This window comes from Stomoxys calcitrans, chromosome 5 (genome assembly GCF_963082655.1).
Source record: "Stomoxys calcitrans chromosome 5, idStoCalc2.1, whole genome shotgun sequence".
NCBI lineage: Eukaryota > Metazoa > Arthropoda > Insecta > Diptera > Muscidae > Stomoxys > Stomoxys calcitrans.
In genome coordinates this window covers 13,140,691-13,429,048 of record NC_081556.1, presented here as the reverse complement: position 1 = coordinate 13,429,048, position 288,358 = coordinate 13,140,691, and the positions used below count along the sequence as shown (strand labels likewise).

The window sequence follows — 288,358 nt, the reverse complement described above, 5'->3', positions numbered from 1 at the left end:
CCCTTGGAGGCGGAATTTTTATCCAATTTGGCTGTATGTTCGCAAGTTGTTTTCTGCTAAGACTGCCAACATCAAACCAAGTAAAGACTGAATATGTTCATAACTTGAGAATCCTTGCAATGAACTTGTCAAATACGAATCATGGTTAGGGGCTACACGATTCGGTCAGATTTTGTTATACTTAAGAAAAAGAACCTCTTAAAGACCTTTTCAAATTCGACTTTGACCAACTTTTTTTGCAACTTACTTGGTTTTTACTTTACAACTAAAAATGCACTCATCACTTCTGCAGTGTGTTATACAATATTTCCCTGGCGTATAGTAAATTTGGCATAACCCGAAGACAGGAGGGGTTCCATTTGCTGTGAATGCAGTAATTTGAACATTCTTAAAGTTTTGGTTAGCTGTTTAGCATTCTGACTGAGGCAGATGTTGTAAAAACATACATGACTTGGTCTTCCATACTCTTGAACTTCAACTGCTGTTTTGACTTCTTCAGCACTTAGAGGGTACAATTTGTAGAAGAATTGCATGATTTTTCGTGTTTAATTATCAAGGTTATAGCAAAATTCAATATCTGTGAGATATTGGACTATTTTGTAACATTTTCCTATGTCTACTGATTATTATTTGTGATGATCACAACTAATGATTCGTCATGCATTGCTTTCTTTCCATAATTTTTAATCATGACTTTATTCGTTTTTAATGAATGAATCCGTAATGAGTTTCTCTTAAAATGTGAGTTTATTTTCCTTTGCCATTAAATTTAGATCACGTTTCTCAAAATTTGTGAATGAAAAAAAGTCTGTTTTGTCCTCACTAACATTTTTAAATCAATTTTCTCTTGCAATCCAAGGTGATGTATTATTATGGTGTTCCATTTGCATATCTAAAGTGTTGTCTAATTTTCGAAAGCATAGACATTTCTAATGTTAAACACGTTTCTGTGCTATCCTTTGTCATTTGAATTCATATGGCAAACAACAAACCCAGCATTGTTTTAGAGACCTTTAGATTTCAATATGCTGGGAGGGTAGCTGAAGAGGATGGGTGGCTAGGAAACCGAGAAGAATGTATTTAACATTTCTATTGAATTGCAAACACTTTGCTTGCGTAGTTGATTTTGCAAATTTACAAAATATCTCATTTGTTGTGACAACAAAAGCAACGTTTGGCTTCATCTTTCCCATACCCTTTAGTTCGACTTTGTTTGCCCAGCTTAAAAAAATGTTGCCATAAATTTAAGCATACTACAAGCAAATGCAAGCAAATATGCTTCTATGTTAGGTACATCTTTTATACGCATGTTTACAACATATGTTACCAAATTCTGCTTAAACAAAGAATAACTCACTTCAACAAGATTTCCCTTTGTCATAAAGTAGACAAACTTTACTGACTGGCTGGCATTGTATGGGAATGCAAAACACTTTGCTTTCATGTAAATCAATGCATGTTTTTGAAATTCAAGTTCTTAATCAACATGTGTGTGAAATGCTTTGGTGTATAAATAATGCTCTTAAATATTTGGTAGACAAAGGACCAAATATTGTAGGTGGCTTGTATGAAAATGTTTGCAAGGGTTTGTTAAAGTCTGTTGAATGAAAATTCTTCATTCATTTCTACTCTCTCATTGGAATGAAACAAACACGAAGTTTGTTGGCAACACAATAGGGCGAGCTGCATACCCACATACTTAGCATGTGGGTTTTTTGAGAGGGTATGCGTTTTTCCAGATAAACGCTACAAACAAGTTGATACATTCACTGTGCTAATGTGTTACTCTTGGTGTTAAATAGCTCAGCTGGCAATCTATCGATTCCTGCTGCCTTACTATATTTTAGTAAGGCTACTGATTATGCCAAACAATTAAAAGCGGGTTCAGTTTGACCGGAATCGTATATATCTCCCACCATAGAAGGGTTTTGTCAAGTTCTTCAGTTCCTTTTCAAGAGATATATTCCATATACGAGGGTTGCCTTTTATATTTCGCGATTGGACAACCCTTGTATTGCAATTTGCCAACTGACAGCTCTATCGTAAAGCTTGACATTTTTGATGTAATATGTGCTCAGAATGTTTTGACATACGAGCGGTATTTGTGTTGTTTACAGTAACTTAAAAGATTCTTCTGACCCAAAAAAATATGTAACTAAATCGTGAACATTTTCGTGCGATTAGTTTTTACAACTTTCGACGTGGATTAGCTCAACAACATGGCATCGATGGACTTAATTCAATTTTTGGTTATTAAGCTCCATCAAGGACCTGTGTTTATCGAATGGTATGGTGAATTCAACCCAGGTCGTAGTTCACTCTAAGACGAATTTCGTGAATCAGTTGTTATTCCAAAAACCATTAGTGCTGTGGGCCAACTGATATTGCAAGATCGTCATGTAACCTACCGTGAGATTGAGACAATCTTAAGCATTAGTGGGACCAGCATACTTTGCATGAACATTTGACCGTCAAAAAAATTTGTTCGCGTTGGATCCCACACAATTTGTCAATCGATCAAAAAAAGCCTCGTGTCGATTGGTCGAAAGAAATGTTCCAAAAATTGGAGGGGTCAACGTTTTTCTACTCCTGAAGAAGCGGTTGATGCGTTCAGAATGCATGTTTCGGAGATACCTCAATCCGAGTGGCAAAATTGCTTCGACAATTGGTTCAAACACATGCAAAAGTGTATAGATCGTGATGGGGAATATTTTGAAAAACAATAAAGCGATTTTCGATAATTTAAATTTTTTTTTGTGTTCTTTAATCCCGAAATTTAAAAGGCAACCCTCGTACATAAAATAGTTGCACGACTGACTGATCATCGCCCAGCCAAAACGGCTAAAGCTAGAATCATGACATTTTACACAAATGTTGGTCTTGGGTCATAGGCACGGCACGATTAGGCTGGAGTTGGTAAAGTGGTACATATTTGAAAATGGTACATATTCTTGGGCGCAAATTAAAGAACGTCTCGAAAAAAATAAGTTTCGTAAGAAAAAAAAAGGAAAATCGTACCTGAAGTGGGAGAAATAGTACGCTTAGTACCGCAGTTGGTACCATTTGGAACTTTCTTTGTAAATTGAACTAGAGGTCAGAATCGTGGCAACCCTAATTGGGTGACTATAAGAGTTTATGGAAATTCGGACATTTTGGTACTAAAAAAAAGTATCAAAAATGTACGAAATAGGTAAACATTGTACGGGACGGATGGATAGAGGTAGAATTTTGATATTGGACTTACAATACATCTGATGCAAAAGGATTAGGGTGAAAAGAAAAATTAAGAGAAATAGTACTGGTAACTGGAGAAAACGTACGTTTGGTACCGCAATTGGTACCATTTGGCACTTTCTTTACAGATGGAGCTAGAGGTACGAAATAGGTAAACTTTTGTAAGGGGCGGATGGATAGAGGTAGAATTTTGAAATTGGACTTAAAAGACATCCGATGCAAAAGAATGAGGGTGAAAAGGAAAATTTAATATTAATACTGATTACAGGAGAAAACATTCGTTTGGTACCGCAATTGGTACCATTTGGTACTTTCTTTACAGACGGAGCTAGAGGTCTGAAGTTTGGAATGCTGGTACAACTAGGGAAAATATGATGGGTGACTATGATCTTTTTACAATTCGTACATTTTGTAACCAATATTGGTACCATTTCGTACTTTCTGTGCAGATGGAGCTAGAGGTCTGAAATTTGGCATGTAGATACAACTTAGAAATATATTATGGGTGTCTTCATTATCTATTCACCTATCGCCCATTTTGGTACCATAATTGGTACCATTTGGGACTTTACAGATAGAGCTAGAGGTTGGAAATTTGGTATGCAGGTACATCTACCAAAAATATGAAGGGTGTCTAAAAAATCTTACACAACTCCAATATTTTGGTACCAATTTGGTAGAAATTTGGCATGTAGGTAAAGTAAGAAATATATAATGGGAGACTAAATGATTCATTCAAAATTCGTACATTTTGATACCAAACAGAGCAAAATAGTACGAAATAGCATATCATCGCCTACAGCGAACGAGGATTGCTAAAAGTAACAATTTGTAAAATATTATCGCAGTCTTGACAAAAATGCGACATGTGGAAGGAACTGTGGTGTAATTGGTACCTTGAAAGAATGTACTGGCCTACTAGAAGATATTTTTTTCGTAGATATTCAAACGTACAAAATGTTTTTTTTTTACGGAGTGAGCTAAAGCTCTCAAACTTGGGATACAGCTACAACTTGACAATAACTTTTGGGCGACTAGAAGATTCTTTTTCAAAATCGTACATTTAGGTACTAAAACATACAAAATGGTACTTTCTTTGCGAGTTGAGCTAAACAGTGGGTGGGATTAATTTATACCTTAACAATATATATTGGGCGACTTAACGACTTATTGTTATTTGGGTACAATTTGGTACTCTCTTAAAGAAGGGGACAGATTTCTGAAATTTTATACGCAATTATTACAAAATCATTCATTATATTATGAGTGACTACCTACATTTCAGGTCATAGCGAAAATCATTGTGCCACGATGAGTTGCCTCCGTTAGCTGGGGTAAGGCTCGCGTGTAAAGGGTTTGTCACAGAAATTTATGATTTCAGTGACAGTGGAAGAGAAGGAGGGTATAATAATTTTCAAGGTTAACGGTTTATTCAAGACTCTTCAAATTATACAGAAGTACTCAAAGCCTGGTACAACGAGGAGACCTGGCTTAGTACTCCGATAGTAGTTCGAGGTGTTGGCACGGGTATTCTGACGTAAAAGAGACCTGTGTAAGTACTCCGATCAACGCGGATCTGGTGAACCTCAGGGCGATATGCCACATGGAGACATTGCTAAGTACTTTTGCGTGTATCTGCTTATTCTCAGGAGGAAAACGGGCGGGTGGAGATCTGGCTAACTTCTCCCTTACAGATCTGGCGCACTTCGGGGAAGCAGTGCATATGGAGACCTGACTAAGTACTCCGCCTAAAGGGATTTGGTTCTACGATGGGGAACCGGGCTATAGTCTCGAGGGAGTTAGGGTGCTGGATGTCGAGTCAGGGTCTAATGGCATAGAAAGGTGGTAGAGGAAGCGTAACGTAGTGGACAATGGCGAAAACATAGATGACTGAAATGGCATAGTCATGGTTGTTCACAATTTACGAAGGTAGCCTGCGTCAACGTGTTCACGGAATTTACCAGTCTCGTAATAACCATATCGCGGAGTTAAGCGCACTATACACGAAATGGAGGACTCACGGCGATTCACGATTTACAAAGGTGTCCTGCGTAAGCTCATCGCGGGGTCAACGTGTTCCACGGGATCAACTGGTCACGAACTCTAGTGGCCTTTATGCACGAAATGACGGAATTACGGTAATTCATGAAGTTGGCCTACATAAGCACACCCCGAGGTAAATGTGGCTTACTGTATAGACTGGTCACGAACTCCGAAGGTGGCCCGCGTAAGCACACCGCGGAGTCAACGTGTTCACGGAATATACCAGTCTCGTAATAAGCATACTGCGGAGTTTAACGTTCTATAGACGAAATGGCGGAGTTACTGTGATTCTCGATTTACGAAGGAGGAGTTTGGCGTTCTATAGACGAAATGGCGGAGTCACTGTGATTCTCGATTTACGAAGGTGGCCTACGTAAGCACACTGCGGGGTCAACATGTTCCATGGGATCAACTGGTAGCGAACTCTAGTGGCCTGTGTAAACTCACCGCGTAGTTTAGCACTCTATATATGAAATGGCGGAATTACGGTTATTCATGAAGGTGGCCTACGTAAGCACACCGCGGGGTTAACAGTATGGAATGGTGATGAACTCTGGTGGCATGCGTAAGTATACCGCGGGATTTAACGCACTACACACGGAGATTCACGATTCATTGAGGTGGCCTCCGCAAGCACACCGCGGGATTTAACGCTGTTCACGGCATAGACTGGTCACAAACTCTGGTGACCTGCGTAAGCTCATCGCGGGATTTAACGCACTACACATGGTCACGTAGATTCACGAAGGTGGCCTGCGTAAGCACACCGCAGGGAAAACGTGGTTCACGGTATGGACCGGTCACGAATGTGAACATTCGCAAGTTGTTGGGCTGTATTGAAGCGATCTGGATGGTTCAACGGTGGAAGACATCTTGCTTCTTCTGTTCTTGTGGTATTACAAGGGAAAAAAAGTTCAATGTGAGTCTGTTGGCTGACTGTCACTTTAACCTAACCTAACTTAATAAAGAAGTAGAAGAGTTTATATAAGTTTTGGCCAAACTTAACACACTTTTACTACTTAAATGTAGCTCTTTATCTTTGACTCAAATCTCTAAAATAATATCAAAAATTATTTTCAGTGTAGTTACCCTATAGATTCTTATCTTTAGTTTGTGTAATATTCACTAGTCACTGAAGGAAACGAAATTTGCCAAGTTTACTTTGATTACTTCGGTGACAAACTCCCTCATTAATTTCTGCTCCATTTCCTTTGACGACAAAAAACACTAAAGGCAGGTAAATGGAAGGAAATGAAATACTTCGTAAACGTAATAGAATGGAAACTAATTTCTGTAATTGACTGCTAATTCAAAGAAAACAAGATTTTACTTGTTTTAGTTTACTTTTGTCAAATCTAATTAAAACTCAATTATGTGGCACATAATAAGAAATGGGGAAAGAGAGAGAGAGAGGTTGCAAGGTGACAAAGCGACAGTCAGACACATTTTTAGTCAGGTCTCAATGCCTTTCAATGGCAGACAGTGAGTGAATGCGATAAATAATCTGATTGTAATTAAGTTTAAGCAAAAAGGGAGCATCAGATGTCAATTAGCACTTGGGAAAATCAATTTTCAAATTTAGGAGTTGAGAAGGATAACATGAAGCTATTATTTAAATGACAAGACAGGAAATGATGTAAAGGAAAGAGATTGGCTAGCGGGTGAGTTTAGAGTGGCACACTAAACTTCTTGCCAAATTGCCACAGGTAAAACTCACTAGATCAACATATTCATAGTATGCTCCATAGTTTTTGCTTCAACACATATGTAGCCATACCTTAAATGTAATATTGAATTTAATTTCATTATTTCCTAGACATGTGTCGCATCGATTTTCTGTTTTTGGCAATAGTTAATAAATGTGTCTCCTTGAACTTAAGAGACACCCAACATTGACATTGTTGGGCTATATTTAATTAAAAACACAAGGCCATTTATCGTATGAAATACTAAGAATGTTATTTGTGTAATGAAAAATACTTGAGCTGATGCAATTGAGGTAGACAAGAGGAATGACCATGTCAAGCTTAGGCTAAGAACAATCTATTAATGGATTATCTTAAGACTAAGTGACGTGCAGACAAAGTACTCGAATAAGTGACAGCTTAGAAAATAAATATAAACTATAAATACAATATTTTGTAAGAGATGTTGTGCTGTTCAATAACCATGCCAGGTATGGTTCACACAAAAAAATGTATTCCCTTCACAATAGAATAACATCTAGAAATACTCGTCTGAGACCCCATCAAACAAAATACCAGTAGTGTTTTGTCAACTGGAATATAGGCAAAAACATCACACAAGAGTGAGTTGAAGCATTGTCCAACGTGTACAATAACTAAAGACCGGTGTTAGCAACAAAGAATTTATTAGCCAAAATTGGACAATAAAAGCGCCTTTTATGGGCCCAAAACCGTATATCGAGAGATCGGTCTATATGGCAGCTAAATCCAAATCTGGACCGATTTGGACCAAGTTGCAGAAAAGTTTCGAGGGGCTTTACCTAACTCACTGTCCCAAATTTCGGCGACATCGGGCAATAAAAGTACCTTTTATGGGCCCAAAACCTTAAATCGGGAGATTGGTCTATATGGCAGCTATATCCAAATGTGGACCGATCTGTGCCATATTGCAGAAGTACGCCGAGGGGCTTAACCTAACTCACTGTCCCAAATTTCGGTGAAATCGGACAATAAATGCGCCTTTTATGGCCCCAAAACCTTAAACCGAGAGATCGGTCTATATGGCAGTTATATCCAAATCTGGACCGATTTAGACCTAGTTGCAGAAAAATGTCGAGGGGCTTAACCTAACTCACTATCCCAAATTTCGGCGACATCGGACAATACATGGGCCTTTTATGGGCCCAAAACCTTAAATCGAGAGATCGGTCTATATGGAAGCTATACCGAAATTCTGAACCGATCTAGACCAAATTGAAGAAGGATGTCGAGGGGCTTTACCTAACTCACTGTCCCAAATTTCGGCGACATCGGACAATACATGGGCCTTTTATGGGCCCAAAACCTTAAATCGAGAGATCGGTCTATATGGCAGCTAAATCCAAATCTGGACCGATCTAGACCAAATTGAAGAAGAATGTCGAAGGACCTAATCGAAATATAATCGGACAATAAATGCGCCTTTTATGGCCCCAAAACCTTAAATCGAGAGATTGGTCTATATGGCAGCTATATCCAAATCTTAACCGATCTGGGTTGATCCAAATTGAAGAAGGATATCGAAGGGCCTAACAGAACTCACTGTGCCAAATTTCAGCAAAATCGGACAATAAATATGGTTTTTATGGGCCTAAGACCCTAAATCGTCGGATCGGTCTATATGGGGGCTATATCAAAATATAGTCTGATATAGCCCATTTTCGAACTTAACCTACTTATGAACAAAAAAATAATCTGTGCAAAATTTCAGATCAATATCGCTATTTTTGAAGACTCTAAGGTGATTTCAACAGACAGACGGACGGACATGGCTAGATCTTCTTAGATTTTTACGCTGATCAAGAATATATATACTTTATAGGGTCGAAAATGAATATTTTGATGTGTTGCAAACGGAACGACAAAATCAATGTACCTCCATACTTCCAATAACTGTGCAAAGTATGGTCCAAATCGGTCTATAATCTGATATAGCTCCCATATAAAACGACCTTCAACCTTGACTTCTTGACCGCTTACAAGTAGCAATTTTTGTCCGATTTGGCTGAAATCTTGCACATGATGTTCTGTTATGACTTCCAACAACTGTGCAAAGTACGGTCCATAGCGGTCTATAACCTGATATGGCTCCCAAATAAACCGATCTCCCGATTTTACTTCTTAAGCCCTTATAAGCAGAAATTTTTGTCCGATTTGGCTGAAATCTCGAACATGATGTTCTGTTATGACTTCCAACAACTGTGCAAAGTACCGTCCATATCGGTCTATAACCTGATATAGCTCGCATATAAACCGATCTCCCCATTTGACTTCTTGAGCTCTGGAAGCCGCTTTTTTCGTCCAATCTGGCTGAAACTTTTCATGCTGGTTATGCAGAGAATTCCAACAGCTGTCCCGAGTATGGTCAGAATCAGTCTATAACCTCATATAGCTCCCATATAAACCGATCTCCAGATTTGACTTCTTGAGCCCATACAAGCTGCAATTTTAGTCCGATTTGGCTGAAATTGAGCATGTAGTGTTTTATTATGACTTTCAACATCTGTGAAAAGTACGGTCCAAATCGGACTTTAGCCTGACATAGCTCCTTTATAAACCGATCTCCCGATTTGACTTCTTGAGTCCTTACAACCTGCAATTTTTGTCCGATTAGGCTGAAATTTTACATGCGATGTTCTGTTACGACTTCCAACAATTGTGCCAAATAAAAAATTTGTGGGTGTTGAGCCTGAGTGTCAGAGCCTAGAGAGTAACATAGTCGCCAGCGTTTTTCCCGATGTCCACTAGACGTTGGGGCCGCTGAGCCAATGAACACGCGACACGTCACTTAAAACCTCCACCCCGTGATCTAGAGAAGACCGACGCCTTGAATTCATTACGTCACCGAGATACACGTAGATAGCACATCGCCTTTGTCCTTCAGACATTAGATCCACTGAGCTCTCGAACCTATACGTTTTAATGTTTACGACCGCCACCCCGTACTCTAGAGCCGACCCTTAACTTAAAACCGCCACCCCGTGATCTAGAACAGACCGACGCCTTGAATTCATCACGTAGCCGAAATACACGTATATAGCACATCGCCTTTGCTCTTCAGACATAAGAGCCGCTGAACCCGCGAATTTATGACTACGACCGCCACCCCGTGATCTAGAGCCGACCCACGCTGGGAGTGAATCATGTCGCCTTTGTCCTTCAGACATAAGAGTCGCTAAGCCCGCGAACCCACACGGGTGTTATATGTCTACAACCGCTAACCCGTGATCTAGAGCCGACCCACGTCTTGAGTGCATCACGTCACCGAAATACACGTAGACAGCAATTCGCCTTTATCCTTCAGACATAATAGCCACTGAGCCCTCGAACCCATACGTGTTTATGTCTACGACCGCCACCTCGTGATCTAGAGCCGACACACACCGTGAGTGAATCACATCGCCTTTCTTCTTTAGACATAAGAGTGGCTGAGCCTGCGAACCCATACGAGTGTTATCTGTCCACGACCGCCACACCGTGATTTATAGCCGACCTACGCCTTGAGTGCATCACGTCACCGAAATACACGTAGACAGCACTTCGCCTTTGTCCTTCAGACATAAGAGCCACTGACCCCTCGAACCCATACCGAAATAAGAGTCGCTGAGCCCGCGAACCCACTCGCGTTTATGTCTACAACCGCCACCCCAATATTTTGATGAGATACAAACGGAATACCCCATACTATGGGGTATTAATGCTTATTTTTTGAGCACAGCTGTAGGAGAATCTTTGCTTTTTTAACATTTTTGTCCACAAACTTCAACTGCTATTCTTACTTAGAACCCTAATCTTAATCACTGTTTATCAGTAACTGGGTGTATTTTGTTATGATGGACAGATTAAGGCTTTTAAGATTTGGTCTCAGGCAAATGCAGCAACGTATATACACTGTCTAGTTAAGACTGATTCACCCAAACTGGGGAAATATGGGGAAAAAAGTCCAATAAGGTTTTTTTTTTATTTAGATTTTTTTTTCTCGCCCAAACATTTAGACGCTCCATGCAAATCTAAAATGTCATGCAAACGTCCACTTAAGTTTGAATTTAAATTATTTTATTTGCATTTCAAATGTTCTCTTGGCCACCGCAAAAAGGTCTGCAGCAATCTTCCTGGAATTCATTTTATTTAAGTGCCTGTTGTATCTTTCTTCTTTAAAAGTTGCTAAGAAGACTCCTTTAAAATTTGCTAATGCTACATTTCACATTTCTCAAACTCCAGCTCATACTCTTTTCCCTTTCCGAAAACACTAAAATGCCAAATAAACATTTTCGATGCTCAAGCATACAAGGATGAAATCTTTGGTTTGCCACAATGTAACATTTATGGGTATTTGAAAATAATAGCAATTCCCTTGACTCTTCTGCACCTACTTCCTTCTCTGGGGGAGGAGTTCGAGAGGTAAGCAGTTAATACGAAACATACTTTCTACAACAAGCACACTTAGTTGTTAAATTGAAAATGGTTGTCGAAAACATTTTCAAGGATATTTGAACAAACAGTAGCATCATGCACTCATGGAAGATTACTTCAAACTAAATCAAATACTCCATATTGGAATTGTGCTAATTATTGTTTGAATCTTTTGTACATGATTTGACATTGATTGCAATTGTATGCTGTAAATACACAATTTTCAATAGGATTGAAGAAGGAAAACTTAATTTGATGTATCTTTCAATTGAGTATTCAATTGGGCATTAGTAATAATGATTTAATAGGCATTTTGCCATAAAAAACAAGATATGAGAAAAGTTGTAGGGGTTTCTGAGTGATGTAAATACATTTTGGCTGTTTATGCGAGTAGTTATTCCAATTATACAAGCCTGTTCCGGTTTTGGGATTTGCAAAATGAAAAAAAATTTAAGGATTATATTTTTCCAGTCTTCTTTAATGGTTTGATATCAATTGCAGTTCTTCTTGCAAGTTGCAAATTTTGCCCATGAACATTCCACTAAGGAACGGGGGCAAACTTCTCATATATCAATGAGAAGTGCGACACCTCTTCGGAGAGAAGAGCGACACCTCTTCGAAGAGAAGAACGACACCTCTTCGGAGAGAAGTTCTACATGACATATTACCTCACAAAAGTTGCCAGCATTAGGAGAGGAAAGCCACCGCTGAAAATGTTTCTGATGGTCGCGCCAGGATTCGAACCCAGGCGTTCAGCATCATGGGCGGACATGCTAGCCTCTGCGCTACGGTGGCCTTCTTCAGTTCTTCTTATTATATACAAATTTGATCAGAACATATATTCCAACATAGACATGGAAAGGTTTGCAACATATAAAGCAAAAAAAAAATTTTTTTCGTTTTGCGTTTTCGAAAACCGGAACAGACCTAAAAAAATGAATTTGTATTTATTTGTATTGAACCATTCAATACCAAACGAGGTTTCAGACAAGGAGACAGCCTATCGTGTGAGCTCTTTATATCCTGCTGTAGAAGATTATACAAGATGCAGATGTAAATAGATATGACACATTAATCACAAGAGAACACATGCTACTCGCCTATGCTGATGACATCGACATCATAGGTCGTCGATCACCGGTAGTAGTAACTGTGCAGCCTTTGAAAGAATCGAAAGAGAGTCAGTGAAAATGGATCTGGCAGTAAAGGGAGATAAGACGAAAAGGATGGTTTCAACTCCCAAAACGCCTTGTACAACCGAGCAGATAAAGAAAATGGAGATAGTTGGGAACCACAACTTTGAGATAGTCAGCAACTTTATCTTCCTCGGCACAGCCGTAACCGAAACGAATGACACCAGTTTTGAGATAAAGCGAAGAATAATAATGGCCAACAGATGCTACTTTGGACTAATTAAGCTGTTTAGAAATAAGGTCACCTCTCGGCAAACGAAGATAACACTATACAGGACACTGATACTAGCCGTGTTGTTATATGGTTCTGAGGCATGGGTACTTGTGAAAGCAAATGAGGCAGTGTTTGGAGTATTTGGGAGAAAGATTCTTCGTAAAATACATGGACCAGTTTGCATTAATGGAGAATATAAGCGTCGTATGAATTACGAGCTGTATGACGACCATAGCTTAGTTACACGCATCAAAATACAACGGCTGCATAGGCTAGGTCATGTTGTCAGAATGGATGAAGAAGCTCCAGCAAAGAAATTTTTTGAAGGCGAAAACCAAAAGCCCGATGGAAAGATCAAGTGGTGGGAGACACCTCGATACTTGGTGTCGAGAGATTTTAGAATGAACGCAGAAGATCGAGGTGCGTCTAGTTGAACAAATGTTCTGTCATAGACACCTCGATACTTGGTGTCGAGAGATTTTAGAATGAGCGCAGAAGATCGAGGTGCGGCTAGTTGAAGAAATGTTCCGTCATAGCCAATTAAAGTAGGTAAAGTTTGTTTGTTGGAGGCCACCGTAGCGTAGAGGTTAGCATGTCCGCCTATGACGCTGAACGCCTGGGTTCGAATCCTAGTGAGACCATCAGAAAAAAATTTTTTTTTTCAGCGGTCGTTTTCCCCTCCTAAAGCTGGCAACATTTGTGAGGTACTATGCCATGTAAAACTCCTGTCCAAAGAGGTGTCGCACTGCGGCACGCCGGCTATAAAAAGGAAGCCCCTTATCATTGAGCTTAAACTTGAATCGTACTGCACTCATTGATATGTGAGATGTTTGCCCCTGTTCCTTAGTGGAATGTTCATGGGCAAAATTTGCATTTGCAAAGTTTGTTTGTTTGTTCCCTATAGACTCAAAAACAGCTGAACCGATTTGCTTGAAATTTTAACAGATTGTGTAGATTGGTCTGAAGGAAGCAATGGGCTATACAATTTTTAGGAGGTATTTTGATTGTAGGAGGTATTTTTAGGGCTGTCCTGATCGGTACACTTTTTATTTTGGGCGGTGCTGTTGATATAAGGGCGGTCCCTCCAACTTATATCAACAGCACCGCCCAAAATAAAAAGTGTTCAGGGCATTTAGGTACCCAATTTTTAATTATACCAATTTTTAATATCGAATTCGTATTCTACTCCCGAATACCTTTCTTTTAAGTCCCTTATTGTGCTGATCGGTACACTTTTTATTTTGGGCGGTGCTGTTGATATAAGGGGGAGGGACCGTCCTTATATCAACAGCACCGCCCAAAATAAAAAGTGTACCGATCAGGACAATATGGGACTTAAAAGAAAGGTATTCGGGAGTATAATACGAATTCGATATTAAAATTTGGGTTCAAGTACTTAAATGCCCGCCCGGAGCCCAAAACAGCTCTAAAAATACCTCCTACAATCAAAAGCGGACTCATCGGTACAATATGGGACTCAAAAGAAAGATATTCGGGAGTTGATTACTAATGCGATATTAAAAATTGAGTTCAAGTTCCTAGGTGCCCATCCCGAGTCCAAAACTGTCCCTAAAGTATGGCCCAAAGAGCTAAAGAAGTCAAATCGGGAGATCGGTTTATATGGGAGCTAAATTATGTTCTTGACCGATTTGGACCGTACTTGGCATAGTTGTTGGAAGTCATAACAGAACATTATGTGCAAGATTTCAGCCAAATCGGACAAAAATTGGAGCTCCAGGGGCTCAAGAAGTCGAATCGAATGGGAACTACAGCGGTCAAAAAAAGTATTCATCATTCAATGTTTTTTTTTTAATAAGTCTACAAAAGACAATTGGAATAAAAACATATTAAACTAATGATGCAGTAGTGCTTGTGTGATATATATGTACACAATTTCATTGTTTTTAAAGAAAAAAATAGTATTTATTGGAACAAAAAGGGCCATTTTACAGCTGAACATAAAAAATTAAACAAAAAAAGTATTCATCATTGCAAAAAAACAAAAAAATAAATAACATAATTTAAAAAAATTAATACTTTGTTATTCGACCACCGCGTCTTATAACTTCTTTTAAACGGTTTGACATCGATTGGACTAATTTAGCGGTTATATTTTGGTCTATATTAGTCCATTCCTCCATTATCACCTGTTGCGCGTTCTCAATTTGCGTTCGAGATGTTCCCAAAGATGTTCAATTGGGTTCAAGTCGGGACTTTGAGGAGGAGTTTTAATGACTTTGGGGCAGTTATACAGCATCCACATCTTGGTATTTAAAGCAGAATGTTTGGGGTCATTATCTTGATAATATTGAAAGTTATTACCAAGCCCAAGTTTTACAGCACTATCTTTTAAATTCCTCTTTAAAATGTCAATGTAATACTTATGATCCATTACTCCATTAATAATTTCAAGAGTTCCCGCTCCTGAAGCCGCCATACACCCCCAAACCATTAAACCACCTCCACCATGTTTTACAGTAGCAACTGTGTTTCGTTCTTCAAGCTCTGTATTTGGTTTTCTGTACACTATGACCTTTCCATCGCACCCAAAAAGATTAAACTTGCTCTCGTCTGCAAAAATGACTGTTTTCCAAAATGATTCGGGCTGTTTTACATACATTTTTGCGAAGTTTAGCCTTTTCACTCGGTTTATTTTATTTATAAAGGGCTTCTTACGTGCAGTTCTTCCTCTGTAACTATGCCTTTTGAGTGTATTTCGAATTGTTTGTGTAGTAACTTCCTTCCCTAAATATTCCATAGTGTTTTTACGAAGAATGGTCGCATTTGTCTTCGGAGTTTTCTGAACTTGCCGCACTAGCCAACGCACATCTCCAACTGAAAGTGCTTTTGGTCGACCAGATCTTGGTTTATTGTCAACAGTTTTCGTTTCTGTCCACTTTCTGATGATGGATTGTATAGTAGATCGTGGTCTATTTAATATTTCACTGATAGTTTTTTGAGTTAAACCATTCCTGTGGTGTTTTATTATCAAAACTTTTACCTCATCAGAAACCTCGTTTTGCTTACGACCCATTTTGACAAAAACTATATTTTCAATGAAATTAAATATTTGCTGTCAAGGGCAAAGCCTCCTTTACTAAATAAAACAGAAAAGGGGGATTCCCAAATAATATTTGAATTTGACTTTGATGATAGCACATCAATGATGAATACTTTTTTTGTTCTGTTTTTGGTGTTATTATATAAAATTGCATTTTTTGCGCTAATTAAATTTATTTTTTGAATTTATTTTAAAACATATTACGAAAAATAAACTATTGCATAAAACTGCATTATTTGTTTACTTTAAATTTTCTTCAATTACCCAAAATAAGTGAATTTATTATCAATTTTGCTAATGATGAATACTTTTTTTGACCGCTGTATATCAGGTTATAGACCGATTTAGACTCTACTTGGCATAGTTGTTGGAAGTCATAAGAGAACACTTCATGCAAAGTTTCAGCCAAATCAGACAAAAAACTGCGGCTTATAAGTGCTCAAGAAGCCAAATCAGGATATCGGTTTATATGGGAGCTATATCCAAATCTGAACCGATATGGTTTGCAATCCCCAATGACCTACATCAATAGGAAGTATCTATGCAAAATTTCTAGCGGCTAGCTTTATGCGTTCGACCGCTATCGTGATTTCGACAAACGGACGGAAGGACATGGCTAGATCGACTCAGAACGTCGAGACGATCCAGAATATATATACTTTAAGGGGTCTAAGGTGAATTTTTCGAGGTGTTACAAACCCAGACATTCTATGGTGGTGGGTATAAAAATGTGGGGTTACCCCACCCCAAAAACAGCCCCAAACAGGACATATTTACCCACAATGGCCAAATGCGACACAAATGAAAGGTATTTAGAAGTGGATCACGATTTTTATTTCCACTTTCGGGGCCAAATGTTTGGGGACCGCACCGCTGCCAAAACGGAGGCCACCGTAGAGCAGAGATTACCATGCCCGCCTATGAGGCTGAACGCCTGGGTTGTAGCTCTGGCGAGAACTTAAAAAAGCAATTAAAAGTGTGCTAAATACGGCCGAGCCGAATCGTATATACTCTCCACCATGGATCACATTTATCGAATTATTTTCCCGGTATCTCGTTTTAGGCAAACAAAGGATAAAAGAAAAGAAATGGTATACAATTGGATCTGTATCAAGTTATGGTCCATAATTGAATTGAATGTTGGAGATCATAGTAGAGCCAAATCGAATAAGAATCGAGCCCTTTACGGGCTCAAAAAGTAAAATAGGGAGATCAGTTTATTGGGGAGCTGTATCAGGCTATAGACCGATTCAGACCATCTTTGATTCGTATGTTGAAGGTCATGGGAAAGCCGTTGCACAAAATTTCAGCCAAATCGGATAATAATTGCGCCCTCTAGAGGCCCTCAAGAAGTCAAGATCGCAGATCGGTATATATGACAGCTATATAAATTGCAGCCAAATCGGAGAATAATTGCGCCCTCTAGAGTCCCTCAAGAAGTCAAGATCCCAGATCGGTACATATATCACAGCTATATCAACTTATTGACCGATTTGCATCGTATTTGGCACAGTTGTTGGAAGTCATAACAAAACACGTCATGCTAAATTTCAGCCAAATCGGATAAGAATAGCGCCCTCTACTGGCTAAAGAAGTCAAGATTCAAGATCGGTTTATATGGCAGCTATATCAGGTTATGGACCGATTTGACGATGAACGATTACTTAGAACAGTTATTGGAAATCGTTATGCAACATAGAAATTGCGCCCTCTAGAGGCTGAAGAAGTCAAAACCCCAGATCTGTTTATATGACAGCTATATCAGGTTATGGACCTATTTCAACCATTCTAAGTACAGTTGTTGGAAATCAGAACAAAACTCTTCGTACAAAATGTCCGCGTTACGCCCTCTAGTGACTCATGAAATCTATATCCAAGATCGGTTTTTATGGCAGCCATATCAATACATGGAACGATATGGCCCATTTATAATCCCTACCGACCTACACTAATAGGAAGTATTTGTGCAAAATTTCAAGCGCCTAGCTTTACTCCTTCGAAAGTTGGCGTGCTTTGGACAGGCAGACGGACGGACGGACGGACATGGCTGGATCGACTTTAAATGTCATGACGATCAAAAATATATATACACGATGGGGTCTTAGACGAATATTTCGAGGAGTTACAGACAGAATGACGAAATGAGTGTATCCCCATCCTATGGTGAAGGGTATACAAATTTTCAGCGGTGGTTTTCCCTTCATAATGCTGACGACATTTGTCAGGTACTGCGCCATACATAGAAGCCATGTGAAAACTTCTCTCCAAAGAGAAGTCGCACTGCGGCATGCCGTTCGGTCTGGGCTATAAATAGGAGGCGCGTAATCATTCAGCTTAAAAAACTTGAGTGGGATAGCACTCATTGATATGTGAGAAGTTTGCTTCTGTTCCTTAATGGCATGTTCATGGCCAAATTTGCTATTTTCTATTACCAAAACAACTCCAAATCGAAGCGGGCCCGATTGAGCTAGTCATCTATAAAGGTTATGGTCCTACAGATAGCCTTGGCGGTATTTTGAATTCATATGAAGGATATTTCATTGTAAGGATATGTTGTATACCAACTCTGAATTTTTCTCAAACAAAAAATTTTGGTAATGATTTGGCGCCAAATAAGCAAAGGAAACAAACATATTTTGTTTCTCTTGGACCCTACAACCAGTTTCTGCTTACTCTTTATATACAATCCCAAGTAAGGATGTATGGACAAAAGCATCCTACGTCATTATAATTTTTTTATTATTGTGATGTGTGTGTCAATGTCTTATAAATTGTAGTGCGATAAATGTTTTTAAATTTCCACCGTTAATCGCATTTTTATTATGCCATTTATTCCATAAAAGAAAATGTGAAAAGCAATATACCATGGAATAATAGCCCAACAACGCCCACCCGTTCAGCCATTTTCTGCCATTTTTTTTATAGAGTGTTGTAATGAAACTTAAATGAAAAATGTCAGTAGCAATGGGTAGTTGGTAACAACATAAATTTTATATGACAGCAAATAAATTTAGAGGGCCTTAATGAAAATAGGGCAGGAAAAACAAAAAGAAACTACAAATAACGCAAAAGAAATTTAAAACTTAAATATGATGATGATGATGATTTATTGAGAGAATGGCATGGATAGTTACGAATCCTGAAATTCAATATGGTGAGGATAACTTTCTAAGAAAAGGGACTAATAACATGTTGACGTTAGGACATGAGTTCCGGAAATTAAAACAAGGTTAAGGGGAGTTCAAAACAAAAAATCCCCATGACTTTTTTTATAACCTGCACCATAGGATATAAGGTATCCTAGTCTAGTCATTCAGTTTGTAATACACGTAGTCGATTTAGGCTTGCACATCCGTCTATCGAAAGCACGCAAACTTTCGATTGACTATAGCTAGGCTCTTGAAATTTTGCACAAATACTTCTTATTAGTGAAAGTTGGTTGCAATTGCAATTGCGCCAAATCAGTCCATGTTTTGATATAGCTGCCATATAAACCGATCTCCCGATTTGATTTCTTAACACTCTTGAGTCCGCAATTATTCTCCGATTTGGCTGAAATTTTACACAAGACGTATGGTTTTGACTTCCAACATATAAACCGATCTCCCGATTTGACTTCTTAACACTCTTGAGTCCGCAATTATTCTCCGATTTGGCTGAAATTATGCACAAGATGTATGGTTTTGACTTCCAACAACTATGTCGAGTAGGGTTCAATTGATGATGGAATGATGGAACTTACTGAGCCTCTAGAGGGCGCAATGGTTAAGACTTAAGACTTTTATTGGCTCAAGAAGTTAAATCTGAAGATAGGTTTATAGGGGAGTTATGCCTAGTGTATGAACTGATTCAGGTATTATTTGGTATAGATGTTAAAGGTCATAGAAAAAGTCATCGTGGAAAGTCAGATAAGAATTGCGCCCTCTAGAGGCTCAAAGATTTCAGGTTAAGTACGATTTTGACATTTCTTGATATGGATGGTATCGACCAAAATTTCAACCAAAACGAAAAATAATGGCATCCTCCGTCGCTCAGCAAGTATAAAAGGGAGATCTTCACTTTTTGTAGATGTTGGAGGTCATAACTAACATCATTATACAAAATGTTAGCCAAATCGGAGTAGAATAGCGCCCTCTATTGGCTTAAGGGGTAAAATTGGGAGATCGGTCTATATGGAAGCTATATTTGGTTATAAACCGATTAAGGTCCGATTAGCGCCCAGCTTTACTCTTTCGAAGAAAGACGGACGAACATGGCTAGATCGAGTTAAAATGTCATTGCAATCAAGAATAATAATAATGAGGGAAAACTCAAATAACCGGATGAAAAGGGACCCGACGATGGAACCATCACCGAATCTCTCAAGATTCGGAAAACTAAGATATGCAAAAATCCTAGTATTGAAACATCAGGCAGAGCAGTGACGGGGAACTCAGTGTAGCCTTAAGAACAGAGAGCCGACGATAAGACCATCACCCACTCCTATGAAGCCTATTTGCAGATGGACCAATGATTGAGGTCGTCCAGATAAGCCTCCACCGGAGCTGATGGAGAAAATAAAAGTGCAAGTTTCATATTGCTTTAATTCAAGAGCCATGGACGATCCAAAGTTTCTGGACTGAACCATATCAACTACCAATTATTCCATGGTAACACTGGTACTCGCCCGAGGCCATCCTGCCATCACGTTATCTGCCTTTCCACTATCCGACCCTGTTCTTTAGTGGAATGTTCATGAGCAAATTTGCAAAAAAGAAAGACAAAGTGGAAGGACTTTAAGGAATCGTTCGGTAGAATGATACAGGACTTGGAGGAATGGATGACTTCAGCTTTTCTGTCAGCCTGTCCACTTAGTACATAGAAGAGAAGAAGTGGGTGAACACCAAGCTCAAGGTACTTAGAAAGGATACTAGGCGGGCATTAAATGTGTTGTGCGACATTTGTGGAAAGAAAAATTTTAGACCGATTTAGTCTCTCCTCTTATCTTGTCAAGACGCTGGAGAGGATTGTAAACCTTCACATAAAAAGAAAGTTGGGAACACTTATTTCTCTCGCTGTCAGCATGCCATTGGAAGATCCGTGAACTCTTCATTACATCATGTGGAACATCATATTAGGAGACATATCGATTACAGGGACTACACACTGGCATCGTTTTTGGATATTGAGGGGGCTTTTAATAAGGGGGGCTCCTCTGCCATTGATGCGGCACTTCGGGGTGCGGGTTTGAGGAATGGTGTGATTGCTTGCATAATGAATATGCTATGGGGTCAGGAGATAGCGGCCAGTATTGGTGCCGAGACGGTGAGGGTAAATGTCACTAGGGGAACTCCTCAGGGAGGGATGTTATTCTCGCCACAGGAAAATTTTTGGACACGATTTCGGAGGTGTTGAATGGTGCTCTTGGATGTACTGCTACATGGAAGACGGTTTGCGGCCTGGGTGTGAATAAGGGGGAATACGGAACTGGTTCTGTTTATGAGTAGGCAAAAGATGTTGGTATTTAGGCTACCAACTCTGCAGGAGGTGACTTTACAGTTATCGCAATCGGCGAAGTTGTTAGGGGTGATTACGGATAGAAGACTGGACTGGAATCTGAACATGTAGTCAACAATTAGAAAACCTTTCGCAGATTTATTCTCCTGCCAGAAGCTTGTGGGGAGTAAGTGGGGTTTAAAGCCCAGGCTTATATACTGGTTGTTCTAGACGTTTTGGTCTATGGCAGTTTTGGTCTACGGCTGTCACGTTTGGTGGCCGGTGACGGATGTTACGTCACATGTCCGTATCCTTAACACAGTGAATAGGATCGCTTTGAAATTTCTAACTGTGGCTATAGGAAACACTGCGACTGAGTCATTAGAGTTAATGATGGGAATTTAGCCTATGGTATTATTTGTAAGGGAGACAGCGGGGAGAACACGTATATCGGGTAGTACCACGGCGGTCTCTCAGACGGACTTTCAGATGGAAATAGACGTGGTGGATAAGGGACTGAAAGTAATGTTACCTACCCTGGCGGACTGACAGAAAGAGCGGGTTAGATTTTCAAATATTAACGTTTTTACAGATGGATCGAAGATGGGGGATGGATCTGGCTGTGGTATCTAATGCAGTGAACTCGATATCAACTTCTCCTTAGGGATGAAGGATGATTGCAGCATTTTTCAGGTGGGGGTGTATGTGATGGCTGCGGCTGCATTGCATATGTTGTCTATGGATATCGACCGAACGGAAATTCACATTTTCAGCGACAGTCAGACAACTTTGAAGGTTTTAACTAAAACTTGCATGAGATCCAAGGTCCTGGGCCGCTGTCGGAAGTTATTGATGCGTCTACAGGAATACCAAACCTTAACCTTATGCTAGGTGCCGGGTAACAAGGATACAGAGGGAAATGAATAGGCAGATGTACTTGCAAAATCCGGAGTGAACCTCCCTCTTATTTCGGTCATGGATGTGTGCTAGGATATAAATCTTGGCGTCATTCTCTTCCAACCTAATCTAGCCTACCCATCTCTTGGCGGATATAAAAAGGGAATTTAACCAAGTAAAAATATGGCAACATGACCAATTCCAATTCTCTTCTTGATTACCTTTTCAGGAGTTTAACACTAACGACCTCGCTTAAGAGTACAAACTATATCAGACGAGATCCAGTGCCACAATGTGTGCCGAATGTATAAAGTGAGAAGAATTTAAGTTACTTATACATCATTGTTTTTGCTTTACGACTTCACTAAGCAATCACTCTGCCTTCCTTTACATCTTGAATTCCATGTCAGAAGTCATAGCTATAGAAGTACGGGGCGATTAATGGCGAGATTGCTAGAAAGCTTTTCCGCGTTTGAGTCACCTTAGAGGCTGTCATAGAGACATTACAGCGGCGAGTAGTGGCATTACTCCGTTCGATAACTCTTCGCACATTACATCACTGCCCCACAACGGCCGTTCAGCACTAGCGATGGCATAAGTCCAGGCTATCTACAGCCTCAGCTTCTACGAATAATTCAGGTAAGTTTTAAATTCCTTGCCATCCGCATTCCATCACATTTTTCATTTTCTTTCTTTTTTGTTTCACAATGATATGTCTATGTAACTTCACAATTTAGCCTAAAAGGATAACGGCCTTATTCGCAAAACTTAATGAAGCCTTAAAATAGGTTTATTTGACACTTCTATAAAGAAAATCTGTTAAATAAACCTATTTCAAATTTACAACTCTTTGTTATAACCTATGCAGCCTACCATCTCCTAATGCTTGCACCGCTCCATCCAAAGCGAACGGGTCATTGTTCTCCTAAAAGTCACCATGGTTCCCCTAAGCCATCGCATCTTCCAAAGAACCTTCGTAAATGTTGCACCCTCCAAAAAAGCAAAAACAATTAACATATGGTGACATCTCGTAGTTGCATTCAGTGTTTGCTATAAAACACATTACCTCTTGACATCCAGATGTCGCATATTCATACGAAATGGGGTGGCACTCAACAAATTGCATATGTAATGATATTTGTTTGGGGATTTATTTCTTTTGTCAAAATCACACCTCATTTAATCACTCTCCTATTTATAGCACAAGGATATTCTGTTACAATTTGTTTTTATTTTTTGTCTTCACTTGCTTCATCTTCCATGCCACACTTAATGATGGCTGGCATTCATCAAATGTTGCAAACAAGAATCCCATTATCTTAAAAGTTTCAACTGAATCCAATTATCCGCAAGCTTTGTTTTCAATTTTCCTTAGAGATTTTTATACCCTCCACCATAAGATGGGGGGTATACTAATTTCGTCATTCTGATTGTAACTACTCGAAATATACGTCTGAGACCCCATAAAGTATATATATTCTTGATCGTCGTGAAATTTTATGTCGATCTAGCCATGTCCGTCCGTCTGTCCGTCCGTCCGTCCGTCCGTCCGTCTGTCTGTCGAAAGCACGCTAACTTCCGAAGGAGTAAAGCTAGCCGCTTGAAATTTTGCACACATACTTCTTATTAGTGTAGGTCGGTTGGTATTGTAAATGGGCCATATCGGTCCATGTTTTGATATAGCTGCCATATAAACCGATCTTGGGTCTTGACTTCTTGAGCCTCTAGAGTGCGCATTTCATATCCGATTGGGATGAAATTTTGCACGACGTGTTTTGTTATGATATCCAACAACTGTGCCAAGTATGGTTCAAATCGGTTCATAACCTGATATAGCTGCCATATAAACCGATCTTGGGTCTTGACTTCTTGAGCTTCTAGAAGGCGCAATTCTTATCCGATTGGAATGAACTTTTGCACGCCGTGTTTTGTTACGATATCCAACAACTGTGCCAAGTATGGTTCGAATCGGTCCATAACCTTATATAGCTGTCATATAAACCGATCTTTGGTCTTGACTTCTTGAGCCTCTAGAGGGCGCAATTCCTATCCGATTTGAATGAATTTTGACACGTAGTATTTTGTTATCATATCCAACATCTGTGCCAAATATGGTTCAAATCGGTTCATAACCTGATATAGCTGTCATATAAACAGATCTGGGGACTTGACTTCTTGAGCTTCTAGAGGGCGCAATTCCTATCCGATTTGGCTGAAATTTCGCAAGACGTTTTTTATTGTTACTTTCAACAACTACGTCAAATAAAATACAAGTCGGTTCATAACCTGATATAGCTGCCATGTAAACCGATCTGGGATCTTGACTTCTTGAGCCTCTAGAGGTCGCAATTATTATCCGATTTGCCTGAAATTTTGTACGACGGATTCTTTCATGACCATCAACATACGTGTTTATTATGGTCTGAATCGGTACATAGCCCGATACAGCTCCCATATAAATCGATCTCTCTATTTTACTTTTTGAGCTCACAAAGAGCGTAATTCTTATTCGAATTGGCTGACATTTTACACAGGTCTCCAACATATAATTTAATTGTGGTCCAAACCGGACCATATCTTGATATCGCTCTAATAGCAGAGCAAATCTTTTCTTATATCCTGTTTTGCCTAAGAAGAGATGCCGGGAAAAGAACTCGACAAATGCGATCCATGGTGAAGGGTATATAAGATTCGGCCCGGCCGAACTTAGCACGCTTTTACTTGTTTTCTCTGAATAATCGTTGCGATTTTTTTAACCTCGACAATGGGTGTTGAATTTGGCTGCTATGATTTCCAGAGCAAGTTGATGCCATTTTTCTAGTCTTACTTTTCAGGTGCAATAACATCGCTACAATGTTTCTTCATCTATCACTTTGTTAAACACTTAAGGCATAAAGCCCTGGTAGAATATGTACTTTTTGTTGTTCTATGATTAACGATAAGATTTTGAGACATTGATTTTTTTGTTTTTGTATGTTCTAGTTTAACAATTGGAAAATGGCTTTGGTGTGTTATATGATTAACTTTCCTTAAAGGTAATAAATCAAGAATGTTTCATTATAAAAAAATGGAGGAAGATATTCAATGCTACACCCCGTCTCTTGCCTTTCCTTACTTGTTTTATTTTGCGTCATGTTGTTTAACTTAAACATTTAAATAATGAACATTTAACTTAATTCTCTGAATGATTTTTAATTTGCTTCAGCTTGTGTTTAAAAAAAAAAGTTTAAAAAAAAAATCAAAAGGCAAAATTATACAAGAATTTAATTAACACTCACGTTGCTACTTAAACTGGAAATACAGTTGAAACATGGTAAGAGATACGCTGAAAATGCAACATTTTTGTTTCAGCTCTGCGTAATTTTCTGTTAAGCGTAGTTCGGATAAGTGCAATTCTTTCAGTTATGCGATAATGCAAAAATGAAAGCGATTTTTTCACGTTACCGTTTAAACCATGAATGAAATAACCTTGAGTTGATAAAGAGCACTACACAAAGGAACTCTTAAAACGTCAGCGACAGTTATGAGCGAAATGACGATACAAGTTTTTGCAAATTGTATTGATTTTTTTAAATCTCTTTTCAGTTAAGTCATATTTTATTTAAGCGGTATTTTGAGTTAATCGATATTTTATGTAAGCGATATTTCATTTAAGCGATATTTCATTTAAGCGATAATTCATTTAGGCGATATTTCATTTAGGCGGTATTTCATTTAAGTGATATTTCATTTAAATAATATTTCATTTAAATGATTTCAATTACATTGAAGAGCTCAAAAAATTAGTGGTTCTTTCCATCAAGTTTCACTTAAGCGGTATTTTGAGTGAATCTATATTTTATTAGAGCGATATTTCATTTAGGCGGTTTTTCATTTAGGCGGTATTTCATTTAAGCGATATTTCATTTAAGCGATTTCTATTACATTGAAGAGCTCAACAAAATCAGTGGTTATTTTCATCAAGTTTCACTTAAGCGGGATTTCTCACTAAAGCGTATATTAAACGAAAAATTGATACCAGCGGTATCAATAGTAATAAAGGGTGATTTTTTTGAGGTTAGGATTTTCATGCATTAGTATTTGACAGATCACGTGGGATTTCAGACATGGTGTCAAAGAGAAAGATGCTCAGTATGCTTTGACATTTCATCATGAATAGACTTACTAACGAGCAACGCTTGCAAATCATTGAATTTTATTACCAAAATCAGTGTTCGGTTCGAAATGTGTTCATTCACCGTAACGTTGCGTCCAACAGCATCTTTGAAAAAATACGGTCCAATGATTCCACCAGCGTACAAACCACACCAAACAGTGCATTTTTCGGGATGCATGGGCAGTTCTTGAACGGCTTCTGGTTGCTCTTCACTCCAAATGCGGCAATTTTGCTTATTTACGTAGCCATTCAACCAGAAATGAGCCTCATCGCTGAACAAAATTTGTCAAAATTTGAACACATTTCGAACCGAACACTGATTTTGGTAATAAAATTCAATGATTTGCAAGCGTTGCTCGTTAGTAAGTCTATTCATGATGAAATGTCAAAGCATACTGAGCATCTTTCTCTTTGACACCATGTCTGAAATCCCACGTGATCTGTCAAATACTAATGCATGAAAATCCTAACCTCAAAAAAATCACCCTTTAGATGATGTAAAGTGTTATACATACCATACAGTATACTTTTGGTATTGCTTCACCATCATCCCAATGTTGTTGTTGTTGTAGCAGTTTATTGTGTTCTATCTTTCATCTGCTTGATTCTGTTGAGTGTCAAGACCCAGGAACTCTTCGACTTAGATGGGGTGCGTCCACAGGGATCTGGATCTGAGTCGAGTGGGTCTGTCCGGGCAGTTAAACAGGTGACGTATTTCGTGCGGTCCCTGGTTACAGTCAGGACATACATCTTGTACGTCGGCATCAATCCTTGCTCTGTAGGAGTTGAGGCGGCTGCCTCTGCCGGAACGTAATTGAGCCAGAACTACTCTGGTTAGCCAGGGGAGGTCAATTTCTTCAGGTGCAATAGTAGACGGTCGTTCTTCAAGGACTACATTCACCCGGTAGCCATTTACCGCATCTGCTACCGTGTCTGCATGAATGTTGTCTAGACCTGATTGATATGCCGCTTGATCTAGAGGTTCTCTATTAAAGCGCTGAACCTCACGCTCTAGATCATGTAGATCTACCTTAAGGCATCTGGCCGGTGGATACCTATCAACAAGATGATGATTTTAATGGTCTTTGCCAAAACAGTCCAAAAGGTATTGCTTAGACAGCATGTATTGGGTTGCCCAAAAAGTAATTGCGGATTTTTTATATAGTTGGCGTTGACAAATTTTTTCACAGCTTGTGACTCTGTAATTGCATTCTTTCTTGTGTCAGTTTTCAGCTGTTACTTTTAGCTTGCTTTAGAAAAAAAGTATATATGATAAAAATTCATTCTAAGTTTATTTAAAAATGCTTTTACTTTCTTTTAAAAAATCCGCAATTACTTTTTGGGCAACCCAATAGTTATGTCTACGCACTGATAGGATCTTTGTCTCCTGATGGAGATGGTCCACATGAGAACTGAGGAGACAGCCCGTCGCAGTTCGGAGAACGGAATTCTGACAGATCTGAACATTATTCCACTGCGTGTCACAAAGTTGACGAGACCACACTGGCGCTGCATAACTTACCACAAACCGGCCAATTGCTTTGTACGTGGTCAACAAGGTTTCTTTGTCTGCACCCCAAGTGCTGCCAGCAAGTAACTTGAGGACCTTGTTTCTACTTTTGACTTTATCTCAAATTGCTGTGGCATGTGGGGAGAATGTGTAAGAACTGTCAAATGTGACGTCAAGTATTTTGGGACACTTGATGGTCGGAATCATTTCTCCAGTCAGCTCAGTATTCACCTCACGCGTATTTGTAGTGAACAATGTGGCTGAAGATTTGGTGGCAGATATCTTCCGATTTCTTGCAGTGAAATATGAGGCAAGTTCGTTGAGGTAGACGTTCAACCTATCGCAGATGTCAACAATGGGTGGGGGGCTTGATGCCATGATCGTACAATCGTCCGCATATGATACGATCTCTATGCCGTTTGGAGGGGCTGGAATGGAGGATAGATAGAGGTTGAACAGTGCCGTAGATATCACCCCACCTTGGGGAAGTCCCTGCTTCAGTCTACGGTGCTTCGACTTCTTATGACAAATGACTGGCGACCAAACAGGTAATTCGTGACCCAGCGTTTCAAGCATGGCTGGAGGGACGTGTTGGCGATGTCCTCAAATAGTTTGGCATGGCTGACCGTGTCGAATGCCTTCGATAGGTCCAGTGCTACGAGGACCGTCCCATCACATGACCTGGGCTGGTTAAAGCCACGGCAAATGTGTGCGGTGATGGCATGCAAAGCTGTTGTTGTGCTAAGCCGTCTTCGAAATCGTTGTTGATGCTCGGCGAATGGCTCGCCGGAGTAATGCCTCAAGCGTCTTTGCCACTGGGGAGAGAAGGGAGATCGGTCTGTACGACTCCCCCAAACTCGGGTCTTTTCCAGGCTTCAGTAGCGGGATCACTCTGCCCATTTTCCAGACATCGGGAACTATAAGAGTGTTCAATGACAGTAGTAAGGTACTCAACTCCATGTGAATCCAGATTCTTCAACATCAATGTAGAGAATCCGTCGGGGCCCAACGCCTTAGATGATTTGGCACAACGGATGACATTCGTAACTTCGCCCACGGTAAATTTTGATGGCTCTTCATCGGCTCGGAGACCACGAATAAGGCGTATGGCTCTCCTCCTTGCTCTGTCTCTCTTGGGATGCACAATAAATTGACGGTTGAACAACCTGGCGCATCTCTTCGGATCAGTCACGGTTATTTCGCCAAAAGTGACTGAGATCCTGTCAACCCGTCTACCAGGGTTCGAGAGTGACTTAACAGTAGACCACAGTTTGCCCACACCGGTGCCTAAGTTACATTTCTCCAAGTGTTCCTGCCACAAATTCCCCTTATGTCCGTTGACTACCCTGCTCGCTGATTCTGGGATTAGTGGGGTCCATACCACGAATCCCATCACGCTCGTCTGCGAGTACCACTGCTTGCGCCGGGAAATTGGGCCGCACTTGGGGTATTCGACCGGCTGGTAAAAAGCGAGCGGCTGCTGCGTTAATGTCTCGGAATTTCCTCTCGGCCGCTAGCACATCCGAGGGGCGTGGGAGTTCACTGAAGCAGCGATTGGTATACTCTCTGAAGCCAGCCCAATCGGTCTTCTTATGATTGATAAACGTCCAGCGCTCAGAGGTTATGAAGACGGGTGGTCGGTCGATGGTAAGAATTATGGGGAGGTGATCTGACCCCAAAGAGATGACAGCTTGCCAGGATACTTCACTCAGGAGATCAGGGGATGCAATGGAGATGTCTGGTGAGCTGCTGCAGCTCCTCGTAATCCTATTAGGGGCATCCTCATTCACCGTGCAAAACGTGGAGCTTTCAATCTGCTCTGCCAAAGCTATGCCACGCTGGTCGTTACCTAGGGGAGAATGACATGAAGTGTGATGCGATTATAGCCAGATAGTAACCCACTTATGTCAGGCTTGTAAGCTTGGCCATTAATCGGGACACAGCTACAAACCGGCGCTATGTGCACGTTGTATAGCTTTATCTCTATAGTACCGGACCTGACTTCTATCCCCATGCACGCCATGTAGGGTCACTAGCGCCATGCGCAGGCGAGATAGGTCTATATTGCACGGAATGGTGTATCACGAAGTCCAATCCCCCACCTCCATTCCTTGAGCGATCCTTATAAAGCTCATTGTATCCGTGAAACTGTGCAAACTGCAGGTGTTGGCCAGCTTTCTCTTCTGGATCGCTGCGACCATTATGCTCTTCCGACTCATGAAATCCACAATCTCATCGATCTTGCAAAAACGATACACTTCCCGGTACTGGCCTGGCAATATTTGGGCTGGGATGCTGCCGTTGCGTATATTGCCGTACAGCAGAGGTCGGGGGGTCACATAGTCCGACGACGATGCTTGTGACCCACTGCTAGCTATTGGCAGCACCTTGCGACATAACGAGTATGACTATACTCCAGTAGTGAAGTGAGGCCAGAGCAAGATCGGAAATTTACCCACTCCATGCAACAGTTACACCTCACCGACACCGACCGATGATGGATGCGGTTCTGGCAAACCGAACAGAACCAGGGTCAGGGGTTCTTTTCAATCCTGGCACGGACCAGAAGCGTGTGAAGAAGGCATTCCGGGATGTGCCTCTCCCATGGCATCATTCCAATAATACCATACTGCAAATTTTTTCTTTCGGTGTATTGTAGTTATCCAGTTTCGACTGTGCAATTAAATATCCATTAAGCATGAAAAGTTTTGTCGAAAATCATTCACTTCTACCGTAAAGAAAGTTTAAAACTAATTACCTGACATTAGCTGAAAGAAGATTTCAATTAAGGTTGCCATGGCCAAACACAAACGTAGCATCATACATCATATCCTTATATCTCAAAAATGCCAAATGAAAAAACTAGTCATATTTCCAAAGAAATTGAACAAAAATGAAGGCACGCTCAAGAGAAGAACAAGAAAATTTTGTATGGTCATTGAATAAAGAAAAGATTTTAAAGTCTATAAATATACTTGTAATTGATTTGGACTATTTAAAAAACCGTGACGTGGGATTTCTTCTAACATCCTACAACATTTATGTTTGTGAGCTCGCACACTTAGAAGGAGAAACTCTCAACTCATGCTGTAAAATGTTCAACTCACAGGGTACAGGTTGCATACATTATAAATTGTTGAAGAATGACGAATGACATTAGTTTTATATTGAACAATGTTAGACAATAAATAACAAATTACAAACTCATTTTTGATGAATCTCTTACTACATCCATAATTTTAATACACTAAACCACAAATAAGAAAAGTCATACAAAAACAAACAAAAAGAAAAGTAACACTAAAACAAGTAAAGGGTGATTTTTTATGAGTAAAGTTTTTCGATGTGGCAGCACTGGTTGAAAATTGTGTTCATACATCGTTTGAAAAGTGTTCAGTATACTCTGCTATTTCTTAATGGAGAAAAAACAACGAGGTAGGAGTAAAACTAGTAAAGGTTAATTTTTTTATGAGAGAAGTTTTTCGAGATAGCGGCACTGGTTGATAATTCTGTCCATACATCATTTGATCGCGTCAAAAGTTTTCAGTATACTCTGCCATTTCTTCATAGAGAAATCCTCTCGTTAATTAGGTCCTTTAAATGATTGATGAGCGGCCATTATTTCTGCCTTAACGGATATGAAAACAAATAAAACCATGGCATCTGGTATGAAGAACAGTCGTGTACCACCGAAGAAATTATTTTTCGCACGGAAGGTTCGTATGTGGAATCGACTTCCGGCAGATATATTTCCCACTAGCTACGTCATCCAGAAATTCAAAACGTATAAACTCTACTCCCTCTTTCACCCCATCCTTAATTAGCGAAAATCCCCTGCGTGTTGGTTGATTTAAAAAAAAAACTGACGAATTCTGACTACGCAAGCGAATTTCCCGACAATCAGAAAAAACTCGTCATTAAAGTGGTCTATATCTGTCCAAAGCCTGATATAGCTCCCATCTAAACCGAAGACCACCGTACCGCAGAGGTACGGTGGTTAATTAGCGAAAATCCCCTGCGTGTTGGTTGATTTAAAAAAAAAAAAAAACTGACGAATTCTGACTACGCAAGCGAATTTCCCGACAATCAGAAAAAACTCGTCATCAAAGTGGTCTATATCTGTCCAAAGCCTGATATAGCTCCCATCTAAACCGAAGACCACCGTACCGCAGAGGTAAGCATATCCGCCTATGACGCCGAACGCCTCGGTTCGAATCCGCGAACATCAAAAAAATTTCCAGTCTTGGTTATCCCCTACTAATGCCTGTCAAATTTTTTAGGTACTATGACATGTAAAAACTTTTCCCCAAAGAGGGTTGATCTACGGCACGCCGCTCGCAATTGTTTATAAAAAGGAGGTTCCTTATCATTGAGCTTAAACTTGAATCGGGCAGCACTCCTTGATATGTGAAAAGTTTGCCACTATTCCCTATTGGAATGTTCATGGTCATATTTAGGTCAAAGGGGAACACTGCATGATGGTTTGACTCAGATGCTCAAGAAATTAAAATGGGGTTGGCTTTATATGGGGTTGGACTGATTGGACCGATAGGACCATTTCTAATCCCAACCATCCAACATCCATAAGAAAGTTAGCGCTGTTTCGCCAGACAAAAGGTCGGATAGACAAGCGAACGTATGGACAGACGGACGTATAAAGAAACGGGTGGAAGGAGAGATGGACAGGCGGACATATGGATAAACGGGTAGATAGACAGACGAACAGTCGGATAGATGGACCAACGGACGGATGGACAGACGAAGAGATGGGTATACAGACGGAAGGATTGATAGACGTAGGGATGAAGAGACAGTCGGACGGACAGCTGGACGTATGGACAGAGGGACGGGTGGACGGATGGACAGACGTAGAAATGGATATACGAACGGATTGAGCGACGAAGGTATTGACAGACAGGCGGATTGGATATAAAGGCAGCATGAAGGGATGGACAGGTGGACGGGCAGACGGTTAGATGGACACACGTAAAGATGAATATACGGACAAACGGACGGATGCACACGCGGCCGTATAGACAGACAGACGGATGAAAAAAGCGGACAAATGGGCAGCCGAAATTATGGACAGACGGCACATAGAGAAACGAGCTGACGTATGGACAGACTGATGAATGGACAGACGGTCGGATGGACGGAAGGAAGTAAGGACACACGAAGTGTGGACAGACTGAAGTATGGACAGACGAATGTATGGACAGACGGAAGTATGGACAGACGGGTGTATGGACAGACGGAATATGGACAGACGGAAGTATGAACAGACGGAAGCATGAACAGACGGAAGTATGTATAGACGGAAGATTGGACAGACGAAAGTTTGCACAGACAGGCGGATGAACAGACGGTTGGATGGATTGGCAGACGGAGAAATGGACAGACGAGCGCATTGAACATAAATACAGATAAATATACAGACGAATGGACAGACGTATCGACGGAAAAACGGACGTATAGAGAGACGGGCGGATGGACAGACGTACCGACCGACGGATTGACAAACGGAGAAATGGACAGACGGTCGGATTGGATATAAAGTTGGATGGTGGGCGCAAGTATGGACAGATTGGTGAATGGACAGACGGGTGAATGGACAGACTGTTGAATGGACAGGCGGAAGAATTGACACACAGTCGGATGGACAAAAGATCGGGTGGACAGACGGTCGGATGAAGAGATGCACAGGCTTACATATGGACAGACGGTCAGATGGACTGGAGATGGTAATACGGACAGACAAACAGGCGGACGTATATATAGAACGGGTGGATAGATCCAAGGTAGGATAAACAGATGTAGGATGTAAACAGACGGTCAGATTGACAGACGGTCGGATGGATAGACGGACTGATGGACAGACGTAGAGATGGATATACGGACGGATCGACAGATGGAGGAATGGACAAACGGGCGAATTGGATACAAAGAACGATAAAAATACAGACGGATGGACATTCGGTTGGATAAACAGACATACAGATGAAGAGATACGGACAGACAAGCGGATAGTCAGATGGACTAGAGATGGATATAAGGACAGATTTATAGATAGACGGACGCATGGATAGGCGGATGTATGGACAGACGGGTGGATGGACTCACGGTAGTATGGACAGACTGATTGGCAGACAATCGGATGGCTAGACAGACTGATTGACAGACGGTCGGAGATGGATATACGGGCAGATTGACAGAGGGAGGGATGGACAGCCGGGCGGATTGAATATAAAGACCGAAATATACAGACAAAAGGACCCCTTTTAGACAATTTAAAACTTTATGATAAGCAAAATTAGAAGCGCCTGGATGCAATATTCATACGATTAGGACGAAATTTTATATATGTATACTGCTAACTTTTTCACTATCCAAAACACAAATGGCGGGAGTCGTTTCAAAATACGATATAGCACCCATGTAAACAATCTTCACTTTTTGGGACCCCTAGACAAATGTTCCAATTTCTTCTCTTTGGTTAAAAAAAAGGCACATAATCTTTAAATATCCAAAAAAGAACAAATTTTCCCTTACCACAAACATTTTGATTGATTTCTTATTTCCTGCAGGCGTTTACATTCTGAAGAATGACATACATTGATATACTCCCTCTACTACCAACGCTTAATAAATGCAGGAATGTGACCACGATTTATCACTGTCACAAGGCAAAAAGGAAATAATCTTATAATGCTCTTTATGTCTTTGGCACATCAAGTGCCAATGCAAATTATTTTCAGCTATTCTCTGTTCCTAATTCCTTCTGGACATAACAGACATTTTCTTTCTACATGATTTGCACCCATACAGCAGAGGCAGGACAAGTGGTTTGTCACCATGCAGCACATCAAAATAACACCATAATATGGAATAATAGTCTGAAGGGCACATAAAAGAATATCCAAAATTTTAGATGACCTTCGTCAAATGCAAACAACAGGACATTAGCTATATGGAAAATAAATTAAATTTAAATTCCAAGGTGTGGAGGCGGCTGGGTGAAGTCTGAAGATACATAGAATAACTATGGTATATGAATGGCACTATGTGAATATCAAACATGTCAAATTAAAAATAGCCTACCTTCCCACATAGTTTTGTTGATTTAAGTAACTTGGAAAGCTTTAGGGATTTCTTTTTGGTTGGCCATTATAGTCATTCTATAGAATAAACATGGGCATCATCTTATGACATACAACAAAACATCATAATATGGTCATGACATGGTAAACATGATGTGCACTCTGTCCCCTGGCTTCTTTATTGTCATAACCCAAAACTACACACCTCAACAACTTAATTGCCACATTCCACTAAACATATTTTTCATTTTTATTATTCCACTGTCCAGCGAAGAGTGATGTCGGGGGCTTAGGTATTGAATTCCACCAATTGGTCCATTTTAGCTGTCAAATTATGTTTACTCTCGTTCCGCAATCGAAAACTTTTGATGTTGTCTTGTGTGTGTTTACATAAGGTACGAATCTCCATCAATGTTATCGCCCATTTTCTCCGAAGTTCATTAATTTCAAATGCAAATGATATAGCAAGTCGTATAAATTATTTGGTTTATTTACTGGCAACGCTCAATGATGTTTATTTTGTTAAAATTTCACAGTGATATAAGAATTTATGTTTGTTAAGTGAATTCACTTTTTGCCATGAGCGCTTTAGTTAATACAAAGAATCTTTGAATTCAAATAGTGAAGTTTGGTGTCCCATATGTACTGAAAATATACCATAATATCAGCGATGGAAGATGAAAAGCCTTCCATGAACTCTGAATGGTGGCCAACTGTTTTATAAAGGGGGATTTTTTAAGAGCTATAGGACAATTTTTCCAAAAAAAAACACATAAAATTTAGAAAAATCACATCTTTAATTGAATCGAAAGTACGGTCCTTATGATTTATTTATCATGCAAATGTCGACCGCGAATGCGCCTCAAATGGTCCATCCCCTCAGTCCAATTTTGGCGTAGTCTTTCCACAATTTCGGCCGGTATCTCACGAATAAATGCTTCAATGTTGTCTTCCAATGCGTCAATTGATTCGGGCTTGTCTATATAGACATGAGCTTTAACAAAACTCCACAAAAAATAGTTTAAAGGCGTTAAATCGCACGATCTGGGCGGCCAATTGATCGGTCTCGAACGTGGCATAAAGTGTTCACCGAACTCGCCTCTCAATAAGTTCATTGCTACGCGTGTTGTGTTAGATTCCAACTCACGATAGCGCTCACCTTTCACAGTTACGTTACGATTCGCATCATCTTTGAAGAAGTACGCCCCAATGATGCCACCAGCCCATAAACCGTACAACACGGTGACTTTTTCAGGATGCATTGGTAGCTCTTGCAATGCTTCTGGCTGATATTCACTTCAAAATCGACAATTAGTTACGTACCCTGCTTAGTTACGTACCCATTGAGCCAAAAATGAGCATCGTCATAAAATGGAAGAAGCGTGGGATGAACTTTCTTAAAAGATCACGCATTTTGATAATAAAATTCAATAATTTGCAAGCGTTGTTCATTTGTAAGATGATTCATGGTTAAATTATAGACCAAACTGAAGATGTGAAGACAGTGAAACAAAAACAGATAACTGTTTAAATCAGTGTTGCAAAAAAATCACCCTTTTTATATATTTTTGATCGTCGTAAAAATCTAAGTCAATCAAGCCGTGTCCATCCGTCTGTCTGTTGAAATCACGCTACCGTCTTTAAAAATACAGGTATTGAGCTGAAACTTTGCGCAGATTCTTTTTTTGTCCATAAACAGGTTAAGTTCGAGGATGGGCTATATAGGACCGAACTCTCGATTTAAGGTCTCGGGCTCATAAAAGGCGCATTTATTGTCCGATTCCGCTGAAATTTGGGACAGTGAGTTGTGTTAGGACAAACCAACTGACATGGCTAGATCGTCTTAGGTTTTTACGAGGATCTGGAATATATATACTTTATAGAGTTGGAAATGGATATTTCGATGCGTTGCAAACGGAATGACAAAATGAATATACCCCCATCGTTCGGTGGTGGGTATAAAAACATCATTTAAATTCAATATAAACAAAAAAAATGCGGAAAATTTTTTGTAACTTAAGGCATTCTAAAAATGAGGAGAAAGAGGCCTTATTTTAGAAGACATCATTTACGCACTCTTTCAACAGGACTTATATAAGTTCTAATTGTAGAAGTGAAAGGTGATGCCCTGTTCGCAAATGGCACGCCGTGTAAATTCGAAAGTAAGTGATCTTTGGAATGCCTCGAGACTTCTTTGAACGCATTTTAAAAAATCCTTCTTCACTCCTCCTTCTGCCGATGGTAATTAGAAATTATTCACATATCACTTTTTATACCCACCACCATAGAATGGGGGTATACAAATCTAGTCATTCAGTTTGTAACACCTTGAAATATTGACCTAAAACCCTATGAAGTATATATATTCTTGATCGTCTCGACATTCTTCGTCGATCTAGCCATGTCCGTCCGTCTGTCGAAATCACGATAGTGTTCGAACGCGTAAAGCTAGCCGTTTGAAATTGGTCACAAATACTCAATATTGATATATATCGTTGGGGATTGCAAATGGGCCATATCGGTTTAGATTTGGATATAGCTTCTATATGAACCAATCTCCCGATTTGACTTTTTGTCAATTTTTGCCCGATTTGACTGAAATATTGCAAATAAAATTCGGTTATGACTTCCAACAACTGTGATAAGTACGATCCAAATTGGTCTATAATCTGATATAGCTCCCATGTAAACCGATCTCCCGATTTGACTTCTTGAGCCCTGGGGACCGCAATTTATGTCTGATTTGTCTGAAATTTTGCATGTAGTGTTCTATTATGACTTTCAACAACTGTGCCAAGTACGGTCCTAATCGCTGTATAACCTGATATAGCTCCCATATAAACCGGTCTCCCGATTTGACTTCTTGAGCCCTTACAAGCTGCGACTTTTGTCAGATTTGGCTGAAATTTTGCATGTCATGTTCTGTTATGACTTCCAACAACTATGCCATGTACGGTCCAAATCGGTCTATAACCTGATATAGCTTCCTTATAAACCGATCTACTGATTTGGGAGCCGCAATTTTTAGCGGAATGCATGGTGGTGGGTTCCCAAGATGCGGCTCGGCCTATCTTAGCACGTTTTTACTTGTTTAGCCTGCAGATTTCAGATTTCCATATAGCTCCCATATTGTCAATCGACTTGTATGTAATATGGTATGGAATGTGTTATTATACATCTGAAAGCCTCCGTCAATCTTCGTTAAAATCGACTTGGATTTGTATATAGCTCTCATATAAAGATACCACTCGACGGACGGACTTTTCCGTTAAAAGTCCGAAGCTCGATTTTGATTTGAGAATTTTTCGTAGACTCTATCTATCTGATTTTTTGAATAAAACATTGATCCACCCTGATAAGATTATTCTGTCTGCTGTTCTTTAATGGGATGTTCACTTGAAAGAAGACCATTTTACTAACTGTCCCCTTTTAAAAAGTTCCCTTTAAAAATGTCCATCATTAAATGTTCATTTTCATTGTGAAGTGGGTGGGTGTTATACCAAACATATTAGACATTGCAATAGCTAAATATTGATTTTTTATACCATACACCACCACTGTAGTACAGGGTATGCTAACTTTGTGCATTTGTTCCAATTCAATTCTCTTTGCTCAAACCATTTGAATTGGTAGATTTTTCTTATGGGGATTCCATGTATGGCCCTTTACTATGAACACTGAGAAAATCAAATAAAAAAACAGAAATTTCCTCAAACATTTTTTGAAAAATTGCTGTGCTATTTTTTGAATAGACAGCATTGAATAGAACAGCCGGACAATAAAAAAATATTTTTTTAAAATTTAATCATGAGAGCGGAATCAAAAAGCATTCAGAATTCTGGAATTACTCTTCGGAGCTTTTGTTTTCATATATCCCATGGTGTGACTCGTATTGTGATGTAAAAAAAAAAATATCGTATTCATCGCTGTGTGGGTCATATGCTCCACTCCTACACATTTGTAAGCAACTGCAGCAACCATACATGCATATGCCACTATAAATTTATCTCTATTGTTGCAGTAGTTTTCCAATAAATGGCAGGAACCATTTATAGAATAGAATTTATTCAACTGTGTGACTTTATTGTCTTTTTCTATTTTAAGTTGAAATAACAATCATTTATAATGGACTAGAGATGTCAGCTAGACCATTAGTCAATGGTGTTATGACGGAATGTTTTAAAACTCAATTGCAATTTGTCTACAAATCAACCGAATCTTTAAATCGCATATAATTTGAAAAAACATTCCCATGTTAAGCTTAGTTATGGCAGCTTGAAAATGAAATAACACGCAACTCTTACCTTAATCAATGGTAATAAATTAAATTTGTTTACATTCAAGAAGTGGTTCACTCAAATCCAATTGTCAGTAATTGAATTTGAAAAATTCCCAGGTAATCTATAACTATGACCCGCTTCGCCTTAGAAACAATACACTTGGTTAAAGCACATGCATTGAAGTCCTATGAAGAGCTCTGCTGTCCATTTTTCACTGACTTCAATAAATTCTCTTCTATAGGGGAACAAAAGCCATAAGAATAGAATTAAATGTCGCTTGCTTATCCCCATTTGTTCCAGCAGATGAGAACATTCCAATGTTGTGTAGCGAAAGCGAAAGAACAACGCCATGAAGTCGTTCATACATCCATGTTTGTAATAGCTATTACATTGAACGCAAAAAAGCAATCATTGGAAAAGGTTATTTTATCTTACCGGCTCATACCGGTCTGTTTGATTTCCTTTATTTGCTGCCGGGCAATATTTTATTGGAAAATGTTATAATTTGTTTTAAATTGAAATTAATTTAATAATGGCTTCATGCTTCGCCAGAAAAATTCCATAATCGAAGGCATGAGAGGAGAAGGAGATCGAGATAAACGTCTTAAATACTTAAAATATTAAAGTTTAAAAGATTTCGCAAGTTGAAAAAGTCGCTGTGGGTCCATAAACGATGTCCTGCTGAGGGGTTTGGGAAAATTGCACCCACAATTGGGGACAATAATTAGATTATAAATAACCATTTTTCCTTTTAGGAAAGGGTAATAAAATCGCCTTTTCTTTTAGGAAGGGGTAAGAATAGCAACCCTTCTTCTACGAAAGGGTAATAAAAGCACCCTTTCTTTTACGACAGGGTAATAAAATCACCCTTTTTTAGGAAAGGGTAGTAAAATCACCCTTTCTTTTAGCAAAGGGTAGTAAAAGCACCCTTTTTTTAAGAAAGGGTAAAAAAAGCAGCCTTTCTTTTAGGAAAGGGTAATAAAATCACCCTTTTTTAGGAAGGGGTACTAAAAGCACCCTTTCTTTTACGAAAGGGTATTAAAAGCACCCTTTCTTTTAGGAAACGGCATTAAAAGCACCCTTTCTTTTAGGAAAGGGTAATAAAAGGAACCATTCGTTTAGGAAAGGCTAATAAAGCACACTTTCTTTAAGGAAAGGGTAATAAAAAAGTCACCCTTTTTTTGGAAAGGGTAATAATAGCACCCCTTCTTTTAGAAAAGGGTAATAAAAGCAAAAAAACAACCTTTAATAAAATTGCCCTATATTTTTTAAAAGGGCAATAAAATCACTCTTTTTTGGAGAGGGTAATAAAAGCACCCTTTCTTTTAGGAAAGGGTAATAAGATCACTAATTTCATTCGGAAAGGGTAATAAAAGCACCCTTTCTTTTAAGAAAGGGTAATAAACTAACCCTTTCATTTTGGACAGTGTTATAAAGTACCCTTTCTTTTTGGAAAATGCAATAAAATTACCCTTTCTTTTAGGAAAGGGTATTAAAAGCACCCTTTCTTTTAGAAAAGGGTAATAAAGCACCCTTTCTTTCAGTAAAGGGTAATAAGAGCACCCTTTCCTTTATGAAAAGGTGAGAAAAACTCCTTTCGTTGTTGAAAAGGGCAATAAAAGCACCCTTTCTTTTAGGAAAGGGTAATAGGATAGGTTCAAGTGGCAGTCTGTGATACCACAAAGGGTAATAAAAGCACCCTTTCTTTTAGGAAAGGGTAATAAAAGCAACATTTCTTTTTGGAAAGGGTAATAAAGGAACCTTTTCTTCTAGGAAAGCGTTATAAAATCACCCGTTCTTTTAGAAAAAGGTAATAAAAGCACCCATTTTTTTAGGAAAGGGTAATAAAAACACTCTTTCTTTAAGGAAAGGGTAATAAAAACCGCCTTTCATTTTGGAAAGGGTAATAAATTCACCCTCTATTTTAGGAAAGTGTAATTGAAGCACCCTTTATTTTAGAAAAGGATAATAGAAGCACCCTTTCTGTTAGGGTACGGTACCCTTTATTTTAGGAAAGTGTAATAAAAGCACCCATTTTTTAGGAAAGGGTAATAAAAGCACTCTTTCTTTAAGGAAAGGGTAATAAAAACCGCCTTTCATTTTGGAAAGGGTAATAAATTCACCCTCTATTTTAGGAAAGTGTAATTGAAGCACCCTTTATTTTAGAAAAGGATAATAGAAGCACCCTTTCTGTTAGGGTACGGTACCCTTTATTTTAGGAAAGTGTAATGAAAGCACCCTTTCTTTTAAGAAAGGGTAATAAAAGAACCCTTTGCTTTAGGAAAAGGTGAGAAAAACCTCCTTTCGTGTTTGAAAAGGGCAAAAAAAGCGCCGTTTGTTTTAAGAAAGGGTAAAAAATCACACTTTCTTTTAGGAAAGGGCAATAAAAGCACCCTTTGTTTTAAGAAAGGGTAATAAAAGCACGCTTTCTTTTAGGAAAGGGTAATAAAAATACTCTTTTATTAGGAAAGGGTAATAAAAATACTCTTTTATTAGAAAAGGGTAATAAAAGCACGCTTTCTTTTAGGAAAGGGGAGTAAAAGTGCACTTTCGTTTAGGAAAGGGTAATAAAAGTACTCTATTTTTTAGAAAGGGGTAATAAAGCACCCTTTCTTTTAAAAAGGGGTAATAAATTCACGCTTTCTTTTTTGATCAGAACTCATACAACCCACCAACGCACAGTGGGATAAAACCGAAAAAAAAACTGGTAAAAAAAGCCATTTGGCAACGAATAGAGATAAATCATTGAAATTTGATATGATTTAAGCTGAAGTGTTATCGAAATTATGTGCAAAGGTGGTTCGGGAGCCTAGCCCCTAAAATTGGCTAGGCCCTGAAATTGTCATACATTCCAGTTTGTATTCCAGACTGTTTGTTGAAATCGCTCTATAGCCTTAAGTTCAAAAATCGTCTTTTTCTTGACAGAAAACGCTTTATACTTCTATACTCTCCCGATGAGAATTCAATGAACGACCGTGCCGAGTTTGGATAAAGCGTACCCCCAATTTATGTGTTTGAGCCTAGAAAAGCGCTTTTAATACCCATTTTCGACGTTACACTGAGTTGAATGAACCATGAGTATGGAACAGATTTAACCATATTTGTATGTAGCTGCAACATATGCTTGTTTTCCGATTGAAGGCATTGAACAAAAAACCGCAATTCCTCCCCCGATTTACAAAATTTAGAAGAGATCCCTCAACACTCGTACCAGTTAAGGTAAATATCAATAATGTCAAAACTTATAACAGAATACGTCGAGCAAAATTTCGTGATAATCGGTTTGCAAATGACGATATAATTGCAATTTTAGCCCAAATTGGACGACCATATATATGGGAGCTATATCTACATCTGAACCGATTTCTTTGAAATTCATCAATAATGTCGAGACTTATAACAGAATACCTCGTGCAAAATTTCGTTATAATCGGTTTGCAAATGAGGATATAATTGCAATTTTAGTCCAAATCGGACGAACTTATATATGGGAGCTTTATCCAAATCTGAACCGATTTTTTCCATTTTCAATAGGTTTCGTCTCTAGGCCCAAGAAAATTCTTGTGACAAATTTTAAAATGATCGAATGAAAATTGCGACCTGTACTTTGTACACAACTTAACATGAACAGACGGACAGACAGACAGACAGACAGACAAACGAACATAGCAAAATGGAATCAGAAAGTGATTCTGTGTCGATCGGTATACAATGGATCCATCTCTCTTCCTTCTGGGTGCTACAAACAAATACAAATGCAAATTTTGCCCATGAACATTCCAGTAAGGAACAGGGCAAAACTTCTCACATATCAATGAGCGCATTCCGCTTCAATGAAAAGGGGCCTCCTTTTTTTATAGCCGAGTCCGAACGGCATGCCACAGTGCGACACCTCTTTGAAAAGAAGTTTTACATGGCATAGTACCTCAGAAATGTTGCCAGCATTAGGAGGGGGAAACCACCGCTAAAATTTTTTTTCTGATGGTCTCGCCAGGATGCGAACCCAGCTCGTTCAGCGTCATAGGCGGACATGCTAACCTCTGCGCTACGTTGGCCTCCAAACAAATTCACTTAGTTATAATACCCTGTACCACAGTAGTCGTGTTGGGTATTATTAAAATCTTGTTTTTAAGACTGCAGTGTGATTTCAATAGAAGGGCGGACAAGGTCGAAAATAAACAGTGTCATTATGTCCTTTGGTAGTGGTGTAAAACACCAAAAAAATAAACTTGTCCATCATTTGTAATCCTTCTTCTCTATATCTAAAGTTAAAACTACAATATTTCAACATGCAGTAACGGAGTTGGCTATAGCTAATTGTTATTAAATTTCCATTTCATGACCACACACCACTTTTTCTAATTAAATCATTATTCAGCAAATACTTGGTTTTTCCACATTCATATCGATTTAATTTAACCCCCAGAATAAGTGAGTTTGTGAGTTTTTTTCGTTTATCCAAAGGATATTGAGTAATTGAGCTACATTCCCCAGTGTAAACATAGAACACCATGAACCAGTCATGGGGGGATAGAAAAAATTCGTTATAAGTGTTTAACATGGAAATGGATGCGGATATGGAACATGAGCACATATAAGCAAAAACAAAACGAGCATAGAGAAACGCATGTACGCCCATATGTGACATGGCGTTTTTTTTTTTTGTTGGTTCAACGTTACGAGTCTGGCAATATGAGAGTGGGAAAGTAAAGGTTTATGAAAAACAAGTAAAAGCGTGCTAAGTTCGACCGGGACGAATCATGGGAACCCACCACCATGGTTTCTGCTAAAATATGGGAGCTATTGGGTTGCCCAAAAAGTAATTGCGGATTTTTCATATAGTCGGCGTTGACAAATTTTTTCACAGCTTGTGACTCTGTAATTGCATTCTTTCTTCTGTCAGTTATCAGCTGTTACTTTTAGCTTGCTTTAGAAAAAAAGTGTAAAAAAGGTATATTTGATAAAAGTTCATTCTAAGTTTTATTAAAAATGCATTTACTTTCTTTTAAAAAATCCGCAATTACTTTTTGGGCAACCCAATATATTTTTGGTTATAGACCTATTTGGAACGTACTTGGCACAGTTTTTGAGAGTCATAACAGAACACTATTTGGAAGAATTCAACCAAATCGTATAAAAATTGCTACTTCCAGGGGCTCAAGAAGTCAAATCGGAAGATCGGTTTATATGGGAGCTATATCAGAATTTAGACCGTACTTGGCACAGTTGTTGGAAGTCATTACAGAAAAAATTTCAGCCAAATCGGATAAAAATTTGTGGCTTCTAGGGGCTCAAGAAGTCAAATCGGGAGATCGGTTTATATGGGAGCTGTGTCAGATTCTTGATCTATTTGGACCATACTTAACATAGTTGTTGAAAGTCATAACAAAACACTATGTGCAAAATTTCAGCCAAATCAGACAAAAATTTCGGAATCCAAGTCAAATCGGGAGATCGATTTATATGGGAGCTATATCCAAATCTGAATCTATATGGCCCATTTGCAATCCCCAACGACCTACATCAATATTAAGTATCTGTGCAAAATTTCAAGTGGCTAGCTTTACGTGATGGACCGCTATCGTGATTTCAACAGACGGACGGACATGACTAGATCGACTAAGGATGTCGAGACGATCAAGGATATATATACCTTATGGGGTCCTTGACCAATATTTCGAGGCGTTACAAACAGAATGACTAGATTAGTATACTCTCATCCTATGGTGGTGGGTATTAGAAGGTTAGAAAAATCTTAAGTATTACCGAACGAGATTTGTTAAATCAAGCAAGTAAAAACGTGTTCAGTTCGGCCGTGCTGAACTTTGGATACCCTAAATGGATGAATTAACCATCCTCTTTTATAACAACTCCACTACCACATCCAGAGTAATATGCAAATGGGGCCTGGTCTGGATTATATTAGATTGATATTTAGGTCCCGAGAACTCCTAAAAAAGTAACAGTTTCAGCGAAATCGGCTAAAAAATCCGCTTTTATGGGATTGAGACCCAAAATTGGACGATCGGTCTACATGGCAGCTATATCTAAATATAGTCCGATATGGGCCATATTCGGTTTGAGCATCGGGGCCCCTAGTACAACTCCCTGTTTCAAATTTGAAAAAATCGAGCAAAAAATGCGGCTTTTACGTGGTTAAGACCCAAAATTGTCAGATCGGTCTATATGGCTGCTATATCCAAATATATTTCGATTTGGCCCATTCAAGACTCAAACCCATTCAAGACTCAAACGAACAGAAATTCGAGTCTGTGCAAAATTTCAACTCAATATCTTAATTTTTAAAGACTGTAGCATGATTACAACCAGTGTTGCTACTGTTGGTAGGTTCCTACCAAAATTGGTTGGTTTTTATTCTCTTGGTAAGTTGGTAGGCTCATCTCAATTTTTGGTAGGTTTTTCCAACATCTAAATACCATGTTAATTTCTAAAAAATCGGCTTGAATAACTCAAAATTATTTCACTTCTTGTCCTTTCTGTGTATTCGTCCAGAATAAGACCAAAGATGTCGAGAAGCCAAAATCTGTTACAATGGGTATCACTGCTACCAATTTTAGAAAAAAAACGTTGGCTGTAACTGTTACGAGTGTTAAGGGGTCTCTTTCAAATTTCCAAAATTCTGGTTGAGAAATGCGTCTTTAGTGCATTCAACGCCTTCAATCGGAAAACAGGGTTATATGGCAGCTGCAATATGATCACTCACTGCAACGGTGAAAATGGGTAGGAAAGCGCATTTCTGGCCTCAAACCCTTAAATCGGAAAATCGCTTTATCCAAACTCGGCACTGTCGCTTATTGAAATCGGGGCAAAAATACGATTTTAATGAACTCAAAATTTCTAATCACGAGTTCGGTATACTATTCGGTAGGCCATCTTTGAACTTTAGGTTGTAGAGTGATTTTAATAAATAAATAAAATGGTCATGGATGGTGGATGGAAAAACATATACCGCATTTTTGCCTTGGAGGCCACCGTGGCGCAGAGGTTAGCATATCCGCATATGACGCCGAGCGCCTGGGTTCAAATACTGGCGTGATCATTAGAAAAATTTTCAGCGGTAGTTATCCCTTTACTAATACTGGCTACATTTGTAAGGTTTTCTGCCATGTTAAAACTTCTCTACAAGTGGTGTCGCTATGCGGCAAGTCGTTCGGACTCGATATAAATAAGGAGGCCCCCTATAATTGAGCTTAAAAATTAATTGGACTGCACTCATTGATATGAGAGATGATCCCCTGTTCCTTAATGGAATGTTTATAGGATGTTAGGTAGGATTTTTCTTAAATTTTGATAGGAAATAATTTTCTTAAGTAGCAACACTGATTGCAACTGACAGACACACGGACATCGTTAATTTGCCTTAGAATTTTTCGATGATCCCAAATATTGGGTTGCCCTAAAAGTAATTGCGGATTTTTTAAAAGAAAGTAAATGCATTTTTAATAAAGCTTAGAATGAACTTTTTTTACACTTCTTTTCTAAAGCAAGCTTAAAGTAACAGCTGATAACTGACAGAAGAAAGAATGCAATTACAGAGTCACAAGCTGTGAAAAAATTTGTCAACGCCGACTATATGAAAAATCCGCAATTACTTTTTGGGCAACCCAATATATATACTTTGTAGAGTCGAAAATGGATATATCGATGTGTTGCAAACGGAATGACTAAATGCATATACCCCCTATCCTATGGTGGTGGGTATAAAAAGCTTGAAAGACGGTAAGGAGTGTATTTAAAATATTTTGATCCAACTCCAAGGTTAGCCCCAGCAGCAATATGTCTGAAGTGCTTGTTAAATAAAGGGAAAGTTTACAAAAAATTTTTGTCAATTTTCAACCTATCCATCCCTAATTGCATAGTGTGATCCTACGGGTGGGAAAATTTGTTAAAACCAAAAAGCACACAACAAGTGATTGTCAAAATCATCAAACACGACAATTTCAAAAAATTTTGCTCAAAAAACCTTGGGCTTAACAATATTAAGCAACCATGAATCGAAAATCAAAATCAAGTTTCCGGGTTTAAATGAAAATCTTTGAAACTTTCTTATTAGTCGTAAAAAAAAGAATCTTAATTTTAGGTTTGGGCCCATGGTTGCTTTTTTGTAGCACATCATACCCTTTGCAACGCATCAATATACTGATGAGACTCTTCAAGTAGAGATGGGTATCTACCGGGTAAATCGGATAAAAAAATTTCCTTTTATGGACTCAATACTTTATATCGGGAGATCGGTTTATATGGCAGCTATATCCAAATATGTTTCGATCTAGACAATATTCAACAAAAAGGTTTGGAGGGGTACCAGAACTCGCTGTGTCAAATTTCATTGAAATAGGATAAAAAAAATGCTGCTTTTATAGGCTCCTTACTCTATATCGGGAAATCGGTCTATATGGCAGCTATATCCAAATATGGTCCGATCTGGACCACATTTCACACGAATGGGTAGGGGTCCACCAGAATTCCCTTTGCCAAATTTCATCGAAATCGGATGAAAGGCAATTCATTGCCTCACGATTTTAAGTCTGGTCGGTCTGATCGGTCTATATAGCGGCTATATATAACTAAAATCCGATTTAGTGATATCAGAAGATCAGGTTTATATACAAAGAATATATATTGGGTTGCCCAAAAAGTAATTGCGGATTTTTTAAAAGAAAGTAAATGCATTTTTAATAAAACTTAGAATGAACTTTAATCAAATATACTATTTTACACTTTTTTTCTAAAGCAAGCTAAAAGTAACAGCTGATAACTGACAGAAGAAAGAATGCAATTACAGAGTCACAAGCTGTGAAAAAATTTGTCAACGCCGACTATATGAAAAATCCGCAATTACTTTTTGGGCAACTCAATACAAAGAACATCAAAAATTGTTAGGAAAATATTTTTATACCCAAGGTATCTGCAAAATTATAAATACCCAGCTTTTGGGTATAAATGGGTAAATATACCCGGGTATTTACCCAAAAGGTATTTACCCATCGCCTATCTCTATCTATAAGGTATATATTTTCTTGAGTCCCTTGCCATTCGAAGTCGATTAAGTCATGTCCGTCCTTTTATTCGAACGTCAGTAAGTCCATCTGTCGTGTTTGTGATTTTTTATAACAATTATTACTGAAACTTTTGACCTCACCATCCATCTTAGCTACTACCCTCATACCCAATATTGAACAATAGGAAAGAAAGAACAAAACAAACTCAACAAAAATTCAAGACAATGGTTACAATTCCTTTTTCCACTTGGCAAATTTTGTGTACATTTCTGATGAAGTCAAGTCAATCAGCATTATTGACACTTAAATATCACACAAGGAGCTTAATCTTCAAGAAAAATAGGGGGGGAAGTGAATTGTCTGTCACACCACAGATATTAGATTTAAAAGCTTATAGAAAAAATCAAATATTAACATTTTTCAGGTTAAATTCCAGAGAAAAATTCTGCACCAAACCTAAAGGGAAAAATACAAATACCAGCCACAAAGAGTTAATAATTTAAAATTATTAATTAATTTAATTATTTTTTTTTAACTAACTTATAACTCATCAACGCCTTTGAAATTAACTTTTGTGTGTAATATTATATTTCCTTTGATCTTTGTTTAAACTTTTTCAACGCGCAATAAAGTCAATAAAGTGGTACATATAACGTATACGTAATGTAATTGCTCACCACATGCACAGCCATGTAGCTCATACGCCACCCAGGCCTTTCAATTAAATTGCGGTTATTTATTTCTTATAACACCATCAAACAAAAAATATTTGTTAATGAAAAAATGGGAAAAAATTGAAGGCACTTCCATCGGCATTCTGATGAGGTTACCTTAATGGGGTGGAGTGCGTTTTTGCCTTTTAAAACATATTTAGAAAAGTTTTTCTTACGATTGCCTTTAATCACTGCCTTTTGTATATATAGAATATTCGACAAAATTACTAAGTATGGTGTAAAAATATTTTTGTGAAACATTTTAACTCTACAGAGACTCATTTTGGCCGCTATTTCAAAATATGATTATAAACATGCTAAGAACAGTGCTGTACCACTTCACAAAAGTATTCTAGAAGTAAAAATGTAAGTTCGGCCTGGCCCAATCTTAGAAACCCACCACTATTGATTTTACTTAAAATTTACACAAATTAACTTAATCGAAAGGCATATGTGTTCCTTAAGTTTAAAATTTCGATCAAATCAGGCAATTGAAGCTACTTGGGGTCGCAAAAGACTAATCGGAAGATCGCACATTAGGAGAAGATCGAAAAAACTTGTAATAAGTATGCCGTATGAGATCGGGTAGAGATATCCCTTTGAAATTAGAAATGGTTAGAGCTGAGATCTTAGCCATATCGTGTGCAAAATTTTAAGGCACTTGGTTGTTCGGGCGCCTATTGTCAGGCCCCTAAAGTTGGTCACCTCAACATTACGAAAAATTGTTCGGCTACCAAATCTTCATATGTGGTCCGATTTTCCAAATTCTCCATATATCCCCTAAATCCATATGTCCGATTAACCCATATGACCCTAAACCCATGCAAAAAATAGTTCTATCCCCCACAGCAAATTTACTAAAAAAATGCCGATTTTGAAACCATCTTTGCCCAAAAGGGGTATTTTCGCGATTTTTGTATAACCGCCGTTTGAGATTTTCAAAAAAAGAATTTTGAAAATCGCACCACAAATAAAGATTTAGCAGCCGGAACATTTTTTCGAAATACAGACCAAGCCGGCATTCCTCGTCGCAGGCGATACACTGTGGGAGAAAATCTAAAAAAGTATGCCGTGTGAGGATAAATCTTCATGAAATTTGAAATGGTTGGAGGTGAGGTTTCAGCCCTAGGTGGTCCAAGCGTCTTTTGCCAGGTCCCTTAAGTTGATCACGTACTTTAGGGTCCTGTCAAGAGACCTAGAGCTAACACCTCACCTCTAGTCATTTCAAATTTCAAGGAGATTTTTCGATTTTCTCCCACTGTGAATCGCCTGCGACGAGGAATGCCGTCTCGGTCTCTACCGTCTTAAAAACCACCATATTTCTCGGAATATGCAAATCACCTCATCTCCGTACTCACAATACTTCGAAGGGGCACTTACGACATACATCCCATACATCCCAGTGTTCCTGCATCCAGATGCCCACTCTATATAGCAGTTGCTAAATCAAAGCGGTAGACCGTGTGCTCTGCATCATCAATCACCTCTTCTTCGTAGCAGCAGAATGGTGAGCTGAATTTTCCCATTCTGTGTAGGCACTTGCGAATGTATCGTATTAGTGTCCATAAATTGCCTGCGTCACATAGAAGTTTACGTCGCCCTTCTTTCTACTAGTCCATTGTCGTATATGGGGGATGAGCTTATATTATCTTGACTACCTAATGTTCAGCTTGTCTTGTCGAATATGTTCCAATACATACTCCTGTTGAGGGTTCAGTTTGGCGTCATATACTTCTATACGCTCGAGGATCCGCATTTCTATGTCTGTGGGGATGTGTTCCCTCGTGCGCAGGAGCAGCTCAGTTTTTTGCATTGCCAGCTGTAGCCCGACCATGACCTACTATATTCTTCGTTGCGCCTCCGTCAGTATTTCTTGCTGTGATGACAGCGGCAATGTCCTCAGCATATATGAACGGAAATGTGTTTACTAGCAACTCCATCCTCAGTATTTCGTCGGAGCTGACGTACTAAAGGTCAGGTCCAGTTATGTTACCCTGTGCAGCGCTCCACGTAACTTCCTACTTCCTCATTTGTAGAAGAACACCCTGTCCCTCAGATAGCTTTGATCTTGATCTTGATCCCCATCACATACTTCGGCACTTTAAGTCCATCTTCATGGCCTGCAATATGTCCACCCACCTGATTCTGTTCAAGGTGTTCTTGACGTCCAGCGTTGCCAATAGGATGATGGGTTTGTCGTTTAGTCTGCTGACCGCAACCTGCTTTAGGGACCCGTCTCGAGAGAACTCCTTCTGCGGCGATTGCCTCCGCGACTCTAAGCTGTATTAAATGCTCCAAATGTTCGCCCGCTGAGTGCACAGTGGCCTGTAGGTTAGGTTAGGTAAATGTGGCAGTCCTTTACAGACTCACTGCGGAGCAAACACCATGATAGTATCGATAAAACAGCACCACGCTGCCAACATTCCGACGGTGGTTAAGAGGAACAATAGAGTAGGATACCCTACCATCGTCGATCAACACCATCGCTCTCCTCAGAACCCGATCAAGTAGCTCCAAGGAGGACTTTGGAGCTCCCGTCCATACATAGAAGTTATATTCTATCTTAGGCCTGATCCAATTTACATAAATATTGAGAAGATCAGAGGAAATGAAATACTTTTTGCACCGCTTAAGAAAGCCCTAGCACTTGAATGCTTCTTTCGAATCTTCGAATATATGTTTTGACCAACGGATATCACATTGTATCCTTGAATATCAAGAGCCTCTGATTGTTCAATATCAATACCGCCGATAGATAATGACGATCGTAAAAGGTCAGTGAATCATTTATGTGACAAAAAAAAAAAAAAAACAGCACTGGGTCTTATGTGCATTAAAATCTACTCTGTTCAATCGACCCCACTCCTAAATGACCAGCAAGTCCCTGCAGAGTGTATTATTCATAATCCGCCCCCTGTCTTCGATTTATTGAAGCCTACGGTCGAAAGCAAATGAATGACAGCGATTGCTGTTATCCGCAAATGAGTAGATCGGATTCGAAGTCTGACCCAAAAGATCGTCAATGAAAATAAGGAAAAGGGAGGGAGAAAGCACAGAATCTTGTGGTACACCTGCGGTCAACTTGCATTCAATGGATGAAAACCCATCTATAATAACTCGCATAGCGCGATCTCGAAGAAAGTGCCATATAAATCTAACAAAATCATTACCCATACCCAAAGCGACAAGCTTTGACCAACGTGTACCGTGCCAAACACTCTCAATTGCCTTGGAGATATCTAGAGCCACGTCTTTACTCTCACCAAACTGATGGATGGAACGGCCTCAAAGTTCCGAAAGGAAATCGCAGAAATTGCGGAACACTAAGAAGCGCTAAGAATATCGTTAGACTCCAAAAAAACTCACAAGATGGTGATTAACCATCCCTTCTATAACATTGGAAAGAGCGGAGCATGTCGCAATGGTTTGGTAATTTACAGGATTGTTCACCTCGCCCTTCTTGGGGAATGACAGAACATTTCGCAACCTTCCAACACATTGGGAAAACTCCCGCACGGTTAGCAAGCTTGAAGAGGATGCGTAATGGACGAGCAAGCATCGAAGAACACTTAGACAAGACAAGTGTGAATATACCATACGGGCCCGTGGATTTATTTACGTCGAGATCCGCAAGAAGCCTTTTGATTCATAGTGTATGAAAGAATATCTGGGGCCTCGAACAAGATACGCCTTCAGTCACAGGGGGTGGTTTATTGCTTTCCGGCAAGGTAGAATTCCCCCGCAAACATCTCAACCAGTATATAAGCCTTATCAACCGGGTCAGTGACGAGTCGACGAGTTGCCCCTTACTCTTTTTACAAATCACCAACAGCTCTTACTTTCCCTTAGAGAAGCAGTAACTTTGCCACTTAAATGCTGCTCGTAAAGAAACTCTTTGCCTATAAGTACCTTGGCACATGGAGTTCTTGCCTGTTTGCGCAGCAGTTCAGTATTGGCGGTCTTGTTGAGACCAGTTTCTGAATGCCTCCTCTTTCGATGTGATAGCATTCCTGCATGCCTGGTTAAACCAACTCGTATCTTTTGATCTAACTGATAAAGTCCTAGTGGGTATAAATGACTTCATTTCAAGTAGGATTATCGTTTCTATCATTTCAGCCGCATCATTTATGTCGTCGTTCAAGAAACAAAGTTTCCAATTAAAATGCTGAAATTCACCCAACCTGCTTTTCCATATGCGAAAATTGTGCTGAAAAAGAAGCAGGGCAGAGTACAAAAAAGATGCTGAAATAATGCAATGATCGGAGTTACAAAGAGGTGCAAATATATTGGGTTGCCCAAAAAGTAATTGCGGATTTTTCATATAGTCGGTGTTGACAAATTTTTTCACAGCTTGTGACTCTGTAATTGAATTCTTTCTTCTGTCAGTTATCAGCTGTTACTTTTAGCTTGCTTTAAAAAAAAAGTGCAAAAAAAATATATTTGATTAAAGTTCATTCTAAGTTTTATTAAAAATGCATTTACCTTCTTTTAAAAAAATCCCCAATTACTTTTTGGGCAACCCAATACTATTTTCATACTTTTCGGGGTGCGGAATAGGTCAAGAATATTGAATCGGTTCGGTCGGCGCATCGACTCTCAGTTTTCGTCTGGCTCGAATGGGAAAGCCACGAGGAGTTGGGGACATTGAAATCCCCAGCAACAGCGATTTCACTGTCAGAAAAACCCTTCAAAAAAGGACGTCAAAGCCATTTATTGTAGCCTTCCTTTTCATGTTTGAACTTCTATAGAACTATAAAATGCAGTAGGTGTGTTCCAATCATGATCCTAAATCCAAAGATAATTAAATTCTGGATCTTGTGAGCCTAGGTATTGTTGCCTCTGGAACACTGTATCATCACGTACATATAGCACAATACAGTCGGCATCGCCCGACTTCTGCCTCTCCTTACTGATTTTAACTATATTTCCCTTAATTTGGGAGCTGATAGTTGTTTTGGATGTTTTGATATGCACGGCAATTTAGTCCATATTGGACTATAATTTAGAAAACAAACAATATTATAGCCTATTATTAACGTAATTTTCACATAACAGTACATAATTCCATGCTTTACCAAACCAATGACTATAGTAGTCAAACCTCAGCCTGTAATTGAGGACATAAAAACTTATAAACCGAAATAGACGCCAACAAGTCTTTGGTGTTAAAGGCCTTCATTGAATGGCCATTTCGAAGCAAATATATTTTTTTCTCGAACACAACCGCAAAAAATGTTTCACTTAATATGGATAAAAAAAAAGTAAAGTGTGAAAAACAAAACAAAAAAAAAGAAAAACAAAAATCGAAAGGAAGGTCACTTTTGATGTCATTGCCCAAGGGACCTTACCACACTCAAATACACCAAACCCAAACAAACAATGTGAAAAAAGGGAAATGAGATAGTAAGAGTATGGAAAACAAATTAAATTTCGAATTTGTAACGGTTAGCAGCATAACATGATATTTAACAGCGGATGTCAGAAAACAAAAACCTTAACCTTTGGTTTGGATTGGATTGGATTTTATCCATAATACGAAATAAATGTGTTGAAAAATACAGAATACAGTGGTGTGAGTGGTGAGTGGTGATTGGGTTGGGGCTTTGGTATGTCATGTCCTTTTGGGATTAGTCTCTCTTTTTAACACATAAAGCTTTATTTGCTTGTTATGTGCAGATAAACAAGTTTTCCCTGCTGTTATTGATGAACGGCAATTAATTATGACCGTAAGCGTTGCTGGGTATTGCGATGCTTGATTGATGTTTAAACTTCCAAGTTATAATCCAATGTCGCTTTTGTGTGTATAGCTGACTGCGTATGTCTATACCATGGCAATTCAATTTATTGGCTGAGTTCAAAGCGAAACACAAGAATTGAATGGCATTAATGTCAAAAAATTTTGTACATTTAATTAATAAAATAAAGACGGGCAAGTAAAGACTTATTTCATACGAAAAACAAAGGAAAGAGACTTGAAATTTATACAGCTCAATCATTGTGGATTACTATTTAGCTGAACAGGGCATGCACCGCTGCGCCTTCTTTTACTTTATATGGAACAAAATTATCCTTTGAATATTTATTTTTTGTCAATTAAAGAGCTCTGAGTGAAATACCATGCTATATAGCTTGAGAAACAGTATAACAATATATTTAAATACCTTTATCTGAATTCCATATGATCATTATATTGGGTTGCCCAAAAAGTAATTGCGGATTTTTCATATAGTCGGCGTTGACAAATTTTTTCACAGCTTGTGACTCTGTAATTGCATTCTTTCTTCTGTCAGTTATCAGCTGTTACTTTTAGCTTGCTTTAGAAAAAAAGTGTAAAAAAGTATATTTGATTAAAGTTCATTCTAAGTTTTATTAAAAATGCATTAACTTTCTTTCAATAAATCCGCAATTACTTTTTGGGCAACCCAATACGTCTATGAATTCGCTCGGAGGGTTTATGGTCATTTAAGTTTGGATGTAAATGACTTATTTTAGCTTAAAAGACTTTCTTGGAGCCCGATATTCTCATATGGATTTTGGTAGTGGGAAGTGCCCCATGCTGGGGTGGTGTGGGCCCTCAGAAACATTATCCATTAAGTGGGTATGAATTTCGTGCCCTACTCCCAAACACCTTTCATTTGAGCCCTAAAATGGCCAAGATCGGTAGATATGTATGTCCTGAAAAATATTAGCATCGCGCTCTACCTTAAAAAAACCATTTTTAAACCCCATATTGCCATTGGTTTAAGGAGAGTTTATGGGATGAGGCGTCCCCGAAACCCTTGGCCCCATAATTGTTTATTAAATTCATTTTTAAATCTCAAATAATTTTCATTTGAGCCACATATCACCATGGTCGGTAAATTTTTACCATTTGGGCGGTGTTTTTGGGGGAAGGGGCGGTGCCCCATATACATGGTCCCACTTTTGGATATCAGATTCGTATTATACTCCCAAATACCTTGATTTGAGCCCCATATTGCGTCGGTCAGTAAATAATTGCTGTTTAAGGGTTGTTTTTGGGGAAAGGGTAGACACCCAGAAAATTGGTTCCGAAAGTGGGTATCAGTTTTGTGCTGTACTCCCCAACACCTTTCGCTAGAGCCCCGCATTGACATGGTCGGTAAATATGTCCGATTTAGGAGTGTTTTGGGAAGTGAGGTGGTCTCCCAAACACTTAACCCTGGAAATATTGGGTTGCCCAAAAAGTAATTGCGGATTTTTCATATAGTCGGAGTTGCATTCTTTCTTCTGTCAGTTATCAGCTGTTACTTTTAGCTTGCTTTAGAAAAAAAGTGTAAAAAAAGTATATTCGATTAAAGTTCATTCTAAGTTTTATTAAAAATGCATTTACTTTCTTTTAGAAAATACGCAATTACTTTTTGGGCAAGCCAATATATCAGCATCTTGCTCTACTCTCAAATATCATTTATTTGAACCCCATATAGCCATTGGTCTCACAATTTGATAACAAATACGTTTGCTAATTTCCAATGCCTTTTATTTAAACCCCTTACTGCAAAAGTCAGCAAATATGTCCGGTTTGGGGTATGGGCCCTAAAAACTATTAACATCGAGCTCCACTCTCCTTAGAACCCAAATTGTCATGGTGAGCAAATACGTCCTATTTGCTAATTTGGGTAGGACGTCGGTTAGACAGGTGGTCCTGAATGATGATACCACATTCGTAGTCTACTCCCAATTACCTTTCATTTGAGCCCCATATTTCCATAGTCGAGAAACATGACCGTTATGGGGGTTGTTGTGAGGAAAGGGGCGACCACTCAATGACTTGGCCCTAAAAATATATATCAGATTCTTGTTTTACTCTAAAATATCTCTAATTTGAGCCCCATATTGCAATGGTCAGCAAATACGTCCTATTTGGGTGGTTTTATGGGGTTGGGGTGGCTTTTTCCTGAACATTGATATCAGATTCGTGCTTTACTTCCAAAGACTTATCTTTTTTGGGCCCCATATTGCTATGGTCGTAAATTTATCGCCTTTGGGGGTGTTTTGGGGAAGGAGTGGACCCCCACAAACTTGCTCCCACATTTGGATATCAAATTCCTAATCTTCTCGCATATATTGGGTTGCCTAAAAAGTAATTGCGGATTTTTTAAAAGAAAGTAAATGCATTTTTAATAAAGCTTTGAATGAACTTTAATCAAATATATAATTGCCATTTTATTCGATAACCTTTTGCCATCTTTCTGGCAAATTTATTATTCCACGCTCATAGAACTTCTGGCCTTTATCTGCAAAAAACTGAACCAAGTGCGATTTTATAGCCTCATCATTGCCGTAAGTTTTACCATTTAAGGAGTTCTGCAAAGATCGAAATAAATGGTAGTCTTATGGTGCAAGGTTAGGGCTATATGGTGGATGCATCAAAAGTTCCCAGCCAAGCTCACTCAGTTTTTGGCGAGTGACCAAAGATGTGTGCGGTCTAGCGTTGTCCTGGTGGAATATGACACCTTTACGATTGACCAATTCTGGTCGCTTCTCCTTGATGGCTGTATTCAAATTGTCCAATTGTTGACAGTAAACATCCGAATTAATCGTTTGGTTCCTTGGAAGCAGCTCAAAATATACCACACCCTTCCAATCCCACCAAACAGACAGCATAACCTTCTTTTGGTGGATATCAGCCTTTGAAGTGGTTTGAGCTGGTTCACCATGCTTGGACCATGATCGTTTTCGACTAACGTTGTTGTAAACAATCCATTTTTCATCTCCAGTTATGATTCGTTATAAAAACGGATCGAATTCATTGCGTTTAAGGTGCATATCACAAGCGTTGATTCTTCGGTTTGTTAAATGAATTTCTTTCAATACATGTGGTACCCAAATATCAAGCTTTTTCACCAGTGCAAGACTTTTTATGTGATAATGAACGGTTGATTTTGGTATATTTAACTTCTCTCATATCTCACGCTCAGTTACATGACGATCCAATTCGATTAATGCTTAAAATTTGTCAACGCCGACTATATGAAAAATCAGCAATTACTTTTTGGGCAACCCAATATCATTCATTTGAGTCCCATATTGGCATTGTCAGTAAATATGTCCGATTTAGGGGGGTTTTGGGGGTTGGTGTGGTCCCCCAAACACTTGGTCCGACAATTGGATATCAGATACGTTTTCTACTCTTAAATACCTTTCATTTGAGTCCCATATTGTCGTAATTGGACTATGTATATATTTGGTAGGTTTTGGGGGTGGGGCGGCCCCCTAGGTACCCCATCCGAAATTTGGATATCATATTTTTGTTTGTAGATTACTATAAGAGAGCACACAAAATTTCGGTTAAATCGCACCACCACCCATCTCCGAGATCTGGCGTTTCTGAAAATTGGGGTAAGGGGGAGGGTCCGCCCCCCCTTCAGATATCAAAAATGTAGTACCCTATTTTCACCACAGGATCATTATGCACTGCCTGTGAATATTTTAAGAAAATCGTTTCAACCGTTTCTGAGTCTATAGGGAACACACAAACAACCACAAATTGATTTTTATATATAAGATTTTCATAATTTGGCCGTAATATTTTCTTGCAAAACTTATAAAGGGTGATTTTTTTGAGGTTAGGATTTTCATGCATTAGTATTTGACAGATCACGTGGGATTTCAGACATGGTGTCAAAGAGAAAGATGCTCAGTATGCTTTGACATTTCATCATGAATAGACTTACTAACGAGCAACGCTTGCAAATCATTGAATTTTATTACCAAAATCAGTGTTCGGTTCGAAATGTGTTCAAATTTTGACAAATTTTGTTCAGCGATGAGGCTCATTTCTGGTTGAATGGCTACGTAAATAAGCAAAATTTCCGCATTTGGAGTGAAGAGCAACCAGAAGCCGTTCAAGAACTGCCCATGCATCCCGAAAAATGCACTGTTTGGTGTGGTTTGTACGCTGGTGGAATCATTGGACCGTATTTTTTCAAAGATGCTGTTGGACGCAACGTTACGGTGAATGAACACATTTCGAACCGAACACTGATTTTGGTAATAAAATTCAATGATTTGCAAGCGTTGCTCGTTAGTAAGTCTATTCATGATGAAATGTCAAAGCATACTGAGCATCTTTCTCTTTGACACCATGTCTGAAATCCCACGTGATCTGTTAAATACTAATGCATGAAAATCCTAACCTCAAAAAAATCACCCTTTAGGATCCTTAATGAATATTTCAATGCATTGTTAACGCAATTACTTAATAAATATACCCTAATCCTATAGTGTTTGCTATGAAATAATCCATAAGTTGTCCTTGTTTAAATAACTCTGAAAATTAGGGTAAGGGGGAGGATCCGCCCTCCCTTCAGATATCAGAAAATGTAGTACACTATTTTCACCACAGGATCATTATGCACCGTCTGTGAATATTTCAAGAAAATCGGTTCAAAAAGTAAGATTTTCAAAATTTGCCCGCAATATTTTCTTGCAAAACTTAGAGGGTCCTTAATAAAATTTCAATATTTTGTCAACGCGATTACTTAATAAATATACCCTAATCCTATAGTGTTTGCTATGAAATAATCCATAAGCTGTCCTTGTCATTGTTTAAACAACTCTCGTTAATATTAGAAAAAACACACTGCCCATTAGATTCAAATTAATTCAAACATGACCTTGAACTTAGTGTAAATTTACAGTAACTACATTAACACTTTGCATCTTTCGGCAAACAAACACCAATTAAAGACTAGCAAATATTTGCGCAAAAATGTTAATGGAGATTTTCACTTAAATTAATTTATTCAATTGCCTTTTACTGCTCATACTCTTTGGGAATTTTTTGCACGTCCAGCTGTTAAAACACAATAACAACACGTTGGCTTTTGCTAATTATCCTAAAAATCTTTAGCTGGTATACAAATGTAATGGGTTGCCGTTGAGCAGTTAAATTTTTGTCTAAACATTGATAAGGAGGATGAACAAGTTTAATGAACATATATTAGGCATCATTTTATGAACAACACCATAGAATGGAGAGCAGCAAATTCATGTTGTCAATGCGTTGGTTATGTCTTGAAATATCCTTTTTCAAATCTACAAAGAATATTTCTGTATTCTTGGTCGTTTATATGGAAGCCATGACAGGTTATGGATCTATTCGCACTATACTGGTACTTGAGCTGGAGGCTCAATTAGTAAACAAGGGAGATTGGTTTATGTTGGGGGTCTTAGCAGAAATCATAGTGCAAAAATTCAGCTAATTTAGATAAGAATTGCGCCCAATAGAGGCTGAAGAAGTAAAAAACCTGAGATCGGTTTAAATCAACAATGTCCAAAATAAAAATGTGACTGTATGTGTGAAATACTCTCTTTTAGAATTTTTATAACTCTCAAAATATATAAAAAACCTTTTTTATACCCACCACCGACGATACACCCCTATATTCATTTTGTCATTCCGTTTGCAACACATCGAAATATCCATTTCCGACCCTATAAAGTATATATATTCTTGATCAGCGTAAAAATCTAAGACAATCTAGACATGTCCCTCCGTCTGTTCGTCTGTCTGTTGAAATCACGCTACAGTCTTCAAAAATGGAAATATTGAGCTGAAACTTTGCACAGATTCTTTTTTTGTCCATAAGCAGGTTAAGTTCGAAGATGGGCTATATCGGACTATATCTTGATATAGCCCCCATATAGACCGATCCGCCGATTTTGGGTCCTAGGCCCATGAAGGCCACATTTATTATCCGATTTTGTTGAAATTTTGGACAGTGAGTTGTCTTAGGCCCTTCGACATCCTTCGTGAATATGGCTCAGATCGGTCCAGATTTGGATATAGCTGCCATATAGACCGATCCTCCGATTTAGGGTCATAGGCCCATAAAAGCTACATTTATTACCCGATTTTGCTGAAATTTGGGACAGTGAGTTGTGAAAGGCCCTTCGACATCCTTCGTTAATTTGGCCGAAATCGGTTCAGATTTGGATATAGCTGCCATATAGACCGATCCGCCGATTTTGGGTCCTAGGCCCATAAAGGCCACATTTATTATCCGATTTGGCTGAAATTTTGGACAGTGAGTTGTCTTAGGCCCTTCGACATCCTTCGTGAATATGGCTCAGATCGGTTCAGATTTGGATATAGCTGCCATATAGACCGATCCTCAGATTTGGGGTCTTAGGCCCATTAAACACGCATTTATTGTCCGATGTCGCCGAAATTTGGGACAGTGAGTTAAGTTAAGCCCCTTAACATGCTTCTGCATTATCGCACAGATCGATCCAGATTTGGATATAGCTGCCATATAGACCGATCTCTCGGTTTTAGGTTTTGGGGCCATAAAAAGCGCATTCATTGTCCGATGTTGCCGAAATTTGGGACAAAGAGTTAAGTTAAGCCTCTCCACATATATCTGCTATGGGACATAAGGTATGAGTTTTGCACCGGATTGTGACGAAACGTGGTTTACATATATACCCGAGGTGGTGGGTATCCAAAGTTCGGCCCGGCCGAACTGAACGCCTTTTTACTTGTTTTTTACTAAATCAATCATTAAAATAAAAAGTTTTAAATACTTTTTTATATCTTGCAAGGGTTTAATCAACAAATATCATTGTTTTCAAAAATAACAAGTAAGAGCGTGCTAAGTTCGGCCGACCCGAATCTTGTATAACCTCCACCATGGATTGCATTTGTCGAGTTCTTTACGCGATATCTCTTTTTAGGCAAACAAAGAATAATGAATAAGAGCTGTTATGCCATTGGAGCCAAACAAAGTCCGATTCGGACCATTAATGAATTGAAAGCTGAACATTGTAGAAGTCATTGTATAATATTTCAGTTCATTGGGATAAGAATTGCGCCTTGTAGGGGCTCAAGAAGCAAAATCGGGAAATCGGTTTTTATGGGAGCTGTATCTAGCTATAGATCGATTCAGACCATCAGATCGATTCAGACGTCATGAGAGAAGCCCTTTGTAGACATTTCTGCCAAACCGGTTAAGAAATGTGCCGTCTAGAGGCTCAAGAAGTCCGGATCCCAGATCGGTTTATATGGCAGCTATATCAGGTTATGTACCGAATTGCGCCATACTAAGCACAGTTATTGAAAGTCATAACAAAACACCTCATGCAAAATTTCACCCAAATCGGATGAGAATTGCGCCCTCCAGCGGCTCAGAAGTCAAGATACAAGATCGGTTTATATGACAGCTATACCAGATTATAAACCGAAACACCACGTGCAAAATTACAGCCAAATCTGATAAGAATTGCGCTCCCTAAAAGCTGAAGAAGTCCAGACCCCAGATCGGTTTATATGGCAGCTGTATCAGGTTATGGACCGATTTAGACCATACTTAGCACAGTTGTTGGAAGTGACACCAAAACACCATGTGCAAAATTTCAGTCAAATCAGGTGAGAATTGCGTCCTCTAGTGGCTCCAGAAGTCAAGACCCAAGATTGGTTTATATGGCAGCTATATCAAAACATGGACCGATATGGCCCATTTACAATCCATTTCTTATGGGAAATGGTTCTAAACTACCCTTTCTTAAGGGAAAGGGTACTATAACTTCCCTTTCTAAAGGAGAATTGTACTAAAACAACCCTTTCTTAAAGGAAAGGCTGCTAAAGGTACTATTTCTTAAGGGAAGGGGTACTCAAACTACTATTTCTTAAGGGAAAGGGTACTAAAACTACTATTTCTTAAGGGAAAGGGTACTAAAACTACCTTTTCTTTAAGGAACGGGTGCCACCCTTTCTTGTGGGAAAGGGTATTAAAACTACCCTTTCTTGTGGGAAAGGGTATTAAAACTACCCTTTCTTGTGGAAAAGTGTATCAAAACTACCCTTTCTTGTGGGAAAGCATATTAAAACTACTTTTTCATGTCGGAGAGGGTATGGAAACTACCCCTTCCTGTGGGAAAGGGTATTAAAACTACCCTTTCTTCTGAGAAAGCGTATTAAAACTGCCCTTTCTTAAGAGAACGGGTACCCAAACTAGACTTTCTTAAGGGAAAACACCTAAACACAACTTGGAAAAAATATTGAAAGTCATTAACGAAACCATTGTGCAAAATTTCATTGAATTTAGATAAAAACTGCGCGCTCTAGAGACTTAGGCAGTAAAATCAGGAGATTGATTTATATGGGCCGATTCAGACAGTTCTGGGTAAAAATATTGGAGGTGCAAAATTTCAGCCAGTTCAAAAAACGAATAGCGCCCTCTTGAGGTTCTTGAAGTCAAATCGGTAGATAGGTTTATATAGGAGTGCCTCCACTTATAAGGTTGTGCCCCTTGTCCTCGCACCATCCGACCAAGGCCCGGACCGTGGCCTAAAAAATGCTTGGCCTTTTGGGATTTTGTTTTACTGACTATCACCCTGATTAGGAATTTCCTGTCTCGTTGTATGGTAAGTTTCCACTTGCGCAGATGAGCTGATACATACCTATTATAAGCATGTAGTCTTTAGTCTGTAATAGTTCAGCTGACAACCATCGGCTCCTGCTGCCTTGTGGTACTTCAGTTAGGTTACTTCTGAACTTATTCCAGTTAAACCATACCCTAAGCACACTATCTGCATCCACTATCAGTTAAGTTACCGCTGACCTTATTCTAGTTAGACCAGACTTCTTTTGTTGTTTTAAAGGCAGGATGTTATGTCTCCTGCAGATCTTCATTTTCCCACATTTTCACCTATTCAAATCTCTTTTATAGATGTCACACTTTTTTATACCCTCCATCATAGGATGGAGGTATACTAATTTCGTCATTCCGTTTATAACACCTCGAAATGTTCGTCTAAGACCCCATTAAATATATATATATATATGTATTCTTGATCATCATGATATTTTAATCGAATCGATCCAGCCATGTCCCTTTGGCTGTCCGTCTGTGGAAAGCACGCTAACTATCGAAGCAGTCAAGCTAGGCGCTTGAAATTTTGCAAAAATACTTCTTACTAGTGGAGGTCGGTTGGGATTTTAAATGGGCCGAATCGGTCCATGTTTTCATATAGCTACCATATAAACCGATGTCCCGATTTTACTTCTTGAACCTCTAGAGGGCGCAATTCTTATCCGAATTGGCTGAAATTCTGACTTCTTGTGCCAAGTGTGGCCTGAATCGGTGCATAACCTGATATAGCCTTCATATAAACCGACCTCCTGATTTTACTACTTGAGCCTCTAGAGGGCGTAATTCTTATTCGATTTTGGTGAAATTTTGCACAGTTACTGTATCTTCGACCTCTAACATACGTGTCAAATATGGTCTGAATTGGTCTATAACCTGATATAGCTGCCATATAAACCGTTCTCACGATTTAACTTCTTGAGCCTCTAGATGGCGCAATTCTTATCCGAATTAGCTGGAATATTGCGCAATGACTTCTTCTATGACCCTTAACACATGTGTCAAGTACAGCCTGAATCGGTGCATAACCCGATATAGCTGCCATATAAACTGATCTCCCAATTCTTATCCAAATTGGCTGAGATTTAGCACATTAACTTTTGGTGCCGCCTCAACACACGTGTCAAGTGTGGCCTAAATCGGTGCCTAACCGCATAGCTTCCATATATACCGATCTCCCGATTTTATTTCTTGAGCCTCTAGAGGGCGCAATTATTATCTGAATTGGCTGAAATTTTGCATAATGACTACTTTCATGACCCCTAACATATGTGCTAAATATGATCTGAATCGGCTTATAACCTGACATAGCTCCCATATAAACCAATCTCCCGATTTTACTCCTTAAGCCTCTAGAGGGCGCAATTCTTACCTGAATTGACTGAATTGCACAATCACTGTATCTATGACCTTCAACATACATGCCAAATATGGTCTTAATCGATTCATAACCTGATGATAAACCTATCTCCCGCAATTCTAGCTCCCATATAAAACTATCTCCCAATTTTACTTCTTGAGCCTCTAGAGGGCATGATTCTTATACGATCTTGCTGCAATTTGGCAAGTATGATGCGAATCTGTTCTTAGGCTGATATAGCTCCAATAGTATAGCTTTTCTGAATCATTATCCTTTGTTTGCCTATAAAGAGATACCTGGCAAAGAATTTGGCAAATGCGATCCATGGTGGAGGGTTTATAGGATTTGGCCCAGCCGATCGAACTTAGTACGCTTTTGTTATACCCACCACCGACGGATGGGGGTATATTCATTTTGTCATTCCGTTTGCAACACATCGAAGTATCCATTTCCGACCCTATAAAGTATATATATTTTTGATCAGCGTAAAAATCTAAGACGATCTAGTCATGTCCGTCCGTCTGTCTGTTGAAATCACGCTACAGTCTTCAAAAATAGAGTTATTGAGCTGAAACTTTGCACAGATTCTTTTTTTGTCCATAAGCAGTTCGAAGTTCGAAGATGGGCTATATCGGACTATATCTTGATATAGCCCCCATATAGACCGATTCGCCGATTTAGGGTCTTAGGCGAATAAAAGCCACATTTATTATCCGATTTTGCTGAAATTTAGGACAGTGAGTTGTGTTAGGCCATTCAACATCCTCCGTCAATTTGGCCCAGATCGGTCCAGTTTTGGATATAGCTGCCATATAGACCGATCCTCCGATTTAGGGTCTTAGGCCCATAAAAGCCACATTTATTATCCGATTTTGTTGAAATTTTGGACAGTGAGTTGTCTTAGGCCCTTCGACATCCTTCGTGAATATGGCTCAGATCGGTCCAGATTTGGATATAGCTGCCATATATTCCGATCCTCCAATTTAGGGTCTTGGGCCCATAAAAGCCACATTTATTATCCGATTTTGCTGAAATTTTGGACAGTGAATTGTCTTAGGCCCTTTGACATCCTTTGTGAATGTGGATCGGTTCAGATCGGTTCAGATTTGGATATAGCTGCCATATAGACCGGTCTCTCGGTTTTAGGTTTTGGAGCCATAAAAAGCGCATTTATTGTCCGATGTTGCCGAAATTTGGGATAAAGAGTTAAGTTAAGCCCCTCCATATATTTCTGCAATTTGGTCTAGATCGATCAAGATTTGCATATAGCTGCCATAAAAACCGATTATGAATTTTCGACCGGATTTTGAGAAAAGGTGGTTCACATATATATCCGAGGTGGTGGGTATCCAAAGTTCGGCCCGGCCGAACTTAACGCCTTTTTACTTGTTTTATATTATAGCTGTCATTTGATCAACCTCATGATTTAACCTCTACATAAGATTCGAGCAATTTTGGACCGTCCATATTTAACATCTTTTTAACTTTGTTCGCCAAAGGCATCTCTTCTTGGACCCCCCAGCGTAAGTAAAGTCCTGTTAATTAAACTATATCTGTCTTTGTTAGCAGTTTCCTTTGAGTGTTGGTTTTTGTTTAAATAACAGGGATTTTCTAGAAATCCAATATACTCTAGAGACACAGAATGTGGAAATCAACAACCAACAATTTTCAACTCCTCATACAAATGAAGAAGGCAAAAGAAAAAAAAAACAACCAGAATGTCCAGAATAGGAGGATGATTCAGATTAGTTTATCGTTGCACAAGATTCCAATTAACATTTGGTGGTAATTTCTGGTATTAGTGATTCTGCCAAAATGTTTTTGAGGATAATTAAAACCATTTTTTAAATTGTTTACCTATTTAATTTTAATATTTTATTTCTTTTATCACTATCTTCAATTTAACAACTTTTACAACATTAATTGTGATCATTTATTCCTCTGCAGCGATACTGATGGTAGAATTTTGATTTTGATTTATTATTTTATCCTAAAATATGGCGAGCCTAGCTAACCATAACACTAGGGACTTGACGGCGAATATGATTAGAATTCTGGCAGGCCAACGGAGTGGTTTGAAGATATGTCACATTAACGCCCAAAGCCTGAATAATAAGATTGATGAATTCCGATTTATCTTTGAGAATTCAGGTTTGGATGCTATTTGCGTATCAGAGACGTGGCTGAAGGAGACTACTCCTGATTCTTTCATTGATCTTGTTGGGTATACTGTCTACAGGGCTGATAGACCACGCAGAGGAGGCGGCACAGCGATTTATGTCCGCGACAATCTGAGGACTCGCATTTGTGCCAGATCAGTGGCTGATGATAGCATTGAATATGTGTTTATAGAATTATCTGCCACGGAAAGGAAGCTGTTACTTGGTTGTGTCTATAGGCCAAATAACAATATTGACATACAACCATTCTTGGAAGTAGTGGAACACCTTACGATTACCTACCCGGATGTCATTATTGCAGGGGATCTAAATTCCAACATTCTTTTGGACTCAAGTCTCACAGCCCAGATGTCTTCATTGGGCTTATTACCTTTCAACACTTCCATGCCGACTCATTTTTCGTCCAGTTCCAGTACCCTCCTTGATTTGTTTTTTGTCAGTGAGATTTCTAAAGTTTCATTGTATGACCAACTGTCCGCATCGTGCTTCTCCAACCATGACTTGATTTTTCTGTCTTACAACTTTGAGATCCTGTCTTACAACTTTGAGATCCTTGGAAGGGAGGAGTCTTACTCATATAGAGATTTCAATAGTCTGGACCACGAAGCCTTACCTTCTTTGATTTCTGATATCGATTGGAGTCTGCTATACCGCATGGAATCGATAGACGATCAGGTGAACTTTTTATCTAGAAATGTGTGCGCTGTCCAAGATTTTGTGCTCCCGATCAAAATGAGACATATTTGTTCGAAGACTAAACCTTGGTTTTCGGCAGATATTCGTGTTGCAATTGAGTCCCGAAACACTGCATACCGTAGATGGAAACGTTTTAGGACGTCGCACCTACGAGAGGAATTTCGCTCCAACAGATCCCGTGTCAATAAGTTGATAAGAGCTGCCAAGATCAATTACTACCTCAGACGTTTTACCTCTGCGATCGGTTCGAGGAAGACTTGGAAGACCATTCACGACATTGGTATCGGTCGCAGATCCCCCGATAACATCACTGATGTGGATGTGGACCAGCTTAATGCTACTTTCACCAATATTCCAACAAACCCCATAGATCCTAGTTTCTATGACTTTGAGTTGACTCTTGGGGATCGTCACAGCGAAGGTTTTGAATTTTCGGGTATAGAACAGAACGATGTGGTACTTGGTTTCTCCATGGTGAAGTCAAATGCAGTTGGATTCGACGGCATTGAACCAAGATTTCTCAAGGTACTATTACCATTTATTTTGCCATACATTACCCACATTTTTAACAGCATTTTGACCAGAAGTTCATTTCCGGTGGCATGGAAGTACGCTAAAGTTATACCCTTACCCAAGAATTGTAGGGAGTTTCGGCCCATCTCCATTTTGTGTTTTCTGTCCAAAGTCTTTGAGAAGATAATGTATAGACAGATATTTTCGTATATAAATGAGAACTCTCTTTTATATGAGAAGCAGTCAGGTTTCCGTCCCGGACGTAGTTGTATAAGTGCTCTAGCAGATGTGGTGGAGGATATCAGGAGTAACTTGGAGAATGACGAATTGAATTTGCTTGTTCTCCTCGACCATTCAAAGGCATTCGATACGGTCGATCACACTATGTTGGCAGCAAAATTAAAAAACCTGTTTCATTTCTCGTCTTCGTCTGTTCGTCTAATCATGTCATATCTCTCCAATCGTACCCAATCCGTGGTTTCGAAGTCATCAGTTTCTAGTCCCTTGCCTGTTATTCGAGGAGTGCCCCAGGGTTCAATCTTGGGTCCTATTCTATTTTCTTTATATAGCAACGACCTGCCAGACCAGCTCTCATTTTGTAAGACCCACATGTATGCTGATGATGTGCAGGTCTATATAAGTAGCACGAAGGAATGCTTAGACGACCATGTCAGGATGCTGAACCATGACCTGTCCAGAATTTATGAATGGGCAAATGCTAATGGCTTGTGCCTTAATCCTCTCAAGTCGAAGTGCATGGTTATTAAGAAAAGGGTTTCACGTTTCACTTGCGATCCTGTTGTTGTTGTTGCTAATGAGAGGTTAGAGATCGTGGCTCGTGCAAAGAACCTGGGGGTGACTTTCAACAGTACCTTGTCGTGGACAGACCATATTAATGCTGCTGTTGGTCAAGGGTATTCAAAGCTTCGCTCGCTTTGGTCCACTCAACAACTTACTCCTCTTTGGGTAAGAATACTTTTGGCAAAGTCATATATTATACCTAGCCTACTCTACGGTTGTGAGCTATTTGCAAACTGTGATTCTCGAAGCAGTCGTAAGATCGATACTTTCTTCAACAGTGTGGTACGCTATGTATATGGTCTTCGTCGACGAGACTCCACTTTCCGTTTCTCCAGATCCTTATATGGTGTATCATTTCGTGATGTTTTGCTCATGAGGTCATTGACCTTTTTACATAGGATAATATATACACAGGCACCATCTCATTTATTTGAGAGAATCAGATTTGCAAGGTCGAACCGAGGAAACAAATTGATTCCAATGATACACCGTAGCTTAGTCTCTCAATGGCATCTATTTATATTCGCCGTTCAGCTCTGGAACTCTCTCCCGCACGACCTTCAAACCATCAGTAACGTTGTAACATTTAAAGGTAAATTACTAGATCACTTTAGGGATTCTAGATAAGTCTTGTTAAAAATAAATATGTCAAGTGTTAATTTTGATTTGTGAGCGGTAAATAATTGTATACCAATATTTTTCTTATTTTTGATTTATTACTCAAATTAACATCCTATTTATATTTTGTTAGTTTCAAGCTTATTATATTTGATTTTTTTTTCTTTTTTTTACATTTATTTATTTATACTTTGTCTAACATTGTAACTTTAAAAGGATTAATTTCCCGTACTATAATCATAAGAACATGCGTTCTTGTTGTGCGGGTGTCAATAAATTACAAATTACAATTACAAAAAAAAAAATGCATATACACGGACTGGTTTTAATGTTATGCTAGAATTGCAAATGCCTTTCGTAGCTATGCTGTGGATTTTGGCAAAAACAAACAAAAATATACAACAAGAAAGTATGAAGGAAAAATATGGGATGTGTAGTTGGTGTAATGGAGATACATTTGTCAGATATAAAACTAAAATGTGGAAAGTTTTAGACAAATGAATGGCAAATGAGTCACTTTGTTATTAATGTGATGGTTTTCTGTTAAAGGTTGCAGTAAGGCTTTTAAAATTAAAAAAAAAAAAACTAAAATTATTGTAATAAAGAAGAGAGAAATTTTATACAAAAGTTAAAGAAGTTGAGACCCATCTTTCACCATATTCCTTGTTATATCCTACACCACAGGAAATTGTATCCAAAGGTCAGGGAAATGTTGACCTAATTTACACCATCCGGCCTGTTTGGAGAAATTTCAATAAAATATTCAAACTTCTTGTCTTATATTCAAACATATTACTGAAAAGGTTTGCCAGAATGAAATCAAAGAAAATCTTTGGTTTTGCGTTTTCGAAAACCGGAACAGGCCTTCATATTTCCACACCACTTATGAAGAAGCGCTATTTCCATTATTAAGTATACCAAAGTGGTTAGAAGTGTTTCCTGCTTTGAGCATGCCAAGTCCGTGTGTCCGTCTGTCTGTTTTTCTCTCCTTGTATTGCAATGATCAAACTACAAGGTTGCATATGATGTCCGATTATCATAACATTTTGCAGAAGTCACTTATTGGACCCAAGGAAACAATTCAGATTAAAACAAAGCTCCCATATATTGGGTTGCCCAAAAAGTAATTGCGGATTTTTTAAAAGAATGTAAATACATTTTTAATAAAACTTAGAATGAACTTTAATCAAATATACGTTTTTTTACACTTTTTTCTAAAGCAAGCTAAAAGTAACAGCTGATAACTGACAGAAGAAAGAATGCAATTACAGAGTCACAAGATGTGAAAAATTTTGTCAACGCCGACTATATGAAAAATCCGCAATTACTTTTTGGGCAAACCAATATAACTTTCATCCAAAATATGATTTTCTACGACTATAATCTAAAAGGCCAAACTTAAATAAGATTCTCTAGCTTTCTATTATTACATTTTAAGGCAAAGGACTTAAAGATCAGCCCTGATCTACCATCTCATTCACCAACCCTCTTCCCATCTTAGCTTGGTGCATACAATTTTCTTAAACATATAACGATGTTCCGCCTTTGTAATGCCTTTGTTGTAAACTATTATCACAAGTTTACACATTTTCCATCATTAAAATCTCCCTCAGATATGTTTACCAAAATGTTATGCTTACATAACCAAACAACGACATATTTCAGTAGTTAAAAAACTCCCTCGCATATTTTTTTTTGTATTGTATTTTTTTTATAATATTTTATCATATCAACTTTATGGAAACTGCATTAAAAATGAAAATGCCAAGTCAAAAAACTTTGAGATGCAGAATATTAAATGCCAAAAACTATAAAAGCTTGGAGAACGCATGCAATTTATAAAGAATCCCATAAACAAGAGCATACATATCACGCATGTTACTGCTGGGATGCACAATGCACAAATATTTAAGAGTAGGTTGAAAAGAGAAATGAACGAAGCACTCTGTGTCCCTTGTGTACAGGCATATGAAGTTGATTCATTATAGTTTGTGCTTTTCAAAGTATACCCCCTCAACTATAAGGCACTTGTAACAGCGATTTTTTTTTTTCAATACTCAGTTCGCAGTTTTCATATGCACTTTTAGTTAAAGTCTTGAATTCCCATAGCGCACAGTGGGATAGAATCGAGAAAAAAAAAACTAATAAAAAAGCTGCCGTTTGAGATCAGTTAGAGATATATGTCTTTGAAATGTTAAGTGGCTAGAGCTGAGATAAAAACGAGATCATGTGTGTAAAATTTTAAGGCCCTAGGTGGCCCATATTCCAAAATTTTATTTTTCTGCAAACGAAAGTTCAAAGTCTTCTTACCAAAGACGAAACGCGTCTCATAGTGGTTGGTGTATGTTGCTATCTTTGGCTTTCCTTTTCCATTTGCATCTCCGATCATAGAGCTCGTCTCGAAAGAGAAACAAACAAAAATTGTAAAATTTAATAATCTCGCCCAAACAGGCAAAAACTTGGAAAATTAAAAATTCGGCAGAGCCCGGTCAGGATTCGAACCTGGGCACACGTAGCAGCAGCGAGAGCCATTGCCGTGTGTTCGAAGCCATCAACACAACTTCCACTAGATGCACAAAATCATGTGTAGTACGAAAGAAGTGTAATTTGTCACAGAAAGAATGTCTGTCATTACACAAAAATACATGCATTAGGTAAAGTACAGCTAATAGACAGGGTTGTCGAGTGTGGTTAGTGTGGTAATTGTATCATAGATGCGTTTTCGCAATTAATGCGATTCAAATACAACATACCAACGTAAGGCCTTTGAAGCCATCACACCTAATATGGTTGAAAAGTCTTCTAACCAAAGACGAAACGCGTCCCACCAACGCGTTGGTGTATGTTGCTGCTATCTTTGGCTTTCCTTTTCCATTTGTAACTCCGATCATTGAGCTTGTCTTGAAAAAAAAAAGAAAGTTCAAATTGTCAGTTAGCATATTACAACACAAGGGTTGTCCAATCCCGAAATATAAAAGACAACCCTCGTACAAAATTTCAGTCACATCCTATAAGAATTGCGCGCTATAGAGGATCAAGAAGTCAAATCCGGAAGCCGGTTTATATGGGAGCTATATCAGGTTTTACGCACATCCTCCTGCAGAGACAAAGAAGGAAATCTGGTTACAGACACAGATAACATGCTGAAGATAGGGAAAGAACATTTTATCCAACTGCTAGTATCCGACGTTGGCGGCGAAGAGGATACAGCAGAACCAGTCCCTGATGATGCTATAGAATGTTTACCTCCTAGTCAGAATGAGGTCCAAGTAGCAGTGTCCCAACTAAAGAACAACAAGGCAGCAGGAACCGACGGGTTACCCGCTGAACTGTTTAAGACCGGAGGCGACACGTTGATAAGGCGTATGCATCAGCCTATCTGCGCAATTTGGCTAGAAGAACGCATACCCGATGATTGGAACCTCAGCATACTATGTCCCGTACACAAGAAAGTTGACAAGGCGGAATGTGCCAATTACAGAGGAATAAGTCTCCTCCCCATCGCATACAAGATACTCTCGAGCGTACTGTGTGAAAGATTAAAACCTTAAGTCAAAGAGATAATTGGGCCCTATCAATGCGGCTTAAGAGCTGGTAAATCCACCCTGGACCAGATATTGACACTGCGCCAAATCCTGGAAAAGACCCAAGAAGGACAAATCAACGCCTACCATCTCTTTGTTGACTACAAAGCCGCCTTCGATACTTCTTTACGTTCAAAGGTATTTCAAGCCATGTCTGAGTTTGGTATCCCTGCAAAAATAATACGACTCTGCAGGATGACGCTTGCTGATACGCGTTCCTCATACCATCGCGGTATAATCGAGATGGAGATAGGAAACCTGGAAGGAAGTGAAGAGGTTTCGGATCGGATACTTGAGATGAACCTTGAAGTCGAGTGCAAGGCACTGCTGCCATCGGCACAGTCTCGGATTCACGGAACCCTAGTATTGCCATCTGGAAGATCATGTTACACGGATGGATCAAAGCTAGAGGACAGAGTGGGCCTGGGGGTCCATATTCAGAACCCAGGGACTGAAATCTGTTTTAGACTGCCTGACCATAATACGGTCCTGCAGGCGAAGATCCGGGCGATCACGGAATGGGTGAGGTGGTGTGGTGCTAACGCGAGGACGTCGAGTGTGAACATCTTTACCGACAGTAAAATTGCAATGAGGGCAATAACAACCCGGAGGGTAAGGTCACGAACAGTCTTGCAGTGAAGGAGACTAACGCCTTGTCTTAGGATGGGAAAATCAGCATCGTTTGGGTGCCGGGCCATAACGAAGTAAGGTGAAATGAAAGGTCAGAGGACTGCCGTTAATAAACTTGGTTAACCCGAAGCCTTTCGGGTCGACGCAGTCCGAGTTAAGGGAGTGGGCGACGAATGCGCATGCAACATTGTGGAACAGCGAAACGGTCGGTAGGACGGCGAAAATCCTATGAGGGCATCCAGATCGTGAGAGGACAAGGCTATTACGGAAAGAAAGCAAGAAGAAGGTCAGTATAGCTATTGGTAACATAACGGGACACACAGGACTACGCGCTCACCTATGTAAAATCGGTGCGGCAAGTGATAGCATGTGTAGGGCATGCGGGGAAGATGATGAGATATTAGAGCATTTCCTTTGTCGTTGCCCGGCTTTCGCGTCTAACAGATACCAGCAACCAATACTAGAACCAACTTAGGGGAGTGGCATTGAAAACAATTAAGGATTTTGTAAGTAGCACGGCATTCCTAACTTAAAAATTTCTTTTTAGAGGTGACTTTATAGTTCTTAGAGCGCACAACAAGCCGATTACTGGCTAAGGTGTATGTCCATAGTGGCATGGGTCGGATTTATATCTGCACCCTCTTTTCAACCTAACCTAATCTAGGGGACCTATGATGTAAAACTAGTAAAAGCGTGCTAATTTCAACCGGGCCGAATCTTGGGAATCCACCCCCATGAATTCTGCTAAAAATTTATACAAAATAAATTTTGTTGAAGGGCATAATTTTATTCTACATATCAAACAGGTGTCAAACCAGCCAAAATTAATGCTTCTAGGAACCGAACAAGGATGATCGAGAGACCGGTTTTTTAAAAGTCGTGAGAGAACACCGTATGTAAAATTTCAGCCAAATCGGACAAAAATGCGACTTGTAAAGGCTCAAGAAGTCAAATCGGGAGATCGATTTATATGGGAGCTATATCAGGTTATAGACCGATTTGGACCGTACTTGGCACAGTTGTTAAGAGTCATAACAAAACACTACGTGCTCAATTTCAGCTAAATCGGACAAAAATTGCGGCTTGTAAGGACTCGAGTAGTCAAATCGGGAGATCGGACTATATGGGAGCTATATCAGATTATAGACCGATTTGGACCGTACTAGGCACAGTTGTTGAAAGTCATAACGAAACTTCGCTTACAAAATTACAACCAAATCGGACAAAAAGTGCGGCTTGTAAGGACTCAAGAAGTCAAATCTGGAGATCGGTTTATATGGGAGCTATATCCAAATCTGAACCGATATGGCCCATTTGCAATCTACAATGACCTACGTCAACATTAAATATTTGTGCAAAATTCCAAGTGGCTAACTTTACGCATTCGACCGCTATTGTGATTTCGCAGACGGACGGACGGATATCTAGATCGATTCCAAACGTCGAGACTGTCTAGAATATATGCACGTTATGGGGTCTTAGACGAATATTTCGGGGTGTTACAAACGGAATGAATATCTTAGTATACCCCCATCCTATGGTGGTGGGTATAAAAACATAAACCCAAATGGGGGTCTGGGTTTTAGGAACTCGTAGCAATTTTCCAATTTTTTGAAAAACTGATAGTCCAGCCATTTAGAATTTCAAAGATATATCTCTAACCGTTCTCAGTTGGAATTGTAAATAGGCCATATCGGTTCATGTTTTGATATAGCTGCCATATAACCCGATCTTCGATCTTGACTTCTTGAGCCCCTATAGGCGCAATTGTTATCCGATTAGGCTAAAATTTTTGTATGAGGTGTTTTGTTTTGGCTTTCAACAACTGTACTAATTACGATCCAAATCGGATCATTACTTGATATGGCTGCCATATAAACTGGTGTCGTATCTTGACTTCTTGAGCCCCTAGAGTGCCCAATTAATATCCGATTTGTCTGAAATTTTCCATTAAGTCTTTTGTTTCGACTACTATGCCAAGTATGGGAGGCCACCGTAGCGCAGAGGTTAGCATGCCCGCCTATGACGCTGAACGCCTGGGTTCGAATCCCGGCGAGACCATCAGAAAAAATTTTCGTCGGTGGTTTTCCCCCCTAATGCGGGCAAAATTTGTGAGGTATTATGCCATGTAAAACTTCGCTCTAAAGAGATGTCGCAATGCGGCACACCCTTCGGACTCGGCTATAAAAAGGAGGCCCCTTATCATTGAGCTTAAACTATGATAACCTGATATAGCTCCCATATAAACCGATCTCTCGATTATATTTCTTAATCCCATAAAGGGCGCAATTCATATCCGATTTAGCTGAAATTTTGTACGACTTCTCTTATGACCAACGACATGCGTGCCAAATATGGTCTGAAAAGCTCTATAACCTGATTTAGCTCCCATATAAATCGATTTCCCGATATTACTTCTTGAGCCCCTATGAAGCGCAATTCTTATCCGATTTGGCTGAAATTTTGTACAATAACTTGTATGCTCTCCAACATTCAAAACAAGTATGGTCCGACTCGATCCATAACCTGATATGGCTTCAGCAGCATGGCAATTTTTATCCATTATCCTGTGCTTGCCTATAAAGAGATGCCGGGCAAGGAACTTGACAAATGCAATCCATGGTGGAGGGTATATAAAATTCGGCCCGGCCGGATCTAGCACCCTTTTACTTGTTTTTATATCTTTTCTAAAATTAATCTACTAATAAAAATTTTTGTGGACACACATACATAAATTAAAATCTTTGTGGCATTTTACATGGGTTACCACTGACCGCATGGCTTCCGTTATTCACATATTTTTGGCGCCCATAACAACAACACAGAGTTGCAAGAACTTTTTGCCACAAAAAGTGTGTTCTAAGCCAACAAAAAAAGGATATTCTCGTTTGCCTCTCTTTCCAAGTTAAAGCCACCATAAAGTGCCCATTATTTACACATGGCTGTGGTTCTGTTAGAAATGTTTACCAGCGACATGCATATAAAAACTTCATACAATCCATTTTTAATAAATTAGATGTTCAAATGAAGAGTTAAAAGTACACCAAGGACACAAACAGAAGCCCAAAAACATTGTGGATATGGTAATCCCCTCGTGTTCCTCCCTTACTATTGCTCTACGAGGCTTAGTTTAGGAGATATGCCATTTTTAAGTTTTCTAAGTAAACAATTCTGTTTTTGGCCGATTTTCATCAAAATTTAAGTTTACATTTACCCTACGAGGATTATTTTTGGAGATATGATCATTTTAAGTTTTGAAGTGAAAATATAAATTTTTGATCCATAATCATCAAAATTTTGGATTTTCAAAGTGAACATTTCATATTTTTGTCAATTTTTTGCATTTCTGGAAGTGATGGACGTTGCACAGTGGGATAGAACCGAAAAAAAGCTGGTAAAAACTATACCGTCTAAGAACGGGTTGATAAATCGCTGGGAAATTTGGAATAGTTAGAGCTGAGGTGTTAGACAGGTCTTGTCCAAAATTTTAAGTCTCTGGGTTGTCCGGGCACCTTTCGGCAGGCCCCTGAAGTTGGTCACCTCGATATTTCGAGTTTGTTCCAAATCCGAACCATTTTCGTTATCTGCATTTTTCTTCTAATTTTAACATGAAAATTTTTAATTTACGCATTTTCTTTAGAAAAAATAAAAAACAAGATTTCTTTTAAGGTTCGAAGAAGCGTTTAGCATGTTTACAACACAACATCGTAAACGACAACTATTTGGTTTTTGAAAAGTAAAAGGCGAATATGCTACGAAATAAAAGTTTGGGACAAACTAACAGAGACTAACAAAGGTTACGGCGAAAACTTCTCGGCATAGTGACCCAAATGCCTAGTGCGCAGGCTCAAGAATTGTTGGTGGCAAATTGAGTACAGGACCGAATTTCATTCATGAATTTTACTAGTAAATGAGAACAGTCCTTGGGCATGTAAAAGATGCCAGAACCTTTTATTGGCGCTTGTAAAAGCTGGTCTATCATTTCCAGTAAATTTTTTGTGAAAAACAGTCAGTTTACAAAGCTAAATGCCCCAGATATTTGCTGTGACAACGATATTTCCAGATACTGAATGTGTACTGCTTAGTCAGTATAAGGATCCCCACGGCAATAATCCAGCTGGAAAACAACAAGGCAGTAGGAGCCAATGGGTTACCAGCTGAACTGAAATGAAGATAGCTATGAAGATATAGACTTTAATCTGGGCCAATTTTTAAATTGACAAAGTGGTTACCAAAATCGGAATCTACGACGATTTCTAAGGAACATTTGCCCAAGAAACCATAGGTCTAAAATCAAAACCGAGTTTCCGGTTTTATTTGCTGTGACAACGATATTTCCAGATACTGAGAGTGTACGCCAATAATTCAGCTGGAAAACAACAAATAATGAAAATTCATAAGAATCCGTATGGCAATAATCCAGCTGGAAAACAATAAGGCAATAGCAGCCTATGGGTTACCAGCTGAACTGAAATGAAGATAGCAATAAAGATGTATACTTTAAGGTGGGCCAATTTTTTAATCGACAAAGCGGTTACCAAAATCGGACTCTATGACGAATTCTATTCTATTCTAATTTCTTGAACATTTGTCCAAGAAACCTTGGGTCTAAAATCAAAATCGGAGAAAGGATTGAGGGAGAGGAGCAGGTTATACTATCGCAGTATTATTGAGATCAGAATTTCGCAGTTCGAAAACCTAAGGAAGTTACGACAATTTCAAACTCACATAGATGATTTATCCATTTTTTGGATATCATTTATGCGATTTTGAGGTTGTTTTTTGAGCAAACAACACAGGAGTTGCGCTAATCCTCGTTTTTTGCAATGAACTTCAAAGCTGCATATTCAACTCAAAAAATTTTTTCGCATCAAAAATTGAAAATTTTGGCAAGGTTACCCCCTTTGCTAAAAAATTGCAAAAAAAAATAAAATGTTAAATTCTATAGAATTTTGTTTATTTAACGATTCGTCTTTGAATTTCGAACTGCGGAATGCTTTAACATTTTCGAAATTCGAAAAAATGATGGAGCTACGGCGTTTTCGACCTTAAAAATGGCCTAAACCTTTTAAGGCAAAAATAAATTGATTTTTGAGATTTTTATCAAAGAAAACTTTGAAATATCGCTTCATCCGGCACCATTACGGAAAGGGATTTTCTTCACGAATCCAATGGTGTTTTCAGAATTTCGAAGTTCGAAAACCTAAGGAAGTTACGACAATTTCAAACTCACATAGATGATTTATCCATTTTTTGGATATCATTTATGCGATTTTGAGCTTGTTTTTTGAGCAAACAACACAGGAGTTGCCCTAATCCTCGTTTTTTGCCATGAACTTCAAAGCTGCATATTCAACTCAAAAAATTTTTTCGCATCAAAAATTGAAAATTTTGGCAAAATTTTGCTAAAAAATTGCAAAAAAAAATAAAATGTTAAATTCTATAGAATTTTGTTTATTTAACGATTCGTCTTTGAATTTCGAACTGCGGAATGCTTTAACATTTTCGAAATTCGAAAAAATGATGGAGCTACGGCGTTTTCGACCTTAAAAATGGCCTAAACCTTTTAAGGCAAAAATAAATTGATTTTTGAGATTTTTATCAAAGAAAACTTTGAAATATCGCTTCATCCGGCACCATTACGGAAAGGGATTTTCTTCACGAATCCAATGGTGTTTTCAGAATTTCGAAGTTCGAAAACCTAAGGAAGTTACGACAATTTCAAACTCACATAGATGATTTATCCATTTTTTGGATATCATTTATGCGATTTTGAGCTTGTTTTTTGAGCAAACAACACAGGAGTTGCGCTAATCCTCGTTTTTTGCCATGAACTTCAAAGTTGCATATTCAACTCAAAAAAATTTTTCGCATCAAAAATTGAAAATTTTGGCAAGGTTACCCCCTTGCTAAAAAATTGCAAAAAAAAATAAAATGTTAAATTCTATAGAATTTTGCTTATTTAACGATTCGTCTTTGAATTTCGAACTGCGGAATGCTTTAACATTTTCGAAATTCGAAAAAATGATGGAGCTACGGCGTTTTCGACCTTAAAAATGGCCTTAAACATTTTAGGCCAAAAATAAATTGATTTTTGAGATTTTTTTCAGAGAAAACTTTGAAATATTGCTTCATTCGGCACCATTACGGAAAGGGATTTTCTTCACGAATCCAATGGTGTTTTCAGAATTTCGAAGTTCGAAAAGCTAAGGAAGTTACGATAATTTCAAACTCACATAGATGATTTATCCATTTTATGGATATCATTTATGCGATTTTGAGATTGTTTTTTGAGCAAACAACACAGGAGTTGCGCTAATCCCCGTTTTTTGCCATGAACTTCAAAGCTGCATATTCAACTCAAAAAATTTTTTCGCATCAAAAATTGAAAATTTTGGCAAGGTTACCCCCTTGCTAAAAAATTGCAAAAAAAATAAAATGTTAAATTCTATAGAATTTTGTTTATTTAACGATTCGTCTTTGAATTTCGAACTGCGGAATGCTTTAACATTTTCGAAATTCGAAAAAATGATGGAGCTACGGCGTTTTCGACCTTAAAAATGGCCTTAAACATTTTAGGCCAAAAATAAATTGATTTTTGAGATTTTTTTCAGAGAAAACTTTGAAATATTGCTTCATTCGGCACCATTACGGAAAGGGATTTTCTTCACGAATCCAATGGTGTTTTCAGAATTTCGAAGTTCGAAAAGCTAAGGAAGTTACGATAATTTCAAACTCACATAGATGATTTATCCATTTTTTGGATATCATTTATGCGATTTTGAGGTTGTTTTTTGAGCAAACAACACAGGAGTTGCGCTAATCCCCGTTTTTTGCCATGAACTTCAAAGCTGCATATTCAACTCAAAAAATTTTTTCGCATCAAAAATTGAAAATTTTGGCAAGGTTACCCCCTTTGCTAAAAAATTGCAAAAAAAATAAAATGTTAAATTCTATAGAATTTTGTTTATTTAACGATTCGTCTTTGAATTTCGAACTGCGGAATGCTTTAACATTTTCGAAATTCGAAAAAATGATGGAGCTACGGCGTTTTCGACCTTAAAAATGGCCTTAAACATTTTAGGCCAAAAATAAATTGATTTTTGAGATTTTTTTCAGAGAAAACTTTGAAATATTGCTTCATTCGGCACCATTACGGAAAGGGATTTTCTTCACGAATCCAATGGTGTTTTCAGAATTTCGAAGTTCGAAAAGCTAAGGAAGTTACGATAATTTCAAACTCACATAGATGATTTATCCATTTTTTGGATATCATTTATGCGATTTTGAGGTTGTTTTTTGAGCAAACAACACAGGAGTTGCGCTAATCCCCGTTTTTTGCCATGAACTTCAAAGCTGCATATTCAACTCAAAAAATTTTTTCGCATCAAAAATTGAAAATTTTGGCAAGGTTACCCCCTTTGCTAAAAAATTGCAAAAAAAATAAAATGTTAAATTCTATAGAATTTTGTTTATTTAACGATTCGTCTTTGAATTTCGAACTGCGGAATGCTTTAACATTTTCGAAATTCGAAAAAATGATGGAGCTACGGCGTTTTCGACCTTAAAAATGGCCTTAAACATTTTAGGCCAAAAATAAATTGATTTTTGAGATTTTTTTCAGAGAAAACTTTGAAATATTGCTTCATTCGGCACCATTACGGAAAGGGATTTTCTTCACGAATCCAATGGTGTTTTCAGAATTTCGAAGTTCGAAAACCTAAGGAAGTTACGACAATTTCAAACTCACATAGATGATTTATCCATTTTATGGATATCATTTATGCGATTTTGAGCTTGTTTTTTGAGCAAACAACACAGGAGTTGCGCTAATCCTCGTTTTTTTGCCATGAACTTCAAAGCTGCATATTCAACTCAAAAAATTTTTTCGCATCAAAAATTGAAAATTTTGGCAAGGTTACCACCTTTGCTAAAAAATTTCAAAAAAAATAAAATGTTAAATTCTATAGAATTTTGTTTATTTAACGATTCGTCTTTGAATTTCGAACTGCGGAATGCTTTAACATTTTCGAAATTCGAAAAAATGATGGAGCTACGGCGTTTTCGACCTTAAAAATGGCCTTAAACATTTTAGGCCAAAATTAAATTGATTTTTGAGAGTTTTTTCAAAGAAAACTTTGAAATATTGCTTCATCCGGCACCATTACGGAAAGGGATTTTCTTCACGAATCCAATGGTGTTTTCAGAATTTCGAAGTTCGAAAACCTAAGGAAGTTACGACAATTTCAAACTCACATAGATGATTTATCCATTTTTTTGGGTATCATTTATGCGATTTTGAGCTTGTTTTTTGAGCAAACAACACAGGAGTTGCGCTAATCCTCGTTTTTTGCCATGAACTTCAAAGCTGCATATTCAACTCAAAAATTTTTTTTCGCATCAAAAATTTAAAATTTTGGCAAGGTTACCCCCTTTGCTAAAAAATTGCAAAAAAATAAAATGTTAAATTTTATAGAATTTAGTTTATTTAACGATTCGTCTTTGAATTTCGAACTGCGGAATGCTTTAACATTTTCGAAATTCGAAAAAATTATGGAGCTACGGCGTTTTCGACCTTAAAAATGGCCTTAAACATTTTAGGCCAAAAATAAGTTGATTTTTGATAGTTTTTTCAAAGAAAACTTTGAAATATTGCTTCATCCGGCACCATTACGGAAAGGGATTTTCTTCACGAATCCAATGGTGTTTTCAGAATTTCGAAGTTCGAAAACCCAAGGAAGTTACGACAGTTTCAAACTCACATAGATGATTTATCCATTTTTTGGATATCATTTATGCGATTTTGAGCTTGTTTTTTGAGCAAACAACACAGGAGTTGCGCTAATCCTCGTTTTTTGCCACGAACTTCAAAGCTTCATATTCAACTCAATAAATTTTTTCGCATCAAAAATTGAAAATTTTGGCAAGGTTACCCCCTTTGCTAAAAAATTGCAAAAAAAATAAAATGTTAAATTTTATAGAATTTAGTTTATTTAACGATTCGTCTTTGAATTTCGAACTGCGGAATGCTTTAACATTTTCGAAATTCGAAAAAATGATGGAGCTACGGCGTTTTCGACCTTAAAAATGGCCTTAAACATTTTAGGCCAAAATTAAATTGATTTTTGAGATTTTTTTCAGAGAAAACTTTGAAATATTGCTTCATTCGGCACCATTACGGAAAGGGATTTTCTTCACGAATCCAATGGTGTTTTCAAAATTTTGAAGTTTGAAAACCTAAGGAAGTTACGACAATTTCAAACTCACATAGATCATTTATCCATTTTTTGGATATCATTTATGCGATTTTGAGCTTGTTTTTTGAGCAAACAACACAGGAGTTGCACTAATCCTCGTTTTTTGCCATGAACTTCAAAGTTGCATATTCAACTCAAAAAATTTTTTCGCATCAAAAATTGAAAATTTTGGCAAGGTTACCTACCCCCTTGCTAAAAAATTGCAAAAAAAATAAAATGTTAAATTCTATAGAATTTTGTTTATTTAACGATTCGTCTTTGAATTTCGAACTGCGGAATGCTTTAACATTTTCGAAATTCGAAAAAATGATGGAGCTACGGCGTTTTCGACCTTAAAAATGGCCTTAAACATTTTAGGCCAAAAATAAATTGATTTTTGAGATTTTTTTCAGAGAAAACTTTGAAATATTGCTTCATTCGGCACCATTACGGAAAGGGATTTTCTTCACGAATCCAATGGTGTTTTAAAAATTTTGAAGTTTGAAAACCTAAGGAAGTTACGACAATTTCAAACTCACATAGATCATTTATCCATTTTTTGGATATCATTTATGCGATTTTGAGGTTGTTTTTTGAGCAAACAACACAGGAGTTGCGCTAATCCTCGTTTTTTGCCATGAACTTCAAAGCTGCATATTCAACTCAAAAATTTTTTTCGCATCAAAAATTGAAAATTTTGGCAAGGTTACCCCCTTTGCTAAAAAATTGCAAAAAAAATAAAATGTTAAATTCTATAGAATTTTGTTTATTTAACGATTCGTCTTTGAATTTCGAACTGCGGAATGCTTTAACATTTTCGAAATTCGAAAAAATGATGGAGCTACGGCGTTTTCGACCTTAAAAATGGCCTTAAACATTTTAGGCCAAAATTAAATTGATTTTTGAGAGTTTTTTCAAAGAAAACTTTGAAATATTGCTTCATTCGGCACCGTTACGGAAAGGGATTTTCTTCACGAATCCAACGGTGTTTTCAGAATTTCGAAGTTTGAAAACCTAAGAAAGTTACGACAATTTCAAACTCACATAGATGATTTATCCATTTTTTGATATCAGTTATGCGATTTTGAGCTTGTTTTTTGAGCAAACAACACAGGAGTTGCGCTAATCCTCGTTTTTTGCCATAAACTTCGAAGCTGCATATTCAACTCAAAAAATTTTTTCACATCAAAAATTGAAAGTTTTGGCAAAGTTTTTTGCTAAAAAATTGCAAAAAAAAATAAAATGTTAAATTCTATAGAATTTTGTTTATTTAACGATTCGTCTTTGAATTTCGAACTGCGGAATGCTTTAACATTTTCGAAATTCGAAAAAATGATGGAGCTACGGCGTTTTCGACCTTAAAAATGGCCTTAAACATTTTAGGCCAAAATTAAATTGATTTTTGAGAGTTTTTTTAAAGAACCCTTTGAAATATTGCTTCACCCGGCACCATAAGGGAAAGGGATTTTCTTCTCGAATCCAATGGTGTTTTCAGAATTTCGAAGTTCGAAAACCTAAGGAAGTTACGACAATTTCAAACTCACATAGATGATTTATCCATTTTTTGATATCAGTTATGCGATTTTGAGCTTGTTTTTTGAGCAAACAACACAGGAGTTGCGCTAATCCTCGTTTTTTGCCATAAACTTCGAAGCTGCATATTCAACTCAAAAAATTTTTTCGCATCAAAAATTGAAAGTTTTGGCAAGGTTACCCCCTTTGCTAAAAAATTGCAAAAAAAAAATAAAATGTTAAATTCTATAGAATTTTGTTTATTTAACGATTCGTCTTTGAATTTCGAACTGCGGAATGCTTTAACATTTTCGAAATTCGAAAAAATGATGGAGCTACGGCGTTTTCGACCTTAAAAATGGCCTTAAACATTTTAGGTCAAAATTAAATTGATTTTTGAGAACTTTTTCAAAGAAAACTTTGAAATATTGCTTCATCCGGCTCCATTACGGAAAGGGATTTTCTTCACGAATCCAATGGTGTTTTCAGAATTTCGAAGTTCGAAAACGTAAGGAAGTTACGACAATTTCAAACTCACATAGATGATTTATCCATTTTTTGGATATCATTTATGCGATTTTGAGCTTGTTTTTTGAGCAAACAACACAGGAGTTGCGCTAATCCTCGTTTTTTGCCATGAACTTCAAAGCTGCATATTCAACTCAAAAAATTTTTTGCATCAAAAATTGAAAATTTTGGCAAGGTTACCCCCTTTGCTAAAAAATTGCAAAAAAAAATAAAATGTTAAATTTTATAGAATTTTGTTTATTTAACGATTCGTCTTTGAATTTCGAACTGCGGAATGCTTTAACATTTTCGAAATTCGAAAAAATGATGGAGCTACGGCGTTTTCGACCTTAAAAATGGCCTTAAACATTTTAGGTCAAAATTAAATTGATTTTTGAGAACTTTTTCAAAGAAAACTTTGAAATATTGCTTCATCCGGCTCCATTACGGAAAGGGATTTTCTTCACGAATCCAATGGTGTTTTCAAAATTTTGAAGTTTGAAAACCTAAGGAAGTTACGACAATTTCAAACTCACATAGATGATTTATCCATTTTTTGGATATCATTTATGCGATTTTGAGCTTGTTTTTTGAGCAAACAACACAGGAGTTGCGCTAATCCTCGTTTTTTGCCATGAACTTCAAAGCTGCATATTCAACTCAAAAATTTTTTTCGCATCAAAAATTGAAAATTTTGGCTAAAAATTGCAAAAAAATAAAATGTTAAATTCTATAGAATTTAGTTTATTTAACGATTCGTCTTTGAATTTCGAACTGCGGAATGCTTTAACATTTTCGAAATTCGAAAAAATGATGGAGCTACGGCGTTTTCGACCTTAAAAATGGCCTTAAACATTTTAGGCCAAAAATAAATTGATTTTTGAGATTTTTTTCAGAGAAAACTTTGAAATATTTCTTCATTCGGCACCATTACGGAAAGGGATTTTCTTCACGAATCCAATGGTGTTTTCAGAATTTCGAAGTTCGAAAACCTAAGGAAGTTACGACAATTTCAAACTCACATAGATGATTTATCCATTTATTGGATATCATTTATGCGATTTTGAGCTTGTTTTTTGAGCAAACAACACAGGAGTTGCGCTAATCCTCGTTTTTTGCCATGAACTTCAATGCTGCATATTCAACTCAAAAAATTTTTTCGCATCAAAAATTGAAAATTTTGGCAAGGTTTGCTAAAAAATTGCAAAAAAAATAAAATGTTAAATTCTATAGAATTTTGTTTATTTAACGATTCGTCTTTGAATTTCGAACTGCGGAATGCTTTAACATTTTCGAAATTCGAAAAAATGATGGAGCTACGGCGTTTTCGACCTTAAAAATGGCCTTAAACATTTTAGGCCAAAAATAAATTGAATTTTGAGATTTTTTTCAGAGAAAACTTTGAAATATTGCTTCATTAGGCACCATTACGGAAAGAGATTTTCTTCACGAATCCAATGGTGTTTTCAGAATTTCGAAGTTCGAAAACCTAAGGAAGTTACGACAATTTCAAACTCACATAGATGATTTATCCATTTTTTGGATATCATTTATGCGATTTTGAGGTTGTTTTTTGAGCAAACAACACAGGAGTTGCGCTAATCCTCGTTTTTTGCAATGAACTTCAAAGCTGCATATTCAACTCAAAAAATTTTTTCGCATCAAAAATTGAAAATGTTGCCAAGGTTACCCCCTTTGCTAAAAAATTGCAAAAAAAATAAATTGTTAAATTCTATAGAATTTTGTTTATGTAACGATTCGTCTTTGAATTTCGAACTGCGGAATGCTTTAACGTTTTCGAAATTCGAAAAAATGATGGAGCTACGGCGTTTTCGACCTTAAAAATGGCCTTAAACATTTTAGGCCAAAAATAAATTGATTTTTGAGATTTTTTTCAAAGAAAACTTTGAAATATTGCTCCATCCGGCACCATTACGGAAAGGGATTTTCTTCACGAACCCAATGGTGTTTTCAGAATTTCGAAGTTCGAAAACCTAAGGAAGTTACGACAATTTCAAACTCACATAGATGATTTATCCATTTTTTGGATATCATTTATACGATTTTGAGCTTGTTTTTGAGCAAACAACGCAGGAGTTGCGCTAATCCTCGTTTTTTGCCATGAACTTCAAAGCTGCATATTCAACTCAAAAAATTTTTTCGCATCAAAAATTGAAAATTTTGGCAAGGTTACCCCCTTTGCTAAAAAATTGCAAAAAAAATAAAATGTTAAATTCTATAGAATTTTGTTTATTTAGCGATTCGTCTTTGAATTTCGAACTGCGGAATGCTTTAACATTTTCGAAATTCGAAAAAATGATGGAGCTACGGCGTTTTCGACCTTAAAAATGGCCTTAAACATTTTAGGCCAAAAATAAACTTTGAAATATTGCTTCATTCGGCACCATTACGGAAAGGGATTTTCTTCACGAATCCAATGGTGTTTTCAGAATTTCGAAGTTCGAAAACCTAAGGAAGTTACGATAATTTCAAACTCACATAGATGATTTATCCATTTTTTGGATATCATTTATGCGATTTTGAGGTTGTTTTTTGAGCAAACAACACAGGAGTTGCGCTAATCCCCGTTTTTTGCCATGAACTTCAAAGCTGCATATTCTCCTCAAAAAATTTTTTCGCATCAAAAATTGAAAATTTTGACAAGGTTACCCCTTTGCTAAAAAATTGCAAAAAAAATAAAATGTTAAATTCTATAAAATTTAGTTTATTTAACGATTCGTCTTTGAATTTCGAACTGCGAAATGCTTTAACATTTTCGAAATTCGAAAAAATGATGGAGCTAGGGCGTTTTCGACCTTAAAAATGGCCTTAAACATTTTAGGCAAAAATTAAATTGATTTTTGAGAACTTTTTCAAAGAAAACTTTGAAATATTGCTTCATTCGGCACCATTACGGAAAGGGATTTTCTTCACGAATCCAATGGTGTTTTTAGAATTTCGAAGTTCGAAAACCTAAGGAAGTTACGACAATTTCAAACTCACATAGATGATTTATCCATTTTTTGGATATCATTTATGCGATTTTGAGCTTGTTACTTGAGCAAACAACACAGGAGTTGCGCTAATCCTCGTTTTTCGCCATGAACTTCAAAGCTGCATATTCAACTCAAAAAATTTTTTCGCATCAAAAATTGAAAATTTTTGCTAAAAAATTGCAAAAAAAATAAAATGTTAAATTCTATAGAATTTTGTTTATTTAACGATTCGTCTTTGAATTTCGAACTGCGGAATGCTTTAACATTTTCGAAATTCGAAAAAATGATGGAGCTACGGCGTTTTCGACCTTAAAAATGGCCTTAAACATTTTAGGCCAAAATTAAATTGATTTTTGAGAACTTTTTCAAAGAAAACTTTGAAATATTGCTTCATCCGGCACCATTACGGAAAGGGATTTTCTTCACGAATCCAATGGTGTTTTTAGAATTTCGAAGTTCGAAAACCTAAGGAAGTTACGACAATTTCAAACTCACATAGATGATTTATCCATTTTTTGGATATTATTTATGCGATTTTGAGCTTGTTTTTTGAGCAAACAACACAGGAGTTGCGCTAATCCTCGTTTTTTGCCATGAACTTTAATGCTGCATATTCAACTCAAAAAATTTTTTCGCATCAAAAATTGAAAATTTTGGCAAGGTTACCCCCTTTGCTAAAAAATTGCAAAAAAAATAAAATGTTAAATTCTATAGAATTTAGTTTATTTAACGATTCGTCTTTGAATTTCGAACTGCGGAATGCTTTAACATTTTCGAAATTCGAAAAAATGATGGAGCTACGGCGTTTTCGACCTTAAAAATGGCCTTAAACATTTTAGGCCAAAAATAAATTGATTTTTGAGATTTTTTTCAGAGAAAACTTTGAAATATTGCTTCATTCGGCACCATTACGGAAAGGGATTTTCTTCACGAATCCAATGGTGTTTTCAGAATTTCGAAGTTCGAAAACCTAAGGAAGTTACGACAATTTCAAACTCACATAGATCATTTATCCATTTTTTGGATATCATTTATGCGATTTTGAGGTTGTTTTTTGAGCAAACAACACAGGAGTTGCGCTAATCCTCGTTTTTTGGCATGAACTTCAAAGCTGCATATTCAATTCAAAAAATTTTTTCGCATCAAAAATTGAAAATTTTGACAAGGTTACCCCTTTGCTAAAAAATTGCAAAAAAATAAAATGTTAAATTCTATAGAATTTAGTTTATTTAACGATTCGTCTTTGAATTTCGAACTGCGGAATGCTTTAACATTTTCGAAATTCGAAAAAATGATGGAGCTACGGCGTTTTCGACCTTAAAAATGGCCTTAAACATTTTAGGCCAATAATAAATTGATTTTTGAGATTTTTTTCAGAGAAAACTTTGAAATATTGCTTCATTCGGCACCATTACGGAAAGGGATTTTCTTCACGAATCCAATGGTGTTTTCAGAATTTCGAAGTTCGAAAACCTAAGGAAGTTACGACAATTTCAAACTCACATAGATGATTTATCCATTTTTTGGATATTATTTATGCGATTTTGAGCTTGTTTTTTGAGCAAACAACACAGGAGTTGCGCTAATCCTCGTTTTTTGGCATGAACTTCAAAGCTGCATATTCAACTCAAAAAATTTTTTCGCATCAAAAATTGAAAATTTTGGCAAGGTTACCCCCTTTGCTAAAAAATTGCAAAAAAAATAAAATGTTAAATTCTATAGAATTTTGTTTATTTAACGATTCGTCTTTGAATTTCGAACTGCGGAATGCTTTAACATTTTCGAAATTCGAAAAAATGATGGAGCTACGGCGTTTTCGACCTTAAAAATGGTCTTAAACATTTTAGGCCAAAAATAAATTGATTTTTGAGATTTTTTTCAGAGAAAACTTTGAAATATTGCTTCATTCGGCACCATTACGGAAAGGGATTTTCTTCACGAATCCAATGGTGTTTTCAGAATTTCGAAGTTCGAAAACCTAAGGAAGTTACGACAATTTCAAACTCACATAGATGATTTATCCATTTTTTGGATATCATTTATGCGATTTTGAGGTTGTTTTTTGAGCAAACAACACAGGAGTTGCGCTAATCCTCGTTTTTTGGCATGAACTTCAAAGCTGCATATTCAACTCAAAAAATTTTTTCGCATCAAAAATTGAAAATTTTGGCAAGGTTACCCCCTTTGCTAAAAAATTGCAAAAAAATAAAATGTTAAATTCTATAGAATTTAGTTTATTTAACGATTCGTCTTTGAATTTCGAACTGCGGAATGCTTTAACATTTTCGAAATTCGAAAAAATGATGGAGCTACGGCGTTTTCGACCTTAAAAATGGCCTTAAACATTTTAGGCCAAAAATAAATTGATTTTTGAGATTTTTTTCAGAGAAAACTTTGAAATATTGCTTCATTCGGCACCATTACGGAAAGGTATTTTCTTCACGAATCCAATGGTGTTTTCAGAATTTCGAAGTTCGAAAAGCTAAGGAAGTTACGATAATTTCAAACTCACATAGATGATTTATCCATTTTTTGGATATCATTTATGCGATTTTGAGGTTGTTTTTTGAGCAAACAACACAGGAGTTGCGCTAATCCTCGTTTTTCGCCATGAACTTCAAAGCTGTATATTCAACTCAAAAAATTTTTTCGCATCAAAAATTGAAAATTTTGGCAAGGTTACCCCCTTTGCTAAAAAATTGCAAAAAAAATAAAATGTTAAATTCTATAGAATTTTGTTTATTTAACGATTCGTCTTTGAATTTCGAACTGCGGAATGCTTTAACATTTTCGAAATTCGAAAAAATGATGGAGCTACGGCGTTTTCGACCTTAAAAATGGCCTTAAACATTTTAGGCCAAAATTAAATTGATTTTTGAGAACTTTTTCAAAGAAAACTTTGAAATATTGCTTCATCCTGCACCATTACGGAAAGGGATTTTCTTCACGAATCCAATGGTGTTTTCAGAATTTCGAAGTTCGAAAACCTAAGGAAGTTACGACAATTTCAAACTCACATAGATGATTTATCCATTTTTTGGATATTATTTATGCGATTTTGAGGTTGTTTTTTGAGCAAACAACACAGGAGTTGCGCTAATCCCCGTTTTTTGCCATGAACTTCAAAGCTGCATATTCAACTCAACAAATTTTTTCGCATCAAAAATTGAAAATTTTGGCAAGGTTACCCCCTTTGCTAAAAAATTGCAAAAAAAATAAAATGTTAAATTCTATAGAATTGTGTTTATTTAACGATTCGTCTTTGAATTTCGAACTGCGGAATGCTTTAACATTTTCGAAATTCGAAAAAATGATGAAGCTACGGCGTTTTCGACCTTAAAAATGGCCTAAACCTTTTAAGGCAAAAATAAATTGATTTTTGAAATTTTTATCAAAGAAAACTTTGAAATATTGCTTCATCCGGCACCATTACGGAAAGGGATTTTCTTCACGAATCCAATGGTGTTTTCCGAATTTCGAAGTTCGAAAACCTAAGGAAGTTACGACAATTTCAAACTCACATAGATGATTTATCCATTTTTTGGATATCATTTATGCGATTTTGAGCTTGTTTTTTGAGCAAACAACACAGGAGTTGCGCTAATCCTCATTTTTTGGCATGAACTTCAAAGCTGCATATTCAACTCAAAAAACTTTTTCGCATCAAAAATTGAAAATTTTGGCAAGGTTACCCCCTTTGCTAAAAAATTGCAAAAAAAAATAAAATGTTAAATTTTATAGAATTTAGTTTATTTAACGATTCGTCTTTGAATTTCGAACTGCGGAATGCTTTAACATTTTCGAAATTCGAAAAAATGATGGAGCTACGGCGTTTTCGACCTTAAAAATGGCCTTAAACATTTTAGGCCAAAATTAAATTGATTTTTGAGAACTTTTTCAAAGAAAACTTTGAAATATTGCTTCATCCGGCACCATTACGGAAAGGGATTTTCTTCACGAATCAAACGGTGTTTTCAGAATTTCGAAGTTTGAAAACCTAAGGAAGTTACGACAATTTCAAACTCACATAGATGATTTATCCATTTTTTGGATATCATTTATGCGATTTTGAGCTTGTTTCTTGAGCAAACAACACAGGAGTTGCGCTAATCCTCGTTTTTTGCCATAAACTTCGAAGCTGCATATTCAACTCAAAAAATTTTTTCGCATCAAAAATTGAAAATTTGGCAAGGTTACCCCCTTTGCTAAAAAATTGCAAAAAAATAAAATGTTAAATTCTATAGAATTTTGTTTATTTAGCGATTCGTCTTTGAATTTCGAACTGCGGAATGCTTTAACATTTTCGAAATTCGAAAAAATGATGGAGCTACGGCGTTTTCGACCTTAAAAATGGCCTTAAACATTTTAGGCCAAAAATAAACTTTGAAATATTGCTTCATTCGGCACCATTACGGAAAGGGATTTTCTTCACGAATCCAATGGTGTTTTCAGAATTTCGAAGTTCGAAAAGCTAAGGAAGTTACGATAATTTCAAACTCACATAGATGATTTATCCATTTTTTGGATATCATTTATGCGATTTTGAGGTTGTTTTTTGAGCAAACAACACAGGAGTTGCGCTAATCCCCGTTTTTTGCCATGAACTTCAAAGCTGCATATTCTCCTCAAAAAATTTTTTCGCATCAAAAATTGAAAATTTTGACAAGGTTACCCCTTTGCTAAAAAATTGCAAAAAAAATAAAATGTTAAATTCTATAAAATTTAGTTTATTTAACGATTCGTCTTTGAATTTCGAACTGCGAAATGCTTTAACATTTTCGAAATTCGAAAAAATGATGGAGCTAGGGCGTTTTCGACCTTAAAAATGGCCTTAAACATTTTAGGCAAAAATTAAATTGATTTTTGAGAACTTTTTCAAAGAAAACTTTGAAATATTGCTTCATTCGGCACCATTACGGAAAGGGATTTTCTTCACGAATCCAATGGTGTTTTTAGAATTTCGAAGTTCGAAAACCTAAGGAAGTTACGACAATTTCAAACTCACATAGATGATTTATCCATTTTTTGGATATCATTTATGCGATTTTGAGCTTGTTACTTGAGCAAACAACACAGGAGTTGCGCTAATCCTCGTTTTTCGCCATGAACTTCAAAGCTGCATATTCAACTCAAAAAATTTTTTCGCATCAAAAATTGAAAATTTTGGCAAGGTTACCCCCTTTGCTAAAAAATTGCAAAAAAAATAAAATGTTAAATTCTATAGAATTTTGTTTATTTAACGATTCGTCTTTGAATTTCGAACTGCGGAATGCTTTAACATTTTCGAAATTCGAAAAAATGATGGAGCTACGGCGTTTTCGACCTTAAAAATGGCCTTAAACATTTTAGGCCAAAATTAAATTGATTTTTGAGAACTTTTTCAAAGAAAACTTTGAAATATTGCTTCATCCGGCACCATTACGGAAAGGGATTTTCTTCACGAATCCAATGGTGTTTTTAGAATTTCGAAGTTCGAAAACCTAAGGAAGTTACGACAATTTCAAACTCACATAGATGATTTATCCATTTTTTGGATATTATTTATGCGATTTTGAGCTTGTTTTTTGAGCAAACAACACAGGAGTTGCGCTAATCCTCGTTTTTTGCCATGAACTTCAATGCTGCATATTCAACTCAAAAAATTTTTTCGCATCAAAAATTGAAAATTTTGGCAAGGTTACCCCCTTTGCTAAAAAATTGCAAAAAAAATAAAATGTTAAATTCTATAGAATTTAGTTTATTTAACGATTCGTCTTTGAATTTCGAACTGCGGAATGCTTTAACATTTTCGAAATTCGAAAAAATGATGGAGCTACGGCGTTTTCGACCTTAAAAATGGCCTTAAACATTTTAGGCCAAAAATAAATTGATTTTTGAGATTTTTTTCAGAGAAAACTTTGAAATATTGCTTCATTCGGCACCATTACGGAAAGGGATTTTCTTCACGAATCCAATGGTGTTTTCAGAATTTCGAAGTTCGAAAACCTAAGGAAGTTACGACAATTTCAAACTCACATAGATCATTTATCCATTTTTTGGATATCATTTATGCGATTTTGAGGTTGTTTTTTGAGCAAACAACACAGGAGTTGCGCTAATCCTCGTTTTTTGGCATGAACTTCAAAGCTGCATATTCAATTCAAAAAATTTTTTCGCATCAAAAATTGAAAATTTTGACAAGGTTACCCCTTTGCTAAAAAATTGCAAAAAAATAAAATGTTAAATTCTATAGAATTTAGTTTATTTAACGATTCGTCTTTGAATTTCGAACTGCGGAATGCTTTAACATTTTCGAAATTCGAAAAAATGATGGAGCTACGGCGTTTTCGACCTTAAAAATGGCCTTAAACATTTTAGGCCAAAAATAAATTGATTTTTGAGATTTTTTTCAGAGAAAACTTTGAAATATTGCTTCATTCGGCACCATTACGGAAAGGGATTTTCTTCACGAATCCAATGGTGTTTTCAGAATTTCGAAGTTCGAAAACCTAAGGAAGTTACGACAATTTCAAACTCACATAGATGATTTATCCATTTTTTGGATATCATTTATGCGATTTTGAGGTTGTTTTTTGAGCAAACAACACAGGAGTTGCGCTAATCCTCGTTTTTTGGCATGAACTTCAAAGCTGCATATTCAACTCAAAAAATTTTTTCGCATCAAAAATTGAAAATTTTGGCAAGGTTACCCCCTTTGCTAAAAAATTGCAAAAAAATAAAATGTTAAATTCTATAGAATTTAGTTTATTTAACGATTCGTCTTTGAATTTCGAACTGCGGAATGCTTTAACATTTTCGAAATTCGAAAAAATGATGGAGCTACGGCGTTTTCGACCTTAAAAATGGCCTTAAACATTTTAGGCCAAAATTAAATTGATTTTTGAGAACTTTTTCAAAGAAAACTTTGAAATATTGCTTCATCCTGCACCATTACGGAAAGGGATTTTCTTCACGAATCCAATGGTGTTTTCAGAATTTCGAAGTTCGAAAACCTAAGGAAGTTACGACAATTTCAAACTCACATAGATGATTTATCCATTTTTTGGATATTATTTATGCGATTTTGAGGTTGTTTTTTGAGCAAACAACACAGGAGTTGCGCTAATCCCCGTTTTTTGCCATGAACTTCAAAGCTGCATATTCAACTCAACAAATTTTTTCGCATCAAAAATTGAAAATTTTGGCAAGGTTACCCCCTTTGCTAAAAAATTGCAAAAAAAATAAAATGTTAAATTCTATAGAATTGTGTTTATTTAACGATTCGTCTTTGAATTTCGAACTGCGGAATGCTTTAACATTTTCGAAATTCGAAAAAATGATGAAGCTACGGCGTTTTCGACCTTAAAAATGGCCTAAACCTTTTAAGGCAAAAATAAATTGATTTTTGAGATTTTTATCAAAGAAAACTTTGAAATATTGCTTCATCCGGCACCATTACGGAAAGGGATTTTCTTCACGAATCCAATGGTGTTTTCCGAATTTCGAAGTTCGAAAACCTAAGGAAGTTACGACAATTTCAAACTCACATAGATGATTTATCCATTTTTTGGATATCATTTATGCGATTTTGAGCTTGTTTTTTGAGCAAACAACACAGGAGTTGCGCTAATCCTCATTTTTTGGCATGAACTTCAAAGCTGCATATTCAACTCAAAAAACTTTTTCGCATCAAAAATTGAAAATTTTGGCAAGGTTACCCCCTTTGCTAAAAAATTGCAAAAAAAAATAAAATGTTAAATTTTATAGAATTTAGTTTATTTAACGATTCGTCTTTGAATTTCGAACTGCGGAATGCTTTAACATTTTCGAAATTCGAAAAAATGATGGAGCTACGGCGTTTTCGACCTTAAAAATGGCCTTAAACATTTTAGGCCAAAATTAAATTGATTTTTGAGAACTTTTTCAAAGAAAACTTTGAAATATTGCTTCATCCGGCACCATTACGGAAAGGGATTTTCTTCACGAATCAAACGGTGTTTTCAGAATTTCGAAGTTTGAAAACCTAAGGAAGTTACGACAATTTCAAACTCACATAGATGATTTATCCATTTTTTGGATATCATTTATGCGATTTTGAGCTTGTTTCTTGAGCAAACAACACAGGAGTTGCGCTAATCCTCGTTTTTTGCCATAAACTTCGAAGCTGCATATTCAACTCAAAAAATTTTTTCGCATCAAAAATTGAAAATTTGGCAAGGTTACCCCCTTTGCTAAAAAATTGCAAAAAAATAAAATGTTAAATTTTATAGAATTTAGTTTATTTAACGATTCGTCTTCGAATTTCGAACTGCGGAATGCTTTAACATTTTCGAAATTCGAAAAAATGATGGAGCTACGGCGTTTTCGACCTTAAAAATGGCCTTAAACATTTTAGGCCAAAATTAAATTGATTTTTGAGAGTTTTTTCAAAGAAAACTTTGAAATATTGCTTCATTCGGCACCGTTACGGAAAGGGATTTTCTTCACGAATCCAATGGTGTTTTCAGAATTTCGAAGTTTGAAAACCTAAGGAAGTTACGACAATTTCAAACTCACATAGATGATTTATCCATTTTTTGGATATCATTTATGCGATTTTGAGCTTGTTTTTTGAGCAAACAACACAGGAGTTGCGCTAATCCTCGTTTTTTGGCATGAACTTCAAAGCTGCATATTCAACTCAAAAAATTTTTTCGCATCAAAAATTGAAAATTTTGGCAAGGTTACCCCCTTTGCTAAAAAATTGCAAAAAAAATAAAATGTTAAATTCTATAGAATTTTGTTTATTTTACGATTCGTCTTTGAATTTCGAACTGCGGAATGCTTTAACATTTTCGAAATTCGAAAAAATGATGGAGCTACGGCGTTTTCGACCTTAAAAATGGCCTTAAACATTTTAGGCCAAAAATAAATTGATTTTTGAGATTTTTTTCAGAGAAAACTTTGAAATATTGCTTCATTCGGCACCATTACGGAAAGGGATTTTCTTCACGAATCCAATGGTGTTTTCAGAATTTCGAAGTTCGAAAACCTAAGGAAGTTACGACAATTTCAAACTCACATAGATGATTTATCCATTTTTTGGATATCATTTATGCGATTTTGAGCTTGTTTTTTGAGCAAACAGCACAGGAGTTGCGCTAATCCTCGTTTTTTGCCATGAACTTCAAAGTTGCATATTCAACTCAAAAAATTTTTTCGCATCAAAAATTGAAAATTTTGGCAAGGTTACCCCCTTTGCTAAAAACTTGCAAAAAAAATAAAATGTTAAATTTTATAGAATTTAGTTTATTTAACGATTCGTCTTTGAATTTCGAACTGCGGAATGCTTTAACATTTTCGAAATTCGAAAAAATGATGGAGCTACGGCGTTTTCGACCTTAAAAATGGCCTTAAACATTTTAGGCCAAAATTAAATTGATTTTTGAGAACTTTTTCAAAGAAAACTTTGAAATATTGCTTCATCCGGCACCATTACGGAAAGGGATTTTCTTCACGAATCCAATGGTGTTTTCAGAATTTCGAAGTTGGAAAACCTAAGGAAGTTGCGACAATTTCAAACTCACATAGATGATTTATCCATTTTTTGGATATCATTTATGCGATTTTAAGCTTGTTTTTTGAGCAAACAACACAGGAGTTGCGCTAATCCTCGTTTTTTGCCATGAACTTCAAAGCTGCATATTCAACTCAAAAAATTTTTTCGCATCAAAAATTGAAAATTTTGGCAAGGTTACCCCCTTTGCTAAAGGTTACCCCCTTTGCTAAAAAATTGCAAAAAAAATAAAATGTAAAATTCTATAGAATTTAGTTTATTTAACGATTCGTCTTTGAATTTCGAACTGCGGAATGCTTTAACATTTTCGAAATTCGAAAAAATTATGGAGCTACGGCTTTTTTGACCTTAAAAATGGCTTTAAACATTTTAGGCCAAAATTAAATTGATTTTTGAGAGTTTTTTCAAAGAAAACTTTGAAATATTGCTTCATCCGGCACCATTACGGAAAGGGATTTTCATCAAGAATCCAATGGTGTTTTCAGAATTTCGAAGTTCGAAAACCTAAGGAAGTTACGACAATTTCAAACTCACATAGATTATTTATCCATTATATAGCTAAACTTACCTTTGTTTTAGTTTACCCTTACAGCTTTAGATCTTTTTGTTTTTGTATGCAGGTTTTTGTGTTTTTTTTTATTTTCATTAAAACTTGCACAAATAATAAATTGATTTTGCTACAATTAATATTTATTTAATTAATTTATTTATTTAATTTATTTAAATGATTATACAGTTTTTTTTGTTTCTTTGTTGTTCTTGTTTTACCACTTCACACACCAATCTGACTGACTATTATATTTTATAATTATTTTTAATTTTTTTTTTCTTTTTTTTTATTCTTTAAGTATATACTTGGGTTTTGTGTTGATTTCTGGATTTCACTTCATATTCCAACATTATTTGCTTTTTTTTTAAATAAACTAATACTACATGTTGTTGCAACTGTTGTTGTTGTTCCGGATCTGCTTTTGTCTCAGCTTCTTCATCTGTCTTCAGTGGTTGTTGTTTCTTTAAAATATCCTTCTTGTTTGCAATATATCCATGGTTTCTGTTTTTATTATTATCAGGGAATAAACTCTGTGGCTGTTGTTGTTGCTTGGTTTTTTTCTCAATAATTATTGTTGTTGTTGTATATAGTTTATAATAAATATAAATAGTATTTTTTGGTTTTTGTTTTATTTTATTTAGTGTTTTCTTTATAATATTCGCTCATTACACATTCTTATATGGATTTTTTTTTTGAATTCTTCTTCATCTTCTTTGCTATCATTTATTGGTAATAATACTATTATTTTCCTTCTTGTTGCTGTTGTTGTTAAGAATGTTATTCTCTTAAGAATGTTTTTTAGTTTTTTCTGAAGTTTTTTGTTTTTTTGATAGTGTGAATTGTGTTTTGCCAATTTGTTTTCTTAATGTTTTGCTTATTCTTCTCTTGCGGCTGGCTTTATGTTTTTTTTTTTTCTTTTGGTTTTGCAAAATAAATAAATAATTAGTTTTTTGTGGTTTTTGTTTATGTATGCTTTTTTTATATATATATTTATAGTATATATGCATGTATAGAGGTGTAGCTTAAAACCGAAATTCGAATTCTATAACAAGCACACACTTATAACACACACATTGAAAATGTTTCTAGAAAAAAATCCTTGAGAGGGAGAGCGAAACATGGAAAAATAACAGTTTTTGTAAGCATTTTTTTTTCCTTAAGAAAACCCAAAAACACTAACACAAGTTAATAAATATATGTATATAATGTCATAATTAATAAATAAATAAATAAATACAGTTTGTATACGTATATAAGAAAATAATATCAAAACATGTACTATATATATGAATACATTGAGAGGAATTTAAAGTGTAGACAAAAAAAAAACCAAAAATAATCAATTTAAATAATCGTAAACACTTCTATGTACACTTAAAAAAATCTTGTTTTTGTTTTGGTTTCTAGTTTTGTAGGTTATGTATATCATTTGTATGTACTATGTATATAACAAATTTCTATATTATTAATTAAAAATATGTGTAGATCAATAAAGAAATAGAGAAATACTAAACCCAGGGTTCTATTATAACAGTTGTGTGCTTAAAATAGCAGTAGCAGAAATTTAAAGATGAAATAAATATTTTGAAATTTTACAGGGAATTTAATAAATAATTTGGAATGGGCCATACCGCTTCAAAAACAGTTCAAAAAAATTATTTTTAAAATTTCTAAAAAAAAAAAAAATTAAGAAAAAATTTAAATGAAACGAAAAAAAAATAAATATAAAACTAGAAAAAGATTTTGAAATTTGCAAAAAAAAAAAATTTGGGAAAATGTAAAACAAATTAATTTTAAAGTTTTTTGCCTTTTAGGCAAAAAATTAGAAAAAGATTTTGAAATTTGCAAAAAAAAAAAAAATTGGGAAAATGTAAAACAAATTAATTTTAAAGTTTTTTGCCTTTTAGGACAAAGATCATTAAATTTTACAATTTTTGTTTGTTTCTCTTTCGAGACAAGTTCAATGAACGCAGATTTCCTTTTGCAAGTGGAAAAGGAAAGCCAAAGAACGCAACACATACCAAACACTATGGGGCACGTTTCGTAATTTGGTTTAGAATTACTCATCGGCCATATAAGAAGTGTTTTGTTATATAAAAAATCTTATATTTTTTTCTGAATTCTTTAAATTTTTTTCAAATTATGTTTTAAAAACAATTTTTGAAAAAATTAAAAAAAAAATTATATACAATAAAAAAAAAACTAAATTAATTTTAAATTTAATATTTTTAATAATTAAATTTTTTTATTATTTATTCATAACTATTTGTTTATAATTTATTTATTTTATTATTATTTTATTATCAAATAAAAATTTTTTTTAAAAAATTTAATTATTTTTTAAATCAATATTTTTAATAATTTAATTTAAAAAAAAAATTATTTGATTTTTTATTATTTTTTTATTATTATTTATTTATTTTAATGTATTTTATTATTTTTATTTTTATAATATTATTAAAAAAAATTAATTACTTTTTTTCAAAAATTCAAACATTTATTTCGAAAAAAAAGAACTTAACAAAAATTTAAACAAAACTAAAAAAATTTTTGAAAAAAAAGTAAAAAAAAAATTTAAAAAATTATTACAATTTTTTGAAAAAAAAATTTATTTTTGAAAACATGTTAAAGAATTTTTTAAAAAAATATTACAAAAAAATTTCATTAATTTTTTTTTTGAAAAACGAAAAAAATCTGGAAATAATTGAAATCCGATAATAAATTTATTTTTTTCCCACTAAACAGATATTGAAAAAAAATAAATACAATTATCTTTTAGAAAAATATCTAAAACAATTTAAATGCAGTGATATTTACTCTTTTCTGCGTTAAAACAGATTTTATTTCGTTTTGATAAATTGTCGAAGAAAAAAATCGAATAAATCAAACGAGCATAAAAAACAAATTTAAAAAAAAATAGAAAGCGTTGAAATTTATGGTAAAGCGTGGCAAGCATTTTTATTTTGTTTCCTCATCCAACCTAGTTCACTAACTGAACGACCTAGTTCACCAACTCAAACAGTTTAATCGTTCAAATAAACTCAGTAATTAACCTTACCCATGTCTGGAACCATCACTAGTTCACTAACTGAACGACCTAGTTCACCAGCTCAAACAGTTTAAACGTTCAATTCAACTCGGTAACCAAATAGTACATATAAAAAACGTTCTCCCAACGAATGAACACTGACTTTAGGTCACTGAACTAGTTCTTTCTAGTAGTTCCCTAGCTAACTGTACAATCTAATTCATTGAGCTGAAGTGAGCGATCGTTTCAATGGACGAACATAACCAGTGGTAGTTTAAAACAGCGCATTATAGCACTCCCCTCGATCCCCGCGGTAGTCGGGTTTAGGTACTGGGACCAGTCCAGAAGCATTCTCTGGCCAAGGATTGCTTCTCCTAGGCAAATTTTTGGCTATAATAACAATATAAAAGCCCTAGGGAGACTCTGTATGTATAGTTCATTAGTTCAAACAGTTTAATCGTTCATTTCCACTCAATAACTTATGTCTGGAACCATCACCCAACCTAACCTAGTTCACTAACTGAACGACCTAGTTCGCCAGCTCAAACAGTTTAATCGTTCAATTCAACTCGGTAACCAAATAGTACATATAAAAAAAGTTCTCTCAACGAATGAACACTGACTTTAGGTCACTGAACTAGTTATTTCGAGTAGTTCACTAGCTAACTGAACATTCTAATTCAGTTAGCTGAAGTGAGCGATCGTTTCAATGGACGAATTTAACCAGTGGTAGTTTAAAACAGCGCATTATAGTATCCCTCTCGATCCGGTACCGGAACCAGTCCAAAGGCATTCTCTGGCCAAGAATTGCTCCTCCAAGGCAATTTTGCGGCTATCACAATATAAAAGCACTAGGGAGACTCTGTATGAACTTGACAAAATTCTAAACCCATCTTGTTTATTTTGTGTTACTGTTTTCCATTATAATTTCATATTTATTTTTTTAATACTTTATTTATTTTATTTTCATTAATTAAGCTTTTATTTGACTCTTGATACAATTTTCAAACAAAAAAATTGAACAGAATCAAGGATTTTCCAGTATTTGAAGAAAATCTTTATAAGCTTATGCCTAAGGCCAAGCAATCACTGCAAAATTGTCAATCCTTATGAAGATGATTTTATATGTGTGAGTTGCTATAAGGCCCTAACTAACAAGATGTTTTTATAGCAATTGCCATTGGAAAACTCTGCAGAATCATGTGCTCAAAAAAAGTTGTTGGTGGGAACATAAAACAAAATTAAGTACAACTAAGAATGATCGGCAACCGCAGTACGGTCATCAATACAAGGGAAATTGATCGATTTTTAGTATAGAGTTACTCACTGAACGAACTAGTTCAAAGGCGGAATTTTTCCATGAACATTTCATTAAGGAACTAGTTCGTATTTCTTATGGTGCTTAATGACCATAAGAAATACGAACTAGTTCCTATTTCAGTGAGCTGAAATTAAAAAACCTATGTCCAAAGTCATTAGGTCCTTAAGGTTCGAATCATGTGAGATCGATGATTGTTCAGAGATGCAAAAGCATCTACAGATCTTGGGGTAGTTGTTACGATAAAACTCTTTTTTTGACCCAATGTAAACCGAACTGCCGCGGCCACCGTAGCGCAAAAGTATTCCATTGAGAATCAAAAGAAATGCGAACTAGTTCAGTGAGCTACAATGGGCATACTATGTGCAAAGTCGGTTGGCCCTTAAGCCTCGGATCATGTGTGATTAAGAAGCCCCTTAAGAGATGCAAAAACATATGCGGATCATGGGGAAGTACTTCTTTTGTCCCAATGTAAACCGAACTGCCGCGGCCATCGTGGCGCAGAGGTTAGCATGTTAGCTGCCAATGACGCCGAACGCTTATGTTCAAAACCTGGGAATAAAGTTGCCGATGGGCTTGCCATATGGGGTAAGTGAGCCATTCCCTATGCGGAAATTTTTGTAGTATAAACACTCTCCACGGTGACTACGCGAAAGGCGCTATGTGCCGTAAGGTGATTAAGGTCCTGTGGCCCAAAATAGGGCAACATTTATCCAGGGGTCAAGTAAACATGACCTCAGGTTGCTTGCCATTGCTGGGAGTGGCGAAAATCAGTGAGAATGTTGAAAAGCTATGGCGATGGGACAGCAGTAGTGGAGTTCTGCAGTCTGTGAGGATGTTGAAAAGTTATGACGGACGTCATTACCAGGGACGTAGCAAGGTTTTTTTTGGAGGGGGGGTGTTCGCCCATGCGTGGCGTATTTCTGTGGTCTTTGAGGAGTTTAATAGTTATGACTGTCAGGAATCCGCACGTTGCTACCAGGAACGTAGCACGTTTTTTTTTTTTTTTTTTTTTTTTTGGGGGGGGGGGGGGGCAACACATATACAGGGGTCAAAGAAACAAGACCTCAGGTTGCCTATAGGGATTTTGTCTTGCCATTGTTGGGAGCGGCGGACTTCTGCAGAGTCTGTAAGAGGATGTTCAAAAGTAATGACGGTCGGGCATCCGTGGCGGACTTCTGCAGCCTGAGTGGGTGTTGGAAAGATATGATGGTCGAGCATTCGTATTTCGCCACCAAGGATTTTTTTTGGATGGCCAAGGCCCCGTGGCCCTAAAAAGGCGTCAAGGAAAGAAGACCTTAGACCCCTCAAAAACGCCATTAGACCCATTATGACTATATGATGCTTGGCTGAGCCGATTTTCTTTAAATTTTCGTAGATTGTGTACGTTTGTTTGGAAGGAAACATAGGCTATATAATTTTTAGATATCGGGTGGAGGCGGACCGTCCCCCTTACCCCCAAAAATGCCACCCATATTCGAAAGTGGTTTGATGGGCACAATAAGGGTATCAAATGAAAGGTATGGAGATCATAAAGCGAATATGGTATTAAATTTGAGTCCAAGTACCCAGCGAGCCCCCAACCCCAAAACTCCTCTTAGCAGATATATTTGAAGTTCATGTCATGTAGATTACAAATATGGCATTAAACATTAGGTCCAAGTAATGGGAGGTCACTCACCACCAAATCCCACCAAATGAAAGGTATTTGTGATTAGATTACGAATATGACCGTTCAAGTCTAGGTGGCGCTTTTCATCCTAAAAATACGTCAAATGGGTTATTTGACCCATTATAACAATATGGGACTCAAATGAAAGGTATGTGAGAGTAGAAAACGAATTTGATATTTAGTTTTGGAGCCAAGTGTTTTGGGGTACCCCCCTTAAGGCACCCCCTAAATAGAATTTCATTTCCATTGGGAATAAAGTGCAAAGTGTCCGTTGCCGCCCCACCCCCAAAACATCCTCCAAACGGTTCATATTTACCGGCCATAGCAATATGGGGCTCAAATTAAAGGGATTTGGAAGTGCAACACGAATTTGATATCCATATTTGAGTCGAAATGTCTGAGGTGCCATTCCTAATGAGAAGATTTCCCTTAGGAAGAACATTAGCATTGGGGGCAAACTTTTCACACATCAATGAGTGCTTTCCGATTCAAGTTTAAACTCAATGATAAGGCACCTTTTTTTATAGCCCAGTACGCACGGCGTCCCACAGTGCGACACCTCTTTGGGGAAAAGTTTTTAAATGACCATACATAGCATTGTGCCTCGCAAATGTCGCCAACATTAAGAGGGGATAAACACCGCTTTGTCCGTTGTTCTCGCCAGGATTCGAACGCGTTAAGCGTCATAGGCTACAATGGCACAAATTCGATATCCGCATTCAGGGCGAATGCGAATCGAACCGAATTTGAGAGTTAAAGAAGGCGCAGCGTAGCGGACAGACATTATTCCATACATAATTGTTCAATTAGTTTATATGCCGCATTTAGTTTTAAGATAGTTAAATTGATTGTTGCTGTTGTTGTTCTAGCAGTGTGTTGTACACTGTCGTTGTTTGTCCTTTTAACTGATAGGTTTTTTATATCTTTGGAAAGGATTTTTTTTACACGCATTAAATTTTTATGGACTATATACCTGTATATGGTCCTTTTAGTACTCTCAGACATCAGTTGGAATAACCTGTACATATTGTGAGGCAGCCACTGCGGCTATGAGACTTAAGGCTATGGGAGAATAGATTGAGGATGGGAGCAGGTCGTATCATCGTGGCGACGATACGAAAACCTGGAAGGAATTGAAGAGGTTTCCGATCGGATACCTATGATGAACCTTGAGGTCAAATGCGAGGCATTGCTGCCAGCGGCACAGTCTTGGATTGACAAAACCCTAGCATTGCCATCTGGAAGATCGTATTACAAAGATGGATCAAAGCTTGTAATGAATGTTAAAAATGAATATATGGAAATATATACCCTACTTTTTACAAAAAGGGCCATATTTCCTTTAGAGAAATCCTAATTTGCTATGTTTCTTAAAATATTCTAGAAAATATCTTAGGCTTAAAGATTTTTTAGTTTATCAAACGCCTTTTTTTGAAGTTCTGCTAGGACCTACTCATCTTTTACACTTCTTTGCTAATGAATACTGCTATAATTTTGCACACAACTGTTTTCCTCTTTGTTTGTTAAAAGAAAATAATATCAATACTCATAATAAATACACAATTACATGACAATAATCATAATAATAATAAATCTAATTAAAATCTGCTGCATTTTGCCTTTTTCTAGCACTTCATTTTCCTTTTCTTATTTATCTGTGTTTCTTTTTTTTTTAATATAACCAACAATAAAGCATTTGAATATGTTTCGTATATAATAGGTAATAGTAATAATAATAATCATAATAATAAATTTTGAAAATCTCTTTTGTTTTTTTGTTTTAATTTTTCGCTGGCTTACATTTAAAAATTATTATTCTCTTGTGGTATATATGCATGTATATTATTTAGGTTTTTTAATGATTTTTTTGTTTTTGTTTTTTTCTTAATAGTTTCTTCTTATACATTGTTGAATGCAGAGATTAAGGGCGGTAGGGAGGTAGGTTGAAATAAATACATACATATTTAGTATTAAATAAAAAGGAACAGGGGTATAGAGTTATAAAGGGGAAACAAGTTGAGTTACTGAAAAGCTTTTGGAAAGGTTTTATGAGGATTCATTGGGGATTTGAAAGGTTTCAAATAATTATTTGATCTTGGGGCTTATTTTGCATAAACTTTGTGTCAATCTCTTTTCTTTTTTTGGAAACATTTATAGATTTGTTTTTTTTTCGTTCTAAATTATATGATGCATTATTTTGTTGAAATAATTTTACTTGTTGCCTTTGTTGATGCTTCATTTTTTTTTGGGGGTTTTCTTATATTTTGTAAAATACATGGATTTTCTTAAGTTTAATGTTAGTATTTTTTTCTTATTTTGGGGGGAGGGGTTTTGTTTTTTTTTTTTTTGCTTTAATATATTCTTTCAATAATTTCTTCATATATATTCATGTTCTTATTATTTCTCTGCTGTATATGCTTTACTTAATCTTATACATCTTCTTCTTCTTCTTTTTCTGCTTAATTCTTATATAAATGTAAACATCTCAATGCCGGCATTTCAATTTCATTTTCTTCTTGTTTAGCATTTTTACTACAACATTTTGTTTTATTTGTTCATATTATCGATGGAATCCGTTTACTGTCTGGGGTCTTCAGGGCTTTTAAGGTTTGGAAACTGAACTGAGTGCCTGCCTTCTTAGCCTGCCTCTGCTCTTTCGAGTTATTGCACTTTTTAACACATCTTGCCTTTGTTCATGGATTAATCAATCATTCAAACAACTTACACTTTTCTTACTTAACTTTCAAATTAAGTTGAATTTTCGCTTTTTTTTAGTTCTATTGTTTAGAGAGTAGAGTTTGTGTTGTTGGTTAGAAGTAGTGGGGGGGCGTTGCGTGTAACTGTATGATTTTAATACACTAAAACGGATTCCATCGTAATCGTATCTCATTTATTATTACTACCAGTATTTGTGGCAATGGTAGCCTGAATTTGTGAGGCTGTCTGTGAGGCGGTCTCTTGTGTGCGTCGGGCCAAACGTGATCTAAAATAGATTTATTACATTACTTTTTCAATTCAAATATAATCTAAGGCAATTTCTTTACCTGATTTGTCCAGCCAACAATGGATTAATGGCATACAGCCAATCATGAACTTCTTTATCGCCCAAGGTTTGTAATAGATAACCACGATGTTTAGTCACCACGCTGAAAATAAAAAATAATAAAATTGTTGAAATAAAAAGCGGAAAAACAAGTAGCTTAGGTTGAAAAGAGGGTGCAGATATTAATCCGCCCCATGCCACTGTGGACATACACCTAAGCCAGTAATCGGCTTGTTGTGCGCTCTAAAAACTATAAAAAAAATCTCTAAAAACAAGTAAAAAGGCGTTAAGTTCGAACTACGGATACCCACCACCTCGGGTATATATGTAAAACATCTTTCGTCACAATCCGGTGAAACCGATCTGAACCATACACGACGCGGATGTTGAAAAGCCTCACATAAGTCACTGTGTCAAATTTCAGTGAAATCGGATTATAAATGCGCCTTTTATGGGGCCAAGATTTTAAATCGAGATATCGGTCCATATGGCAGCTATATCCAAATCTGCACCGATCTAGCCAAATTGAAGAAGAATGTCGAAGGGTCTAACTTAACCCATTGTCCCAAATTTCGGCGAAATCGGACAATAAATGCGCCTGTTATGGCCTCAATACCTTGAATCGAGAGATCGGGCCATATAGCAGGTATATCCAAATCTGCACCGATCTGAGCCAAATTGAAGAAGAATGTCGAAGGGTCTAACTTAACCCATTGTCCCAAATTTCGGCGAAATCGGACAATAAATGCGCCTGTTATGGCCCCAATACCTTAAATCGAGAGATCGGTCTATATGGAAGCTATATCCAAATCTGCACCGATCTGAGCCAAATTGAAGAAGAATATCGAAGGACCTTACTTAACTCACGGTCCCATCTTTCGGCGATATCGGACAATAAATGGGCCTTTTATGATCCCAAAACCTTAAATCGAGAGAACAGTCTATGGGGCAGCTAAAGGGTGATTTTTTTGAGGTTAGGATTTTCATGCATTAGTATTTGACAGATCACGTGGGATTTCAGACATGGTGTCAAAGAGAAAGATGCTCAGTATGCTTTGACATTTCATCATGAATAGACTTACTAACGAGCAACGCTTGCAAATCATTTTCAGTGAATGGGCCCTAGAAAAGTTGGCAGAAAATCCGCTTTTTTATCGACAAATTTTGTTCAGCGATGAGGCTCATTTCTGGTTGAATGGCGACGTAAATAAGCAAAATTGCCGCATTTGGAGTGAAGAGCAACCAGAAGCCGTTCAAGAACTGCCCATGCATCCCGAAAAATGCACTGTTTGGTGTGGTTTGTACGCTGGTGGAATCATTGGACCGTATTTTTTCAAAGATGCTGTTGGACGCAACGTTACGGTGAATGAACACATTTCGAACCGAACACTGATTTTAGTAATAAAATTCAATGATTTGCAAGCGTTGCTCGTTAGTAAGTCTATTCATGATGAAATGTCAAAGCATACTGAGCATCTTACTCTTTGACACCATGTCTGAAATCCCACGTGATCTGTCAAATACTAATGCATGAAAATCCTAACCTCAAAAAAATCACCCTTTATATCCAAATCTGGACCGATTTGGGTCAAATTGGAGAAAGATGTCAAGAGGCATAATATAACCTACTGTCCCGAATTTCAGCGAAATCGGATAATAAATGCTCATTTTATGGACGCAAGACCTTAAATCGAGATATCGGTCTATATGGCAGCTATATTCAAATCTGTATCGATTTGGGTCAAATTGGAGAAAGATGTCAAGGGGCCTAATACAAACTACTGTCCCAAATTTCAGCGAAATAGGATAATAAATGCTCATTTTATGGACGCAAGACCTTAAATCGAGATATCGGTCTATAGGGCAGCTATCAAATCTGGACCGATCTGGGCCAAATTGAAGAAAGATGCCCTAACACAACTCACCGTCCTAAATTTCAGCAAAATCGGATAATAAATGTGGCTTTTATGGGCCTAAGACCTTAAATCGGCGGATCGGTCTATATGGTAGCTATATCCAAATCTGGGCTGATCTGGGCCAAATTGAAGAAGAATGTTGAAGGGCCTAACACAACACACGGTCTCAAATTTTGGACAAAATAAGACAATAAATGCGCCTTTTATGGGCGCAAGACCATAAATCGAGAGATCGGTCAATATGGCAGCTATATCCAAACCTGGACCGATTTGGGTCAAATTGGAGAAAGATGTCGAAGGGCCTAACACAACTCACTGTCTCAAATTTTGTCAAAATCGGACGATAAATGCGCCTTTTATGGGCGTAAGACCTTAAATCGGTAGATCGGTCTATATGGCAGCTATATCCAAATCTGGGTTGATCTGGGCCAAATTGAAGAAGAAGAAGGCCTAACACAAGTCACTTTCCCAAATTTCAACAAAATCAGATAATAAATGTGGCTTTTATGGACCTAAGACCCTAAATCGGCGAATCGGTCTATATGGGGGCTATATCAAAATAGAGTCCTATATAGCCCATCTTCGAACTTAACCTGCTTATGGACAAAAAAAAGAATCTCTGAAAAGTTTCAGCTCAATATCTCTATTCTTAAGGACTGTAGCGTGATTTCAACAGACAGAAGGACGGACGGACGGACATGGCTAGATCTTCTTAGATTTTTACGCTGATCAAGAATATATACACTTTATAGGGTCAGAAATGGACATTTCAATGTGTTTCAACCGGAATGACGACCTTTACTTGTTATACCCACCACCGAAGGTGGCGTTGAAAATGCAACTCTGCAAACAAATGTTAGAAAAGAAACTCGCAAAAGATAAGCAATTTTTAACTTTATCGACCAAAACACTACTTCAAGTGTGGCACCACCAAATGATGCTCGCTTTCAACTTTTCCGCGTTGCTTTTGTGGAACTTGTGTGCAGAGTTGCATTTTCGCAACGCAACGCTCGAAACCAAAGCTCAACGCGCTCGTTCTGTTTCGGTCTTAAAAGCGGCTGGGCCGAACCTTATATACCCTCCACCATGGACCTGAATCATCATGGCTCGACTCCAAACCAATGTTAGCAAAAAGTTAACCATCTATATACTCTTCTTGCATCAGAATGTCATGTATACCTGTGGGTTGGAGGGACACGAAGGTCCTTGTCATTCCGAAAGTAGGAAAACCCTACCACACGAAGGCGAAGGATTTTCGTCCCATTAGTTTGTCATCCTTAATTCTGATGCATATAGTAATTGGGTATATACTGCAGTTGTCAGACCTATTATGCTATATGGTGTTGTGGTCTGGAGGACGGGGCTTCAAAAGTCCACCTACTGTTTAATACTCAAACGGATCCAAAGTATGACTTGTTTGTGCATCACAGCCGCACTAAGGACGACACCATCTAATACACTTAATTGAATCCTACATCTAATGCCTTTGGATATTGTGGCTAGACAAATTGTTGCGACCACTGCCGTGAAACCAAGGGTCATGTGGCAGCTACGGAAACTGTGTTATCCTTGATACAATGTCCCATGTTCCAGACCTTAGAAGAAGTCATTTTGCAAATGTATTGGAAGTCATAGCAGAACTTATTGTGGAAAATTTCATTCAAATCAGGAATTGAGACCTCTAGGGGCTCAAAAAGTAAAATCGGGAGATCTTTTTATATGAGAGCTATATCAAGTTTTAGACCAATTCAGACCATATTATCACATATATTGCAAGTCATAGCAGAAGTCATTTTGCAAATTTCAGCCCAATCGGGTAAGAATTGCGCCCTCTAGGGGCTCAAGAAGTAAAAACGGGAGATCGGTTTATATGGGAGCTATATCAGGCTATGCACCGATTCAGACCATACTTGACGTGAATATTGAAGGTCTTAGGAAAAGTTATTGTGCAGAATTGCAGCCAAATCGGTTAACAATTATGACCTCTATGGGCTTAAGATGGAAAATCGGGAGAACGGTTTATATGAGAGCTATACCAGGTTATGGACCGATTCAGACCATACTTGGCGCGAATGATGAAGGCTCATCACACAGGTCATTGTGCAAAATTTCAACTAAATCGGGTAAGAATTGTGACCTCCAGTGGCTCAAGAAGTAAAATTGGTAGATCGGAGAATCGAAAACGCTTCTGGACAGGCGCTAGTGGAGTACATTTTATGAAAGATTCCATCTTCCTTAAAATTTTTTTGCTTTTATATAACTCAAGTATTCCTTACCTGAATGTATTGGGTATCTTAACCATGGCTGCTTGGTCTTCACTGCATTCAACCTGGGCGGTGCCCAAATTCAAAATTGCACGTTCCACGGGATCTTTTTCTGATTTGTATATAAAGACATAAGGACGGCGGACAATCTGAAGAAAAATTAAAATTTATTATTGAAAACAGAAAAAAGCTCTTTGGATTAGTTTAATCCCGAATTTAATTACTTACCACCCAGCGTTTCTTCCAACCAGAACCGCCATGTTCCAAGACATTCAACAAACCCTTGCGTGCCACAACAGGACTGACACGAATTTCCTCCAACTCGGGCACATAAAGACGTAAGGGTAGAGCTGGTTGAGTGGCTGGAGCAGGAGCCTCCCAGCCATTGGGAGCATCTGAACGATCGGGAGAGCATAACCTAATAAACAAAAACAAAACACACCATATGATAGAATTTTCAGCAAATTTTGTTCTGAGATAATCAAACAAACGATTAACATTGAGAGAGTATTAGTTTCGACTTTTGGAACTTTTGATTTTAAAGCAGTTTTATATATGGAAGTATTAGTTTTAGTTTTGTTTCCAACATAAAACAAAACCCAAATAAAGGAAATCAAACTAAAGCCACATTACTGGGGGGGTGAGGGTTAGAGGATAGGAAATGATGTGAAAATGTAACAAAACATTTGAAACAACAATAATTATTGAAGGAAGTTAAATAAAAGAAACAAAGTAATAGAAGAATAATTTTTACCTTCGTCTAATACGGTAGTAACCAAATAAGTTTTTTTTTTAAATACATACAAATATACAAAAAGAAAAAGTTTACAAAGTTAAAAAAGAAAGGCAAATCATTTAAATTTTGTTGTTGTTTTTTTAATTTTTTTTGTTTTATAAACGTTTTAGGAGAGACAATAACCCACATTTTCCAAATAAAAGTTTTTTTTTTCAGAAGACAAAGATCCTACCAGTGCAAAGTCATAATTACACGCTGTCTAAGCAATATCTATTGGGCTGTTACCGCCGAGACCATCCAAATCATCATCTTGTGGATAGGTATCCAACACACAGAAGTCTTAAGGTAGATCTACATGATCTAGAGCGTGAGGTTCAGCGCTACAAGAGAGAACCTCTAGATCAAGCGGCATATCATTCATGCAGACATAGTAGCAGATGCGGTAAATAGCTACCGGGCGAATGTAGTCCTTGGAGAACGACCGCCTTTAGTTGCACCTGAAGAAATTGACCTTCTCGGCAAATCAGAGTAGTTCTAGCTCAATTACGTCCAGGCAGATGCAGCCTCCTCAAATTCCTACAGAGCAAGGAGAGGGCCCATTAGGAGAATTTTAAGAAAAGGAACCCCACAAGTAAGTGTTGGACGGTGCCAAGAGGTGGCAATGAAGTGTTTGCCTACCTAAAAAAGATTTTGTGGATAGGTGACTTCACTTTAGCGGCCTTCTTGAAATAGAAGGGGCTTTAATAACATTGAGGTTGAAACTCATATACGACTATCTGGTGGACATGAAGATTTTTACTCTCCAGATAAAAAGGTTTGAGCATCATTCTAAAGGGCAGGATTATCCAAGCATCATCGAAAAGGGCTCGATTAAGAAGATTGAAAGGGTAACTTTAGTACACTTCTCCTTGGGGAAAGGGTAGTTTTAGTGCAGTTCCCCTTGGGGAAAAAGTAGTTTTAGCACACTTTTCCTTGGGAAAGGGTAGTTTTAGTACACTTTCTTTTGGGAAATCGTAGTTTTAGTCCACTTTCCCTTGGGAAAGGGAAGTTTTAATACACTTTCTCTTGAGAAAGGGAAGTTTTAATACACTTTCCCTTATGTTTTAATACATTTCCTTTGGAAAGGGAAGTTTTAATACACTTTCCTTTGGGAAAGGGAATTTTTAGTACACTTTCCCTTGGAAAGGGGAAGTTTTAGTACACTTTCCTTTGGGAAAGGGTAGCTTTAGTACACTTTCCTTTGGGAAAGGGTAGTTTATTATACTTTCCCTTGGGAAAGAGTAGTTTTAAGACACTTGCCTTTCCGAAAGGGTAGTTTTAGTACACTTTTTATGGGGAAAGTTAGTTTTAGTATGCGTTCCTTTGGGAAAGGGTAGTTTTAGTACACTTTCCTTTGGGAAAGGGCAGTTTAGTACACTTTCCCTTGGGAAAGGGCAGTTTAGTACACTTTCCCTTGGGAAAGGGCAGTTTTAGAACACTCGCCTTTCGGAAAGGGTAGTTTTAGTACACTTTTTATGGGGAAAGTTAGTTTTAGTATGCTTTCCTTTGGGAAAGTGTAGTTTTAGTACACTTTCCTTTGGGAAAGGATAGTTTAAGTACACCTTCCTTTGGGAAAGGTTCGTTTTAGTACACTTTTCTTTGGGAAGGGGTAGTTTTAGTACACTTTCCTTTGGGAAACGGTAGTTTTAGTAAGAAAGAAAGGGTACTTTTAGTGCACTTTCCTTTGGGAGAGGGTAGTTGTAGTACACTTTCCCTTGGTAAAGGCTAGCTTTAGCACACTTTCATTTGGGAAAGGGTAGTTTTAGTACACTTTCACTTGGGAAAGGGTAGTTTTAGTATGCTTTCCCTTGGGAAAGGTTAGTTTTAGTACACTTTCTCTTGGAAAAGGATAGTTTTAGTACACTTTAATTGGAAAAGGTAGTTTTAGTACACTTTCTTTTGGGAGAGGATAGTTTTAGTACACTTTGGGAAAGGATAGTTTTAGTACACTTTCCTTTGAGAAAGGATAATTTTAGTACTATTTCCTTTGAGAAAATGTAGTTTTTTTACACTTTCCTTTGGAAAAGGGTGATTTTAATACACTTTCCTTTGAGAAAAGGCAGTTTTAGTACACTTTCCTTTGAGAAAAGGCAGTTTTAGTACACTTTCCTTTGGGAAAGGGTATTTTAGTACCCTTTTCTCTGGGAAATGTGTAAATTTAGTACACTTTCCTAGGCAACAAAGCTTGCTCTTAGACTGAGAGTATTAGGTACCTGGTGCTCCTCAAATATTGGGTATACTTCTGTTCTGCTCTAGGATGAAGATGCGGTGAAACTGCCTTTATAAAGGGTGATTTTTTTGAGGTTAGGATTTTCATGCATTAGTATTTGACAGATCACGTGGGATTTCAGACATGGTGTCAAAGAGAAAGATGCTCAGTATGCTTTGACATGTCATCATGAATAGACTTACTAACGAGCAACGCTTGCAAATCATTGAATTTTATTACCAAAATCAGTGTTCGGTTCGAAATGTGTTCAAATTTTGACAAATTTTGTTCAGCGATGAGGCTCATTTCTGGTTGAATGGCTACGTAAATAAGCAAAATTGCCGCATTTGGAGTGAAGAGCAACCAGAAGCCGTTCAAGAACTGCCCATGCATCCCGAAAAATGCACTGTTTGGTGTGGTTTGTACGCTGGTGGAATCATTGGACCGTATTTTTTCAAAGATGCTGTTGGACGCAACGTTACGGTGAATGAACACATTTCGAACCGAACACTGATTTTGATTTGCAAGCGTTGCTCGTTAGTAAGTCTATTCATGATGAAATGTCAAAGCATACTGAGCATCTTTCTCTTTGACACCATGTCTGAAATCCCACGTGATCTGTCAAATACTAATGCATGAAAATCCTAACCTCAAAAAAATCACCCTTTACCAGGAAGTCCTTCCTTGTCGACGGGTTGTACGTAATTTTTCCGAAAAGGATCTCCGATACTCCCAGTCCTTTCCGGGACCTTCTGTATACACGAATGGTTCAAAATTGGTTGGGGAAATCGGGCGGGAATCTTGGGATCAGGGAATTATAAAGGTTATTGGACGGGTGCATCGTTTTTTAGGATGAGATCTTTATGTCCCCAAGAAATTGATTTAGATGAGCGTGAAGGCTCTGGCAACGGGCCATGCGAGGTTGAAATGCAAGGAGTTTTTTCGAACCATGGGATGGCGGAGAACGAAGCGGTCGACAAACAGACAAACCAATTGGCGCAGGTCATGCTGCGAGCCCTCCCCTGTGCTAACTTCTTTGGTCGGCGCCTTCTACAATAACAGCGCGAATGATGCGTGACCTTATGCTGGCGTTAGCAGGGTATCAGAGGCCCTGTGGCCGAATTTTTCGAAGAATGCCACTGGGATTGAGGAAACATAACCTCGGCCTCTAATAGAAGTTCAATGCCAGGTCGGACACGTCGCGCTGAACACAGAGAATGACAGATTTTTACAGAGTGTGCGATAACGAGGAGAAGATGGAGTCGGTTGAGCACATTTTGTTGTTATAGCCACATTTGTATGTGAAGGAGGCGATGCTCATCAAGCTCCTATAGATGAGCAAGCTTGTTCCGGTCTATAAGACCGATCGCCGCGGGAACACGTTAGCCATTGGTTATTTAAAAGCCAACCGGCTTCTCAGTGAGACTCTCCACTCGATACCGCTGATTGCCCGCGACTGCAGTTGTAGCAACTCCGTATGGAGTATTCCACTATCCGCAACCTGTGGACGCGGCCGGTAGCTCCCAGCGAAGAACACCACACAGATTGGAGCTCAAAGTTCCAGCCTGTGTGATGGCCTGGTATGGCAGCCATGTAAAAACTTTTTCCCAAAGAGTTGTCTAACTTCGGCACACCGTTCGGACTCGGCTATAAAAAGGAGGCCCCTAATCATTCAGCTTAAGCTTGAATCGGAAGTTATTGAAGTTTGCCCCTGTTCCTCAATGGAATGTTCATGGGCAAATTTTCATTTGGTCTGATCCCAAAGAAATGACGACTTGCCAGAAAAAGTCATTCAGGGGATGCAATGGATATGTTTGTCAAGCTGTTGCGCCTCCTCGTAATCCTAGTGGGAGCATCCCATCCACTCCGGTTATAGCGAGACAGTAGGACACTAATGTCGGCCCTATACACTTGGCCTTTAATTGGGACACTATGTATACGTTGTATAGCTTCATCTCGGCAGTACTGGACTGGCTTAGGTGTATGACCATAGTGGAATGGGGCGGATAAATATTCCCAAACTCTTTTCAAACTTATCTAACCTAACCTACGATAGCTGTGAGCATCCTGTAAATTATTCTTCTTAGCAAACATTCTTCTGCAAATTTAGAAGGCCCTCGGGAAGACGTACCAAATATGCGCAGCCATCATAAAACTCGAGAGGAACCGGAATCTGAGTTTTCTTGCCGATTCTCTTACACCTCATGATAAACAAAGGCCTTAATGACAAATTCCTTCTGGTGGTTAAGGCTAATTAGTGAGATCAGGGAATAGACTACAAAAAACGGGTTGGGTGCCAGCCCGAATAAAACCGAACTGTTACTGTTCACTCCTAGATATAAAATACCATAGTTTAGACTCCCATCTCTGAAGAGGGTTACATTGCAACTGTCGAAGGCATAGTGCTTGATTTGAAGCTACGTACACAGAGAAAAGAAGTTATAAAGCACTGAGTGCTTTCCACATCTATTGAAGAATGTCAGAAAAAATCTCGGAAAGGATAGGTCTTTAGCCATTTACATAACTTTTAAGCCGTAGATGGGCAGCATACACATCCGCACATGAATTCCTTTGCCCGCGGGCATAGGAAAAATTAATAGAAGCACACGGACAGTGTAAACAACTTCGTTTGGTTTCCTTCCGACGCCTCTTTTTCAAAGCTATTTTATTTTGTTGATGTTTGATGACACTCAACAAACACAGTTTGGTCCTTTCAACAGTGTTAGTGTGCCCATCACTGGTCTGTGAAAAGTTTGACCCGACCTTATTCACCTTATTAGCATCTGTAGCTCTGATACCTACAATCTGTGCGATGGATGTCCTGTAATATTTACCTCCACCTATATATGTAATTTTTTTTTAATCCCAATTCCATTTTTTCCAGTAGATTTCCTTATTTTGATATAAAATGTCTTATAAATCCCATACTTACTCTATAGAACTGCTGGATATACAACTGACGGTCATATCGGCACATCCCTCATCGCTGGGCGATACATCCGATTGTGTCTGGTTATCATTATTCTCTGATTTGCTGGAACGTCCTGAAAGCAATAAAAAACAAACACTCAATACTTTAATCTCTCTCTCTCTCTAAAAAGCAGATGTTTTTGGATAACCCACCTTGTACAAGTTTTAAGCATTTATTCATCAGTTCTATTTCACGCTCATTGTATTCACGCTCGGGTACAATCTGTTGTGAGTCCTTGACTGGTGTTTGTGGCGATGGTGGTATCACCATATGTACAGGCGATGTTGCTGCTTTAGCGGCCAGATTGCAAACATCTTTTTCGGTTTTTGTTGTGGGATTTGGATTTGTATCCATGCCCAAGCGTTCGCGTAATAATAGCAAATGACGGACACGACCTACTTCTTCAAGGCGTGTGAGTTTCTCCAATTCCCATTGATGGTCGAATATGAGCGAATCGCCACGTGGACGCCAGCCATGTAAGTTTTCTTCGCCGCGGACATAGGTTGAGCTTGTATCGAGAACACGACGTTGTCGTCGTTGTACACCTTTTGGTTAGACAATAAAAATTGGGATTTTTTAATTAAAAAAAAATAAAATATTGGGATTATTTAATTTGCAGCGACTAGAGGCGCATTTTGTAATTTTTGGCATAAAAAATGTTATATAGTGCTAATGCTTGGCTGCGGAACTGTTAAAGAAGTTGGTTTATTGAGTTTGCTTACAACATATAGTGCTTATAATCGATAACTAGGAGAGTCTATTTTAACGCCCTCTAGAATAAAATCGAACATCACGTAATACGTCTTGTTCTAGGGGCCTCTAACACAAACAAAAGGCGAAGCTTTCAGCAATTCTTATGTAAGAAGTTCTAACTAAAGATGGCCAATTCAAAAAAAAAAAAAAACTGCAGAAAAAAGGTAAATTAAGCCATAAAATTAAAAGTATACAAAAAATGTTGTAAAAACTAAAAATAATAAAATATAAAATAAAAAAAAAAATGTTTAGCCCGAAGACGATTTAATGGATGGATACGGCCCTCATTCAACCAGTGCTGACGTATGTATGTGTCATGGGCACTCAGTATTTATGCAAGAGCCGTTGCCGTCTGACCTATCACTGAGACTATCCGCTCGATACCGCTGATTGTCCGCGACTGCCGTTATATGTAATCCGTAAAGAGCATTCCACTATTCGCAACCTGTGGACGCTCCTGGTGGCTTGTAGCTAAGCTTCTCGTGACAGCGATGAACTCCACAGCGGTCAGATCTCAATGTTCCAGCTTATGTGGTGCTAACAGCAATTTCAAGCCGGGGAAGATTGGTCAGCGAATACTGTGTTTGAGGGCGTTGAGACATCAATACCCAAAGTTGGCTCCATATGAGGCAGTGGTGAAGAGGTTTGAGTGGTCTAAGGTCTAACATGTTTAAGTTGGTCTTACTATATCTTAAAGGCTTCCACATGTGTCCGGTATATGACATAACCATTTTCGCATTTGAACTTGTGGGAAGGAATCTTCCACCCTCGGGATTTGTGTAGACAGTATGGCTACACCTAAAGCCTTGGATTGAAAGTGCATAAGGGAGGAATCTTTCGTCCTTCAAACTCATGACGTTGATTTGATACCCCGGCCATAAAAACTCTTCAGAAAATAAGAAACCAAACGACAAATTTGCCAGGAAGGGTTCGACCTGGTTGAACGAAACCGTGACGCAATTCACATATCATCACCTTGAATTTTAAGTGCATAAGGGAGGAATTTTCCACTTGAAGCTCATGATGCTGATGTGAGTACCTGGCCATAAGAATTCTACGGGATATAAGAAACCAAATGACGTATTTGCCAGGAAGGGCTTCAGCCTTTACCATCGAATCGTTGACGTTTTTCGCATATCATTTGTCGAACTACAGATTCTGGCAAATATAGCCATTACGGAAGAGGGATCAAGGTTGTTGTTGTTGCAGCAGTGTACTGAGGCATTGAATTCCTTTAAATGACTCCATCGGTTCATTCCGGTACATACAACTGGCTGCCAAGGGATTATGGGATCAAGGTGCGAGTTTTTGCAAAACTATCGAATCACCCTTTGGCCTAAGACCGGCCTAAACAGGATAGACAAACTTTTTGACCTCGGCAAAAGATCTTGCCTTTGGAAGTTTCATTAGGATTTTCTTTTTTAACGTACACAAATGCAGTAACTCAGGTCCTGAAACTTGGAGTTAGTGTATGAGGGCCTGGAGACTAGAAGACAGCTTTCGAGTTTAGTATCCCTACATTTCTAAGATCCTTTCCCTGGAAGGAACCTCTGAATATACGGATGGGTCTGGATTGGGTAAAGACAGGAATTTTCATTGAATTCCTAGGAATTAGGAATTAATTAAGGCTACTGTATGATTGTAGTGTCTTTCAGGCAGAGGTCTTAGCCATACAGAAGGTACTGGAGACGTTTTCAATATAGGAGTGACTGTCCGAAAGTGCTGTCGTAAAGCTTTCTCTATGGTTCCAAGACGAAGACGGGTCTAAGGCTTTTGTGGCTACCGAGCTATCAGAGGGTGGCGGTAAATGCGACGTCTAACGAGCTTGTCAGGCATTGATCGCCGATGAGCGCAGATCAAGCTACAGAATTAGAGAAGCCCACCCTGTATAAGACAGACCCCTTCTACGTTGGCACGCGACATCAGCCGTGAGTTGTAGTGTAATCAAGGCCCTTCGCCTGAGTATATCGAGTAACAGGACTTCATTTATCCTAGAGATGAGGAGGTATAACTTCGGACTGCAGATAGGAGGCATGACCACAAACTATAGGTAGGAGACATGATCTCGGACTGCAGATAGGAGCCCTAACTGGTCTTTGAAGTAGCGCCAGGCATGGTAACACCAACTTCTGCGGTCGACTAGCTTATGAATAGCTGCTACTGAACCTGTGAACCCTTCCGTATGCGAGCTTCTAAGTAGAATAGTTGCCTTCTATGTTGACCGCGCAAGGAAAGGAAATGGGCGGTCGACTAGCATCTGGATATCTCCTACTGAACCTGTAAAACTTTCCGTGCGGAGCTTCTAAGTAGGATAGTTGCTTTCTACGTTGACCACGCAAAAAGGCCAAGGCAGCATGGTTGAACATTTTGCTGAATAGGATGTCACTTATGCTGGGGACAGGAACCCTAACTGGTCATTACGCAGTCAGGTCGTTAAAGTCGAGGACAAGGCGTACTTCTGCAGGGTCTACAATGACGAGGAGGATAGTTGACCACCTTTTGTGTGAATCGACGTGGGCTGAAGTCGTGGGTTGTTAGATGGCCACAGGGTAAGTCGGACTTCTACAGGGTCTGTGGTGACTAGGAGGACGGTCGAGCTCCATTTGTGTCTCCATATGTCGATATTGACTGATGACGTGGGTTGAGGAGTAGACAAGACCATATGATCACAGGACATCATATATCCTGGGCCAGAGAACGTATGACCTTTGGTTGCAAAAAAGAGGCATAACCTAGAACTGCAGGTGGAAGACCTTACTCGTCATTGGAAAGTGGACCTTGACGCCATGCTGGATACAGTACAAGGCGGACTTCAATACGTTCTGTGGTTACGAGAAGTCACTTCTCCTGGGGCTGAGGTGGTATGACCTCACACTTCATATAGAAGACATGACCTCGAACTGCAGATAGAAGTCCTTACTGGTCTTTGCAAAATAAGGTATTTGACGTCGTACTGGACAAAGGTAAGACAGACTTTTGCAGTGTATGTGGTGACCCTGCAACGAGTTGTTCTTTTCCTGGACGAGGACATGACTGATGCTGTGGGTAATTTTGAGGCCAAAATCCAATGTTCGAGTTTATCGCGAAACAGGACGTCACTTATGCTGGGGCTGAGAAGATGTGACCTCGGATAAGTGTCCTAACCAGTCTTTGCACAATCAGTTCGTTGATTCGCGTTGGCCACAGGACAAGAAATATTTCTGCAGGGTCTGTGGTTACGAGGAGGATTATTGAGCACCATTTGTGTCATTGCACCGCATTTGGGGCAAAAATACATATGGTTATGGTTGATATTTTTGGTTCAGTGCCTGGATTCTTTCCCAGCATTTAGCCCTCTCGTCATTCTAGGATACTGTAGTGTCCTGAAGTGAATAAGTCGATAAAACTTTTCTCCGGACCGTCTGACTTTCTTCGCTTTTGTTGTTGTTTTTGGAGCCTCATGCTTGCAAGTGGGGTTAGCGACCATTGACAAGCTCTCAAGGCTCCAATAACTCGCCTTATCATATCGAGTACCACAGGAACTTAGTACATAATCATGTGCCGGTGACGCCCGTCTCTCGCTCAGATTCTTCACTTACTGGAGGATTTGCAGCTACTCCGTATATGTGGCTTTCCACTAACCACAAACTGTCGACCCGACCGGTAGCTCTCAGCTAAGCTTCTCGTAATGACGAAGACAACCAGACGTTCCCGTCGAGTGCTTTGGTTTTCCCTTCATTTCTTATCTTCTCTCTTCTATAGCGAAAATAATGGTCCTAAGGTATAAGAGTGAAGTTTGTTTTTTTTTTGCCAAATTTATTGAAAAATGAGGCCAACATTTTCGGGTTGCACCGTTACCAAAACGTGGCAGTACCAAATTCAATACCAAAAATTCTAGGATATATATATCTGTCCTATTTCAAAGCTCTATCTTAGATATTGCGAAATCTAGCCCAAATTATTACAGACCCCTAATCTTATTTGGAGGGTACATAAGAAGACCGTCCACAAATATTGACCCCTATTAACATCCAATCCATTATGGTTATGCTCTAGTGTCCTAGTAACTTCTCCCTAGCTTGAGATCCCTCAGATTTGAATCTTTTACTGTGTCATTTGAATATTCTTTCCTAATTTAAAAACTGTTTCCAACATTCTTCGACTAAATCTCTAGTAAGCCTTCCATGCTTACATTATAAGCTCCAATCATTTTTTTTTAATTTTTAAGGTAAAAACAGCAACACAAAAAAAAGACGCACAATTGTAACAGCAACAACTACATTTAAAAATTTCTACCTGGACTACCTGCATCAGATGCCCTTCTTAACGACAACTCATAGACGCCGGACAAACGATTGGCCTCGGGGTTGCGATATTGACCAGAGAAGAGATGTTTCAAAGAACGTGGACCGGTGCGTGCATCACGACCATATATGATCATGCTCAAATCTTTGGTAATTATAGCTGGGCGAGCACAATTCTCCAACTGCAAGGGAGAACAAATATTAAAAAACATAAAAAAATTCTATTTGTAGTAATCTTACCTCCAAATAAGCACTCAGTGTTATATATACGGTCTCGCCACCCTGTGAGACACGATTCAACAAAGCCGAATTATGAAGACTAGAATCCCAGGCAGCCTCAAATCTAAAGAACGAGCGATCATCACCAGGTACTTCGATCACTTCGCCAGGGAATAGACCCAGTGATAACACACATGAATCCTCATCATCATCCGATGATTCAGGGGTATTGCGTATGCGTCCCACCACCAATTCACGAATATCTTTCCATTTCACTTCAGCAGTGGGCTCATGGACGATGGTTATGCGTATGCGTCGCTGTATGCCTTGATGCAATAGGAATAGGCCACGGCAAGGAAGATCATCGCTGTGTTCAACAACCTGGGAAGCAAAGGAAAGAAGATGACGTTCAAGTTAGTGTATGCTGTGGTTTAGTTTAGGCTTTTCACTTACCGCCGGTACATATTCACCATTGGGCGCCAATTCGCATATTTCAAACCACACCAGAACATCATGTTTTGCCAAGACCGTTGACGATGGAGGACATGGTAGTGGTCCAAATTTAGGACTACGCACTGGTTGTGAAATGGGTATGCTTGGTGGTAACATGCGTCTTGGTGGTGGTCTCGATACGAATTCCTGTTTAGCATCCTTATGCAATGAATGTGTCTGATAGTGGCCAAACACTTTAAACATAATCGGTTGTGTTTTCAAATATTCGATAAATGATTTGGTAACTGGAACCGTTATCTGAAAGGAAAAAGGAAGGAAGTGTTTGAAAAAAATATAAAAATTATATAAATATTAAGTTTGAGATTGTTTAAAAGCCTTTGTTAAGGCATTCATTAAATGCAACATAAACAAGGCCTTTAAATCGTTTTAGTAATATTTGCCACAATAATGCCCATTTTTCAGAACTCAACTAAGGTGGTCAAATTGATGATCTATGACAATTCCTTCACTCCTGGTACATATATAACCAAGGGACATTCTCAGATTCATAAATCCTTTCTCGTGGTAATAAAACCTGGGTGTTTAAGCGAGTTTGACATAAACAACTGTAGCTTTGCATATGCATACAAAACACAGCTCTGTTCATTCACAATCACTATTGTGAATGAACAGATGAACATAGTAGCACATTTCATCACTAGAATCCTGATTTTTTTTTTTACAAATTCGAACATTTTCCTTCTATTATTTTGCAGATGCTTTAGTATATTGCATATTTATTAGTAGAATTGAAGTTTTCAAGTTAGCAAAAAACAAAAAATTATAGGAAATTAACACCACCGTTGCCAAATATGAAAATTTCGATTTTGCATGAAAATCCAGACTCTAGCCATTACATATGGTCTCTTCTTATTATAGTTTGTTGTTATCCACCTCTAATAAACGCAAATATTACAAAAAAAAAAGTGTGATTCGCTGCTCTTAAACGGATCGAAGTGTTAATATAATAACCTGGGCGATAGAAATGAAAATACAGTCCACATAGAAGATGTTCCAGGGTTATTTATGGCTCTTCAAGGCTCTTCATTTAAATGTATGTTATGTGCCATCACGTGCACGAGGCAATTGGTTCCAGGTGCCCATCCCCTCTAATGGTAAAATATTGCAACTCACTCTACATAACCTAAAAAAATATATTATGTGGCTTACATCAAAACAGTCTGTACAACCATCAGCAACAACGAAAAAACAACATCAAATCCACAGTACAACAACAACAAAAACTCATTAATCCAGTTGCACTAGTGCAAGAGAGAGGCATATGTTTAAGCGAGTTTGACATAAACAACTGTTGCTTTGCATATGCCTACAAAACACAGCTCCCAGATTTCAAACGCAATTGTGAATGAACAGCTGAACACAGTAGCATAAGTCATCACAAAGTTATTTTCTTTTTATTTTTTAATGAACGCAAATATCACAAAAATTGTTTTTTTTTTTTTATTTTCGCTGTCCTTTAAGGTGGGCAAAGTGTTAACATAATAACCTGGACGAGATAAATAAAAATATAGTCCATTTAAAAAAAGTTCCATAGTTAATCATGGTCCTTCTAGACGGATTTATAAGAGGGATTGAAAAAGTTGTTTTGATAAAAAAAAGAAAGAATACCGTGCCACAATTTTTACGAGCCACTCCATTGTTGGTGTCATTTAAATGTATGTTATGTGCCATCACGTGGTACGAAGCTACACAAGCGCATGTATGTAGATGGCACTGGAAACTTATCGAAATATTTTTCAAACAGCGTAAAAAGAATTACAATTGGTTTCATGGTGTATGCATGCATCATGCCGTTTATGCATGCATCAGTAACAACGAAAAAACAACATCAAATCCACAGTACAACAACAAAAACTCAGAAATCCAATTGCGTAGTGCAAGGGAGAGGAGTATGTTTAAGCGAATTTTACTTAAACAACTGTTGCTGTGCATATGACTACAAAACACAGCTCCTATATCGCTATTGTGAATGAACAGCTGAACATAGTAGCATATGTATGTCATCACATAGTCACCACAATAATAAGTAAAGTATTATTGTTTGTTGTTATGCGCCTATAATTAACCCAAATATCACAAAAAAATTATTTTCGCTGCTTTTTAAAGGAAGCCAAATGTTAATAAAATAACTAGACGATAGAAATAAAAATAAAGTCCCCATGAAAGATGTTTCAGGGTTATTCACTGGGCTTTTGAATTACTGCTTTTGAATATAAAACCAAATTGCCATATCTACTTACATTTTGCACATGATAGAAACCCAAGCGATCACCTGCTGAATTCTTAACCGGTTCTGTGGAAAATGCCTCCTCATGACGATGTAAAAAGCTGTAATTACAACAACATTAGATCAAAATAAGAGATGTATCATTGATATATGAAAATTACTTGAATTGGCAGAATATATCGGCATATTCAGCACCAATGCCTGTTGCCTGCAAGACGGTAACGCGGAATGTAAACTCTTTGCCAATTTGTAAATGTTCACCAGGTTCATCTTGAGCCTCTTGGCATTCAGAGGCCGAATTGGAATCAATGCCACGGCCAGAATCAACATCGCCCAGTTCTGTAAAGTAGAGATGTGAAAAAAAATTGTAAATATCAAAAACAACACCAACAAAAGTACCTTCAAGTTTGCTATCTAAACCACTACCATTCTCAATGTAACGTTGGACATCATCCTTTTCATTTAGAGCGCGATAACGGGGCTTGGCATCGTCCTCATTGAAAATCAAGCGGGCCGATTGTTTGACGCCATTATTGAAATCCAGGGACTCTTCATCCTGAAACAAAAAATTAAAAGTGAGTTAGAAGAAAAACCGGGTATAACCACTTTTTCCTCTCAACTTACCAAAACCGGTTGCACAGCTATGCGCAAATAACCCCTTACATCACCACGCTCATTGACAATGGCCACTTTGTGCACCAAGGGCACCGGATACAAAAGGTTACTCAAATATACAAACGAACGTCCCACCATGCGGAACCAAGGAAAACGATCATAGAAGGGATCACCTCCTGTTAGAGATTCAACATTGTAATCTGGCGATGAGGGACTAAGTTCAGCCTCATTGTGATACATTTCACGCATTAGCTCCAAACGTTGCCTAAAAAGAAGATTGAAGACATATTTTGGTATATGAATTTTTTGGAATACTTTCAGATCTCGTATGTTGCATATTGAGGGAAAATAACAAGTTTACACTTAAAGTGAACCAAAAAATTAAGCTAAGAATTAAAAAGCAGTGTAACAAAAACAAAAATATACTTTATATATTTGTATGTACACAATTTATATGAACATAATTCTTCTTTGAAGAAATAAAATTTCCATTTTCTGAGAAAGCAAAATAACTGAGTGTTTTCTTCGAACGCCTATTGGCAGCCCTACAAAGTTGTATGGTATTGTGATCTGGTGGACTGCGATATAAAAGTCTAACTACAGTTTAATACTCAGTCAAATCCAAAGGTTGGCTAGTCATAGCTGAAACGCAGTTGTACTGAATATTACACTATCTGAAGCACTATTAAATATAAGTCTAGCTTTAATGCCGCCCTGGACCCCAAAGAGAGTCCACCCAAATATCTTGCAATAGACGTTATTTGTGCCATGCGGTAGGATTATCAATGGAAAATTGTGAGATAGTGTGGTTGGATGGCGGGTGACAAGGGGAATGCCTCAAAGAGGAGTGTTTTCACCGATTCTCTTTGATGACCAGAGTCTTATTGGATTCCAACAGTGATGGCACGAAGTTAAACGAAGACGAAGGCGAACAATGGGATGGGACAAAAAATACAGTGAGAAGAAGTCTACAATTTTTGAACGGATAGAGTTTAGTTCATGGAGAGTAAACCAGTCGCAGGTCTTATTTATCATTTATCGAGCTGCTGAACATAGTAGAGGACGGTGAATGCGGAGTCGGTGGCGAGGTGGCAATATGAAATTATGTAAATGGCGAGTGTATTATCAACAACCGAAGAATGATGAAGAAGTTGCTGGCTTTAGATAAAAGGTCATCGAATACTATGACAGTTGTCATAACTGGGTCACTGAGTCAAAGGAAAGGCGGCGCATATGGAAATTGTGAATTTACTTATGAACATTCCGTTAAGGAACAAGGGCAAACTTCTCACATATCAATGCATGCTGACCAATTTAGGTTTACGCTCAATGATAAGCGACCTCCTTTCTATAGTTGAGCCCAAACGGCGTGCCGCAGTGCGACACCTCTTAGGGAAGAAGTTTTTACAAGGCATAGTACCTCAAAAAAGTCGCAAGCATTGGGAGAGCATAACCACCGCTGGAAATTTTTTCTAATATCATCGCCAGGATTCGAACTTGTTTAGCGTCATTTAGCGGTGGCCTCCTGATATGGAAACTTTGCATAAAATTTATTGTAAAAGTTGTGTTGATGGTCATGTCCGTATCTACAAGGGTTTAGACTTTCCATCTTGGGGAGGCGGTTTTTCTCCGATCTGGGTGAACTTGACTGCGTACCTCTAAGGGGTCACCTCAGGACGCAAAGGTTTCAACAGGAAACGCTATAAGAAACTGCAGCGGTAAAGTGTGTGAAGAAGCGTTGCCATGCACAGAGTCGACACCTAGGCTGGCATGGACTAATTGCACCTTCTGGAGATGAACTTGAGGGGTTTTCAATTTTTGGCGATTGTCAAAATTGTAACCTACAATAAATTCTAAGAAGTTTTGCCAAAAAGCAGGGCCAAAATTCAAAATCGAACTTCCAGTTTTAACGACAATTGCTTCGGCAATTCCTTCCTAAATCTTGAAGAAACCTGCCCCCTTTTCATGTCCAAGAACATAAGAAGGCCGGGTCGAATCTGAAATGCACTCCACCATGGATGACATTTGACACATTCTTTGAATGACTTTTTCACATATATATGAGATACATCTACGGATACAGATGGACCGTTCTTCTCATGACTATTAAAAGTCATAAAAATACCACGTTTAACTTTTCAGCCAAATAATTGCACCCCTTAGAGGCTCAAGAGGTTAAATCGGGTGATCGGTTATATGGAAGCTATATCAGATTAGAAACCATAGCTAAGCTTTACATGCCAAATCGGGAGGTAATTGAGCCTTCTAGAGGCTCAAGAAGTCAAATCTGAAGATCGGTTTATGTGGCAAATATATCAAGTTATGAATCAATTTGGACCTTTCTCGGCACAGCTTCTGGGAGTCAAAGCGAAATACCTCATGCAAAATGTAAACTAAATCATACAAGAATTGCGTTCTAGAGAGGCTCAAGAAGTCAAGATCCCAGATGGGCTTATATGGCAGCTATATTATGATATGAATCAATTTGGACCATTCTCAGTACAGTTATTGAAAAGCCAAGCCAAACACATCATGCAAAATTTTAGCTAAATCGTATAAGAATTGCGCCCTCTAGAGTCTCAAGAAGTCAAGATCTCAGATCGGTTTATATGACTACTATATCAGGTTATGAATAAATTTGGACCATACTCTGCACAGTCAAAGCAAACCACATCATGCAAAATTTCAGACAAATCGAGTAAGAATTGCGCCTTCTAGGGTCTCAAGAAGTCAAGATCTCAGATCGGTTTATATGACTACCATATCAGGTTATGAATAAATTTGGACCATACTCTGCACAGTTATTGGAAGTCAAAGCAAAATACATCATGCAAAATTTTAGCCAAATCGGTTAAGAATTGCGCCCTTTAGGGTCTTAAGAAATAAAGATCCCAGATCGGTTTATATGGCAGCTATATCAGGTTATGAATTAATTTAGACCATTCTCGGCACAGTTGATGAAAGTCAAAGCAAAACACAACTTTCAAAATTTTGGCCAAATCGGGTAAGAATATCGCCCTCTAAAGGTTTAAGAAGTCATGATCTGAGATCTGACAGGTCTATATTAAGATTTGAGATCTGACAGGTCTATATCATAACATGGACCGATATGACACATTCACAATCCCAGCCGACCTACACCAATAGGAAGGATTTGTGCAAAATTTCAAGCGATTAGCTTTACTACTTCAAACGTTAGCATGCTTTCGAAAGACGGTATACTCTTATCCTTTGGTGGAGGTTATAAAAAACTAGTTCCTGCCATTGAACCAAACAGGTCGCCCAAAAAGAGTCTTAAGTTTACACAAGCAAAATTCTGGAATTCTTCAAAGAAATGAGAACCTGAAATGGAACTCCTTCAGCTTGCTAATTGTGCCTTGCAATTCTAAGTGAGTTTTTTTGACCAACGGCATTGAAGCAATAGGCCTCTTCAAGCCAAGGTTTGACCACATACTCATGGAGAGTTCGCAGCCCCCAAATTGTAACCATTGCCATACGTTTCCCTTCAGGCCATGACGGCTTCAGTAAGATAGTTTCTAGTTCTAGTGAAACACAGACAAGACAACCTCAGGGTTCGATTGAGTGTTAAATGTTAAGTGAATTTTTGAAGTGCCGTCCACCAGACCACAACACCATATAGCTTTATAGTTCTGACAACTGACAATGCATGAAGGACAAAAAAATCCCATAGATTAATGCAGATCGTTACCAAATGAAGCTAATGCCAAGGGAAAGAAGGAGACCAGTGTGGCTTTCGGGCGCATTTATGCAGCATAGGTGTTGCAAATGACAGCGCGTGCAAGGCTAGTGGAGGACACGACTAGACGTTGGACACCATATGTTATGTATGCGATACCAATCTTCGCGACCTGTTTGGTCCGTATTTGTTATAATTATTAAAAGCCACAAGTGTACTTCTCATTTCAGGCCAACGAGATATATATTGGGCTTCTAAGGGTGGGTGTTGGTAGTCATAGGTGTATTTCTCAACACTACAAATCAGCCAAATCGGACAGCCATTGAGGATTATAGGAGCTCATGAAGTCATCTCAGAAGATTGTTTTATATGGGCCCAGTATCTAAAAATTGTGGCACTTTCTGAACTGTATATGATGCGGGTATTAGAGGACTTTGTTTTTGTATACAAATTTTATAACAGCGAAATCTTATATATAACCAGTAAGGAAAGCCAAGAGTCAGGCGGAGCTGACTTTATAATACCCTACACCACCGAGTCTACGTTTTAATACATAGAACCTATGTCAAAATCTAGTGAGACTTTTGCATATCTATTGAAATATCGAATTGAACCTTGTGAGATTTTCTCAAGACAGAGTCTAAACTGTGGCTACCACAGCCTTAAAGGCCATATCGAATGAAAGATATATATGGGAGCTATGTCTTAATCTAAACCGATTTTGATGAAATTTTGTACACATACTGGGACGCCAAATAAAGCACCTAACGAAAAAAGGTTGTTAAGATAGGCTTCAAAATTGTGGTTTCTACAGCATTAAAAGTCGATATCGGATGAAAGACATATATGTGAGCTATATCTAAATCTGAACCGATTTTGATTTTTGTTTTTTTAATATTGATAGAAAAATATCAATCGTTATTCAGACAAAAAATAAAATATCGATAGTGCCATCCATATTTTGCCGGATCTAATCTAGTGTGTACACTTTATATGATCTTAGGTCAATATTTTGAGATGTTGTAAACTGAACACCTCGTCCCAAAGAACTACTGAACGAATAGGGATATGTACACGAAACATAGTCAATGTTGAGGTGTTTTCAAATAAGTATGTCAAATTTGGGGGACCCCAGTAGGTACAGATGCTGATCCATGGGGCTTAACATTTGGTCACCTCGAGCATGTCAAATTTTGAATTACTTGTCAAACATTTATTTATGTGCCGATTGGTATTTTTTTCTGACTGAAACTGACTTGAATATTATCTGTGTTTTTCCTCTATTATATGCTAAGGTCTAGGACCCCAGTAGGTACAGATGCTGATCCATGGGGCTTAAAATTTGGTCACCTCGAGCATGTCAAATTTTGAATTACTTGTCAAACATTTATTTATGTGCCGATTGGTATTTTTTTCTGACTGAAACTGACTTGAATATTATCTGTGTTTTTCCTCTATTATATGCTAAGGTCTGATTCTACGGTTATGCGAGTTACAAATAAAAAAAATGTGAAAAAGTAAATTTTTGGCATTTTTATACCCTCCACCATACTATCGAAATATTGATCTAAGACCCAACAAAGTATATATGGGTTGCCCAAAAAGTAATTGCGGATTTTTTAAAAGAAAGTAAATGCATTTTTAATAAAACTTAGAATGAACTTTAATCAAATATACTTTTTTATACTTTTTTTCTAAAGCAAGCTAAAAGTAACAGCTGATAACTGACAGAAGAAAGAATGCAATTACAGAGTCACAAGCTGTGAAAAAATTTGTCAACGTTGACTATATGAAAAATCCGCAATTACTTTTTGGGCAACCCAATATATTCCTGATCGTCTTAGCATTCTCTGCCGATTTGGTTTCCGTCCGTCCATATAAAGTGTGGTTCAATTCGCTTCATAACCTGATATGGCTCCCATATAATCCGATCTCGGATCTTGACTTCTTGAGTCTCTAGAGGGCACAATTCTTATCCGATTTGGCTGAAATTTTGCATGAAGTGTTTTCGCTTGACCATCAAAAACTGCGGTAAGTATAACCCAAATCGGTTCAAAACCTGATATAGCTCCAATACAAACCAATCTCCCGATTCTACTTCCAGATATTGCCATTGTCGTCCAAAATGCCCATTTTAGTGGGTTTTCGTGTCGACGTGGTCCCCTAAAATTCGTACTTTACTGTGGAATAACTTTCACTTGGGTCCCTTATTGTCGCCATCGGCCCACTTTCATTTTTGGCTGGTGCTTTTGGGGTAAGGTAGAGGGTTCGCCCCCTACCGATATCAACAAATTATATAACCTATTCCTCTTTCCAAACCATATTCTTAATCTACTACGTAATACCTATAATTTGTGTCTCATATTGTCATTATGGTCCAATATGACTATTTGAGGGAGGGATTGTGGTCCCCTAAAATTCGTACTTTACTGTGGAATAACTTTCACTTGGGTCCCTTATTGTCCCCATCGGTCCACTTTAATTTTTGGCTGGTGCTTTTGGGGTAAGGTACATGGTCCGCCCCCTACCGATATCAACAAATTATGTAGCCCATTCCTCTTTCCAAATCATATTCGTAATCTATTCCGTAATACCTATAATTTTTGTCTCATATTGTCATTATTGCCCAATATGACTATTTGAGGGAGTTATGGGTCGGGGCGTGAAAATTAGTATTCTACTCCCAAATGCCTTAAATTTGTGTTTCATATTGTCCCGATTTGTCTACTTTTATATATGGGTCGTGCTTTTGGGGTATGGGTCCACTTTTATTTTCGGGCAGTGCTTTTGGAGTAAGGGGGAGGGTCCGCCCCCTTACAATATCAACAAATTCTAAAGTCTGTTACGTCTTCCAGACCTTATTCGTTATCTACTCCTTAATACCTTTAATTTGAGTCCCATATTGTTCCGATTGGTCTACTTTTATATTTGGGTGCTGCTTTTGGGGTAGAGAGGAGGGTCCGCCCCTTACGATATCAACAAATTCTAAAGGCTATTGTTCTTTCCAGACCATATTCGTAATCTTCACTCTAACACCTTTCATTTGAGTCCCATATTGTTCCGATCAGTCCACTTTTATTTTTGGACGGTGCTCTTTGGGTAAGGGGGAGGGTCCGCCCCCTTATGATATCAACAGATTCTATAGTTTATTGCTTCTTCCAGACCATATTCGTTATCTACTACCTAATATCTTTCATTAGAATCCCATATTGTCATGACCGTCCAGTATCGCCTATTTGAGGCGGTTTTGGGATCGGGGCGGCCCCTAGGTTTCTGGACCCAATTTTTAATATCAAGTTAGTACTCTACTTTTGAATACCTTAAATTTGAGTCCCATACTGTCCCGATCCTTCCAAAAAATGTTGTAGCCTATTATTCTTTCTAGATCATCCTACAAAATGTGAGAAAATGTCAAGAAAATCGGTTCAGCTGTTTTCGAGTCTATTCGGAACAAACAAACAAACATACTTTGAGTTTTATATAAAAGCTTAAGCATCTGCGAAAATTAAAAAAAAAAAAACTAAAACTGCATTATGTTCGGCCAGGTCGAACTTTGGATACCCACCCCCTCGGGTATATATTTTAACCACTTTTCGCCATAATCCGGAAAAATGCACCATTTATTAACCCATTGCAGCTATATTGAAATATGGTCCGATTTGAACCAAACTCGGTATGTCGAGCGGTATAATAAATACACTTCACTGTTCAAGTCGTTAAAACAGAATATTGGCTAAACTTCATCCAAATCGGATAATAAATGCGTCATTTATGGACCCAAGACCTCAAATCGGGAGATCGCTATATATATATAGCAGCTATAAACAAATATAAACCGATGGGAGCCATATTGAACGCAGATGTCGTAGGGTCTACCACAGCTCACTGTGTCATATTTAAGTGAAATCAGGTAACAAACGCAGTTTTTATGCTCCATGGACTAAACTCGGCAGATCGGTATATATGGCAGCTATATGCAGCTATAGATAAATCATATAGGGCACAAATGTCGAAAAATCTTACATAAGTCACTGTGGCAAATTTCATCGAAAGCGGAAAATAAATGCGCCCTTTATGGGCTCAAGACCTTAGATCGGGAGATCGATCTATATGGCAGCTTGTCGAATTTAGACCGATGGGGGCCACATTAAACACGGATGTTAAGGGGTCTAACACAGCTCACTGTGGGAAATTTCAGTGAAATAAAATGTGTATTTAATGACCCTCAAACTTTAAATCGGCAGATCCGGCTATATCAAAATATAGTCCGCTATAGCCCATCTTCAAACTTAACCTGCCTATGGACAAAAAAAAAAAAAAAAAGAATCTGTGTCATGTCATGCTGATAGAATGCAATTACAGAGTCACAAGCTGTGAAAAAATTTGTCAACGCCGACTATATGAAAAATCCGCAATTACTTTTTGGGCAACCCAATACTTTATGGGGTCGGAAATGGATATTTCGATGTCTTGCAAACGGAATGAGAAAATGATTGTACCCCCATCCTTCGGTGGTGGGTAGAAAAATGTTAGCCACATTTCTTAGGCACTATTAAAGATATACCGCACACAAAATTATTTTTTAGGGCTTTTTGAGCACTTTCCAGCTAATCGAACCAACGATGCGCTTTTGGCCGCTCGAACAAAATTTTGTAGTATCAAGACAACCAACTTTTGAAACCCACCAATGGACCCTGGAAATTTCGCACATAGTCTGGATTAAGCCTCTTCTATAACCATATAACCCACTGTGCGTTGGTGGGTAGGAAAATGAAAAAATCACATAAAACTTATTAAGAAAATTTAAAATACAGAATTTACACATTATATTGGGTTGCCCAAAAAGTAATTGCGGATTTTTTAAAAGAAAATAAATGCATTTTTAATAAAACTTAGAATGAACTTTAATCAAATATACTTTTTTTACACTTTTTTTCTAAAGCAAGCTAAAAGTAACAGCTGATAACTGACAGAAGAAAGAATGCAATTAGAGTGTCACAAGCTGTGAAAAAATTTGTCAACACCGACTATATGAAAAATCCGCAATTACTTTTTGGGCAACCCAATATATCCATATTACGACAAAAAAAATATAGGAATTGCAAATAATATATTCCTCAAAGGCAAAAACCATTTAAAACCTTAAAACATATATAAATAAATACAGTGCATACAGATAAAAAAATTCATGCTAAAATTGCTGTATTTCAATATTCAAATAAAAGAATTTTAATATAACAAAAAAAAATTAAATTAATTTCAAAGTAATAAAAATTCACATAAGATTTTTTTCTTCAGATTCTGAACAAAAAAATTTGGCAAGTTTAGTAGTTGACGGTGCGAGCCTACAGTCCTACTGTCATGTCGATTTTTTTTTAGAAGACAAAATGTTCCTTACATAATCCATACGCTAGAATTCTCAACTTTTACCCCATTTGGTTAACATTTTCTAGATAAAGCACACTTATGGTCACCTATACCGGCACTGAATATCCCATATAAGACGTAGCCCCGATGTTATTTTTACTTGAAACTTTAAAAGCCACTGTTTTCGCCGAATTTGGTTATTGAATTACACTTATGGCCTTAATAATACTCACAAGACTTGTATCAATAACGACCCAAATGTGGACTTTTTGAGTCGGAAGAAGATTATGATCGTGGCGAGTTATCACGGTTATATTGGATAGCACAGTAAGTTGAGGTTAAGCTTTGGCTTAATGCACCATTCCATGCAGTACAGACTTATAACGGATGCGCTCAACGTGGTGACCCCCACAAGCAAAGTAAGGGGATACAGTAAACTTGTCTTTGCCTGACATCAGTCGACTATTGTCTGGTACGCTTGGTACTAAAAGACTTCTTCTCCTAGATAATAACCAAAGCGGCATAGCTTTGGCAGAGCTAATTGATTGTTTAACTTTTTGCTCGGTAAATGAGGGTGCCCCTACCGGAATTATGGGAAATTGCAGTTGAATTTTTGCCTAAGTGAGACTGTATTTTGATATATAACCTAGCCCAACCTACCTACCTCTGCATTACGGAGGTCACCAGACGCTGAAAACCTGGGTTCGAATCGTGACTCCTAAAGCTGGCGACATTTGTGAGCTACTGTACCATTTGGTATGACAGCCATGTAAAAACTTTTCCCCAAGGAGGTTACGCACTGCGGCACTCCGTTCGGACTCGGCTATAAAAGGAGGTCCCTTATCATTGAGCTTAAACTTGAGTCGGATAGCACTCATTGATATGTAAGAAGTTTGCCCCTGTTCCGTAGTGGAATATTCAGGGGCAACTTTGCAACCTACCTTCGAATGTGTGTTCACAAATTGTATGGAAGAGGGTCCTTGATTAAAAAGAGTATCAAACTTTATGTTAATACCGAGTCCATAACGTATGCTCCTTTTATACCCACCACCGACCCTACAAAGTATATATTTTTCGGATCGTCGTAAGATTCTAAGACGATTTAACGATGTCCGTGTAACCGTCCGTCTGTTATAATCACTCTAGAGCCGTCAAAAATTGAGATTTTGAGATATTGAAATTTGGCGCAGATACGTCTTTTTGATGTACGCAAGTTAAGTTCTTGAACGGGCCAATCGGACCATATTTGGATATAGCTGCTATATAGACCGATCTGCCGATAAAGGATATAATGCCCATAAATGCTTTATTTTCTTATCCAATTTGATTGAAATTTGAAACAGTGAGTAGCTTAAGGCTTCCCGACAACTGACCCAAATATGGCTCAGATCAGACTATATATTTAGATATAGCTGTCACATAGACCGATCTCCCGATAAAGGGTCTTAAGACCATAAAAGCTTTATTTATTACCCGATTTCGCAAAAATTTAAAACAGTGAGTAGGGTAAGGCCTCCCTACATCCGACCTAAATATGGTACCGATCGGCCGATAAGGGGACTGAAGCCGATAAAAGCTTTATTTTTTATCCGATTTCGCTGAAATTTGAAACAGTGAGAATTTGTGAGAAGGCCTTCCAACACAGGACCCAAATATGGTTTTGATCGGACTATATTTAGATATAGCTGTCATATAGACCGATCTGCCGATAAAGGGTTCTGAAGGCAATAAAAGCTTCATTTATCACCCGATTTCGCTGAAATTTTAAACAGTGAGTAGGTTAAGGCTTCCCAACATCCGACCTAAATATGGTTCTGATCAGCCTATATGTAGATATGGCCAATACGGGATGACTATGAGCACCAAGCAGGCTGGAACTTTGAGCTCCGACTTGCGTGGTGCCCATTGTTATCACGGGAAGCTTAGCTGAAAGCTACCGGGCTAAGGTTGCGGATGCTGGAAAGCTCCGTTTTTATGCGGAGTAGCTGCAATCGCGCCCGCGGGCAGTCAGCGATTTTCGAGAGGAGAGTCTCAGTGAGGAGTCAGGCGGCACTGGCTCTTAATTAAATACTGAGTGCCAATGATAATCGAGATAACAAGGCGAGTTATTGGCGGCTTCAAATAACCAATGGTCAACATCAGCGTCTGTTACCAGGTTAGGGGCGGCGAGCGTCGGATCTTGAAGCAAGCGGCTCGCCACAACGAGAAATACATGCAATCCCACAAAACCCATGCGGTAAGGGGCGCTGGGCCAGTAACCCGCCCCCGGAAAACATAGAACTACTATGAAAAACAAAGGAATAGTAAAAATGGACCCCCCCAACGTTGACGACCCACGCAAACGAAAAAAGGACCATGATTTGCGGATCTGCACCTGGAATGTCCGCACTCTTTATAGAGAAGGTGCAGTATACGCCCTGGCGGATGTATTAGAGAAGTACAAGGCAGACATAACCGCCTTACAGGAAGTGCGATGGACTGGGAATGGCGTCACTACAACACCAAACGGTGACGTACTATACTATAGCTGCCATAACACGAGGCACGAATTTGGCTGCGGATTTGTGGTTAGTCGGAGACTGAAACACCTTGTCTCCAGCTTTACTCCGGTGGATGAGAGGCTAGCCACAATCCAAGGATATTTTCTACGAGCGCCTAGAGAGAGAATATGACCGCTGCCCCGCCCATGATATTAAAATCGTTCTGGGAGATTTTAATGCGAAAATAGGGAAGGAAGAAATTTTTGCTCCAACAGTCGGAAAGTTTAGCCTCCCCGAGATAACGTCCAGTAATGGGTTGAGGCTGATAGATTTTGCCGCGGCAAAAACATGGTAGTTGGTAGCACTAGATTTCAATATAAAAATATTCACAAAGCCAGATGGCTGTCACCCGATCAAAACACGAGAAACCAAATTGATCACGTTGTGATAGATGGAAGGCATTCATCCAGCGTGTTAGATGTACGATCGATCTGTGGAGCGAATATATATTCGGATCATTACCTTGTTGCAGCAAAGGTTCGCACCCGTTTGAACATGGCGAGGAAAGTACGATCTGACACTGCACGGAAGCTGGACATTGAAAAGCTGCAAACACAACAAATGGCAGTGGCATACTCCACTCGACTGACCCAACTGCTTGATGAAAGCACTCCTTGTTCCGATGATATAATGGCGCAGTGGCAAACTATTGCCCACTCCATGGAAAATGCCGAGAAATCCGTACTTGGGTACCGGAAGCCTCCTCTAAAAAATCCATGGTACGACCAAGAGTGTCGAGATGCTACTGAAGCCAAGAATGCGGCATATAGAGCAACCCTGCAATCAGTAGCAACGCGCCAGATGAAGGAGACGTATCGGGAGAAAAGGCGAGAGGAGAAACGTTTATTTCGCAGAAAGAAAAAGGAAAAAGGAAATGGAAAGACGTGAGTGCGAGCGAATTGAGATGTACAGGAGTCAGAATGAAGTCCGAAAATTCTACCAAAGAGGCTTTGGTGCAGGCACATCCTCCTGCAGAGACAAAGAAGGAAATCTGGTAACGGACACAGACAACATGCTGAGAATATGGAAAGAACATTTTACCCAACTGCTAGTGTCCGATGTTGGCGGCGAAGAGGATACCGCAGAACCAATCCCTGATGATGCAATAGAATGTTTACCTCCTAGTCAGAATGAGGTCCAAGTAGCAGTAACCCGACTAAAGAACAACAAGGCAGCAGGAGCCGACGGGTTACCCGCTGAACTATTTAAGACCGGAGGCAACACGCTGATCAGGCGTATGCATCAGCTTATCTGCGCAATCTGGCTAGAAGAACGCATACCCGATGATTGTCCCTATGTCCCGTACACACGAAAGGAGACAAGACGGAATGTGCCAACTACAGAGGAATAAGTCTCCTCCCCATCGCATACAAGATACTCTCGAGCGTACTGTGTGAAAGATTAAAACCTAAAGTCAATGAGATAATTGGGCCCTATCAATGCAGTTTTAGACCTGGTAAATCCACCCTAGACCAGATATTCACACTGCGCCAAATCCTGAAAAAGACCCGAGAAGGACAAATCAACACCTACCACCTCTTTGTTGACTACAAAGCCGCCTTCGATACTGCTTTACGTTCAAAGGTATTTCAAGACATGTCTGAGTTTGGTATCCCTGCAAAATTAATAAGAACCACAACTTTGAGATAGGCAGTAACTTTATCTGCCTCGGCACCGCCGTAACCGAAACGAATGACACCAATTTTGAGATAAAGCGAAGAATAATACTGGAAAACAGATGCTACTTTGGACTAAGTAAGCAGTTTAGAAACAAGGCCACCTCTCGACAGACGAAGATTACACTATACAAGACACTGATACTACCCCTGCTGTTATATGGTTCTAAAGCATGGGTACTTGTGAAAGCAGATAAGGCAGTGCTTGGAGTATTTGAGAGAAAGATTCTATGTAAAATATATGAACCAGTTTGCGTTAACGGAGAATATAGGCGGCTCATACGAGCTGTATACACGCATTAAAATACAACGGCTGCGTTGGCTAGGTCATGTTGTCAGAATGGATGAAGAAGCTCCAGCAAAGAAGTCTTTTGAAGGCAAACACGATGGCACACGCAAACCGGGAAGACCAAAAGCCCGATGGAAAGATCAAGTTGTAGGAGACACCTCGAAACTTGGTGTCAGAGATTTTAGAATGAGCGCAGAAGATGGAGGCGCTTGGAACGCTATTCTACGTTCGGCTAGTGGAACAAATATTCTGTCATAGCCAATTAAAGTAAAGTAAAGTAAGTTATCCAATTTTCACCGGATTGTGATGAAAAAGGGTTTACATATATACCCAAGGTGGTGGGTATCCAAAGTTTGGCCCGGCCGAACTTAATACCTTTTTACTTATTTTAAACAAATATATTTAAAGCCAATTTTATAACATTAATTCAAGGGCTTGCTGATTAATTTTACCGCAAATTTCAAATAAATAAAAGCATAGACACAAAAATGTAAAGAAAAACGATTACAAAAAACCAAAAAAAAAGACAAAAAAAAAAAACACTACACACCAAAGATAATATATACAAATAAATAATTATGTATGTGGGCATGTGTGTACGTATTAAGATAATATACATAGTTGTTGGTTATTAAGTATAGAAAAGAAAAAGAGGAACCTCGAAAAAATGAAAGCCAACCTAGAAGGCATAAGATTTGCCAATGATAGACGGGATGGTGAGTTGTTGTTTGATTTCAATTGATTAGATTTAGATGGTGGTGCTGGTTGTTGCTGCTGCTGTGGCTGTGGCTGCTGTTGCTGATGCCTTTGTAGCTGCAGATGCTGCTGAGGTGGCTGATGTTGCTTGACAACATTTCCCAAATAACCATTTAGGCCAAAATCTTGCAGACGATTGCAACATTCGGTAGTGCTACTACCCCCGATGCCATCGTTTAATATCGACGATGATGAGGTGGTCGACGACGACGAGGACGTTGATGAATAGGGATGACAAGGAGCAGTTATGGTGTTTGGATTTAAAGGATAGTTTTGTATTGTCAAACCATCTGTTATGGCTGAGGTGTCGTAGAGCATCGATGATGGTGGTGATTCCACATTGTAAATTTGTCTCATCATTTCCAAGCGATAACTAATTTTGTGGGTGTACGAGTATGTGTGTTGGTTATATTTTATGTTTTTTTTTTTTTTTTTTTTTTTTTATTAAGTATGTGTTTTGTTAGAGGGTGTTGTTATGAGTTTTTTTTTGTTATTTTTTATAAAAATAAATAAGAGAAAATAAGTTTGTTCACAATTAAAAGGAAATAAAGTTGGAGAAATAGTAGTAGAAAACCGAAACAAAAAGTTTACAATGACTAATGAGTTCAAATGAAAAGAATTATTAAAAAAAGTAATGCTAAGTTTACACTGGCCACAAATAACATACAAACATAAATTCAATCAAAGAAATGGCCACAAACCCCATAAACATGTAATATGTTCTATGAACCAGTGTAAACGCAGCATAAGTAAGATGTTTAAGGTTTAAGTTTAGATTGAAATATGACACGTGTTATGGTGGTTTAAGTGTGACATTTAAATTTTGTTGCATGTGAAACTTTACAAGCTAGTGTATTATCAATTATTCAATATCTTATTATCATGTTATAACAGATTTTATTGGGTTGCCCAAAAAGTAATTGTCGGTAATATAGTAGTAATATAGTCGGCGTTGACAAATTTTTTCAACGGCTTGTGACTCTGTAATTGCATTCTTTCTTCTGTCAGTTATCAGCTGTTACTTTTAGCTTGCTTTAGAAAAAAAGTGCGCGAAATTTTGTTTACATTTGTTTGTTTGGCGTCAATTTTAATATGGGTACCACATGTATTGAAAGATATTCATTTAACAAACCGAATCAACGCTTGTGATATGCACCTTAAACGCAATGAATTCGATCCGTTTTTAAAACGAATCATAACTGGAGATGAAAAATGGATTGTTTACAACAACAAGCATGGTGAACCAGCTCAAACCACTTCAATAGCTGATATCCACCAAAAGAAGGTTATGCTGTCTGCTTGGTGGGATTGGAAGGGTGTGGTATATTTTGAGCTGCTTCAAGGAACCAAACGATTAATTCGGATGTTTACTGTCAACAATTGGACAAATTGAATACAGCCATCAAGGAGAAGCGACCAGAATTGGTCAATCGTAAAGGTGTCATATTCCACCAGGACAACGCTAGACCGCACACATCTTTGGTCACTCGCCAAAAACTGAGTGAGTTTGGCTGGGAACTTTTGATGCATCCACCATATAGCCCTGACCTTGCACCATCAGACTACCATTTATTTCGATCTTTGCAGAGCTCCTTAAATGGTAAAACTTTCGGCAATGATGAGGCTATAAAATCGCACTTGGTTCAGTATTTTGCAGATAAAGGCCAGAAGTTCTATGAGCGTGGAATACTAAATTTGCCAGGAAGATGGCAAAAGGTTATCGAACAAAATGGCAATTATATATTTAATTAAAGTTCATTCTTAGTTTTATTAAAAATGCATTTAATTAAAAAAAAAAAAAAATCCGCAATTACTTTTTGGGCAACCCAATATAATAACCGATTACTTTGAGAGATAAATTCTTAGTTCCCAACCCATTAAGGCTGCAAGAAACAACGTTCGTTTGAAGAAAAACAGCTGAATAAATGGGCCTAAGAAAGTGGTTTATTTCAGCAATACAATCTTTTCCCCATAGATCACGTATATCCCACCGAACGTCTCTTTTCTTTGACTGTCAAATGTGATTTCAAGAATTTTTGACTTAATATTAAGTAGCGCCAAAGTTGGTTGCAAAAATCTCTAGCCAATTGTCATTATCTTACAATAATCCGCATATAAAGGGGACGCTATAAAAGTAGACCGATAGAGACAGCAAAGATGCCATATTTTTGGCAACTCTTTTGACATTTCTCTACAGTAAGTTTTGCCATTTCATGATGGAAAGATATACGAGTCAACAACGAATCGAAAAAATTACTACCGAAATTCGGAGTCAGTGGCCTCAATGTTAAGAGCTTCAGCGATGAGATTGAATGGCCTTGTCAATTAGCAAAATATGCGTAATTGGTCAGACAGTAATCCACACGTACTCCATGAGTCATCATTGCATTCCGAAAAATATCAGGGTTTGGTGTGGTTTATGGGCCGGCGGCGTCTTTGGGCCGTACTTCTCCCCGTGATGATCAAGCACGTTACTGTGAATGGGAATCGCTACCGTTCAATGATAACGAAATATTTTTGGGCCAATTGGATGATATGGACTTGGAGGACATGTGGTTACAACAGGATGGTGCTTACGTTATTACGTTCACTTATAGTACAATCCCAATGCAGTCAGTGGGAGATTAACAGACGATAGGTAGCGGTTTACCAATGCCGGACTTATAGTTCCATATTTGGAAACTTCGTCTTCCATGTCGCTTCCTAATTTCTTTTTTCATCTGATGACTGTTCGTAATCTAACGTTTTAATCTCTGCTGGATGTCCCCACGGATATTTTCCCATAGAAGACAGCATGACTGCCCGTATCGAAGGCCTTCAATGGATCAACTGACAAGACAATTGCCATGAGGGACGCTTTGACCTGGTTGAGACCTTTAATAATACAGGCGTAAAGTCTATATGAATTTCAACGTAACCACCAGTGGTATAAAAAAGAAAGGTAGAGCAAAACACAGTCGTAATTTTCATTTGCGTTCTATTTGAACTCTTCGAGTTTCGACTTCTTATTCTTAAATTTACGTACAAATGACGACCATAAAGATGATGTCTACAAAAAGCCAGACATAACTGACTGTCTCAAAGACCAAGTGCCACGAGAAGCGTTCCAGGGTACTGCTTGACCTTTGTGGTGTTCACCGTTATGATGAGAAGCTCAACTGAGAGCTACCGGATACGTCCACTGGCAGAGAGATACAGAGGCACTGCAAATACAGCCGCGGACAATCAGCGGTATTAAGTGGAGAGTCTCAGTGAGTGCCCGGACTGGCTCGGCTCTTGCTTAAATACAGGAGTTGAGAAACTACCAACTTTTGACTTCTTTTTCCAAAAAAATGCAACCAACAACTGGCGAGTATAGAGCTATCGAGAGCCTTGTGTTACAGTTTGACCTGGTTTAGACCTCGCTAAAATGTGGAGCTGATGGCGTACAAAGCTCCCGTAAATTTGCGAATTCCATGCTGATGTTCAGATCATGATATTCTCCAACAAGGTTCAGCACCGATGGTGCTCCAAATGTTTTGGTTTCTAGTGAGAGAAGGAAGAAAGGTCTCTACCATTCATCTCTGGCTTCTGTAGAGGAATAAATTTTGCCCTTTTTCATATATAATGCAATATAAGAAGATTGAGAGATGGGTTGGGGTCTTGCTTTTTTACTTAAATTGGCTATGACAGAACATTTGTCTCATTAACCGAACGTAGCGTTCCAAGCGCCTGCATCTTCTGCGATCCTTCTAAAATCGTTGACTCCATGTTTCTAGGTATCTTTCACCACTTAAATTTTCCATCGGGCTCTCGGTTTGGGTGTACCACAGTGATTGCCTTCAAAAGACTTCTTTGCAGGGGCTTCTTTATCAATTCGGAACGCATGATCTAGCCAACGCAGTCGTCCTACTGTTCGTGGTTCATACGATGCATATATTATTCATTAACGCAAACTGGTCCATATATTTTACGAAGGATTTTTCTCTCCAACACTCCAAACACTGTTTCATCTGCTTTCGCAAATACCCATGCTTCGGATCCATACAACAGCATGGATAGTAGGTAGGTTGGGGACATTAGTTGGATACTAGACTCCCTGTACATACTTCTTTCTTTAACATCAGTTTGGACATTTCGTCAGACCCAGCAAATCGGAGGATGTGGAGCTGCGCGTATAACGGTTGTAACTTCGTTTGCGGTATGTTATGTACATCATATAGACAATTTCAACCAAATTAAATAAGGATTTGGTCTCCAGCAGCTCATGACTTAAACCGTCCTCTAGTTGCTCAAGAAGTCAAGATCCCAGATCAGTTTATGTGACACCTATATCAGGTTATGGACTTTCGACGGACAAACGAACATGCTTAGATCGACTTAGATTGTCATGACGATCAAGAATATATACACTTTATGGGGTCTTGGACGAATATTTCCAGGAGATACTAACGGACAGACAGCAAAAAAAATTCTAAACGAATTTCTTTTTTCAACCATACTCGACAAGAATGTGAACTGCAAATTTGCATCAAGATACGGAGAGCAAGCTTTTTAAATATCAATGATTGCAAAATCTCGAGCGGCCTTACTCGTGTTTCGAGATATTGACGGATGAACTGAAGACGTTAAGCATACTCAGAACGATGGACATAGTATACACACGATCACTATTTCGATTAGTTACATGCTGAATGATGGAGAGGTGTTGCCAGTAATGCTCAAGTTAAGATTTGAACTAATCAGTGTATTCTCTGTTGCCTAGATCAACGGGAACCGCATTGCGGAGAGCGTTGAAGCAAAGCTTCGAACCATAAGCACCTCGGTAACTGATGTAAAGGAGCTTTAATTAGCAGAGAATCTGCTGACAGGAAACATGTTGAGTAGTTATGAGGAGAACTGCCCTCTGTCATATCCAGGTAAGAGATCGCAACCTTTTTGGTGGAACGGGGACTTGAGGAGACTTAGACAGACTACGAGGAGGCTCTGTAATAGGGTAAACGAAACTAAACTGCGTGCAGACTGGGACATATACGGAGAGTTGCTAAATAATTACAGAGGCCAAGTGCTTGGGCGTGATTCTTGACTAGAATCTTAGATTGAGAAGAAACATCGAAGAAATGATCAAAAGGGGACTGGATGTGCTCTACTTCTATCACAACTCGATAGGAAGGAGTTGGGGGTTAAGGCCGGGGACGGTGCACTTGTGGTTGTTCGGCCAATTCTCACCTATAGTTGTCAGGTGTGGCACAAAGCTCTGGCCAACTATTCCCCTTCGTAGGATGATCAAGAATGTTTAGGGTAACATGGCAGTGCTAATCTCTGGGTAAGGATAAGTGCCCCAAGAGGGGCGATGAATGCCATTCTCGATTTTATGCCGTTGTACCTATATGTTGGTTGTGTGACAACAAAGATCGTCAAAAGCCTAGAGAGTAAGGTACATGGAGCTCCTCTAATTAAGGCTATTCTTCTGTTCTTTGGGGACATTGATAACGCGTTGCGCCTTGCTATATGCGGCCATGCTTCCCCTGCATTGGAAGTCGTTTTTTTTGAAAAGGGATCACTGGGTTGGGGGCATAAACACTGGAGCGGGAGTCTTCATTAAACTGCTTGGAATTAGTGGTTCGTATAGACTTTTGGACGGGTGCAGCGTCTTCGCAATCCTGAAGGCACTGGAGACGATGTTGTTGCGGGAGCGGAGTCACGATCAAACTATTACGATATACATGGTCAGTCGGGCGGTGCTTAAGGATCTGGCTTCGGGCAGCGTGAGGTCAAAGTTAGTTTAGAAGATGCAAAGAGCTTCTTCGAATCGTGGGAGGGAATGTCTGGTTCTGCTGGGCGCGAGGACATCAAGGAGTGGCGGAGAACTAGGATCACGATTAAACTATCACGATATAGAGGGGAAGTCGGGCGGCATTGAAGGATCTGGCGTCGGGCAGCGTGAGCTTATAAGACGCAAAGAGCTTCTTCGAACCTTTGAAGGGGATGTAAGGCTCTGCTAGGTATTCAGCAGAAAGTCTCAGTGAAAGGCCGGGCGGTACAGGCTCTTGCACAAATACTGATTGTATATGAAGCTCGACATGACAAGCGTCAAGCACCTATTGTGTCACTGAAGTAGAGAATGGGTGAACAGCTCTTTCTAAGATAATATTCCCTACAGGCTTTGTCATTCTGGAGTTCTGTAGAGTCCTGAATTGGCTGACTGGATCATACTTTTGACGGTGATTTTTTTTCTTCTTCCCTTATGCATTGGTTTTGTTTTTCTATCTTTGAATGCTGTCTTGTACCACTTTCTTTATATCTTCTAGCGTGAACGCAATGGACCTGAGGTTCTTAACTAGCTTTATTACAATCTTATAGTAAGCCAAAAACTTGAATTTGTTAAGTAAATTTGGGATCAAGCAACCTGGGGGAACGCCCTACCTTAATGCCACCTAAACGGGCATGTTGACCGATTGAGACGATATGGGTATCATAGGAAAGGTATTTGAGAGTTGAATACGTATCTGATGCAAGTTTTTATACTTTAAGTAACTGGAGGTCGCCCTACGCCCAAATCAATGGACATTTTGAAGCATAGGGACAAAATGGGGTCCAAATGAAACGTATTTGGGAGTAAGAGTATGAATCTTGAATCCATTATAAATAGCATTGAACAAAGATCTGCAAGACACGATCTCCAGAAAAAACTCCAAACCGATATGTAGATTGATCGGTGCAATATGGGATTTAAATGAGAGGGATTTGGGAGTAATGTAGTAATCTGATATTAATATTTGGGACCATTGTGTGACTCTCATCCGATTTGGCTCAAATTTTGCACCATGACCTCTGTTATGAATTCTAATATGCGCACTAAGCCTGATGTTAATCGGTCCTAAACCATATAGCCCGCATATAAACAGATCTTCTGATTTGCCTTCTTCAGCTGTTGAAGAGTGTAATTCTTATCAGAATTGGATGAGATTTGGTGTGTGGCCTTCCGGCCATTTTTCCAGCTTTACTATCAATTATACTCTATATGAGTTTATATAGAAGGACATCATGCGGAGAATCAGGAGAATGGGTTGGGGGTTCCGTAAAATATAAGTTTCAAACCATGGAATTTAAAGGAATTGGATAACTTTTTTTATAGGAATTGGATTTACATTCTTTAGGAATAGGTTGTTGGGAGAATTCTTTCAAACTTGTTCCAGTAACTTCTTTCAATTTTTGCTTATTCACTAAATGTGCTAATCAATTAAACAACCACCATGCACGTTTACAATTTTATTATTTTTTTTTTTTTTCATAAAAAAAAATAAAAAATCGAATTAAGAGCTCCAAACTAAAATAAGCTTTAACAATTATAGTCTTGAACGAAAAAGCCTTTGAGGTTCTGAAGTAGAATTAACACAAAGAGAACTGAACAAAATTTCTAGTAACAAAATTAATTTTTTGCTGTATTTTTTTCTTTTAATAAACAATGAAATGTGTGAAGAAAGAAATATTTAAAAAGTAATATCTCCAAAGAAAACCAAACGAACAAACAAATATCTTAGGAGAAGAGCAGGGGCGAACAATTTTGTAATTTAATCTATGAAACAATTTTAACTTACCGTAATTTCTCCAAAGACCAGTAATGAGTAGCACCATTTTTGGTGTCGGTAACCTCAACGGCTACCAGGGTCTTGGACACTGGAGGTGTGCCAAATTCATCTTCAACTTGTAGTGGTGAAGCCGAAGAGGCCAACTCTGGGGGCAAAGGTGAATAGAGAGTGTCTGTGAGTAGGGTAAATTGGAATTGAACTTTCTTCTTCAATTCCACAGAAATGGCATTGGCCTCCTTAAGGAATATGGCATTGCCCCATAAATCATCGCGCAAAGAGGTGAACTGATGATAACGCCATTTGCGGAAAGCCCAGGCAGCTAGGCCAGCTTCGCGGGCACTCCAACAAGATTCATAAGCTGGATTGGCTGAAAATCAAAGTAGAAAAAAAGGAGAAAAGACATGAAAAAGGGCACAATTTTACATCAATGATGGGTACATCAACACATATGCGCATTATTTTGAAATCAAAGGACTTGAAATCTGGTGTAAATGCAAAATTGCCCATGCACATTCCATTTAGGGAACAGCAGTGATACTACTTTCATTTAATGTAGTATCACTGTGAAGTTTACTGAATTTCTTGTCTGATGTTTTCACCAGAATTCTAACCCAGTCATCTTAAGTCTTAAGTTCATGTGTATTTCCCCTGCAAAAATTTTTGACCGCCAAATAATCTTCCTCGAATCGTTATGATCGCAAACGAGCACATATAAGAGTCACAGACGATTCCACTGCCGTTTGGAGTTGTGTACTAAAGACGACTCTTCTGGAAGAGTGTTCTGCGAATCTTCCATATGAGTTGCTAAAGAGTTAGTCATAAGAATTTTGGAAGATCTAAGAATCGAGCAAAAATCGTGCGAACGAGTTAAAAATTTGTGTTTTGGAAGATTAATAAAATAATCTTCTACAAGAGTTGCAAATTAGTCGCTTGAACGTAACTCCGAAAAATCTTAAACCAATTTTTTTACATATGGCTAGCTCTTGTAGGTGAGCAAACCCATTCCGCCAATAACTCGCCTTGGCATATCGATCATCATAGCCACTCAGTATTTATGCAAAAGCCGGTGCCTCACACTGAAACTCTCCCCTCGATACCGCTTATTGTCCGCGACAGCCGTTGCAGCCACTCCGTATGATGCACTCCACTAACCGCAACCTGTGGACGCGGCCGGTAGCTCGCAGCTAAGCTTCTCGTGTTCAGTGATGAACACTACACAGATCGGACCTAACGTTCCAGTCTGTTTGGTGCTCCCAGCTATCCCGGGATTGTCTAATGATATTCTAGAAGAGTGTTTTAAGACTCATACGGACGATTATAACGCAATAAGTTGTAAAAGAAGCGTCGCGAAGAGTTGCTTAAACTTCCGCCCATGCAAAGGATTGTCCAATTATATCGAAGAAGAGTGTTTCGCTACTCATACGGAAGAACAATTACGGACAAATATTCCAGAAGATTGTTTTATACATCATCATTAATCATTCATCGCAAAGACGAACGCTCTTCCAAAAATTATGAAAAATGTTTGCAGGGCATGCATTAATATGCTATAATGTGCATGTGTGTTTACCCATCGCTGTTTTAGTTAAAAAAAAAAAACAATACTTACAATAGACCTCCTCATCCTGTAAATCTTCAGGAGTGTAACTACTGTACATGGACATGGTCATGGATTGCTCCTCCACCTGTTTTTGCAAAGCATCAATGCGGGCCTCATAGGACTGTTATTAGAGAAGAAAAATATTTTTTAGATTCATAAGCTTTTCATTTTACGAGTATGTTTTGTCATTCCCACTTACCTTACGCTGCTCTTCAAATTCTTGATCAGCTTGCAACTTCTCACGCTTGTACTGTTCCTCCAAAACATCCAAACGTTTCTTCATTTCTGCCTTCAAATCAATACCCTGTTTCTCCAGCAATTCACACTGAGCGAAATTCCAATCCACTTCTTGTGTATCACATTTCTCATTTTCATTCTCTGTGTTCTCGGCAATTTTCTCACGTATCTCCCTAGCCTGATCGGGATTGGTAAAACGAAATACATGATTTTTACCCAAGATGACACGAGAGCCGGTACGCAAAACTTCCGGTTCCATTAGCTGGCGACCATTCAAATAGACCAAAGCATCTTTGTGTGGTATTAGGGTCACTTGATTGTTACGATTCTCAAAGGTGCAATGCTCCTTTAGAATGTGCGAACCCGAGAGTTGTATATCCTGTGGTACATTAGCCTCGTGTGTACCCAAACGGGTAATGCCATCCTTGATGTAATACAAAAGACACTCCGATAGATTGGGATCCTCATTGAGATTCACCAAATGTGGAGTCTTCTTGGGCGAAAAGACACCAACTGTAATGCCATCCTCTTTAACGGCCACACCCATCTCGGCGAAGACAGCCTCACGTTGCAAACGAATCTCTTCGGTACGCTTGAGTTTCTCTTCCCAAGTCTCATTAAGCTCTGCATGGTAAAGAATAGGGAAGAAAAACATGATAAATTTCCAATCCGAGGTCAGAGTCAAACTCCGCAGCCTAGGCTAAACTATTTCTTATGTCTATGGCCTAAATTTTCCACTTACCTGCAATCAATTTCTCACTGGCCTGCAATTGATCCACAGCCATTTCTGTGGTCGAACCATTACGATTGCGATTGTTGATGGGCGATTTAATAGTTCCACCGCCGCCAGTACCTCCGCCGCCTTTGATTTCATCTTCTGCAAGACAAATTACATATGAGTTTTTATTTTAAAAATACCAATTTTGAATAAAGTTAAGGCATATTTCTATAAGGATTATGCGCATGGCTATATTTACATTAAAGCGATATATTGTAAGTGTATTATTAAAAAAATAAATAAATAAAATATTAAAATAAATCTAAAACATATAAAAAAAACTTTGTGAATACTATTACAACAGCGGCTTGAAGACGGACAGTGGTTTGGACGAAGTAAAAGAGGACACAAATACAATGTGATTTTTGGGTGATTATGGTAGCTAGCAGCTTGCAGGAGCGCTCTAAACCAGTGTTCTAGTTGTAGTTTGATTTTTTTTGGAATTCTGCCAATCATCTCAGTCTAGGATGTGAATGAATAAAGTGTACGAAGTGGTTTAGTGAAAGTAGGACAATTGCCTTACTATATGGTGAATATTATGAGTCATTTATAAGGTGTCCGATGACAAAAAATGCAATTTTCCCATAAATGTTCCCCTGAGGAACCCCGGTTAGACTTCTCTAACATCAATAAGTGATATCCAATAGAAGCTTAGCACAATTACAAGGGAACTCCCTTTTATACCCGAGCCTGAACTGCGTGCCGCTGAGAGGTTCATAATACGTGAGCTGATGAATCTTGATTCTAATGAGCAATCCGGGGAGACCGGTTCTGTGTGCCGGAGTAACCTAACCTAAGACTTCTTCTTCAGAGTTACGTATCTCTCACACACTTTCTTTCGCCCTGAAATGGATTCTCCGTTCACTGTTGGTTTACTTCACCCCTGGTGGACTTCAGTCTGTCAAAACCAAATCCTTTATCAGTGGGTTTCCTTGACGTGTATGAAATGACTGCACTTTCGGATGTGTTCCGGTCATTTCCCGATTTGGAGTACAGTCAAAATGATATTGTTGCCGACTGCTGCGGCAACAAAATCAGCAATGGCCCCTCCTCCTCTTATGCGACATATAGCAGAGCCAGTGCCTGACTATTCATCCGTTTTGATGCAAGATTGATGAGTTTGTAGACTTTTTGAGTCAGAAGGTAATATTGGCGATCCAGAGGACAAAACTGAACAATACCTGCAGACTGCTGAAATGTATGGTGGAAGTCAATTCTTGAAATGCCTACACATCGTATGGACGAAAAACAGTACACAATGTGTACATTTAAAATGTAATTTTTTACAAATTATCTTTTTGGCAATACTGGTTTAAACAGGAGACCACCGTAGCACAGAGGTTAGCATGTCCGCCTATGACGCTGAACGCCTGGGTTCGAATCTTGGCGAAACCATCAGAAAAATTTTTCAGTGGTGGTTTTCCCCTCCTAATGCAGGCAACATTTGTGAGTTACTATGTCTTGTTAAACTTCTCTCCAAAGTGGTGTCGTACTGCGACACGCCGTTCGGTCTCGGCTATAAAATGGAGGCCCCTTATCATTGAGCTAAAACTTGAATCGGACTGCACTCATTGATATGTAAGAAGTTTGCCCCTGTTCCTTAGGGGAGTGTTCATGGGCAAAATTTGCAAAAAAAATTGTAATTTTGGTTTAAACAGCTCACGAACATTTCGTGTTTTGTTTCACTGTCAAACATCTTCAGTTTGGTCTACAATTGAACCATGAATCGTATTACAAACGAACGACGCTTACAAATTATTGAATTTTATTATGAAAATGCGTGCTCTGTTAAGAAAGTTCATCGCGCTTTTGTTCTTCTTCAGCGACGAAGTTCATTTTTGGCTCAATGGGAAGGTAAATAAGCAGAATTGTCGCTTTTGTCGATCAGCCAGGAGCATTGCAAGAACTACTAATGCATTCAGAAAATAGCACAGTTTGGTGCAGTTTATGGGCTGGTGGCATCATTGGACCGTACTTCTTCAACATGATGCGAATCGTAAGGCGCTACCGTGAGATCATGTCCAACTTTTTTTTGCTCAAAATGCAAGAGGTTGACTTGCATGACATGTGGTTTCAACAAAACGGTGACACATGTCACACTGCACGCGTAACAATGGTCTTATTGAGAGGCGAGTTCGGTGAACATTTTATTTCACGTTCGGGACAGGTCAATTTTCCGCCTAGATCGTACGATTTTATGCCTTTAGACTATTTTTTTGTGGGGCTATGTGAAAGGTCATGTGGGGCTTTTTTGTGGGGCTTTGTGAAATGGTCTTATTGAGAGGCGAGTTCGGTGAACATTTTATTTCACGTTCGGGACAGGTCAATTTTCCGACTAGATCGTACGATTTTATGCCTTTAGACTATTTTTTTGTGGGGCTTTGTGAAAGGTCATGTCTATATGGATAAACTCGCTTCAATTGACGCATTGGAAGATAACATTGAAGCATTTGTTCGTGAGATATCGGCCGAAATGTTGAAAAGAGTATGCCAAAATTGTTCTAAGCGGATGGACCATTTGAGGAGCAGTCACGGTCAACATTTGCATGAAATGATCTTCAAAGATTAAACTATTTATATGGACTGTACTATCGATTGAAATAAAGATTTAATGCATTTTTCTGAATTTTATGTGTTTTTTTTTTTTTTTTGAAAAACTTTCCTATGGCTCTTAAAAAATCACCCTTTTGGATTTTTCAATTAATCGTTAATTTGAAAAATTACATTCAATGATTAATCGAACAAAACCGAAAGGGGATGTCGTAAATATTGTCCTGCCTTATCACAATTTCCTGTTGTTAGAACTAGAAGTCTTCAATGCCCATGACGACTTATGGTTTTACTCATCATCAGAGAGCCAGGGTTCCACGTTGTGATGGTGAATGAGGAATCTTCAAATCAATAGGGCTGTCAACGAACATAAGCGGAACTTAATTTTAGGTCATTGGAGCTTCGTAGCTTAAGTGTTAGTCTTGTGGTCTACTATATAAAAAGGACTATACCATGTCACACAGTGGGATAAAATTAAAAAAAAAATCTAGTTAAAAATATGCCATTTGAAAATGGATAGGAACATCTCTTTGAAATTTGAAATGGTTAGAGCTATGGTGTTATAAAGATCATGTGCAAAATTTCAAGGCCTTAGGTGGTCCGAACACCTCTTAGCAGGACCCTAAAATTTTAGGCATTTCGATAAATTGTTCAGTCTTTCAAATATTCGTTTGTGGTCCGATTTCCAAAAATTTTCTAAAAAAAATTAAAAGAGATATCTTAACAATTCTTTTTGAATTTTGCAGATAAAAGTATCTTTAGAAACCCAAAAATAAATTCTGCCCCAATTTTCTTAAAGTTAGTTTCCAAATCGGCATTTTTTAATAAATTTGCTGTGGGGGCTACAAATAAAGGTCAAGTAAATGACTAAAAGTACTGTCTTTTGACTTTGTAATAGTTCCCGATGCCTGGTAAATGAGCAGATCCTACAAAAATTTTTCATAATTTTGGAAGAGCTTTCGTCCCCGCGATGAATTAAACAATCTTCTGGAAGATTGTTACGCAATTGTTCTTCCGTCGCGAAACACTCTTCTTGGTTATCGTTGGACATTCCATTGCGTGTGCGGAAGTTTAATCAACTCTTCGCAACGATACTCCTACAACTCATGGCGTTATAATCGTCCGTATAAATCGTGAAACACTCTTCTAGGTTATAATTAGGCAATCCATTGCATGTGAGGAAGGTTTTGCAATACTTCGGGATGATTCTCTTACAACCCATGGCGTTATAATCTTCCATATGAATCGTGAAACACTCTTCTAGGTTATCATTGGGAAATTCAATGCGTGTGCGGAAGATTTAGCGGCTCTTCCCGACGATTATTACACAACCCATTGCGTTATACTCGTCGAGAAGATTTGTTTATTAATCGCCCGAGTTAACTGTTCGCCATTGTTTTTATTTTCAAGCCGGGTGCGTTTAGAACTTGTATTGAATTATGTTATTCCATGTTTTGTTTTGAGTGGATAACTTCCACAACACCAACCAGAATTCTCACTTGGCTTTTATGACGATAGGTACTTAAATCACGAATATGACGAGTAATACAAGCATTTATTTTGAGTTTTTTCTTGTGGTTAGTTGTTTTTGATGAACAACTAATCTTGATATGCGTTTCATTTTTAGATCTTCCAAGCGAAAAACGCTCAACCCTTTTAAAGCAATATTTGTTACTCGACCAGGCGAGTAAAGTGCAACTCTTCTAGAAGAGTATTTTATTAATCTTCCAAAACACTTAAGTGTTATACGCCCATACAGGGCGCCGCGGCAGCCGAGTTGGTAGCGTGCTTGGAGTACCAGTGCGGGAGTCGTGGGTTCAATTCCCGCCAATAGCCTTAGTCTGTCGCTAATGTGGTATCACAATGGACTTAAAATTGCCTAAGTGAGTCTGTAAAAAGACTGTCACTCTTACATAAACTAACCTACTCGCCCACACGATTCTTGCGCGATTCTAAGATCATCCAAGACACTTTTGACTTACTCTTTAGCATTTGCGGAACACTCTTCCAGAATATTCGTCTTGATGACACAACTCCTCACGACGAGGGAATCCTCTCCCTCTCATAGACGAGCTCGTCCGCGATCGTTACTTTCTTTTAGAATATTCCCGGAAGATTATTTGGCAATCAAAAATGTTTGCAGGGGAGTGATTTCGCCGCTGGAGCCAGAAAAAGATGTGAAAAAAGAGTAATAAAAAGACTCTCCCGTCAGTATTCAATACACAAACAGCACTACTTTTCCAATGTAACCGTGTCTTCTGCAACGGAAAATTGGTCATTGCGTTGAGCTCCGACCAATCGGAAATTGACAAATTAATGAATTCGGAAGTACCGAGTGTCAGGAATCTGACCTGTCTCTGGACAAGATGATCTCCCTCTTACGCTAGTACCCAAGACACTTTAAGCACTAATGCTCCCTAGGGTAGTTTGAGAACGATCGCTGAACGTCGGGGTTCGAGTCCTGGCGAGAACATAAAGAAAAATTTTCAGCGGTGGTTATCCCCTCCTAAAGCCGACGAAATTTGGGAAGTACTGTACCATTTGGTATGGCAGTCATGTAAAAACTTCTTCCGCAAAGAGTTGTCGCATTGGGGCACGCCGTTCGGACTCTGCGATAAAATAGGGCCCCTATCATTGAGTTTAACTTTGAATCGGACAGCACGATAGAATAAAAGAAGATTAAGGAATATATGAAGAACTCAGAAATCCTGGCATAAGCTTTCAAGGGTTCTTATGAAATTTTGTAGGGTTCCTAAGCCAATCACTAACTTATATGTACGTCCACAAGTTCATGCGGCATGTTAAATCCCTCCTCTCCAAGTTTACTTCTCGAATTTTTATAACTTTCTCGCGACTGTCTGCTATTTAAATGCCATATTGGCTATATTTGGGGAACTTGCGCCACTTGAAGGAGTTGGGAACATTAGAGACATACGCCACAACAAATTTTTATACCCACCACCATAGGATGGGGTCGAAATCACGATAGTGGTCGAACGCGTAGAGAAGCCGCTTGAAATTTTGCCCAAATACTTAATATCGCTGAAGATTGTTGGGTATTGCAAATGGGCCATATCGGTTTAGATTTAGATATAGCTCCCATATAAACCCATCTCCAGATTTGACTTCTTGAGCCCCTGGAAGCCGCAATTTGTATCCGACTTGACTGAAATTTTGCATGTAGTGTTCTGTTATGACTTTCAACAAATGTGCCAACTACTGTGCAAAGTACGGTCAAACTCAGTTGTTGTTGTTGTTGTAGCAGTGTGTTGTACACCGAGGCGGCAGCCTTGCCGAAGAAAGATTCCATGGGATCAATCCGGTACGTATAACCGGCTGCCATGGGATTGCCAAACTCAGTAACCTGATATAATTCCCATGTAAAGCGGTCTCTCGATCATCCTAGTTCGGTTCCTAGAAGCTTTAATTTTTGCTGGTTTCACAGAAGTTTGGTATTAATTTTTAGGAGAATCCATGGTGGTGGTTTCCTAAGATTCGGCCCGGGCCAAGTCATATAAGCGTAATAAATTATCAAATTCGGAAGTTCACCATGGGGAGCACTTTTCGCTCATAATGCAATGAAATTCATATCATATACATACTCCAGTTCTCTTATGCAGAAGTACGCAAACACGTTAACTGAGACACCAAATATATAAAAATATGAAATTGTTTATGTAAATCATATATGTATATGAAATAAGTAGACATACATATATATATATATATAAAAAGAAGCTTTTTAATTATATTTTGTAGATAATAGCAAAGCAAATGTGATAAACTATTGGCATGTTGCATATTTTCCATAGACTTTTGATATAACAATGCTCAACTTAAAACAAGTCATAAACAATGAAGTTGGTCAAATCAAATGCTGGGACATTCAATTTAACAGTAAATTGGAAGTACTGTTTACTGAAATAGTTTGTATTTTGAAATATTTGTGTGAAAATCAAAATTTGCAACAGCTTTTCAGATGGCACTGCGTCTACTTGGCAACAGTGCTCTGAAAATCATACATCATGGACTTGTTTCAATTCTTGGTGTTATATCAAAGTTGCATATTTTTAGCGTTTAGCATTTATATGTATGAAAGAATACGTTTACAAACATACATACAATAGTAGAGTATAAAAAATAGTATTTTTGTTAAGATTTATATTGCGAGATGGCAACCATACGGGGACTACTTACTATTTGTATCGCGTTTTTCACAAACCACTTTGCCATCAGGCCCTAAATATGGATAATGGAATTAATTACCAACTAAAATTATAATACTTCGAAAACGTATACCAAATAAGAATTGTACATAAGAAGGGGTTAAGAGGGATTGGTGACAATATGTGGAATGACATGAAAATATGATGATGATGATGGAAGAGTTTAGATAGCAGGGATGGGATTTTACTAAAAAGTATCAAGCCAAAATGTTAACTAAATCAACACCCATGGATGGTTTATGCATAGAGGCAAGACAGAAAAGTTCTAAAAAAGAAAGATCACTCGAAACTAAATGTTAGGAAATGAAGAAAATGCTTTAAAAGCCGTTGCCATTAGATTCAAGGATTAAACTCGCCTCATGCCCTTGCAAAGAAAACACCTAAGCCCCTGATGTTGTTTTTGAAGCCACATTTGCACGTGGAGATAGCGATCCTTGCAAAACTCCCAAACTCCTAAAGGTGAGCCAGCTCGTTTCGGCACTTAGACCCGATCGCCGCGGTAACGTGATGGCATTGGTTATTAAAGGCGTCAATAGCTCGACTTTTCCTACCAAGCATCATAGGCAGTCGTTATTTAAGCAAAAGCTGAGACTCTCCACTCTATACCGCTGATTGTCCGTGAATGCAATCTGTGGGAGCGCCCGGTAGAGCCCAGTTAAGCTTCTCGTAAGAACGATGAACACCACACAGATCGGAGATCATAGTTCCAGCCCTTATGGTGTTCATAGTTGTGCAGTGTCGGGCACTGATCGGCTTGATATGCGCTCTAACCATTCTCAGAAGTCCAAGTCAGGGTTTCTGTGCTCTTTACACATTTTTTACTTCTCTTCCATTCTATGCTTTTAGGTTGGTTCAAATCTGATATTAACTTCTTTAACAATTGGTAGGATCTTTCTCCACCAAAGCCTTGTCGACCTTCCCACATATTCTGGACGTAGCTTCGCTAGTCGTATAGCCGTGAATGCCACACTAAAAATGCGTATTTTTGAATAGACCTAGCCCCACATTCGGAGTGCAAGTAGGTCAACTCTGGTAAAAGCCGCGCATTGGAAAATGAAGTGTTCCAAAGTGTCCCCGTCCTTTTCATATGCTCTGCCAAAAGCCTCGCCAGCTGCATCTACCCTGTGTATGCATATCGTGTCGACGCCAATGTCTTACTGTTCGAATTTCGCCATAATGAATTTAGCCGTCTTTCCAACAGTCTTTTTGTTCCACCTTGCCCTGTGCGCACTTATTGTCCATGTTCATAACTCAGTTCGGGTTGCCTTGTCGGCAAACCTCTGGCACTTGCTGTTAGTTTGTCCGCTCCTCATTTTCCTCAACCCCCCCGTTGCAGGTACTTTTCCCCAGGGGGAATAAGCTGAGTGATTTTAGAAGACTGTCGTGGATGGGTTGGAGCTGCCGCTCGCTTTCAGAGTTTGAGTGCTTGGTGGTAATTATTGACCAGAAACTTAGTTGCAGAAGAAACGTCGAAGAAAGGGTCAAAAGGGTATTGAATGTGCGAAAGCACATGTCGAACCTCCTGTCGCAGGTCGATAGGAAGGAGTTGGGACCTAAGGCCTGGAACGTTGTACTGGATGTTTACGGCGTTCGTTCAGCCAATTCTCACCTTTGCCTGGTGTGCAACAAAGCTCTTGACATCCGACCCACAGACATACAAATAAAGTGTGAGGCAGCCAATGCGACTATGAGACTTAAGGCAATGGGAGAATGGATAAAGGATACGAGCAGATCATACCATTGCGGTATAACCGAGGCAACGGAATGGAAGAGGATTCCGATCGGATACTTGAGACGACATTTGTGGTCGACTGCAAGGCACTGCTGCCAGCGGCACAGACTTGGATTGACGGAAACCAGCTATTGCCATCTGGAAGATCATGCTTCACAGATGGATCAAAGCTAGGGGACATTGTGGGCCTGGGGGTCTACATTGACAACCCAGGGACTGAGATCTGTTTTAGACTGCCTGGCAATAATCGCAGAGGTTAGCATGTCCGCCTATGACGCTGAACGTCTGGGTTCGAATCCTGGCAGGAACATCAGAAAACTTTTCAGCGGTGGTTATCTCTTTCTAATGCTGGCGACATTTATGAGGTACTTTGCCATGTAAAAACTGCTCCCCCAAAGAAGTGTCGCTCTGCGGAACGCCGTTCGGACTCAGCTATAAAATGGAGCTACCTTATCATTGAGCTGAAAATTTGAATCGGACAGCACTGATTGATTTGTGAGAAGTTTACCCCAGTTTCTTAATGGAATGTTCATGGGCAAATTTGCATTTGATAGTCACATGCCCTCCAACCTTACTTACCTAACCTAACTTGAAGTGGTCTATTTTTACGCCATAATTGACTGAAACACCTGATCTGTGCTTATAAAATTCCAACTAAATCTAACCACCATTTTGGCCCGATACTGTCAACATTCTCTTTGAAGGTTACCCTCAAAAATGCGGAAGCACTACAATAACCATTCAATGTACTTCTCATTGACAACCATTAGGGATAATGATAGTAATTTAAGGAATTTTTTCAAATAGCCAATGGACGCCAATGCTTACACAAGGACAATAATGAGATCAATAATATGCTATGGGTATGCCACATTTATAAAACCATCCATTAAGGCAACCTTCAAATCAAAGGCTTAGTCTATATTCAATAACAATGTTATGATAAATGTATGTAAATGATACTCTGTTCAGACAAATACAGGGTGTTTTTTCGTTTCTGTTTAATTTATATACAAATAAATCAAGACCAATTGGAACTAGCAACTGTAATTTGTTAGTTTTGTTAGGCCAAATCAACGGACCAAATGTTAAATCAAAATATGTTTTTCTCATATACGACCTAATATGGCCAGATTATTAATTTTGTTGGCTAGTGTTTCTCACATCTCAAATCTTTCAATGAGCTGAGTACGATTTTTATTTAATTTGATTGTCTTTCTCTCTCTCTCTCACACACTCTCAATAAGTCACTCGCACTCTTGACTGATGGCATGTAAGAGAAGCGATTCCCTCTCTGTTATCTGAACAGAGAACCTATTCGTTCACCAGTGGAAGTTTTCACAAAACATTGTTCCACTAATTTTGGAAGTTCAGTGAAGTCTACTCTCATTTCTGATTCTGGCAATAAAAACACGCTATTTACAAGCAAAATACTATCTGGCAACCCCATCATAAGTTCCACCACCAACATTTTTTTAGTGAATTACATTGTTTGTGTAGTTATATCATAAACAAGTAAAAGCGTGCTAAGTTCGGCCGGGCCGAATCTTATATACCCTCCACCATGGATCGCATTTGTCGAGTTATTTTCCCGGCATCTCTTCTTAGGCAAAAAAAGGATATAAGAAAAGATTTGCTCTGCTATTAGAGCGATATCAAGATAGGGTCCTGTTTGGACCACAATTAAATTATATGTTGGAGACCTGTGTAAAATGTCAGCCAATTTGAATAAGAATTGCGATCTTTGGGGGCTCAAGAAGTAAAATAGGGAGATCGATTTATATGGGAGCTGCATCGGGCTATAGACCGATTCAGATCATAATAAACACGTATGTTGATGGTCATGAGAGGATCCGTAGTACAAAATTTCTGGCAAATCGGATAATAATTGCGACCTCTAGAGGCTCAAGAAGTCAAGATCCCAGATCGGTTTATATGGCAGCTATGTCAGGTTATGAACCGATTTGAACCTTCTTTGACACAGTTGTTGAAAGTAAGAATAAAATACTTCATGAAAATTTTCAACCAAATCGGATAGGAATTGCGCCCTCTAGAAGCTCAACAAGTCAAGTCCCCAGATCTTTTTATATGACTGCTATATCAGGTTATGAACCGATTTGAACCACACTTGGCACAGTTGTTGGATATCATAACAAAACACTTCGTGCAAAAATTCATTCAAATCGGATAAGAATTACGCACTCTAGAGGCTCAAGAAGTCAAGACCCAAGATCGGTTTATATGACAGCTATATCAGGTTATGGACCGATTTAAACCATACTTGGCACAGTTGTTGGATATCATAACAAAACACGTCGTGCAAAATTTCATTCCAATCGGATAAGAATTGCACACTCTAGAGGCTCAAGAAGTCAAGACCCAAGATCGGTTTATATGACAGCTATATCAGGTTATGGACCGATTTAAACCATACTTGACACAGTTGTTGGATATCATAACAAAACACGTCGTGCAAAATTTCATTCCAATCGGATAAGAATTACGCACTCTAGAGGCTCAAGAAGTCAAGACCCAAGATCGGTTTATATGACAGCTATATCAAAACATGGACCGATATGGCCCATTTACAATACAAACCGACCTACACTAATAAGAAGTATTTGTGCAAAATTTCAAGCGGCTAGCTTTACTCCTTCGGAAGTTAGCGTGCTTTCGACAGACAGACGGACGGACGGACAGGGCTAGGTCGACATAAAATATATATACTTTATGGGGTCTCAGTCGAATATTCCGAGTAGTTACAAACAGAATGACGAAATTAGTATACCCCCCATCTTATGGTGGAGGGTATAAAAACCAGAAATGCTAAATCTATATTTGCTAACAATTGTTCTTTAATGAAAAGGCAATGAACGAAAATTTAGTCATTCCGTTTGCAACACATCGAAATATCAATTTCCGACCCTACAAAGTATATATATTTTGGATCGTCGTAAAATTCTAAGACGATTTAACGATATCCGTGTGTCTGTCCATCTGTTGTAATCACTCTAGAGCCTTCAAAAATTGAGATATTGAGCTAAAATTTGGTACAGATACGTATTTTTGATGCACGCTGGTTAAGTTCTTGAACGGGCCAAATCGGACCATATTTGGATATAGCTGCTATATAGACCGATTTTCCGACAAAGGGTCTAATGCCCATAAAATCTTTACTTTTCATCCGATTTCGCTGAAATATGCAACTGTGGGTTATTTTAAGCCTCCCGACATCTGACCCAAATATGGATTAGATCGGATTATGTTCAGATATAGCTGACATATAGACCGATCTCCCGATAAAGGGTCTGAAGGCCGTAAAAGCTTTATTTATTACCCGATTTCGCTGAAATTTATAACAAAGGGTTATTTTAAGCCTCCTGACATCTAACCTGAATATGGTTCAGATCCGACTATATTTAGATATAGCTGCCATATAGACCGATCTCCCGTTAAAGGGTCTGAAGACGATAAAAGCTTTATTTATTACCCAATTTCGCTGAAATATGCAACTGTGGGTTATTTTAAGCCTCCCGACATCTGACCCAAATATGGTACAGATCAGCCTATATTTAGATATAGCTGTCATATAGACCGATCTCCCGATAAAGGGTCTGAATTCCATAAAAGCTTTATTTTTTAACCGATTTCGCTAAAATTTTAAACAGTAAGTTATTTTTAGCCTCCTGACATTCGACCTAAATATGGTTCATATCGGACTACATTTACATATAGCTACCATATAGACCGATCTGCCGATAAGCGGTCTGAAGCCAATAAAAGCTTTATTTATTATCCGACTTCGCTGAAATTTGAAACAGTGAGTAGGTTAAAACCTCCCAATATCCGACCTAAATATAGTTCCGATCGGACTATATTTAGATTGAGCTGCCATATAGACCGATCTGCAGATAAGGGGACTGGAACCCATAAAAGCTTTATTTATTAACCGATTTCGCTGAAATTTGAAACAGTGAGTCTTTCTGAGCTTAACGATATCCGAACTTAATATGGCTCAGATCGGTTTATAATTGGTTATATTTGCCAAAAAGACCAATATTTTGTTCTACAAAATTGAATAGTGACATATATATTAAACCACTTAATGTCCGTGCCGAATTTGGGTGCTTAGGTTATCCAATTTTCACCGGATTTTGGCGAAAAATGGTTTGCATATATACCCGAGGTGGTGGGTATCCAAAGTTCGGCCCGGCCAAACTTAATGCCATTTTACTTGTTTTAATATGGAGTTTCACTTTGAAATGTGAGCAAAATACCCATCTTTAAGGAGAATCATAATTACAGAGCTATTCATTGTGCTTTCGCTACTCTCTCCCAAGCCTAAACAGTGCCACAATCGCAATGTTGCCACCCTTTTATGTGCGAACATTAGGGCAGCATTTTGCCACAACAACTTAACGAAAAAACTAATATAGGTAATTTAAAAAAAAAAAGAGCTACTCGCTTTTAAATCCCCTCTGGGAAGACCAAATCAAGACCCGCACATCGCAGACTCAGAAACGAAGTAACCTCATGAAGCCAAGAGGTTTCCTCTGGGACTACTACACTCCCATTACAGCAGAGAGTCACTCTCTTCCATCAATGAAGCGATAAGGCATTATAAAGACGAGCTTTATAAAGTTACAAACTTCAAGAGTGCATTTGGTAAAATCTTATCCAATTATAAAATATTAAGGAAAAACACATTTTGATTCCTGGCTTAGCATTTTAACTTTAACTATAAACATGATGAAAACAGCACACTTTATTTTCAAGCTTACCTTCTTGTACTTCAATGCCTTCGGCCTTCAAAAGATCGCGCAACTTTTGAATTTCTTCTTTGAGTTCACGTATAAGTTTAGCATTGGCATCCTCGTTGACGACAGCTTTGCAGACAATCGCCTTGGCGCGATCAGCATAACTGAAAGTAGTAAAAAAACAAGTAAAAGCGTGCTAAGTTCGGCCGGGCCGAATCTTATATACCCTCCACCATGGATCGCATTTGTCGAGTTCTTTTCAAGGCATCTCTTCTTTGGGAAAAAAGGATATAAGAAAAGATTTCCTCTGCTATTAGAGCGATATCAAGATATGGTCCGGTTTGGACCACAATCAAATTATATGTTGGAGGCCTGTGTAAAATGTCAGCCAATTCGAATAAGAATTGCGAACTTTGGGGGCTCAAGAAGTAAAATAGAGAGATCGATTTATATGGGAGCTGTATCGGGCTATATACCGATTCAGACCATAATAAACACGTATGTTAATAGTCATGAGAGGATCCGTCGTACAAAATTTCAGGCAAATCGGATAATAATTGCGACCTCTAGAGGCTCAAGAAGTCAATATACCAGATCGGTTTATATGACAGCTATATCAGGTTATGAACCGATTTGAACCATATTTAACACAGTTGTTGGATATCATAACAAAATACTTCGTGCCAAAATTCATTCAAATTGGATAAGAATTGCGCCCTGTAGAAGCTCAAGAAGTCAAGACCCAAGATCGGTTTATATGACAGCTATATAAGGTTATGCACCGATTTGAACCATACATGGCACAGTTGTTGGATATCGTAACAAAACACGTCGTGCAAAATTTCATTCCAATCGGATAAGAATTGCACACTCTAGAGGCTCAAGAAGTCAAAACCCCAGATCGGTGTATATGGCAGCTATATCAGGTTATGGACCGATTTGAACCATACTTGGCACAGTTGTTGGATGTCATTACAAAACACGTCGGGCAAAATTTCATTCTAATCGGATAAGAATTGCGCACTCTAGAGGCTCAAGAAGTCAAGACCCAAGATCGGTTTATATGGCAGCTATATCAGGTTATGGACCGATTTGAACCATACTTGGCACAGTTGTTGGATGTCATTACAAAACACGTCGTGCAAAATTTCATCCTAATCGGATAAGAATTGCGCACTATAGAGGCTCAAGAAGTCAAGACCCAAGATCGGTTTATATGGCAGCTATATCAAAACATGGACCGATATGGCCCATTTACAATACCAACCGACCTACACTAATAAGAAGTATTTGTGCAAAATTTCAAGCGGCTAGCTTTACTCCTTCGGAAGTTAGCGTGCTTTCGACAGACAGACGGACGGACGGACGGACGGACGGACGGACGGACGGACGGACAGACGGACGGACATGGCTAGATCGACATAAAATTTCACGACGATCAAGAATATATATACTTTATGGGGTCTCAGACGAATATTTCTAGTAGTTACAATCAGAATGACGAAATTAGTATACCCCCCATCTTATGGTGGAGGGTATAATACAACAACAAAATTAGTAAAACAAAAAAAAAATAAAAGCAAAACAACCTCGTCAAAGAAAACTTACCGTAAAGTACTCAAAGTTTCATCGTAGTTAATATCGGCCGGTGATATGGCTGCTATCATAGCAGTTTTGGAGTTGCCACCCAAATTTTCACGCAACAGCCAAGTCAGCACTGAATCGCGATAAGGTATGAAATCGGCTTTTTTGGATTTCTTATTTTTGGAAGCCTGTATGGAATGGTTAATAGTTGGATTAGTAACGATGCCAGCTAGAATTTATAAGACTGTTAGCTTTTCAAGAAGATTCTTCATGTTAAGATAGCAGAATCATGAGGGCTGTTATGACCATCATCATGAGTTCTATAACAAAAAACAAACAAAAAAAATTTTAAAGCATGCTTTAACTACAGCAATACAGAGAGATATTTTGTAGGCAACCCATACCATATTTACACTGATAGCTAATGCCAGTACTGGAATGAGTGACTTGACTCAGGCAAACATCTGTTTTTCCAGCATAAAGCAACTGATATTAAAGCCAATCTTGAAATACAGGTGGCGAATCAATTTCGATTTCGATAACAAACAAAGTTAGATCATCAAAAGTGAGCGATATCCTTGCAAAGTTTAATTCAATACCAAAAAATACAACCAAGAAAGCTGAAAAAATATATTGGCAAACCAATTTGGCGACAGTGTAGGATAATTTCAAGCGGACAATTACTTCTAAAGAATCCAATAAGAGTATCAGGTGTCTTGGAGAGCAAAACACTGCGAAGAGCTTTCCACCATCAAAAAGTAGGAAAATTCCCATGAGGGAGACTGTAAGAAAGACTTTTGGGAAAAAGACAAAATGTGAAGAAAAAGCGCGCAACCCAGTAATCTCTGGGACAGCCATCTCCATATAGAAAGATGGTCACTGCTTGTGAGTATGGAACAGACATCCTAATTCTGAAATAAATATTCCGATATATCCTAGCTTTGGAGAAAGACACAAAGCATTATTTGGTGAGAAAGGGAAATATCTATCAACCTTACATAGAGCCATAGAGGATCAGTGCGATTTAAATGCGATCTACACTCGGGGTAGAGTGTTATAGAATTCTTTTATATTTCCTATTTTCGATTATGGGGGTTTCACCTGTCATCGGGTGGTGGAGAAAGGAAGTCTCCGCAAGATGGTCAAGGAGATGTAGGACACCGCAACGGCGTTGAAGTCGGTAGCAAATGGTTGAGTCCTAAATTTCATACTTGATTTGACGAAGATTACCCATAGAATACGTGACTCAGGAGCACTGCGCTACTCGCATTTCGGACACCCATCGATTCAGATTGGGCAGCAGGTGTAGCATTACTGGTATGTTTCAGTATCGCGACAAAGAGGTATTCATCAAACACGACTTAGACGTTGACTTTTGAAAATTGAAATGTGGCCTGGAGGCACCGCTCGACATATACGAGAGGGTCCAAGCTGTATCGTACCTCCATGTGTTCGGATTTTTAAAGAGTCTCTTGAAATAAGGTGTCATATAGACTCATAGACGGTTTAAGTGTTTTCTGGGCGGAGGTGTACATATTCTTGCAGGTTCTTAATGCACTTTTGAGGCAGTAGCGGCTGTCCCATCAGACATTTATGATTTATGGGCTCTGAACTCTGTTCAAGTTAGAGAGAGACATAGGGTAATCTGAATCAGGAGACACAAGGAGAATCTGCGATTCATGCAGAAAGCTGTCTGGTGGTGTTGGGTCGAGCCATCAGGCAGGTAATGACCCTAACCAAGGATGGTTCCATTATGGACCTGTACAAAGCTACAGATTAAATGAGCTTTCCTCTGTACAAGCTTTTTGGTAGGATAGGCCTTTTGCTGCAGGGTAAAACATTGCCCTGTGGCCCGATTTCTCACAAAGTAGGATGTGACTTCAGCTGGGGCTAAGATAAAATATGGTCAGGCTGTTGATTAAGGTTTTGAGTGGCCACCGCAGGTTTAGATCACTTAAACGATGAGGAAACAGTTTGAAGGTAGAAGACGTAAAATCAAGATGATAAGAGGGGAACGAGATGTATGGTTTCAGATGCCAAACCTGTCGAGACGATTAAGGTCGAGTGTTATTGGGCTGACAATAACAGGGGCGGTAAAATCATAACTCGTTCTGGATGAGTACGATGAGACCTCGTTTTTCACTGACGGCTCCAAAACAAAGCCTGCATTGGGGGTCAACTCCTATGCACCTCTAGCGAACCGGCCTATGTACAGGAACGATGTTGCTCCTAAAAGTGTGCTTACCACGTATCTCCAACCCAACAGTTCTGGATGCAAAAGAGCGATTAACGCTTATTCTACGTGTGGATCGGCATATCCGCATAATTGATGTGCCGATCCACAGTGTGTTAAAGGGGGAATGAGAAAGCGCATAACCTGACAGTTAGGGCCAAGGGTTTGTCGAAAATAAATTTAGAAAACGCAAAACCTTCTGCGGCAACGCGATCCTGGTTAGGGGCATGTAATACGCTGGAACGAAAAGACTGACTGGAAGGACAGCAAAAATGATTTGGGTGGCTACAGATTGGGATAAGACATGACGGATACTTAGAAAGAATTGGAGGAAGGAGATCTCTACGACCTCCGGCATCTGTACGAGTCGCATAGGATAACATGCGCAACTATACATGATATGTGATGCTGTCCATGCTGTAGACATGTGCAAAAATTGGCGAGATATTGAATCACTTTCATTGAATTGAATCGGGATAAGACATGACGGATACTTAGAAAGAATGAGAGGAAGGAGATCTCTACGAACTTCGGCATCTACACGAGTCACATTGGATTACATGCGAGAGATATTGAATCACTTCCTATGCCAATGCCCAGTTTTCCCAATGGAACGTTTGGGATTAGATGTTATACCCGACTTGAACCAACTCAGGTTCATTGAATGGTAGAGGATTAAGGAGTATTTGAAAAGCCAAGAATTTCCAACATAGGCTTTTGAAGTTCATTTTTTGGATCTCATCAACCCAACCCAAGCTAGTCAACTGCTCGTTCTGGACTAACGGTGTGATCGAAAGAAAGAAAACTGTGTGTTCGTCCTTTTTCGTCATGGGAGAGCCAAATCCCGGAGTGCCTTCTGCATACACTTCTGGTCCGTGCCGGAATTGTTCTGTTTGTCAGAACCTTCTCCATCATCGGTCGGTGTCGGTGAGGTTTAACCGGTGCATGGACTCTGTGCATTTCGAATTTTGCCCTTACGTCACTAAGGAAGTATAATTGCACTGCTTCAATCAGCCCAGGGCCATGTGGTAGGACGATGCTCGTGGCACTGGATCTATCGAAGCGTTCAGCTTCAAGGCAGGGTGATATCATCCCCGCAACGGTGTAACCTCTACCTATTTGAAGACCACCGTGGCGCAAAGGATGTCTATCTATGACGCCTGGGTTCAAATCCCAAAACTATTTGAGCACATCACTGAGTCCCGGTTCAATCCCATGGCTCCCGGTTGTACGTACCGGATTGACCCGATGGAGTCCTTCATCGGCAAGGGTTGCTGCTTCAGTATACAACACACTGCTACAACAACAACAACTGAGTCCCGAATTATCTGTGTCGTCACCAGTCATTTGTGGAATTTAGAGATAAGAAATCGAAACACCGTAGAGTTAAACAGGGAGTTCCCCAAGGCAGGGTGATATCATCCCCGGCACTGTGTGACCTCTACCTATTCGAAGACCACAGTGGCGCAGAGTATGTCCGCCTATAACGCCGAACGTCTGGGTTCAAATCCCGGCTTGAATATCACACAATTTTTCTGTGGTCCTGCCATGTTAAAACTTCTCTACTAGGTGGTGTCGCTATGCGGCATGCCGTTCGGACTCGGCAATAAAAAAGGGGCCCTTATCAATGAGCTTAAACATTAATCGGACGGCACTCCTTGATATTAGAGAAGCATCCGCTATTCCTTTATGAAATGTTCATGGGAAATTTAGTAGTGGTTAGTATCTCCCATTTCACACCCTACAGAGGGCATAGACATCTGCATATTCAACAGAACCAAGCAGACGAAAGATAGAACACAACACTGGTACAACTACAACAATCCCAATCCCATGGCAGCCGATTGTATGTACCGGTTTGAACCGATGGAATCATTCATCGGCAAGGTCTGCCGCCTCGGTGTACAACACACTGCTACAACAACAACAACCCGAAATGTATTAAAATCTTGGTTGCCATATCATCACAAAATACTCTCTGTGTTTCAAAGCAAAATATTTAGTAGACAAAATTGTATAACAGAAATTCTAACAAATGTTAATGACATGTTGTGGAATAGTAATAAAAAATATTTAATTCGAAAAATTTTAACAAAAGAGCTCAAGTTTTAAAAAAAGCTTTACTATTTATACATTTTTTTTTGTTATTTTTTGAACTTTAAATAAAAAGTCTTAATTTTTTTTTTTTGAACAAAACCCAACCTAAATAACATTGACAACTTTTTACGAAAGTTTTGATGGTTTTTTTTACATAAAAAATTACAAAAACACTTCATTTGTTATTTTTTTTTTTTCGTATACTTACAGACTGTGAAAATTGAAATATCGCATTTAAGTTCATTAGGGATAATCAATAGATTTTTGTTTTGGCAAAAAGCATTGATTATGTGATTGAAAGTAGAAAGCAAAGTGAGGGGATTTTTTCGTAAATTTAGAAAATATTAATAAAAGAAGTTTTTTAATACTAAAAACTAGTTCTTTGGGAAGTTATAGAACCAAAAAAAAACGTAAAATATACACAAAAACAAAAAAAATCATGAGAAAATTGTGTGTAATGAGAAACTAATGAAGGGGGACGTTAACAATGTGAATGAATCGTTTGTACATGAAACAAAAAGGCTGTTTTAGGCTTAAGGTACTTACAATTTCTGCCAGGGCAGAGATAACCTTGCCCAGCGTAGTCAATGATTTGTTGATGTTGGCGCCCTCCTTAAGACGTGTGCCCTTGGCACCTGTAGAATCGGCACGTTCGGAACCTGCCAAATCGACCAAACTGATTTTTGAAACTTTTTCTGTTATCAAATCAGTCATGGTATCATGACGCTGCTGGGTAAAGAATATGGTAAACACTGCATGGGAACGCGAGCTGGTCTCATTCATATTGGTGGCTGCCACTGTGCGGGCCTTATTGCCCTCATCAATGAGATCGTGTATATCTTGATAGCTGGTAACAGCCAATTTAGATAGATCCTCAACATAGGGACCCAACAAAGGATGTTCGCGTACTCGCAGATTGCCTTTGTTTTTAGGATTCAATAAATCTCGCACACGCTCACAATAGATTTCCATGTAGGAGACTTCAACCTAAAAACCATAAAAAAAACCCATAGATGTTAATGTGGGACTCAATTAAGGGTATAAACTCTTAACTCACCGAGTATTTCAGATCAGCTGATTCTGTGGAGGCTATGCGCCTGAATAAATCCTTGCATATCATGGGTATAATACCCTCTTGATGCTCCTCTTGTTTACCCATCATGGTGTATGATTTACCTGCCCCCGTTTGGCCATAGGCAAATATGCAGACATTGTAGCCATCAAAGGAATGCTGCAACATCTCCTCGCCAATGTCCTTGTAGACCATGGACTGTGTGGAGAAACATGGATCTTTGGGCTGAAATTATTATAAACAAAATGCTCATTTCTCAATGAAATCTTTTTTAATCCATAATAGAATCAACCTACATCATGTGACCAATATGAATAATCAAAATTGAAACGTTTGACCGACTCACTGGAATTGGGTGGAACTTTGGGATTTGTGATCGCTGTAACCAAGAAAAACATTTTTATAAATTTACATTTCCAACAGTGAATCCCTTTTGTCTATTTCTACATACCCGTTGTGGTGTTATCAAACATTTCTATGATACATTTTGATTCTCGTCCTATCTCCCGCGAATTGAAGGGACGCACTCGAACCGCCACTTTAACCGAAGACATCTTGGCGGTGAGAGGCCCAAAAGTGGCCTAATACGTCGAGGGGATGAAAATGTGTTGTGCTGTATGATCTGAAAATAAAGAAAAACGTAAAAGCCTTGATAAAAAAATGCAATTATAGAAAATTTCCAAAAAACTGAAAAATTTTTGTAAAGATATCATATTTTTATACCCAGGAGCAAAGGGTGCAGGAGATAATCTCATCATTCCATTTCTAACATTTTTAATTTTTTTTATAGATTTTTTAGAATAATCCTTGAAAATAAAATTTTTTGTTGTGTGTAGGGGAGCGGACCCTCCCCCTTCCCCTTATTTTCCAAAATTCTTAAACTCGGAAATGTAGAAAACGCTTTATGCGAATTTTTTGTTTGCACCCTTTTGACTGCCTTAAATAACAGAAATCTGAAAAAACTTTGAGGTAAAGCGACCAGGGGAACGCCCCACCCAAAAACCCTCAAAACGGGCATGTGGACGGATCTGCACAGTATGGGTATCAAATAAAATGTATTTGTGAGTAGAAAACGAATGGGAGGTCCAAGTTTGAATTTTGTTCTGGCCACCCCCAAAACTGCCTTGGGGAACATTTTGGGACACAAATGAAGGAAATTTGAGAGTAGAGCACGAATCTAGTATCTAAACTTCAAGTCAAGTTTCAGTCCCTCCTCCAAAACTGGCATAGCGGATATTTAGAACGATCAGCACAATATGAGATTCAAAAATGTAAAGACGTGCTAAAATCGGCCGGGACGAATCTTTGAGATCCGCACCGCAGGCAGGCCTGGAGGCGATGCTGGATATGCAGCCCATCGGGGCCTATATTTGTAACTGCGCCGCCAGGGTCGCGCTTAGGCTGAAAGAGCTCAGTATGGCGAAGAAGGATGGTTGCGGTCAAAGTTCGATTCCGGGTGTTATGGATACGGAGGTGTACTTGAGGAGGATGAGACCTCGATCTACACAGATGGCTTCAAGATGGAGTCGGGGACTGGATTGGGGGTCTACTTTGATGGACTCAATATCAGTATGTCTCTGAGACTGCCGGATGAGTGTACGGTCTTTCAGGTAGAGGTCTATGCCATTGCAGTGGCCGTAAGAGAAATTCTGGTAAGGGGCTTAACGCCCTCGAAACTTAGAATTTATGTGGATAGTATGGCGGCGCTCAAGGCCTTGGGGTCGAGGATGGTGAGGTCGAAATGCGTGGCAGACTGTTTGGAATCCTTGGATAGGCTCCGGGCCCACGATGTTACGCTGACATAAGTTCCTGAGCATGGGGGGATTGCAGAAAATGAGAGAGCGGGCGAGTGCGCCAAGAGGCGATCGTCTGCGCCGGCGAAGCAGTCATCGGTCTTGCCTACCTGCCATTTGTTGAGCTACTGAACACAGTAGAGGGGATGGCCAGGGCGGCGTCGGTGGCAAGGTGGGACACTGTAGATGGTTGCCGGGCTGCGAAGGCGCTATGGCTGGTCGTCGACCGAAGGAGGACGAGGGAGTTGCTAGCGTTCGATAAGAGATTGATGAGTACTTTGACAGGGGTCATAACCGGACGGAGTTGCTGGCGTTCGATAAGAGGTCGATGAGAACTTTGACAGGGGTCATAACCGGACACTGTGCCAAAGGCCGCGCATGGGGATACCGCACAATGACTTCTGTAGGATTTGCCTCGATGAGGATGAGGAGGAGACTATTGAGCACTTGCTGTGTTCCTGTCCAGGTGTGTAGAGACGTAGGCTCTACTTTCTGGGAAGCCGTTTCTTCTGTGATCTGGGTGAACTTGCGAACATACCTCTGGTATTTCTCCTAAGGTTTGTTGAGGTAAAAGGATAGTTCCGACGGGGAGAGGGAGGGTGCCACAGGCTCCGGGATAGGTAGTTCCGTGTTTGCGTAGTGGCTGGCGGTTCTTCACCTCCCGCTCGGGTTCTCCACTCCTCCTGTCTTTCTATTTTTATTCGTGTATAACCTCTAGTACGACGTCTCACATTTTCCTTTTTCTTCCCTTTCTCTCTCTAGGGTACCACAATGGAATATACTGGCCTCCGAGTGAACTCACCATTGGTGGACGACCCATTCAACCTAACCTTACTAACCACCATGGATTCTGCTAAAAATGTACACCAAATAAATTTAGATGAATTTACTCTACGAACCAAATTTCTGTCAATCTACACAAATTTTAAAGCTTATAGAAACCGAACAGGATAATCGAAAGATTAGGGATCGACACGGACCTTACTTGGTACAGCACAGCACGTGCAAAATTTTAGCCAAATCGGACAAAATTGAGACTTTCAGGGGCTCAAGATGTCCAATCGGGAGATCGGTTTTTATGGGAGCTATATCAAGCTATAGGCCGATTTAGACCGCAGTTGGTGGAATTCCTAGCAGAACACTACGTGCAAAATATTAGCCAAATCGGACAAAAATTGCGGCTTCTGGGGGTTCAAGATGTCAAACCAAGAGATGGGTTTATAGTGGAGCTATATCAGGTTGTAGACCGATTTGGACCGTACTTGGAACAGTTGTTGGAATTCATTACAGAAAACTAAGTGCAAATCGGACAAAAATTGCGACTACCAGTGACTCAAGATGTCAAATCGGGAGACCGTTTTATATGGGAGCCAGGGACGTAGCCAGGGTGGGGAGCCCTCGGGCAAGTTTTATATTACACTTACATTTGCCGCCAGGTCATTTGACATAAATTAGTGGGCAAAGAAAAAACTCTTCGTGTTTCTGATTTTTAGTTCTATGACCTTTTCTTATTTTATCTCCAATAAATGAGGAAAACTTTAGGACTTATAACAACAAGATGGAAATTATAAACATATACGACAATAGTTGGATACAATTTTCACCGGACATATTTTCCATCAAAAATGGATTTTCGATGGTGTTTAGTTATGCTCGACGAAGAAATAAACGAATGGTTCTTTGTAAAAATTGGTGAAAATTTATTTTTTGAACTATTTAATAAAATTTTTTTGGTATCTTTACCAATTTCACAGTAGCAGGATGAATTTTGACAATTTTCGATTTAAAAAAAAAAAAAGGTGGGAAGGGTCCCTCCCCACAAAATAAAATCCTGGCTACGTCCCTGATGGGAGCTATATCCAAAACTGAACCGAAATGGTCCATTTGCAATCCCCAACGACCTACATTAAGTATCTGTGCAAAATTTCAAGTGTCTAGCTTTACGCGTTCGACAGTTATCGAGATTTCGACAGACGGGCGGGATGGTTTCAACGGCGATGTAATGAAAAAATCTCACACGCGATTGTGGCACTCACAAAGTAGACACTCAGATGAGAGTGGACCAATGCTTCGGGTATGTACAAAAGTGTGGGCGTGCCGGATAGGTAAATTGCAATCTTGCCCATGAACACTCTATTAAGGAACAGGGGCAAACTTCTCACATATCAGTGAGTGCTGTTCGATACATGTTTAAGCTCAATGACAAGGAACCTCCTTTTTATAGCCAAGTCTGAACGGCGACACCTCTTTGGGAGAAATTTTTACATGGCTTCTTTGCATGGCATAGAAAAAATTAAAAAATGTTGTCAGCATTAGGAGGGGAAAACCACCGCTGAAAATTGTGCTCTGATGTTCTAGCCAGAATACGAATACAGGCCTTCAGCTGCATAGACGGACATTCTAGCCTCTGGGCCATAGGGGCCTCCTGCTTGCCCTGTTTGCCAGATAGGTGCTTGTCCCCAACTTTCTTCTTGTTTCATTAATGTTTCACATACACTTCTTAAAAAAAAATTTGCAGTGTAAGGCTTTCAACATTTGTGCCTAACGTAGTCTGAACCCATTTCTAAAATACTTCGGCCATGCCTCATTAACTATCTTAGATCTAAATATCCAGAAAGTAGCAATTCTACTTTTTTATTAATCGTTTACAATATTCTTACAGTTTTGATTTAAAATGGTGAACTAGCAACGAAACAATCCTACTCTCTGTTTTATATCGATTGTGAATATCCTCACCGGTTCGTTTCCCTTCACTTATACCAATGCAGTATGCTTGGACTTTTGTAGTCGCTTCCTTTCTTTATTTTATTTCAAATCTCTAGCAAATCCACAAATGTATTGGATAACTCCTTTACTGCCAACCAACAACAAATCACCATAGATTAGCGAATACACATGCCTTTGTTCCCTCATATTTCATTTCTTAATGCACTGCTGCAGCAGCAGCAGCAGCAGTGCCTAACACAAATAAATCATTTCTCATTGAATTGCCACAAAAGCATAGGTTCCACACTGCCTCCCAAAACCCCACCCCCAGCAAATGGGGTAAGGAGAGCGAACAAAACAACAAAACAACAAAACTAGCGAATATTTCCAGTGCGCACATAACATCCACATGGGAAGGCATTTGGAGAAGCAAAAAAAAACAACGAATTTTTACCGCGGCCAATGTCTACATAACACACTTCCAACATTTGCTTGCATGACTCATACAACGGAGCAAGGATACAAAGGACTATGAAGTGGGGGAAAGTGTAGTGGAGATGTCACAGCAGACAAAGAATTTTTATTTTGCACTTGCAGAGAAATATTTGAAGGCAATAACTTATATAAAGAAATATTAAAAAATGCATAAAATTGGATTTTTTTATGCTACGAGGGCTGCTATAAAAATTTCTGGTCTTATAATATGCACATTTTTATCGTCATATATAGGAACAATGTTTCTCAATGTATCCTCCAACAGGATTTATAAACTTTTGCATGCGCTCTATGCCTATCCTCTAAGCACTTTTTTCACTCCGATTGAGACCTTCCAAAACATGGTTATTGAACACTTCAGCAGCGTTTTCTGGCGACCAAAATCATTGACCACACATTTTCACCTTAATGTGGGGTAATAAAAAGAACTCGTTAGGTGCCAAGTCAGGGCTGTACGACGGATGACCCATCATTTCGATGTTTTGACCAGTCAAAAAGGCGCTGATTTGAGCCGATGTGTGAGACCTCGCATTGTCATGGTGAACAACGATTCGTCTTCTCTTGTTCGTTTTTCAAATTTCTCCCAAGACTTCAGGCATTCAAATGGGGATGAACCACTCAAAATTGACCGTTCTACATAGCACAAGCGAAATAGTCACCAGTTTTGCCGAAGAAACAGGCGACCATTCTGTAACACCCAAAAGGAAGAGAGATAGATTGATAAGTATACCGATGGACTCAAAATCTCTTTCTGATTCGATTTAGCTATGTTCGTCTGTCTGTCCGTCTGTCCATGTACAGGTCGCAATTTTCATCCGATAGTCATTAAATTTGGCACAAGCATTTTCTTGGAGGTATAGACGAAGCCATATATATACTCGTCCGATTTGGACTAAAATTGCAATTATATCGTTATTTGTAAACTGATTCTCACGAAATTTTGCACGGGGGGTTTTTTTATAAGTCTCAACTTTATTGGTGGATTTCAAAGAAATCGGTTCAGATTTAGATATAGCTCCCATATATATGTTCGTCCGATTTGGACTAGTATTGCAATAATTTGGTCATTTGTTAACCGATTCACACGCAAATTGGCACAAAGGATTCCCTTATGACCCCCGGTATTGCTATTGAATTTAATAGAAATCCGTTCAGATTTAGATGTAGCTCTCATATATATTTTCCTCCGATTTTGAATAATACTCAACAATTTAGTAATTTGTTAATCGATCTTCACAAAATTTGGCACGAAAGTTTCTCTTATAACTCTTCTGATGAATTTCATAGAAATTTGTTCAGTTTTAGATATACCTCCCATATATACGCATCTCCCGAATTTCACTTTAAAGGCCTTTGCTAAACCACTTATCAATCGATCATCTCAAAGATTTACTCTATGTGGTGTTTGGTGTGCAAAATGTGTTGGGCAGGCTACAATGATCGCGATTTCAGCCTTACCAAGGGTATCATCAGATTGTTATCCCATTAAAAGATTACATTATTTAATTTATTTCAGTCGAACAGTTTTCCGCTTAGACCTTTAGACGAATCACTGAGGCAAATATAAGTATTTGCAGGTTTTTAACTGTGAAATTGACATAATAGTGTACAGCTGGACGTTTATGACACGTGAAAGTTGCATATTTATAACAAGTGGCCGTTTATTGTTTAAATATCGTCTTTGTCCGAACATTAAATCTTGAAAATAATCGTTCAAGAATTTTAGGGTAACTTGAGTTAATATGAGACTGGAGGCCAAAACCTTTCACTTTTAGGTAAACATTAATTTATTCCCGTTTTCCCGGGATGTAAAGAGCCGGGAAATGTAAAACCCTAATTATAAGATAACATACGGCATCACTTTTCTCTGATACAACGGCCGGTTTTGAACGACCTTCACGGAATTCGACTTTGGGCGAACGTCGGCCACGACTGAATTAATTAGACTAGTTTTTTAGTGGTACAGGTTGGTGCTTCTTCGCTATACAATGATTAAAGTTCATTAATGCACTGTTGTCGTGATAATCCACGTCGAAAGTTGTGAAAAATGGTCGCAGGAAATTTTTTTCAAGTCGTACATCAAAACGTCCGAGTACGATTTTGCTAGAAAATAACTAAACTTTCCAACGGAAATTTATGATTGCACCCGGCAAAACTTGGTGTTGCCTAAACCAGAAACTTATATAGCGGCACTCGTAGAAAAAAGGCTCCATTGTGGTCAAGGAATTCACAAGTATATCTTTTCTGCAGATCGGTCGCCATGGAGAATAGGATATAATGTTCGCTGCTAGCGCTAAAGGCCTGGGTTCCATTTCGGTTAGGAAATCTACAATCATGTAAAACTTCATTACAAAAAGTGTCGCTCAGATGTACTCAGTTTCCTATCATAAAACTAAAACGTCGATGTATGAGAGATCTCTGTGAGACAGTTCCTCTCGGTGATTTTACTGTGAAGTTTAAGGGTAAATTTACTTTCGTACATCCTTTCTTGACAATAATCTGAACCAAAGCCTAAAATAAGGGAAGCTGTAAAAGTTAAGTCAACTTTAGTAAGGGTTAAATATAAGTAGGTCAAAGCAGTCAACACAAAACTAAAGATCTGCAAATTCAACATTCCATCCATTGAAAAATTCTATGGAAAGTCATTGCATTGCTGTGAGATGTCGTCGACAATGTTCCATCGTGTCAAGTCATGCATACGTTGATGTCGCACTCTCAGTACATGTGTTGCATTCTTGTGGCACTAATGTCAATTAAGAAATTGTCCGAATGAAAGAAGAGAGAACCAAGAGGTAATAAAACACCCCATATCAAATAACGTGCGATTCGCCCTTATAAGTGCATATGGGACTAAATATATATAAAATATATATCTAGCTTAGGTTTAAGTGGCAGTCTGCCATTAGACTCACTTAGACGTTTTCGTCCATTGTGATACCAACAGTAGAAGGAAGATGCCTTCTAGTTCCTACCATTGAACTATACAGGTCGCATTAAAAAGCCCAAAAACTTGTCCACTAAATCAAAAAAGTTCTCAAAGAAATGAGAACCTAAAGTGGAACTCTTTCTGACTGCCAGTGCAGGACACATACACACAGCAGATGTTCTATAGTCGTCCTCACAGCTTCGGCAAAAGTCGTTGCATGACTTTTGATGACTAAGACATCTGTTCCAGCCAGCGATATGAAAGCGTCACATTCCAGTCACATAATTTTGGAATGTCCACAACCCCCCCTTTGTCAACATCTATCATTCGTTGCCTTTCGGGCCTGATCCTGAAAACTTAGCTTACAAGTCGCTAGGGGCATACCCACAGATTCCAGTTCCCCTGGAATGTGTAGGTTAGGTTAGGTTGAAAAGAGTGTGCAGATATTAATCCGCCCCATGTCACTATGGGCATACATCTTAGCCAGTAATCCGCTTGTTGTGAGCTCTTAAAACTAAAAAACTAATACGTAACCTCGTAAAAGAAAAGTTTTAGGAATTCCGTGCTACTTACAAAATCCTTAATTGTTTTCCATACCACTACCCCAAGTTGGTTAATGTCTGATATCGTGTCCCCACACAAGTACCGGTGTCTGTTAGCCACGAAAGCCGGGCAATGACATAGGAAATGCTCCAACGTCTCATCATATTCCCCACATGCCCTACACATGCTATCACTTGCCGCACCGATTTTGCATAAGTGAGCTCGCAGCCCTATGTGTCCCGTTATGACACCAAAAGCTAAACTGACCTCCTTCTTACTTCGTTTCAATAATAGCCTCGTCATCTCACAATCCGGATCACCCCATAGAATTTTCGCCGTCCTATCGACTGTTTCGCTGTTCTACAGTGTTACATGCGCGTGTGACGTCCATTCCCTGGAATGTGTAAGGCAGTTCCTAGTCTCGCAAGCTCGTCCGCTCTACAATTCCGTGGGATATTTCTGTGGCCCGGCACCCAGAACAGTTCAATTTTGAACTGTTCAGCCATCTAGTTGAGAGCTCTGCGACAGTCGAGGGCGGTTTTTGAATTCAGAAATACGTTCTCCAGAGACATAATGGCTTCCTGGCTGTCTGAGAAGATATTTGTGGCAATCGGCGTTATGACATTATATCTTGGCCATTCCACCACTTCCTTAATTGCAAAGATCTCCGCTTAATACATACTACAGAGGTCCCGTAATCTATTCGATATAACCGGTCCTAGTTCCATAGAGTAAACGCCAAAGCCCACCTAGTCATCTGGTTTGGAACCATCCGTATAGAAGTCTATGTAACTTCTATTACCAAGGATATCGTAGCTCCAATGAGTTCTATCAGGAATAATGGTACAGTACTTTTTATCAAAAAGCGGCTCAGGCAATGTGTAATGCACACTGCCTGAAACAGCGGGCATTGTTTCAAAATAAACACAGCGTCCGCGGCCACCACTTGTCCAAAGAGAAAGCTCCCTTAGCCTCACAGCAGTGGTCGCAGCAATTTGTCTTGCCACAATGTCTAGAGGCATTAGGTGTAGCATTGAATTCAGTGTATCAGATGGTGTCGTTCTCAGTACGACTGTGATGTACAAATAAGTCATCCTTTGGATTGGTGAAATTTTGAAGCGCCGTCCACCTGACCACAACACCATATAGCATTATAGGTCTGACAACTGCAGTATATACCCAGAGCCCCTTTTGCCCACGGCTCTCTTGCATCTGTATAGGGCAATAATTGCTTTTCATGCCCTTTCCAAAATGTTGGATTCAAAGTTCAATATCCTGTTCATCAAAACACCAAGGTATTTTGCGCTCTCAATAAATAGAACATCCTCCGCTTTCAAGGAGACAGGTGTAACTGTAGTTATCTTGTTTCTCCTGCTGAAAAGAACTACTTCTGTCTTATACGGATTTACGCTTAGACCACTTTCGGTAGTTCAATTCGCGGTCACTCGTACAGTTTTCTGAAGTATATCTCAAAAAGTGCAGAGAAACTTTCCTCTAAAGGTCTAAACAGAATGAGCGCTTTGAGGAGCGTCGTTTAAAAAATGCAACTCCGCAAACATATGGCAAAAAAAACAACTCGCAAATGATAAAAAATTTTTAACTTTGACGACTAAAACACTATTTACGTGCGAGAGCACAGAATGACGCTTACTTTCAAGCTTTAAAGTTGAAATTTTTCAACTTTTCCGGGTTGTTTTTGTGGAATTTGTGTGCAGGGTTGCTTTTTAGCAACGCGACGCTCAAAAACAAAGCTCAACGTGCTCAGTGGACTTGTCCTTCTATTTGCATGCTGTGCCGAGACAGCCATCAAAGATTCCCAGTTCTACAAACTGTTGACAAGAATTACGTATGTAAATGGTAATTTTTTAGCTATTATCTTTTTGACAACACTGGTTTAAACAGCTCACACACGTTTAGTGTTTTGTTCAACTGTCAAACATCTTTAGTTTGGTCTATAATTAAACCATGAATCGTCTTACAAACGAACAGGTTTTTACGATCAGTTATGTAAGGTAAGGTAAGTAATGTAAGGTAAAGTTTTTAAGGTATGTTATGTAAGGTAAGGTTTGCAAGGTATGGTATGTAAAGTAAGGTATGTAATGTAAGGTATTTTATGTAAGGTAAGGTGTTTAATTAAAGTTATGAAAGGTAAGGGTTGTAAGGTAAGGTAAAATATTTAGGGTAAGGTATGCAAGATAAGCTATGTAAGGTAGAAAATGTAAGCAAAGTATGCAAGGTAAAAGGTAAGATAAGGTAAGGTATGTTAGGCATTTAAGGTAAAGTATGTAAGACAAAGTATGTTGGGTAAGATATGCCAGAAAAGGTATGTAAGGTAAGGAATGTAAAGGCAGATATGTAAGGTAAGATATGTAAGCTAAGTTATACAAGGTAAGACGTGTGAGGTAAGGTAAGTAAGGTATATTATGTAAGATGAAGTATATACATTATGTTACCTTACATCTAAGGTAAGGTATGTTAGGTAATTTTTGTGAGATAAGGTATGTAAGGTAAGGTATGCAAGGTAAGTTATGTAAGGTAAAGTATGTAAGATAAGGTATGTAAGACAAAGTACGTAAGGGAATGTATATAAGGTAAAAGGTAAGGTAAGGTAAAGCATGTAAGGTTATGTATGGTAAGGTATTAAAGGTAAGCTATGTTAGGTAAGGTATATACGGTATGGTAAAGTATGTACGGTAAGGTAAGTAAGATAAGGTGTGTAGGGAAAGGTATTCCAGAAAAGGTATATAAGGCAAGGAACGTAAGGTAAGACGAGACGTGTGAGGTAGGTAAAGTAAGTTTTGTAAGATAAATCATGTAATGTAGGGTAAAGAATGTAAGCTACCATGTAAGGTATGTATGTTAAGGTAAGGTATATACGGTAAGGTCAGGTATATAAGGTAAGGTAAGGTCGGATATATAAGGTAAATATATATATGTAAGGTAAGTATATAAGGTAAGGTAAAGTATAAAAGGCAAGCTATATAAGTTAACTTACCTTAATGTAAGGTATTTAAAGTAAGTTCTGTTGGGCAAGGTATGTAAGGTTAGGTATTTAAGGTAAATAATGTAAGGTTAGATATGTAAGGTAAAGTATACTATGGAAGTTATTTATGTTAAGGTAAGGAATATAAGACATGGTATATAAGGTAGGGTAAAGTATAAAAGGTATGCTATAGAAGGTATATAAGGGAAGGTAAGGTAAGGAATATAAGGTAATGCACATAATGTAAGGTATTCAAGGTAAGGTACGTAGTGAAAGGAATGCCAGAAGAGGTGTGTAAGGTAAGGTACGTAAGGTAAGGTATGTAAGGTAAGGTATGTAAGATAAGGTATATAAGGTAAGGCATGTAAGGTAAGGTAAGGTATGTAAGGTAAGGTATGTAAGGTAAGGTATGTAAGGTAAGGTATGTAAGGTAAGGTAAGTTGAGTAAGGTATTTAAGGTAAGGCAAGCTGTGTAAAGAGGTTATATAAGGTATGTAAGGTAACGTATTGAAGGCGAGGAATGTAAGGTACATAAGGTAAGGTAAGGTACAAGCCTCTATATGGCTTAATTTTCGTCCAATTTCATCGAAATTTGGCGCAAGGACTGAACTGACTTCCAACATCCGTGCAGACTATGATCCGAATCGGTCTATATACTGATATAGGCCCTTAAATGCAGATACCCTAATATAAATTCTTGAGACCATCTATTCTGATTTGATTGTTACAAAATACTTGCCAAATGTCAAGACATTATTCCCTATTAACTGTTTGTTTCTTTTTGTCTTTTTGATTACAGCCCATCATGTGAATCAATACATATCTTAGTGCTCTTGAGTCGTTTAAAGAAAAAAGAAATTGCGATTTTCGCAGTGGACAAGTTTTCAATAAACCTTTAAATCTTTATACATTAAAGAGTAGATTTCCCTTTAATTACCTTTTATTTTGTTTGTTTTAGTTAATCCAAAGCATGAAAATCATTTATATTGACTGCATTTGTCTTCCTTTGATATTTGATTTTATTTTCAGTTAGGAAAAAACACAATTCAACACTGCACTTATTTGCAACTTTTTTTCGTATTTTCTGAAAACACTAAACCAATAAATAATTTAAACACTGCAAATATTAGTATCTCACTTAGATATCGTAGGATGAGATTTTAAGGATGTTTCCTTAAAATTTATTTTATGGGGGATATAATGAATTTCGCAACATGCACATTTAGACGTTAAATGAAAGAAAACGAAATTTGACAAAAAAATATATAGATTACAAAATAAAATAAAACATAGTATGAAATAATCAAAACAATATTAGTAAGTTAAGGTTAAGACTTTAGAAGTTTATGCAGGAAAATATTTTTTCTATTCATGGTAAACAAAAATTGCAAATTTTTCCACGAGCATAAATAACATTAAGGAACAGGGGCAGAACTTTTCACTATCAATAAATATGAAAGTAAAATGGCAGAGTATACTGAACACTTTACACTTTCATAAATGATGTTTGTATACTATTATCAACCAGTGCTGGCACCTCGTAAAATTAAAAATTGGAACTAAAAAAGACCTCAGAGTTTTTGTACCTTTTCTATCCAAAATGTAAAGGGTGATTTTTTAGCTATTATATTTTTGGCATCACTGTTTTAAACACCTCACACACATTTTGTATTTTGTTTCACTGTCAAACCTCTTCAGTTTGGTCTATAATTTAACCAGAAATCGCCTTTTATTATCAAAATTCGTGCTCTTTTAAGAAGGTTCATCGCGTGCTTCTTCGTCTTCAGCGACGAAGCTCATTTTTGGCTCAATGGGTATGCAAATAAGCTGAATTGTCGATATTGAATATCAGCCAGAAGCACTGCAAGAGCTGCCAATGCATCCAAAAAGTCACAGTTTTGGTGCAGTTTATGGGCTGGAGGCATCATTGGACCGTACTTCTTTAAAGATGAGGCGAATCGTAACGTAATTGTGAATGAATGGTGAGCGCTACCGTGAGATGATATCCCAAAAAGCAAGAGCTTGACTTGCATGACATGTGGTTTTAACAAGACGATGCAACATGTTACACAGCAAGCGTAACAATGGACTTATTTAGAGGCGAGTTGGTTGAACATTTTATTTCACTTTTGGGACCGGCCATTTGGCCGCCTAGATCGTGCGATTTAACGCCTTTAGACTATTTAATGTCTATACCAGGGATGGAAAAGTCTGTACAAATCAGGGGATTGGTTTATATGGGGACTATATCTGTTTATAGGCTGATTTGGATCATTCGTGGCATGGATTTTGAAAGTCATATGAAAATTGAGGCTTCTAAAGCCCAACAAACCAAATCCGGGGATTAGTTTATAGGGGGCTATATTTGTTTATAGACCGATTCGGATCATACTTAGCATGGATGTTGGAAGTCCTAACTCAGCAAATTGGATGAAATTTTAGGCTTCTAGGGGCTCAAGAAATCAAATCGGGCGATCATACTTAGCATGGATGTTGAAAATCATATCTCAAGTCTTTGTTTCCAACTTCAGACACATCGGATGAAAATTGAGGCTTCTAAAGCCCAACAAATCAAATCCGGGGATCGGTTTATATGGGGCCTATACCTGTTTATAGAAAATCATATCTCAAGTCTTTGTTCTCAAGAAGTCAAATCGGGAGATCGGTTAATATGGGGGCTATGACCAAATCTGAACCGATATGACCCATTTGCAATCCTCAATGACCTACGTCAATAAGAAGAATCTGTGTAGAATTTCAAGCGGCTAGCTTTACGCGTTCGAACAATACCCTAATTTCGACACATGGACGGACGCACATGGCTAGTTAGACTCACAATGTCGAGAGGATCCAGAGCATGTATACTTTATGGGTGCGCTGATCAATATTTTGAGGTGTTACAAACGGAATGACTAGATTAGTATACCCCCATCCTATGGTGGTGGGTATAATAACGGTATTGTGGAGTCGTTAACATTTTTTTTTATTTAACCTTTTAGAAATCTTTATTAAAAAAATAAAAGTACTCTTTTGGCCCAAAAAAATACATTTTTAGTACCATTTAAAAAATTTTATTTTCCATCCCTGGTCTACACAAACAAGCCCGCTTCAAATGAAGCATTGAAAGACAACATTGAAGCATTCATTCGTGAGATACCGACGGAAACGCTGGAAAGAGTGTGCCAAAATTTGACTAAGCGAATTCCATTAACATTTCCATGAAATAATCTTCATTCGTACTATTGATTCAATTTAAGATTTTATGTGTTTTTTATACCCTAAACCACTACTGTGGTACAGGGTATTAAAAATTTGTGAATTTGTTTGTAACATCCAGAAGGAACAGAGACCCATTGATAAGTATACCGGGCGACTCAGAATCACTTTCTGATTCGATTTAGCTATGTCCGTCTGTCTGTCCATGTTAATTTGTGCACAAACTACAGGTCGCAATTTTCATACGATCTTCTTTAAATTTAGTACAGGTATGTTTCCTGGCCTAGAGACGAAGCCTATTGGAATTAGAAAAAATCGGTTCAGATTTAGATATAGCTCCCATATATATGTTCGTCCGATTTGCAGTAATAATACAATAAAATCGTCAGTTGGTTACCGATTCCCTAAAAATTTGGCAGGAAGGAGTTTATCTTGAGTGTTGACATTAATGGTGAATTTGAAAGAAATCGGTTCAGATTTAGATATAGCTCTCATATATATATCGACCGATTTTTACTCCTAGAGCCACTGCAAGCGCATTTAACCAATCTTGCCAAAATTTTGTTCAACGTTTTCCTCGACGACTTCCACAATATCCGGTTTGGTCGAAATCGGTTCAGATTTAGATATAGCTCCCATATATATGTTCGTCCGATTTGCAGTAATATTGCAATAAAATGGTTATTTGTTAATCCATTCCCTCGAAATTTAGGAGGAAGGATTTTGTCTTGACTCTCGGCATTACTGGTGTATTTGATAGAAATCGGTTCAGATTTAGATATAGCTCTCATATATATACATCGTCCGATTTTTAATCCTAGACCCAATGCAAGCGCATTTATTAACCAATATTCGCGAAATTTTGTACAACGCCATCTTCGACGACTTCCACAATATCCATAAAGTTTGATCGAAATCGGTTCAGATTTTGAAATAGCTTTTACATATATGTTCATCCGATTTTGAGAAATATTGCAATAAAGTGTTCAATTGTCAACCGATTTTCTCGAAATCTAGCAGCAAGGATTTTCTTATGATTCCTAATATCACTGGTGAATTTCATAGAAACCAGTCCAGATTTAGGGTAGATGTAGGGTATTATAATATATAGGGTAGATGTAGGGTATTATAAAGACGGCACCGCCCGACTTTTGCCTTTCCTTACTTGTTTTTTATGACTTTCCTATAGCTCTTAAAAAATCCCCCTTTATATACAGGTAGAATCTATAGGAGCGTTTTTTAAGCGGTCTTTCCCAGATCCTGCTCGCTAATACCTTCTTTTAATTGATTTCTTTTACGGATATTTATATTCTACTCATCACTACATATCTTTCTTTTGATACCTATGTTGCTTAGGCTAATGAGTTTTTAAATTATCCAAGCTCCACATAGGTCCGATTTGTATTTCCAACATATTCGTCATGATCCCATCAAAATCTTTTATTGGATATCCATATTACAAAGGTTGAGGCATTTCTCCGCCCGGCCGGTTTTAGGTCTTAGTACGGCCCAAGAGCCTTTGTCCCAAAAATAAATTTCAGATTCATGACCAGCATTCAAAACTTAGCTTTTTACCATCACAATCCAGAAGTGCAGTTTCTCGATATGCATCTTGGTGATGCATATTCATGAATAACGAATAACTTGGCAATACCATTATTGATTGGATGCAGTTGTTCTAGTGTCATACAAAGAAATAATATGAGTATATCCTCATTATTACTGCAGTAGCAAGGCCTGTAATCATATACTAGCATCACATCATTTATCACCATAAGAGCACATGACAAAGGCTATGTAATGCTGATAACTAAGGACATGTTGTGAAAGCACTTCAATATGTATATTCCAGATGCCAGCTGGTAGGCGTTCATAAAAAAAAATTTTCCGCCTTCGCAACAACACTTTAGCCTTTGGCCTGAAACCAAGTGGGCGTATGTACACTGTAGTGAATTTTGTAGCGATTTATTATTCATAGTTTATAAGATGTTAGCCTTTCTAATTAAAGCTTCTTGTTATTTTTGTTCTTGAGGCGACATATAAACTTGTAACAATAAATAACTGTCTTCAATCTACGACAAGTCCCAAAATTGTTACTTATAATACCCTTTCAGATAATAAAAATAAGCCTCAAGTCATTCATCTCTCCTCCTGTCAGAATGAGGGGACAATAACAATAACATATGATTTTCTCCCCGTTTATTAGTCATAAAGACATTAAATGGCAAGCAAAGAAAGAAAGCAAAAACAAAGATGATGAGAGTCTGTTTGTTTGTCTGTCTGTCTGTCTCTTATGCTAAAGCTGATAGTCATATACTTTAATATTGTTTTTGTTGTGATTGTTATGGATGGATGGCACAAGGAGACAACCAAATATCATACTACAAGTTAAGCCACCAACAACATCCCTTTATCCCTGTGTTAGTGTTTTTTGATGTTGTTGTTTTTGTTTTTTTTTTTGCCTATACATATTATCTTGACCTTTATTAATAAATTTTCATGTTATCTCTATACTACAGACTTACTACACACAGAGATGACTATTAAGTGAGAGAGCACCAGGGTGAGCGATAGAGAGAGAGAGAGAGAGCAATTTAAGTCTTTGTTTTGTAAGTATAAAGACAACTAGAGTAAGAGAGCCTTACTTTGGCCTCAACAAACCCAATGTGGGAGTAAGTGAGCCAGTGGTTGGTTATTGTGATTTAATATAACAACATTTAATTAAAGAGTATTACTAACAAGTATTCTCTTACTCTGCTTGGGGTGAAGGCATATCATTAGCCACGGCAAGTTTAGAATAAGAGCATTTTAAAAATACCCTACAAATCTCCTAACTTTATAGAGAGGGGACAATCAACACTCCTACAATTTTCCACAGATACCCATGAAATGGAAAAGAAAATGTATAATAATCTATACTAGAAATAGAAAGAAAAATAGCAAAAATGCAAAAAAAAAAGAAAATTAACCAATAAAAATTTTGATGAATTTTGTTATGATTTTTGAAGTGTTGTTTTTTTTTTTTTAAATTAGCAATTTAGTTTCTCTTGCTTTTACCAATTCTTATTTTTTTTAAGTATGTAGTTTGGTATTTGTTTTTGGTTGCTTATTGGGGAAATTGTAAAAATATTGGCTGTTTGTCTTTAATAAAATGTTGCGATTTTAAAACAACATTCGAGGCTGTCGTTGTGGTGGTGGTTGTTGAGGTGGTGGTGGAAACAGCATTAATTGTTGTATTGAAAAAATTTTGGACTTGGAAATCAATCAATTGCAGCAACGATTTCTGTTGTGTGGTGGCACAGATCAGTAACAAAATTAAAATTGTTGTTAAAATCAAGGAAAATATTAAAAAATATCCAAATGCGCACATTAGAAGACCAAAAGCCAGGAGAGAAAAAAACACAAAGGCCAGAATAAAACAAAAGCCTTAGAAAATTCCTTTTTTTTACTTTGTAATTTTAAGAAAACTTTTCCATATAAATTCACTAGCACTTGCACACACACGCACAATTTTTCCTTTCCTTCTTCAAGTATTATACAGAAAAACGAAAATTTTTTTCCTTTTTGCTCGTTGCCAGTTGAGGGACTTTTTCACTTTCCTCGCTTTATGTATCTGTATTTCACTTTTGCCTTTTTAAAAAAATTAGTTTTACACCATATTTTATGGATTTATTTCAAATAAATCTCCAGATTTTCTCTTTTTGGGGTATGAAAAAAAATTTTTTTTAAAGGTATTATGAAAAAATCTTCAACCCGTTGCCGTTTTATGATTCACTCTACTTTGATTAGTAGGATTTTAGCTCTTTTTTTGCTTGCTTCTCAACTTTTTTCTTGTTTTTTGGTTCGTTTAATCGTATCGTCACGGCCGTGTTGTATACCCAATAAGGGTAGAATTCGTTTTGAAACCTACGACTAGTCGACTGACTTATGCCACCTCACAAGAGGGCAACAAAATAGCTGCTGTCAGCTTTTGTGGGGGTTATAGAGACAAATCGTATGTGTGCTCACACACACACATCCCAACATACCAAAACGAGAGTCACAGCCAGTCAGCTGAGAGTGCAATAACAGTAAACACCCCTGTAAGGCGCAGGCGCTAAAAGCAACACGCATAACTGTCAAAGTCTTAGCAATAAAAAAAAATCAAAAGAAATATCGAAAGCAGATAAAAAAAATCTATAGAAACTACTTTTATGCATATGATGAACATAAAGCCTTTTCTAATTCTTTTATTTTTATTAACACTTTTTTGTTGCCCTAAGTTGCTTTCTTTGTCTTTAACCACGAACTATTGTTGCCATATCTAGCCATAAGTCTTTACTCTCTTTTATGATTCTCCCCCAAAAGTTCTCTTTGTTCTAAAAGTCTTGTTATTGTTGTTATTATTTCTTTTTTCTTTCATCATTTCCATGTCCTTTGTCATAATAACAAAGCCAACGCATAGCAAAAAGTCCTTATAAATATCTATACGAAATTTTTAAAATAGTATCCTGCCTTGCAAAGGTGGTATTGGAGGTGAGTGTAACATGAAATTGATTTGGTTAGTAATTAAGTCAGACAAGCAGCCATCAGTCTGGGTAAAAACAAATCTGTTTTATAACTCTCATCCCAATGTAGAAGAACAAGAACACAATAATGGGAAATATTTCCAATTACGCAAATAAATTAGAAATTTTAAGATACTACAGGTAGAGAGAAGTCCACCGTGGTGCAGATAGAAGTAAGTTTGCCTGTGACGGCGAAGGCCTGGGTTGAAATCGGTGGTTCAGCGATTAATGCAAGGGGAGGTATGCAGTAAAACTTCTCTGGAAATTGGAGTCGTTCAGCGGCACACCGTTCGGACTCGGCATAAACATTATATCCATAATCGCCAAAGGATGTTAGAAGGCTACTAAGGTAGCGAGTTCGAATGAAGTCGCAGTGCATTGGTTGAATGACTAAATCGATGAACACCGACGTTTTTGTATCCGAAAGAGACCAGAGCTAACACAAAACCGCAACAGAAGCAGAACTTACACAGTGTAAGGAGGCAAACATGACACTCGGTTACGCCATGAGCAGAAGTAGCAAAGAATAAATAAAAGCACTTTAAGTTCGGCGTGGTTAAATCTTGTATACCCTCCACCAGGGATCTCATATGACAAGTTCTGGGAATGATTTCTTCATATATATAGGAGATACATTTACATGTGCAGATGAACCGTACTTTTCATGACTATGAGAAGTTATACAAAAACAAGTAAAAACGTGCTAATGGGTACCCACCACCGTGGATTCCGCTAAAAATTTGCCTTTTTAACTCACTACGTTTTTGAACTATTTTTAAAAAACAATCAAATCAATACCGGATGAAAACTGAGGATTTTAGGGACTCATGAAGTCAAATCCGGAGATCGGTTTGAATGGGGTCTATTCGGATCATACTTGACACGGACGCTGAAAGCTGTAGCAGAAGTCTTCGTTTCAAATTTAAGCCATATCGGATGAAAACTGAGAATTTTAGGGACTCAAGAAATGAAATCCGGAAATCGGTTTGTATGGGAGCTATATCAGTTTATAGACCTATTTGGATCATACTTGTCAATGATGTTGGAAGTCATAACAGAAGTTCTTGTGCGAAGGTTCAGCTACAACGGAGAAAAACTAAGACTGCTAGGGGCTCAAGAAGTCAAATCCGGGGATCGGTTTTTAAGAGGGCAATATCATTTTATAGACCGATTCGGATCATGCTCGGCAATGATGTGGGAAGTCAGAACAAAAGTCCTTGTGCCAAATTTCCGCTAAATCGGAGAAAAACTAAGACTGCTAAAGGCTCAAGAAGTCAAATCCGAGGATCAGTTTTCAAGAGGGCTATATCATTTTTTAGACCGATTCGGATCAGGCTGGGCAGTGATGTGGGAAGTCAGAACATAAGTCCTTGTGCCAAATTTCCGCTAAATCAGAGAAAAACTAAAACTTCTAGGGGCTCAAGAAGTCAAATCCGGGAATCAGTTTGTATGGGGGCTATATCAGTTTATAAACCGTTTCGTATCATGCAATGATGTTGGAGTCCAGAATGAAAGTCCTTGTGCAAAATTGCAGCTAAATCGGAGAAAAACTAAAGCTTCCAGCGGCTCAAGAAGTCAAATCCGGGAATCGGTTTGTATGGGCGCTATATCATTTTATAGACCGATTCGGATCACTGATGTTGGAAGTCGGAACCCAAGTTGTTCTGCCCAATTCCAGCCAAATCAGATGAAAACGTAGGTCTTTGGGGGCTCAAGAAGTCAAAACTGGTGATCGCTTTATATGGGGGCTATATCGAAATCTAAACCTACATGGCTATCGCCTACGACCTACATCGAAAAGACATTTTTTTGTCGAATTTCTACCTGAAATGGATTTTTACGCATTCGCTATCAGTTCTTCATCCCAAAGAATTTGTTCTCCCCAGGCAAAAGTCGAAAATCGTGCAAATTTGCTCAAATTACTAAAAATGCTATCAACATTTCAAATTTTGCTTTTCCTAACCCAAATATACTTCGAGTTGCTGTAACTTCTAAAATTTCGCAAATTAGATTACACCAATAGATTTGTAAAGAAAATCTCTATTCATAGTGGTATGTCTTTTTTCATAGTGGAACTCAAACATATTTAAGCATTTTATCTCTAATAATTAACCAGCGGACGATTTTCAACTTTTATCATAGGGTACCCCCCTTACAAATTTTCAAAAATTTTATATCGACATTTTTTGTCGAATTTCTAACTGAAATGGATTTTTATGCATTCGCTAAGCGTTTTTAATCCAAAATATTTTGGTCTCCCTAGTCAAAAGTCGAAAATCGAGCAAATTTTCTCAAATTACTAAAAATCCTATCAACATTTCAAATTTTGCTTTTCCTAACCCAAATGAAACTCGAGATGCTGTAACTTCTACATTTTTTCGAATTTCGCAAACTAGATTGTACCAATAGATTTGTGAAGAAAATCTCTTTTCATAGTGGTGTCACTCGTTTTAATACTCAAACATAATAAAGTCTTTTTTCTCTAATAATTAGCAAGCGGACGATTTTCTACTTTTATCATAGGGTCCCCCATATTAAATTTTCCAAATTTTTTATAATTTTTTTTTCGAATTTCTAACTGAAATGAATTTTGATGCATTCGTTATATGTTCTCAATCCAAAGTAATTTGGCGTCCCTAGTCAAAAATCGAATTTTAAGCCAAATAGAACCAACGAAGCCTACGCTTGCTGTACAAAGCACTTAACTGAACTTCCAAACAGAATCCACTATGGAGGATAGTCGACAGAACATGGTAAGCATTTGACACTACAAATGAAACGATGACAAGTAAATCAGATGGACCTTTAGGCTAAGCTACTATAAATGTCAATGGATCAGTAAAAACAAAGATGATGTAAGCTTCTATGTGAAGCAGGCTGAACGCGGACACGGATAATTTTGCAAGCTCCTATACAGAATGGAAAAATGAAGCTCAACGTTATACATCGACGAAGAAGAAGAGGTGGTAGAAGATACAGACGACATCCTCGATGCTGGTGCAACAGATGGTCACAAATAGAGAATTATGTGGAAGAAATAAGAGCAGACAACATAAAAAATATAGATGAGCAACGAGCAGGATAGATGAAGATCCATAGCAAGTTTTGTCAAGGAGATACTCAGGGCGAAGAAAATAATATTGCGATTATCAACTCCCTCAGAACCCATGATTAATTCCATGTTTTCAATATGTTACAAACGTTATGACGATGTTAGCACAACCCCATCCTATGTTGGAGAACAAATAGACTAAACCCTCCGTTTTAATAAATATACTTACAAATTCTGAATTTCTAGGAGACCGTTACCTGAAAGATAAAAGAAAAGAAATTACATTTACTATCACATTATAGGCCATGTGGAATCTTAAATTTAAAAAGTATATCTAACTCGGCAATATGCTATTCTTATTTTCTTATTGTTTTTAAGTGGGTTTTATGTAACTTCTAATATTTAAAATCAATTTGCTTACGAAAATGCGCGCAAATGCTTATGTAACTCTGGTTCAAACCCACCTAGATGCATACTACTTTCGAAGGGAGACCTTGTTCGGCACCACGAGATGTTAAACCTGGGGCGCGGACATGAACAAGACAATTGATCGAACGTCTCATTCTCCTACTCATCTAGACTGCTTTTACAGTAACCACTATGCCGCAGGGTCTATGCGACATTCCCAGATGGTCGCCATAACGTCTATCGCACATTGCGCGGTAATGATGCCTTTCATAGTGCTGACCGACGATTTGCCAGAGAGTTACGTCAATGGGACAACCGCGTATAGATTCTCACCTTACCACAGACTACGCGCTGGTCATACTTTCTACTAGATTCAGTAGCGCCATAAATGTGTACGTGACCACCCTATTTTGGTATTACAACGGGATTTCCAGATTAGAATAGCAGGATTTGGCGGGAAAAGAATTCTTAACTAAAAAAACCATTGGCCTAAAATCAAGAAGAGCCGACATTTTGTTGCCAGACTCCATAGTGGATAGATGTCCGTGCAAAACTTCAAAAAGATCTGGTGAATAATGTACATAATATGGCGATTGGAGTCAATATTGGTCGTACGAACCGATATCGACTAAATTTTGTAGACATATTGGGTTGCCCAAAAAGTAATTGCGGATTTTTAAAGTAAATGCATTTTTAATAAAACTTAGAATGAACTTTAATCAAATATACTTTTTTTATACTTTTTTTCTAAAGCAAGCTAAAATTAACAGCTGATAACTGACAGAAGAAAGAATGCAATTACAGAGTCACAAGCTGTAAAAAAATTTGTCAACGCCGACTATATGAAAAATCCGCAATTACTTTTTGGGCAACCCAATAGTTGTGTCAATTTTTGGAACGATTGGTTAATAATCGCTCTTACAGTTCCTCTATATCAAGTCTGATTTTTTTTAGGAGCAATGTTTTTTGGTGTGGTGTCTAAAGCTGTGCACGTTAGTCGTGAGTTGTCGTGTCGGAGTCATGTGATACGTGAGTGAGTTTCAAATCCAATCATGTGAACGTGATTGAATTAAAATTCTTCATGCGTATGCTGAGTGCGTGACATCATGCTCACGACACTAATAACGACTCATGACACACTCACGAGAAGCTCACGAAGGAAATCGCGACTAAAGGAAATCGCGACTAAAGGTTAAAAAACAACGAAAAACGAAATTTTTTGCAAGACCTCTGTCCACAGATGCATTAAAAATGAAAAGAGCAAATAAGAGGTCATGCAGGGCCGATACATTTATAAAGGTACGCACAAGTGCTGAATTATTTTAGACGCATGGAATACAAATCCTTTTAGCCGGGAAAGCGAATCTTAAATAGTGACAGGTAACCTGTGACCTTGCGCAATCTTCCCTGCTCATCTATGGTACGAAGAATGATACTTTAGCCGTATTCGACCTACTTCATCATGCCGATTTCTCTTAGACTGAGCCAAACTTTGGCGAGACTGTAAACATCTATATTTTGTGTTAATTGCTTTATACAGTCAGCAATTCATCGGCACTAGATGCTACTTAAATAATAGTAAAAAAAATCTTTGCGCAGAAAAAAAACACATAATTAAAATATACATGTACATAAAATCTAAGAAGAAAAAGTTTTCCATGAACAACTTAATTTCGCTACACAAGGTAATAACTTTAGCCGTCATAAATAGAGAACCCTGGCAAACACCTTCATAGGCACCATGCATCACAAAACCCCTATATCCTCGATACTGCATTTAAAGTAGACTGCGATATAACTTTGCCAACCAACAAACAAACACAACTCATGGAAATGGCCATAAAAGGCCTTCCTTATGGCATGTCATTTAAGCAGTGCGTAACCAACATACGCTTGACATTGCTCTTCTTTGGGTGAATCTAAATCATGATTGTGAAATGGTTAAATGCAGAGAAAGTGGGGAAAAGGGCAATTCTTTGTCATTCGACGTTGACATTGATGTTGATGTTGATGTTATTAACAACAATATTTTGTCTAATATAAACTTGGTTTATTGTAGTCCATGAAAACTAAACTGAACGCATGTTATAAAGACAAATGCCATATGAACTTGACTGCGAATACTAACTGCGACTGGCAGCAGGTAGTTGGGAGGTTTAATAAAGGAGGAGGGTTTTTGTTTGTTGACAAAGACTCCGGGAAAGAGGTCAGTTTGCATATGTGTAGGAATGAATGAAATGCAATGACATGAATGGATAAAATGAACGTAATCGACTTAAAAGGAAAATTGCACACAAAGTGTGGACTGACCAAAGAATTGAGTGGGTTGCAGCATAGACAATGAGCCAACAAACTTTCTGATGCTAGGGTATGTGTACAACTTTTGAAGCCGCTATAAAATTAATACACCTACGTATAAATAATGAGAAAGGACTTGTTGCAGTTTGAAATTTTATAAAGTGCTTAAAGGTGGCACTAGCCGGGTTGATTTGGGGAATTCGATGGTAAAGAGGCCAAAAGTGAGTGCGTTTTTATACTCTTCACCATAGTATGGGGGTTCATCAACATCGTCATTCCGCTTGTAATACCTTGAAATATTGGTCTAAGATCTCATAAATTCCATATATAGTTGATCGTCATAATATTGGGTTGGCCAAAAAGTAATTGCGGATTTTTTAAAGGAAAGTAAATGCATTTTTAATAAAACTTAGAATGAACTTTAATCAAATATACTTTTTTTACACTTTTTTCTAAAGCAAGCTAAAATTAACAGCTGATAACTGACAGAAGAAAGAATGCAATTACAGAGTCACAAGCTGTGAAAAAATTTGTCAACGCCGACTATATGAAAAATCCGCAATTACTTTTTGGGCAACCCAATACTTTAACCGATATAGCCATGTCAGACTAACGAATGAGGAAGGAACAGATTAACCAGAGAGATGCGCAGTTTGTCCCCAGCCTTTCAATAAAGGTCGAGCTTCGATTCAGATTCAGACAGCGATAGTGTCAATGAAACAGTCATCGCCGCCAAATCAAGAGATTAGGACAGGGGGTTGTCGACAAGACTCAGCGAGGGCTTTAGCAAGCTCACAAGAAGGCCGAGAAGCAATCCGGGGCACGACGAATGAGACTCGGGAGTATGCTCTAAAGCTGGCAAACTATCAATAAACGCAACACTCAATATTTCTTATAATAAACTAGCAGAACCGGGCCCGCTCCGCTGCGCCTTCCTTAAGTCTCTAATATCTTTTTAGGGTGGATATCGAATTCGTGTCATTGTAACCTATGACGCTGAACGCGTTCGAATCCTCGCGAGAACATCGGACGAAGCGGTGTCCATCCCCTGTTAATGTCATAAATGGTCATTTAAAAAATTGTCCCCAAAGAGGTGTCGCACTGCGGGATGCCGTTCGGACTCGGCTATAAAAAAAGGTCCCTTATTATTGAGTTTAAACTTGAATCGGAAAGGGGAGAGATGGCACCTCAGACATTTCGACTGAAATATATTGGGTTGCCCAAAAAGTAATTGCGGATTTTTCATATCGTCGGCGTTGACAAATTTTTTCACAGCTTGTGACTCTGTAATTGCATTCTTTCTTCTGTCAGTTATCAGCTGTTACTTTTGGCTTGCTTTAGAAAAAAAGTGTAAAAAAAGTATATTTGATTAAAGTTCATTCTAAGTTTTATTAAAAATGCATTTACTTTCTTTTAAAAAACCGCAATTACTTTTTGGGCAACCCAATAGATATCAAATTCGTGCTGCACTTTCAAATCTCTTTAATTTGAGCCCCATATTGCCATGGCCGGTAAATATGAACCGTTTAAAGGGTGTTTTGGGGCTGGGGCGGCAACCGACACTTTGCACTGAAAATATATATCAAATGCATTCTTTATTCCCAATGGAAATAAAATTCAGTTTAAGGGGTGCTTTAGCGGGTACCCCAAAACACTTAGCTCCAAAATTTAATATCAAATTAGTTTTTTACTCTCAAATACGTTTCATTTGAGTCCCATATCAACCTATTGGACCTATTTTTGGAAGGAAAAGCGCCCCCTAGACTTGAACGCAAACTTTAATGTCATATTTGTAATCTTCTCCCTATTACCTTTCATTTGAGTCCCATATAGTCATGGTCGGCTAATATGCCCATTTGGGGGTATTTGGAGTTGGGTAACCTACCATTACATGGACCTAATGTTTATGCCAAATTTGTACTTTTCATTTGAGTGCCATATTAACATGAACTTCGAATATATCTGTTTAGAGGAGTGGACACCCCCCCCCCCCCCCTCCCCCTCCACTGGGTATTTGGACCCAAATTTTAATACCAAATTCGTTTTCTGGTCTCCAATACCTTTCATTTGATACCTATATTGTCCCGATCGGTCCAATTTTCATTTTGGGTTGTGTGGCATAAGGGGGAGGGTCCGTCCCCCTTCTGATACCGAAAAATGATATAACCTATGTTTCCTTGCAGACTAACCTACACTATATGCGAAAATTTCGAGAAAATCGGTTCTGCTGTTTTTTAGTCTATACGGATTGGCTAATGTGTCCATTTTGGTTTTGAAGTATAGGGGATGGGGTGATGACGATCGTGGTATAGCTAGCCTCTTCTGCGGGAACATGATGGCCATTGGTATGTCATTTTGTACCGCCCGGCCTCTCACTGAGACTCTCCGCTCGCTACTCCTGATTGTTCGCGACTCTAATTAAAGCTACTTCGTATTCCGGAGCATTCAACTATCCGCAACCTTTTGGCGCACCCGTTAGCCCGCAGCTAAGCTTGTTGTGATAACAAGGAACACCACACAGATCGGAGCTTAAAGTTCCAGACTGTGTGGTGCTCAGTTATCCCGTGCCAGCAGTAGTCGCCTTCTAATGCCAGAGTGAGAAGGAAACACAACAGAGATGAACTGACGTATTCGTCGATATCATACATGCATCCGGTAGGATTCCACCAGATCATTGGTTCCAAGTGGAGGATCTGGTTAACAAGCGGATTTCCAAACATCTGTGGAACTCTAAAGAGGGTGCACCCATACAAATGATGAGCTGCGAGTATAGAGGGGACATCTTGACGCTGAACTTTGCGTCAGCAGAATGTATTGATACCATCAAAAAGATCGTTGAAAGTATCCACACTTCCTAGAAGGTCGCAAAGTTCGACCTGGTGCGAAAGATGGAGATCCCCCAGCTTACAAAGGCGACGGTCTCCATCAAAGGTGAGGGCGGCAAATTCGCGGCGAAACGCATGCTGGAAGTCTTTAACAAGCAAATCCAAGATTTGATCGGGGAGAAATAGACAGTCTTCCACAGGGAGGAAAAGCAGACTCTCCTTGTGGTGGAGATTGATCAAATTTGCGTTAAAAGTTTGGCTAAGACTAAATGCATGGCTTTCTACGGAAATAAGGCTGTCTTTTTAAAGATTGAGAAATCTAAAAGAGGCAGTGAGACATAAGGCAGTGCAGTGGCATGAGACTCAATACCGTCTAACGAGCAGGGGGCCGACGACGAGGCCATTACCGAATTTCTCAATATTGGGAAGACTAGGATAAGCACAGATCCTAATATTGGAACATCAGGCAGTGCAGTCACAGGAAATTCAAAGCGACCTAAAGAATAGGGGCCCAACGATGGAACCGACTTTCTCAAAATTCCGAAGACTAGGACAGACAAAGATCCTAATAAAGGGTGATTTTTTTGAGGTTAGGATTTTCATGCATTAGTATTTGACAGATCACGTGGGATTTCAGACATGGTGTCAAAGAGAAAGATGCTCAGTATGCTTTGACATTTCATCATGAATAGACTTACTAACGAGCAACGCTTGCAAATCATTGAATTTTATTACCAAAATCAGTGTTCGGTTCGAAATGTGTTCAAATTTTGACAAATTTTGTTCAGCGATGAGGCTCATTTCTGGTTGAATGGCTACGTAAATAAGCAAAATTGCCGCATTTGGAGTGAAGAGCAACCAGAAGCCGTTCAAGAACTGCCCATGCATCCCGAAAAATGCACTATTTGGTGTGGTTTGTACGCTGGTGGAATCATTGGACCGTATTTTTTCAAAGATGCTGTTGGACGCAACGTTACGGTGAATGAACACATTTCGAACCGAACACTGATTTTGGTAATAAAATTCAATGATTTGCAAGCGTTGCTCGTTAGTAAGTCTATTCATGATGAAATGTCAAAGCATACTGAGCATCTTTCTCTTTGACACCATGTCTGAAATCCCACGTGATCTGTCAAATACTAATGCATGGAAATCCTAACCTCAAAAAAATCACCCTTTATAAGCAAAGATTCTTATAAATATAAGCAAAGACCCTTATATTGGAACATCAGGCGGTACAATGACAGAAAACTCAATGCATCCTAGCCAACAGGGAGCCAACGATGAGACCATCACTTACTTCCAAGAAGGCCATTTAGTCAAGATTTGGAAGACTAGGATAGACAAAAATCCCAATATAGGAACATCAGGCAGTGCAGTGGCAGGAGACTCAATACCGCCTAACGAACAGGGGGCCGACAACGAGACCATTACCATATTTCTCAATATTGGGAAGACTAGGAAAGCAAAGATCCTAATATTGAAACAGCAGGCAGTGCAGGGACGGAAGACTCAATATAACCTAACGAACAGGGGGCCGATGATGAGACTATCACCCAATCCCAAGACCATGTACTGAAAGACCAATGATTTCGGTCATCCTAATAAACTTCCACCGTAGCGAAACGGCTACACAGAGTCTGATGGAGAAAATCAGCAAGCGCAAGATTCATATTGCCTTAATTCAGGAGCCATAGACGACGGGGAACAATGTTTCCGGACATCAACTACCAATTATTCTATGCTAACACTGGACCAGCGTTTTTTGTCATACAAATTTGAATTTTATATTTTCCTCAGGGTTAACAATATCGAATGTAATAGTAATGAGACAAGGAGATAGTGGAACATGGTGATAAGTCTTGTATTGGAATAGTGGAAGTCAAGCTTTCTACTCTCTTATTGCTCTAAGTAGAGTTAGAGGGCTTAATGAGCCCTGTTTCAAAACAAAAGCGTGCTCTACACCGTACTCAATAGTCGTTGGATATATAGAGCACCTTAATCAATTTGACAAAGTTGTTAGGGAAGATACATGGCGTATCAGAAATCGCGATCCACCATGCAAATCAAAGTGTTTTGAATAATAACACACACTTGCTCAAACTTTTATAAGTTCTTTGCTATGCTATTCTTTGAATAGAAAGCATTGAATATGATCACGAGCTAGAATATGTTCGAAAAAATACTTCTACTGCCTTCAAAAGCCAAAAACTTGGTCTTAAGCTAATACATATCGTTTTCTTAGGACAATTAAAACTTTGACAATATTTGTACTTGACCCATCCAACATCACCATCCTCACTACCCCCAAACTGATGATTGACTATCATCTCATTTTAATATGTCCATCATATTTGACTTAGGGTCATTAACAAATATTTGCCAAGTTTTTATGTTTCTATGATAAGAGACAGCAGAAGAAATGTTTGGATGTAGTGCACAAGGACAGAAGACACCAAGAGCACACAAAACAACAAAAGCGGTCATTAAAATACACCTACGGCCACAAAGACATAATTTCAGGTCTCAACAACTAAAGAACCACTATTCACACACACGACATAATAGCCCAAACTTCAAGAGGATTTGTTAAAGCCCTCTGTCTCTTGTAGCATGAGTCCTCTGAAAGTTAATACCAAATTTTCACAACCTTGTTATTTAATGCAACTGTCCTTGTTTGTATATATGTCGGAAAATTTTATCATAAGAAAAAAATATGAATCCTCCTCTGGTCAATATGGAATGGTAAAAAGGTTCATTCTATTTTTGTTTTAATCTCATTTTATTGCTCCAACAAATAGACCAGATAGCCTAGCCAACCAACATACATTGACACTATGTGTGCAAAAACGGAGGCTGTCGCTGCCACAGTCTCTGTAGAGCTGTATAGCTCATCAAAATATGGAAATGACAGTAAGGGGAAATTGAATTGTGCCGTTTGCGTCATTGCGTCATTCAAGTGATGAACAATTTAAAAGTAAAGGGAGGTAAACACATTGCGACAACGCTCATGAAAAACACAGTGGCAACACTGAAACTGTAGGAAAAAAACTCTACAAAAGTCAAATTCCGGACCAATGTGGAATTAATTTGTTTGTACCTTATACAAATATGGCTGTCCCAAAACTTTCTTTTTGGGTAGAAAGGTTATGAAATAGGGAACATTTTAAGGTATGTTTGAAAAAAATCAAAGGGGCATGAAGGTTAAAAAATTTTAATTTTTTAATGAATTTTGGTTTTTTTTGTTGCTTAGCAATCTGATGAGCCCTCTGGCAAAGGGCGAAATCGCGATAACTGCAGTTGAAACTCTTTGAAGGGTTTTTGTTGTTTTGCTTTTCTACTTGAAAAAGACTTGAAGAGGTCTACCGCTTTGCTATCACTGGCAAGAACAGACGCCTCAGTCATTGTGTCCCTCATGATAGGTCACTGTCTAATCGGAAACCGTGATAACAGACTGAAAGTTGCCAGTAACGACTTTTGCAAAAGCTGTGAGGACGTCGAAGAAGAGATTATGAAAACTTGTTGGGCTTTTTAAAGCGATCTGGGTGGTCCAACGCTAGGAACTAGAAGGTATCTTCCTTCTTATATTCCTGTGGTATCACAATGGACGAAAAAGTCCCAGTGAGTCTGATGGCAGACTGCCACTTAAACCTAATCTAACCTAACCTAGATATAGCTTCCATATATGTATTACTCTCATATTCATGGGAGTTATATCCAAATCTGAACCGATTTCTTTGAAATTCACTAGATGTGTTGGGACTCATAAGAAAATTAATCGTGCAAAATTTCTTGAGCATGGGTAAGCAAATGACCAAATTATTGTCATATTAGTCCAAATAGGATGAACGTATATATGGGAGCTTTATCGAAATCTGCACCAATTTCTTTAAAATTTACCAGAAGTGTCGGGAGTTCTAAGAAAATCCCTCGTGCAAAATTTCGTAAGAATCGGCAAATAAACGAAGATGTTTTACAATCGGAAGAACATTGAGAATGTTGGGTTGTGCTCATTACTTAATTTGTACCTCATACAAATATGGTTGTCTCAAAACTTCATTTCTGGGTAGAAAGATGATGAAATAGGGAACATTTTAAGGTATGTTGTAAAAAAAATCCAAGCAGCATGAAGGTTAAAAATTGAAATTTTTTTTATGATTTTTTTTGTTGCTTAGAAATCTGATGAGCCCTCTGGGTTTTTGTTTTTTTTTGCTTTTCTATTTGCAATAGAAGCAAGAAAATAAAAACTTTTCATTGGTCTAAGCTGAATGAATCCAACAACAAAATGAAATAAATTTGTGACCAAACAAAAAAAGCTCAAAACAAATGAATGCACAAACAGCACGTCGACAAATATGTAGCTGCAATATGCTCATATGAAAAGTTATTCTATGGCAATCAATGGCAATCAAACAAAATAAGCTAAAAACGAATGAATGCACGAACACCACTTCGACAAATATGTAGTTGCAATATGCTCATATGAAAAGTTATTCTATGGTAGTCAATGATTGAATGGACAACTAGTTTTGGCGTTGTGTTGTTGATGTTAGATGTCTTTTTGAAGAAATGTTGGCTGTAGGTTTTTTATTTTTCTTTCTGCGCATAAGAAAGGATTGACTAATAAGAATCAACGTTCCATTCGAAGGGCATACCATTGCACTGCTCACTAATTAGTGAATAACATGTAATCTTTTGGTAGCATAGCAATCTGATGAGCCCTCCGGCAAAGGGCGAAATCATGATGATTACAGCCTGCACCCAATACATTTCACATGTTCTACAACATATATAATTGCCAAAAAAAATTTGAGCATTTTGGCTTTTTTTCCAGAGAATATATCATATATCATATTTAAACATTTAAAGGAACATTTTGTTCCATATAATATAAAAGAAAGTGCGGCCTAGAGGGACGGTTCAGTTAGTTAAAGTATAGAATTGTACATATTTTGTTGACATTTTTAAGCGTTTAGCCAAAATGTAGCACAATTTTTTATTTAGGAAACAAAGTGTGAAAGGAAGAAATATTCTACACCAAATTTCAATATGAGTCACCGAAGGAAAGAAATATGAATGTGTTATATATTTAAAGAAAATAACAGAATAAAATTATGAGTCAATGTGAAAAATTTTTTTGACAATTAGTTTTCAAATTATGACAAAATATCCCACAATTAGGTGCTTAGTGTCAAAGAAGGAAATATTTTATTATAAGTCACCAAAGTAACAAAATCTACCGGTATATTGCATTTCGATTAAATACCACCACCATATTGGGTATATAAAAAATAATTTCAATAATTGGTAAAAATCTCCACTTTAGGGGAATGACGTCAATGAATGAAGTATTCTACATCATATTTCACTATGTGTCTCTAAAGAAATTATATCTGTAGGTGTTATACATTTCAAGAAAATTGAAGTATAAAATTGTCCATTTCAGATCGAAATTATTTGGTTTTATCCGAAACAAATTTCGAATGTAGCCAAAATCTCTCGCAATATTCCATTTTAGGACCTTTGTGTCAAAGGAAAAACATACTACATCGAATTCCGCTTTAAGTCACTAAAGAAAAGAACTTGGCCCACACATTATATTACTATTAAATATTGCCCCCATATTGGGTATCTAAAAAAGTAATTCAATTGTTGATTATTTTGTACGTTTTGGCAATTCTTGGTGTAGTGCCCCCAAAATCTCCGCTTTAGGCGAACGATGTCAATGAAAGATATATTCTACATCAAATTTCACTATGTGTCACCAAAGAAATTATATCTGTAGTTGTTATACATTTTAAGAAATCTAAACTTTAAATTTGGACATTTCATTTAAAATTTACTTGTTCAAATTTTAAAGAATTATTTTAACATATTTTTGAATTTAACCAAAATCTTCCACAATATTTCATTTTAGCTACATAGTTTTAAAAGAAGAAATGTTCTGCATCAAATTCCACTATGAGTCACCGCAGAAAAGAAATTCGTAGGTGTTATACATTCTAAAAAAATTGAAGTATGAAATTGCATAAAATTCCTCCACAATATTCCACTTAAGGGCCATAGAGTCAAAGAAGGAAATATTCTATTGGGTTGCCCAAAAAGTAATAGCGGATTTTTCATATAGTCGGCGTTCACAAATTTTTTCACAGCTTGTGACTCTGTAATTGCATTCTTTCTTCTGTCAGTTATCATCTGTTACTTTTAGCTTGCTTTAGAAAAAAAGTGTAAAAAAAGTATATTTAATTAAAGTTCATTCTAAGTTTTATTAAAAATGCATTTACTTTCTTTTAAAAAATCCGCAATTACTTTTTGGGCAACCCAATACATCAAAGTTCACTATGAGTCATCGAAGAATAGTAAGTTGTCAACATAGTATATTACAATTCATTAACTCCAACAATTTGATTATTAAAAATTTTTTACGTTTTGCCAATTCTTAGAATATTGTCCCCAAAATCTCCAATTCATGGGGATGATGCTAATGAAGGAAATATTATATACAAACTTTCACAATGGGTCGGAGAAGGAAAGAAATCTGTCGGTGTTATACATCTTAAGAAAATTTAAGTACACATTTTAGCATTTTATGTGAAATTTTTTGGTGCCATCTTTTGAAGTTCAGGTTTTCTTCTGTTAGGGCGAAGATTATTAAATGCCACACTTTTTGTTTGTTTCTCTTTCGAGACGAGCTCAATGATCGTAGATTTTCTTTGCAAAATGGAAAAGGAAAGCCGGAAATCGCAACACAACAACCACTATGGGACGTGTTTCGTCTTTGGTTAGAAGACTTTTCAACCATATTAGGTGTGCTGGCTTCAAGGGCCGTACGTTGGTATGTTGTATTTGAATCGTATTTATTGCGAAAACGCCTCTATGATACAAATACCACATTAACTACGTTCGACAACCCTGTCTATTAGCTGTAATTTTCCCAATGCATGTGTTTTCGTGTAATGACAGATTTTTTGTCTGTGACAATTACACTACTTCCATGATGCACATGATTCTGTGCATCTGTTGGAAGTTGTATTGATGGCTCCGAACGCTAGACAACGGCTTTCGTTGTTGCTCCGTGTGCCCAGTTGTTTTAATAAATTTCCAAATTTAGCCAAAATCTCTCACAATATGATATTTTGGCAGCTTAGCGCCAAAAGAAGAAATATTCTACATTGATTTCCACTATGAGTCGCCAAAGAAATGGAATTTGTTAGAACAATATATTGCCATTGAATACCGCGGCCATTGAAGGCATATAAACACAAGTATCTAAATTTCTAATTTTATTGGCCCGTTAGGTCGAAAATCATTTTTGTAATGATGTGTTCATCTCTCTTTCGAGACGAGCTTAATAATCGAAAATTTGGTTAATTTCGAACTTTTTCCAAATTCATTGCACACTGTCCTTAAAATCTTTACTTTAGGCGCATGATGTAAATGGTGGAAATATTCTGCATCAAATTTCACTTTAGTTCACCAAAAACAAAAAGAAATCTACAAAAATCTGTGTGAAAACAAGAATATTTACTTTAAGGATGTTAAATTTTTTTGAGTATGTAACTTTTTATGGTCTTCAAGTTTCACTTTAGTTCGCCAAAGAAAAGAAATCTACAGAAATCTGTTTAAAAACAAGAATATTTCCTTTAAGGATGGGAACTTCTTTTTTGAATATGTAACTTTTTATAGCCTTCACCATAGGATGAGTGTTAGACATACTTTATCGGCAGCAAAGGCTTGATCTGAAAAACATTTCTTGATAGGATAGAAGATACAATAGATAGAAGTCTCTTTTCTATTTCTTAACGGAATTTTTGTGGATAATTTTTAATATATCATTTAACATCTTAACAACATTAGCCATTTTATTGTTTCAAGACACATGGATCCCTGTGTAAATTTAGCTGGGTTTGGTGCTTTCTCGATTTCTTGAAAATTATTTACAAACCTATTCTTCTTTATACTGGGAATATTACCGATAAATCCTACGATCCATCCCCTCTTATCCTTCCTGTTGCTTTTCAAGCGATAACACAACATTTTTTTGCAAAATCACATAAGAAAAATGTCATCCTGTGGGTGACTATGCAACAACAATCTCAAGCAACAACCTTACACACATTTATGAGTCAGGGTCTCTTGACACAAGAAGCCATGTCTTTATTACGTGCGTGTGTGTGTATGTGTGTGGGTTTGTGGGCGTTACTACACATACCCTTTCCCCAATTGTTCCAGGTTAGCGTGGGAAGGTAGCATGAACTCAAGCAAGGGTTTGCATGACTGTGTGTGTGTGTGTGCGTGTGTGCTGCATGATAATAAAAATAGCCTGGAAAATGACGTTTTATATTTTTCATAAACATTTCTCAAAGAAGAAACAGAAAAAAATTGCCAATGCCTGAGTGCACGTATTTAGCTTCTTTGTATGAAGAAGGGAAGCAAACAAATACAAAAAAAAACAAACAGGACTTATATTTGTGATTGATTTTATTTTTACAAATACCAACCATATGGTGTTGCCTGTAAGGACATTAAGGCATAAAACTTAATTAAAAAATATAGAAAAGGCAATGGTTATAATGGCATAATTTCTTTATTTTATTACTGCTGGAGAGTGGGATAACAATAAAAAAAATCTTATTAATATTTCATACAGAGGGATTTGCATATAAAGAGGGAGGTTAAAAATCTTGTTATGTTATTTCAATATGGAGGTATAGGTATAGCGTCTAGTCAGAATAAGATCAGCATAGCTGTCAACAAAGCAGCTGTACCCAATGGGTTGCAGGCTGAACTATTTCAGACCTGTGGCAATACACTGATGAAGCGTATGCATAAGCTTGCCTGAGAAGGCGGGCTAAGAAGTATGCATAACTGATGATCAGTACGCAACCTAATATGCGTGCACAGGAAAAAAGAAACAAAGCAGTATCTAATATTGAGATATTGTTCAGCAACCATATATCCATTACGACTAGAACACTGAGGCCCAAACAGAAGCCATGGATGAATAGTGAAATCGTCGAACATATGACGAAAAGAGACGTAGCATATAGGCGATGGGAACGCTACAACACTGAACGTCTTAAAGGAATATACTAGGTTTTAAGGTGAGAAGTAGTGAGAGGCACGAGGAACTTGAAAAAAAAAATTTAAAAAAAAGAGAGATGTGAGACCGCCTTAGGAAAAACGGGTTAAGCAAATCGGGGAATGTGTTGCCATATCCCTGCGACCTTGATGATCTTAATCAAAGGCTCACTAATTTAAATATTCTTGTCTCTAGTGTTGATTCATATCGTGAAAATTTTTATAGTGAATTGAATCCCGGTCCCAATGAAGATGTTGGATTCCAGGCAGTGACCCAGTGTGATGTTTTCCAAGCCATTAGTGGCATAAAATCATCGTCATCTGGACTGGATAATATTGATACAAAATTTCTTCTTCTTCTGGACGTCGCAGAGAATATTAGATAGGAAATTGATGACAATAGTGTTTCTTGTTTGGTCCTACTAAACCATTCCAAGGCTTTTGACACAGTAAAGCTAGCCGCTTGAAATTTTACACAGAAACTTACCATTGATGTAGGTCCTTGGGGATTGCAAATGGGCCATATCGGTTCAGTTTTGGATATATTGGGTTGCCCAAAAAGCAATTGCGGATTTTTTAAAAGAAAGTAAATGCATTTTTAATAAAACTTAGAATGTACTTTAATCAAATATACTTTTTTTACACTTTTTTTCTAATGCAAGCTAAAAGTAACAGCTGATAACTGACAGAAGAAAGAATGCAATCACAGAGTCACAAGCTGTGAAAAAATTTGTCAACGCCGACTATATGAAAAATCCGCAATTACTTTTTGGGCAACCCAATAGCATATAAACCGACCTCCCGAATTGACTTCTTGAGCCCCTGGAAGCCTCAAGCCTTTGTACATAGTGTTCTGATATGATTTCCAACAACGGTGCCAAGTACTGTCCTAATCCGTCTATAACCTGATATAGCTCCCATATAAACCGATCTCCCGATTTGAATTCTTGAGCCTCTTACTTTACTTTAATTGGCTGTGACAGAACATTTGTTCCACTAGCCGAACGTAGAATAGCGTTCCAAGCGCCTCGATCTTTTGCGCTCATTCTAAAATCTCTGACACCAAGGTGTCTCTCCCACCACTTGATCTTTCCATCGGGCTTTTGGTCTTCCCGGTTTGCGTGTACCACCATGTTTGCCTTCAAAAGACTTCTTTGCTGGAGATTCTGATGGATTTGCTAGGTCTTAAACCGCATTGCAAGGGCCCAATTATCTCATTGACTTTTGGTTTTCATCTTTCACACAGTACGATCGAGAGTATCTTGTATGCGATGACATACAAGATACTCTGTAGTTGGCACATTCCGTCTTGTCTCTTTTCTTGTGTAAGGGACATAGTATGCTGAGGTTCCAATCATCGGGTATGGGGTCTTCTAGCCAGATTGCGCATATAAGCTAAAGCATACGCCTTATCAGCGTGTCGCCTCCGATATTAAATAGTTCAGCGGGTAACCCGTCGGCTCCTGCTACCTTGTTGTTCTTCAACTTCTGCAAGCCGCAATTTGGCTGAAATTTTACATGTAGTGTTCTGTTATGACTTCATACAACTGTGTCAAGTACGATCCAAATCGGTTTATAACTCGATATAGCTCCCATATAAACCGATTTCCCGATTTGAATTCTTAAGCTCTTACAAACCGCAATTTGTGTCTGATTTGGCTGAAATTTTGCAGATAGTCTTTTGTTATGACTTCATACAACTGTGTCAAGTACGGTCCAAATCGGTTTATAACTCGATATAGCTCCCATATAACCCGATTTGACATCTTTAGGCCCTGAAAACCGCAATTTTTGTCCGATTTAGCACAATGTGTTCTGTTATGACTTCCAACAACTGTGCTAAGTACGATCCAAATCGGTCTATAACCTGGTATGGCTTCCAATATAAACCGGTCTCTCGATTATCCTTGTTCGGTTCCTAGAAGCTTTAATTTTTGCTGGTTTGACAGAAGTTTGGTATGTACAATAAAATTATGCCCCTTCAACTAAATTTTTTTGTATACATTTTTAGTAGAATTCATGGTGGTGGATTAAGAAGATATGTCCCGGCTGAACTTAGCACGATTTTACTTGTTTATTTAAAGAAAAATCTTTTGTAACGCTCTTATTGAAAAACCCGAAAGTTGCTTGAAAATTAAAAAAAAAACTTCTAATCGATTTAGGTCATAGGTTGGAATTGTAAATGGGCCAAATCGGTTCATGTTTAGATACAGCTCCCATATAAACCGATCTCCTTAAACTTCTTTAGCCTCTAGGGGGTTAAATTTGTATCCGATTAGGCTGAAATTTTGCACTATGACCTGCCCTATGACCTCTAATCCCTGCGTCAGGTATGGTCTGAATCGGTTCATAGCCTTATATAGCTCCCATATGAACCGATCTTCAGACTTCACTTCTTGACCCGCTAGATGACGCAATTCCTTGCCACTTGGCTTAAAATTTAGCACAATAATTTTTCAATGACCTGCAGCAGCTGTTGGTGATATGGTCCGCACCTGAGATGGCTCCCATATAAACCGATATCCCTATTTCACTTCTTGAGCCACTAGAGGACGCAATTCGTATCGGATTTGTTTGAATGACTTCTACTTTGACCTCCTATATACGTGCTTAGTATGGTTGAAATCGGTCCATAACCTTATATAGCTCCCATATAAACCGATCTTCTGATTATTCCAATTAAGACTCTAGAGGGCTCAATTCTTTACCAATATGGCTGAAAGTTTGCACAATGACTTCTCCCATGACCTGCCATAAGAGGTATTGTCCTAATCTTTTGTAGCGCTCTTATTGAAAAATCTGCTTGAAAATTAAAAAAAAAAAAAAGAAAAAAAACTTCTAATCGATTTAGGTCATAGGTTGGGATTGTAAATGGGCCAAATCGGTTCATGTTTAGATACAGCTCCCATATAAACTGATCTTCCGATTTCACTTTTTGAGCCTCTAGAGCGCTCAATTTTTACCCAATTAGGCAGAAATCATGCACGACGATCTATTCGATGACTCCCAATAGCTGTTATAAGATTGCTTAAAAACTTGATATAGCTCCCACATAGACCCGTTTTCCGGAGTTTACTTCTTGCGCCTTTGGAGGCCACAATTTTGATCCCATTTGGCTGAATTTTTGCATGATGGCCTGCCCTATGACCTTTAGACATTTGTATCAAGAATGGTCCGATTTGGTACATAACTCGATATCGCTCCCATATAAACCGATTTCCCGGTTTACTGTTTAAGCCTATAGAGGGCGCAGTTTTTATCCGACGATTGGGTTGAAATCTATCACGACTATTTCTTCTACGATTTACAATAGCAATACCAAGATTGCTTTAAATCGGTCCATAACTTGATATTGCTTCCATATTAACCGATTTCTCGATCAAACTTCTTGAGCCTCTAAATGGTGCAATTCTTAACCGATTTGGCTGAAATTTTGCCAGATGACCTGCCCTCTGAACTCCCATATTGACGTCAAGTATGTTTCGGTCTATAACCTGATATAGCTCCCATATAAAGCGATCTTCTGGTTTATATTTTTGAGCCTCTAAAGGTCTTTACCAATTTGGCTGAAATTTTGCACCAGGACTTTTGCTATGATCTATTGGGTTGCCCAAAAAGTAATTGCGGATTTTTTAAAAGAAAGTAAATGCATTTTTAATAAAACTTAGAATGAACTTTAATCAAATATACTTTTTTTACACTTTTTTTCTAAAGCAAGCTAAAAGTAACAGCTGATAACTGACAGAAGAAAGAATGCAATTACAGAGTCACAAGTTGTGAAAAAATTTGTCAACGCCGACTATATGAAAAATCCGCAATTACTTTTTGGGCGACCCAATAAAACATCAGCACCTACAGGAAGCAATAATTAGCCAATTTCTTGTTATGACTTTCAATTATCCTTATTTGGTTTTGTGCCTATAAATATAAATTTGCACAAAGAACTTGCCAAATGTGATCCATGGTATATGATACATGTCTTGTGTGTATTCGGCCCAGCCAAACTTAACTAAGTTTAAAAAAAAATTAATTTTGAAAATTTTTATCCAAGCTTCTCGGCCTTCCCTAATAAGACCTAAATTAAATACTATTTTTTCTATACCCTCCACCATAGGATGGGGGGTATACTAATTTCGTCATTCTGATTGTAACTACTCGAAATATTCGTCTGAGACCCCATAAAATATATATATTCTTGATCGTCGTGAAATTTTATGTCGATCTAGCCATGTCCGTCCGTCCGTCCGAAGGAGTAAAGCTAGCCGCTTGAAATTTTGCACAAATACTTCTTATTAGTGTAGGTCGGTTGGTATTGTAAATGGGCCATATCGGTCCATGTTTTGATATAGCTGCCATATAAACCGATCTAGGGTCTTGACTTCTTGAGCCTCTAGAGTGCGCAATTCTTATCCGATTGGAATGAAATTTTGCACGACGTGTTTTGTTATGATATCCAATAACCGTGCCAAGTATGGTTCAAATCGGTCCATAACCTGATATAGCTGCCATATAAACCGATCTTGGCTCTCGACTTCTTGAGCCTCTAAAGGGCGCAGTTCTTATCCAATTTGAATGAATTTTGGCACGTAGTATTTTGTTATGATATCCAACAAATGTGCCAAGTATGGTTCAAATCGGTTCGTAACCTGATATAGCTGTCATATAAACAGATCTGGGGACTTGACTCCTTGATCTTCTAGAGGGCGCAATTATTATCCGATTTGGCTGAAATTTTGCAAGACGTTTTGTATTGTTACTTTCAACAACTATGTCAAATAAGGTACAAGTCGGTTCATAACCTGATATAGCTGTCATATAAACCGATCTGGGACCTTGACTTCTTGAGCCTCTAGAGGTCGCAATTATTATCCGATTTGCCTGAAATTTTGTACGACGGATTCTCTCATGACCATTAACATACGTTTTTATTATGGTCTGAATCGGTCTATAGCCCGATACAGTTCCCATATAAATCAATCTCTCTATATTACTTCTTGAGGCCACAAAGGGCGCAATTCTTATTCGAAATGGCTGACTTTTACACAGGTCTCCAACCTATAAATTTAATTGTGGTCCAAACCGGACCATATCTTGATATCGCTCTAATAGCAGAGCAAATCTTTTCTTATATCATTTTTTTGCCTAAAAAGAGATGCCGGGAAAAGAACTCAACAAATTAGATCCATGGTGGAGGGTATATAAGATTCGGCCCGGCCGAACTTAGCACGCTTTTACTTGTTTTTGAAAACATTTGGCCTCTGCACTGCAAAATACAAGACGTAGTTTTTATTTGTTTATATCTAAAGGTACTTTAGGCCATCTCAGCTTTAGTATTTGCATAGAAATGTTTATATCTGAGGGATTAAGTATGGACTAGAAACTTTTGAAAAAAAAAATATCAAAAAAAGGGAATTATATATTTTTTTCTTTAAACATTGGCTCCCCCTGCGCCTAGGGATTTGTAGCCTTAGCCTCCTACTTCAACTGTTGGCCCCAGCTTCCAGTGGGGAAATTCTAAATTTATTTTGCCAGCAACACTTCACTACCACTTGAGTTTAAATGGAAATTCTCATTCTATTTTGTTTTTTGCCTCAAATCCATTTATCCAAATACATAGCGACGTAAATTGAAATTAAATGAACCTAAAATAAGTTTCCATGAATAACATCAACAACAACGTCATCATCATCATCATCAACATCATTTGCCCCAACACCTCCCTCTTCGAAAAAAGGGCAGAGAATTGTTGGCCTCCCCACCAAAGGGAATAAACACCCAGCCAGTCTCAAACCAACCAGGATAACGAAGGAGTTCAAAGTGATGCCTGTGTTGTTGGAGCAATTTCCACAGACATGAATTGAAACCTGAGGCGAAGAAAAAACGAACAAACGAACGGTGACTAAGTCTGATTGTGAGTGGCGTATGAACGACAGCGACAAATTTGCATAGCAATGTTCAAATTCAATGCCCAACATTGGGATGAGAGAAGTTTGCCCAACATTCACTGAGACTAGGCAACAGCATTACGAGTACACAAGTACTTAACAGCAACAATAATGGAGCAAAAAAAAAAAAAGGACATTGCTGACAACCACTTATCCAGCAGGGTTCACCCACTACTCAATGGAACGAAACGATGGAAACAAACTTGAAAGCAACAGCACCAACAACATTCGCACTTCTTGTACCAGAGGCAAGTGTTGCCACAACAAAAACAAAATTTAGTATGACAATGTTTGAAACTGGAGCTTCTAGTACCTAGTCTCTTGCCCTTCCTACACTATGAGAAAGTAGTCAACCATACGACTATACGACCACTCTTAACTGCGTGTAAGTGTAACCCTGATCAAAATTTATTGAAACTATAAGTGACTCATAGATTTCTGTGGGGCAGAAAAAAAATCAACAATGACAACATGCAGAGTTAACAGTTAATGGTTGACAGTGGATTAAAGAGATATTGGACAAGACATTGAATTTGTATACCCTGCACCATGGGATGGGTGTATACAAATTTGTTAATACCGTTTGTAACACCTGGAAATATTGGTCGCAGACCACATAATATAACATAGCATGTCCGTCTATGACGCTGAACGCCTGGGTTCGAACCCTGGCGAGAACATCAGTAGCCATTTTAAGCGATGGTTTTCCCCTTCTAATACTGGCGACATTTATATTGTTCTCGTACTATGCCATGCATATCAGCCATGTACAAACTTCTCCCAAAGAGGTGTCGCTCTGCGGCACACCGTTTGGACTCGGCTTTAAAAAGGAGGTTCCTTATCATTGAACTTAAAGCATGAATCATCGATATGTAAGAAGTTTGCCCCTATTGTTGTAAGCACAGTTTCACGTGGAGTTGGCGATCCTCGTCAAGCTCCCATAGGTGAACAAGCTCGTTCCGGTCCAAAGGGCCGATCGCAGCGGGAACAGTCCATTGGTTATTTAAAGTCGCCAATAACTCGCCTTATCATATCGAGCATCATAGGCACTCAGTATTTGTGCAAGAGCCAGCGCCACGCGACCTCTCACTGAGACTTTCCACTCGATACCGCTGATTGTCCGCGACTCTAAATACAGCTACACTGTATGGAGCATTCCACTATCCGCAAGCTGTGGACGCGCCCGGTAGCTCGCAGCTAAGCTTCTCGTGACAGCAATGAAGACCACATAGATCCGAACTCAATGTTCCAGCATTCCACTATCCGCAACCTGTGGACGCGCCCGAAAGCTCTCAGCTAAGCTTCTCGTGACAACAATGAAGACCACATAGATTCGAACTCAAAGTTCCAGCTTGTACGGTGTTCACAGCTATCCCATGACGGGGAAGTTTGCCCCTGTTCCTTAATGGACTCTTAATGAGCTATAAAAAGGAGTTCCCGTTGGGACTCAGCTGTCACTGAGCTTAAAACATGAATCAGACAGCGCTCATTGATATGTGAAAAGTTTGCCCCAACATAACATAACATAACATAATTTTTTAATAATTTTTTAAAAGAAAGTAAATGCATTTTTAATAAAACTTAGAATGAACTTTAATCAAATATACTTTTTTTACACTTTTTTTCTAAAGCAAGCTAAAAGTAACAGCCGATAACTGACAGAAGAAAGAATGCAATTACAGAGTCACAAGCTGTGAAAAAATTTGTCAACGCCGACTATATGAAAAATCCGCAATTACTTTTTGGGCAACCCAATATAAAAAACAAGATATGGTCCGGTTCGGACCACAATTAAATTATATGTTGGAGACCTGTGTAAAATTTCAGCCAATTCGTATAAGAATTGCGCCCATTGGGGCACACGAAGTAAAATAGAGAGAACGATTTATATGGGATCTGTATCGGGCTATAGACCGATTCAGACCATAATAAACACGTTTGTTGATGGTCATGAGAGAATCCGTCGTACAAAATTTCAGACATATCGGATAATAATTGCGACCTCTAGGGGTCAAGAAGTCAAGATCCCAGATCGGTTTATATGGCAGCTATATCAGGTTATGAACCGATTTGAACCTTATTTGACACAGTTGTTGAAAGTAAAAATAAAATACGTCATGCAAAATTTCAGCCAAATCGGATAGGAATTGCGCCCTCTAGAAGCTCAAGAAGTCAAATCCCCAGATCTGTTTATATGACAGCTATATCAGGTTATGGACCGATTTCAACCATACTTGGTACATTTGTTGGATATCATAACCAAATACTTTGTGCAAAAATTCATTTAAATTGGATAAGAACTGTGCCCTCTAGAGGCTCAAGAAGTCAAGACCCAAGATCGGTTTATATGGCAGCTATATCAGGTTATGGGCCGATTTAAACCATACTTGGCACACTTGTTGGGTATCATAACAAAACACGTCGTGCGAAATTTCATTCTGATCGGGTAAGAATTGCGCACTCTAGAGGCTGAAGAAGTCAAGACCCAAGATCGGTTTATATGGCAGCTATATCAGGTTATGGACCGATTTGAACTATACTTGGCACAGTTGTTGCATATCATAACAAAACACGTCGTGCAAAATTTCAATCTGATCGGGTAAGAATTGCGCACGCTAGAGGCTCAAGAAGTCAAGACCCAAGATCGGTTTATATGGCAGCTATATCAGGTTATGGACCGATTTGAACTATACTTGGCACAGTTGTTGGACATCATAGCAAAACACGTCATGCAAAATTTCATTCCAATCGGATAAGAATTGCGCACTCTAGAGGCTCAAGAAGTCAAGACCCAAGATCGGTTTATATGGCAGCTATATCAAAACATGGACCGATATGGCCCATTTACAATACCAACCGACCTACACTAATAAGAAGTATTTGTGCAAAATTTCAAGCGGCTAGCTTTACTCCTTCGGAAGTTAGCGTGCTTTCGACAGACAGACGGACGGACGGACGGACAGACGGACGGACATGGCTAGATCGACATAAAATGTCGCGACGATCAAGAATATATATACTTTATGGGGTCTCAGACGAATATTTCGAGTAGTTACAAACAGAATGACGAAATTAGTATACCCCCCATCTTATGGTGGAGGGTATAATAAAGCCTTTTGCAGTAGACTCAAAATGTACTCCAAAGACCCAACAGCTGCGGTAGTGTTTCCGAGTCAGCTTCAGACAGCGACAGTGTCAATGAAACAGTCATTGCAGTCGGATCGAGAGATGAGGACAGCGGAATGACGGCAGTAGTTAGCGAGGACTTTGCTCTAGCAAGAGGACCAAGAAAGCGATCCGGGGCACGACGAAGGAGACAGAGAAATATGCACCGACAGCGCAATCGGGCGAAAGTGCAGGATGCTGGAATAGATAAAACTGACATTCCAAGCACTTCTAAGGAAGCTGGAAAGAGAATCAGATCTCCCGGAGAGCATAACACTGCTAAAAGGCTGAAGAAGAAAAAGAGCTCTCCACTTTCTGAGTCTTCGTGAAGGACTGTGTCTTCCAAAAAGACATCACAGCCTTCACGGAAGAGGAAGATGGTCGTTGAAAAAGATAAAGAGTCGCCCTCTTTCGCCAGAGTGACAAGAGAGCAAAACAGAGATGAGATGACTTATGTAGTCATCTATAGGATAGGATATAGGTAGGATTCCACCAGATCATCGGTCCAAAGAGTAGCATCTGGTAAACGAACGGATTTCCTATCATGTGTTGAACCTTGTGAGAGAGATAGACATTCCACAGGTCCCAAAGGCGACGGTCTTTATCAATGATGAGGGCAGAAAATTCATGAGGTACGCTTGAAGGAAGTCTTAAAAAAGCAAAACCAAGAGTTGGCCGTGGAGAAATGGGAGGTCTTCAATTAGGAGGAGAAGGAGGAAGGAACTCACCTTGTGGTGAACATTGATCAAGTCTGCGTGACAGATTTGGCTTAGTCTAAGGGCATGGCGTACTACAGGACCAAGACTTAGCCAAATCTGCGTGACAGATTAGGCTTAGTCTAAGGACATGGCGTACTACGGGACCAAGGCCGTATTTTTCAAGATTGGGAAGACTAGGATAGACAAATATTCTCATATTGAAACATGTAGCAGTGCAGGGACGGGAAACTCAATACAGCTTTACGAACAGGAACCCGATGATGGAACCATTACCGACTTTATAAAGATTCGTAATACTAGGATAGGCAAAGATCCTAATATCAAAACATCAGGCAGTGCAGTGACAGGAAACTCAATGAAGCCTAAAGAACAGGGAGCCGACGATGAGACTATCACCACTCCCAAGACCATTTACTGGAAGAGCAATAGTTTCGATCATCCAGATATTATCGTATTATTCTCTCAAGTACCTTTCGTTTGAATATCATATAGTCTTGATCGTGCTACATGTCCATTTGGGAGCGATTTTTAGGGTAAGGCGGCCCCCTGTGGCTGGACCCCAAATTTTTATGTAAGTTTCGTATTCTACTTCCAATTACCTTTCATTTTGGTAACCTTATTGTCCCCATCGGTAAACATGTCATTTGTGGGCTATTTTTGAGAGGTGGGGCGGGACCCCGACACGTAAGGTCCAAATGTTATATCGAGATCGTACTCTAGTCTTAAATGACTTTCATTTAATACCGATATTGTCCCAATTGGTAATCATGTCTGTTAGGTGGGTTTTGGGGTAGAATGTCACTTAAATCGATGCACTAATCTGCGAGATCTGGAATTTTTGAAAATTAGAGTAAGGGGAGGTTCCGTCCTCCTAGCGGATATCCTATTTTTACCGGGGGGGCGAAACTCTACCATTACTGAAAATTTCATAGAAATCGTTTCAGCCGTTTTTAAGTCTACTCTCCCATATAAACCAATCTGATTTGACTTCTTGAGCCTTTAGGGGGCGAAATTATTATCCAATTGGGCTGAAATTTTGCACAAAAACTATACCTTGCCAGGTATGGGTCAATTTGGCCATAAGCTATTATGACTTTCTACAATGGTGCCAAGTTTGGTTTAAGTCGATCTATGATCTGATATAACTCCAAATATATATATCGATCCCTCGAATTGACTTCTTTAGCGTCTAGAGGGCGCTTTTATTGCCCGAATTGATTTAAATTTTGCAAATCTTGTTTTGTTATGACTTTTAGCAATAGTGTCAAGCATGGTTCAAATCAGTCCATAGCTTGGCACAGCTCCCATACAAACCGATCTCCCGATTCAACTACCTAAGCTTTAAGAGCTTGCAATTGATACCCGACTTGGCTGGAATTTTTCACCTGGTGTTTCATTATGACTTTCAACAATGGTGCCTACTTTGGTTTAAGTCGGTCTATAATATGACATAATTCCAATATAAATCGATCCCTCGAAATGACTTTTTGAGCCTCTAGAGGGCGCTTTTTTATCCGAATTGGTTTTAATTTTACAAATTGTGTTTTGTTATGACTTTCAACAATCGTGTCGAGTATGGTTCAAATCAGCCCATAGCCTGACATTGCTCCCATATAAACCAATCTCCCGATTACATTTCTTGAGGCTCCAGGGGGCGCAATTACTATCCATTTGGGCTGAATTTTTGCACTCGGTGTTTGGTTATGACTTTCAAAAATCTTGGTAAATTTCATCAAAATCCGTTTATTGGCTAAGATAGCTCCCATATCAACTGATCTCTCTACGTCATAATCCACATATTCACAATTTTAAATTTTAGCCACTGTCGATCGTATGTCAGCCCCCTTTTTTAAATGCTGTGGCTTCTCAACGATGACGATAATTTTTCCTTGTATCCAGTCTATATAACGGCGGGTGGTGATAATGATGGTAGTATTCCTTACTTGCTGGCTGACTGGAACAAAGTGTTGGTTGCTGTAAGCCACTTTCGCCTTTGGTGTTTTTCTTTGGTGTATAAAAATTCAAATTTAAATGTTCTTTTTTTTTTTTGTTCAGACTAAAGAAGACTTTATGACTGAGCAAAACTCACTTTGTTGAACTAAAACATAAAATTAACATAACTTTTAGATGCTGGCCAAGGTGGATACAACAAACCTTGACAGGAGAAAGGGAAACAAGGAAGGACAAGAGCAGCAGCAGAAATCGGATTTGTGGGGCGAAAATACAGCTTGTTTTTGGTGGGAGTGAGTGTTTGGCTAAGCAGTAAAAGCAACGACATCAAGGGCATCAGCTGGCATAAAACTGCTGCTGGTCTTGTTTATGACTTGTTTATATTTATGAACATGGTTTTAAAGTGGTGTTTTAGATATCAAGGATTTTTCTATCGTTCTCCCTCTCTCTTGCCTTGCCTTGCCCTTTTGAGAAGGGTGAATAGAATACGAGTATTGACAAAACTCAGTGGATTTTATATACAAATAAGAGAACTTTTAACAACCAATTTATTGTGCTGTCCAGATTTAGTGGTTCTACAATTACATAAAATATTTATATTGCCCCACTTGAGGGTGTTGTAGTAGATATAAATCTAATTTGTTTTAAGACTGTTTAAACATTTTAGTGCTCATATAAGGATGTTGTTCAAAAGTGTCCCGATAGCTGAGTTGGTAGAGAGTTAGAGAAGATAAAGTAAAAACTTATTAAGAATCTTGTAGAAAATCCACCATGAATCCTTTTTGTCAAGATATTGGACAGAAACTCGAAAAGCTGAAAACTAGAAAATGCCATGAATTTGAATATCCTTCACCATAGGATGGAGTTAAACTGACATCGTCATTCCGTTTGTAACAACCTAAAATATTGATGTTAAACACTATAAAGTTGTATATACTTGATCGTTAGTTTTGAAGATGATCTAGCCATGTCCATCCCCTATCTCCTCGTACCATCGACCGTCTGTTTGTCGACCCTCTAGAGTGCACTATAAATTTTACTAGTTAATTTTTCTATAATTTTAGCCATGTCCATCTGTCCGACCGTCTGTCTGCCGAACGTATAGAGCATGCAAAGCCTATCCGATTTGGCAAAAATTTTACACTATGATTTAGTCTATGACCTACAACAACTACGGTATGTTGTAGTCCGATTCGTTTCATAATCTGATATAACTCTCAAACCGATCTCCCGATAATACTTCTTGAGTCTCTAGAGGGCGCACATCATATACGGTTGGCTGAAATTTTGCACGATGACTTCGTCTATGACCTCCAGTAGCTGTAACAGGTATGGTCTGGATGGCTCCATATAAACTGATTTCACAATATGACGTCTTTAGCCTCTAGATGGCGTTTTTCTATCCGTAGATCTTATACGGTTAGGCTGAAATTTTGAGCAATGACATATTCTATGACCTTTAATATCTGTAATAAGTATGGTCTAAGTCGGTCCATAACCTGATATAGCTACCATATAAACCGACTTCCCGATTATTCTTTTTGAGCCTTAAGAGGGCGTAATTCTTATTCGATTTGGCTGAAATTTTGCGCGAGGATTTCTTCTACCACCTCCAATAGGTGTAACAAGTATGGACTGGATGATCACTCCTTAACCTAATACGGCTACCATATAAACCGATCTCCCAGTTGACGCCTTAGGCAACTAGATGGCGCTTTTATAATCCGCAGTTCTTATCCGACTTGGCTGAAATTTTGCACCATGACTTTTTCAGCGACCTACAATAGCTCTAACAAGTATGGTCTGAATCGTTTCACAACCTGATATAGCTGCCATATAAAACGATCTCCCAGTTTGACGTCTAGGGCCTCTAGATGGCGCTTTTATTTTCCCCATATCTTTTCAGATTCGGATGAAATTTTGCACAATGATTTCTCCTAGGACCTCCAACAACTATGCCATGCATGATTCGATTAGGTTAATAAACTGATATATGTAGCTCCCATCTAAACCAATAACTTTTTTATATTTTTTAGCCTCTAGGGGGTGCAATTTTTATTCGATTTGGCTGAAATTTTGAACGATGACTTATTCTATTCTAAGCTGGATCGCTCCATAACCTGATATGGCTCATATATAAACCGATTTCCCAGTTTAACGTCTTGAGCCTCTAGATGGCGCTTTTACTGTTCGCAGATCTTATCCGTTTTAGCTGAAATTTTCCACGATGACTTCTTCTGTGACCTCCAATAGTAGTAACAATCCATAACCTAAATTGATCTATAACCTAAATGTCTCCCATATAAACCGATCTCCCGATTATACTTCTTGAACCTCTAAAGGGCGCAATTCATATTCGATTTGGCTAAAATTTTGCACCATGACTTCTTCTACGACCTCCAATAGCTGTAACAAGTATAATCTCGATCGCTCCTGACATGGCTCACATATAAATCGATCTTTCAGTTTTCCGTATTGAGCATCAAGATGGCGCTTTTATTGTCCACAGATCTTATCCGATTTGGCTGAAATTTCGCACGATGAGATATCTACGTTCTCCAATAACTATACCATGGATGATCTGATTCAATTCATAACCTGATGTAGCTCCCATATAAACTGATCTAACGATTGTAGTTTCTAAACCTCTAGAGGTCGCAATTGATATTCGATTTGGTTGGAGTTTTGTACAATCATTTCTGCTATGACCTCCAATAGCAGTAACAACTATGGTCTGGATCACTTCATAACCTGACATGGCTCCCATATAAACCGATCTCCCAGGTTGACGTCTTGGGCCTATAGATGGCGCTTTTATAGTCCGCAGATCTTATCCGGTTCGGTTGGAATGTGGCATGATGGAGATCATAACCTCCAACAACTATGCCGTGTATGATCCGATACAGTTCATAACCTGATAAACTTCCCTTATAAACCGATCACCCTAAAATATTTTTTGAGCTCTAGAGGGCTTAATTCTAGTCCGATTTGGCTGAAATTTTGGTCTGGATCACCCCATAACATGATATGACTCCCATATAAACCGATTTCATAGTTTGACGTCCTTAGCCTCTAGATGGCGCTTTAACTGTCCGCAGATCTAATCAAATTGGGATGAAATTTTGCATAATGACATCGTCTATAACCTCCAATAGCTGCATCAAGTGTGATCTGGATCGCTCCATACCCTTATATTGCTCCCATACAAACCTATCGCCCAGTTTGACGTCTTGAGTCTATGGATGGCACTTTTACTGTTCGCAAAACTTATCCGATTTGTCTGAAACTTTCCAAGTTGATTTCGCCTATGACATCCAAAAACTGAGCCAAGAATGTTCCGATTCGATTCATAACCTGATATAGCTCCCGGGTAAACCCATTTCCAGATTATAATTCTTAAGCCTCTAGAGGGCGCAATTCTTATTCCAAATTTCAATTCGATTTTCTGAAATTTCCCTAGAATTTTATGAAAATTTTAACTTTCAGTAGTTGTTCCAAGTATGATCCAAATCGTTTAGGCCCCTAAAATTTTGCACATTATCTGGCCTACCCCTTTCATAATGCATTTAAAGGTAATTAAGAAAAATTTCATTTAAGAATAAATAGCTCCATCCTTATCTTACAAAAACAAACAAAGAGGAGTAAACAAAATCACACCTTTAGTGAAGACCACCGCCATTGTAATGCCACACACCATCAATACTATCACATAGTGACAACTTTTGTTAAACACAAAAAGAAACATAAAAACCACATTAGTAACTTTTGCTTTGGCGGGGTGTGAAAACTATTCTCTAATTTCCAATTAATAGGAAATTTCTTCTCATACCACACAAAGTTGGCGAAAATCACTCGCTTACTGCTAGCTGCCTACTGCTCACTGCGGACAAGATTAATTGGCATTAATAAATAAACTCAAAGAAAATGATGTATGTCCGCCAGCATACCAGCACTCACTTATGGCTTTGAGTTCTAAGAACTCAAATCCTTGCCCCCTTTCGAAGGCTATAGGGAAGCACAAATGAGCACAAAAGGAAATTACCCAAAATCCCCTTTAAGCAGCAGAAGCAGACGAAACAACAGAGCAGCCGCTATGGGGTGTGTGTAGGTGTCGCTACAAAACAGGTATCGCCTGTATTACGTTTTGGCATTTTTGTGGTTAAAATAAAATAATTTATGGCCCCAAAACAGCCCAAGGAGTCAGTAGTAAACCATTTTAGCAGCTATCTATGATTACCACCACCAAAAGCCATAACCAAAACTGACACCAAACACTTTTAGGTGTTCTTTTGTGGTCCGTTGGATTATGTCCTCAATTGGGGGGTAATAAAAGTGTTGTTTTTTTTTTCTTTTGTTGCTCACCAAAAAGTAAAAATGCATCTAGGAAGAGCTTTGGGTACTTACAAATGTCTTCTGTAATAAAGAATTGAAGGTGCCTGGGGATAGCTGTTTGCCTTTATAAGTGACTGCTTTGCTTTGGGGGTTAAGGCATACGAAGCCATGGGATAAGTAGATGGCAAACAGTGGGATGAAGTACAAACAAGTAAAAGCGTGCTAAGTTCGGCCGGGCCGAATCTTATGAAACCTCTGCCATCGATCGCATTTGCCACGTTCTTTGCTCGGTATCTCTCCATAGGCAAAGAAAAGACAATGCATAAGAATTGCTATGCTAATTTGCAAATTTTGCCCATGAACTTTCCATTTAAGGAACAGGGGCAAACTTCTCACATATCAATGAGTGCAGTCCGATTCAAGTTTAAGCTCAATGATAAAGGGCCTCCTTTTTATAGCCGAGTCTGAACGGCGTGCCGCAGTGCGACACCTCTTTGGAGAGAAGTTTTACATGGCATAGTACCTCAGAAATGTTGCCAGCATTAGGAGGGGAAAACCACCACAGAAAATCTTTTCTGATGGTCTCGCCAGAATTGCTATGCTATTGAAGCTATATCAGGTTATGGACCGATTCGAGTCATACTTGGCTTGAATTTTGGGGTCATAGTATTACATGTCATTGTGCAAAATTTCAGCTAAATCGGACAAGAACTGCGACCTCTTGGGCCTCAAGAAGTACAATAGGAAGATCGGTTTATATGGGAGATATGTCAGGTTTTAGACAAATTAGAATCAAACTTGGCACGTATGTTGGAGGTATTAGCGGAAGTCACTGTGCAAAATTTCAACCAAATTGGATAAGAATTGCTTTCTAGAGGCTCACCAAGTATAATCGGGAGATCGGTTTATATGGGAGATATATCAGGTTTTAGACCGATTCCAACAATACTTGGCGCATTTGTTTAATGAACAATATATCATGGATATTGACAGTTATAACAAAGCACAATGTGCAAAATTTCAACTAAATCGGATAATAATACCGCCCTCTAGAGACTCAAAAAGTGAAATCGGTTTAAATGAGACTTATATCTGAATATGGACCGATTTGGACCATACTTCTCAAAGGCTAATCTAAAAATATAAACAAAATCGGCCCAAATCGGTTTAAAATTGCGCCCTCTAGCGGCTCCGAAAATAAAAATGCGAGATTAGGTTTTATAGGACTCATATCCAAACATGGACCGGCTTAGCCCATACTTCTAATGGATGTTGGAAGTTATATAAATATGCAAAATTTCTGCGAAATGAGATAATAACAACGCTCTCTAGCGGTTTAAGTGGGACTTATATCTGTATATTGATCGATTTGGACCGTACTTCTCATGGATGTTCGAAGTTATAACAAAGCCCAATGTACAAAAGTTCAATGAAGTCTAATAGCGCCCTCTATAGGCTTATAAAGTCAAATCGTGAGAGAGGTTTGTATGCGAACTATATCTAAACATGGACGTATTTGAATCATATTTCTCATGGATGTTCGAAGGCGTAACAAAACACTACGAGCAAAATTTCTGGGGAAATTACATAGTAATTGCACCCTCTAGCGGCTAAAGAAGTCATATTTGGAGCTAGATTTATATGGGAGCTATATCTAAACATGGATCTATTTGGGCCTTACTTCCCAAGGATGGTGGAAGTTATAACAAAGCACTATGTGAAAAAATTTTATCGAAATCTACAGAAAATTCCGCCCTCTAGCGGCTTAGAAAGCAAGCTTGAGTAAGTAGCTTTTATGGGACTCATAACCATATATGTATCGACTTAGCTCATACTTCTAATGGATGTTGCAAGTTATAACAAAGCCCTATGTGCAAAATTACACCCAAACCGGTTATAAATTGCGCCCTCTATCGGCTCATAAAGTAAATATGGGAGATTTATTTTTATGGGACCTATATTTAAAAATGGAACGACTTAGCCCATACTTCTTATGGATGTTGCAAGTTATAACAAAGCCCTATGTGCAAAATTTCAGCGAAATTGGAAAACAACAGCGCCCTCTAGCGGTATAACAATAAAATCGATAGATAGGTTTACATGGGACATTTTTCTAAACATGGACCAATTGGAACCATACTCCCCACGGAGGTTAGAAGAAGAAAAATTTCAGAGACATCGTGTAACAAATGCACCCTCTAGAGGCTTAAAAAGTCAAATTGTAAGATAGGTTTGTATGGAACCTACATCTAAGCTACACTTTTCACGAATGTTGGAGGTCGCAACAAAACCCTACGAGAAAAATTTGAGAGAAATCTGGCAACAATAGCGCCCTCTGAGGCTTAAAAAGTTAAACTGTAAGATAGGTTTGTATGGAACCTACATCTAAGCATGGACCTATTTGAACCATACTTTCCAAGGATGTTGGAAGTTTTCACAAATCACTATGTGTAACAACTACAGCTAAATTGGATAATAATAGCGCCCTCTAGAAGCTCAAAAATTCAGATCGAGAGCTACATTCATATGGGAGCTATATCTAAACATGGATCAACTTGGACCAAAATTCCCAAGGATGTTGAAAGTTATAACAAAGCACAATGCGTAAAATTTTCAGTGAAATCGGTTAAAAATACTGCCCTCTATCGGCAAAGAAAGTAAAATTGGGAGTTTAGCTTTCTTTGGACTTTTTTTCAGCGGAATCGGTTAAAAATGGCGCCCTCTAGCGGTCCAAAAAGTAAAATCGTTAGATTTGTTTATATGGGAGCTATATCTTAACATTGACCGATTTGACCCATTCAAAATTCCAAGTGACCTACACCAATAGGAAGTATTTGTGTAAAATTTTAAGCGCATAGCTTAAATGTTTCAAAAGTTACTATGCTGTCGACTGACAGACAGACGGTCGGACATACTCTTTGGGCACATTAAAGCCCTGCCCATACTTTTACTGCATACAAAGGAGCTTTGATTCCTTCAGCCATAATGCGTTAAGCACCTCTTCAAGTCAGCCATCACTTTTTTTGCTAACCAGCACCAACAGTTTGAAAAATTCAAAACAGTTTTTTGTTAAAACGAATAATAACACATTGAGAACAAAAGGAAATTGAGGGCATACATATGCTGCCACTGGTGAACCAGTTTCCTTGCAGGAATAGCAAAACAAATGTCTCATCAAGAAAAACTCCTCCCCCCCCTTCGCCTTCTTCTCCACTACTATAGCCAAGTAATAACCACATCTGTCGACACAAAGTTCGCAGTGCTACCTTAACATAAATTCTCTTAAAACCCCCTTTTTTCTAGCACTCAGCTAAAGCTAAAATGGCTGCTGAAAAGGCCTCATAACAAATTAAAAACACAAGCCATTATTACACCACCATACATAACCAAAAGCAACAAAAATCAAAATAAAGGACTAAAGCAACATAGCACAGCACCGCATGGATAACTCCCAACAAAAACAAAGCCAGATTTCCCCAAATGCATAGAGAAGAAATCCTCATAACATGCAGCCAGACAAAGAAAGAAAAAAAGAAAGCCAAGAAACAGAGCACAGCCTTTGCAGAGCTGCCATTCACTACAATGCTAAAGGGGACCACCACAACAATAACAGAAAATACAGGAAAACAACATCAAGCCTCGTTTCGATATGAAAAAAAAATATACAGCAAAAAAAGGCCACTGTAACGAATTCATAGATTTCTCTAAGGCATAGAAATTCTCATTATTATTGTCGACGGAGAATGCCACCAAGATGCACATTGTCGTCACTGTTGTCCTAGTGCTATAAACCTATGAAATACATGGCCGCATATAGCTGCTGCTGCTGCTGCTAGAAACGAGGCAATGACAGAAGAAACGAGGATTTTGAATCTCATAATTACAAGAATTTGAATATGAACAGCAAATACAAATAGGAAAACAAAGAAAAAAAAAGAAAATATGCGCCTTTTTAGGATACACCAGTTGGCAGAACTTGGGGCAGCGTTTCGAGAACTGCATGTACAAACAAAGAGCCAACCGTCTCACAACAAAATTCAAAACAGACTAGAAAAATTAATGTGAAAGGAAAACCATATAACAAACATTTAATTGGTAAATAGAATTTAATAGAAATCCCAAATCTGTAACCAAGCACCTAGAAATACAGATTTGCTACCTTATAAATTACATATCGATGTTAGGGCATCTAGACCTTTTAAGACCATATAGAAATGTCCTACTGTTCATATGCCCTTCTTTCTCACAGCCAAATAATTGCGCCCCCTAGAGGCTGAAGAAGCCAAATCGGGCGATCGGATTCTATGGGAGCTATATTAGGATATAAACCTGTTTGGACTATACTTGGCAAGACTATTGGAACCTATAATAAAACTTGGCGTGCAAAATTTCAGCCATATCGGGAGGCAATTACGCCCTCTAGAGGCTCAAGAAGGCAAGATCCAAGATCGGTTTGTATGACTGCTATATCAGCTTATAAACCAATTTAGACCATACTTGGCACTATTGTTGAAAGTCAAAATAAAATACCTCATGCAAAATTTCAGCGAAATCGGGTGGTACTTGCGCCCTCTAGAGGCTCAAGAAGTCAAGACTCGAGATCGGTTTATATGGCAGCTATATCAGGTTATGAAAAGATTTTGATCATTCCTAGCACATTTATTGGTAGTCAGAACAGAACACCTCATGCGAAATTCCAGCCAAATTGGATAAGAATTGCGCCCTCTAGATGCTCAAGAGGTCGAGATCCGAGATCCGGTTTATATTGCAGTTATATCAGGTAATACACCGGTTTAGACGATTCTTGGCCAAGTTATGGGAAGTTAGAATTACGCGCTCTAAAGGCTCAAGAACTATTATCAGGTGATTGGTTTATATGGGACCAATATCAGGTTATAGACCGATTCAGATAATATTTGTCACTGTTCAAAATTTCAACCAAATCGCCAAATAAGAATTACGCCCTCTACAGGCTAAAGAAGTGTAATAGGGAGATCGGTTTCTATGGGAGCTATATCAGGTTATGGACCGATTCATACCACACTTGGCACTTGTGTTAGAGATAGTAGAAAAAATCTCTATGCAAAATGTCAGCCAATTCGGATAAAAATTACGCCCTCTAGAGACTAAAGACTTATAAACGGGAGATCGGTTTATAAGGCTGCAATATGAGGTTATGAATCGATTTAAACCATACTTGGCACTGTTGTTGGATATATATTGAAACAAAACGTTTTGTGCCAAATTTCAGCCAAATAGGGTGGTAATAGCGCCCTCTAGAAGTCAAGATTCGAAATAGGTTTATATGGCAGATGAAGTTATGAACCGATTTTGACCATTCTTGATACAATTATGGTCAGTTAGAACAAAAGGCCTCATGCGAAATTTCAACCATATCGGATAAGAATTGCGCCTTCTAGTGGCTCAAGAAGTCAAGATCTGAGATTGGTTTATATGACAGGTATTTAAAAACATGGAGTTATATGGCCCATATACAACGTCGTCATACAGCTCATACAGTTCATGGTTCATATAATGCCGATAAACTTCATCAATGGTTTAAAAAATTTTACAAAGAATCTTTCTCTCAAACACTCACAAGTGCCCATGCCTCGGGACCATATAATAACACGGGTAGTATCAGTGTCTAGTCTGTCGAGAGGTGGTCTAGTTTTTAGACTGCCTGTTTGAGCTTAAACTTGAATCGGACAGCACTAATTGATATGTGAGAAGTTTGCCCCTGTTCATGGCCAAATTTCCATTTCTTTTCTGAGAAACGTGTGTGCCATCCTGCCGCGCCTTTGAATGTATAGGGCTATCAACAGCGGCTTTGTAGTCAACTTAGGGATGGTAAGAGTTAATCTGTCCCTCTTGAGTCTTTTTCAGGATTTGCCACAGTGTGAATGTTTAGTCTATGTTGGATTTACCAGGTATAAGGCCGTATTGAGAGAGCCCAATTATCTCAGTGACTTTAGGTTTTAATCCTTCACACAATACACTCTATAATATCTTGAATGCTATGTGGAGGAGACTTATTTTTCTTTCTTTCGTTCGCACATTCCGTCTTGTTTCCTTTCTTGTGTGCGGAACATAGTATGCTGAGGTTCTTCATTCCTCTAGTCAGATTTCGCAGACAAGCTGATGCAAACGCCTTATCAGCATGTCGCCAAAGGTCTTTAATAGTTCAGCGGGTAACCCATCGGCTCCTGCTGCCTTGCTGTTCTTCAGTTGAGTCACTGCTACTTGGACCTCATTCTGACTACGAGGTGAACATGCTATACCATCATTAGTGATTGGTTCGGCGGTATCCTCTTCGCCGCCAACGTCAGACATTAGCAGTTGGGTAAAATTTTCTTTCCATATCCTCAGCATGCTATGTGTCAGTTACCAGAGTTCCTTTTTTGTCTCTGCAGGAGAATGTGTCTGCACCAAAGCCACCGGTTAGATGTTTGACTCTTTGGTACAATTTCTAGACTTCCTTCTCTCAGACTCACGTCTTCCCATGTTCTTTTTTTTCTGCGTTATATACGTTTCTCCTCTCTCCTTTTCTGTAGACAGAAAGATTCGTTGCTACTGTTTGCAGGTTAGTTTCGTATGCCGCATTCTTTGCCTCAGTAGCATTTCCACACTCTGGATCGTACCATAGGTTACTTGGAGGTGGCTTCTAGTATCCAAGTACGAATTTCATGGCATTTACATGGATTGGGCAATGGTTTGCCACTGCAACGTTATATTATTGGCACAAGGAGTGCCTTCATCAAGCATTTGGGTCGGTCGAGTAAGTCGTTGCTACCTGTTGTGTTTGCAGCTTTTCAATGTCCAGCTACAATGCAGTGTCAGATCGTATTTTTCCCGCCATGCTCAAATCTATGTTCGCTTCTCGGATCGATCGTACATCTAATACGCTGGATGAATGCCTTTCATTTGACATAATGCGATCAATTGGTTTCCTACTTCTTGACCTGGGGACAAACATGTGGCTGTGTGATTTTTTTATGGTAAAATCTGGTGATGCTAACTTCCATGTTTATTGCCACTGGGAAATCTATTAGCCTTAACCCATAATCGGACGTTATCTCATGGTTCCAATAATTTCCGACTGTTGGACCAAAAATATTTTCGTTCCCATATTCGCTTTAAAAGGGGGCCACCGTAGCGCATACGTTAGCATGTCCGCCTATGACGCTGAAAGCCTGGGTTTGAATCCTGACGAGACCATGAGAAAAAATTTTCAGCGGTGGTTGTCCCCTCCTAATGCTGGCAACATTTGTGAGGTACTATGCCATGTAAAACTTCTCTCCAAAGAGGTGTCGCACTGCGGCTTAGCCGTTCGGACTCGGCTATAAAAAGGAGACCCCTTATCATTGAGCATAAACTTGAATCGGACTACACTCATTGATATGTGAGAAGTTTGCCCCTGTTCCTTAGTGGAATGTTCATGGGCAAAATTTGTATTGTTTGTTGCATTCGCATTAAAATGTACCAAAACGCGGTCTATTCTCTCTAGGTGCTCGTTGAAAACGTCTTTTCTCTGCTCCTCTTTGTCTTCCGTCGTACTCTGGGCCAAGCGGCGAAAAAATTGGAAATAAGTCCACAACGTTTTAGCTTTTCAATTGAGCGGTGAAAAATGTTCTGCACATTTGTAGAGGAGGACATAGGCTTTCAGGAAAATAGTGTTGTTGGTCTCAGGGTCTTAAAATTTACCACTTTCTACAATAATTCTCTAGCCTTCGAGGGGCTATAACTTTTGATCTACGGAATCGATTTGCATTATTTAGTTCGGCTAGAACAGACGTCTCAGTCATTGTATCCATCATGACAGGTCACTGTCTAATCGGAAAACATGCATGACTGAAGGTTGCCAGCAACGACTTTTGCAGAGGCTGTGAGGACATCGAAGAAGAAGAAACACCCTAGAACACCTTCAGTGTGTGTGCACTAGCAGTCAGAAGAAGTTCCACTTTAGGTTCTCATTTCTTTGAGAAACTGTCTGATTTAGCGGATGTGAACATTCGCAAGTTATTGGGCTTTTTAAAGTGATCTGGATGGTTTAACGGTAGAAGCTAAAAGGCATCTACCTTCTTCTGTTCCTGTGGTAACACAATGGACGAAAACGTCTGAGTGAGTCTGATGGCAGACTTCCACTTAAACATAACCTAACCAATATCCTCTTCTAAAAATGTCGAGAACATTTTTTGCCGCTCAGATCAACAGGAAAAAGTAGTGACTTTTTTTTCCAATTTGTTCGCCGTTTGGCCCACTGTGCAACCTTGGAAGAGCTCAGAGACAATATTGAATAAAAAATAGCGACCGTTTCGGCTAAAATTTGTGACCAAGTTGTCGAAAGTTGGATCCAACGTATAAACAAATGCAAACCTGCCCACGGCGGCCATATGAACGAAGACGAGTTCCATTAAACTTCAAGCCGATAATTAAGTTTTGAAAATACCTCAAATGGTTAGCGTTTTATTTAAAAAAAGTGGTCAAGTCTTTATTGGAGAACCCGATATATATCACCCTTATAAACCAATCCTCTTTGCAGTCCCGTTAAGCCCCTAAATATATATCGCAAGTCAAACGAATTGAAGTTTGTTTATTTGCTCCACAGTGGTGTGTACTCAATGCTCGGCCGATCCATTTATAACTTGCTTTTGTAGTGTTCTTATAAAATGTAAAGTTTTCCATTTCCTTTGGTATTTCCATTAAAAGTTTGAATTTACAAAATTTGTTTCCCCTTTTTCGCTGTAAATCATTTCCTAGCATCAATGCCTATAAACGCCTCAATGTAATCAAAATCGATAAATTGCAATTTCGCACTGCAATTGACAACGCACACACACACACACACACACGAACACGATGAGCGCAATACTAGCCTTATACATTTGTCTTCTACGAGTGGCACTTAAGTATGTTTGCGTATGAGCTGCCTATTGTAGAATACGATATGTATTCTACAACGATGGGACACCACGAACCACACAAATCCTAAAAGGATGATGACGACAAATGAAAAATAACAGAGCAAAGAAAAAAAAAATACAAAAACGCAACAACAAAAACAACCTAGGAAACAGAAACAGTCAACGAACGAATGAGAAGGGAGGAGATTGAACTGTTTTTAGTTGTAGTTGTTCCAGTTGTTGTAGTAGTTGTGTTTTAGTATACAACGACTTCTTGGCACCAAATGTGTAAAACCAAACGAACAACCAACTACTAATATACTACGCCGCTTGCATACATACCAGGGCTTTTGTAGGGAGCCCACCAAGACCACAAAACAGTACTCGTCCTGGCATTGCATGGCAAAAAAGAGACACAGGAGCGTAGTTTTAAATGCCTTCATGTGTATGACTTTCTGGGGAATTATTTGCTGTTTGTTCTTTTCTTTCATTTCTAGCTGCAGAGCTTGAAAAAAGAAACGAAAGGGAATTGTAGATATGGATCTGTTCGAATGAAGGTGCCATCATCAACAACACGACACTTTGACGCGAAAATGGACAACCCTAGACGTAATGGTCATAAAACACAATTGAAGCTACTATGGAGGGAATGGCTGGCAACAGCGGGTTTCTTGCCAATAATTTTTGTGGTGGCAAGCAAACGAATGAGTCATGAATGAAATTTGAAGGAGACGGATTTCCTATGTTAGTGAGTGTGATACAATGAAAAGCGGCATTTTACGAGTGTGGAAGAAGAGATTTAAAGCTAAATGAATTTTAAAGAAATTTAATTAAAAAAGAATGAAAATAACAGCGGTATTGTGGGGAAAGGGATTTTTTGAAATCTCTGTAGATAGATTTCTAAAAATTCTTCAAGCAAATCAAAAGGCCATAATTTTTACCAGACAGAAGCTGGCGTATCCCTCACCATGAATTCTGCTAAACGGGAACACAAAATAGGTGAGTTTAAATGGGGATTAATACGATCCAGCAAATAAGGGAGACTTCTAAGGGTTCAAGAAGTTAAATTGTGGGATCTGGGATATATGACTATAAGGGGAACATATTTATTATACCCTACACCATAGGATGGGGGTATACTAAGTTCTTTCAATCTATTGCTGAAGCAGACATAAGACACAAAGGCCTACAACTATTTTTTGACTTCTCGTACTAAATTTCCGCCAAATCGGCCAACAATTAAAACTGGAGTAAAACCGGATGATTGGTTTTATATGGTCTTTGTCAATTCATGGATATATCTAGACTATATTTGGTGTGGGCTATGAAGGGCACAAGGTTTTTTTTTGACAATACACCTTTTCATAATTTACGTAAACTAATAGTAACATAGTTAGGATAAGATTTTACCCTAAAAATGTTAACTAATTATAGTACTGGGAACCATGGTAAACAATTTTAGCAACAATAAACATTTGTCAGAAAAATGTTTTCGTATAAAAAATTCGTTTTGTAAAATGGATTTTTTGAGTGGTTTATGTAGACTTTTCTGTGCCACTGTACATATTTGTCCGGCGACTTGACTTCTTGAGCCCATGGAATCTGCAATTATTATTAAATTGCTCTGAAATTTCGAACAGTGTTCTGTTACGACTTTCAATGATCGTGCCCAAAATCAGTATATAACCTGATATCGCTCCCCGATGAGCCCATCTTTAAATTTGTCATCTAGAGCTTCTAGAAGCTGTAATTATTATCCAACTGTGCTGGAATTTTGCACGTAGTGTTATGACTTCCAACGATCATGCCAAGTATGCTCCAAGTGGGTGTATAACTTGATATAGCTTCTCTATAAAACCAATTGTTATTCGATTTGTCTTAAATTTTGCTCGTAGTGTTCTGTTACTTTACAATGATTGTGCCAAGTATAGTCTAAATCGGTGTATAAACTGATGTGGCTCCTATATAATCCAATCCAATCCTCCCAATGTGGCTCCTATATAATCCAATCCAATCCTCCCATATGGCTTCTTGATCCCCCAGAAGCTGCATTATTGTTATTCAGTTGTGCACCTGGTGTTCTGTTACGACTTCCAACGATCGTGCTAAGTATGGTCCAAATCGGTGTATAACCTGATATACCTCCCATATAATTGCTTGAATGATAGCCGCTGTCTTTAAGTGCGACATTCTCCACCGTAGACTTGGCACGGTGTAAGAAAAATTTTGCACTCTCTGTAGGCACCACCATTACAAACAAACACTACACCCGGTTGTGGGGTAAAATTTTTTTGGACAAACACAAAATTTTGATTTCAGTGCAACATGTCGAAAAAAAATGCTACACTTTTTTGCACAATCGAAATCGCCATTAGCGGATTGATGGACCAAGGTGGCGTATAGCGTATGTGGGCATGATTATAAATTAGTAGTCATACGCACCTAAGTGCAGTAAATTAAATTCTCCGAAATATGACATTCATAGCTAGGTTTCGAATCGAGCGACATAGCTTTTTTTCACAGATGACTCGAAATTCAACGACATATTTCCAACGAAAGGAATGTTCAATTCTCTGATATTCTCTGACCTTTCCAATACACACTGGGCCAAATGGGCAAAAAATTGGAAATAAGTCTACAACTTTTTATTTTTGATCTTAGCGTTGCAAAATGTTCTAGACATTTATAGAGGAGGATATAGGTTTTCAGGAAAGTGCTGCTGTAGTTCCATATCATTCATACAGGGTGTCGAAGCTGACCTCTTTTGACTTCTCCAATCTTCTGGGGGCCATAAATCGTAGCGTGCTGAGATTTTTGCATGCTGAGATTTTTGCATGCTTTCTAATCGTACAGTAGAAGGTAACTCCTTTATCACTTTAGGCGACGTAACTGTGTCTGATCCGAAAAGATGCCCAAAATAGTCCAACCGTCAATTTAGCATCCTAAGAGCGATACGGGTAATAGGGAGAGAGAGTGCTATCAAACCTTTCGAACGGCAATGATATTTAATCATAAGTAAACGATCATGAATGACTTCATGCCCCCTGCGATAGCTTAAATGTTTTCTGTTCGATCTTGCTCCTGCCACTGCAAGTAGTTTGATGAAGGCAACCATGGCGCTGAGCGGTATAACCTTAACATTGAGTTAAAATTTTAATAGGAAGGGGAAGTATGAGATTATTATTCCTGTTGTTCCCTAATGAAATGTTCGTGGAGAAATTTGCAATTGAAAATCTTCAGCCATAGCTACTTTCAAAAAATTTTTATTAGAGTCCTTTTTTATGCCGATATGCTAACATGTCCGTTCAGGGGGTTCTTTAGACGGTGGGTAACCTGTTCCAAAATTGGATATAAGATTCCATAGATCTTTCATTGAAGCCGATTTGCTAGCGTGCACGTATTGCCAGTGCGGGTGCCTAAGGTTCGATTTCAGCTGAGGCATTGGTATGTCGCTACTGCGGTATCAAAATGGACCTAAATGAGTCTGTCACTACCACTCATACCTAATCTAACCTAACCTTCATTGGAGTACCATACTTTCCCGATCGGTCTAAATGTTCGATTGGTAGTTTCTATGGTGTGGAGTGGCCATCTAGACACTTAGACTCAAATCGTACTATACTCTCAAAAAATAACAACAGGCTGCCATATTTTCCGCTCGACCCACGTATCCTGATGGGCCTTCTTTCGCGTTGAGAAGACCCCTTCGATTCTTGTTCTAATATAACATCAACTTCTTACTTCTCTCTCAAAAGTTTCCGTTTGAGTCTTATATTATACCAATCGGACAACATGTCCATTTGAGAGATTTTTGTGGATAAGGCGGTTCCGAATTCGCACTTTACTCTTAAATACCTTTCATTTGATACCCATATTTTCCCAATCGGAAAATAGGTCCGTTTGGTTGGGGCGTCCACCTAACCCAAAATTGTTGAACAAATTCTTGTTTTTCGGGTTGCAAAAAATCGCTCAAACCTTTGCGTTATACTTCGAAATCTGGGCTTTTTGAAAAGTGAGAAAGGGAGGGAATCCACCCCCTCTTCGGATATAAAATATTATGTATCCAATTTTCTGCGGAATCAAACTCCATCTTGTGTGAAAATTTCATTTAAAATTTCAGACAAAACGGATAAAAATTGCGCCTTCTAGAGATTCCAAAAATTTAGATCCAGGATCAGTTTATATGGCAACTATATCAAAACATTGACCAATATAGCCCATTTACAATCCCAACTGTCCTACACTAATAGGAAGTATGCATGCAAAATTTCAAGCGCCTAGCTTTATTCCTTCGAAAGTTTGCGTGTTTTTGACAGTCGGAAAGATGGACGGATCGCATATTGTTCCACTCGGCCCACATATCCTAATGGCCCTTTTTTTCGCATTGTGGAGACCCCTTAGTTGTTTGTCTTTATATAATATCAACTTCTTCCTCTACTCCTTAAGGTTTCCATTTGAGTCTTTTAATGTTCCAATCGGCCAACATGTCCATTTGGGAGGTTTTTGTGGATGAGGCGCTTCCCAAACTATTGGGCCCAAAGTTGTATGCCATATTCGCACTCTTCTTTCAAAGACCTTTCATTTGACATCCATATTGTCCTTATCGGGAAACACGTCCGTTCGGGTGGGGCGTCCCCCCAACACAATATTGTTGAACAAATTCTTGTTTTTGGGTTGCAAAAAATCGCTTAAAGCGCTGCGTTTAACTCCGCAATCTGGGGTCTTCGAAAATTGGAGAAGAGCGAGGGTCCACCCCCTCTTTGATTATCAAAAAATTAAGTATCACCTTTTTAGAGGGACCTAATCTTAGTTTAGGTGAAAATTTGAACAAAATATTTTCAAAATATTAGCTGTTGTCTCGTTCATTATCATGTAGACCACCTGCTCAGAAGACAAAGGTTATTTCTGGGTAAATTTTACAACTTCTCTACCTTCTGTTGACCTGGTTACAAACAAATGTTTGATGGAGAGATCAAGTAAAGAAGCACAGCTTAAAAACCGATGGTAGAAGCTGTAGAAGAAGCACACAAGGCCTAAACTCTTGTATAAATATACTTTGTTCGGCCTAGGATTCCTAGATTCTGGGTTTGGCCACTTAAACCAGGTTCTTATACTTCAGAATCTTTAAATTGTTATTTCCGCTTAACTTTTCTTTGCCTGCATACACAGCTTGAAGGAGAGAGAGCGAAATATGAAAAGAAAGCCCTTCATCACTTGGTGTTATATGTAAACTTCCTTTCGTCTACTCACAGCTGCATTGTAATGAATGCTCTTTTTTTGCGCGGAAATTATTCTGTCTCTAGCCGCAGGTTTCATAGACAGGAAATTTTAATTAATTTCCCCAGCTCAAAGGCATGCATACAGATTAAAAAAAAAGAAACAAATTTAAGAGGCTACAAGGGCTTTTAATATTAACAACATTGTCACACATCATAAAATGTGTTGTGACGTTAAACACCCCAGGTAGTCTATACTACTTTGGCAGAAATTACATGTGGGTACCACCACTGCCACTATTTACGGTAGAATACTGCGTAAAATGTTAAATAATTAAAATAACCCATTCAAGCTGGTAAAACAGCAAACCCCCCATTTATAAAAATGAATGGCAATTTTTGCATTGCCATCTCATAGTCATAGAGTTTTTAATCCTTTGTCGTCGTTGGCTGGCCAAGTATCAGGGACAGATTGCCTTTAAGTTTGCCAAGGAGGAAGGACATAGAAAGGGAAAAAAATGGAAAAGTACAACAGCAAAGCAGAAATACCAAGTATGAATCATCGCCATCAGTCGGTGTTTCCCTTTTGTTTCGATGATTATGAGTGGCACCGACGAACGACTACTGCCACATCACACATTGTGGGCAGTTTCTCTTTACATTTGTTGGGGGGGGGGCGAGCTCTTGATAAACTTTTCTGATGTCTAGATATGTAGGTAGGCTGATAGGTGGTTGGTAGGTTTAGTAGGTGCTTTTGACATCTGTTTTCAATTGAGTTGGTTGTAGCTACTATTTGCTCAGGTACTTAAGAGCATTGCTAGTCTCAGTTCTCTAGTGTTCTCTATAATTTTTTGAGAAGGCGAGTTCTCCACGAATGTTACCATTAATGTGCTCTATCACTCGCTCTCTCTCTCTCTCTCTCTCCCTTTTTTAACCTCTCTATAGCTTTCTTAGAGAGAGTATATCAAGCTAGGCAAGAAAAGCTTTTTTTTTGAGTTATCTCCGTATTGAATGCCTATCATCGCTGCTTGTGTTGATATGCATAAAGCTTGTATGTGTTAGTCTGTTGTTGCTCGTATCCTATCGTACATACTCCGTTATGCTGTTAGGCTAACAAGCATTGGTAGTCATGACTAGAGGCGACAACAGTTTTATTTTGAAAAAGAAGAAGAACAATTACCATTGTGTGTAGGCAATGGGCCAGTAGTCATTTCATCCTTCCTTCCATCTCCTTTCGATGGCTGTGTTTTGCGTAAAGGATTTAAGTATACAGCCTAGCTCATACAAATCGGGCAAACAAATGAACAAACAACCTTACACATATGTTTTTTTATTGTTATTGCTTTGGAAAAGGCTTTTATTTTTATAAATTCCAAAACGAAAGGAGTCTAAAAATTGGGAAAACGCTACAAAATGGCAGTAATTTCGGCTGGTTTGAAAAGCATGGAATACGAATCTGAAATCGGTTTTTGGGGGATAGGCTCTGGATCCCCAGAGGGCCACAAACCCGCTGTTCATGGGAACTGCTCCCACCTCAGCAATATGGGTATAAAATGAAAGGTATTAACGAGTAGATTACGAATATAAAAAAATTTCAAAAATTGGGCGATTTTTTTTTTGAAAAAATTTTTTTTCTTTAGAGAACTTTTAGGGCTTAATATTTTCTTCATATCTATAGTAATCTACTTCTTTGTACCTTTCATTTGATACCCATATTGCTTGCCTACACAGATAAAAATCCGTTTCAATCACGCAACTAATTGATCCAATTAATTTCATAATTGAAACTTTTCAATCACTGCTTCACATCACCGGTTTTGAAGAAGAAATGGAAAAATTTTTCAAATAAAAAAATTGCCTATTCAATTAAAAAAATGATTGAATATTTTGAAATTTTCAATTATACAGTATTTATACCTACCACCATAGGATGCGCGATTACTAATCTAGTCATTCCGTTTGCAACACCTCGAAATATTCGTCTAAGACCCCATAAAGTATATATATTCTTGATCGTCTCGACGTTCCGAGTCGATCTAGCCATGTCCGTCCGTCCGACCGAGATAGCGGTCGAACGCATAAAGCTAACCGGTTGAAATTTTGCACAGATACTTAATATTGATGTGGGTCATTGGGGATGGCAAACGGGCCATATCGGTTCAGATTTAGGTATAGCTCTCATATAAACCGATCTCCCGATTTGACTTTTTGAGTCCCTGGAAACCACAATTTTTGCACGATTTGGCTGAAATTTAGCATGTAGTGCTCTGTTATAACTTACAACCACTGTGCCAAGTTCGGTCCGAATCGGTCTATACCGTTATATAGCTCCCATATAAACCGATCTCCCGATTTGACTTCTTGAGCCCCTGAAAGCCGCAATTTTCGTTTGATTTAGCTAAAATTTTGCATGTAGTGTTCTGTTATGACTTCCAACCACTGTGCCAAGTACGGTCCAAATCAGTCTATAACCTATATAGCTCCCATGTAAACCGATCTCCCGATTTGACTTCTTGAGCCCTTACAAGCCTCATTTTTGTCCGATTTGGCTGAAATTTTTGCATGCGGTGTTCTGTTACGACTTTCAACAACTGTGCCAAATACGCTCCAAATCGGTCTATAACCTGATATAGCTCCCATGTAAACCGGTCTTTTGATCATACTTGTTCGGTTCCTCCGTAAGTCCTTACCGAGCCTAATATTTAGACAGTTCTTCCCGAGCCCAATTTTAGATTCGCTAATACCTTTCATTTGATACCTATATTGGCTAGGTTGTAGGACATCCCCTAAGGGGGGTTTTGGCCCCTAGGAGGCTCTAGGAGCCTTTGCCTCAAAAACGGACTCCAGATTCGTATTCCTGGGGTTGGACGTTTTTATCGACTTTTTTTATGTCTTGGCTTAAATGGGGTTCAAAATTCTCAAGACCCAGTAAATCCTTCCCGAGCCTTATTTTTAGACAGTTCTTCTTGAGCCCAATTTTAGACTCGCTGATACCTTTCATTTGATACCTATGTTGGCTAGGTTGTAGCACTTCCTCCAAGGTGGGTTTTGGCCCCATGGGGGCTCTAGAGGCATTTGACCCAAAAATGGACTCCAAATTCGTATTCCTAGAGTCAAAATTAGGGGTGGGTGCAAAAAAATTATAAAATTGGGTGTGCACCCTATAAAGTGAATTTTCACCTTAATTTAAGCGAAACCGAAACTGGAAAGATTTTCAAGCTTCGAGCGAAGCGCTTGAGAGAAATATACTTCTATCGGTCGTGGAATCATAGATCCTGTCTTTGGCAGACCATATCAATTTCAAAATCGATTTCATACGAGACTTGTTGAGTACCCAGATCCAAGATCTCTGCCACTTGGGTCGGATGTGTACACAGTGAACTAGGTGTAAGTCAAGTAAGATCGGCGAGACAGTTAAATAAGTGGCGTATATCGTGTAACCCCTGATCACAAGTAGGACACAATTCAGTGTTTATCCCAGACCAATGGGAATTGAGACGGCAGCAACTGCCGCAATGAATTTGAGCCTAAACAACTCTGGTTCGTGTTGGGTACCTAACCAGCCTGAATGCTACAAGACGAGTATGTTCCCCCAGAACGGTATTAACGTGAAAACCTTCTACCACTTTCGCTACCGTATGCTCATGAATGTCTAATAATGTCTAATAATAATAACAAGCTGCTTGATCTCACTTTGGATCAAGAAGATCCAAGCGTGCACCTCGGCAGTGTTTAAAACGGCTCATCAGTCTTTACTTACAACATTTTATTGTATCCCCGCACAAGAAAGAGCCTTTTTCCAGACGATGTTGGTCTAAACGAGATTCAAGGAGACAGCCTACTGCATACTAGGAATGGAATGTCATTTATAAACACCGGATCTTGCCCCTTACCCTACCTTAATTTAAAAAAAAACGCCAGATCTCAGAGATTGCTTGTGAAATATGTTACCCGATTTCGCTGGGATTTGAAAGGGAGATTTGTATTAAGACTGGCGAAATTCAACCTAAATATGATCCAGATCGGACATCGGGAAGGGGCGGATCCTTCCCACATACCTAAATTTTCAAAAACGCATCAATTTAAGCGAAATTTTGCATGCCACTTCATAGTACCCCAAAAACACGAAAAAGTTTTAAATTTTTGGGTCAAATAACGTAGGGGGACGCCCCATCCCAAAACCCAACCGGGGAGGACATGTTTAGCAATTGCGAAAATATGGGATCAAATAAAAGGTATTTTAGAGTAGAGTACGAATTTTGTATACAAATTTCGCCCAAAGGGTTCTGGCGAGTCCTCCGACCCCAAAAACCCCCCAACAGGACTCCTTCACTTCTTTGGGCAATATGGGTATCAAATGAAAGGTACTTAAAAGTACAGTACAAATCTGACATTAATATATAAGGTATATGATAGTAGAAAACGAATTTGATACACAATTTTGAGGCCCCTAAACTCCTTCTAAACCAATGACAATTGGGGCTCAAATAAAAGAAATTTGAGAATAGAGCACAATGCTGATATTTTTCAAGGTAAAGAACGTGGGTGGCCGCCCCATCCTACATACCCCTCAAACTTGCCATATTTGTGGATTATGGCAAAAAGGGGCTCAAATATTATTTTTGGAAGTAGATTATGACTCTGATATCCACTTTCGGGGTAAACCCAAGAGAATGAAGTAGATCTAAATTTCAAAATTCAATGGGCGGACCTTCCCCTTACCCTATATTCAAAAACGCCAGATCTCGGAACTGGTTGGGACGATTTAAGCGAAATTTGGTTTGTTTTTAATAAATCAAAAACAGAAATTTGGTATCCTTATTCTGGGGGAGGAGGCCGCCCCACCGCCACATGTAAATATAGACAAATAATGACAATATGGGACTCAAATGAAAGATATTTCGGACTACCACGAGGCTGATATATCGAGGTCCACCTCACTTACAAAAATACCCCTATACCGGACATATTTACCGACCACAGCAATATAAGGCTCAAATGAAGGTATTTGCGAGTAGAGCATCAATATGATATCCATAATGGGGCCAAACACCCCCAAACAGAACTTATTTCCTGATAGTGCCAGTATAAGGCTTAGATAATATAAGAGAGTGAAAGAAGGCGCAGCGGAGCGGGCCTTATCCATCTGATAATAAAATAAGATGACAAATATATACATGGTGTTGGCTATCCGAAGTTCCGCACGGCCGAACTTAATACAATTTTACTTGTTTAGTAATCGGTTTTTGCTTATAGGCAAAAATTTAAGAAAATTCCTTCATTTAAGTCGGTATAGTCTTCGAATTTTCATACACATCTCGCGCCATATAGGTATAAAAACAGAACGTAAATATTGTTATTGTAATAAAAAATATGACGTTAGTCTGTGTTTTTAGCCTCTATGGATTTCTTTTCCCTAGGGAGGGTCTTTTGGGTGGAAAGGTTGGTTTATTTCTTGGCGCTTCATTCGCTCTTCATGAATGGATGGATAGATGGCTGGTTCGTTGGTTGTTTGGATTTCGGAATATACCTACTTGGATATCTAAATACTCGGCGGCATTTGTTATTGTTGTTGTTGCTGATGGAGCTTGCCGTTTTTGTTGTTGTTGCTGCCTTTTTGAAATTGTGCAGGATGACTCATTCGCAACCAACACGCACTTTTTGCTCTAACACGAATACAAACGAACACGCACACACGAATGCAAATAACATTTGTACCCATACACATAGGGGATGGAGATGGGTGGGTGGGTGGCAAGGCAACTCAGACAGACGGACGAACATAGAATGTAAAACTATTTTTGTTGCTCTTTTTTTCTTTGGTTTTCTTTGCCAATAGTTTGATGATGGTTTCTTGTATGATTTTTCATTTTATTTAAGAAGCTTTGTACAAAACAAAAACCCTTGTTATCCTTTTGTGAGTGCGAATGGGAGAGCAATGTGCAAGTGTATTATTATATACTGTATGTATGAATGTAAGCGTGTGTTGGTATTTGTATTGACATGAATATCTAATGTGCATGAGTAACTTAGTAGCAGTATTGCCAACATGGGGTTTTTAAACAAATTTTTGATCTAGACGTATTGGTTAAATTTTGGCACAGGGATATCTTTAATAGACTTGAAAAGCTGGTGTAAACTTTGTAGCATGTTGAAGGCTTGAACAAGCGTGTCTGAAGGACATACTTCGGAACCAAACCAAAGGCTAGGAACAAACCACAAGGCAAACTGCGGCCACCATGGTGATTTATCGAAGTATTTTAGAAGGCTCTTAAAACTCAACAGCACCAGAGGAGAAGGAAATCTATACAGCTAAGCTAAGAAAGTACAATCACGAGTTAAAAAAGACTCAGAATAGGGCTCAGTTTTTGATATTAAGCATCATCGAAATGGGGATTGGTTGACGCAAATGAACTTGGAATGTGTGGCACTATGGTCTTCTACGGTGTGTTATGTGCACTATCGAAAAAATCTTTTTTTTAGTCCGTTAAGTTCGTATGTGGGATCAACTTCCGGCTTACCTGTTCCCAGCCAACCATAAATGAAAAAGACAAATTCTGGGAATTTGTTGCCTTGCGTTTCGCCGTTCGGCCTCGGCTATAAAAAGCAGATACCTTATCATTCTGTGTTTTTAACACCTCGAAATATGCGTCTGAGACCCCATAAAGTATATATATTCTTGATCGTCAGGTCATTTTAAGTCGATCTAGCCATTTCCGTCCATCCGTTTGTCTGTCGAAAGCACGCTAACGTTTCACAAAATGTGAACCCTATCGGATGAAAATTGCGCCCTCTATGGGCGCAAAGTATCTCATAGGACTGATTCAGTGCCAAATCGCTTAGTTTTGTTTAATTTTGCAAAAAATTTAACTTTGCCGATAGTATCTATCGCAAAAATATCAATCAATATTCAGACAAGAAATAAAATATCGATAGTGCCATCGATATTTTGCCAACTCTAGCAGCGATTTCCATTCACAGTAACGTGCCGGTCTTGATCATCACATAAGAAGCACGGCCTAATGACGCCGCATGCCCATGAACCGCAACAAATCGTAATATTTTTGGAGTGCAATGATGAATCATGGAGTACGTGTGGATTTCTGTCTGACCAATAATGCATATTTTGCTAAATGCTAGGAAGATTATGACGACCATAAATTGGACGTAACGCTCTTAGGGCCTGAACTGGGAATGAGGAGCGTCGTGTTGAAAAATGCAACTCTGCAAACAATTGATAAAAAAGCAACTCGGAAAAGTAAAACAATTTTTAACATATTTTTGTTTGTTTCTCTTTCGTTACGACCTCAATGATCGGAGATTTTCTTTGCAAATGGAAAAGGAAAGGCAGAGATTGCAACACACACCAACCACTATGGGACGCGTTTTCAACCATATTAGGTGTGATGGCTTCAAGGGCCGTACGTTGGTATGTTGTATTTGAATCGTATTTATTGCGAAAACGCCTCCATGATACAAATACCACATTACCCACGCTCGACAACCCTGTCTATTACCTGTACTTTTACCAATGCATGTGTTTTCGGGAATTGACTGATTTTTTGTCTGCGACAATTACACTACTTCCACGGTGCTCATGATTCTGTCATTTGTTGGAAGTTGGCTTTGAACGCTAGACAACGGCAACGGCTCTCGCTGTTGCTCTGTGTGCCCAGGTTCGAATCCTGACCGGGCTCTGCCAAATTTTTTAACTTTGTCGACTCAAAACACCTCTTGACGTGGGGCAACAAAGAATGACGCTAGCTTTCAAGCGTCAAAGTTGAAATTTTTTTAGCTTGTGATATTTATGTCCAAAGTTGCATTTTAACAACGCGACGCTCAAAACCAAGCGCAACGCGCTCATTCTCTTTTGGCCTGTAACATTGAGGCCACTGACTCCGAATTTCTGTAGTAACTTTTAATAAATTCGACTCGTTGTTGGCTCATATATCTTTCCATCATGAAATGGCAAACCTTATTGAAGAGAAGAAATAACAAAAGAGCGGCGAAAAAATGAAGTCGTATGATGTTCCAATCGGTCTACTTTTATAGCGTCCCTGTTGAAAAACCCTTTACATTGGTCGGAGCTTGCCAAAAAAGTGTATCTCAGTCAAGAATCCTTTGAGCCATATAAAGTTCCGTTTCGAAAAGTACCTAGATAATGTACCACTTAACTTTTTAGGTAACCTCACTATGTAAACCTTCTAAGCGCCTAAGCAACTGTAAACCCACTGTCGCAAAATATGCCCAAATTTTCCTGTCATTATCAAAAACTTTAACATTGCTCCACAGTGTAATCATCCATGCAAAAATATAACAGAACTTTTTTTTTTTCATTTCCGAATATCTATTTTCATGAAAATAATTTAACTGTGGCAACTCTGTATATATGCGAGAATAGCAATGACACTTGGCATATAAATGTGCCAGGATATTTAAGTTCTTGTTTTTTTCATGTGTATTTCTATATCTATCTATACATATATGGTTTTTTACATGTGTATGTGCATGCATAACTGTATTGGCATCTGTGTAAGTCCTAAGTATTTGATTTCATTTTAGTACTGGGAGGGATTATTTTCATTATTTGTTTTATTTAAATTTATTGCTTATTTTCGTTTATTTTATTACCACAGTCATCAACAAACATAACAAACATACACTACAGAGAGACCCTCAAACACATATGCACACAGTTACTCTTCAAACACACACACACACACAAATACCCAAGCACAGACAAATGAGCAAACGAAATGAACTTGCAAATAATCCAACATTCATTTACACTACCCCCCTTTGGAGAGTACATAGTGACTGCCACCTACCTACAAGTTGTGTTTTTTATGTTAATTTAACATGAGAGCATCGCTAAATCGTTATAATTACAGTAGTCCAATTTATTATATCGCTTTGCAATAAAATGTGGAAGGGAGTAAGAGAGAGAGATGGTGAGAGGTAGAGAGATAATTAGAGGATTTAAGAGGATTTTATATTGTTTGGTGACATGTTTGGGGGGGGGAGACACATATGTATTAAAGCATTGTAACAGCAGGGCAAAAAAGTATTCCAGAAAAAAATATGCAAAGATTAGTAAAGTTTAAAAAATTACTGCAACAAAGGCTAAACAAAATTTGATTTAAATGTAAGATTTTTTTAATGTTCCATGTACTATTTTCTGATAGCCACTAGACTTTTTTTCAACTTGGCCTTAGATTACCATTCATATACCGATTTCATTCACAATAGGAAAGTTTCTGGTGGAAATGAAAATAGTACCTAAGTAGATGGTATAGGACTTCCTCTCGCTATGAAATCTCGATTGGGTATCCTGGCTTCTCAGTTCATAAAGAATCTACCTTTCCTATACTTTTGAGGTAAAAACCTTCCTTACGACATACTCGTATAGGATCATGGGGCGGTCGGAAGTGTCAATATGGAGACTTCAAGTGAGTAACGGGCAATGAACTAAAATCTACGCAAATGCAAATTTGCCCATCAACATGAGTGCTTTCCGATTGAAGTGATGATAGGGGACCTCCTCTGTATATCCGAGTTCGAACGGCGATAAAAAGGTTTCCTCTTCATATATTTTTGGAGTTAACATAGAGTTCTTGCACAGAGGTATATTTGAGTGTAATATAGAAAAAAGTGAAGCATGGTTCAAATCGGTCTATAACCTGATATAGCTCCCATATAAACCGATCTCCCAATTTAACTTCTTGAGGCTTCAGAGGTCGCAATTATTACCAGATTTGTTTGAAATTTCTCTTACGAGCCTCAACAACTACCGCAAGTATGGCCCAAATCGTTCTATTAGGTGATATAGGTCTCATATAAACCGATCTCCGACTTAACATCTTGGCCGAAATTTTGCACAATGACTCCTGCTATGACTCTCAAAAGCTCTGCCGAAGTATGGTTCAAATGGTATAAAAACGGATATAGTACCCATATAAATCAATCTCTTGATTTGAGTTCCTAAGCCTGCAGAAGGCGTTTCCTTTAACTTACAATTTTATCCCTGAATTATGTTTTCCGGTTTACTGATTTCCGGCGTTTATAAGTTTTGGTGTTTTCAGGGGACTTTAGTAAAATTTTCCGGCAAACATTTTTGTAGAATATTTTGATATGCTAGAATCCCAATATAAAGGACTTTTTTAATCCTGTTTCCAAAAAGGGGTCGACAAGTTTTTTTTTCAAAAGAATCCAAAATATACAAATAGTGCAAGTTCATGCAGCTGAAATCTAACTTCTTTGATCCAGGACACTTCACTGAAGAACTTTGAAAAAGAATTAGCTCGGCCCCAGTCGGCCTTTTTTAGATCCACTGTGCAGAAAATTTCAATTTTGACAGTTGTTGCTTCCCATTTAAAACTAACGGCACACACAATATATTTATGTCTGTTACACCTTTCGTTGGAAAATAAGCTTTCAGTTATGTCTTCTTTTAGTTTTTGGGGTAAAATATGTAGCATTTCATTTTCGAATTTTGCATTTTTGTCCACCGTTGCACCACTGTGCCGCATGCCGCAGAGCGACATCTCTTTGGGGAGAAATGTTTTTATAGGGTGATTTTTTTGAGGTTAGGATTTTCATGCATTAGTATTTGACAGATCACGTGGGATTTCAGACATGGTGTCAAACAGAAAGATGCTCAGTATGCTTTGACATTTCATCATGAATAGACTTACTAACGAGCAACGCTTGCAAATCATTGAATTTTATTACCAAAATCAGTGTTCGGTTCGAAATGTGTTCATTCACCGTTCAGCGATAGCTGCCATACCATTTTTTCAAATAGCATAGTACCTCACAAATGTCGGCAGCATTAGGAGGGGAAAATCACGGCTAAACATTTTTTTCTGATGTCCTAGCCAGAATTTGGCGGAGATGCTTACCTCTGCGCTGCGGTGGCCTCAAAAAATCCCAAATTCAGACCTGTAAAAGGATACAGCAAATGCTGCGACAGGATTTCTGCTCGATACTTATGACAATCAGCTCATGGAGTAGACGAACGTTTTTCGAAACACAAGTATCTTAAAATTTTAAATATGATTGAGGCCAATTCCGTGACATACGGTTTAATGTACCGGATAGACCCATTAAAATCCTTGGTGTTGTTGTTGTAACATTTTGTTGTGTTCCATCTTTCAACAGCTTGGTTCTTTGAATATCCAGATGCAGGAACTCTGCAATTAAGGTGGAATGCGTCCAATGAGATCTGGGTCTGAGTCAAGTGGGTCTTGCTGGGCAGTTAAAAAGGTGACGTGTGGTCCCTAGTCACAATCGGTACATACATCTTGCACGATGGCATCAATCCTTGCTCTGTAAGAGTTAAGTCGGATGCATCTGCCGGATCATAATTGAGCCAGAACTACAGTGGTTTGTCGGGTGAGGTCAATTTCTTCAGGTGCAATGGGAGGCGGTCGTTCTCCAAGCACCACAATCAACCAGTAGCTATTCACCGCATTTGCTGCCTTGTCTGCATGAATGTTGTTTAGACTCGCTTTATATGCCGTTGATATAGAGGTGCACTCTTGTAGCGCTGAATCTCAGATCATGTAGATCTAGAGCGAGAGGACGGTGAATACTTATCCACAAGTTCAAAAGCCCTGTGATAACAGCCCAGAAGGTATTGCCTGCACAATATGTAGGTCTTCGCACGTGTAAGATCTTTGACTTCTGATGGAGGAGAGAAATGAGGAGACAGCTCGTCGCAGTTCGAAGAGCGGCATATTGCCAGATCTGAATATTATTGAATATTGTAGTTGTTGTTGTTGTTGTAACTTCATCGGACACCTCATCGGCCAGAGTCTTAGGCTCAGTATTTGTTCGTAAATATTTTGCTCTTACTCTCCTCAAAATTTTACTAGTCGATGTCAGTGAAGTGTAACAAGTGCATGTAGGGGGTGCATCTAGACGCAATCTGGCAACAATACAGTAATAAAGCCATACTGACTAAGTTGCAAGGTTCTATGTCAACGAAGTCAGAAGACTTGAACTCTGCCGTACGGCTAAATATAACCTTAAATATCGCGTTCTCCCTCTACGATCCAGGATTACTCCCGCCCAAGGGCTGCTGTGCCTACCAAAATTTCGGCTACAACAACGTCGAATATTGCGGTGCCAATACCGGAAAATGCATTTGTTTCGACGAAATTGTCTCATGACTGACTTCATGAGACGACAGAACATCGGGGAAACGAAACTGATTAAGACCTTGAGCTAGGCTACACTGTGCTGCATAAAGAGCGCACACGTTCTTGATGCACCATTCTCCTGCACTTAACGTAAGTGAACCCTATTTGGAATCTAAAGGGTATTAATCAAGCATAGAACTGCCGAGATAGAGCTATACAACGTGTATATGAGAACCATACTGGCTGGAATTCTGGACTTCGGTTTGTTTGGTTTTCATAGTCATTACGCGAGAAGCTCAACTGTGGATCGATCCCACGTCCACAGGTTACGGATAGTGGAATGCTTCGTATACAGAGTAACTGCAAATGCAGTCGGGGACAATCAGCAATATCGAGTAGAGATTTTGTGATGGGCCGGGCGGCACCGGCTCTTACTTAAATATTGAGTGCCTATGATGCTCGATATGACAAGGCGAGTTTTTTGGCGCCTCTAAATAGCCAATGGCCAAAACGGTCCTATGAACTGAAACGAGCTTGCTCACCTATAGGAGTTTGACGAGTATCGCTACCTCCGCATACAAATATGGCTGCAACAACAACAACTAATAATTGGTAGTCTTGTCCCTCGTCATATGCCTGCCAGTATTCGTCTGTTGTCATAAAACATCTATTACCTTTCAATGCCGCCTAGATAATAACCAAAGGAGCATAGCTTTGTGCAGAGCAGATTGTTGAGTTTAAGTTTTGCCGATGAATGAGGATGCCCCACAAGAATTTTGGGTGTTTACAGCATTTCGTCAAACATCTCCATTGTTCCACCCGATGCATGGAGTTGCATGGTTGTATTTCCAATCTTGCTCATCGGAATATGTGACTCCTCCAACCTCTTTTGGCAATATACCGAACAGCAACACCCCAGCCCTAATATTGCCGGGCCAGTGCCGGGAAGTGTATCATTCTTGCAATTGAATGGCAACGGTCTCCGTGGCAAGATTGACGAGATAGTAGATTTTATAAGTCAGAATAACACATTGGTTGCAACGATCCCCCAGACAAAGCTGACCAACGCCTGCACAGTTATCACGGATATAATCTGCTACATTATGATCCCTGTACGTGTTGCTAAGAGAAAATTGAGCACCAGCCGTTTGAATACCCCAGGTTCGGTCTGATTTCCCGACTAAAGTGATTCTCGAACGAGCGTAAAGGAATTTGTACCTGAGAATCTGAATGAATCTATAATTAGTACTTAAATGTTGACGACTTATCTAAAGAGTATAACCACAGGACTGATTTTCCCCAAAAAGAGAGCTTGTCAAGTATCGCTACCCCCTCATAGAAGTATATGGCTACAAAAACAAAAACTTTCATTTCATTAAGCATCTCAAGAGTTGTAGAGCGAGAGATCTGACCATTATAATCCTGATCAAGATGCTAAGCCTATCTTTATATTCTCTTATTGCACCTAATGTCCGGAAAATGGGTAGACTTATCCCTCTATTGACGCCAGCGTAGCGCAGAGATAAGCATACTGTTCGAACTAGGCTATAAAAAGGAGGCCCCTTGTCATTGAGCTTAAATTGGAATCCGACGGCACTCATTTATATATATGAGAATTTTGCTTTGGTTCCTTAATAGGATATTCATGGACATCATGCATTTTGCATCCCTGGAAAGGACCCGATCAAGGGAAAGCCATACAGATCGATTTCCTTTTTCACTCTCCTGAGCCTTATTGGAGAACTGTCATTTTCTAAGCTTCAGCATTGATTCCCTTTACTGCATAGACCAAATCATCTAAGGGGCTGGGTCAAGAAGACATTTCTACACTGATGGGGAAGAATTTGATGTACCGGTTGATGTGTACCTGACCAAGGCTTTCAAGCGCATAGCAACAACTAGGATTTCACAAACTTCAAAGTACGGTGACAACAACAACAAGAGTTCCGTAAGACATTACCGCACATATAAACCGAAGTCTCAACCGGATCAAGCCTTAGTTACGTTTGATTTATCAAATTCTTTCAAAAAGTTTAGCAATGCCACACTGCTTTGGGGACATCGCCAAAATATTCCCTCATTCGATACCGAAAGGTTGGATCGTTATCTTCTTGTAAAGTTGTCGCTGTGTGTGAAATTTGGGTATATGAAGAAGAATTCCTGTAAAGTTAAACAAGGTTTATTCCATTCCAAGGTGGGCTGAGCTTGTATTGGTTGCCCAAAAAGTAATTGCGGATTTTTCATATAGTCGGCGTTGACAAATTTTTTCGCAGCTTGTGACTCTGTAATTGCAATCTTTCTTCTGTCAGTTATCAGCTGTTACTTTTAGCTTGCTTTAGAAAAAAGTGTAGTATATTTGATTAAAGTTCATTCTAAGTTTTATTTAAAATGCATTTACTTTCTTTTAAAAAATCCGCAATTACTTTTTGGGCAACCCAATATATACGGACGATCGCACATGACCTGAGGACCCGACCTTGATGACATCTGCTATAGGTTGTAGGTTTGCCTTAAAGAGTTTACCACTGGTTTGCCTGAAATATGAATATGTGAACCCAAATCTTTAACCCTAGTGTGAGAGTCAACGGTGTATCGAGTCCGAGCAGCTATCCCAAAGTATTAGGTGCTACATTGCACACACTTTACAAATCTTCCCCCCATGAAAATTTGTAATAAACTCAAATTCGAAACAAGATATTATGGGAGCAAGCAAAGAAAACTCGTTGACTACAAAGACAACTGCAACATCTATTTGTAGATAAGTTAAGCATGGGTGAAGTTACCAGCACAAATGAGGGAATGTTTACACCGGGCATTTAGCGTCACAGACTTCACAGGCCTCAGTGGCTGTAAAGACTTAACAAATAATTGATAAATTTCTTGATATGTCATTGTTGTTGTAGCCACATTGCATGTGGCGATCCTTGCCAAATTCCTAAAGATGAGTAAGCTCATTCCGGTCCATAGGGCTGCGGGAACGTGATGGTCATTGGCCTTGTCATATCGAGCATCGTAGGCACTCAGTATTTAGGCAAGAGCCGGTGCCGCCCGGCCTCTCGCTGAGACTCTCCACTCGATACCGCGGATTGTCCGCAACTGAAGTTTCAGCTACTCCGTATACGAAGCATCCCACTATCCGCAACCTGTAGACGCGCCCTGTAGCTCTCAGCTGAGCTTCTCGTGATAACTATGACCACTACACAGATCGGAGCTCAAAGTTCCAGACTGAGTGGTGTTCATAGTTATCCCATGTCGGATGATAGGTCATTCTTTCTTAAAGGTGTGTCAGGCTTTTTTGATTCAAAACATTCCTTGTTTTGTAAATTTGTTTAAAAGATGAAGGCCAATGGAGCTCAAGGGTTAACATGTCCAACTATGACGATGAACACCTTGGTTCGAATCCTGGCCAGAACATCAGATAACACTTATTAGAAAGTTTGCCCTTGTGCAAATTTGCATAGTGTTCAAAGATGTATCTAAGCAATTGCCATATTTGTATACCCAATCATAAGATATAATAGAGGAAAGAACATTGAAATGTACAACCGCAATAGAACTACAATTAGTACAACAACAACAAAATGAGGCATTAAAGAAAAAACACCATTTTCTCTTCGTCTAGCAATATATTTAATTTCAAGTTCAGTACAAAGACATCAAAAGTCAAGAATTGAACTCATCATATTAGTCATCTTTCAACGACATTCCCCGCAAACACAATGAGCTAAACAATCACGCCGATGATTACGATGATGGTGAAGATAATGACGAGAGATGATAATAATCATGATGGTAATGGTAATGCTAAAGGCGATAATGACGTTGTCACAACGGCAATATGACAAAACAAAACGCTTCCGAAATAACAAAGAAATAACCATAAATTTCTAAATGAAATATGCCCAAATGAATTTGGAATAAAGCAAAAGTTAACAACGTAGACAAGCAACGAACGAGTCCTTAGTAGTTCTCTTATGTATGGATACCGGATACCATCCACAGCTATAAAGGTTCGTGCCCTCCCCACAGTGCCTCTTTCCGTTGCAGGGTCAAAAGCTGGAGTGAGTGAAAGAGAACAAAGATGCCTAAGTGGAATGTGGAATATGTAACAGCTCCAGCAAAGGAAAATTGATTTTTCACACAAAGACGAGTAGTAAAGAAAGAAAAAACTTTTTCAAAGAAATTTTTTAACAAAAATAAGGCAAAATTTCAATTACAGACTTACCTTTAATATATAGAAAATATTAAATTCCTTGTTTTAGCTTTTTTTCATGCACTGCAAGCCGTTTTTTAACTGGGATTCTATGGGATTTGTGTTAGTGGTAGAGAGATAGTAGCAAAACTATTTTGTAATCTTAAATTTTCACTTTCAGCTTTTGGGGCTTCTATTGGTTTCTTTGGTTGTTTCTTCACTTTAGAAAAATAGCCCCTTTTGTCATAGGTTTCATTGACATTCCTTAATTTACTTTTTGCACTTTATTTTGGTTTTATTTTTTTTTTTAAATATTTTAATAACTTTTTGTGTGAAAACGTTTCTCTGCTTTTTTCGCAACCGTTACCGTAGACCGTTTTCAACAACGCAGTTCTAAGTTCTGTCGAAAATTATTCATATCCTTTCGCTTGTGTGCCTGCGAAGTAAATGTGTATGTGCGCCTTGTGGAACTCAAGAAAATTCACGATTTTCTTCTAGTTTTACAACAAAGCGGGGGGATTGTAACAAGTGCGTATGTCACTGGTGGGCTGGTTGGCTCTGCCTCCTTCCTCCCTTTAACATTCACACACAACTGCTCGTTACTTGTGTCCAATAATGCGCAAGTCCTTTAAGAAAACAACATTGGAATATGAGTAGGCACCAAACCCATGGAAGAACTTTAAACAGCTGATTTATGTTTATGTTTTTGTTTTCAATACGAATCAGGTTGCCATATGCACTTCTTGGTTGCAAAGTATTACCAGATCGATGGGTCAATAAAATGCCAGAGTGTGGCTGATATACTTCAATGAAGCAGCGTTTGGCGGCGCTGGCAAAATATTTTCGTGGCTAATTTCTTTATATAAAAGATTTTGAAACAAAAAGACTTGCTGATTTTAGTCTGTAGGACATTCCCCTATAACTTATGAAACAATTATAACGTTGTTGATGTTGTTGCAAGACGGATCTAAAAAGGTGGTCTCACGCGAACAGCTGTTAGCAGCCGGCCAGGTTTGACGGCATTCAAATGTCAGATTTTTGTTTGCATTCTCTTTGTTATTATCTTCTTTCTCGCAGATTCTCTGCACATGTACGCACACGTATACACACACCATCACAAATTTCTTTTTGTATGTGGGCAAAACGTCGATCAGCTTGATGACAAGATGACAGATTGCAGATTTGTGGTTGTTGTACAAATGAGACCACTTTTAATTGTTTTGCCATAGTATTGGTAAAAACAAAGGTCTCTCGATTACCGTTAACAAAGAAATGTGTAATCATTAATTTACAGATATTAAAAAATACGTTCCCGCCTTGTACTATTACAATGATTATACATCAGATGTGCCATGTAAATACAGCATAATCGTCGGCTAATCGCTTTCCACTACCTTATGTTAGTATACCCTGGCTCTCTTCACACCAACAGTGCTAATAATTAAATACGGCAACTCTAATACAGCATATTATATAGCAAGTCGGCTAATCGCATTCTCCTACCCTATATTAGTATACCCTGGCTCTCTTCATACGAACTGTGCTAATAGTGAAGTACGGCAACTCTGATACAGCTTATTATATTGCAGGGATGGAAAATACAAATTTGTAAATGTTACTAAAAAGGATCTTTTACAGTCTCCAACGGGCTGCATAACGCGAGTTCAACACTATGGCGGTGAGTATCAAAAACTAAATCTACTCGCCTGTAAAGATAAAAAATAGGCTTGAAAGAAATCCAGAATCTTTTCAAACGCAAAACAATTTTCTGTTTTAATAGGTACTAAATTGTTCGCGAGGGTGCTCTTCAGGTTGAAAAAGTACGATAGTGTTCATTTTTCCATCCCTGATAAATAGTCAGTCAGCTGAGTTACTGACAACTCTCCCTCTCGATCTATCCAGACAGAGTAATAAGTAAGTTCTCAGATTATTATCATCTTATCTTTTTATAACATTTTAAGTATATTTGCATATTTATTTAGTTTATTCTAATCACTTTCACTGTACAGAGAATTCCACGCGTTTCTTTGTGTAGAACAAATATTCCTAAACATCCGGTTGGAAATTAAAAACTTTCCAAATCAACCAGACAGGCAAATAGAATTTTAATTGAAATTACAACAAATACAATAAGCACTTGTTGTCCACCCATATATATATTTATTTTATTATGTTAAAACAAATGTACACAGGGTGTATGTTGTCAATTAAAGTGGTGTTTGTCTCTTGAATTACGGTTTCAAGGTCAATTTTAATGCAAGAATAAATGGGACTGATATGATAGCCATCAGAGGTTTATAATCTCAAGTTAAAATTGCTTTATTAACATTTGGGCACATAACCATAAATCTGTGGAAGTTTTTTTTTTAACAAGAACAACAAAAGCACCTTTAATGTTTATCAACCTTCAGCGTACCTTTAAATAACATTAGACATAGTGTTAAGATATTCAAAGTAGATTAGAGCATAGCAAAGGTAACTACAAATGACAAACATCTTAAAACTTGATAGAAAACTGAATAGAATGTTTTTCTCCCACATAACCTTCAAAGAAGTGTCCCTAAACATAGCCAACGAATAGTGGATAAACATAGAAAACACATCAACAACAAATCTTGGTCCACTTTGTTCAATACAGTCGTCAGAGTGACAACTCCAACCATCGACTCTTCCAAAATACTTGGCGTCACATTGAACAGCCTTTATTAATCCTGCGCATATGGTACTGCAATATCGGGAGAAGGAACAAGATCAAAAAGTTTGGAACTCCAATTTAAGCCCGCCAGTGTAGTAAAATCCAGACCTGTTCTACGCACTGCAACAGTCTGGCTCCACAGTCGTGTGGACCCCTTCCATTAGAAGATAATTCGCGGACAAAGACAATTGTTGTTGGTGTTGTGGCAGTATGTTGAAAACGTAGGCGGCAGCCCTTGCCGATGAAGGGATCCATCTCCCTCCATGGGATTGAGTCCAGTTGTTCTCTTCTTAGTCACTCGTTTTTGTTGTAGCCGCATATCTGCGGAGGTCGAACAGTCCTTGTCTAGAAATTATTCTAGGTCGGTTCTAGATGGCCATTATTCGCTTTTTATCTGATATCCCAATCTTAGTAATCGTTGTGTTATTTTAAATGTAGACCCATATCTGGGTTTGGTTATAGTCTATGCTTAGTTTTTATGATTCCGTTCTATCTTTCTTTTCTTTGAAATGATTTACATTAGTCTTAACCATTTTATCTCTTTCTTTTCAGAAACGATTTCCGCTATGTTTAAACCTGAAGCACATGGCTTACCGCCAGACTTTCAACTAACAAAGTTTTCAACCTTACGCGGGTGAGGCTGTAAAATACCCCAGGATACTTTAAATAAGTATCTATTGGGTACAGAAATTTTAACAGCCAACACAGCAGCAGAAAAGAATGCAGAGCATGATGACGACTATATTGGCACAGGCATGGATTGCGCCGTTATACCCCTTAAGAAACATCCACAGTTGCGTTTGGTGCAGACCGTAGATTTTTTCTATCCCTTAGTTAATGATCCCTATACAATGGGAAAAATTGCTTTGGCCAATGTTGTAAGTGATGTTTATGCAGTGGGAGTAACCGATCTGGATAAGCTGGACATCATTTTAAGTGCACCTACCGAAATCAGTGAAGAGGAGCGTAACATCATAATGCCCCTGATAGCTGAGGGATTTCGTGATGCTGCACAGAATGCCAAAGTTAATCCTTATATTAAAAATTCCGTTATCAATCCTTGGTGTATGATTGGAGGCATAGCCTCGGCTGTAGTCAAAAGGGAAGAAGTCATTATGCCCAATAATGCCAAAGCAGGCGATCACTTGGTATTGACCAAACCCTTGGGCACCCAATTGGCTACCAATGCCTATCTATGGATGTGTGATAAGACAGAAAAGTTCGAGGAATTGCTTAAATATTACAGCGAAAAAGACATTGTTGCATCTTTTCAAATGGCGGTTAAATCCATGACTTACTTGAATAGAAATGCCGCCTTATTAATGCACAAATATCAAGCCCACGCTGCCACCGATGTTACTGGCTTCGGCCTTCTAGGTCACGCACAAAATTTGGCTGAATTTCAAAGGGATAATCTACGTTTCGTTATTGAAAAGCTGCCTATCATAACAAACATTTTGGGATTTGCCGAAAAGCTTAACTATACCAATGCTAAATTAAGGTCGGGGAAATCAGTGGAAACCTCTGGAGGACTTTTGATAGCCATGCCACCGCAAGCATCAACTGAATATTGCAGAGAATTTAATGCCATGACAAATGGAGAACAAAATGCTTGGATAGTTGGCCATGTAGCAGAGTGTGCTGTCAAGGAGGCAGTTCTAGGAGATAATGTGGAATTGCTCGAAATTATTTTGCCTGTTGACTGTTAAAATTTTGTAAATAGTTTAAGTTTTGTTAATCAATCTTGGCCTATAGAACTTATGACGATTATTTCATAAAGACAGTCAAATGTCGGGGGATAATCTGAATTTTTTTTCTTTCTTATGGCCAAGATAGGCAAATTTTTACTTTTTTCAATATACACAGTATACAACAACAGAAAAGTTTTAACTAAGTATGGAAAATATTAAGGAGGTAAGCATTCAAATGGATGACATTTTGTATCTTAAAGTCGATAGTAGAAACATTATGAGGTCATGCTACCCACCATTAAACTTAAATGGAACTTTTTCATTTTCAGATTATTTGTCCAAAGCTTCAGATATGATTTCAGTTAACATCATGATTGAAATATCCATTTTAATCAACGACATATAGATGATAAGACTTCATTTCATTTCATTTATTCAAAACACATAATGCATCAAGCTCAAGCTCAAGCTCAAGTAACTTTTGCAGAAATTTGTCCAGCAGCCGAAGAGACATAACACAAATAAGTATTCTCAGGTAGGTGAGGACAATCCACGACAACATAACTTTTTAGAGTAGATTAAGTAGCAACTCCTTCGGAATTTATTGGTTTTAGACAGATCGGTATTCGCTTATCTGACAAGGGAAGGGAAGGTTAACTTCATTAAGTACTATGGGCTGTGAAAGGTCTTCAAAAACAGCGTTACTAGAGCAGCTGTGTTAACCGCCTTCGCTATTGTATCCTCGTAAATGTTTAAAGTTGCCTTCTATGCTATATAGCCCTGAGCCTTTTGCTCATGAAGATGTCCATGTTGTAGCCACAATAGTATGGGAAGATAGCTATCCTCGTCAACCTCCATAGGTTAGTTAGCTCGTTCCAGTCCATAGGACCGATCGCCGTGGGAACTTATGACCATTGGTTATTTAAAGGCGCCAATAACTCGTCTTGTCATATCGAGTATCATAGGCACTCAGTATTTAATCAGGAGCAGGTGCCGCTCCGCATCTCACTGAGACTCTTCCCGGCAGGGGACAGCTGTGAGCACAGGCTGGTTAGCTGTGAACACAGGCTGGAACATTGATCTGATTGGTGATCATTGATGTCACGAGAAACTTAGCTGCGAGCTACCGGGAGCGTCCATAGGTTGCGGATTGTGGAATGCTCAATACAACGGCAGTCGCAGCCAATCAGCGGTATCGAGTAAAGATTCTCAGTGAGAGGCCGGGTGGCACCGGCTCTTGCACAAATATGACGCTCGAAGGCGAGTTATTAACGCCTTTAAATAAGCAATGGCCATCTGTTCCCGCGTCAATCGGTTCTTTGGACTGGAACGAGTTTGTCACACACAGGAGCTTGACGAGGATCGCCACCTCCACATGTGGCTACAACAACAACTCTTCAATCAAAACCGTTGTTTGTAGCGGTCTTTGTCAAACTCCTACAGGTCCATACGATGCATGAATGGCCTCAGTGTACAACATACTGCTACAAAACCAACAACATGGAAGAATTGCTACTAATCTAATCCTATCTTATCTAATGCTAATTGCTACTATCCCCGTGAGGATCTTTGTCACCTGATTGAGGTAGTCAATTGAGAATTGAAAAATTTATTCCTTTGTAGTTTTTTCTATGAATTCGATTTTGGTTCAATTTTTATTCTTTAGAATGATCACATGATATTATATGGATTTACAAAGATTACTCTATAAGTTAAGCTAAACTGTTTACACTTTGTTTATGACAGTGTTGAAAATATTCAAGTTTTGCCCATAAAGCTGCTGATCCACAACAGCTAATTTTACTTGGCAGCGGCATAGCGTTTGGAGATATCATTCCAGTTGGCAATATCCCAAACAGCCTCAACATAAGAGGGACGCAAGTTTTTGTATTGCAAGTAATAGGCATGCTCCCAGACATCAATGCCAAACAAAGGCACCAAACCTAAGGGGTAACAAACAAGGCATTAAGCATATAAGCAATCATATAAAGTTAAACACATTCTTACCAGTACTAGCCTCCAAGGGATCCTGATTGGGCATGGCAACAATTTGCAATTTTTGTGTTTTCTTGTTGTAGCCCAACCAACCCCAGCCAGAACCCTGTACGGCCACAGTCAATGCGGTCATTTCCTTTTTAAATGCATCCAAACTCTTCCATTGCGATTCGATGGCGCTCTTCAAATCGGCTGAAGGTTGGGTCTTTTCACTGGTCAAGTTTTGCCAGAAGATGGAGTGGTTGATGTGACCACCACCGTTGAAACGCAAAGCAGGGGCCAAAGAGATGATTTTGGTAACGTCATTTTTGCTTTGGGCCTCTGCCAATTGTTCCTCGGCAGCATTCAAGTTGTTGACATAGGTCTGATGATGCTTGGTGTGATGCAATTCCATAATCTCGCGGCAAACAATGGGTTCCAAAGCGGCATAATCATAAGGCAATTTGGGCAAGGTATGCTTGCCTCGCACAGCACTTCTAACAAAGAGAAGAAAAAAGACAATAATTAGAAATTCTTGCACATAACATTCTATATACTATATATATATGTATATAATATATATGCATATAAGATGAAGGTATGTATGATGTCGGCTTTTAGGGCTTCGATTTATGTAATCACTGATTGCCTTCGCAGCCCCTGTTTATTGTAAATACAACGGCTTTATATAAATAAACCAGTAATACTTACTTGGCTACATTGCTGACATTACGGCCGAGAGCAAACATTTTTGCTTTATTTTTGATTTACTTTGCTTAACCGGTAATCTTCAACAAATCACAAAATCTAAACTTATTTCACACCACTAAGCCCAGAACTATTCTACAGCAACGGCGTCAAAATTGTGACTGCACTCTGTGATGTATTATAAACGGTTATTCGGGTTTGTTTGAGAACAAATTGAACTAGGTGCCTGGGCCAAGAGGACAAAGAACCCGCGAATATAAATATTTAACTCGTATATATAAATTTTGTTTCAGCTTTGGCATTTACCACCTGCGTAAAATTAGCGACTTTGCCAGTTTTCGATAGCAAAAAATTTTCAAAAATCACAGGGTGACACAAAGTAATGAAAAAAATCAAAAGGTAAAAAAATATCAATTGTTTTTAGTTTCGGTCGCCAGATAATTAAGCTGTGAGCTATATACTTCCAGCCTGGAGGTCAGATACGGAATTCGTTCAAATACCATATCGAAGGTGAGATCATTACCTTGTATTTGGTATACCGCACTTACCATGATCAGTTGGTTTGTTGAACAAAACTTCTAGATTTCTGTTTTGAAACTAGAGTGCAGGACAAAAATTTCAGTCTGAGGGCAATAAATTGACTTCCTTCAGTACCTTTAGTTTGGTGTATCGCTCATACCCCAGAACTGTTCTTCGTAGAACAATCCTTCCAGATTGCTGTTTAAAAACTAGAGGGCATCACACTAAATCCAGTCTCGAGGCCACAAATGGACTTCGTTCAAAAAGTGCATATATAAAATTAAAGCGGAGATCAACGCCTTTATTTTGATGTATTACACATACCCCAGAACTGTTTTTTTCATAGAACAATACTTCCACATTTCTTTTGAGGAACTGCAGGGCAGGGTACAAAATTCAGGCTGGAAGCCATAAATGGACTTCGTTCTTAAAAGTGTGTATACCAAATTAGAGGGGATATCAATACAGAGCATTAGAAGGAGATAACCACCGCTAAACATCGCCAGCATTGGAACCCAGCGTTTAGCGTCATAGACGGACATGGTAACCTCTGCGTTCCAATGGTCTTCCGCTCCAGAACAAAATGCAGGGCCCCTAAAGATTGCTACACCCATTCAGAAGCGTATAAAATTCCCAAATTCCTAATAAACTAATGAAAACTTTGGCCATAAGCGCCGGGCGCCCCTTTCCATTATGTATCTAACTGTGTACACAGAAAGTCAGGGAAAAGGCGAGATGCTTTCAGGCCAGAGCTACCGTTTCGGGAAAACGCCTCCCAATTCGTCAATAAGGAAGGACCCCCTGGAACATAGTCCGTCACACCGTATATTCTGCCACCACGCCGCATCACCAGCCCCCAGCGCTGGAAGAACGCTTCAAGATTCTTTTAGTCTAAGAGCGACTTCGTTGTAGCTCACCCAACACATAGGTGCAAAGGCATTGAATCGAGTATTTACATTCAGCGTCTCTCTTGGGGCTCTTCTCCATGAACCCGAAGATTAATACCACTGCGTTACCCTGTACTTTCTTCGGAGCACACAGCTGCGAAAAGCCAGACTGTCATAGGGAAGAATCGGCCTAACCACCACCTTAAACATCCCCTTTTGATCTTTTCCTTGACGTTCCTTTTTTCAGTTTAGTTTCCGTTCACAATCACGCTATGCTTCACATGGTTTTCGGAGAGAGCGGTAGTTCCACTTCATCCATGAAAAATTGCAAACTTGCCAAGGATCATGCCATTAAGGTATATACGAGATACTTCACTCATTTGACACCACTGTTGACATTTTTCTGATGTTCTCGTAAGGATTCGAATCCATGTCAACCAACCGACCTGTAGTGTGACCATGATAACAATGATGGGTCGAGAAGGTTTTTATACCCACCGCCATAGGATGGGGATATTCTTGATCGTCTTGACATTTCAAGTCGATTAAGCCATATCCGTCCGTCCTCGCTTGCGCACTTCTTTGGAAATCACGATAGCGGTCGAACGTGTGGAGCTAGCTGCGCGAAATTTTGCCCAGATACTTCTTATTAATGTAGGTCGTTGGGGATTGCAAATGGGCCATATCGGTTCAGATTTGTGTACAGCTCCCATATAAAGTGGGCCTTCGACTTGGCTTCTTGAGCTCCTAAAAGCTGCAATTATTAACCGATTGGGTAGAAATTTTGCACACATTGTTCCGTTACGACTTCCAACAATCGCGCCAAGTATGGTCTGAATAGGTCTATAATCGGATATAGCTCCCATAAAAGCCGCAGTTGTTATCCGATTGAGCGGACATTTTCCACGTAGGGTTCTGTTATGACTTCCAAAAATCATGACAAGTATGGTCCAAACCGATGTATAACCTGATATAGCTACTATAAAAACCGATTTCCTGATTTGACATCTCAAGCCCAGGGAAGCCTCACATTTTATCCCATAGGGCTGAAGTATGTACCTAGTGTTTTGTTTCGACTTCCAACGATCGTCTCACGTACGTCCAAATCCTTTGTGTAAACCATTAGCAGAATCCATGGTGGCGGCTTCCCAAGATACGGCCGGGCCGAACTTAGCAAGCTTTTACTTGTTAAAATACACTTCCATCAGCAGGTTTGTTTTATTTACCCAATAAGCGGCTAGCCGTATACCCGTCTATTTATTGCCGATTATTAATGACATTGTTGTTAAGCGTTAAAAATAGAAAACATATGTTGTCATCATTCAATCTGAATGGCAATGACTAAACGAGGATGAACGCAAAGTAATAATTCAATGAATAAACGTTCTGGAATGCAAAAATTTTTGCTAATTTAAATTGAATCACAATTATGAACTCCGAGAAACGTTTTTTTTATAATTAAAATGACTTTTTGAGTGTCACGTTGAAAAATGCAACTCTGCAAACAAATGCTACAAAAGCAGCGCTCAAAAGCAAAACAATTTTTAGCTATGACGCCTTAAAACACTACTTCACGTACGGCAACACAGAATGACGCTCAATTTTAGTCCTCAAAGTTGAATAGTTTTTAACTTCTGCGCTTTGCTTTTGTGGATTTGTTTGCAGAGTTGCGTTTTTCAACGCAACGCTCAAAAGCAAAGCACCCATTTACGTACAGTTACTTTCTTCAGCACAAGATTTTGTGATTTTTAAGTTACAAAAAAACCGAAGAGTGCCGAACGAAAAAAAGTCACTAGGTGGACGCTTTTAGCATTTTTAGCAAGTGCTTTTTACCCTATTTTGTAAGTTTGAGTTTTTTTGTGTCGCTTTTTGTCACGGGGAGCCTATTTCATTTAACAAAAATCGTCCCACAAATATTCCATTAAGGGATGGGGCATATGTATTTCTCTCAAATCAGTGAGTGAAGTCCGATTAAAATTTTACCCAAAGATCAGCGGGCACTTTCGCCAAGTCCAAACGAAGCGCTAATTAAGACACTTCTTAGAAGAAAAGTTTCATATGGCTGAATATATCACAAATGTCAAGGAGAAAATTTTCACTGAACATGTTCCCTGGTGTTCCACCCATGATTAAAACCTCGGCGTTCTGATGGGTCAATTTTTTTTTACAATTTTTATTACGCTTTTTTTTTTGGTAAATTGTTGGCATCACTGCCTACTGACATGATTTTGTTGTGTCTGATCCAAAATGTCTTTTTGTCTTATACCCATATAGAACATGAGGGACCAGGGTGGCGTATGACGTATATGGGTATAATTATCGATTAGTAATCATACGCACCCAAGTACAATTAACACGACAAGGATATTACATTAAATGGATAATCTTTTTCGCCGATTTATATTTGCCACGAACTTTATGGCATCTCTCTGAGCTATGACATCCACAGATACAGGATCGCTGACACGAAATGTTACCAACTCAATTGCCCATATTTTTCTGTGTTCAAATATTTGTTTTATTAATTCCAATGACAAAAATGTCTGGAAGTTATCTCAAGCTCACAATTCATTCACTTTTGTTCGATATGATCACATTTTTCCTTGACTATTGAAAAGAATCGGTCAAAAACCGAGTTATAAGCTGCATGTAATGTAATCTGCCAGTATGTTGGCCCTCTTATCGAACGCCAGCAACTCTCTCGTCCTTCTACGGTCGATGACAGGGTAGAGCGCCTTTGCAGTCCGGCAATCATTTCCTGGTATCCCCTCATGCCAAGGAACCCATGTCAGCGTAATATCGTGGGCCCGGAGCCTATCTGGATTCTGCCAAAAATTTACCCTTATTAACTGAGTTTGTATTTTAATTATTTTGGTCTCAAGAAGTCATATGGAGATATCGGTACTTGAGGGAGCCTATATCACCATATTGACCGATTCGGATAAAACTTGGCACTGATGTTGTATGTCATTGGGCCAAATTTCAGCCATATCGGATAAAAATTGAGGCTTCTAGGGGCAGAAGAAGTTAAATGGGGGAATCGGGATCGGACCGATTCGGATAAAAATTGGCACTGATGTATGTCATTGGGCCAAATTTCAGCAAAATTTCAGCCAAATCGGATGAAAATTGATCGGTTTATATGGGGGCTATATCTGTTAATAGACCGATTCGGATCATACTTGGCATTTATGTTGAAAGTCATAGCTCAAGTTTTTGTTCCAAATTTCAGCCAAATCTGATGAAAATTAAGAAATCAAATCGGAAGATCGGTTTATATGGTTGCTATATCTGTTTATAGACCGATTCGGATCATACTTGGCATTTATGTTGGAAGTCATAACTGAAGTTTTTGTTCCAAATTTTAGCCAAATCGGATGAAAGTTGAGGCTTCTAGGGGCTCAAGAAGTCGATTCAGGGGATCGGTTTATATGGTGGGTGTTGGAAGCAATATCTCAAGCCTTTATTCCAAATTTCAGGCAAATCGAATGAAAATTGAGTCTTCCAATGGCTCAAGAAGTTAAATCCGAGGATCGGTATATATGTGGGCTATATTTGTTTGTAGACCGATGTGGATCATATATGGCATGGATGTTGGATATCATAACTCAAGTCCTCGTTGCAAATTTTAGCCAAACCGGATGAAAGTTGAGGCTTCTAGGGGCTCACAACTCGGGGAATTGGTTTCTAGGGTGGGTATATCCAAATCTGAACCGATATGAATGATATGAATCCCCAACAACCTACACCAAAAAGAAGTACCTCTGCGAATTTTCAAGCGACTATCTTTACGCGTTCAACCGCTATCGTGATTTCGACAAACGGACGGACGGACATGGCTAGATCGACTCGGAATTTCGAGACGATCCAGAATATATACACTTTATGGGGTCGCAGATCAATATTTCGAGGTGTTACAAACGGACTGACTAGATTAGTATACCCCCATCCTATGGTGGTGGGTATAACAAATTTAGTTTAAGGGCATAATTTTATTCTACGTACCAAACTTCTGTCAAACCAGAAAAATTAAAGTTTCTAGGAACCTAATAAGGATAATCAAAAAAGCGATTTGTATGGGAACAATATCAGGTTATGGACCGATTTGGATCGCACTTAGCGCAGTTGTTGGTAGTCATAACAGAACACCACATGCAAAATTACAGCCAAATCGGACAAAAAATTCGGCTTCCAGGGCCTAAAGATGTCAAATCGGGAGGTCGGTTTATATGGGAGCTATATCAGATTATATACCGATTTGGACTGTACTTGGCACAGTTGTTAGAAGTCATAACAGAACACTATGTACAAAATTTAAACCAAATCGTGCAAAAATTGTGGCTTCTAGGGGCTGAAAAAGTCACAACGGAAGATCGGTTTAAATGGGAGCTATATCAGATTATAGACCGATTTGGACCTTACTAGGCACAGTTATTGGGAGTCGGAACAGAACATTGCATGCAAAATTTCAGACAAATCGGACGAAAAATTCGGCTTGTATGGGCTCAAGAAGTCAAATCGGGAAGTCGGTTTATATGAGAGCTATATCTGATTATAGACCGATTTGGACCGTACTAGGCACAGTTGTTGGAAGTCTAACAGAACACTATGTGTGCAAAATTTCAAGCGGTCGGCTTTACGCTTGCGACCGCTATCGTGATTTCGACAGACGGACGGTCGGACATGGCTAGATCGACTTAGAATGTCGGGACGATCAAGAATATATATGTTTTATTGGATCTTAGATGAATATTTCTAGGTGCTACAAACGGAATGACTTGATTAGTATACCCCCATCCTATGGTGGTGGGTATAATACGCATATGAGGCATTAATTCAATACTATATATCGGAAGATCGGGTAATTTATATGGCAGCTATATCCAAATATGTTTCGATCTGGACGATATTCAACAAACAGGTGTAAGGTTCTATCAAAACGGACTATTTCAAATGTCATCCAAATCGGATAAAAATGCCCCTTTTATGGGCTCACTCTATATCGGGAGATCGGACTGTACGACAGCTATATCCAAATATGGTCCGATCTGGACGATATTCAAAAGGTTAAGAGGAGTACCGGAACTCGCTGTGCCAAATATCATCGAAATAGGATGAAAATACTGCTCTTATAGGCTCATTACACTACATCAGGAAATCGGTATATATGGCAGCTATATCCAAATATGTTCCGATCTGTACCACATTTGACAGGAATGGGTAGGGGTCTAACAGAACACAGTGTGAAAATGTTCATCGAATTCGGTTAGTACATGAATCTTTTATGGCCTCAATACCCTATATCGGGAGATCGGTCTATACGGCAGCTATATCCAAATATAGTCTGATCTGAAACGTACTTCAGAGAAATGGTTAAGGGTCTACCACAACTCGCTGTGCCAAATATCATCGAAATAGGATGAAAATGCTCCTCTTATAGGCTCATTACACTACATCAGGAAATCGGTATATATGGCAAATATATCCAAATATGGTCCGATCTGTACCACATTTGACAGGAATGGGTAGGGGTCTAACAGAACACAGTGTGAAAATTTTCATCGAATTCGGGTAGTAAATGGATCTTTTATAGCCATAATACCCTATATCGGGAGATCGAGGGGTCGGTCTATACGGCAGCAATATCCAAATATAGTCTGATCTGAAACGCACTTCATAAAAATTGATAGGGCTCTACCAGAACTCACTGTATCAAATTTCATCGAAATCGGATAAAAATTTACCAGTTTATTGCCTCAAGACTTTAAGTCTGGAGATCGGCCAATATAGCGGCTATATATAACTAAAATCCGATATTATGAGATCAGAAGGTCAGGTTTATATACAAAGAATACTAAATCATCAAAAATTGTTTAAATTTTTTTTTTATACCCAAAATATCTGAAAAATTTTAAATACCCAAAAAAGAGCGTTGGGTATTTACCTGGTAAAAACTTAACTCTAGTCATGTTGTTAAAGGAAAAGAAGATGATTCGGCCAGAAAGTTATTCAGCCATGGTAATAATCTCGACAGAAGGGAAAGACTGAACGATCAATAAATCATTCTTCTGAAAGTTTTACTGTATTTGAAATTTTGTTGTTGTCAGTATAAGCCTACATACAATTCCACTTCAGGTTTTATCTGCACACTTTAAGTTGATATGTTACTCATCTTCTGTAGATTCTCGACGAATAACATATTCAAGTTTTGTTTTTTTTTTCGAACCGGAACTTTTGTTTTTGGTAACAACAATGCATTGCACTTGGGCAATTCTAATTAAATAAATTTGTCAAACTTGATGTTGGCTCTGTATGTATGAATATTCAAATAGAAGAAGAATAAGCCAGCGAATCCGCTTCTTGCACGTGACTAACTTTGCGTTCTCATTCTCGGTTACGGATGTATTGTAGTATGCCCCTAAGACCAAGTGCACTTCATTGAAATCTCCCATACCCATGCGCATGCGCATTATAATTTTCATAAATTAACAACTGTTATTTGAGGTACTCGAAATTGTTGAAATAATGTTTGCCAAACAATTATAAAAGTAACAAATTACGTTCTCGTACATTGGAGGCTGGTGCACTCACTCATTCACCTCCATTCCTTTTCCAAATTCGACATTGTTGTCACGAAGCAAGACGTGTCTCATCGGCAAAAGTAGAAGAAGAACAGTTGGATGAATGAACAAGCGCTCAGCTCATTACGCAATTCTCGCACAAGTACCTACCACAGCTCAGGCAGACAGACAGACAGACAGCCAGTAAACAATGATCTTATGATTTTGTAGCAGCAATAACAGCAGTTGATGCCACAAACGGAGGCATTCTGCACGAAACACATTTAAGATATGTATTAAGTCAAGATGCCGCTCTAACTACGATTTGTGCCATCAAATGCAGCAAAAGAAGAAGGCCCTGCAATCGTTCTACTCTACGCAGGAGCAGCATCTTCAAAACATGTGAAATATGATCGTCACTATTCCATGCAAGCCACATTCGCAGTCATCAACACCGCAGCCAAGTTAAATGGTTGCATGGAAGCCTGACCTGGCCTGGTCTGGCTGCTATCAAAGCATCGAACAAAAGCTCTCCATGATTCATGATTATGACATGATGACGTGGAGTTGTCCTTCATATGACTCTAAGCAATTCATTAATGAGAGCATTTTTTGTTGTTGTTTTCTTTGCCACGTTTTTTGTTTTTTTATGTGGCCTGAAGTTCACACAATCTCCGTCTGCCGAGATGCGTTTAGCCTCAACTCATATTTTTAAACTCTGTGGTCAACTGACGGTTTTCTATGATGGATGATCGCAAGCATGCTGCAGTTTGCGAATGAATGTCTGTTGCCGTTGAAGTAGCCTTTGCCACTTTGCCATTGACATTAAGAGCAGTAGCAATGTGTGTTGATTTCGAATGTTCAGCCTCTGTGGCTCGTGTTCAATGTATGCATTCACATCACTCAGCCTGCTAAACGTCTTCCACAAGCCCTCACTTTGTTTTTTATTTTTCTTTCATTTCAATGCCTTCATTTTATCAATGCCACTGAGTTTACCTATGTCAATTTTAAAAAGGTTGCATTTATGTGCAGTAATTGTTGAAAGAAAAGATTATTTATGGTCAGTCAAAGTGTTCTTTCATGATTTACTATTGTGTAACACTATATAAAAAATTTGTTATTAATCTTGTTGATGGGAAGAAGGGAACCCCTTCTTTCGGATAGCCAATATAGCCGAAATACTAAGGCAGAAGGAGCCGATGGTTTGCCAGGAAATCGGCCAATGGATTGCCTGTAAACCGACTAGAGAATAATAAGGCAGCATTAGCCGATGGTTTGTCAATTGAGCAATGAACTATTTAAGACCGCAGGCAGCATGAAGACATATGAGAGCAATCATTGCAGATTTGGAAAAAAAAAATTGGAAGGAATTTACCAAAATGAGTCTGGCAATTAACGGAGATTGCATCATGTTGTTAAAGTCAACGTTCATGGCACCAACTGAATTAACCCAAATGCTTGTGGAAGAGCCCAAACAAATACTGAATGTTATTAACTTTGCTATTGTGTAACACAACTGAAATTTGTTGTTAATTTTGTTGATGTTTTTTGGGAAGAGTGACAGAAATAGCAGTATTCAGTAAGGCAGTGGGAGCCGATGGTTCACCAGTAAACCGGTTAGAGAATGAAAAGGCAGCAGTAGCCATAAAAAACCACAGGCAACATGAAGATGTATGCGAAAAATCATTGCAGACTTGGCAAAAACATTTAAAGGAATTTTGAAAAGTGAGTCTGTCAATTATCAGACTTCGTTGTTGAAGCCAATATTCATGGCAACAACTGACGGCGCTTCAATAGTCCACCTACTGCTAAATAGTCAACAGGATCCAAAGGATATACATCACAACCGCACTGAGGATGACACCATCAGAGGCACTAAATTTAATGCTACATCTAATGCCTCTGGACATTGTGGTTAGACAAATTGCTTTGACCACTGGCGTGTGGCTAAGGGAGCTTTCTCTTTGGTCATGTGGTGGCTGCGGACACTGTTGTCCTTGATACAATGTCCGATGTTCCAGGCAGTGGAGATTACACTCTATCTGAGCTAATAGAAGTAACATTGACTTCTATACGGATGACAAACTAGACGACAAGGTGGGCTTTGGGGTTGGGTGTTGCAATTAAGGAAGCGGCGGAATGGTTAATGGTTATAATGGCAGCCAGGCAGCCATTAAATCCCTGGAGAACATTTTTCTGGACACTAAAACCGCCCTCGACTGTCGCTCAGATCTCTCAACGAGTAGGCTGAACAGTTCAAAATTCACCTGTACTGGGTGCCGAGCAACAGAGATATCCCAGGGAATTGTAAAGCGGACGAGCTTGCGAGACTAGGAACTACCCTACACATTCCAGGGAAACTGAAATCTGTGGGTATGCCTCTAGCGACATGTAAGCTAAGTTTTCACGACCAGGCTCGAAGGACAACGAATAATAGATGGTCACAAAGAGGGGGCCGTGAGCATTCCAAAACTATGTGGCCTAATCTAGACTTAAAGAGGTCTACCGCTTTGCTATCACTGACTAGAACAGACGCAGATCTCCTAACGAGATAACTGAACAGTTCAAAATTAACCTGTATTGGGTGCCGAGCAACAGAGATATCCCAGGGAATTGTAAAGCGGACGAGCTTGCGAGACTAGGAACTACCCTACACATTCCAGGGAAACTGGAATCTGTAGGTATGCCTCTAACAACATGTAAGCTAAGTTTTCACGACCAGGCTCGAAGGAAAACAAATAATAGATGGTCACAAAAAGTAGGCTGTGAGCATTCCAAAACTATGTGGGCTAATCTAGACTTGAGGTCTACCGCTTTGCTATCACAAACTAGAACAGACGTCTCAGTCAGTGTGTCCGTTATGACAGGTCACTGTCTAATCGGAAAACATGCTGATAGGTTAAAGGTTGCCAGCAATGACTTTTGCAGAAGCTGTTAGGTAATCAAAGAAGAAGAGACTATAGAACACCTTCTGTATGTGTGTCCCGCACTAGCAGTCAGAAGGAGTTCAACTTCAGGTTTTCATTTCTTTGAGAACCTGTCTATGATTTAGCGGATTCAACAGTAGGAACTGGAAGGCATCTTCTTTCGTTTGTTCCTGTGGTATCGCAATCGATGAAAACCTCCAAGTGAGTCTGATGGCAGACTGCCACTTAAACCTAAGCTTACCCTACCACTAAAATTTACTTTTGAAATGGCATAAATAAGCTGATTTTTAGAAATTCGAATACAGGAAAAAATGCATGGTGTAAAATTCAACCCAAAGAACCCATATGAGCGCATTTGGCCGCTCAAGTGCGCATAAGCGCAGCGCGTTGTTATGTAACTCCACAGACACGCTCGTAAGATTAAAGGCTATGTAACTTGATCTCAATGGTAGTTTCCTTCATAATAGAAAAAAAAATGCCAAAAAATTTCAACTTAAAATTTACTTGAAAATAAAATCGTTTTCAGTTAAAAATTAATTGACTCAATCATTTTTAATTGAATATGATTTTTTTCAATTACAGTCGTGATTGACATTTTTGCCATTTTCAATTAAAAAATTAATTGAATCTAAAAAATTTGTTCAATCGCAACGTGATCGAAAATTTTGTAATTTTCAATTAAAAAATTAATTGATTTAATCATTTTTATACCCTCCACCATAGGATGGGGGTATACTAATTTCGTCATTCTGTTTGTAACTACTCGAAATATTCATCTGAGACCCCATAAAGTATATGTATTCTTGATCGTCGCGACATTTTATGTCGATCTAGCCATGTCCGTCCGTCTGTCCGTCCGTCCGTCTGTCTTTCGAAAGCACGCTATCTTCCGAAGGAGTAAAGCTAGCCGCTTGAAATTTTGCACAAATACTTCTTATTAGTATAGGTCGGTTGGCATTGTAAATGGTTCATATCGGTCCATGTTTTGATATAGCTGCCATATAAACTGATCTTGGGTCTTGACTTCTTGAGCCTCTAGAGTGCGCAATTCTTATCCGATTGGAATGAAATTTTGCACGGCGTGTTTTGTTATGATATCCAACAACTTTGCCAAGTATGGTTCAAATCGGTCCATAAACTGATATAGCTGCCATATAAACCGATCTTGGGTCTTGACTTCTTGAGCCTCTAGAAGGCGCAATTCTTATCCGATTTGAATGAATTTTTGCACGTAGTATTTTGTTATAATACCCAACAACTGTGCCAAGTGTGGTTCAAATCGATTAATAACCTGATATAGCTGCCATATAAACCGATCTGGGATTTTGACTTCTTAAGCCTCTAGAGGCGGCAATTATTATCTGATTTGCCTGAAATTTTGTACGACGAATTCTTTCATGGCCATCAACATACGTGTTTATTATGGTCTGAATCGGTCTATAGCCCGATATAGCTCCCATATAAATCTATCTCTCTATTTTACTTCTTGTGCCCCCAAAGGGCGCAATTCTTATTCGAATTGGCTGACATTTTACACAGGTCTCCAATATATAATTTAATTGTGGTCCAAACCGGACCATATCTTGATATCGCTTTAATAGCAGATCAAATCTTTTCTTATATCCTTGTTTGCCTAAGAAGAGATGCCGGGAAAAGAACTCGACAAAAGCGATCCATGGTGGAGGTTATATAAGATTCGGCCCGGCCGAACTTAGCACGCCTTTATTTGTTTTAATTAAAGTAAATTTAATGAAAGGCTTTTTGGTCCCCTACTATATAAAAGAAAGAATACTTCAAAGACCCATACGTCTCACATTTGTTAAATCTGTAGCCATGGCAGCCGGTTCTACGCGCCGGATTAACCCGATAGAGTCTTTCATCCGCCTAGGGCTAACGCCTCAGTGCACAGTACACTGCTATGACAACAACAACAAATCTATAGAGCACCCCTACCCGACACCCGAATTTTTTGCAGAATCCCCGCGAATGTGGGTACCCACGGACCTTTGCCATATCCGATTCTTATCCGATTTAACATTTATGTTCCGAATCGGTTCATAACCTGATAAACCTTCAATAGCAAAGCAATTCTTATGCATTATCCTTTGTTTGTCTATAAAGAGATACCGGGTAAAGATTTTGACAAATGCGAACCATGGTGGAGAGTATATAAGATTCGGAACAGGCGAATGTAGCACGCTTTTACTTGTTATTTCTGTGTATTCTACCATGTCTCGGATTATTGGATTTGACCCTGGTCTTGGCGATCCGATCAGAATTAATGACATTTTTATTTGTTATACTCCCAAATGTTATCAGAGTTGGCCGATATTTGTATGTGAAGTAAAGTTGCGGGTCTGGCTTTCACATTGACATATTAGTTGATGCATCTTTCTTAGAAACCGATATTCCAATTTGGCTACTTTATCCACTAAAGGACTCACTTTAGATCTAAAATCTCAAGGGATTTTATTTCTTAACGTTAATTCTCCTAAAGGGGAGTGAGTCGAACTAATGACAATGAGAACGAGAATCACCAGAAATCGAAGTATTTAATTGACTACTGAAATGAAATTGCCAGACAACTGATGGATCACAGACAACACGCCATCGTCATACGTTTCTAGCTTAGCCAAATCTATCACCAGTACCGTAGTGTAACTCTCTAACCTCCCGACTGGCGGGCCTACAGTTCATAGCCTGATAATTTAAAGCGACACTCCCCTTTGGGAGAAATAACATGATAGGCAACCATAATCAGTATATTATTTCTTTAAGGAGTTGGAGGAAACCCAGCATTTAAATCCTCCCACACATATAAGATTTCATATCTAAAAAACTGTTTTAATAAATTCACAAATAACAACTAAATATGCCACTTTCGATTTACTTACAGGTATGTAAAACCTATAGTGAAACTAATTAATGCAAGCATTGACATGGTTGTTCGTTTGGTAAGTAACTCATACACTCTGCGCCAAAAGTGGGTATACACTTGTTGTTTCAAAACGTGGGTGGAAGAAGATACAATAAAAGTTATAAAAGTCTAACTAATTTCAAGACAATGCTTAAGGATGAGCACAAGCAACCATTAAAGGGGAAGGAGGAAGAAGAAGTCTAAGAAAACATTGAATGTTGGCAACTATGACTTTCAAATAGCCATTGACTTTCTTTACCCCTGTAAACAGAGGAAAGTGGAAGAATACATCTCGAAACTTGATATTGACAATGAAAAAAAAAAAGCGCGAAAGAACTTACTTCAATCGCCCTTGTAATCATAGATTCTACAGGGTCGCTAACACAAAGTGTTACCAATTCAAAGGACTACATTTTTTGGTGAAACATGGTTTTGTACATGCCAATGAAGGATGGGTGTATATTCATTTTGGCATTCCGTTTGCAATACATCCAAATATGTAATTTCCGATCCTATAATTTAAAAAAAATTCTTAGTCATCGTAAAAATCTAAGGTGATCTAGCTATGTCCGTCTGCCTATCGAAATCATGCTAGAGATGGTAAACTATCGATAATCGCAACATTCGATATTTCTAATAAAAATATCGGTTGTATCGATATTATTGTTAATTTCCCATTACCTGTATTTCAAACGAAAGTAAGAAGAAACCAGTAAGGAAAGGCAAAAGACGGGCGGAGCCGACGATATAATACCCTACTCCTACCCTTCAATTATAAATTCGGGCAATATATAAAAATATATGTAAATATATGAGAGCTATATCTATGCCTGAACCGACTTTCAAGCAGATCGTTTGAAAATTGTTGTTACTACGGCTGTATAAGTGCAAATCCTGCGATAAATATGTATGGGTGCTACATCCAAATTTGAACCGATTTTAATGAAAGCTCGCAAACATTAACAAAGCTGTCCGTGCCAAATTTTGTGCAGAACGGTGGAAAATTATAGCTACTACGGCCATTTAGATGAAAATTGGGCGATACATATATATGGAAGCTAACTTCAAATCTGAACCGATTTTGATTAAATTTTGCAGATATGTAACAAAACAATCCGAGCCATATTTTGTGCAGTTCGGTTGCAATTTGTAGTAACTACGGCCATTTAAGTGCAAATCGGCGATACATATATATGGGAGTTTTATCTTAATCTGAACCGATTTTTACCAAGATCAATAGCATTCGTCCTTGGCCCAAAAAAGTGATATGTGCAAAATTTCGTGATGATTGATTACAAGAATACATGGACTCACTGATTGACGGACGGACAGACAGACAGACGGACGGACAGACGGACGGACGGACGGACAGATGGACATGGCTTAATCGAATCAGAAAGAGCTTCTGAGTCGATCGGTATACTTATCAATGGGTCTAGCTCTTTTCCTTCTTAGCATTGCAAACAAATGCACAAACTTATAATACACTGTACCACAGTGGTGGTGTAGGGTATAAAAACCAGGAGATCGATTTATATAGAAGCAATCTAAATGCACAGACCGAATAAGAACAAATTTAATAAAGTCAGTTGAAAGTCATGAGAAAAATCATTGTACAACATTTTTTGCGCGAAATGTATCTTAAAAGATACACTCCATGTCGAATAGCTTTTTTTTCCTCAATTTTGCAAAGAATTTAACGTTGCCGATTGTATCGACAGAAAAAATATCAATCGATATTCAGGCAAGAAATAAAAAAATCGATAGTATCCATCGATATTTTGCCAGCTCTTAATCACACTTAAGTCATAAAATGCTCATTTATTATCTAATTTCGCTGAAATTTGACAAAGCGAGTTATGTTGGACCCGTATCAAGCTTTGTCAAGATCGGACTATATATGGATATAGCTGCCATACCGATACATATACCGATCTCCCGATTTAGGATTTTTGGTCCACAACAGAAGCATTTGTTACTCGATTTCGCTGACATTTGGTACAGCGAGCTATGTTAAGAGACATCATGTCCGTATCGAGGATGATCATAATCGGACGATATTTGGATATAGCTATCATATGTACCGATCTCCCGATTTAAGGTATTGGACCATAGAAAACACATTTAGTACAAGGTGTTGTGTTTGGATCCTCGATATCCGCATTGAGTATGGTTTGGATAAGACCATATTTTGATATTGTTTGTGTTGGTCGTTGTTAAAAGGCTGAAGGTAAATTCATCTGCAAGTTTTTCCAACATTTTGATATATGTGCAATGTTTGGTACAATGTAAGTTTCAAAGCGGTCTCTGCTTAAAATATGGCACAATGAAAAGATGCCTTCCAAAATTGCCGTATGTTTTCATGTTGAAATAATTGATGAAACCAAATTTTTGGCTACGAAATAGGTGCAAATATAAAAATGTTTATAAAGGGTGATTTTTTAGCTATTATCGTTTTGGCAACACTGGTTTAAACAGCTAACGCACGTTTCGTGTTTTGAATCACTGTCAAACATCTTCAGTTTGATCTATAATTTAACCATGAATCGTCTAACAAACGAACAACGCTTGCAAATTATTTAATTTTATTATCAAAATGCATGATCTGTTAGGAAAGTATATGTGTGTGTTTTCAGCAACGAAGCTTATTTTTGGCTCAATGGGTACGTAAAAAAGCAGAATTGTTGGTTTTGGCCAAAAGTATTTCAAGAGTTGCCAATGCATCCAGAAAATGTCACAGTTTGGACCAATTTTTGTGGGCTGGTGACATCATTGGACCGTACTTCTTCAAAGATGATATGAATCGCAACGTAACAGTGAATGGTGGGCGCTACCATGAGATGATATCAAACTTTTTTTTTGCCCAAATACAAGTGCTTGACTTGCATGACATGTGGTTTCAACAAGACGATGCCACATGTCACACAGCACTTGTAACAATGGACTTATTGAGAGGCAAGTTAGGTAAATATTTTATTTCATATTCGGAACCGGTCAATTGGCTGCCTAGATCGTGCGATTTAACGCCTTTAGACTATTTTTTGTGGGGTTATGTTAAAGCTCATGTCTATACAGACAAGCGCGCTTAAAATGTCAAACTGGAAGACAACATTGAGCACTTATTCGTTAGATATCAGCTGAAATGTTGGAAAGAGTATGCCAAAATTGGACTAAGCGGATGGACCATTTGAACCACATTAAATTATATGGACCACATTAAATTACATGGACCACATTAAATTATATGGACCGTACTATCCATTCAAATAAAGATTTCATGCATTTTTCTGCAGTTTATGTGTGTGTGTGTTTTGTTTTTGAAAAACTTTCCTATAGCTCTTAAAAAACCACGCTTTAGTTGCCCAATATATTTTCTTCCAAGTAAGTTAGTTTAATACCTACATGCCAAATTACAGACCTCTAGCTCCATTTGTAAAGAAAGTACAAAATGGTACCAACAAGTACCAAATAGTACCAATTGAAGCGCTAAACGTACTGTTTCTCCCACTACCGGTACGATTTTCGATACTTTTTATACCCTCCACCGTAAGGTGGGGGTATATTAATTTCGTCATTCTGTTTATAACTACTCGAAATATTCGTCTGAGATCCCATAAAGTATATATATTCTTGATCGTCGCGACATTTTATGTCGATCTAGCCATGTCCGTCCGTCCGTCTGTCTGTCGAAAGCACGCTAACTTCCGAAGGAGTAAAGCTAGCCGCTTGAAATTTTGCACAAATACTTCTTATTAGTGTAGGTCGGTTTTTATTGTAAATGGGCCATATCGGTCCATGTTTTGATATAGCTGCCATATAAACCGATCTTGGGTCTTGACTTCTTGAGCCTCTAGAGTGCGCAATTTTTATCCGATTGGAATGAAATTTTGCACGACGTGTTTTGTTATGATATCCAATAACTGTGTCAAGTATGGTTCAAATCGGTCCATAACCTGATATAGCTGCCATATAAACCGATCTTGGGTCTTGACTTCTTGAGGCTCTAGAGGGCGCAATTCTCATCCGATTAGAATGAAATTTTGCACGACGTGTTTTGTTGATATGGCTCCAGTAGCATGACAATTTTTATCCATTATCCTTTGTTTGGCTATAAAGAGATACTTTAACCCCAAAATGTGTTATTCATTTGTGATGATAAATTAAGTTTAAGCTATGTTTTGAGATTTGGGTTCGTGGAATATATTGACTCGATTTAGGACTGTTTAAAAGAGATTTGGGTTCGTGGAATATATTGACTCGATTTAGGACTGTTTAAAAGAAATTCTTAACACTTATTACTAAAACTCTTGCAACTAAAATGATGCATGGAAATTGAAAAAATTTTATAATTAAATCAACGATCCCCATAATGTCTGTTTGAATATAAAATATAACATCATGCCATGATACATATTTTTGGCTACAGAGTGTAGCTTTAAAGCGTTTGCGCGTAAATTAGGGTGACCATATATCGATGGTGATATGCATGATATATTTTTTAGCTCTTTTACAAGTGTGTACACTTGAAAGCTGGTCACCCCTATATATCATTATTATTGTGAAAAACTAAAGCCATTGTCATTTAATCACAATTTCCCACAGTATTAAATAGACCTTTGACCAATAGACATCTATATTGAAATATATATACAACATAAGCCGGCAATTTGATAACAAAAGAAAAGAAGACATATTATTTTAGTGTATAATGAACGAGTGTAAATACTTACGTTTTTGGTGTATTTTGGGATTTATTGTTTCGCTGTATGCCACCTATGTGGAAATAAATTTGATATTAAATAGTCAATACAAGGCTCTGTGTGATTTAGCTCCAAAAATCAGCTGTACCAAGGCTTTTGCTTCGCCGTAAGTAGAGAAAGAGCAGTCGGGCTGAAGCCAATTACAAAAAAAAAATAATATGAAGTAATTTTTGATATTTCTTTTAGATATGGCAAAGGTTTTGGCTTATTGAATAATATTGTTTCCGATTCGGAAACTTCGTCATCAGTGTGGAACCCACCAAATGGTATATTTGGCATCGTTTATTATGCAGTGCTGTATGCAACAGGTAGGTTACCGTTTTAAGTCTACTCCAAACTGTTAAATATTTCACATTGACAATTATTGTATGAAAATATATAAAAAATATTTAAAAAACAAATCCTTTCTAAGGTATATACACTGAAAAATTCGAGCCAAAGATAAGCAAACTTAATTTAGACGATCAATTTTCCAACTTTTTAAGAAAACATTCCCTTTGGAGAAAAATATTTCCTTTCATATTAAGGATTTTTTATTTTAAATGACAGTTTAATAAATACTTAACTTTGCGTCTTGTTATTAGAAACCAGTAAGGAAGGGCAAAAAACGGGCGGAGCCAACTGTATAATACCCTACACCTACCCTATAAGTACAATGTGGGAGCTATATCTAATTCTAAACCAATTTTTATGGACCTCGACGGATGTTTACAGATGGGTTATTAAACAATCCGTATCAAATTTAGAGCAAATATGTTCAAACTATGGGTTGCCCAAAAAGTAATTGCGGATTTTTTAAAAGAAAGTAAATGCATTTTTAATAAAACTTAGAATGAACTTTAATCAAATATACTTTTTTTACACTTTTTTTCTAAAGCAAGCTAAAAGTAACAGCTGATAACTGACAGAAGAAAGAATGCAATTACAGAGTCAAAAGCTGTGAAAAAATTTGTCAACTCCGACTATATGAAAAATCCGCAATTACTTTTTGGGCAACCCAATATAATAACTGCAAATGCAAAATGCAAATTTTGCCCATGAACATTCCCTTAAGGAACAGGGGCAAACTTCTCACATATCAATGAGTGTAGTCCGATTCAAGTTTCAGCTCAGTGATAAGGGGCCTCCTATTTATTGCCGAGTCCGGACGGCGTGCCGCAGTGCGATACCTCTTTGGAGAAAAGTTTTACATGGCATAGTACCCCACAAATGTTGCCAGCATTAGGAGGGGAAAACCACCGCTGAAAATTTTTTCTGATGGTCTCGCCAGGATTCGAACCCAGGCGTTCAGCGTCATAGGCGAACATGCCTATGCGGACAAACTGTAGTAACTACGGTTGACAAATTACAACTTTATTCCAAATTACCCAAAATCTGACGAACATATGTATTGGAGCTATACCTAAATCTGAACCGATTTCGAGCAAAATTCTTAGATAATGTGGAAGTCGTCAAGAAAAGCGTTTGCAAAATTTTGGTAAGATTGGTTAAACAATAAGTGGCTCTTGGAGTGAAAAGCGGGCGATATATATATATATATGACAGCTATATTCTAATTTGAGGCGATTACTATAAAATTCACCATTAATGTCCAAAGTCATAAGAAAGTCCTTTCTACCAAATTTCGAGTGAATCAGTTAACAAATAACCATTTTATTGCATTATTACTGCAAATCGGGCGAACATATATATGGGAGCTGTATTCAAATCTGAATCGAGTTTTTCCAATTTCAAAAGGCTTCATCTCTAGGCCGAAAAACATGCCTGTACCAAATTTTAAGACGATCGGAAGTTTGTACAAAAATTAACATGGCCAGACGGACAGACAGACAGACGGACATAGCTATATCGAATCGGAGAGTGATTCTGAGTCGATCGGTATGCTTATCAATGGGTCTATCTCTCTTCCTTTTGGGTGTTACAAACAAATGCACTAAGTTATAATACTGTGGTACAGGGTAGTGGTGTAGGTTACATAAATTCTAAACTGAAGGTCACAATATAAAAATATTGTTGAGAGTTTGGAAATTGACCTTGGGACAAAACAACAGTGAACCGTAGTTAAAGGCGCAAAATAGCCTTACAAATAGGGGTTTCTTTAAATGTGTATTATTTTTATATAAACTAGACATTCCATTTGTAACACCTCGAAATATTGATCTAGGATCCCATAAAGTATATATATATACTTGATCGTCTTGACATTCTGATTCGATCTAGCCATGTCCGTCTGACCGTCTGTCGAAATCACGATAGCTGACAAACGCATAAAGCTAGCCGCTTGAAATTTTGCACAGATACTTAGTATTGATGTAGGTGGTTGGGGACTGCAAATGTGCCATATCGGTTCAGATTTGGATATAGCTCCCATATAAACCGATCTCCCGATTTGACTTCGTGAGCCCCTGATAGCCACAATTTTTGTTTGAATTGGTTGAAATTTTACACATAGAGTACTGTTATGACTCCCAACAGTTGTGTCAAGTATGTTTCAAATAGATCAAGAACCTGATATAGCTCCCATATAAACCGATCTCCCGATCTGGCTTCTTGAGCCCCTGGAAGCCTCAATTTTCATCAGATTTGAATAAATTTTGTACATAGTGTTCTGTTATGATTTTCAACAACTGTGCCAAGTACGTTCCAAATCGGTCTGTAACCTGATATAGCTCCCATATAAACCGATCTCCCGATTTGACATCTTGAGCCCCTGGAAGCCTCAATTTTCATCAGATTTGAACAAAATTTTGTACATAATGTTCTGTTATGACGTTCAACAACTGTGTCAAGTACGGTCCAAATCGGTCTATTACCTGATATAATTCCCATATAAACCGATCTCCCGATTTGACATCTTGAGTCCCTGGAAGCATCAATTTTCATCAGATTTGAATAAAATTTTGTACATAATGTTCTGTTATGACGTTCAACAACTGGGTCAAGTACGGTCCAAATCGGTCTATTACCTGATATAACTCTCATATAAACCGATCTCCCGATTTGATTTCTTGGGTCTCTGGAAGCCCCAATTTTTGTTCATTTTAGCTACAATTTTGCACAAAGTGTTCTCCGGATTCCAACAAATGTGCCAAGTACGGTCCAAATCGGTCAATAACCTGATATAGCTCCCATATAAACCGATTTCTCAATTTGACTTCTTGAGTCCATGAAAGTCGCAATTTTCATCCTATTTGGCTGAAATTTTGGACAAAGTTTTCTGCTACGAAATCGGTCTATAACCTGATATAACTCCCATATTTTAGCATAATCCATGGTGGTGGGTTTCTCAAGATTCGGCCCAGCCGAGCTTAGCACGCTTTTTCTTGTTTTAAATTAAGTTTTTGCTCGTTAGCTCGTTTTCATTGCTAAAATCCTACGAATAAAGAAAAATCTAAAATTTTGGGCCAACTTATTTTTCAGTGTAAGATACATCCCTGCCAAATTAAATGTAATTCCTACTTGTTAAACTTTCTTCATATTTAGACACTTTGATTTTTACCTAACTTTGATTTTCTCTCTTTCAGCCAATATAAATCATCGTTCTTTGAGAATACTCCAATTCATATGCTGCATTTTATCCAACATGATGTCCATATATCTGGCCTATATTCTTTATATATTGGACGATATATGCGTGGTGTGTCTAACAATATATCTGATCAATTTTATGTGTTTATGGGAAATGTTGAGAAATGAAAAGAGTTTATGGACCAGAGATTTTCCTTTCCCCAAAAGTAAAAGCTCAACAAAAATTGATTAAAATTACTTAAAATTTGTTATATATTGAAATATATGTATATATGAACATTTGTTCAAGACTGGTGTTTTATTGTGGCTACATCTAAAACTACTAACTAGTATAATATTAGCCTAATTCGGAGACACTATATGGAAAACAGCTGTGCTAATTATTTTCCCTAATGTAACGTAATGCATAACAAATACGTGTTCAATTTCCAAGTAGTTGAACAAATGAATAGCATTTTGTCATGGTGTAAATGTGCCATGATATGGGGATACGAGTGTCTAATGACAGGCCAATATGGCAAAAAACAAGTACCTTAAAAACCCCCCCCCCCCCATCCATGATCCTCATGGCTATTCAACATTGTTTTGGAGAGCGTTTCAAAACATTACAAACGATGCTTTTCAAAATCAAATAACGTCAAATCAATGACACCATTTCAAACACTCTTCATGAAGACGACTCACTAAACATAGCAAAAGAAGGCTTCAAAAGATCACTCAGGAAAATGAGTTAGTTAGAATGGAAGCGAATATGCATAAGATTCTATTATATCTATGGGCCCCAAATCTAGGTGGACTATATTTGGTGTTAAAAAACGTAATGTACGATGAATTATAAAATTTTTTTCAAAGAAACCATGGGTCTAACATTAAAATCGAATTTTTGGTTTTTGAGGACAAACTGTGTCCATTACTTATTTATTTCCTACAACCAGACGAAACGGGTAAATTCTTATAAAGGGTGATTTTTTAGCTATTATCTTTTTGGCAATACTTTTTTCAACATCTCACGCACATTTCGAGCTTTGTTTCACTGTCAAAGATCTTCAGTTTGGTCTATTTACCATGAATTGACTTACAAACAAACAACACTTGCAAATTATAGAAATTTATTATCAAAATGCGTGATGTATAAAGAAAGTGTGTGTGTGTGTATGTGTGTATGTGTTCAGCGACGAAGCTCATTTTTGGCTCAATGGGTATGTAAACAAGCACAATTGTCGATTTTAGAGTGAAGATCAGCCAGAAGCATTAGCTACCAATGCATCCAGAAAAAGTCACAGTTTGATGCGGTTTATGGGCTGGTAGCATCATTGGACCGTACTTCTTCAAAGATGCTGCAAATAGTAATGTAACTGTGAAAGGTGAGCGCTACCGTGAGGTGATATCCTACTTTTTTACCCAAAATGCAAGAGCTTGACTTGCATGACATGTGGTTTCAACAAGACGGTGCCACATGCCACACAGCACGCATAGCAATGGACACAGCGAGAGACGAGTTCGGTGAACATTTTATTTCCCGTTCGGGACCGGTCAAATGGCCGCCTTGATCGTGCGATTTAATGCTTTTAGACTATTTTTTGTAGGGCTATGTAAAACCTCTTGTCTTCAATTGGCACATTGGAGGACAACATCAAAGCATTTATTCGTGAGATACATGCTGAAATGTTGAAAAGAGAAGCCGAAAGACACTAAGACTTCTACTTCTGCAGGAGAAGTTTGGTAGGAAGTGGGGAGTTAACCAAGAGATGATTTGCATCTATTATGAGCCAGTGTTCTAATAAGGGGAATTGTGGAAGTTTCTAGAAAGATTGAACCAGGAATTCCAAAGACTGGAATCATGGGAGCGTTGAGATCCATAAAGCAGGCAGGTTTGGAAGCGATGCTGGATAATCAACCTATTGAGGTCTACATTTCGAGTTTGGTGACCAAGGTTGCGCTTAGGTTGGGGGAGCCGGCATGCTGAAGGTGAATGGGTACTCAGCTCCATTCTGAATGCTATGCAGTGGGTAGACTGATGAAGGTCTCAAACTACTTTGCACCGAGATCGATTCAAGACAGATGCTGTGTTTGAGGTCTTCACTGATCCAAAAGTCTGTCCGATCTTTCCGTGACTTTCTGAAAACGAGTTTGCCGCCTTCTAAACACTGGAGGACACCGTAGCGCAGAGTTTAGCATGTCCGCCTATGATGCCGAACGCCTGGGTTAAAATCCCGGCGTGAACATCAGACAACTTTTCAGCGGTGGTTATCCACTTACTAATGCTGCCTACATTTGTAAAATATCCTGCCGTTCGGACTCGGCATAAAAAAGCGGGCTCCTTATCATTGAGCTTAACTTTCAACAGATTGCACTCATTGATATGAGAGAAGTATCCCTTGTTCCTTAATGGAATGTTCCCGGCAAATTCAGTAGTAAACACAGGATTTATGTGGAGGCTGTGGCCGCGCTCAAAGCCTTGAATACGAGGACTGTGAGGTCAAAGTGCATAGGAGAATATTTAGAGTCCCTTAACAAACACTATATTGGTGTGCCATATGGTATTCCGGGAAATGATAAAGCAGGTGCTATGAATGGCAAGTACTGTATAAATTGAATTGTATAAACTGTACTGTATAAACTTTACTCCATAAAATGAACTGTATCAAGTTTCAGCTCCATAGCTACATTACTATTGCTATGTGTATTTTTTTTTGCTATTTCTATCCATTTGGTACAAAATTTCGAGTGTACCCACAAAGTGAAGGCAATAAAAAATCCATTCGGCTGTTTGTCTAGCATGATCTTAGCCATCGAAAAAGGTACGATTCATAGAAGCGAAGATGTTACCTTGCCAAACATGCTCACATGCAGCATTGCAACAGCATCCCAAAAAAAGGAGGTTGCTTGTGCATAGTTAGGACGGATAGATGGATGAATAAATGAATGAATGTATGTATGGAACGTTTTGATTTTGTTTCGGGCTAGTTTTGGGTCTTTTTGTTCTTTTGTTAGGCTTCTTTAGCGATTTAATTTATGAGATCACGAAGTTTAGTGACAATTTACATAAAAATAAATTTTAGCAAATTTCCTAAGCACATGAATAGATGTAACCATAACTGATGGCAGAGGATAATAGGAAACCACACTAAGGTATATAGAGGTATTGCACTACAATTGTTGGACAAAAATCTCATAATCGACACACTTTGAAAATAATCGTAAAAAAGACGCTACGGGATGACTACACCATTTTGTTGTTGTTTTTTTTTCTTTAATGGCAAAACAATGGTTAAACTCAATTTTAATTTGCTTAAACGCCATAAACCAGACAATGATTTACTTGTTCATTTCATTCAATGGTCCTTTTTTATTTTTAGCTAGATATGAGAAGTCATCAGAGTACACAACAATGTTTGGAAAAACTTAATAAATTGGGTTATTTTTTTTTTTTTAATTTCTTGTTGACTGAAGACAATATCTTCTTGATCTACAACTAGATATTGTTTCAACACCTAATCATTGATCTGGTTTAGGGTTAATAACTAGAGTTGGGTAAGGACAGTAAAGAGTTATGGTGCTATTATTATGGCTGTCATTCCTCAAAGGGAAGAAGATGAGTTTGTTATACAGCAATTTGTATCTACGAATAGATATATCTTTTAAGCTTTCCATACAGACCAAGACGGCACAGTAGGCAGAAATAGTATAGAATTGGAATTGAATCCTTTTAAATAGATATTTAACATCCTGTGGGTATACTACAATAGCTACATCGTTCCATTAGAAACATGTGGAAATGTTGACCCTATAAAGATGCATACTCGTATGTATATACAGTGAGCGACAAAAATCAACTACAATTTTGCTTAATGTATTCTCCTGTATCATCTTCTCCTTGTAATATAAACATCAATTGGTATTTATTTGTTATATTGCTCAAAAATTACTGAACCGATTTTTTTAAATTGTCATAGAGTTTAGCATATCCGCCTATGACGCCGAACGCCTGAGTTCAAATTGCGTCGTGAACATCAGAAAATAATTTCAGCGGTGGTTGTCCCCTTGCTAAAGCTGTCTACATTTGTGAGGTATCCTGCCATGTTAAAACTTCTCTGCAAAGTTATGTCGCTATGCGCCACGCCGTTCGGACTAGGCATAAAAAGGAGGCACCTATCATTGACCTTGAATACGATCCATGTAATTTAATGTTTGCAGATTATTTCATGAATGTTGACCGTGACAGCGCCTCAAATGGTCCATCCGCTTCGTTTAATTTTTGGTATACTCTTTCCAACATTTCCGCCGATATCTCACGAATAAATGCTTCAATGTTGTCTTCCAATGCGTCAATTGAAGCGGACTTGTCTGTATAGACAATAGCTTTAACATAGCCCCACAAAAAGTTGTCTCACGATCTAGGCGGCCTATTGACCGGTCCCGAACGTGAAACAAAATGTTCACCTAACTCGCCTCTCAATAAGTCCATTGTTCGGCGAGCTTTGTGGCATGTGGCACCGCCTTGTTGATACCAAATTTCATACAAGTCAAGCTCTTGCATTTTGGGCAAAAAAAAGTTCGATATCATCTCACGGTAGCTCTCACCATTCACAGTTACGTTACGATTCGCATCATCTTTGAAGAAGTACGGTCCAATGATACCACCAGCCCATAAACCGCACCAATCTGTGACTTTTTCTGGATGCATTGTAAGCTCTTGCAATGCTTCACGCTAATCTTCACTCCAAAATCGACCCATTGAGTCAAAAATGAGCTTCGTCGCTCAATGGATGAACTTTCTTAACAGATCACGCATTTTGATACTAAAATTCAATAATTTGCAAGCGTTGTTCGGTTGTAAGACGATTTACGAATATATTCTATCGACTTTTGATTTTGGGAGCTACTTTTGGAGTGTTTTTGAGCCTGGGCGGCCTCCTAAGTACTTGAACCCAATTTTAAATACCATATTCGTATTTAACTGTTTGTTCCAATGGGTAAATATGTTCTGCTTGGGGGGTTTTAGAGGGTAGGACACCAGACACCAAGGAATACATTTGTGT

General features: G+C 38.3%; 4 protein-coding genes across 15 annotated transcripts; 2 read left to right on the top strand and 2 right to left on the bottom strand.

The window, feature by feature from the left end:
• Positions 1–104,941: 104,941 nt before the first annotated feature.
• Positions 104,942–254,828, bottom strand: LOC106088678 (kinesin-like protein unc-104). Of its 9 annotated transcripts, none has more exons than XM_059370508.1 (27): positions 188,824–189,273; positions 183,096–183,251; positions 171,164–171,334; positions 171,009–171,091; positions 170,698–170,937; positions 170,187–170,627; positions 165,335–165,498; positions 163,751–163,890; positions 157,209–157,250; positions 150,426–150,560; positions 149,646–150,307; positions 149,456–149,567; positions 147,856–148,213; positions 140,199–140,648; positions 125,960–126,215; positions 125,735–125,891; positions 125,497–125,674; positions 125,349–125,436; positions 123,049–123,345; positions 122,617–122,976; positions 122,369–122,558; positions 117,493–117,885; positions 117,302–117,413; positions 111,614–111,803; positions 111,398–111,534; positions 107,207–107,308; positions 104,942–107,145 (listed from the first exon to the last, which is right to left on the bottom strand). In XM_059370508.1, the coding sequence occupies exons 3-27, from the start codon at positions 171,264–171,266 to the stop codon at positions 107,049–107,051; spliced, it is 5,487 nt and encodes a 1,828-aa protein (XP_059226491.1). In that variant the 5' UTR covers positions 171,267–171,334; positions 183,096–183,251; positions 188,824–189,273; the 3' UTR covers positions 104,942–107,048. The 9 variants fall into 9 exon arrangements, with proteins under 9 accessions (XP_059226491.1, XP_059226492.1, XP_059226493.1 ...); XM_059370509.1 differs by having other exon boundaries at positions 188,883–189,273; XM_059370510.1 differs by lacking the exons at positions 183,096–183,251; positions 188,824–189,273 and adding an exon at positions 254,184–254,828.
• Positions 254,829–255,970: 1,142 nt separating this feature from the next.
• Positions 255,971–258,728, top strand: LOC106088684 (selenide, water dikinase 2). Of its 4 annotated transcripts, none has more exons than XM_013254332.2 (2): positions 255,971–256,064; positions 257,398–258,728. In XM_013254332.2, exon 2 carries the CDS (start codon positions 257,412–257,414, stop codon positions 258,552–258,554), a length of 1,143 nt encoding a protein of 380 aa, XP_013109786.2. In that variant the 5' UTR covers positions 255,971–256,064; positions 257,398–257,411; the 3' UTR covers positions 258,555–258,728. The 4 variants fall into 4 exon arrangements, with proteins under 4 accessions (XP_013109786.2, XP_013109788.2, XP_013109787.2 ...); XM_013254334.2 differs by lacking the exon at positions 255,971–256,064 and adding an exon at positions 256,092–256,110; XM_013254333.2 differs by lacking the exon at positions 255,971–256,064 and adding an exon at positions 256,125–256,207.
• A 1,424-nt stretch (positions 258,729–260,152) lies between these two features.
• Positions 260,153–261,341, bottom strand: LOC106088685 (superoxide dismutase [Mn], mitochondrial). The gene is made up of 3 exons (XM_013254336.2): positions 261,222–261,341; positions 260,544–261,007; positions 260,153–260,479 (listed from the first exon to the last, which is right to left on the bottom strand). Exons 1-3 carry the CDS (start codon positions 261,257–261,259, stop codon positions 260,337–260,339), a joined length of 645 nt encoding a protein of 214 aa, XP_013109790.2. The 5' UTR covers positions 261,260–261,341; the 3' UTR covers positions 260,153–260,336.
• An 18,283-nt stretch (positions 261,342–279,624) lies between these two features.
• On the top strand, positions 279,625–283,604 carry LOC106088686 (vitamin K epoxide reductase complex subunit 1-like protein 1). Its single transcript, XM_013254337.2, has 3 exons — positions 279,625–279,894; positions 279,975–280,096; positions 283,313–283,604. Exons 1-3 carry the CDS (start codon positions 279,737–279,739, stop codon positions 283,546–283,548), a joined length of 516 nt encoding a protein of 171 aa, XP_013109791.1. The 5' UTR covers positions 279,625–279,736; the 3' UTR covers positions 283,549–283,604.
• Positions 283,605–288,358: the final 4,754 nt, after the last annotated feature.

Excerpts from the sequence above, each read along its gene's own strand:
- LOC106088678 (XM_059370510.1), bottom strand. The coding sequence starts at position 171,266 with ATGTCTTCGGTTAAAGTGGCGGTTCGAGTGCGTCCCTTCAATTCGCGG. Across the intron at positions 111,804-117,301 it reads ATATCCAGCAGTTCTATAGA|GTTATGCTCTCCCGATCGTT; the intron begins GTAAGTATGGGA and ends TTTGTTTATTAG. Across the intron at positions 107,309-111,397 it reads AAGATACCCAATACATTCAG|CGTGGTGACTAAACATCGTG; the intron begins GTAAGGAATACT and ends TTTTATTTTCAG.
- LOC106088685 (XM_013254336.2), bottom strand. The coding sequence starts at position 261,259 with ATGTTTGCTCTCGGCCGTAATGTCAGCAATGTAGCCAA. Across the intron at positions 261,008-261,221 it reads AATGTCAGCAATGTAGCCAA|AAGTGCTGTGCGAGGCAAGC; the intron begins GTAAGTATTACT and ends TCTCTTTGTTAG. Across the intron at positions 260,480-260,543 it reads TCCCTTGGAGGCTAGTACTG|GTTTGGTGCCTTTGTTTGGC; the intron begins GTAAGAATGTGT and ends GTTACCCCTTAG.
- LOC106088686 (XM_013254337.2), top strand. The coding sequence starts at position 279,737 with ATGAACGAGTGTAAATACTTACGTTTTTGGTGTATTTTGGGATTTATT. Across the intron at positions 279,895-279,974 it reads ACCAAGGCTTTTGCTTCGCC|ATATGGCAAAGGTTTTGGCT; the intron begins GTAAGTAGAGAA and ends TATTTCTTTTAG. Across the intron at positions 280,097-283,312 it reads TGCAGTGCTGTATGCAACAG|CCAATATAAATCATCGTTCT; the intron begins GTAGGTTACCGT and ends TCTCTCTTTCAG.